Genomic DNA, 264,417 nt, shown 5'->3' with positions numbered 1-264,417 from the left:
GAAGGCCACTGCACCTTCCTACAGTATGGAATGCTTGTATTTCAAACGTGTGCTGGGTTAGTGGGTGACATCCCTAGACAGGACGGCAGCAGCACTTCACCTGCTTGACAGCTCATCCAGGGCACTAAACTGCACAACTTATCCAGTAAAGAACCCAGGGGATACACCTGATGAGTGATCAGGACATAGGAATATTATGCATGCCTTTGGCTGGAGGACTCTCTGAGGCTTTTCCATGCCACGTGCTGTGTGGTGTGTTCAGGACAAGGGAATTGAAAGCTTCATGTCAAAAATAATATAGAAACACAGTTGCCTCATCTGCTTTTTGTCTTCATTTCTGGAGCACAGGACTTATGAGGAGAGGCTGAGGGAACTGGGCTTGTTTAGTCTGCAAAAGAGAAGAGTGAGGGGGGGATTTGATAGCGGCCTTTAACTACCTGAAAGGGGGTTCCCAGGGAGGATGGGGCTAGGCTGTTCTCGGTGGTGGCAGATGACAGAACAAGGAGAAATGGTCTCAAGTTGCAGGGAGGGAGGTCTAGGTTGGACATTAGGAAAAAGTTTTTCCCTAGGAGGGTGGTGAAGCACTGGGATGGGTTACCTAGGGAGGTGGTGGAATCTCCATCCTTAGAGGTTTTTAAGCTGAGGCTTGACAAAACCCTGGTTGGGATGATATAGCTGAGGTTAGTCCTGCTTTGATCAGGGGTTGGACTAGATGACCTCCTGAGGTCCCTTCCAACTCTAATATTCTATGATTCACACACACACACGGACTTTAAGTCATTTGTATGCATGTCATTGCTTTGAGCATTTAAGATCTCTCATCTTGTATCTTTCCTTTTATAATAAACCTTTTCTCTTGGGTGGGTACTAAAGGATTGGCTGCTAACGTCATCTTTTGGGTCGGATGCAAAAGACAGTTACTGACCTCATAACTTTTGTTCTTCTAGACATGTTGCTCACATCCATTCTGAATTAGGTGCGCCACCTGCACTGTGCCGGAAATTTTTCCCTTAGTGGTATCTGTAGGGCTGGCTCTGATGGCCTTTGCAGCGACGCACATATTGCCTGCGTATAGGGTGCTGCCAGCCCCCCTCCCTTCCAGTTCCTTCTTGCTGGAACTCCGACAGAGGGGATGGTGGGTGGGTTGTGGAATGGACAGCAACACCTCATCTAGCATATAAATGGAAAACAGAGAAGTTTCATGTTACTGTTCAAGTCATTGGAGGAAAAAAGATGTTGATAACTCTGTATCAGAACATATGTTTAGACACTTGTTTTCGAAGACATGTTGGAAAATGTTTTGTTCTTGATTATATATCTGGATACAATAATGTTTTTAAAATGAGAAGAAATGCCTCTTTCTTGCTAGAGTAGGCATAACTGAAACTTGGCGGAATGAGGCTAATGAATGGGACAGAGTTATACCAGGGAACAAAATTATTGTAAGGACACAATAGGTCGTCCTGCTGGAGGGATTGGCACTATACGTGAAAGAAAGCACATCGCTCAATGAAGGAAAAATGATAAATGAACCAAAATATAAAATAGAATATCTTTGGATCATAACTGCAAACTACATTAATAGCAATATAGCAGTAGGGATATACTCCTGCCCACCTGACCAGGATGGTGACATGGACAGTGAAATGCAATGGGAGATTACAGAGACTATAAAAATAAAGAACTGAATAAAAATGGTGGATTTCAACTATCCTCATATTGACTGGGTATGTCTTCTCTGGGTGGGATGCAGAGATAAACTTTCTGGACATCTTAAATGGCAGCTTCTTGGGACAGCTAGTCCTGGGGCACACAAGAGGAGAGGAAATCTTTGCTTTATTGGTAAATGGAGCACGGATGTGGTGCAAGAGGTGTATTTAAATGAACTGCTTGGTAATAGTGGCCAGAACATAATACAATTAAACACACATGGGAATTAAAACAGCAAAACTGACCACCATGTCAGCATTTCATTGCAGAAAGGGGAGTACACAAAAACGAGGAAGTTAGTTGACCAAAAAGAAAAGGTAGAGAACTAAAAGTAAAATCTGTGAAACGTGCATGGAAATTTTTTTAAAGACACCATTGTGACCCTTCCGTGCCTAGGGCAGCCACCTGAAAATGCCAAGGTTAGGGCAGGCTGTAAAAGGAGAGCAGATTCTTCCAGCACTGGTGGGTGACACCGAAGTCAGGCTTCCCAACCAGCCACAGACTGTGCTTCTGACTCCCCACACTGGTTATCAAGAAGCCAGTCCACAAATACACACAGCCCCCTTTATTGCATTTCAGTCTCTGGCTCCCAATCAGCCACTAGGTCCAGTAAAGAGACCAGTTATCTGAACTCTGTGCTCTTTACTAAAAAGGTTCCTCCTGACCCCACAGGGCAGCCACAGCACCAGATCAATATACATTTCGATCTTATGCAAAATACCACGCTGCCAGCCAATCCTTTAGTAACTAAAACTAAAGATTTATTATAAAAAGAAACAAACCAACCATAAGAGAATTGTTAAAGGGTTAGAGCAATCAAATACATACGAGTAATTTGAAAGTCCATATCGTAGCCTGATTTTGGGTGTATTAATTATTTAATAGGGTTATAGGCTCGCCAATTGATCTGATCAGAAGATAATGAAGTTCTTGTCCCTGAACCAGGCTCCAGAAGAGTTTTATGGGGACCCCGGGGTGCACAACAGGAAGGTTCTTAGTGATAACCAAATTTGTATAATTTTAAAAGCTTTTGTTAAGATAACATAAAATGATAGACAAATGACTGATACAGAGAAAATGAACAATTAAATGGATAATGGATAAGACAATCTTAATTTTAGAGACTCATATGATATATTTCTACGATATGCTTTGGATTAATATACTCACACCCTTCCCTGATGACCCGGTTGAGAGAGATGTCTGGTTCCTCAACTCTTGAGCCGAGGGGTGGAGTAGGCAATGCTCGAGAGCTAAGAACTATAAGACTAAGACTAACACTATAAACAATACTAAGTATAAAATGAAGAAAGAAAATCTTAACACTAACTAAAACTTCAAGCAGGAGTAGCTGACGATTGCGCCAAATAGTACGATCTTCCCCTTCTTATACCCCAAGGAATATGGGTCCTCCTTCCAAGTTCATCCTTGAATTTTCCCCCCACAATTATTGGGGTACACATTCTATAGGCGGCAGGTTCATGCGTATTAATAACATATCCACACTTTCCAGATGGTTCCAGATTACTTCACCTTTGTTATTTCTGGCCCTTTGTGGGTTTTGTGGTGTACTTGTTTTGATGCCTCCTGACTAATCCAGGACAAAGGCCATGACCGTATGTGTCTTTCCCTTTTAGGCATCAACACTTACCTAGGCCAAAGGTCCTGAATATATGTATGCTAACTGCGTAGCTGTCATACAGGATGTGGCCTGTAAGGTACCTTGCATTACAGCAAAATATATAAATTCATAACTTTATTATAATCACACAATCATACTTAAATCACCATCTATAAGAAAAGATATGTTTATATAATGCAAGCAAGCAGGCTAGTCCTATGGTCTACAATATACCTCAGGTTTCTGGAAGAATTGTGCAGTTTGCAGGCTTGTATAGTCCTCCTGTGTACATCCAGTACGTGGATTGGGCTCAGTCCTTTGTTTCACAGCTTCAGTTCAGTTGCAGATGAATTGATCCAGAGGTAGATTGGTAGCTGAAGCTGAATCCCGACTGAAACACAAAACGGATTCCGAGGCTTTTGCCTTATATATCTTCCGGCCCCTGCCATGCTGCTCGTGAAATTTCACGAGAACCAAAATGGAGTCCAGAGTCACATGGGCAAGTCCTGGTGACTCATCAGGTATATCCCTGGCTTCTCCCCCTGGGCCTCTTGCACCTGTGAGTGTCTCAATGGGACATTAAGCAGGCTATTGTTCTGCAGCTATCCTGTCTGAGATGCCAATCAGACAGCACAATTTGAAATACTGATATACCAAACACACCTATAACTTCCATTACACACAACACATCCACGTAAGTATTATCTTACTTAGCACATTATAGCCGTTCTAACAGTACCTGCCATGGCATATCTCACATGAATTATGATTCTGACACACTGATGTCAAACAATATACTAAATGCCCCCCTCCCCCAATCCAGCCAGCGTGACACCCCCAACGCGAGACTGGTGTAGAAGGGAGTAATCACAGCTCCTGGATACACCTCAAGGGCCCCCCCTCATCCAGCCAGCACAACAACCATAATAAGGGATCAAGTAAATATATATACTACAAATTAAAACATATAGAAATAAAAGGAAAAAGTTACACAGTAGCAAAACAACAAAGTAAAAGAACTTCAATCCTATGGAGGAAAATGGAAAGAAGTTTAAATGGCAGCAAGTGACATGTAAAAATGGAATTAGGAAGGAGAAATAGGAATCTGATGAACAGGCCGCAGAGCTCCAGCGGGGCTAGAGCAGGGGCGTGACTCTCCTGAAGGGCCCTGCGTGCTGACGAGACTTTGGCCAAAGCCAGATGATCAGCATGTTCCAGCTGAGGGCAGGGCTCGTTCAGGTCCACACTGCCCCCCCAGGGGTTGCACAAGGGAAGCAAGAGGACAGGGCCTAGCGGGAGGCAGCCCCCAGGCTCAATGGCTGGAGTTTGGGGATCCAGGCCCCCCACAATGTCGCTTGCCTAAGGTCACACCGACGGGGGGGAGGCACTCCAGCCTGTCTGACCTGCTTCCCCAGCTTCACCCCCCACATACACCTCAACCCCTACCTGTGGGCAGACCCAAGCAGGGCTGTGGGAGTGAGCTGGGAAGGGGAGGACGGAGGGGCTGAGGGGGGATGTGGGGGAGCGCAGGGTGAAGGGGAGGGGTGTGGGGGCTATGGTGAAAGCGGGGAAGGGGGCTGTGGAGAGGGACTAGGGGCAGCAGCTGAGCTGGGGGCACAGGGAAGGTGTGAGGGGGAATGTGGCAGGGAGAAGCCTGCGCCGGGGTGATGGGTCATGTTATGCTGAATTCCTGTTATTTGCGTGTATTCAGAGAGAGGAACCAGCACAGGATCACAGAGCCACGCAACACAGGGAGCATCTTCATTGAACTAACACTGAAATCAGCCAGGACCGGCTGAGCTATCCCCTAATAGTCTGACTCTATTGCTATGGCAACAAGCCACGCTCTGTTGCTATGGAAACCGAGGCAATTAGGCAAGACACGAAATACACAACTGGAAATACACAACAGATCAGCCCTGGATGTGGACCACTGGGCTGCAGGGGAGATTTCGGGGACACCCTCCCCAACCAGCCACGGGCACGTCCAAAGTTGGGGCAGAGCCAGGGGCTTGACTCACCCGTCCCGTCGCTGTCGTCCTGTCTCAGGGCGGCAGGTCCGAGATACCGCATAGGGAAATCCTGTGCCAGGGAGAAGGGGAAAATTGCCGCCTCCTAAGGGTCAGCAATTTTGGCTGGACGTCTTCCTGGAGGGTTCATCACATGACACAATCTTTAATTACAGATTCATCTTTCATTCCTGGAGACTCCAGGACAATCCCAGAGGCTTGGCCCCCCTCCAGAGCGAGTGCCTGGGGCTGAACGGCTGCGCTGGCCACTGAGTTGGCCAGTAGCCACACAGCCTGTTGCTGAGCCTTTCTGCAGCTCCTTGCTGCTATGTGGCTCCCACCTCCACCTCCAGGACCCTTCCCCGTGCCTGGCCTGGGGCAGGGGCAGAACCGTGGGGAAGGGGCTGACAGGCCATGTAGTTCCTGCTTTGCTGATCAATCACACTCCCCCCCCAGTCCCTCCCAAACAGCCTTCACCCACCGCTGACCTCACTGTCAGGCAGAGATGCAGCTCCCTGAGCCACAGTGCCCCCAACCTCTCCAGAGACCCCGGGGCCTGGATACGCCATCTGCCAGCAGCTCCCCCCCCGCACTGCTTGGCGGCACTTCATGCACAATCCCTGATCACCCCCACCATGGCGGGCAAAGGAGGCAGAAGGCACGTGCGTGTGTGTATGCGACAGCTGCTCTGCCTTGGCCGCTCGGCAGGGGTGCTCGGCCTGGCACCACGGGCGACCCAGCAGGCGGCGGAGACCCACCGAGGGGAAGCACAAGCCCTGTTTGCCCCTTGGCCGTGACCCACGGCAGCTGAGTTACAGATAATGCATCTTGGATCCAGCCCTTCCTCGCCCCCAACGAGAACGGGCTTGGAGGGGCACATTCACCATGCAATTACTCCAAGGCCTAGCCAGGCCTGGTGGAGCTAGTGGGAAGGATGTGAGGGGTGCACCCGGTCTCATCCTCTGGAAGGGGGCTCAGCTTTCCGAGAGTCCCCAGGCCTGGCAGCCCCTGAGCTGCCTTACCTGATTCCAGCCCTAGATGGCACCTTTGCTCCATGCATTGCTCTGGCACCTGCATGCATGGGGAGATTTAGCAGAGTTTCTGCGCTGGGCAAGTATCACGGTTCATAAGGTGCTCCTGAGATGCAGCACGAACCCGTATCTGGATTCATTTTTTTAACCAATAAGGTCTCTTCCTTGAGTGTGGCTTTGGGGGCATCTAGTAAAATGCACTGGGGCAGGCAGCCGACTTCCCCCAGCAGGTCTCACGCTCTGGTTGCTTGTAGTGGGCCAGGACATCTCTAGTCACCCCGTCTTCCCCGAGGAGGGGGTAGGGACCCGGGCCCACCCACTCCTCCGGGTCCCAGCCCAGGGGCCCTATGAGAAGCAGCTGGCACCATGTTCCCAACTGTACTTCTCTTCCCCTGGGCTAATTTTCCCCCTCCTTCTGGCTTCTTGGGCCTGGTACCTTCCTCCAGCCTATTCCTCCACAGGATCTCTGCACTCTGGTCTGTTCCTCCTCACAGCACAGCACAGCACTTCTACTCCTCCTAGCTCATACCCTGTCTGTGTGTGTGTGTGTGTGTGGGGGGGGGGGGGCTTTTATGGAGCACCTGGCTGGTCCCTAATTGGCTCAGCTGCTCCTAATTGCCCCCTAAGGAGACTCAGCTAATCTGCAGGGAACAGAGCTCTGAGCATTCTGAGGCTTAGGTATCTGCCTTAAATCACTTTCCTACAACTTTCTGCCCTCGCTATATCACAGCACTTAAATGATTCCTAATTAGCATTCACATTTGTCCTATTAAATCCTTCTTCCCAGCTGATTTGGCTGATTTATTCCCATCATCCCCTGCTTAGATGCCCCCCTACCTGCCCCAGGTGCTTATGCAGTGCTCTGGTGCAGGCAGGCCTTCTGCCTAGTGCTGTAGGGGCCAAGTCTTTAGCAGTCAACAATGGCATCCCAGTGGTGGAGCTCAGCTCTGTGCCAGGGGCTCGCTCCCCAAGACCCATGCATCTGTGCGTGCCATCCAGGGCTGCACTAAAAGGGTAGTAGAGTGTGGGCTTCCCTGCCTCTCTATGTAGCTGGGACGACATAAGCACTAAGGTGACTTCTCTGCAGACTACAGAGTCATTCTGGCCTGAGAAAAAGAGCCCTAGGGAGGGGGCTCGAGCAGGTCCCCGTAGAAGCAGCTCCTCACACGGCTCAGCCCCCAGGGGAGGTTTTGGAACGAAGTGATAAATTAAACAGTAATAAGTCCCCAGGCCCAGACGGGATTCACCCAAGTGTTCTGAAGGCATTCAAATAGGAAAGTGCAGAACTACTAACTGTGGCACGTAACCTATCGCTTGTATCAGCCTCTGCACCAAAGGACTGGAGGGTAGCTAGTATGACGGCACTTGTTTTAAAATGCTCCAGAGGGGATCCCAGCAATTACAGGCAGTAAGCCTAACTTCCGTCCCAGGCAAATCCCTTGAAACTATAGTAGGGCACAGAATGGTCAGACACGTAGATGAACGCGATTTTTTGGGGAAAGAATCAACATTGCTTTTGTAAAGGGAATCATGCCTCACCGATCGACTAGAATTCTTTGTGGGGGACAACATGGGGCGGCCATAGGTATGTGGACGAGGATGCTCGAGTGGGTATAGTGTACTCGGACTTTCAGAAAGCCTTTGACAAGGTCCCTCACCAAAGGCTCTTAAACAAAGTAAGTCATGGGATAAGAGGGAAGGTCCTCGCACGGATCAGTAACTGGTTAAAAGACAGGAGACAAAGGGCAGGAATAAATGATCAGTTTTCAGAATGGAGAGAGGTAAATAGCCGGGTCCTCCAAGAATCTGTACTGGGATCTGTGGTGTTCAACATATTCATAAATGATCTGAAAAAGGGGTAAACAGTGAGGTACCAGAATGTGCGGACTATACCAAATTACTGAAGATAGTTAAGTCCGAAGCAGACTGTGAAGAGTCACAAAGGGATCTGACAGAACTGGGTGACTGGGCAACAAAATAGCAGATGAAATTCAGTGTTGTTAAATGCAAAGTAATGCACATCGGAAAACATGATCCCAACGACATACACAAAATGATGAGGCCTAAAAGAGCTTTTACCACTCAGGAAAGAGATCTTGGAATCATAGTGGTTGTTTCTCTGAAAACGTCCACTCAATGTACAGCAGCAGTCAAAAAAAGGTAACAGAATCATAGAAGATGAGGGTTGGAAGGGACCCCAGGAGGTATCTAGTCCCACGACCTGCTCAAAGCAGCACCTACCCCGTCTAAATCATCCCAGCCAGGGCTTTGTTAAGCCGCACCTTAATGTTAAGAAGCATTAGGAAAGCGATTTATAATAAGACAGAAAATATCACATTGCCTCTATATACATTCATAGTACACCCACATCTTGAATATTGAGTTCAGTGCTCGTCACCCCATCTCAGAAAAGAAATATTAGAATTAGTAAAGGTACAAAGAGGGACAACAAAACTGATGATGGGTATAGAACAGCTTCCATATGAAGACAGATTAAAAGGACTGGGACTTTTCATCTTGGAAAAGAGATGCCCAAGGGGTGATATGATAGAGGTCTATAAAAACTTGACTGGTGCGGAGAAAGTGAATAAGGAAGTGTTATTTACTCCTTCACATAACACCAGAACTAGAGGTAACCTAATTAAATTAACAGGCAGCAGGTTTAAAACAAAACACAAGGATGTACTTCACACAACACACAGTCAACCCGCGGAACTTGTTACCAGGGATTGTTGTGAAGGCCAAAACTATAACAGGGTTCAAAAAAGAACGAGATAACTACGGAGGACAGGTCCATCAAGGGCTGTTATCCAGGATGATCAGGGATGCCACCCCATGCGCTGAGTGTCCCTAGCCTCTGTTTGCCAGAAGTCGGGAGTCGACAATGGGATGGATCGCTCTATGGTTGCCTGTTCTGTTCAGTCCCTCAAAGCACCTGGCACTGTCTGAGACCATGGCCATGCCCACACAGTGGGGCTCTCCCGGTAGTGGGGTGACGTAGCAGCAGCTAACCCTGCTTCCCAGCTCGCTAGCAGAGCGGGGCCATAGATCAAGCAGCAGATTATGCTTTAAGACCTAGAGGTCCCAGGATTGATCCTCTTCCACGCACACGGCTGGCCCAGCTGGCAGTGTGGTGTCACACCAGCAGCTCCTTCCGCTGCTGTATGAATCTTGCATAAAGCAGCTCCTGCCACCTCATCATTATTTATGACACGCTCGGGAGGACTATGTAACCTGTCAAGGTAACTGTCTGTTTTGATGGGCATGTGTCAGGTCCGGTTTGCGAGTCATTCGTCTGCTGCTTGGCTGGGACGCTCAGCGGGAGGCAGGCACGCCTTTATCTGAGCAAACGCGTGTCTAGTGCGGGACAGGCTGTGCACGTGTAACCCTCGCCAGCAGACAGCAAAGGGGGGGTCCTGGGGGGACGGATGCCCCCCCCCCAGTAGTTGCACTTAATAGCACAGCCTCTTCTTCCCTGCAGTTTCAGCCCTGGGACTGGAGAAACTGCCACATCAGGGACCAGCCACGCCATGGAAACAGTGGGACAATAAAGCACCTTCTGAGTAGCTGAAGCGTGAGTCCAGACAAGCTGCCCTGGCCGCTCTGTGGGTCGGGGGAGAAGCGCGTGGCGGGAGATGATGGTGAGAGATGGCGGGAGATGAGGTGGCTGCAGGAGCTGGTCCAGTTCACAAGGGGGGCAGGAGCACAGCAGCGGTCTGTCAGGGCCCGGCGTGCCGGCTTCCCTGGGCCGGGGGGACACCTGCTGCAGTGGGGGAACCCCGGAGCCAGGCAGGGACGGGGGGCGCAGGCGAAGAGGAGCGTTCTCAGGAAGCACCGAGGCGTGGCTCACAGCTTCCCCTGGGTGTAGTCGTAATACTCTGCAGAGAGAAAGGGGAGGGGGAAGCAGTGCAGCAAGGGAGCGGCCCGTGGCCTTGCCCTGTCAGCCCGGATGTCAGAGGGATGCAAGGCCAGAGGGACCCCAGCGCCAGGCCCCGAGCCGAACAGCAGGAGCTGAGGGATTCAGCCTGGACGTTTGGGCCGTAGGACTAGGACCCAAGGGAAGCAGGCAGGGAAAGCAGCAGGGAGGCTCCCGCGCTGCAGGGCTGTGCTGCGGTCTGGAGCTAATCTGCATTTACCAGCCCCCTGCATTCACCTTGGGGCTGTTGCTGGCTGGATCCCTGCCCCGGGGCTGGGGAAGGCGAGCACTGGGTACACTTGGGTGGGCCCTAACATCCAGGCAGGTGGCAGCGGATGGTGCCGCTGGGGATCAGCCAGAGAGCAAAGGCTCGAGGAGGAGGAGATGGGCTGGGCCCCTCAAGCCTCCTCTCAGGACGGGGAGAGCCGCGAGGGCCAGCCAGCGCAGGAAGGGGTTTGTCTGTGGCTGGAGGGGAGAGACGGCCACCTCTGCATGGACAAACTGTGCCACGGGCAGGCTTGGACACGTCCATTCTGCTGGCGGAAGGTGCGCTTACCCGCGGCAGGAGGGACGTCGGCTCCCACTGTCCCAGTGGCGCTGGGCGGCGGGGGCGGAGGAACCACTTTGCTGTGAAAACAAAGCGAGGGCAGGGAGTCAGAGGCGATCCAGGGAGAGAAGGGGGCTCCCCGTCCCCTGAAACAAGCCAAACCACGGCAGCCTGCAGGGGCTAGCGGAGGGAACAGATTCGTGAGTCCCAGAGGCAGAGAGTCCAGCCAGCCCAGCCAGGGAAGACCCTCAGGCTCACACAGCAGGAAGACCCTGTCCGGCACTCCCGTCCGCTCCCGAATATCCCCACCCCCCCATAGCCCCATCTCCCAGGGATGCTTCACCTGTCACCCACGTGTGAATTATTGCAGGAGCACACACAGGCCCCAGCTAGGCTAGGAACCCTGTTGCGCCAGGTGCTGCACATGCACATACACTCATGCACACACACACACACACACTGTTGTGACAGGTACTGTGCACATGTGTGCGTACCCACAAACAGAGCAAGAGTCACTCCCTGCCCCAGACAGCTCACCGTGTGCACAGAGAAGGCAAAGGGCAGGAGAGAGGTGAGTTTTCCATCCCTATGTTACAGATGGGGAACCGAGGCACAGAGGTGAAGTGACTTTCCCATCATTACCCAGGGACTCTGTGTCAGGGCCAGGAATTGAACCTGGATCTCCTGAGTCCCAGCCCAGTGCCTAGCCACAAGGACGTAAATGTCGAAGGAGTGAGTCTGCTTAGTTACATCTTATAAAATGAGCGGCCCCCCCGCGGGTCCGGGTTCACCGGCTACTCTCCATCACCCCTGTTGGCGAGGGCTGGGTGCAAACTGTACATGTCAACAGGATGACAGAAAATGGGGTTTCTGACCCAATGATTTTGTTCATGACAAGTGTCGGCGCTCCCTGGAAAACTTCGATTTTTTGTTAAAAACACCAAACGTCCCTGAACCAAATATTTCTTTGACTGTCCTGCCGCGGTGCTTCATGGGAGCTGTAGTTCAGTTTCCACGTGCCCCCGTTCTCTTCTATGGGCCGGGCTACATCTCCCACAATGCACATGGGGCCTTGTGCACCCCTCTCTCCAGACAGACCCCCTGTTAGTGCCCAGACTGAGATTTTAAAATGCACCTTGGAATGGCCCCCCGCCCCAGTGCCAGCAGCCTGTCCCCCTCCCCGCCTCCACTGGCAGTGGCAGCAGCACCCCTCCCTGCCTGCACGGAAGGGCCTGGCCAGGGGATCTGAGCGGGAGCAGGTGACGCGGTGCATGGGATAATTAAATGGGAGAACTTACTGGAATCCCTAGATTCACTGCAGCTGGCTCTGCCCATCTCCCACGCTGATGTGGCTGGGACCAGGGCGTTTCCTCCCTTCCCTGCTCACTTGATAAACTCATCACCCCCCTTCTCCGCTCACGGCACCAACACCTGCTCCCTCTGCTGGCCTGGCCACACCTCCCTAGTGTCTCTGGGGCTGGCTCCCCACTGAAGGTGCATCCTGGTTACTCACCCATCCAGAGTCCTGGCTGCTGGGGCTGGGTGCGGGTCCAGGTCGAGGTGGCGTATGCTAGGGGGCTCCTGTGCCCATGCTGAAGGCTGTAGCAGAGGCTGCCATGGGGGGACAGGAGTGGCGCTGGGGTATGGTTCATAGTGGTGGTGGAATACCAGATCTGCTTCTTCATCTTCAATGTGCAGCGGGACCAGGTTCACCTGCAGGGAAGGGATAAAAAGCCTGTTGGAGAATCTCCTTGCCTTTGACCGTGCCCCCAAAACGCCTCCATGCTCACAGGCTCTGCTGCTCGCACCGGGGCTTGCCCGTCACTCGGGGTCTCTCATGGCGTACGGTCGGTGGCCCTGATCTCGTGCTGTAGCATGAGACTGTGGTGGAGCCAGCAGTACCTTCCATGAGCGCAGGACGGGACTTAGGGACACGCTGTGCGGTGACACCGGGCAGCATGGGAGAGCAGCTGGAGAGCCAGAGGGAACCGCAGGGTCTGTCTGAGTCCAGCAGCGTGGGTAAAAAATCCTCTTTGTGCGTCCGAGATTGCAAAGCTGGCAGGTACTCCCGTGATCACCTAGTCTGCCCTCCTGTACATCACGGGCTCTAGGGCTTCCCTGAATTCATCCCTGCTTGAACCAGAGCAGAGCTTTTAGAAAAAAAAAACATCTTGATTTAAAAATGGGCAGGGATGGAGAATCCATCCCAGTCCTTGCTAAGTTGTTCCAACGGCGGCTGTCACAGCTGAGTTCCTACCGGCTCTGCCATGCAGGTCCTGCCTCAGCAACTTTGGGAGTCCCCTTCTCCCCGGGCGAGGGGCTGAGCTCTGCAGGCCTTCAGCGGATGCTTTCCTGCAGCTTCAGAGATGGAGGGCCTGTGCCGGCCGTGAAGCGGCAGGGGCAGGGAGCCAAGGCTGGCTAGCCGGGGCGGCTACGGCGAGTGAACGTTCGCACTGCAGAGGGAAGGCATTATGTGTCGTGAAAAGCCAGGTTCCCGTCACCCCCCTGGTTCGACGCACGGTCGCGGAGGCTGGGCGTGTTGGGGATGAGGTCGGGCTTTACTCACTGCCTGGCTTGCGTGGCAGAGGACGCAGCAGCCTTGCTGTGGCCGTTTCCTGCCTTTGCAGAGCTTTGCTACGCAGCCAGGACGTTGGCTTAACCTCATGCGGGGTGGGCCAGGCCATCCCCTCGGGAGCAAGTGCCCTGAGCCGGGCAGTGGGCCTGGGGGATAGATCTCGTGGAGAGCAGCTTGCCTGACCGCCCCATGGGCTGGGGCGTGAGGCTGGCGTTTGGCGGGCGGGAGAGGGAGTGGAGAATCTGTTACGCGTTCCCAGCTGGGGTCCCTGTCGCGGGGGAGGGGAGGGCATTGCCATTTGATTGAGTGATTGATTTTCAATCGGGAAATTCAGTGTTTAGAAGCTGGGCGTCCTGCCGGCCGGATCATCGTGAGTGTCACGGGGCAGGCCTGCCTTGCAGCACCCCCTCCTAGCCAAGATTGGCACTGCAGTCACTCCCTGCCTCAGTTCCCCTCACCAGGGCTTTGTCTCTCCTGGGGATTCCCACAGGTCAGCCGGCTGGCTGAGTCACGCCCAGAGTTCAGTCCCCTTCTGGGGTAACAGAAGGCCAAACAAAAGGGCCTCCCTGGCCCTGCCCCACCTGGGCTCCTCTGCAGCCTGCCCTCAGGGCTCCCTTTCCATCTTCAGCCCTCACCTGTGCAGGCTGCTTCCCTCGAGTCCCCCGCAACTCTGCTTCAGGGCCTCCCCATAGGAGCCCAGCTTGCTCCTTGTCAGCCCTCCTCCAAACTGAGTGCTGTCTCGCCGCCCTTTTATGAGGCCCAGATGTTTCCGGCTGTCACCTGACCCCAATTAATCCTGCCCCCTTAGGCTGGGAGACAACTAACGATGGCATAGGTGGGGCACAGGGAGTCCACCCCGGACTAGGGCTAGGCCTGGAGTCACCAGCTCTCCCCAGACTAGGGTTCCCAAGGGTACGGATAGGCCTTGGGCCGATATTGATCCTCAGGCTAGGGTTAGGGTGACCTGGGGTAGGGCTCCCTGGGCTATGGTTAGGCTCCCTAAGTATAGGAGTCCCTGGACTACAGTTAAGGTTACTAAAGGTGGCTTCTCGGGGTTAGGTTTAGCCTCGGACCAGTAGGACTTCCTGGCCTAGAGCTACGGTTACCGCGGGGAGGCCTCTCCGTGCTACGGTTACATCTGTGGTAGGCTGGGTTCCAGGGACAGGCTCAGGGTTACCAAGACCACCCTGTTAAAGTGAGCTGCCCCGTTGTGGCTCTGCCAGTGCTCCAGCCATGCCACGGGGTATTTTAGCCTGTGGTTCCCCTTACCAGGCCCAGGCGGGCCCGTCTCAGAGTTAGCATTTTGCGGGGGAGGCCTGTGGAACTACTTCTCCCCCTCCATCCAGCAGTGTCACTGAGTCTCACCGCAGGCGACCGCCCCACTATGCAAAACGTAAGGCCAGTGAAATCCGCCGATGGCCCCAGCACTGGTGGGGAGGTAAACACCAGTCAGGAGAGGGTGATTCTACGGAGCGGTCTGGATTACTTGGGGAGCTGGGCTCACTGGAGCAACATGTACTTTAAGCAGCCAAATGTCAGGTCACACATCTAGGGACAAGGAATGTAGGTCACAGTTATTGGGTTGGGGTGTCTGTTGGAAAGCAGTGGCTCTAAATGGGAGTTCAGGGCCAGGATTAAACACAGCTGACCCTGAGCTCCCAGAGCTAACGTGAGCCGTGGCTGGGTGAGCGGGAGAATGCAGAGTCGGAGGTAGTATTGCCTCTGTCTACAGCATTAGGGAGACCATCACTAGATCCTGGGCCCTGTTCTGGTGTCCACATTTTAAAAAGGATGTTGACTAATTGGGAAAGGGATACAAGAAGCATTCAGGGTCTGGCAAACCTGCCTCACACAGAGAGATACAGAAGCCTAATCTATTTAGTGTATCCAAGCAAAGATTAAGAGATGACTTGAACGGTCTATAAATACCTTCTTGGAGAGCAGACAGCTATATCATGTTCTTGTGGTTTTAGGTACGTCCTCAGAACATTATTTGTTTTTTCTACCAACACCATTGGATGTACCCAGTCAGGCCCCTGGTTTTCTAATACTGTAACTTCTGAAGTCAGCTGAATCTGGTCTCCCAGGTCAGGTGGAATTTTCCTGGATGGAGCAATTCCTGGGGTTACCTCAAGTTTTAATCAAGAGCAATGTGTGTCTTTAGTGCAGGTGAGCTCACCAGACATCCCGGCATTCTCCTCAAGTACGGGCCCTTTGAACTCAGCTCCTCCTGTAGCTCTGAGTCCGATCTGCCCGCTACAGTGACAAAAAGACACTTCTTTACGGCCATCAGGCCACAGAGCCAGCCCTGCTAAGGGAGAGCGAGCTGGAGTCTGTTCCTTGTTGTGCCTCCCCCACAGAACTGTTAGCTAAGTTCCACCTTGTCCGCCAGGTCAGGATGCACTGACAACAATGGGGCTGCACAGGTGACCTGGAGGGTCTGATTTGGCATTAAAACTGGTGATGGAAAGAAAGGAAAGGCCCTCGATTGACTCTGGGAGCCCAGGGGAGTTTGCAGGTTGGAATCCTGCATCTTGGCAGAGGGTTAGACTACAGGACCTTTGCGATCCCTTCCAACCCTGTGGTTTTATGATTCTATAAGCTAGTGAAACATCTCTTTGCTTGATCACATGTGATCTGGAATCAGCGAAACAACATGCCAGGAGCCATTCAGTCACTTTTCAGAACACAGCAGCACTCGAATGCGTCCCCCCCACCCTCGTGCGTATGCATCCCGAGTCGGCCTTTAACTCGATGATCACATACGCACGCAGGACCGCTGCTTCAGCCAGGGCACAGAGGGATGGGAAGGAAGCGGGGATATGACAGCTAGTTAGCAACAAACCCTGGCCCCAGCAGCGAATGGGGAGGCTGCACACGGCACAGCTGTTGCATCTGCCAAAAGGGAAACAACATTTGTTTTCCCTGTGGAAATGGAATATTTAATCATTGTGTTTTGAATCAACTATTACATTTAATCCTTCGCAGCACTATTATGTTTAATAAATTGCTTCCATCCTCACTGTTCAGGGAGTGCCCAGCCCTGCTGCATTCACTCCGCACAGCTGGCCTGTGCACAGAGGGCCAGGCTTACCCCAGTGTCGCCCGGCATTACGGAGCTGGTTCAGACAAAAGTGGCAGTCTGAGGGGATCCGCCTGCATGTGTTATGGCCACCATCTTGGCTGGCACAGCAGGGCCTGAATCCAAGAGCGTCAGAGCTAAAACATGAGCCTGTCTGGCTGGGGCTAAGGCGCAGGGCTGGGTCAGTGGGGCCGTAGCAGACTCACACACTCTGAGGATCGGGGCAGAGGGGGAGACTCAGCACCCGCTGATCAATGGGGATACAGAGCTCCACTCACGTGACTGCAGCTCTGCGTACAGGAATGGGGAATAGAATGCAGCCCAGACGATACAGGGATGGAAACTCAGGAGCTTTGCCTCATCACCTGCCCACCCAACCAGCCAGGGGCCCCACAGCGGGACGGGGTACGTGCAGTGAGACAGACGCACGGGGAAGAGGTTCAGGTGACCCCACCTACAGCACATGCCCTGGGCCCCTGAGTCTGAGGGCAGACAGCCTGTTTCTAAAAGGCCAAGGGACCCCAATCTAAACATACAGACAGATTCCTTGTGTGGTCCTGCTCCCGGCGCAAAGAAAACGACCCACTAGCCGCGTGGATCCAGCAGAGCTGGGTCTGATGCCGTCCACCCAGCCCTGACAGAGGGGAGCAGGTGGAGCACACGGTGCCCCCAGCAGGCAGGCGTCTGACCCTTAGGGCACCATGCTCACTGGCCAACAGGACTGGAGCAGAGAATCAGGAGCCGTGACTGGTTGTTGCGGCTCAGCTTCATCCCCGTTGCCCTCTCCTAGTCTGCTCCGCAGGGCTGTGTGGGGATGGGAGCCATTCTGTGCTAGGCACCCCCCCTCCCCCAATGAAGATGCTCTTAGCTGATGGGAGGGAGCTGTCCCGTCGGCTTGATAACATTACCTCTGGGAGAGACATAGCTCTGTCTACACGGCGGGGTTTAGGTCAGTATAACTGTATCGCTCCGGGGGGGTGGATTTTTCATAGTGCAGCGTGACATACTTATACCGAAGTAAATGTGTAGCGTAGACCTGCCCTTGGGAGTGGAGAGAACCTGTGACAGACTGAACCCGAAGTTCCATTGGCCTCTCCGGTTTGAGACGGTAAAAGTTTACTGGAAGAGTTGTGACTTATGTCAGAAGCCTAAGGGACAAAAGGGACCCTGCAAGAGTCGTTGCGGCCTTTGCCTGTTAGCAATGAAATGTTTGCCAGGTGCCTGCAGATATCCTGGGAGCTCTCAGTAAACCATCTAGAAACGGAAAGAGACGTACCCTTGCTGTGGTGAATTCTGCCACCAGGGATGCTGAGGCCACAGCCTTGTCTAATATTGAGGCTGAAACGGTGGCTCCAGATTTGTTCACCATTTTCAGCAGAGTAGGTTTTCCCAGAGCAAACTTGACAGACCACAGTGCAAATTTCACATCCGTAGTCTTTAAAAAGTTATGTTAGTGTTAGTGGTGATCCCAGTGAGGAAAAACAAAATGCAGGATTATTGGGAAGGACCTCTTGAGGTGATAGAAAGAGTGAATTAAGTCGTATATGATATAAGGAAGCCCCATGGAGTGGGAGTCAGTGCATGTCACTGGATTAAAAGCTTACCATGCCAGGGAGATGGCAGTCAATGTGATTTGTTGTGCTGATGAGGAAATGTCTACTGCCCCTTTAATTGATTTGGCCAGGGAGAGCAGGGAAGAGACTCCCCTGGAGAGCCCTGAGTTCAGGGAGGGTTTACATTCAACCCCACAGCAGGAAATGCAGGCCCTTTTAAAACAGCACAAACAGGTATTTTCCAACCGGCCAGGTTTAAGGGACAAGACTGTACCCTCCATTGAAACATCAGGGCCCCATCCTGCTCCTAGAAATGCAGATTGGGCCAAAAGGGAAATGCAGAAACAAATCCCGGAGCATGTGGAAAGCATGCTTGAAATGGGAGTAATTATTAAATCAAAAAGCCCTTGGGCGTCCCCTATTCTAATGGTACCTAACAAGGACAAAACCATGACATTTGGTGAGGATCACAGGAAGCTAAACATTGTCAGCCAGCCTGACCCAGACCCCACACCCCGAATAGAGACTTACTGGGTCTACTGGGGATGAAAAATTCATAAGCACCATGGATCTGGCTCATCGGTCCTGGCAATCTGGACTCTCTGAGTTCTGCCTTTCGGGTTAATACATTCGGGGGCTACCTTTCAATGGCGGGTCTGTGAGGTGCTGCAGGGGTTACAGACATTTGCCAGAGCCTATATGATGCCTTGGCTATTTTCAGTAGCTCCTGGCAAGCCCACTCAGACCAGGTGGGAATTGTGCTACAAAGGCTGAGAGAAGCCAGCCTCATTGCTAAAGTCTCCACGTGGAAGAGGGGGGCTGCGGAGGTGTCCTACCTAGGACACAGGGTGGGCAGTGGGTTGGTTCATCCCAAGCCCTTGAAGGTAGACGCCATTTGGAGCTGGCCTGCCCCTGGAACCAAGAAGCAGGCCCAATCCTTTATTGCTCTGGAGGTTTGTAAATGGGGTTAGTGACATTGTGGCACCTGTAACAGACCTTACAAAAAGGGGGAGCCGGAGCGGGTGGCCTGGCCAGAGGTTGATGAGAAAGGCTTCCCGGGCAGAACAGAGGCTTTGTCTAAAGAGCCTGCTTCAGTCTGTCCTGCTTTCAACAAACCATTTGTGCTGTGCACTGACGTGTCTGACGCTGGGTTAGGGGCAGTATTGATGCGGGGGGAAGGGGGGAAGCAGCATCCCATTGCCTACATAAGCAAAAAACTGACCCCCTGAACAGACGTAGGCTGTCATGAGGCAGAACGCGACGCCTTTGTCTGCGCTGCTAAGCAACTTAAACCTTCCTTCTGTAATACAAAATGTGCTGCTTTAAGCTGATCCTGCCCCTTTGACATGGCTGCACCGAGCCAAGGGAACCAGTTCTAGGTTTCTTCAGGGAGTCTGGCCCTACAGGCATGTGACATGGAAATAATTCATATCAAGGGAAAGGAGAACCCAGTGGCTGATGTCTGATGGGAAATGAGGGACCCTGACGTGTATTCAGGAGCATCAGTGACACCCCTTCATACACCAGTTTTGCATTGGGGGCGTGATGCTGGCAGATCAGGCACCAGCTCATGCCAAAGACCTCAGTGCATGCTTACAAATGCATAGCTGGAAGCCAGGCCAATTCACTTGTGTATTGGTATTGATCAAAGTGATTGTTAAATGTATATGGTTTTTAAACTTACTGAAAACGAATGGGATGTTACTTGCATTGTTTTCACTTATCTGTAGCCTGTTATAATGTAGGCGCAAGCATTCACATTGTGTATATCCCTGTAACCAATAACCCACCACAGGGAGAGAAGCCTTGTGGAATGCAAAGGCAGAACTTTAACAGAAAAGTGCTAATTTCAAAGCAAGTGGTCATTGTGTGTGATGGTCCGAGGTCAAAGACTCAAAATGCCTTTCTCCCTCTCCATCATCAAAGGATGAGCCCAAGGCCAAAGTAGTGACCTTGGCAGCTTGTTTTCTGTGAGAAGAAGCTCTGAGTACGGATTCAGGGAAAGTCCTTCATCTGTGGACTGTTTGGATTCTAACAGGGTGGAATAACTGGATGAGAAGATGGATATCGCCAGAGTTATTCTGGGGAGCCCTAAGACACTTTTGGGAATCTGGCAGATTAGCACATCTCTGCTACCATTTGGAATTAGAGACTGTGACTCACCTGTACATATATTTTACTTGCTTTAACCTCTCAGTAACTCTCATTCCTTTTTCTTAGTTAATAAACCGTAAGTTAGTTTACTATAGAATTGGCTATCGGGGTTGTCTTTGGTGTAAGATCTAGGGTACCAACTGATCTGGAGTAAGTGATTGGTCTCTTGGGACTGAAAGCAACCAGAATGTGGTCTGACTTTTGGGGTTAAATGACCTTTAATCCCACAATCCACTTTGTCTGAGTGGCAAGATAGACTGGAGAGCCTAAGGGGACGTCTATGACTCCACAGTAAGATTGGTACAGTGATCCAGGAGTTCACATTTGTTACTGGCTTGATGAAATCTAATGATAGAACACAGCACCAGCGTGGGGCATCTGCCCTGTTTTCTGACAGTCTGCCCTGAGTCTGGCACTCATGGTCGTGAGCCACTCCGGAGAGTGTGACAGTCCAGTCCCAGTCTGACACACATACCTGGGCACTCGGGGGAGCTGGGCTGAATCCAAAGGAGGTCAGTGCAGACATCGTCATGTTGTTCATGATCACCTGATGCATCTGGGCATTTTGGATCATCATCAACTCTATTAAATCTGCCAAAATAAATATAACAACCTCACTATTAGAGATGGATTAGAATGAGCGATCAAAGCCATTTAGTTAGGAGCAACAGAAGGGGTTAGATGGAATAACCCTACGCTATTTGCTGAATGTTGCACACATAGCTTCTAGACGATCGATAAGTGACATGGAGGTTATTAATCATATCTCGGAGCCTGAGGGACATGCCCATTGCTTTCCTGTGCCAGGAATGGCTAGTCTTGGGTTTCAGGAATCGCAGCAATATTAGCTGATCTCAGCTGTGGTCTCATAAGAGCAATAAGCAAGATGTTTGGATACAGCGGCCAGTATAAAAACAGGCTGACAGCAGCTAGACCATTCGGCAGCAGTCGAGTCAGTGACGTTAACTCGAGTGTGTGATACTTCCCCTGGGAGAACCAGGTTTGGGAGGCACCTTGCTACCACCTCCTCTTAGCATGAGGGAGGCTTGTCTGGGCCTGCCCGCAGTCAGCTCCACCAGCCACGGACAACACACGCTCTTATCTCTCAGCCTACACAGGCTCTGCAGGTCAGCACAGGCACACCTGAGTGCTCTGAGGGTCCCTCTGCAGTGTCCAGCCCCTGCTCCAAGGGCCAGTCACAGAATTCACAGCGAACCCCAGATTACCAGTTATGCCTCAGCACCACCGCTCGGCTCTGCTCACAGCACTCAGCTTGGTTCATAGTGAAAACAAGCATAAGTTGATTTAACAAAGAAGCGAGATTCCAGTAATAGCAAGTGGGTAGAAGAATTAGAAACAACTGGTTCCATCTTAAAAAACCTCATAATACACCTTTTAGAGCTTAGACTTAGCTAACAAGACATTGCCCTGTCTCAGACAGGTTAGCTCACCCAAAGTCTTTCTCCCAGGTTCGCAGACAGGCTGACCCTGATCCTCTCTTCTTAAGACAAGCATGCTGGCTGCTTGTCTGCGAGGTGAAGGATGCTGGAGGTCTCTGCATTCTCCTGAGGTATCACACTAAGGGCTTGTCTGCCCTTGAAACGCTACAGTGGCACAGCTCCGCTGCTGTACTGCTTCAGAGTCGACACTACCTACCGTGATGGGAGGGGTTCTCCGGCGGCATAGGTAAGCCACCTCCCCAAGAGATGGTAGTTAGGTTAAGGGAAGAATTTTTCCATCAGTCTATCAGTGTCTACACTGGGGGTTAGGTTGGCTTAACTACACCCTGCAGGGGTGTGGATTTTTCACACCCCCTGAGCGACATAGTTAAGGTGACTTCATTTTTTAGTGTAGACCAGGCCTAATTCTTTGATCTTAGTCATGAGCAGGACAACCCCCTGCTGTGTGTTCCTTCTTGCAGATTTTGTGATCTTTTGTCGACTTCACAATCTTGATTAGCTCGTGGCTCCGTGTGCAGATCGACTTACATTGTAAGACACGCAATGGTCAGCCCGGAAGAGAGAAGCATCTCCTACCCCCTGCCTGAACAGAATCTGTTTATCACCTTCAGGTGACCCTGTCTGAATTTACATTGTTTTCATAGTTTTCAGTAGGGATACATAACTCCTCAAATATCACCCCTCCATACATCTCACAATTACTAGAACAACCAGCACGTTACTGGCTGTTGGTAGAGATTTCACGTGCCATGATTTGCCACACTACTGTGTAGGCATTAGGCCCAGGGGATCCCCATAAATCCCTGTGCACCCTCTCTGCCAGCTAGACATTGTCACCGAGCAGTCTCTGGGACTGGTCACAAGTACCTGCTTTGAAGGGGACGATGTGCCCTCGATGAATAAAGATATTCATTTTAAACATCTGTCTGGTTGTTTTTTTAACATTAGAAATGCAGCCTGAGTATTTGTTAATGTTGCTGAACGTGCAGTTAAGATTTTGTATTCCAAAAATTACAGTCTCTTACCTTCGCGGATGTGTCCTGGCCTTATAGGCTGAGTGAAAGGGGACAGGACCCCAGGGATCTGCTGAAATATTGTCATCGGCTGTTGAGGAATCTAGAAAACAATGCAAAGGGCAACTAATCAGAGAGGGAGAAGCCCAAAAGCACAGAAAGAGAGAAAATCTCACCCCCCGCCAGGATTCTGTAGGGTTTTGTTCCTTTGATTCAGTAAATCTACCATTTCCTCTAATCCAGGGCATGGAGCAGGGCAGGTTTCAGATGCAGAGATTTCCAGCATGAGGGAGCGGGTGGGTTTGGAGATCATTGCCCCATTCCTGGCACCCATTTCACATGTCGCCTCTGCATAGTCTGAGAATTAAGGTGGGAGACTTTCAAGGTCCCCGACCAGCCTGTTGGTGCTGGCTTACGTCTGCAGAGCCTCACTCAGGACAGAGACATGCTGGTGTCGTAGAACAGCAAAATGGCCGGCAACGATGAGTTGTGTGTCTGGGAACCTCACCCATCGCCAGGGGCCCGGCCCTCGCGCCAGCTGATCAGAGGAAGCTCTGGCACCCTGGCTGGGCTGCAGAAGGGTGAACGAGCCAGGGAGAGAAAATGAGCAAGAGCGAGCAAGCCCATGAGAGGGAGGGAGAGAGGGACAGACAGGGAGGGACGGACATTCAGTCTGGGTTTGCTGGGGCAATGGGGCTGCGCAGGTCCTGGCTGTCTGGCTGCTGGTGGGACAGAGGAGCTTCCTGTACCCCACCAGCGCTCACCACTGCGAGCATGGGATCAGGCCGAGGCCACCGGGCCCAGGCTCTGGCAGGGCCAGGCCCCGGTGACTGGAAATGACAAAGAAGGGGAGAGTTGGGGGGAGGGGATGGGATGGGGCAGTTGGGGGGATGAGGGGCTGGAAGTGGGGGGATTTCAGGGGGAGAGACTGGGAGTGGGGGGAGCTGGGCTGAGGCAGGGCTGGGAGTACGACGTAGGAAAGGCTGGGAGTGGGGGGAAGGGAAGAGGGGCTGAGCCATGGCCTGAGCCCGCCCCCGGGGGGCTAGCCCCACTTTGAGCGCCGGGACTGACAGGTGCCTGTTGCTGCACTGGCCGGCCTGCTGCCGCCCACCAGCGCATGCGTGTGTGTGAGGTCTCAGCCCCCGGGGGCCCTCTGCTCTGGCGGGCGCAGGCTCTGGACAGGCCCTCGGACCCTGCAGAGCCAGGAGCAGGCAGAGGGGAATCTCGCGAGGAGGCCAAATCCCAGCCCAGGCCCCCACGCCACCCCCCCTTCGTCCCAATCCCACCCCACTACCAGCCTCACCTCACCGCTAACCCCCCCCCCATCTCTCCAGTGCCCCTCATCCCCGGCCCAGTCAGAGCCCCCAGGACGTTAGGTCTCCTGGGGCCGGGCGCCGTCACACGCTGTCATGGCGCAGGAGGCGAGGAAGAGCTAGAAAGGCAGCGTCCTGACCGCCTCTCGCTAAGGCAGAGGAAGGTCCAGCCTGAGGAATCGGGACCTGGCTGCCCCAGATCTGCCCAGTCCCTGGGGCCGGGCCGGGCCAGCCAAGCACGAGCGACTCAGCAAGACGGTAATCCGTGCCTCGACCTCCAGGATTTACCTACTGGCTGTTGGATGATCTGCACCAGTGGTGGAGGCTCCCCCCCGGCCTCAGCTGCCCCCAAATTCATGGTGAAGGAGGCTCGCCGGCGAGGACCGGATGGGAGAGCAGGAGCAGGGAGCAGCGAAGCAGTCACCGCAGCACAGCTCGTTGCTATAGCTGCCTTGTGTAAACAAACCCGTGCTGGAGGCAGAGAAGGCGTCTCATCCGGGCTCTCCCAGTGCATCCCGTCTCCAGAGAGACAGGCCCTGACTCTGGAGAACCCCTGCACTGCAGGGAAGCGCACGCACACGGGGGGCACAGTTAAGGTTGTGCAGGCAGCCTTCGCTCTGGCATTCCTAGCCTTCGTGGGCACGAGATGCAGCCCCAGCACCCTCCTAGGGCTGTAGGGTGACTCTGAGGCGAGGAAATCCTCACCAGCATGAATCAGCGGTTCACATCTGGCCTCGGGCACACATCCCCGCCTCCGCAGAGTTAGCCACGCACAGCAATGGCGCCATCACTCTGAGCTTTGCGAAGAACAGCTGGAAAGCCATGTAGCAGCAAACTCCAACAGTGACTGAAAAGAAAGATTTCAGAGGCCAAGGTAAGACTAAAGCAAGAGCAATGGCCTGGCTCCCGCTGGGGTCAGACTGCTGTGTTCCGGGGACCAGAACCTCCCAGTAACAAAGGCCAGACTTGTCAAGGTATCTAGGCACTGAAGATGCTGATAGGCACTTGGTGGGATTTTCCAATGCTCCCGGGTGTCTGAGACAGAAGGGCAGCATGGTCTGGTGGTTAGTGCACACGGACTTGCGAGACCTGGGCCCGGTTCCCAGCTGCACTACACAAGTCTCATGTGACCTTGGGCAGGTCAGTTGGCTTCTTTGGGTCTCGGCTCCCACGGGGATCCTAGCTTTACCCTGCCTCACAGGTGGGCTGGGAGGGTAAATACGTTAAAGACTGTGAGGTGCTCAGTTACTGTAGTGAGGGGGGCCAGATAAGGATCTAAGACAGACTCATGGACAAACTGGACATTGGCTTACAAGGGAACAGCAAAGACAGAATCTGCCAAGGCCTAGTTAGTGCTCTAACCATTGGGCCATCCCATCGTTCTGATTCCAGGACAGTTTGGCTTGGGGAGTTCCTACAAGGCACAAAGGAAATGAGAAGCGTCTGAAAACCCCATGGGACTGCCCAGGCGTGGAAAGGGGTCAGCCAGATCAGGTGACACCCTGCTGAGAAAGGGGGCAAGCTGGTGGAGTGGAAGGCGTCGGTAAGTGCAGGCTGGGGATCTAAGACAGCTGGAGTGAGGCGGGCAACCTGTCAAGCCATTTCTCAAGAGGATGATTGTGTCAGGGCCTTTCATGTTCAGATCTGTCTCTCTCCCTTCAGAGTGGGGGCGACCCGGGGTGTCTCTGTTTCTCCCACTTAGCCCCCTTCTTGACTGAGCCTCCCCAAGGATCAAAGGAGCTATTCGTGTCGTTCTCTCCTTACAAAGAGGTGCTTTAATGATAAGGGATAATAGTGGGATAATTGTGAGTTAATGAAAGCCCTTTCATGTGCTGAACTTCCAGCTGCAAAGCACTGGGGGAAGGGAGGAGCGGGCCGCAATCGACCTGGTGGGAGGAGCTGAGCTGAGCGTGTGAAAGCTCCTTGCACACTTGTGCATTCCAACTTCACAGCCCTGGCCTGGGGAGCCTGCCCATAGGGGGTCAATCACGCGCAGGGGCTCTGCACGGGCGTAATTCCATTGGCATCAGTGCAGTTCTTCCCCTAGGCAGCTGCACGTCGTTCTGTCAGGCAGGCTGGCTGGAGCACTCCACAGGCAGGAGAGTCCCAGCGCCTCCCAGCTGCAGAGCAGGGGGCTGGAAAGGAGAGAGGCGGCTGGGCGGGTCTTCCACAGTTGTTTTCTTGACTTCATTCTGACCTGATGCCCAGTACCAAAGAGGTAGCTGCTCTCCAGCCTTGTGGTACGGGGTGCATCAGCTGTCCACTCCCTCTGCAATGGGGATCAGGCCATATACCTTGCATAAGGCAAAGCGGAAGCATGGTCCAGGGATCCCTTCCCTACATGTGCAGCATCAGCTCCTCGCACCCTGCAGTCCGAGTGAATGGCGCACCTATTCTCCGTGCTACTCGGAGATCAGAGCAACACCTGGCCTTTCCCTGCATGATGCTTCCAGCCATGAAGTTGTTCTATTAGCTGCATTTTCCCAAGCTGAATCTCCTTTTGTTAGTGTTTTCATAGCTCCATCGATTTTTAAGGCCAGAAGGGACCACCCAGTCTGGTGTCCTGCATGGCACAGGCCAGAAAACCTCACTCAGGAGATTCCTGAATCAAGCCATAACTTCTGGTTGTGCTATAGAGTATCTATTAGAAAGAGACAATTGATCATGATGGTCCCTTCTGGATTTAAAGTCTATGAGTCTTGACTTAAAGATGGCAAGTGATGGAGAATACACGATGTTCCTGGGTAAATTGTTTCAATGGTTAAATGCTCTCACTGTGAAAAATTTACAATTAATTGCTATTCTCAGATTGTCTAGCTTCAGCTTCCTGTCATTGAATCTCTTCTGCTTTTTTTCCCCCTGCTAGATTAAATTTTCTCTCAATGTTTCTAATTTCTCCAGGCCCTTCTGGATTGTTTCTCTGTCCTCACTGGCTTTTGCTATAACTCCTAATTTAGCATTATTTGCGGAGCCCAGCCTGCTTGCTATAGAAATCTTGGTGATGTTCATACATTTTACTCGTAGTAACAATTTGCCTGGTAATGAAACATTCTGTTAGAAGTGTTGGAGGCAATCAAGAGAGCTAATGAGAGTCAACTAAGATGACACGGTGGCCATGACCTTAAAGTGCTTGTTGGCAGTTTTATTAGATGCCCATCAAAATGCCCTGAAAGCTTTAGTATGGGAAGCATGGTGAGAATTAGTGTGAACCGGTGGGCAGGGAATCAGCAGCTAACCTCAAAGCGGCTGTATATCAGGAGGAAATAAGTTGTAATACTGCGTATTGACTCATGAGCAAAGAAATTACAGTGTTGGAGCAGCTGTTTTGGTCCCAGGATATGAGAGAGACAAGCTGGGCAAAAGAATATCCTTTATTGGACCAACTTCTGTTGGTGACAGGGACAAGTTTCAAGCACCATAGGGCTCTTCCTCAGCTCTTCTCCTTAGCCCCTCATAAACTCCTCAGCTGTCCTCTCATCTGTCTTGCCATGGCTCCTGCCTTCTCCTTGCCCACTGGAGGATGACTCCAGGGGAACAGTGTGCTTTTTGCTCAGCCTGTCGCTTCCCCCCTTGCCGATCGCTCAGGCAGGTGAAAGGGGCAGTGATGGGGAGTCATTATTGTGCACTGTCAGCCACCTCTCAGTCCCGCACTCCCTCCCTGAGATGGAACCCCTTGTCCCTCCGTGGGCAGCGGCTGGGGATTGCAGATCTACAGTGCTTCCCTGTTCTGTCAGAGACTGAAGAACCCGATGCGCAGAGAGTGGGTATTTGCAGAGATGGAACTTGCTGGGCAAAAGGTGGACGGGGGCCAGATTCCGCCACCGTCACACGCAGAGGAAGGTATTACTCAGTGGGAGCAAACATGGCGTCAATCCAGCCTTTGGTGCATTACATTCATATCCCCCATCTAATACTGAATTGCTGATAGCATTATAGATAATTGAACTCTTCCTCCAGGTTAATGAAGCTTTTCAGCAGTGGTATGAATCTCATTTACTGGCTGCTATCATTTTGCTTCTGGACACTGATCGCTCTCTTGGGTTACTCTTTGCTCAGTTCTTGGAGGGTCCTCTCTGTTCCTGGCCCAGAGCCTCCCAGGTGAAGAGTGGCTGCGATGCCTAGGGCTTGTGTGGGCTTCCTTGGGTGGAGAGGGACTGGTCTTCCTGGGACTTGGCCTGCCTTTGCCCTAAGGCCACCCAAACCCTACTCCAGTCTGGGAATGGTGGCTGAGCCAGGGAATGCTGACTCAAACGCTCCTTTCCTTCTGTCCCCTCTCTTGAATTCCTGCATCGAACCCCAGCTGTTCTTCTGCAGCAGGTTCAAGCTGGTTCTCCTCGCTTGCACGGCCCTCCATGACGCTGCCCTATGTCACCTACCCCAACCCCCCTCCCCCCATGGCTCTGTACACCCCAGCTTCAGTTGGTGGCAGTGCGGTCTTGTGAATAGCATGTTTATTTAGGACTCCAGAGATCTGGGTTCTAGTCCTGGTTCTGCCATTGTCCTGCTGGGTGACCCTGGGCAAGTCATCTCCCCTCTTTGTGCCTCAGTTTCCCCCTCTGTAAAACATGGCTAATCATACCAACCTCCTTTCTAAAGCACTTTGAGATCTACTGATATGAGCTAGGTATCATCATCACTTCCCGATCCCTCATCTGCAACCATGTTCTGCAGTACCCCATGCACCTAGAACTAAACTACTCGGGCCTTCATCTGTCCCCACCACGAAGAAACATCTGAACCCTCCTTTCCTGTAGAGATTCCAGATGCCCCATTCAGGGCACGTTCTGCCCTGTGGAACTATTTGTCCCCACAGCAGCCTCTGGCTTGTAATAGAGACCTGCCTCTCTATTCCCCACGGTAGCCTTGTGTCAGTAGGCAGGGGTTCAGGCTGAGTGAGAAGCCAGCATGCTAGGGGCTTCACACAGGGCGAATGCGCTGAGGCAGAGAGCTCACTGTGTCTGTTGGAGACAAGATTGCCGTTTGCTCACGGTCTCCAGCTCTCTCGGGAGCAGATCAATGCAAGTTTCCAAACCCAAGCCAGGTTGGTTGGTTTGGCCAGGACACGTGAGTCACACGGCAGGTGTCTGTGCTGTGACCGGATGAGAATAACTCCCCGCCCCGGGGCAGGGTTCAGAATTCCCATTGGCTGATATCTGTGTAAAATCCGCTCTTCCCACAAACACTCCCGCTGGGCTCTTCGCAGCAAAGGGGCCTAGACGCAGGCTCTGGGAGGGGGTCCCAGACACACACGGGGGAGGGGCAGGCATGCTTCGGTGGGGGGCCTGGGCACGCTCTGGGGGACAGAGCTCACGAGTCATGCAAAGGCTGAGGCGTTTGGGCGCGAAGCCCTCTCTGAAGCGGATCTCGTCCAGCACATCATGGCACGGGTTCTCCCAGACGACCCTAGCGAGGGGTCTGAACGCGGGAGAAGAGTCCCTAGGACAGAAACAGAGCATCCCTCGCAGCACCACCCAGCCCCAGCTTCTCCTTCACACTTTCCCAAGGCCTGTGGTCTCAGCCCTCGCAGGGGAAAGTCACCTTCCAAAAGAGCTGTGAATGGACCATCTCTTCCCGCATTACCCCAGCTCTGGGCTGCACTACCCATATTCCCCCTGCCCCTCCGAGAGACTCTGGTTCGATCTGAGCAGATATCAGCGGCAGATGGCGGGCAGCCCATAAACAATTCCTGTCTGCGGCTGGCGCTAGTTCAGAGGCACAGTCAGACCTGCCCAGGGCAGACTGCAGCCCTCCAAGTTCTCCAGCTTAGGGGGCGGGGGAAGCACAAAGGCCTTCATGTCATCTATCGCCCCCCAGCAGAGCAAAGGAAAAAAAAAAAAAAGGTCCAGCCAAGCAGCAGAGCAAAAACAGCTGGCCAGTCAGAGCAGAGCAAATTAAAAAACCAGCCACGTGGCACAGCGGTATGATGCCCCCTGGAAGTTGGCACCCAGGGTTACCGCCCAGCTTGCCCACCCCTAGAACTGTCCCTATCCCCACTCCCCCAATTATCATCTCCATACAGTTGGCCTCCAGAACCAGGCTGGAACCGGCCCTGTGACCTAGAGAGCTCCCTGACTGCTACGTGACTGACGCCAAGTGCCCCTTTGGGGCGGGGGGGGTGAATCCCCAGCCCTGTCCCACCAGCATCTCCTCACAGGTCACTTCCCAAGGCCTGGAGCATTTTCCCTAGCTCCTTCTGATGGGGAGGCCAGAACGCCACCCACGCTCCCCAAGCAGCGTCATGGCCTCCCCTTGGCGACACAGCCCCAGGCGGGAAGCTTTCTTTAATGATCAAACTCAAGTTACCGGGCTCAACGCAGGGGTAACCCGATGAACCTGAGTGCTATGGCGTGTGCTACGCAGGTCAGACTGGATGGCCTAATGGTCTCTTCTGGCCTTAAATGCCATGAATCTTTCAGGCCCCTCTCTCCACGCCCCAGGCCTGGCTGCCTGACAAAGCTGCAGGGGGAGTTCCTGCGTTGCTTTCTAGTCACTATACACCCGCCTCGCCCCCAGGTCTCTAGCTCATTTTACGGCTGCTGTCACCTGAGCTCCTCATGCCCGTTAATGAATTCGCCCTCCTGAGGACAGAGAGCGTGACTGTCCTTGCTTTACCGATGGGAAAACAAGAGTCGGAGGGCCTGGTTCCCCATCAGCCTGCCCGCGTGTCGTCGTTCCCAAGGCGAGGGGGAAATGGTTGGATGTGATCGTGCCTACCTCCCGCCTTGCGCTGGCGTGGATGGCTCCCCAGGGGCAGGCAAAGTGACTTGCTGATACCATCACTCAGGGAGTCTGGGGCACAGCCAGGAGCTGAAGCCGGGTCTGCTGAGTCCCAGGACAAGGATTTGATGCCACATGACCAGCTCCCCCTTCCTGCCCCTGCCTTACTGCTTTCTACAGCCTGCGGTTCCCTTGCTCATACCAGGCACTACACACAGTGGGCTCTGTGTGGAGGAAGGGCTCACTCAGAGGCAAGGCATCAAAATCTGGCCCTAAACAGTGGTCCCCATTTTATACTCCGGCTGACTGTCCTGTCTGCTCAGCACTGGCATACCTGAGCCCCCCACCCCTTTTATCCACCCAGCTGTCACTAAACTCACCGCACCAATCTGAGCTTCCGATCTCTTCTTGCTACTGCTTGGCAGCTCTGTAAAGTTTGGGTTCTTCTGTGATACTAATCCATGTGCCATTTATGCTGCTTTCCAGGTCATTAACGGAGATTTGTTAAAAGTAATGTTAAGTGATTCACTGACGTGCTGTTTAATCACCAGGAGTTCCTGAAGGAATGACAACATGATTTGCTACTTCATTAAGAAGTGATAATGACTTATAATTAGTAAAATTAACAAATTGGAGACATTATTCATCTTTAGCTAGATCTATATAACCTGCTGCCAAAGACCGCTTACAATAAGTATTGTTAGGGGCACTGAAGTGGTTCTTTCGCTGAATGTGTGCAAAACCCTTTTAGAATCCAATCCCCCGGGATCTAACAATGGTAATAAAATGTTATTGCAATCTAAAGCAAAGGAAATTTCTCTCCCCCCAGCCCCACACCATCAAGATCAAGGGCAGGTCTAGACTTAAAATGCAGCATCGGCGTGGCTGCACCAATGCCGCTGTAGCGCTTTAATGAAGACGCTCTGTGCCAATGGAAGAGAGCTCTTCTGGTTGCATAGTTAATTTACCTGCGTGAGAGATGGTAGCTCTGTCAGTGGGAGAAGGTTTCCTGCCAACATAGCACTGTCTACACTGTCATTTTGGAGCATGGATTACCCTGAGTGATGTAGTCATACTGAAATAATTCTGTAGTGTAGACCAGGGCCAAGTGTTCTCGGCCAACCTCTGAAAAGACACCCATAATCTATCTGATTGGTTTAGCATTGTTATCACTGCTAGATATTTTTTTTTTTGGTTAGTCTCAGTTTTATAGTAAATATAGACTCATAGATTCATAGACTGTCAGGTCAGAAGGGACCATTATGATCATCTAGTCTGACCTCCTGCACAACACAGGCCACAGGACTTCACCCACCCACTCCTGTAATAGACCCTAACCTAAGACTGAGTTACTGAAGTCCCCAAATAACGATTTAACGACTTCAAGGTACAGAGAATCCACCAGCAAGTGACCCATGATCCATGCTACAGAGGAAGGTGAAAAAGCCCCCAGGGCCTCTGCCCATCTGCCCTGGGGGAAAATTCCTTCCCAACCCCAAATATGGCGATCAGTTAAACCCTGAGCATGTGGGCAAGATTCACCAGCCAGACACCGAGAAAGAATTATCTGTAGTAACCCAGAACCCTCCCCATCTAACATCCTTTCACAGGCCATTGGGCATATTTACTGCTATTAATCTAAGATCAGTCAATTGCCAAATTAGGCTGTCCCATCATACCATCCCTCCATAAACTTATCAAGCCCTGTCTTGAAGCCAGCTAGGTGTTTTGCCCCCACTGCTCCCCTTGGAAAGCTGTTCCAGAACTTCACTCCTATGATGCTTAGAAACCTTTGTCTAATTTCAAGTCTAAACTTCCTGATGGCCAGTTTATATCCATTTGTTCGTGTGTCCACATTGGTGCTGAGCTTAAATAACTCCTCTCCCTATCGCTCTGATGTATTTCTACAGAGCAATCATGTGTCCCCTCAGCCTTCTTTTGGTTAGGCCAGTGGTTCTCAAATGGTGTTCCGCGGAACCCTAGGGTTCCGTGGGCTGAGCGGAAGGGTTCCGCGAAGAAACTGTACCACACCGCCGAATGTGAGTAAAATCCGGTGCTGCCGAGCAGCTGTTCGCGCGCCACCAATCAGCTGACGGGGCCGCCGAAAATGGCCCTGAAAGTGCGCCGCCGCCGAAAAGAGGAAGATTTCCTTGACTGTTCGGCAGACGGTACGGCACGGCAGGCAAGGGTACCGAGGGCATGGCATGGGCGCGCAAGGGTTCCGTGGGTGGAAAGAAATTGAGAAACACTGGCTTAGAGCATCTTCATCAAAGCGCTGCAGCGGGGCAGCCGTGCCGATGCAGCGTTTGTCGTGTAGACCAGCCCACTGCCTCAGGCTCATTCAGCCGTGGCCATTTCACAGAGTCGCAGACTTAAAGATCTATTTCTCATCTCTCTTCCATGGGGCCTGGGCAGGACTATCTCTGCAGGACATTTGATAGTGCAGCTCTTGGAGGTTTGGATCATTTCCTCTCAAGTGCATTAGCTCGTCTTTCGCCAGATTTGATATCGCCTCTCCAGAGCCCTGTGTGTTATTTCTCTGGCCTCGGTGCTCTCAACACCTCCCAATTTAGCATCATCTATGCATTTCATTAACAGGCTGTTTACCTTCTTTTCCACATCATTTATGTAGATGTTAAATAAGACTGAACAGAACACCAGTCCCTGCAGAGCCCTCCCCCGAAATCTAGACACTGACATTCATCAGAACCCTTTGTCTGCGCGCCTTCAGATGGTTTTTCAATTCATGTCCTCTTGCCAAGCCAAATTGAATTATTTTTGTCAGTAAAATTTCGTGCGATTCTATTTCCCATGCTTTGCTGTAATCCAAATAGATTACCTCTCCTGCATTCCCTCCATTGATTTTTTTCAGCTCTGTGCAATCAAATTCATTTTGCAGAACGTGTTCTTTATCGTTCCACGTTTGGTTAAGGTTGCCTGACACCTTGCATTATAAGACGGTTTTCCGTTGCTTATAACTTTACCAAATTGTAACCATTTGTGCTGAAATTTTCCACACCAGGTGTCAGCCTTTGGCTGAATGTTTCTGGAAAGCTTCAGCTAAAATGGTTTAGCCATTTCCAAACATGAGATGAGGGAAAGAATAGATTGTTTTGCCAAGGATAAAAACAAAATTCTTACAGCTCTTTTATGGAGACGCTCTAGCGCCTCCATGCTTTGAAGTAAGAACTTGAAATTCATCAGGAGGCATCTGCATGGGCAACCTTAATTCTGGCATTTCCTAACTTCTGAGTGTTTGACTTTGCAGACTTAAGTTCTATTGACACAGGATTTGTGGGTGTAAGAGATCTGCATGCTGCTGGGGACTGTAGACACACAGCTCCGTGCCAAAGAGCTGACAGTCTTATATTCACGATTCCATTGTCTTGGGGAGTTTTCATAATTTTATTTTGTTTTACTGGTTGTCCCAATATTTTACTAGGGATTGAAGCTTGTCTTAAGTGATGGGAACTGCTAGGATCACCCTGTTTTCTGTTCATAGAATCATAGAATCATAGAATATTAGAGTTGGAAGGGACCTCAGGAGGTCATCTAGTCCAACCCCCTGCTCAAAGCAGGACTAACCTCAGCTATATCATCCCAACCAGGGTTTTGTCAAGCCTCAGCTTAAAAACCTGTAAGGATGGAGATTCCACCACCTCCCTAGGTAACCCATTCCAATGCTTCACCACCCTCCTAGTAAAAAACTTTTTCCTAATGTCCAACCTAGACCTCCCCCTGCAACTTGAGACCGTTGCTCCTTGTTCTGTCATCTGCCACCACCGAGAACAGCCTAGCCCCATCCTCCCTAGAACCCCCTTTCAGGTAGTTAAAAGCCGCTATCAAATCCCCCCTCACTCTTCTCTTTTGCAGACTAAACAAGCCCAGTTCCCTCAGCCTCTCCTCATAAGTCCTGTGCTCCAGCCCCCTAATCATTTTGGTTGCCCTCCGCTGCACTCTCTCCAAATTGTCCACATCTTTTTTGTAGTGGGGGGCCCAAAACTGGACACAGTATTCTAAATGCGGCCTCACCAATGCCGAATAGAGGGGAATAATCACTTCCCGTGACCTGCTGGCAATGCCCCTCCTAATGCAGCCCAATATTCCATTAGCCTTCTTGACAACCAGGGCACACTGCTGACTCATATCCAGCTTTTTATCCACCGTTACCCCCAGGTCCTTTTCTGCAGAGCTGCTGCCCAGCTCGTCGGTCCCCAGTCTATAGCTGTGCATGGGATTCTTCCTTCCTAAGTGGAGGACTCTGCACTTATCTTTGTTGAACCTCATTAGATTTCTTTTGGCCCAATCCTCCAGTTTGTTTAGGTCACTCTGTATCCTATCCCTACCTTGCAGGGTATCTACCACTCCCCCCAGCTTAGTGTCGTCCGCAAACTTGCTGAGGGTGCAATCTACCCCATCCTCCAGATCATTAATAAAGATGTTGAACAAAACCGGCCCCAGGACCGACCCCTGGGGAACTCCGCTTGTGACCGGTTGCCAGCTAGACATGGAGCCATTGATCACTACTCGTTGAGCCCTATGCTCTAGCCAGTTCACTATCCATTTTATAGTCCATTCATCCAACCCATACTTCTTTAACTTGCTGATAAGAATACTGTGAGAAACCGTATCAAAAGCTTTGCTAAAGTCAAGGTATATCACATCCACCGCCTTCCCCACATCCACAGAGCCAGTCACCTCATCATAGAAAGCAATCAGGTTGGTCAGGCATGACTTTCCCTTGGTGAATCCGTGTTGACTGTTCCTGATCACCTTCCTCTCTTCCAAGTGCCTTAAAATGGATTCCTTAAGGACCTGCTCCATGATCTTTCCAGGGATTGAGGTGAGGCTGACCGGTCTGTAGTTCCCCGGATCCTCTTTCCTCCCTTTTTTGAAGATGGGCACTATATTTGCTTTTTTCCAGTCCTCAGGGACCTCCCCCTGTTGCCACGAGCTTTCAAAGATAATAGCCAATGGCTCTGAAATCACCTCAGCCAACTCCCTCAGCACCCTCGGGTGCATTGCATCCGGCCCCATGGACTTGTGAATGTCCAATCCTTCTAAATAGTCTTGAACCTGTTCCTTCAGCACTGCGGGATGTTTGCCTCCTTCCCATTCTGTGCCACCCAGTACAGCAGTCTGGGAGCTGATCTTGTCTGTGAAGACAGAGGCAAAAAAGGCATTGAGTACCTCAGCTTTCTCCACATCCTCCGTCACTAGGTCGCCTCCCTCTTTCTTTAAGGGGCCTACACTTTCCCGAATCTTCCTCTTGTTGGCAACATGCCTGTAGAAACCCTTCTTGTTCCCCTTCACGTCCCTTGCTAGCTGCAACTCCAATTGTGCTTTGGCCTTCCTGATTTCATTCCTGCACGTTCGAGCAGTGTTTATATAATCCTCCCTAGTCATCTGACCAAGCTTCCACTTCTTGTAAGCTTCTTTTTTGCGTTTAAGTTCGCCAAAGACTTCTTTATTAAGCCAAGCTGTTCTGGAGGAATAGCTCCATTTCTGCTTCTTTCCATTCTTCCAATGCATTCTCACTTAGAATCATACAAGATGAGGGTTGGAAGGGACATCAGGAGGTATCTAGTCCCACCCCCATGCTCAAAGCAGGACCAACCCCAACTAAACCACCCCAACCAGGGCTTTATCAGGCCAGGCCTTAAAAACCTCCAAGGATGGAACAGTGGCGTACTGAGGGCGGGTGGGAGGGCCAGGCCCCCGGGCTCCAGCCTGCGGCAGGGCACCGGGCCAACCCTTCACGATGTGCAAGAGACCCAGAGCGCACTTACCTGCTGCTCCAGGCTGTTGCCAGCTCAGATGGGGCGGCCTGGGGTGGAGGGGGTGGGGGTCAGGGAGGGCAGGTCCTCAGCCTCCTGCGCCCCCTGCCCATCATGAAGGGCTGACCCAGGGCAAGTGCAGTGCGCCAGACCGGCCCTTCATGATGGGCGGAGGGTGCAGGAGGCTGAGGGGCAGCTACTCATGTGCCTGCTTCCGCTCCTGCACCCCCCACGTGCGTCGTGAGGCCACCCCCCATCCAAGCCGGCACCAGACTGTAGGGCTGGAGCAGTGGGTAAGTGCGTGGGGGGTGGGGGCGCGTCGGGCTGGCCCTTCACCCTGGGTGGGAGGCGGGGGTCACAGGAGGCTCTGAGGGGTGCCCCTCAGTGCCTTCCCCCATGCGTCATGGAGGACTGGTCCAGCCCCCCTCCCTAGGCTGGGGGATGAGGCCGCCCCATCCAAGCCGGTGCCAGGCTGCAACAGGAGAGGTGGGTGCTGCATGTCACGTAAGTGCTGGGGTTGATGGAGCCAAGCCTGCATTTGCATCCCCCGCATGTCACGCCCCCTCTGCAGGTACAGACCCCCCCTCCCCGTGGTAGCTGGGGGGTGGCGCTGGGACCCCTCCTACCCTGCGCGGTGGGGTGTGAGGCCTGTGGGGGGGTGCAAATGTAGGCTTGGCCCCCGGGCACCAGAGACCCTCCATACACCACTGGGATGGAAAACCTCTAAGGATGGAAAACCTCTAAACCACTTCTGCAAGACTTTTCAGAAACCAGCCAGCAAGTCGGTAAATAAATTGTTTAATTCCTTTCATAAGCTCCAAGACACTGACGGGGTCCAGTGGCTAATGACCTGGCCTAGGACTCTGGTGCCTAGATTCTCGTCCTGACTGTGGGCAAGTCACTTTGCTTCTCGCTGTTTGTTTTCCCTCTGGCCTGCGTCCGTCTTGGCTGTAAGCTCTGTGGGGCAGGGACTGTCTCCTCAGCGTTCAGCACAGCGGGACCTTGCTCTGAGTCGGCCCTGTAGGTGCAGCTGATAATAAATGTGTGTCAATTAGCCACTGGCTGAATCACATGTTGACCAACCTTCCCTGCCCTTCATTAACAGCTGTTCTGACCAGGTCACCGCCACTTCTGAATCGTCCAGGCCCCGTTCAGTTGGCTCAGTGCCCTCTGTCCACCTTCCTTGCTTGCCCTTAGGTTGGGGCACTCAAATTGTCAGTGTCCGAAGGCTGCACCCCAGGGCGCAGAAAGCGGCTGGCCCCGTCTTCGACGCTGAGGTGCTGGCTGTGGATGCTGCAGGCCTGAGCATTGCATTGTGGGACACGTGGTCCCGCTAGGCCTTTCTCCCCCGTGGAGGGGGAGCGTGCACAGAGGTGCTGGGTGTGCTGTGATCTGTGGGACATGCCCTCCCTGGGGGGGGACAGACAGGGCTGGTGTGTGTGGCATGACGTGCTTCCCCCTGTGCTGTGGGGAATGCAGGGTCTGCCCCCTCCGTGTGCCCCAGGGACACCCACCGCCCCACAGGGTCTTGCCCCTCACACTTCCCAGAGCCATGGAGCAGGCTAGGGACATGGGGGCATGGTGGCTGGGCTGTGCCATCCTTTACAGCCATTCTGTGCCCCTGGCACCGACAGGCACAGTTTGGGGCCTTCACCTCGCTGACCTCTCTCCCCAGGGGCCGTCCCCAGGTCGCAGCCTGCAGAGAAAGGCCCAACCAGGGGGAAACAGCGCTAAAGAGAACAGGCTCCGACAGCCCATCGGAGCTCAGCAAGCCTGCTCCACCCCCTCTGACTGCCAGCCACCAGCAAAACACACCCGGGCAGCTGGCTTCCCGCTCTGGGTCTGTCTGGTGCTGGCACTCCCAGCCTGGTCCTTTCCTTTCCCTCAGCACCCAGGAGAGAGCCCCTTGGAAAATCTCGGTCCATGGCATTTTGTCCAAAGGGTGCGGCTCAGGAGCACCATCCTGGTGCCCAATCCTGCCCCCGCCCTGTGCCTCAGGATCGGGCCAAGATCCTCAGGCCTGAGAGCACCCCCGTATCCCCCACAGAGCGGTGAAGGACATCACCACAAACTGAGGGCGTAAAGGCAAAACACTCTCCTGTGCCCACTACTCAGGAAGACACCTTAGGCCTGGGGACTCATGGGGACCGTGCACCCGCAGATCCAGCTTTGCCAACCCCACCCATTCCAGAATGGCCAGACTGACCTAAACATCATGAGATTTAAGAAAATAATAAATCGCTCTGAAATCTTTATTTCCTGTCGGGGTTTGAGCCGCTGGGGTCAGCTTTCCCTGCTGTTCTCTGCCACTGGGAACGCGGGGAACTTACTTTTTATTAAATGAAAGCTGAAAGTCTCACATCGTCACAGGACTCTGGGAGCTGGGGCTTTAAGAAAAACACCACGTATCACCAGGCTCACGATCGGACAATGAGAGCTGGTGACCTAGTGACCTCAGCGGGAGCGGCACTGCAGGAAAACAGGCTCACACACAATTCGCAGACACTTCTGCACATTCTGGCTTACGCAGCGAGTCTGTTGCAGAGTGGGGGGATAGAAACCAGATCTCCTGAGTCCGATGCAGAGCAGTAACAGGGTGACTGTCCCTCTATGAGCAGTAGGGACTAGTGGTCAGTCATCGCCTGTTCCATGGCATGTCCCTTTAACTCAACGGTTCCCAACCTGGGGTGCAGGACCCCCTTGGGGTGAGGGAGCACCAAAGATTACAGGGGGTCCAGGAGGCTTCAGTAATATTGAGGTCATTTAGACCCCTGAGCTCTGTGCTGGGAGCAGCAACCTCGAGCTCTGCGCCAGCCGGAGCGGAGGAACAGACCCCCTCCAAGCCCCACGCCGGCCAGGCGCCTGGCCAGAGAGGAGCAACCCCGTGTCAATGGGGGTCTGAAGCAGCCCCGGCCAACCTGCCAGGGCCCACCTCCATTACCCCCATGATACGGTCTTAATCCCACACCCTGAAATCTCATGATGTTTTGTGCCAATCTCCTGATTTTGGGGGGTCTCACTCATGATTTTTGCTCTCCTGAGGTTGGCGATGCCGTACGCTCCTCGGGGCACCGGGCCGTCCCCTCCCCAGGGCTGCACGGCTTCCGGGCTGTACTAGCCGCCTGCCGGGGTCCCTCTTCCTAAGGTTTCTGGCCCATGGGGTGCACCAGAAAGCCCCAGGCCTGGCGAAGCAGAGGGGCTCCCTGTTGCCATGTGGGGCTGGGGTAGCTCAGCTCCGAGGCCCCAGATCACCGGGGAAGCTCAGAGCGCAGTGGAAGGACTCGCCCCTTGGAGGGGGCAGCGGTGGGTTGCACTGGGAACCCCCCATCCCTGCTCTTTCCATTCCAGCCTCCTGCGTGGGGAGGAGGGAGAGGAGGGCGGAGCCTGTCATTTTGCCGAATATAGCCGCTGTCACATGCAGTCTCTGGGAGAGACAGAGAAAGCAGCTGGAGCTGGGCAGGGAAGGGGCACCGGGGCCAGTGCCCAGGGAGGAGCAAGGGGGGCATCGGGGCCAGGGGGGAGCAGCCAGAGGTAGGTGTGCAGGGCGGGCCCGGGGGGCTCAGCTGGAGCAGACTGCCCAGGGGGAAGGGGACGAGAAGGCAGTCAGTGGGAGACGGTTCCGGGGCGCAGCGGGACCCGAGGGACTGAGCTGAGCTGGGCGCACAAGGCAGGCGCAGGGAGCTGGGTGCACAGGGGAACCTGGGTGCCGGGGCCGTTTCTGGGGCCAAGTGCCCTGGTCACACTTGGTGGATCCCATCGGAGAAGGAGCCGGGGACAGCGCTGGCCCGGCAGAGGCAGGGACATGAAAGAGGCGCTGGACTGATCCCTTGCCCTCGGCGCTGACCCCCAGAGGCAGGGGGAGAAGCGGTTCCCTGCACCAGAGATGGGGGGGACGTGGCAGCCCCTGGGGGTCTGGTGGCTGCTGACAGCAATTCCCATCGCACAGGTAAGTGCAGTGCGGAGGCCCCGTGATTCCACCCCACCCATGGCCAACGCCCCAGGGTCCCTCCCGCGGGGGGCAGAGGAGGGGCCGTGGTGTGTGGGAGGGGGGCGCGCCTACACTGGCCGAAGGCATGGGTCAGCGACCCACTCTCATCACTGTGTGGCCCGGTGCCACTGGCCAGCCGAGACACGGTGTCCGCGGGCAGCCAGATGCGGGGGTCGCCGCCTCCAGGCACCACGGTGCTGAGGCCAGGGGCAGCGAGGCGTCTAACCGCACGGCGCTCCACGCCGGGTGACACGGGCTCCCTGTGCCGGGGCAGGCCAAGCCGGGGCTGGGTCGGTTCTCATGTCCTTGCCTACCCGTCCCCAGTGCTTAACTTAAGCACCTCTGGGCTTGGCAGTTCAGAGCCCCTGCATCTCTGGGCTTGCTGTGTTAGTTATGAAAGTAGAAACCAGGTCTGAACCACTGGAGCCATGCACCTCTTTCGTTACCAGCTGAGCACGGGCGTCCCCTGCCCCGAGGTTCCTCAGGCTGGCTCCTCCCCGGGGCAGCACTTAAAAGCGGCTGAGGGAAGGAAGCAGGGCTCGCCCCAGCGGCTCCCCAGCGGGATGAGAGAGGTCTGCCTGCCCTGGAGGTGGCTCCCCGAGACCCCTCTGCCCGCCTGGGCTTGCCCTGCTCTCTGAGCCTGGCCTGGCCCCGTCTGGGGGCTCTGGAGCGGGCTGCGGTGGGCGGCTGGCCGGGAAGGCTCTGAAACGCAGGGTTGAAAAGACACTTTCCGTTTCACCCTGCAGCGTGCAGCGAGTTTTTTCTTTCAAGGAACAAAAAGCCTCTTCCCGCCGCCTCCCCTCATGCCAGAGAGCTGCTGAGCCGGGAGCGGGGTTGCCAGGGCTAGGCGTGCCCCGGGAGCTCGGAGCAGAGCTGCCCCTTTGTGCGCTGGCTAATGTGATGGTGGTGAAGTGAGGCGGAACTCACGGGCTGGAAACAAACCTGCTGCTGAGAGCAGTCAGGGCTGCCGGCCAGGTCCCAGCGAGCGGCGGGGAAGGAGTGGGGCAGGCGGGCAGCAGCAAGCGCTGCTGGGCTCCTACAGAGACCGTGTCCCGGCACAGCTGCCTCTGCCCTCTCTGGAGTCAGTCGGGCTTCGGCATCCTCTGCTCCTCCCTGAATTACCCCGACCTGCCGAGGAACTGGAGAGCTCCTGGCTTGAGCCCCCCTTTGGCCCCTATTTCTCGTACTCATCTGATCTCCATCGCGGCGGTACCTGAGCATCTCGCAGCTTCATACCCCCGGCTGCCAGGCAGGACTGTCTGTGATCCCCACTGCACAGACGGGAGATGAGAGATGCTAAGGCATAGGCGCCCAACTCCCACCAGAATCACTAGAAGTTAGGCACCTAAATCCCTTTGGCTCCAGGCCTGAGTGACTTGGCCACGGGCCCACAGGGAGTCTGTCGCCAAGCAGAGAGCTGAGCGCGGGGCTCCAGAGTCCCGGGCGAGCAGCTAAATCTCGACTTCTTCCATCCTCTGCCCCTGCCTCGCCCCCAGGCAGAGGCACCTGAGTTCACCTGGGCACAGGGTCAGCCTCTCCTGCCCCGACTCTGCCCTCCACAGCCTGGCCTGGATGGGGAGCCAACAGGGACGGAAAAGCCCCGCACAGGCTTCCTCTATGCCTGGGCCCGGGGGTGGGCACACCCGAGGGGCAGCTGGATGAACTGCTCCCTGTCAGCCCAGCTCTGCCTGCCAGCCCGGTCCCCTTTGGGAGGCACCAGCAGTGGCCCAGCACAGCGCAATGGGCCCCCACCCCGCTGGAAGCAGGCCCCGCTCGCCAGGCACTGGGTATCAGTGCTGGGCGCGCCGATTCAGGGCTGGCCAGGGCTGGGGCAGCCTGCAGCTGAGGGCATGACCGGCTCTCCTCCCTCAGCTTGACTTGGGGACCCCTCAAAGCTCCTTGGGCCTTGGGCAGACGCCCCCAGAGAGCCAGGACGTGCTTTTCTCTGCACAGCCACTGGGCGACGTGACCCCCCTGCCCCGGGGCCGAGTCCACCTTGGCCTAGAGCCCTTTCCAGGGCCCTGAGGCAGGCGCCCTGAGAACTGGGGCCCCTGCAGGCCGGCTTTAGGGACAGCCTGACGTTAACCCCGCTGAGTTGGAGCGTGTTGGAGCTCAGCCCAGCTAGTCTAGTGGGCAGGGTTGTTACCTGCAGGACAGGGCCTGGAGACCAGGGGCTGCCCGGGCTCAGCAGTGCGAATCTCGCCTGGAGCTGGAGGGGCCCTTCCCGGCTCCGCCTGGCCATTGCTGCTGTCCCATTCCTCTTGCTGTGCCCCCAGCCCCGAGCCCCCCATAAGGGAGGGCAGGGCCCCAAGCTGGGAGCACAGCCAGGCGGGGCGTAGAACCCAGTGCCCCTGGTAGCCAGGGACTCCCCCGCCCCCAATTCCCTGGTGTCTCACCAGCACGTTCATCCTCCTGGGGGGCAGGTCCACCCATCACGCGGCAGTGCCGCTGTCTGTGAGGTGCAGAGGGACAGCGTTTGAATGTGGGGCCCCGGGTGCCCATCTGGGTGCCTGGTGCAGGATCCAACAGCCTGACAGGGCCGTTCTGTGCGCCGCTGCAGGGGAGCAAGAGGTGGCGAGAACTCCCCTGGCAACCCTGCCGTGCCCCCGTTGGAGTGGACGAGGAAGAGCATGGTGGGGCAGAGTCGTGGGCCCCCCGCAGATATGCCAGTCAGCCCAGCGGTGGTGTTCTGCTTGGCTGCTGCTCTGTGTCACCAGCACGTGACCGGCACCAGGAGCAAGGCGCAGGGCGGGAGCTGTGCCCTGGAGGCCCATCTCTGAGGCGCTGTCGGACCCGTTGCACTTTGCTCAGGGCTGTGACTAGCAACACAATCTGAGTAGCCCAGGCTACGGACCCAAAAGCAGCCCCTGAGCTGAGACACCTCTGTTTTGGGAAGTCTAATGCGGGTGCTCCGAGGCTGACCTGGCTTGAGTTACTTTAAAGTGACCTGAATCCTAATTTTAACAATACCCTTAACTCGGCCGCCCCCCTACTCCAGCCCCAACCCCGGGCTCCAGAACCGGCAGTACCGAAAACCAGAGGTCGCTTTTGACAATGTGCTTGGCTGTGAGGGTCAATACGGGAGGCCAAAGGCACCACTCAGTTCCTGGCGCTGCCCCTTAGATCCCAGCGCGGCAGCTGGGGATGAAAAAGCTGCCTCTCTTCCTTCCTTCCCAGAGCTGCGTGACTGTAGAGGTGACCCGCAGCTAGCATGGCTAACGCCAAGAGCTGGGATCCCCTTTCCCAGGTAGCTGGGAGATTCCCCCAATCTTCTGTGAGAGAGAATTCAGCCCCTGTGCCAGACCTCGCAGCCAGCCCGGAGACACTCGTGTTTGCCTCAGCTGTGGGTCTGGGCTGTGCAGTGGACAGAATGAGTTTCCAAAGCCGGCCGCTGTCTCCGTAGCTTGGATCTGTCCCAGCCGGACGTGGGCACTCAGGGTCTGGTGCTGCAGCCTCAGCTCCCCTTGGTTTAGGTGTGAATTGGGCACGCTTGGCACCACGCAGGATCGGGCCCCCAATAAGGAGGCCCCCACACCTGACTTGCCCACTCACCAGAGTCTCTGCACATCTGGGCTGAGTGATGAGATCAGAAGGACAGCTCAGCCCTAGGCCCGGAGGTCACGTCGGGCCAGCCTGTCGGCTGCCTTCTCCGCATGCTGATGCAGGGTTCTGAGCAGGACACGAAGCTCTGGAGAGAAGCTGGCCCATGAACAGGTGAAGAAACGGATGGAAACTGCTGAACTGGTGAAGGATCCAGACAGGTGTTTTCAACACACCCATCACCATGGCATCTGGGCGCAAACAAATTCACCCATGCACACCTCCCAGAAGTCCTTGGGGCAAGCCCTGGTTACACACATCACTGTGATCGAATCCCTGAGTACGCATTGTAAAGTACTGGCCAGGTGATTGAGCACGAGTCAGAGGGTCCCCTGCCCCTCAAACATTAAAACCTATGGAAACCAGGAACCACTCCAGCCCCCCATTCACACATGCAGGCCACTGAACCGAAGCATCCACCCACTAGCATGCAAACACCTTTTCCCTGCTTCTGCAACCAAACAATAGCGACCCACGGTGACGCCACGGAGCTTTCACCCAGAACCATGCACAGAACATTATACCAGCCTCTTGTTCATGCAGTTGGGGGAATCTGTTTTTTCACACAGCTGTGCACAAAATCACCAGTTCAAGATTATTGGGGTCTAGAGAGAGACTCTGAACCTGCCTTGCCTCGCACACAAAGCATGACCCTGTCCAGTGCGCCACTCGCCCACTGCAGGAAGGAGCGCCGTTGTGCTTCCAACGCTCCAACACAAAGGCAGGTTGACAGCACAATCGCACACAGAATATGCAGCACCTGGCTAGCGGATTTGACCTCCTTGTCCTTGAGTCCTTGTCCGCATGCTCTGGAGGCCACCAAGTGAGTCCGTTAGAGTTCCGGAGAGTGCCCATCTCTGTACCATAGAAACTCGTCCATAGTGCAGTCCTTTCCTACTGGGCAAAACAATCCCTTGTGCCACTAATTAGACAAATAGAATTACCTTTGACTTAATCACCAGATCATAACTCGATGGCTTTTATATAAAAGCAGAAATCATATGTGCCATAATGAACGAGGGAACCGGATGCAGCAGCACAAATAATATTCTTAGGCAGTCAGCTCTCTGCGGAGGGACTGTATCTTTGTTCTGTCGGCTAGCATCTCACACTGAGGGGTCCTGGTCTATGGCACTACAAAATAATAAACGTACAGTCAGCTGTCCGCATTTACTGTGCTCAAAAGACACACCGGAGAAATGCCTGGTCCAACTCCCATTAAAGTCAGCAGGAAGAGGTCTATCATTGATTTAAGTGGATCAGCCCATAAAATAGTAGAGCCGACGCAGGGGCAGAGTTAAGGTTGTTTGGGCACTGTTCAGTGAGAAGGTGTCGCTGTGTGTGAATTGGATGCTAAGGCTGGTGCCAGAAGTGTTTGTGGAATCTTATGATGTCCTGAGTCTTTAATGTTTGAGGGTTTTTTTGGCTGTGCTCAGTGGTCCTGTATGTCTGCTCTTGAACTGCACACACCAACCTAAACTGTAACCAGGGTTTTTGGATGGGAATTTCCCTTGTTGTTAGTAAGGTAGAATGCCGGGCGCCTTTGGATTTGAGTGGGAAGTTTGGTGTGTGTCTGCAGGAAGCTTGAGCCCTGGTTAATACTTTCTTTGTCAGAGGTGCAAAATTTTCCCAGGGCAGATCTGATAGTTTAACCAGCTCCTTAACTCCTCAGACTCCAGCCCTGCTCCTTACTGCTGTCTGGCTCCAGTCCCCAGCTAGCCGCTTCATTCACGGGCACCCGCCCACCGTAGCTCTACATGCCATTCTGCTCCCTGTGAGGAGGTCCATGGGAGGGAGCCCTGCTGAAGTAGGCTTGATAAAGTCCCTGGAGCAGGTTTGCCGTCTGATAGACCTTTGCCAGTCCATGTGGTCAAAAGTGCCTGCATATCAGAGCTTTGAGCCCCCTGCTGTCTCTGACTCTGTCCAGGTCTCGGTTCAGTTGCCCACTTCTCCCAACCATCTCAGCTCCTGGAATGCCGAGATAGTGATTCAGTGTCCTTGGGAAACCCCTGCTGGAAAACGCGTGGAAGGTATGAGAGGCTGTAGGAAAATCCCGCTTTGTAGCTGTGCATTCGATTTTTCCTTCCCAGGTGAAGCACTTTGCCCTTGTCTTTAGTGAATTTCATCTTGTTGAATTCAGACCAATTCTCCAATTTGTCAAGGTCATTTTGAATTTTAAACCTGTCCTCCACAGTGCTAGCGATCCCTCCCAGCTTGGTGTCATCTGCAGGTTTTATAAACATCCTCTCTGCTCCATTATCCAAGTCACCAATTAAAATATTGAATAGTACCGGACCCAGGACTGACCCCTGTGGAACCTCACTGGAAATGCCCTCCCATTTTGACAGCAAACCATTGACAACTACTTTCTCAGTACCGTCTTTCAACCAGTTGTGCACCCACCTCACAGTAATTTTATCTAGACCACATTTCCCTAGTTTACTTATAAGAATGTCATGCGGAACTGTGTCTAAAGCCGTACTAAAATCAAGGTATATCACGTCTACTGCTTCCCCACTATCCAGTAGGTTAGTAATCCTACCAAAGAAGGAAATTCAGTTGGTTTGGCATGATTTTTTCTTGACAAACCCATGCTGATATTCCTTATAACCCTATTATCCTCCAGCTGCTTACAAATTTATCATTGAATAATTTGCTCTAGTATCTTTCCAGGTATTGAAGTTAAGCTGACCGGTCTGTAATTCCCTGGGTCCTGCTTGTTCCCCCTTTTAAAGATAGGTACTATTTTTAGCACTTCTCCAGTCTTCTGGGACCTCACCTGTTCTCCAGGAGTTCTCAAAGATAATTGCTAAAGGCTCTGAGATTGCTTCAGCCAATTCCTTAAGTACCCTAGGACGAATTTCATCAGGCCTTGCTGACTTGAATACATCTAACTTATTTAAATAATCTTTAACCTGTTTTTCCCTATTTTGGCTTGTGTTCCTTCCCCCGGGTTGTCAGTATTAATTGTGCTGAGTATCTGCTCATCATTCACCTTTTTAGTGAAGAATGAAGCAAAATCGACATTAAGCACATCAACTTGCTTGTTGTCATCAGTTATGAGCTTTCCTTCCCCGCTAAGTAGAGGATCTACACTTTCCATCATCTTTCTCTTGCTCCTAATGTATTTAAAGAACCTCTTCTTCTTGTCTTTTGTGTTCCATGCCAGGTGTAACTTAGGGCTTGTCTACACTTACCTCGGCGATTTGCCGGCAGTTGTCCGGAGTTATGCAAAGTACGCAAAGAACTTTCATAACTCCCGTCGACTCCTGTGCATCTCTTCTGCGCGCCGTCTTCACTGCACTGCGCCAACGGGAACCGCGTTCCCGTCAACGCAGCGCTGCGCCACTGGAGGAGGTGGTTTCAGTGCGTCGACTAGGCTATGTCTACACTGTCGCTGCCGTCAGATCGACCTATCTGGATCGACTGAGCGGTCAGTGAAGAGGCAGATTATCCCACACTCGCTACTTAGGGGTTTCCTATGCCCTCCTCTGGAGCACTTGCTGCTGGTGCTGGCAGAGACAGGATACTGGACTGGGTGGACTATGGGTTGGATCCAGTTTGGTAATGCCCAACTTCCTGCCCAAAAGAAATGAATACCACTGAGGGAGGTGAAATAATTGACCTTACTGACTGCCTGTGCCTCCATGTGAGTGGGTAATGGCCAGGCCAACACACTAGCCATGGGAACAGAGCAGGACAGGGTCAAACTGGGACACTGCAGAATCAATTAGTAGATGCCCATATGGCTTTAGACCTGCTTCCTTTCAGTTTCTGCTGAACACAAGGGCTAATTCACTATCTATCTATCTATCTATCTATCTATCTCAGGTACTGCTATTATTACTGTTGCCATAGTATCTGACGAAGTGGGTTGCAGCCCACGAAAGCTTATGCCCACAGAAATGTGTTAGTCTTTCAGGTGCTACAGGACTCTCGTTGTTTTTTCATAGTATCTGAGCGCTTCACGCTCTGTACCGTATTGACCCTCAATTTGAGGCATGGCAGGGCTAGTCTGGGTGCCCAGTTTGAGACACCTAATGACTGATTTCCAAAGCGCTGAACCCTCGCCTCTCCCGCTGACGTCAGTGGGAGCCGTGGGTGCTTTAGCACCTCTGAGAGGCCAGGCCTAAGGTGTCTTGGGTTGAGCGGGCAGAAGTCTTGGGCGTTCTTTAAACGTTGATCTCAATCTCTCTGTGCCTCAGTTCTCCAGATGTAAAAATAGATGGAGAAAAACCAGGGTGATCGTGGTAATAAAGACGGTGCCGTGATGCACACGCCTCGGGGGTCGTATGGCATTTCCTAACTTTTGAGTACCTGACTTTGCACCCTGCCTGATGCTCTCTCCTTTGGTGTGGTGCAGAGTTCATGAATCGCTGTGGGATGCTTATGTAACTGTCCATTTTGATGGCAGGTTTATAACCTTCCTGTCCTTAAAAAAAATGTGCCAGCAATGGACTCTCCTGGGGTGATCCTGAAATCCAAACATGTCTGAGATTTCTCTCCCTAATGTCTCACTATTCTGTACATTCAGCACTTGTCCAGATGACAGAGCCTGAAACTTTAATGACCCCCCTATGCCTGCACTGCAGAGACACTTTCTGCCTGGCTTGTCTTGGAATAAGAGAAAAGTTTCGCTTTCCTACAACCACCCAGATATCTTCTCTTCAAACCTGGTAGAATGGACAGGACGAAGAACTCAGAAACATATTGCAGGCAACAACCCTGTCCTGGCTGAGAGAGGAATTCATTAGACATGCCCTCATAGGTGTTTTCTGTTTCTACTATATTTTGTTCTCTTGCTCTGTTTCAAATCCTCCTGGTCTCCCCCTGGTAATGGGGTCAGACAGCACAGATCTTCTGTAGGGCACCTCAGAAGAGACCCCTTAAACACAATGCGCTCAGAGGGTTATAAATAATGATTGTAATGTTTATTAACACTGTTCACAAGACAAAAATCATAAAGCAAAGGAAATATGATGTAAAGGGGCATAAAGAGTATGCACACCACTATGACTGCTTGGGCGGGGGCTAGCGGAAATATGAAACACAGGAGTATTTTGTCCTTGAGCAAAAGGCTCAAGAATTAAACCCCTTAAACTCCTAAGAGTTAAACCCCTTTAACGGCCTGTGTGCTGGTGTCTGTCCATTTCCTCTCGAAGGTACAGGCATCCCATCCGGAGTGCTCCATCATTCTGCGTTTCCAAGAGCAAGAGGCTGAGTGTCTGGAAATAATCAGGAGCGAAAACCAAAGCAACGAGTCCCCAGAGCCTTCCAGGTGGAAAGGTGAGTGAGTTCCAGCATCACTGGGTATTCTTGGAGCCTCCCTGAGGATTATATAGTGCTGATTATATAGTGCTGATTTTTAATCCCTTAAATGGCTTTTTATGCCTAAAAAAGAAGCAAAATGGGTCACAAACCTCATTTAAAAAAAGAAAGAGCCTTTGCAAGTCACTTTCAAAGACAGAGCTGAGGATGCGAAGGCCCAGAGGTGGGCAGAGAATGCGGCCGGAGATGTGTCTGGGTTAAAGTGGTTGTATTTTTTAAATCAAAACCTTGCAGCAACTTCATACCAGTCGACGCGGCAGTCAGGGATCGGGCCCTCTCTGTCTTGTTGGCCAGCTGTGTTGAAAATCTGTCCCAGGCACCAAGGTGCTAAGATGTTCCTAGTGCCTCCGCTCTGCTGTGCCACGACTCATGAGTTAATTGTGAACTATCAACGTTTGTGCCTGGGGATGCCTGGCCCCGGCCGCCTGGTGGCCACAGCCTCGAAATCCTTTCCAGCAGTTGTGCAGCGCGCACACAGGCAGCGAAACACAGACACCCGCCAATACTTCAAAAGCTAAACAGTTCCTCACTCCGGGGAAGTTTTCATTTAAGTTCAGCAGCGCCACTCAGAAGGAAAATTGTGGGAGGAAAAGCCTCTTGCTGGGATCCACACTCCTTCTTAGGGGAAAGGAAGCAGAGATTTGCTCTTGGCTTTGGGCTCCCGGGCGGATGTTCCTGCTCGTTATATAAACATTGCAGACCAACATTGCGCCCCCAACACAGAGCAGTGCAGCCTCGGGCCTGTGACCCTGATGCCATGGTCTCTGGGCCTTAGCCCCAGTCATGCCTCCTCCTGCCCCTCCCTCCTCTAGCCCATCTGCCCCACGATGTCCCTGTGTGGGAGGGGGCTTCTGTAGGGCCAGCGCGGAGCTGGAGGAGCCAATTCAGCCCCCAGCGAGGGGCATTTGCTGGGGGGCTGTGTGGTTGTTTGTGTCCCCTGGGCCCTAGTGGGGTGTGGGGAGCCGGGGCGCCTTTCTTTGTCTCTGGATCAGTGAAGCCAAGCTAACGCCACTCAGCTGATCCTGCTTGAATCGCTGCTCCAGGGCCTGTGTTAGTCTCCGGGCGGAGGGGGCTCCCGGAGCCGCGCCTGGTATAAATAGTTCATGCTAGGCCGCTCCTGCCCTGCACCGCTGAGCAATAGCCCAGCCGGGCTCGCACTGGGGAAAGGGGAGACCAGCCCAGCTGGGGGCAGCTTCCCCAGGGGCTCTGCTCCCTAAGGAAGCTCCAGGGGGGCAGCGCCCTGGGTTTGCTCCTCCGCAATGGATGCTTGGCACCGCCCGGCCCAGTGCAGGCTCCAATCCCCGATCGCCTCGCCAGGCAGACAGAGGAGGGCGGCGTCTTGGGGGGCAGGGGGCACGCAGGCACCGTCTGTCTGTGCGGTGGGAGCCTGGGGAGCACGTGGGGCCGACGCGGGCATTGAGGCCTTAGTGATAACGGCAGGGAGGGCAGCCTGGAGTGGCGGGCACAGGGCATTCCTGGGGGAAAGGGCCTGCCCGTCCCGCAGTCTGGTGTCACTGAATGACACGCACACACGCATGTGAGCGTTAGTACACACACAGACACACACAGACACACAGACTGCCAGTGTTCGTTTGAGTTCACTGTCTCCTCTCCTTCCGTAACCATCCCCCCCTCGCTCGCAGGGCGAAGAAGAGGCTAATGAAGGCAATAAACCCGTCAGCCTGCGGTGACTCCCCCTGAACTCATTGCTCCCTGCTGCTCTCTCCTCCCTGCAGTGGGAGACGGAAGTGGCCCAGCCGCTCTGTGGGCTGGCTGCCTGGGCGGGTGATGGACACCCCAGTGGCTGGGTTGGGCAGTGATGGGCTCCCAGACAGAGGGAGGGGAATTCCTGGGCTCTGTCATCCTCTCCGGAACCTGCTGAACCCTCCCTGCGCTGATCGTCAGCCTCCGGCTCACGACAGCACTTCTGAGGGGCAATGTGCCTGCCTTTGGCAGGGACCAGGCTGCACCCAGCGGCAGGCGCGCAGGAATTGCCATCCCTGACCAGAGCCGGGACCCAGCGGCTCTTGGCTCCGTGCCCGACAGTGCCCACAGCCAGATACGACAGGGGAGGTGCAGAGACCGAAGGGCCCTGGGTAAGATGACTCCTTCCCCCTCTCCAAATGAGACGGGCTGCCCGTGGTACTCTGCTCTCCACACGCAGCACCCAGCAGAGCTGAGAGGAGCCACTGCCAGCCAGGGGAATCTCTTTGCCAAGCCGTGCTGCTGCCTCCTTCTGGGGTTATGAAGCCCCTGGTTTAAATGGGGAAAGGAACACACAGATTGCCCTGTTCCTCCGCATTTCCTGCTCCTGTACTGCACACCACCTGCCACCCTCCTGCGGCCTGGGGTTTATCACAGGTCCAGGAAGGATTTTGTGGGGGTAACTGTTGCAATAAATTGCTGGTGCAAACCTGCTCTGCCTGACATTAAAGAGCCGCTGATTCATGGTGCCGAGCTCAGCGTACAGCACAGCTAAGGCCCTTCATTTTTGCTCTTTATTTTGTTTAAAATTTCCTGGGAATTTATGAGTGTTTACTTCAAAAATCAAAAAGCTGGTGAAAATCGGTGCAAGCAATTCACTGAGCAGTTTTCTGCGTAAATATCTCTTGCTTCTCCTGGTTTTGTTTTTTTTAAACTTAAAAAAAACCCCAACAAACCTTATGTTCTGAAACATAATCAGAAGCGGGTTTCATTTTTGATCCACGTTAGCGTGAAAAGTGGTTCACTGACTTTTATTTGCTTGAATGCTGATAACCAGCCCTGAATATCAGAATTCCTCCCAGGGCTGAGATTCTGCTTTTCACACAGCTCTGGTATCTATGGTTATGTGGAACCCAGCTGCACATGGTGGTTTTTTCACATTATTTTTGTGGTGTAAAGCGCACAAGACAAAACACATTGTCCGAGTAACAAACAGGTGGGACAGAACTATTTTTAGTGCCAATCAAACTGGACCAAGTCCAACCAACGCCGAGTAGCTATAGGAAAGTGAATATGGTCTTGGGGGATCTTGTAACTATGCTGTTAGGAGGGAATCCTATTTGGCTGCAGGACTTGTCTTCCCTTTGCAAATAGGAAGCTATTTTCCACTCCAGAGCCATGGTCTACAGGGACACACGTGGCAGTAGACCATAGAAACTCCTCAGTTCTAGGCCTGGCTCTGCCACTGAAGTGTGTGGCCTTGGGACAGTCATTTAACTGCTTGTTCTCAGTGCGATAATAATACTTGCCTATTGCACTGGGTGGACTAATTGGTTGATTATTTAATGTTTGTCAAGGGCTGCATGACCCTGACACAGCAAATCTAGCTGTTGTCAGACTTCAAGAAAAGAAATGACTGCTCCTTTGAGCAGGATTTATTCCCATTGGCTCTAGGGTATCTGTATTTTGTCTGGCTTCCTATGGATTTAGGAATCATCACATAAGTGAGAGACCCTCTCCACTGCACACACCCCTTCCCCGATGCTGCGTGCGTCCTAATTCCCACAGGGGGATCACATGGACGAGGAAGGAGTCCAGAGGATCAAATCTTTAAAGAACAGCTTGCTCCAGTGCAGCTGTTGTCCTCTTCCAGAACAACTACACCCCTGGTTGTGGAGGTGGGAAGCCACCAGCCGAATTCGGAGGCTGTGACACTGCCGCAGCCTCCCCTGCCTTTCGCGTTGAACAACAGCATGTGGAAGCATCGCCTCTGGTTTTATTTCTTACACCTCACTGAGGATCTGGTGTGAAATTTCTCCTTTACTGACTGCAGTGAGTCGGCCCAGGACTGGGGAGAAGGGAGCTGCGGTGGGGTAACCTCTCTGCAGATGGGGGCGCTGCATGCTGACGAGGGGAGGCCATGGGGTGGCAGCTGATGACCCCTCTCTCTTTTGGGGGTGACATGCCCGGGTCCCCATCATATTATGGATGCCGCTCTCCGGAGACTTGCTCATTTCCAACACCAACGCTAACATTGTCCTTGGTTCTCCCAGGTTGCCGGACGGATTGGGATGGCTTCAGCTGCTGGTCGGCGGTGTCCATCGGCCAGTCCCGAGCTGTGACCTGTCCAAAGATCTTTCAAGTATTCAAGAAATCACAAGGTGCGGTGCTGGGACCCCACAGTCCTCGAGCAAAGGGGCCGGTCCCCCTCAAAGCCACCATGCCGAGGGCTCTGTGCTCGGGTAGTCGAGTCCCCTCTCCCATCCCTTGCTGGGGGGGGCAGACTAGAGCTGGGTGAATTTCTTTCAGCTAACAGTCAGTTCACACAAAAATGCATTTTTACGGGGCTCTGAGACGGCCCACGAATTCGGGAGAAATTCAGTGAATAGGAAAAAAAAAAGGAAGAATATTTTTGAAAAGCTGAAAAGTTTTGCTTTGGCCATTTCGGTCTCAGATGCAGGGAAACGTTTCATTCGATCCCAAACAAAAGTGTTTTGCTTTGGTCACCGAACCGAAAGATCAGGGGTTTGCTCCATTCTAGCGGAGGCCAATCCTACGGCCCTTGGGGAGGGCAGGGATTCATCCAGGAATCGCCCCACACCTTCATCAGTGGAGACGCAGCCCAAATGCCCTCCAGTATCCATCGCCCAGCCGCCAGCCAGGTGCCTCCTCCCCTTTGGGCTCTGGCTGGTTCTGGCTTCAGGTGCCGTGTGGAACAGGCCCACAGGCTGCTTCCAGCGCCAGCCCCCAGCCGTGTCTCAGCTCCCTGTGTCTCTGCAGCAGCAGCAGCATGTGCCCTGGCTTTCTCCATGGCGCCCTCTCCTCCAGGGCCAGAAGTCGGGTCTCTAATCCTGCCAGTCCCTTAGCTCTACAGGCCTTTCCGACTGCTGATACAGGGAAAGGGGCTGCCCGAAGGAAGGAGAGGGCTTTTCCCATGGGCAGTCCTGTGTCTGCCTGCAGGTGGAGTGACCTCTCTGGACAGCAGGGGCAGACACTAAGAGACACAGCGGAGAGAGAAAGAGGGCACCAGGCTAGCCAGCAGGGTCAGAAGAGGGTGTCGTGGGACCGACTCACCCCTTGGGACCAATTCATGCGCACCCTGGCCCTGAACAGGCGGGGGCGCTCCGCACCGTTAGGAGCGGGACATGTGCAGAGGACGAGGGAGAAGCTGCTGCCGGGCCCTAGCCATGCCATCCCAGTGCCCTGCAGCTTTCTGGGCAGCCTCTCAAATTCCACCCCACCTTGAAGGGGCAGGGGCAGAAGCTGAATTTAATAGGCCACTTCCAACGCCATCGTCACAGAGCGAGCCGGGGGAGGACGGTCTGATGTAAAGGGCACCAGAAAGCAAAGCTCTTCCGCTTCCATTCAGCCTGGTTCGCTGCCCGTGTTTCCTGACCTGTGTAGTGTGGCGTTCTGGCTCCGGGCAGTGGTGCCCTGGACATGCACCTTCACCCGTTACCCCTGGGCAGCAGAAGGGCCCAGTCAAAAGTGCATGGGCCTGGGGCAAGTTTTATTCCTGGCTCTGCTGCTGGGTGACCCTGGTGCATTGCTTTGCTGCTCTGTGCCTCACTTTCCCCGTCTGTAAAATGAGGATAATGATGCTTGGCCAAGCGCTGCGAGATCTCCTGAAGAGAAGCGCTAGATACAAGCTGGGTATTATTATTATTTCAAAGCTGGGCAGAATACAGCTTTAACTTTAACTGCAGCCAAGCAGAGGGTTGGGGGCCAAGCCAGGATCTAGGGGGTCGAGGGAAAGGTCCTTGTAAGACCTTGGCTTTGTCACTGCAGCGTTGATAAGCAGGAACTGCACGGAGTCCGGCTGGAGCGACCAAAGCCCGTCGTACCACAAGGCCTGCGAGCTGAATGGCAGCAGTAAGGACGCAGAAGCCAAGGCAAGTGCAGCCGGGGTCGGTGCTGGGGCGTGGGGCGGGGGCTGCTCCCCCCACTGCAAGGCAGCCGCTTTACGGAAATGTTGTTTAAAAATGAACCAGCCCGGCACTAATTAAACACCGGGGAGGGCCCATGTCTGCAGCCAGCTGTGTCCCACTTAATGGGAAGGCTGGGTCCCCTGGGGCTGGTGGGCTGGGTCCCCTGGGGCTGGTGGGCGGCTTGCCAGGGTCTCTCTGGGGCAGTCCGGGTCCCCCTGGGCCCTCATGGGCGATAGCATGAATGCAGCAGGGCCCGCAGTCTGCCCGCAGCGTGTCACCCCCTCCCCACCACCCACTGCGCGGCAGGGAGCTGCGTCTCCAGGGGGTCAGTGGTGCTCCTGGCTGCACGGCTGTGCCTTAATGTCCACACACCTGCCTGGCTCTGCCGCCGGGACCTGGTAACTCGGCTGTGCCTTTCTCCTCCAGGAGGCCTACTTTGCCACCGTGAAGGTGCTTTATACCTGCGGCTACTCCGCTTCCCTGGCTGCTCTGCTCCTGGCCGTCGGCATCTTCTCCTGCTTCAGGTAGGGCTCCGCACGCCGGGGCAGGGCAGGCAGCAGCTGAGCCCCCCGCCTGCCGCCAGCTCCGCTCCTGGGCCCAGTTGCTCACAGACTTGGGTTCCGGGCGTTCGTGGTGAAGCGTGACACAAGCCAAGCAGAGCAGGGGCTGTAGCAGGCGGCGCTGAGCCAGTGGGGGCATGGGAGAATGTGGGAGACATTTACTGCTGGGAGGAAAGAGGGATGCTTACAGGCAAAGGCAAAGGGGGGGGGCTGTAAGATGGAATCTGCCCCCCACCCACGCACAGATACAGAGCAGGGACACGGAGCCTGTGGGCTGCTGCCAGGTCAGGGTCCATCTACACTGGAGCTGGGGTGCCGGGGGCGGGCAGGTAATCTCCACTGTGGGTAGACATACACATGCTGTCTTTGAATGGGCTAGCGCTGCAAAGAGCAGCATGGGCGCGGCGGCACAAACGACCCCATGGGCTAACTGCTCGAGTCCATGCCCATCCTCGGAGACCCGAGGTATGTGCCAGATCAGCCTGTCCTCTCCATATAACATCTGAGCTGCACTGATTACAAAGGCCCCATTCTCCACCAACCTGCACTTGGAGCCTTCATTCCCCCCCAGGCAAAGTGCGGGGAAAATCCAGCGTTCCGATCTGGCAGCGTTTCACGCTGGTGTCCATGCAGGTGGGAGACTCAGAGACAATTCACTGTCCCGTTATTTGAACAGTAATAAATCACAGCACAAAATACCTGACGCCACCTCTGCAGACCCAGCTGGTCTTACCCTGACACTGCCAAGCGCTGGTCACTCAGATGATGTCAGAGATGAGAGAAATTCATGTTTTGCTTCTCAGTTCTAGCTGAAGAAGCGAAGCCCATCTGAGAAACAGCCTGCAGGGAACAGGCGTGACTTGAACTCTGCAATCTTTGTGGTCAATGTTTGAATGCTTCTGTCCTCGTAATGCGCTGTCTGTTGTATCTGGGGATAACGGATCCACCTTGTCGCGAAGTAGAAACTAGAGCTCTCTGGGCCACTGTTCAGTGTTGGGGCCTTGGGGGTCTCTGGCTATAAAGGCTGAGCGTTCAAGCCCCCTGGGTATAGATCTGAAATTAACGTAGCAATTCCCCCCTCCCCCCGCCCCAGCGTGGCTATCCTGTGGTTTCATTAATTACATCTAACACCTATACCCCAGGTAAAGAAACGAAGGGAAGAGAAGGATGGGTGATAGACGTGTTAGACAAGGGCGAGCCAGGGAAACAGGATACGATTTGATGGACAGGTTAGGAATCCGGCGTTTGGAAGGCTGAATCAGACCAGGTATCCATCTAGGTCCTGTCTTCAAGAGGGCTAGAAGCAGCTGCGTCAGAGGAAGGTGCAAGGTGGGATAACTTGTCCCTAGGGAAAGTCTCCTCCTCCCCCCTTGCGGGGAGCAGCAGGTCAAGAACGTGGGGTTGCAGAGTCCTGGGGCAGCAGCCATCTCTATGTCAGTGCCTCACGGCTCTGGCTGTAGTTGCACTTGGCAGGTGGTCCACACAGCAGAGGACGTGCCAGCCACGCTGGGCTGACTGACGGGGCACCGCCGATTGGCCTGGAAATACTATTGAAGCCTGGGGAGGGGAGAGGAAGTTCGACTTTGGTGCCGCTGACTGCTTCATGGATGCAGAGATGGCTTGGGCGCTGTGAGTTCTCATCCAACAGAAACCCACGCCTGGTCTTGTGGCAACGATAGATGGGACCCTCCTAGCCTCAGGATCAGAGACTCAGGAGACGGTGCCACTAGAGACTGTGGTATAGGGGCACCACGCAGCATTGCAGTTCAGTATCATCCATTTCCCTTTGATCTTTGGCATGACTTGGCTGGCATGTCACCATCTGCACATCCGCTGGTGAGAGCAAAGAGCTGTCTTCTCTTCCATTTACTGCCGGCCGGTCTGCCTGTGCACTGGGGACCACAAATCCCTGGATCCTGGGTCTTCTTTCCAGACAACAGCTACACCAGCATTGTTTGGACCCTGTGCCGCAGCCATTGGCCGGGTTATATGCTCTTCAGAAATGACCCTCTGTGTTCCCGAAAGACAGATCTGCAGCCCAGAGCCAGAGTTCCATAGGGCTGAATCTATGAGATGTCAGAGCTGGAGCCTGCAGTCCTGCTAGTACAGCCAGGAAAACCTAGCTAAGCGATTCATCTGCCACCCAACATCTCCTGCCAGAGCGCCAGTTCTTTTCTAAAGAAAAGAAATGGGTTCCTTTCCCAGGTGTCTGGCTGGTGGGTCTTGCCCACATGCTCAGGGTCTAACTGATCGCCATATTTGGGGTTGGAAAGGAATTTTCCCTCGGGTCAGATTGGCAGAGACCCTGGGGGTTTTTTTGCTTTCCTCTGCGGCAGGGGGCATGGGTCACTTGTAGGTTTAAACTAGTGTAAATGGTGGATTCTCTGTCACTTGAAGTCTTTAAACCGTGATCTGAGGATGTCAGTAACTCAGCCAGAGGTTCGGGGTCTATTACAGGAGTGGGTGGGTGAGGTTCTGTGGCCTGCGATGTGCAGGAGGTCAGACGAGATGAACACGATGGTCCCTTCTGACCTTAAAGGCTATGAGTCACTGTGTAGACTTCCAGGCTATGGTTTGGAACCGATCACCTCTGCCACTGATCCCGGAACTGTTGGAGCACATCTGATCTGCTCAGGTGTTCACCAAACAGAATCTTTGAGGGGCCAGTGCTCTGAGGTGGTTCTGAGAATCCTCTGTCTCAGTGCCTGGCTGGGTCTTGCTCACACGCTCAGGGGCAAACTGAGCTGCCAGATCTGGGACCAGGAGGAATTCCCCCCAGGGCAGAGTGAGGGACTTGGTTGTGGGGCGGAGCAGGCAGCCATTTTCCTCTGCATCCTGGGGCGTGGATTGAATGCAGCGATCACCAGGGCATATCTCACCCAGTCAATTCCCAGGTCTCTGCCAATGCCACACTGCTGCTCCGTGTTGAGACACTGAAATGCTTTAGTGACTAGTCCCGAGGGAAATGCAATGGCCTGTGCTATACAGGGGGTGAGTCTAGATGGTCTAATGGTCGCCTCTCGCTTTAACCTCTATGAAGTAATGGCCATCGGTGCTATATCCATCTCCAGCACAGTCCGTGTCAAATTCATCCCTCATGCAGCCCCACGTCTCCAGCAGGCTGTGCTGAATTTGGCCCTTAGAGTGGAAGGCGCGGGCGAGGCCCGGCTGTGACCGTATGTCTGTGTTTGCCACAAAGAACGCAGAGCCCCTGGGCTTGTCTCCTTTCCACAGGAAGCTTCACTGCACCAGGAATTCCATCCACATCCACTTCTTTGCCTCCTTCATATTACGGGGGGCTGCCGTGTTCATCAAAGATGCCGTGCTCTTCGCAGACCAGGCCATCGATCACTGCACAATGTCAACGGTAAGAGGTGCTCAGCAGATGGGGTTCGCTCCTTCCAGGGCCAGGAAGGATGCATCAACCTGCAGGTGAGCAGGCGCTGGGAAGTGTCCATGTGAACCTTTTCCTCTCTTCCTTACTAGGTGAACTGCAAAGTGGCCATTGCCTTCTTCCAGTACTCAGTGCTGGCCAACTTCTACTGGCTCCTGGTGGAGGGCATGTACCTGCAGACACTGCTGCTGCTCACCTTCACCTCTGACAAGAGATATTTTTGGTGGTACACCCTGATCGGCTGGGGTGAGTACCACGTATGCTGTGAAATGGGCTAAATCTGGGCTGTCCATAACAAAAGCCATTAAGGAAGGGCTGGAGGCTCTAGGCTTTCTCCTAGAACAACCCACCGGCTGGCGATTGTACACCAAACCAGTGCTGGAATCGTTTTGGGGTTTTTTTGCACAAAACTTCTCTTCTGTGGAAACAAATGCGGATTTGGCAATGCCGAAATAGCTTGTGAATTTGGATCCATTTTGTCAACCTGTTTTGGTCAAAACAAAAAAAAATTGCAGAAAAAAACGAGCAGTTGCATTTTTGAGCCAAAACAATTTTTTTTTTAAACTTTTCAATGTGCCAAAAATTTTGGAAAGTTTCATTTTTGGTTCAGCCTGAAATACATTTTTCTCCACTTCTTTTAATTTTAATTTTCCGTGAACCAAAACATCTGTTAATTGCCTGGTTCTATACCACTGACTCTCTGTCACATACCTTCTCAGACTGGCTCCCTTGACAGCAGCAGAGGTAGGCATGGTCCAGTGGCTAGCGTACTACAGTGGTATTCTGGAGATGATTCCTTTCTCTGTTGTGGGACCTTGGCTAAGTTGTGTGGTCTCCCTGGGCTTTAGTGACTACCTATGTAATAAGGATAATAGTCCTGTTCAGAGGGGGCTTGTGAGGCAGGCATTGATTTTGTTAATGGGGGACCACGTAATTATCTAAAACAGAAGAATTGGTGCTTGGTCATTGATTTCAACAGAGCCAGGATTTCACCCTGGATCTTTGGGGCAAAGATGTTTATCTTTTATGTTTATCATCTAGCAACCGTGGCCTCTGAATGCTGCCATAATGTAAGAGTTCTCTTCTGCAGAGTCAGTCCTTCTGTAGAGAGCCCACTTTTAGGTTAACTATGGTTTTTTGGGGCAGGCCGGGCATGGACAGATCCCAAAAATGAAAAAAACCCACCACCTGTTTCACAAAAGTATTTGAAAATTCCAAGTTGGGTTCACTAGGGAGTTTGAAACGGGCCCCCTCTTTGTGTGTCAGAACTATTTTTGTACTGACGTTTTGACAGACATTTGTTGAAATATTTCATTTCTTAAAAAAATTGGTTTTTGATAAATGAAAAATGTCAATGATTTAAAAAAAAAAGGTAGACAAAGGTGTCATTAAAATTGTCATGCAAAACTGACAGCGCTGCTAACGCTGACAGCCTGCCACAAAGGATTCGGTAAAAGGCTGGTTTTTGCATTGAAAAAATCTTCTGTTCCAAATACCTCAAGTTCCACCTGACCCAGCACAACAAAGGATCCAGGTGCTGCTGGAGACGAGGCAGGACATCAAGGGCTTGTGTACAGGGCAGGGTCACAGCATGAGACAGGACAGGTGAAAATACTGCAGACTTCTCAGCCCCCAGCTATCTGAAGATCTCAACAATCAGAGCAAAAAGTCCCAGGTCCCTGCTCTCACCACTGGACCGTGCTGTCATGTGTGATTCCTTTTACGTACCTTTTTTTGATGGGGTGGCGGCGGCCTGGCATCATGAACCTCTTCTGCCAGCTCCCCAGAGGCCGGCACAGCCAGAGATATGCACCTCCCCATCGTCCTGCCCACACCAGGGCAGGGGCCACACGCCCACACCGAGAGGCACAAGCTTTGAGCAGCGTGGGAAGCATCCCTTGAGCATCAGCTGCCCTGACGCCAGTGGTTGGCAGCCATGGGAGGGGCTCCCCAGGTCTGCGCTGGGCAGAGGGGGGCTGGAGAGCCTCTCCCCCCACGGAGATGGAAGTGCTGTGGCTTTGCGACGATCTGTTATCTGTGTGGCGTGGGAGCTCCCTGCACGGTCCCTGGAGGACTCCACTGTCCTGTGGGAGAATAACTGGCCTCTCTCCCTGCAGGTGTTCCTCTGCTCACCGTAAGCCTGTGGATCTTTGCCCGGCTACAATACGACAACCACGGGTAAGAACAGCCTGTTCCCCACCCCCCCACCTCATTTATCTAGGGGGTCCTGTCTTAACCCCGCGTGTCCCGAGTGAGCTCAGGCCTGGGGTGGGAGAGGGGGGTGAATGGCACCAGATGAGCTACACAAGCTCCAGGTCTAGTGAGCAGCCATCACACACACACACACACACCCACACACCTCCACACACCCCCACACACCTCCACACACGCGCGCGCACTCTCAGAATCAGAGACAGTCCCTGGCCCTGTGCAAAGCTTGCAGACACGAAACCCGGCGGTGACTTTGCCACACGATGGATGGAGCTGAGAGTCGCCCGACTCCGACAGGGGCCGACAACCAGCCTTTAGCTGGGAACAGCGGCTAATTGTTGCTGAGACGGGCTGGATCCAGGCAGGGCTCTGTAGCTTGCTAGCAACGCCCCGGACATCCAGACTCAGATGAGAGCCAGTGTCATCTCCCTGCTCCAAACTCACAGGGAGGCCGGAGCTGTTCACAGGCACCCCTGCCGCAGGGACCAACAGCACAAGGAGCTGGTAGCACTTCTGTGCTGAGCCCTGCTGTCTCTCTCCTAGGTGCTGGGATGACTATGCCAGTCTGTACTGGTGGGTGATCAAGGCTCCCATTCTCTTTGCCATCTTTGTGAGTATGCCGCGGGGCCTTTTACTTTGTAAACGTGGGGCTTGGAAGGCAAGTGGAGTGAGACTGGACGGGCAGCCTCCCTGGGTGTGCTGCCGTCCTCGAGGTGTGCTGTGCCTGGCCTGGGAGACTGGGACTCCTGCAGGGAGATGGCAGAAGGTGGCCTGTGGGTCAGGGAAAATCGTCGGGTGGTTGGTTCTGCTCAGAGGCTGCGACAAACCTTCTCTCCCTTTCGCAAGGTGAACTTCCTCATATTCCTGAACGTGATCCGAATGTTAGTGCAGAAGATTCGATCCCCGGATATCGGCAAAAACTACAAGCAGCAGTATATGTAAGCAGAGTGTTAGCCCTTCCTGCCCCAGGAGTCAGGGCCCCTTCCCCAGGCCGGATAAAACCACTTGGCTCCATGACCATATAGATGGCCCGGTCCCAGGAAATGTGATCCCTTCCCCTGCATGGTGCTTAGGCCTGGCTTGGCCAGCCAGGGTGCTTCCCAAGGCTTACCATTTCAGCAGGCCAGTGGCTGTTCCGCTTGGGTGGCACACGGGCATGATGAGGAGGATGGGTGGCATACAGGGCTTTCCAAAGCTCACAGAGAAACTGAGCTTATACATATCGAGCCAGATCCTTCGCTGGCACCGGCACTGGCACTGACTGCAGTGGAGCTACACCAATGTATACATCTGTCCCCAGTCACTTGCTGACACCGATTCAGGACCAGAACAGAAAATACCAAGTGGCCCCAACTCCAGGACGGGGCTATCCTAGGAGGGAGCGCAGTGCTGGGGTCTGTATGTATCAGCTCATAAAATCAGGCGCTGTAACAGCACCCCTCATTGATCCCACGGCCCCCCAGGGCTACATGGATCTCGGCCACAGCAGAATCTTTGGGCCATGAGTAAGGCTAAGATTTAGTCGTGGCTCGTTTAGACGCAACCCATGACCTGTCCATGACTTTTACTATAAATATCCCTGGTTAATCTTAGCTGCTCACAGGGCGCCGCTACTCTGTGGGGCCCCAAGGGAGGGAACTAGTTGCCCCCGGCCACCCGCTGCTCCAAGGCCCCCAGGGATCACTTCCCGATGGCCCCCGGGGCTGCTGCTTTAGCTGGTGCTCAGGCCACCCCGAAGACGGCTGCTGCTCCGGCAGTCCCTGGGGCTGCCCCCGGGACCACTGCTCGGGTGGTCCCCAGAGCCACCCACACCTGACCCAGCTAAAACAACAAATGCAAAACCCGCAGATGTATCTCCATGGCTGTGGTGATCAGCTCCCCGCACAAAGCAGCTTTCAAGATCCATGGGTCCTACACATGCTTATTGCGACACATGGTGTACCTCATCCACTGCATTCAATGCCCCAAGAGCAACTAGGTGGGGGAGACCAGACCATCCCTGCACTCTTGGGTGAACTCACACAGGAAAATGCTAAAAGACAAAAACACCCTGTCACCTGTGGGTGAACACGTCACAAAGCCATTGCTTCATATCTGACCTCTCAGTCCACATTCTCAAAGAGGAACCTGAGATATTAAGTTCATAACTTTGCTAGACACTAAAAACTAAGGACTAACGCCTTGTCTACCTTTCCACTTATGTCGGAAAACTTTTATCACTCAGGGATGTGAAAAAACCACCCCCCTGAGCAACTTAAGTTTTGCTGGCGTAGGCGCTCGGGGGGACTGCGCTGTGTTTGTGGGAGATGGTCTTTTTCACACCCCTGAGCAACAAATGTTTTGCCAATGTAAGTGCTAGTGTAGACAAGACTAAAATAGAGACCCTGGATTTATGGTTTATTTCAACAATTGATAACCCACAAACAACCCCCCTACCCCAGCTTTTTTTCCTCTCTCTCCTTTCCCCCCTATAACTGAAGGGGCGTTAATGGGCCACTTCACCTTGAATGGGCCCTTGAAATATGTGCTAACTACTTATGCGAAACGAGCTGTTCCACCTTGTATGTAGCTGTGATGCTGGGAGCACCTCTCCCACAGCTGAAGAAGAGCTCCGCGGGGCTGGAAAGCTGGTCTCCAATAAAAGATATTCCCTCCCCCACCTTGCCTCTCTAATATCCTGGGACCAACTGACTACAACAACTGGGTCACTTTTCCTGACCACTCCCCCTGCAGCTGCAAGCCACGCTTCTTCTGCAACAAGCCACGTGCTGCGCCTCTTAGACGTGGGGGGAAAGGCCAGCTGCACGATTCTGTTTTCATGCTTTCCCGGTAGCGCTGTTACCTGGGCGGGGAGAGCGTTTTTCCTTCATGAGCAGCACAAACAGGGCGATTCTTGTATCACCGGAACCTGACTGTCACTTTGGTTCTCCCCAGGAGACTGGCAAAATCCACGCTGCTCCTCATCCCCCTCTTTGGGGTTCACTACGTGGTATTCGCCCTCTTCCCCGAACACGTTGGCGTCGAAGCGAGACTCTATTTCGAGCTGGTGCTTGGCTCCTATCAGGTACTGGAGTGAGGCAGCGGCTGGGCCACAGAGGGGCAATAAGAGAAGCCACAGCTGTGAACCTGGGCCCAGTTTCTCTCTCCCTGTGACACCCACCCGCAGTCCCCTGCATCCGGTGCCCCTGCCACACATCAGCGCAGGGCAGGGAGGGGCTGCCGCGGGCGGGCAGAGCCAGGAGATGGGGATTATTTCTTTATTTTTAAAAATAACCAATACAAAATCAGGGAGGGAAATAAAGTCAAAGGAGACACCTGGCTGTCCACGAACGCACACGGGGTGTCACCCATTTGCTGCATGTCAAACTGACAGCCAGGGGGTGGCTGTACCCCGCTCAGTACGACCTCTAGCACAGAACAGGTTCCTCTCCCAGCCACGTGGCAGTGGGTGCCGGCCCTGGGCTCACCACACCTGCTGTGTCCTCCAGCCCTGGGCTTCGGTTGCCCGGCCACAGGGCTCCGGGCTCCAACCCTGGGCTCTGGCCCCAGGCTCAACCTCCCCCACATCACCCCTGGCCCACGCTGCCTTTCCCGGCCCCCCATCCATGCCTCCATCGCCCTGGCCCTCGCTGCCTCCCCTAGCTCCCCATTTATCCTCCCAGGCCCCCATTGCCTCCCTATCCACCTTCCCATCCAGGGCTTACTTTGTCCCCCAGCTTGTTCCAGGCTGAGCAGGTCTGCTGCGAAAAGTGATATTTGTGTGTTTGTGAATATCACTTTCCACTGCCTCCCAGCTAGCTAGCAAGTCTGCTGCTGCGAAACCTGCTATTAACAAACATACAAACATCACTTGTCACAGAAGCAGACTTACTAGCTAGCAAGTCTTTAAACCAAAAAAGCAAAAGAAACAACATCAGAAATTGTCAGAGCAGCCACCAGCGAGAGTTGGTGGACAGAGACAACTCTCCTAGGAGGATTCCAACCCAGGGGCTTTCCATGAGGTGGAGAAATCCAGCAACGTTTTTGTTTTGTGAAACTTCTTCTCCTCCCTTTTATATTTCAGGGGTTCCTGGTGGCTTTTCTGTACTGCTTCCTGAATGGGGAGGTGAGTGACTTTCCTCCAACACACACGTATACACCCATGCACGCACCCACACACGTGTGTGCACACAAATTCACACGTAAACACACACGTGCACACGCAGACAGATACCTGCAATGCACCCACCTGTACACCCACCACGCATGTGCACATGCACTGTTCCGTCTCAGGGATCCTCTCAGCACAGCAACCCTTTCTGATTAAGCTCCCCAGTGCAGTGTCTAGCACAGGGGTTGTGTCCTTATAACTTTGTTCCTCCTAGGCAACAGCTCGAGAGCTGCTGCCGTCTGTGGTGGTTAAAGGGGCTCCCTGGGTGCTGCGGGGGCTCCGACACTGGGATGCTAAATCAGCTGAGCTAACGCGATGTAAAACCACCTTTCATTGGCCTGTAGACACGAGACCCCTGCAGCTCTGTGGCCCTTCCTGCGAGACTCTCAGAACCCTTTGTCAGACCTGAGTGAGTCCTCGAGCCCTGGGCTGGGAGGGTCCGTGTTCTGGCCTCCGTTTCCTATGTGGGGACAGCCCGGCTTTTCCCAGCACTATTCTACTGTGATTGTCTGCTGGGCTGTTCCAGGTGCAGGCCGAGATCCAGAGGAACTGGGGCAAATGGCAGTCATCCATGGAGAGCAACGTCTTCAACCTGATGACCCAAGACTTCACGGCCTGAGAAGGGGAAAGGGTCGGTGATAAATAGCTTCCCAAGGACTGACCACTACTCCATCCCCCGCTGCAGCAGCCCCGGCCGGGAGCAAAGCAGTGCCTTGCATTCCACTTTGCCACTCAGTTTGCTTCTGCTTCCGGGGCCAGACACACAGAGAAGGGGACTCACACACTCGTAGATCCCCCCGCAGCTCATTCCCAGAGGCTGGTGCAGGGTCGTATTCTGCACTGTGTTCTCCAGGGCTGTGCCCAGCTTTGTGCGTAATGTTCCAAGGAACAGAGCTTCCTCCCCTTCCCTCCGGGAAATGACCCCACAGGCAAAGATTTTGCCCTTGGGAAGTTTCCAGGGACTCAGGCTGCATTCTCCTTTCCATCACCTTCCTCCTCGTTATACTCCGTGCTCTGCTCTAACTCCTCTTCCTCCGCGCCGCGGACCCCCAGCCCTTCTCTCAGCTTCGCAGTGGGGTTGCCCTTCCTGTAAATGCTTAGGATTTTTCTCCATCTTTCTGGTCCTGAGCTGCACAGGAAGGAACGCAGCGTCACCCAGTGCGGCCTGCCCAGGGCTAGATGCCAGCGTCGCCCGGCGTGGCCTTTCCGGGCCGTAGAGAGAGAGGCAGTTGTATTCCCGCGCCGTGAGGTGCTGCCTGCCCAGAATGTCCCTCTTCTGCTGCCACAGGGCGTTTCTTCTCTGCACTCACGCCCAGGGCATCTAAGCCTTGTTCCTTGGCAGGTTTTTCTCCTCCCCCTAAGACACTTTTTCTCAGGTGGCTTTGCATGTTTCCATGCTGAATCTTATTTGGTGATTTTCTGGGGTTCCCGTTCCGCTCCCTGGGGCTCACAGCTCGTCCTGCCCTAGCACCATCTGCAGAGTTCATCAGCATGCGACTTTCTGCCTCTACCCAGTCCAGGAAGGAAGATGTTAGATGAGGGCAGCCCTAGCACAAAACACCTCCCCAGCTCCGTGCCTTGCTGTTCACCCCCGGCTCACACTTCGCTTGATACTTCCCCCTTTGGCTTTGGTCCTTTAGCCACGTTCCCGCCCACAGGACAGGCGTCATACACCCAGCAACTGGAATGCAGCATTCCCTCTTGGGCGAGAAGCCATTACTAGCTATAGGCCCTGCTTCACTCCTACTTTTCTAGACTCTTAATGGTACCTTGGCTGCACTCAGGCCCCGTGCACGGGGTGACGCTCACCCTGTAGCGTGCAGGTTTTGTGAGACACTGAGCTGGGTTCTCCCCAGAGCTGAGCACCAGGGGCTGGGTGCACACAGGGTGCTGAGCGCTTCAGAAAATCTGGCCCTGTGTCAAGCCACCAGCAGTCGTCCCGCACTATCAGGCAGAAGTTAAACCATGCCAGTCATTCCTATTCCGGGCTCCTTTCACATTCAGGTGTAATAAAGCTGCTTCAGACATGACTGTGTTATGGCGTGTGCCTCCAGATTCAGCCTCTCCGTCTCCCAGGGTCGCCAGGGAAATGCCTCTTTATGTAACCTGGATTACTGGGCATTCTTAAAAGATGGACCAGGTACAGCCTGTGTCAAGGGCTGGACTGAAATCCAGAGCCCTTCACCCCCCAGTGCTGTGACCATCCCGCCCCTTGTCTCGCTAATATCCTGGGCACCAACATGGCTACACCATTGAAAAGCCCCAGTCCCATTTGTCTGGCAAGACTTGTCCTTGGATTGGCCATTCTGCTGGTGGCTCAGGTCTCCGGGCCTGCTCTGCTGGCTGCCCTAATCCCTGTTTGCTGATTGTTTTTCTCCTCCGTGATGAAATGGTTTAATTTTATGGACCACTCAGAAGAGCTCCCCCGGCAGCCCAGGAGTTGAGAGCCACTGTCCTAAAGGGAGCCGAGAGCAACAATGAAGTCTGGGCTTTGCCGGACACAGTGTCAAAGTGGCCACTGATTTTCAATACCCCCATTTTTTTCTTTCTTTTCCTTTCGGGGCCTGTCTGAGATAAAACCAGTGCTCTCCCATTTACAGCTTCCCACGGGTTCACAGCCTGCTGGAGATTCGCATTCTTCCTCCCTCCCCCCACACTAAACCCCCCCCCCCGAGTTTGTCCACAGTGTAGCTTGGTTTTGCTCCTTTGTGTCATTTTGCTGGCTGCCTGGGAAGCCACAGACCCCCCCAGTTCCAACCTCTGCTGTTTGCTGCTCCACCCACCTCCGGTGAAGGAATCAAGTCTGGATGGACCACCGAGTTCTGCAGATTGGACGGGGCTTTACCGTGGCCAGCGACAAAGGTTGCCTGCCATTGGCTGTGTCTGCGATTCATTTTGTAACACAGTGACTCCTCGGCAGCCTGCAGTGTGTACCCCAGCCCTCCTCGCACATGGGACTGTGTGCCTTGGAGGTTCACTCATCTGCGTGGCCCCTCCTAGGAGCAATGATGTGGGATGCAGCGCTGGGGAAATGTCCAGAGTCACTGGTCATTTGATCATCTGCAGCCAGAGAGAGGCTTTGCCAGTAAAACCTCGTCCTGGAATGGTGTCGCCTGTTGGAGGGGCACTGGCTTGTTTTATCCTGCAAACAAGCGTCTAGTTGCTATCTGCATGAGCTAGGAGAGAAGCTGGTGAGCGTGGTCAGTTTCTGCCACACCAGCCTCTCTGGTGGTCCACGAGGAGGGCCCAGCAATTAGGGTGTTGGACAGAAAGGAAAAGTCTTAGCTTCAGTTCCCAGCTCTGCCACAGACTTCCTGCATCACCCTGATCACATCCCTTAGTGCCTCAGTTCCTAATCTGTACACTGGGGATAACAGCCCTGTTCTACCTCAGTGGGGGGGGGGAGGCAGGGAAGTATCTAACATAGACAGAGCATCATAACCAGCTCTGGGCTCCCCTTGTAATGGTACCTGTCCCTTTAAAGACCTGGGGCTAGCCCAGCCCGCTTCAATTAGCTTTTCAGCAGTAGATGGCACAGTGCTTTACCGAGGAGGTCAGCATCATTATCTCCATTTTATAGATGGGCAGACTGAGGCAGAGAGAGGGGAAAGAACTTGCTGAAGGTCACCAAGCAGGCCCAGGGCAGAGCCAGCATGAGAACCCAGGTCTCCAGACTCCCAGGCCCACTGGTTATCCACTAGGCACACTGCCTCCCTACACAGATTAGCGCCGTCCTGTGCCTGGATCAACAGCTCTAGCTAGTCATCAGCAGACCTGCTTGCTGTGTTGCAGCCTGGGGCTCTCTCCACTAGGCCAGATTGCCAGACAATGACGCCCGAGCCGTAGCACAGGTGAGTAAATGCACTTCCCCGTCTGTAATTATTTTTGCACACAGAAGTGATTCTCCGTGTAGGAAATTCACTGCAGAGACCTAGGTCAGTGCAGCGCCAGGGCGGGGAATTTAGGGACGGTGTGTCGGGAACGTCAGCTTCCCCACAGCAGCGTTACCTTGGCCGCACTGCACAAGGTGTAAATAGATCTGCCTTGGTAATGGGCTTATGGCACAAGCATGCAGAGAGGCGTGGTAGCAACCGGTACCTTGCTTCTCGCTTGACCCAGGTGCTGCAAAGCTGAGAGCGCGACTCTCTTCAGCTTGAGTTAAACCACTGCAGCGCTTCCCCCAGGACGGGGCCGGCTCCCCATCCCTCGCCATCTTTGAGTCAGGACTAGACGTCTTTCTGAAAGAGATTCCGCGGCTCACACGGAAGTTAAGGGCTGGATGGGGAGGCTTGTGCTCTGCAGGAGTTCAGACTCCGTGACCTAACGGTCCCTTCTTGCTGTAACCCCTGTGGGATTTGAAGAGTATGGCCCCTTTAAATCTTTGCCTGTGGGGGAAGTGCTGATTGTTCCAGGAGGAGGAAATGCTGTTTGTGGGGGTGAGAAGAAAGGGAGAGGACAGGGTGTGTCTGGACTTGGGAGCCCCAGCTGCAGGCGAGAACCTGGCCGAAATCTGGGAGGGAAAGAGCGCTTGCCCCATGCCCGCTGCCCCAGGCCAGGAGCCGGGAGGAGCACTGTGCCAGGGAGCAATCGCCGGAGAAGGGCAAACCGGAGCCGGACCCAGTGTCCCTGCTGCCCAGAGCTGTATGGGGCCGTGAGTACTGGGGCCTGTGACTTGGCACTGGGAATAAGCTGGGGGGTTGTAGCTGGCTAAGTGGGGGAGTGGACGCTGTGTGGCTTTCCAGAGAAGGCACCGCAGGGGTTTGCTGCGGAAAGTTTCCTGGTGCCGAAGATGCCCAGGAGCACCCAAGACTCATCCCCGGACTGGAGCTTTGCCCAGGACTCCTGAACTCTGAGTGCAGCCGCATCGCTCGGGGGCTGCCCTTTCCGTCTGTGGTGCCCCTGGGCCTGTGGGGATCAGGTTAAAGGTGCCCTGTTTTACCACTCCCCATCTTGCCTCGTGTTCTTCTCCATTCATCCCTGGGGAAATGAGTAATTCCCCTTCCTATATGCATTGTACTCCTCTGGGGTGTGTGTGTTCGTGTGTGTGTGTATGTGTGTTCAATGCAGGGGGTGTGCAACAAGCAGCCTGGGGTAGAAGGGCCTTTCCCTGCTGCGTTCCTGCGCACGCCTTTCTTGCAGAGCAGGCTCCAGCTTGGCCATGAGGGCGCTAAACTGCATGGCCTTAACACGTCTGGCTCGAACGGACGAAGTGCTGCTCCTGGGAGCTGTGTTGAGTCCCAGTCTCTGCGAACTGGGCGCAGAGGAAGGACACAACAAACCTTGACACGTGGGTGGTGGATCCCCGGTGGGAGCCCCTAATGTGACGTCTACACTGGAGCCAGGGGTGTCATTTCCGGCTTGGGTACGCGGAGGAGCAGTGGGACAGGCCAGGCACCCAGACACAGACCGAGGGATCATCTATGGGGCAGCTACGCTGTTACTTTGAATGCGGAGCTAGCGCAGGTACGTCCAGGCGCTGGAGTCACCTCTCCTGCTCCAGCGTGGACAGACCATGGCGCGGCCCCGTGTGTCTTTCTGTTCCCCGGTCGCCCTGGCTCTTGCAGTGAAAGAGGGCCGGGGCCCTGCAGGTTGCCCTGTCACTGTGCTTGGGGAGAGAGGGTTGCCCGGCCTCTCCTGGATGCACCCTGGACCCAGTCCACAGACTAACAGGAAGGTGCCTGGGCCGTGTTCCCTTCTCCGGGAATCTCCTGCTGAGATCTCTGCCCTGAGCAGGCTGGCGCCAGGATGCTTCGGGGCCGTTCTCCCTGCACTAGGCAGCTCCCTCGGGGGTGGCGCCGTCCGAGGCCTAGCGCAGACCAGGCTCGGGCGCCAGCCTGAGACAATGTGGTGATCCAAACCCCTGAGCCGCCTCAGGCTGCAGCCTCCCGGCCAGACAAGGTGTGGAGGCCCTTCGAGTGCCCGGGGAGCGGCGCGGGGCTTTGCCGGGAGCCTGCGGGTGGCACTGTAAGCCTGTGTCAGTCCGGCCGGCGCTGACACTGGACACCGCGGCTCCGGCAGTGCCGTGAGCGGCAGCCCCTGAGCAGCGGGCACCGGAGACGGGGGCAGCCGACGTGGAGGCTCCGTCCGGCCCGCGGGGAGCGTTGGCTGCTGCCCTCTCCTTGCTGACCCGAGCAGTCCAGGCCTCTTTCTTCTGGGGACGTGAGGGCGGCCGCGGAGTAAGGTAGGGGGGCTGCGCTGCTCTCAGCGGTGCCTGGCACCCGCCCCACACGGCTCTGAGGTGGAGGCTGGGTTTCCCGCTTGTCACCCCCGAGGCCCAGCCAGTCGGGGATTCATGAGCAGACCGGGGGCTTTTCTTTGAGCCAGAAACGTCCAGCGCTTTCCCTGCTGCTGCTTCCCCGCCCGTTTGCTCCCGTCCCGTCACCTGCTGCTGTGACATGAGCCCCTTTCTGTGCTCGGCCGCCCCGCGGGCCTCACAGCAGCTGGGACGCCGGGAGCCGGCAGGTCTGTTCTGCGTGCCCAGATGTCCTGCTGCGAAGGGCCCGGTGCTGTGCGTGCCCAGCCGGCTAAGAGTCTCTGCTGTGTGACGAGCAGCGGCCCGGGCGGCGGGGAGAGTCAGGCCAGCGCCTCGCCCCCAGATCCTGGCCCGGCTTGTGTCTGTGGGGTCCAGCCGGGCAAGCGTGGTTCAGCATAGCCTCCTTTGGCCATGTCCTCGCCCGGCTCACAGCAGTGCGTGCAGGACTAGGACCCCGCGCTGGGAGCACAGAGGAGCGGTGTCTGCCGAATGGCCTTTGCTAGACACACACAGGGGGCACGTGGTGGTAACCAGGGCTGGCGGTGCAGCTGATGATATCGGCAGGACGTGTATGGTCAGGGAGCAGGCTCAGGGCTCCGTTCCTATTTTGAGACAAAGCAGGTCGGGAACGCAGCGTAGGGAATATAGGAGCTGCCCGGCTGAAGGTCCAGACCCGAGGGCCAGCCAGCCCAGTGCCCTGTCTCCGAGATGGCCGGCACCAGATGCTGCAGAGAATGAAGTAGGAAACCTGCAGTAGCAGAAGTGGGATAAGCTGCTCCCCATAATAAGTCTCTTCTTGGTCCCCAATTTAGACACTGAAACACGAGGTTTTATTTCCTTTCCAATGCTCCTCGTTAGCATAACTCGTTATAACTCTGGATAGTCCTGTGAGCCGTATAAATGTCTAGCCCCGCTTTGGCTCTTGCGATGTTTTTGGCCTCTGTCGTCCTGTGGCAGGGAGTTCCACAGTCTAAGTACCCTGGGAACAAGCCTTCCAAGAACATTATCCAAGAATAATTGTTGAAAAACCAGGGAATTCTATGGTTAGGGTGAGGCCAAAGCTGTGGATTTCCTTTGCAGCAAGGAGGCTCCCAGCAGGATGAGGCAGGGTGGAAGAAACACATCCAGACAGGGGCTAATAGGGGCCAGACATCAGTAGCACGGGTGCCTTTGGAAAGGACAAGTAGCGTTCTGTCACCTCCGTAGAGAAGGGCCAGTCTCTTCCATGGATGCTTTGGGAAAGCAGCTTGTGGGAAACCCGTCGTCCTGGAATCTTGTTAATTCAATATCTTGGCCAGTGCTGCTCTTATGTGAGTTTGACTGGCGCTACGGAGAGTGTGCGTGGCACTGAGAGACGAGACAGGGTCTGGCATGGAGAGGTGGGATAGCAAACAGGATTCACGGCCCCCTCCCCGAGGAGGAGCACTGAAGGCCAAGAAAAGGAAGAACCAGTGGGGAGAGAGTCTCAACCCGCTTGTGACGTATGGGGCGCAAGGCGAGAACTCAGACACATGGGGTGGGGGTGACCTCTGGCCATTACTCATCCCATTGTGCTCTGCTGTGTCGTGCTTTATTTCACCCCATGTTTGTTCTAGCCCGTATTTAAAGAGAGTTAAATGAAAAACTCACATTGCAGAGAGTCCTTGGGAACTGCACAAATCGTTTCCCAGCCTTGGCCACTTTCCCAAAAGCAGTCGGAGACCATCAGGGCCGAGGGCCTGCTCGAGGTTTCCAGTTGCACTGTACCGGGGGCGGGGGGTTGTCTCATTTCTGTCTAGTGAGATCTCTCCTCTTCCTGCTTTGGCCTGTGATGAAAAGGTGGGAAGGAGCGAGAGAGACCTTTGCCCTTCTAGAGCAGAAGTGCTGGGCAGCTGAGGATAGAAAAGGCGCGTTAAAGGATGCAAACTTGCCCTATAATGACAGACTCGAGGCACTCGATCTATTTAGTTTAACAAAGGGAAGGTTAAGGGGTAACTTGATCCCGGTCTGTAAGTACCGGCCTGGGGAACGAATGTTTAATACTGGGCTCTTTGGTCTAGCAGAGAACGGCCTAACACGGTCCAGTGGCTGGAAGTTGAAGCTAGACAGATTCAGACTGGAATTAAGACATACAATTTCCGTAGGGAGAGTAATTCACCATCAGGATGATTTACCAAGGGTCATGGTGCATTTTCTCCATCACCGGCAACTTTCAAATCAAGAGTGGATGCTTTACTAAGAGATGGGCTCTGGTTCAAACAGGAATTAATTCAGGGTGCTACTGTGATGTGTTACGCAGGAGGTCAGATCAGATGATCGCCATGGTCCCATCTGGCCTGAGACTCTGTGTTTAACGCACTGGTCGGCATGCCTGTGTACCCCCTCTGTGGCTGAGCTGGTGAGGCCAAGTGCCCGTCGCAGCACCCACTAGGCAGGCCAGCTTTCGAGTGGCTCCTGCGTTCGTCTGGAGGTCCCTAGTTCAGTCCTGTTTGCTCCATCCCGTAGCGCTGACATGAGCTATTGAGACTTCCTGGCGTTGGCCGAGATAGTAAGTGGAAATGATGCTGAACCACGAGAGAGACTTGTTCTTCCTTCATTCCCATCCAGCCAAAACCACCCAACAGCCGAAATCACAAGAGAGCCTGAGCCAGGGAGATTTCCCAGCTGATTTCTCTAGCAATCGGTTTGGGGAAAACGGCCAATAAGCAAATAACCTTTCGGCTGTGTCTCCGAAGTGCCTCCTGTGAGCTCTGCAGTCACTGAGCTTGGCCGTGCTGTGTGTGTGTCCAAGGAACGGGCCCAGTTATAACTCAGGGCTTGGGAGCAGTGAAGTCCTAGTTTGCCTGCTCATTCATGCCTGTGCTGGGGAAGCCAGACTTTCTAAGACCCAACGGATCTGACAGCTCTTCAGCTAAGGAACGGATCTTCCTTAGCACGGTGATCTCTAGAGATGTTGCTGTGTGTGTGAGTGGGCTGAGCAGGACGGGGGGACTGTACAGTGCGCTGTCAGAGAGCTGGGCTCTGGTCTTGCCTCTGCTGCTGGGTGACCTTGGGCAAGTCTCTTCATTGCCCCGGGCCTCAGTTTCCCCGTATGCAAAATGAGGACAATGATCCTGACCTCCTTGGTAAAGTGCTTTGAGTTCTACTGACGGACCGTGCTGTAGTAGAGCTGGGTATTATCGAAAGTGCTCTTCTCCTTCCGGCCGGCCGAGGCTGCGGGGGAAGGCTCTCTCCTTCCGCAGTTCTGCAGCACACCCCGCGAGCAGCCTGTTAGCGCCGAGCCCGGTCCAAAGCCTATGAGGCTCTCCACTGACGTCAGCGACCTTTGGATCAGACCTGATTAGCAAAGGGCTCGGGGCCAGGTTTTCAAGTGCTCGGCACCAGCAACCAGGGATTTGCAAAAGTCTTTGGATTTGCAAATGAGGCCCAGATTTGCTCAGCCCCCAGCAGGTCCTGCTGTGCTGTAATGGGGTAGCTCTGCACATTGTGCCACGCCAGGCCCTGCTGGGCGCCCTATTTATAGAGCCGCGAATGGCCGAGCGAATTGCCAACCGGCCCATTAAAGACGCACGATGGGACCACGTAGCAGGTTTAATAGCTTCCCCCGCTCCAGAGCACTGTGGGAGTCCAGCTGTGTACCAAACCACCTCGTAAATTGCACGGGACACCGGAGAGACTGGACATACTGGGACGTACTGGTGGGAATTGCTGGAGGCATAAACACAGGATGGGAACATGCGGTATATATAGGGTATCCGGCGCAGAATAGCTCTCGGCAGCGTGCCAGGCGTTGTTAGAAAAGAGTAACTCCCACGGCAGGGAGGGACCCAGCGTGAAAATGCAGCTACCTCACCTTCCAAAACTGAAGGGGCTGCAAACACACCGAATGTGCCGCTCGTTATTGGTGGCAAAAGAAACCATTTATAGACACCAGAAAGTGGCCGAGTCCCAGTGGGGAGGAGTGGGTTATTATTATATACGCGATATTAGCCAGCACCTGGTTTCTATTAGGGGTATATACGGCAGCCGTACCCACTCATGTGGAGCTCTGTCCCCCTCTCGTGGTGGCAGGGACACATAACGGTTGACGAATGTGCTATCGGGGAGGCTAAGAGAATTGGGTATTTTGTTTGGGCAACAGAGACTTGTGTGTTACAATCCAGAGCCCCGGGGGTGCGGGGTTACATCTGTGTTATATTTTAGTAGCACCCAAGCAGTGCTAGGGGCTGTACAGATGTGTGGGGGACACGGGCCCTGTCCGGGAGAGTATACAATCTAAAATGGAATAAAGAGCAGACCGTGGGTGTGGGGAGATAACACCGTGCACGTGGGGTGTTGATAGGCACATGGGGCCAGATTTTCCAAAGACACTTGCTCCATTGGGGCCCCTGACTCAGGCGGGAGCTCAGGTGAGCTCAGCTCCCAGCAGCCCCCAGGGACGCCAGTGGCCAGATGGTCAAAGGAGCGCAGTCCCGGACACGCTGAGCTCTCCTGAACACCTGGCCTCCAGCTGGCAAATGCCACTGGTTTGGGGTAAACACTGGCCATGTGTCAAGACACTGGGCTGGGATGCAGGAGATGTTGGCTCAGCTGGGAGGCAGGTGAAAGAGGTGCCTCTGGTGACTCCCCCTTCCACCCCTAGCTGAGCAGCGCTGGAGTGGGTGGCGAGGGCCTGCAGGGACAGGGGAGAAGACCCTCCCATGCAGCAGGGGCTGGGGCTGAGCCATAAGCGATTCCCGGTCATGAAAGAGCAACAACTACGTATAAAAGCAGTGGAAACACACCCAGCGCTCAGGAGAGGGGACCCCAGAACTCGCAGTCTCCTGGCTCCCAACCCAGTGCACCTTCCCCTAGGGTGTGCAGAAACTCTCTTCTCTGCCTGGGTGAGCTGCAGGCGTGCTGACGCGGTGCCCCATAGCACATGCAGGTCTGCTCTTGCCTGTGGAGTGCTCGTGTGCAACCAGAGAGACATCCTGAGGCCAGGCGGCGTTGGGAGCGGCCAGCCCACAGGGAAGACCTGTGGTTACCTAGCCCGAGACAACTTCTGTGCTACTAGTGAGTGAGAGCCCCGCTGTGCCTGTGAGCCCTGCTGTGTGCTCTCCGTCCTGTGTGTGAGTCAGACACCCCAGTGTATTTGGGGAAGAAAGGGGCCGTGGAGCCTGATCCCGGCTCGTCGTACTGAGACGAGAATTTAGCCCTTTATTTTTGCAGGCCTGGATGATGGGAATATTCTCTGCCTGTGCTATGGGCCCCGGGAGCTGTACTGACGAGCTTTGCAGTGGGAAGCTGTGTATTCCTATCCCTGTCTGGGGTGCAGGAGCTGCCGTCAGGCGAGTCCCAGAGCTGCACTTGTTGGGAATACCCTGTTCTCGGCTTTCACAGGCCTGGCTGTAACATCGTGCTCCTGGATGGCCCGGGGCAGCACGGGTGAAACCTGTCCCGAGCTCTGCCCTCGCGCTGAACCAGGGCAGGTGTTGCTTCCTTGGCTCTGGTACAGAATGGCCATTCCAGGCCAAAGCAGCCTTGGTCCACGCTGAGCTATCCAGAGACCCCCCAAAGAGGGCCCTAGAGACACCCCTGCTCCTGGGGAGGCGAGGAAGCAGGCCGGGAGGGCTGGAGGGACCCAGCATTCACCATTCATGCTTCAGCCTGCGTGGTGGTGAGCTTTGGCTTGTTGTGGCGTGGGCCTCTCTCTCTGCAGTCTGGGGTACGCTATGACCAGCATCTCGGGGTGGTGAGCGTAAGTGCCAGGGTGGAGCCGCGCACTGGTGAGCAGAGCTGCCGGGGGCGACAGTTCCATGTCACAGCAACTTCTGAGGGTCTGAAATTCGTTTTCGCTTTGCCATGGAACAAGCCCCAAACCTTCTGTGACGACCAAACCGTGTCAGAACGTTTGTTTTCAGAGCAAACCTTGCGCTTTGAGTTGAGAGGAGGTGTCTGTGCATACACAGCCCGGCCAGAGCTCGCTGCCGGGTTCGGGTCCTGGCCCACCTGGTTCAAAGCACAGGGTTTCATTGCAGATTACTCTGAAGCAGGCAAGGCAGGGACGGCTCCCCAGACCTCTCTTAACAACCCTGACTTAAAATGTGAAACTCCGACAAGCTTCTAGATTCTAGCAAAATGTTCGTTTATTCTGGGAGTAGGTTTTTTATTTGTAACCAGACTAATCACAGCAGCTTCTTTATAAGTCAGTGATCGAGGACAAATATTTTTGCCGATTGGTCTTTGGATGGATGATATAAAATCTAAGCTTTAATTGACCTAAGCAAAAACCAAAAAAAAAAGGTTTCCCCAAGTGGTTGTGAAAAGAACTTTGAGAATGTGAAGCAAGTGTAACCGGTGCAGTGTTTTCTGCCCGAGTCTGCAGACAGCCTGAAACAATAGCTCCGAGAGATGTGAATTTGCCCCATTCGTCTTAATGGGATTGTTAATTCTGAAGTCTAAAGATGGTGATTTAAAGAGCAGTATTATTAACTCCTTCACTGCTGGCTATTCGCGTAGCAATGTGACAAATAGATCTGCTGACAAATGGGTTTGACGGGAAGCTGTGGTGACATGCAGCACAGAGGAACCACAGCAACTGAGATTTGTACACCAGCAGTGCCTCAGACTCTGTGTTCGAATGAATAGCGTAGGTAAGTGCGGCCAACCTCACCTCACGTTCTGTCTTTGAAAAGCTGGAGTACACGGAGGAGGGGCTCAGCTTTGCTTCTTTCTCTTTCTGGTGTGTGGTCAAATCTGTTTTGCCCCCAACAAGGTACACGACTGTCTCTGCAGGGAAAACCAGGCTGGGAAACTGGAGCCACTGCCAGTTTTTAAATCAAGATTGGACGTTTTTCTGCTCCAGTTGAAAGAGGAGTAGTTTGGGGGGAGGTCTGTAGCCTGTGTTACACAGGAGATCAGAGGAGGTGATCGCAGTCCCACTACTGGCTTTAGAATCCATGAGCGGTGACGGCCTAGGTGACACTTCTGCTTGGGAACCTGTAGCCATCGAGGCTGGCATGGTTTGTGACGTGTTCTGCAGGGGACTTTGCCCCGCCGGGTTTGGTGGGGGAGGGGTGGGCTGTTTGCGCCCTTGTTCGGGGGGCTTGTGGGTGGTTGGCTGCTGGGAGGGGAGGAGGTCTGTGCGTTTGGGGCAGAGTGCAGCTCGTGCTGCTCTCGGGCTGCCTGATGCAGGGCGTGAGGCTGCTGGGGGGGGGGAGAAGGCACACAGAGCTGGGGTCCAGGTGTCTCTACTGTGTCGTCAGATGGGTTGGATTTTGCCATCTGAATAGTTTTAGCAGGAGTCTAACTGGGCAAAGCAGGTGTCTGCTGTAGTTTCTCTTAATCAGGGATTCAGGTAATGGCCTAGAGATACCCGCATCAAGTGTGCGGCCGATACCAAGCTGGGCGGGGCTGCAAGTGCTTTGGGGGATAGGATTAAATTCAAAATGATTTGGACAAACTGGAGAGATGGTCTGAAGTGAATAGGCTGAAATTCAGTAGGGACAGATGCAAAGTCCACCTGGGAAGGTAACAATCGGTTGCACATGTACACAATGGGCCATGACTCCCAGGAAAGAGTGCTGCAGAAAGAGATCTGCGGGTCACAGTGGATCACCAGCTAAACAGTGACACATGGCTTCAAAAAAACTAAAGCATACCTCATTCTGGGCTGTATTAGCAGGAGTGTTGTAAGCAAGAGGATGGGGTAGATTGCACCCTCAGCAAGTTTGCAAATGACACTAAGCTGGGGGGAGTGGTAGATACCCTGGAAGGGAGGGATAAGATACAGAGTGACCTAAACAAACTGGAGGATTGGGCCAAAAGAAATCTGATGAGGTTCAACAAGGACAAGTGCAGAGTCCTGCACTTAGGACGGAAGAATCCCATGCACAGCTACAGACTGGGGACCGACGGGCTAGGCAGCAGCTCTGCAGAAAAGGACCTGGGGTAACAGTGGACAAGAAGCTGGATATGAGTCAGCAGTGTGCCCTGGTTGCCAAGAAAGCTAATGGCATATTGGGCTGCATTAATAGGAGCATTGCCAGCAGATCGAGGAAGGTGATCATTCCCCTCTATTCGGCATTGGTGAGGCCGCATTTGGAGTATTGTGTCCAGTTTTGGGCCCCCCACTACAGGAAGGATGTGGACAAGTTGGAGAGAGTCCAGTGGAGGGCAAAAAAAATGGTGAGGGGGCTGGAGCACAAGACTTATGAGGAGAAGCTGAGGGAACTAGGCTTGTTTAGTCTGCAGAAGAGAAGAATAAGGGGGGATTTGATAGCAGCCTTTAACTACCTGAAAGGGGGTTCCAGGGAGGATGGAGCTAGGCTGTTCTCAGTGGTGGCAGATGACAGAACTAGGAGCAATGGTCTCAAGTTGCAGTGGGGAGGTCTAGGTTGGACATTAGGGAAAAGTTTTTCCCTAGGCGGGTGGTGAAGCACTGGAATGGGTTACCTAGAGAGGTGGTGGAATCTCCATCCTTAGAGGTTTTTAAGCTGCGGCTTGACAAAGCCCTGGCTGGGATGATTTAGGTGAGGTTAGTCCTGCTTTGAGCAGGGGTTGGACTAGATACCTCCTGAGGTCCCTTCCAACTCCATGATTCTATGAAGACAGAAGAAGTAATTCTTCTGCTCTGTTCTGCGCTGATCAGGTCTCAGCTGGAGCATTGTGTCCAGTTCTGGGTGCCCCATTTTATGGAAGATGTGGACAAATCGGAGAAAGTCCAGAGAAGAGCACCAAGAATGGTTATAGGACTAGAAAACATGAGCTGTGAGGGAAGATTGAAAAAACTGGGTGTCTTTAGTCTGGAGAAGAGAAGACTGAGGGGGGACACGAGAACAGTTTTCAAGTACATGGAAAGTTGTTACAAGGAGGGAGGGAAATGGTTCTCTTTGGGCTCTGAGGACAGGACAGGAAGCAATGGGCATAAGTTGCAGCAAGGGCGGTTTAGGTTGGACATTATGAAAAACTTGCTAACTGTCAGGGTTGTGAAGCACTGGAATAATTGCCTAGGGAGAATGTGGAATCTCCAGCACTGGAGATTTTTAAGAGCAGGTTGGACAGACACCTGCCAGGGATGGTCTGGATAATGCTTGGTCCTGCCATAAGTGCAGGGGACTGGACTGGGTGACTTCGCAAGGTCCCTTCCAGTCCTACGAATCTATGATTTTATGATTTGGAGCAGTGTGGCTTAGGGGATACAGCCGTGGACTGAGAGTCAGGAGATCTGGATTCTGAGGCCTGAGCCTGTTGGCTGGCTGTCGGGAGGTCACATCACTGTTCTGTGCCTCAGTTTGCCCATCTCTAAAATGGGGATAATGAGAATCTCCTCCTTAGTAAAGTGCTTTGAGGTCAACAAATGACAATTTCTATACGAGAGCCTGGGATTATTAGAGCCTCTTCATGCTGTAGAATTAAGCTCTCAGTGCTTTCCTCTGTAGAGTTTTCATTGCTTCAGGTGCACTTACTGAGACACATGCCATTTATGGTGCTTGCAACATGGGAGCTGAGTTTGTTCTGTGCTGGGATGCTGGTGCTTTCCTGGCTTGCGCAGAGCGCCGCCATTCTGCGACCGAACTATCCTTGAGACCAGGCAGCTTCTTTCAGCATCAATGAGAGGAGCACTGGCACCGTGGAGCCAGTCGGGGCTAGACCTGGATCCAAGCAGAGCGGGGACAGTCTTAACATACAGCCTGACCCTCCGGCCGTTGTGTATTATTTCTATTGAGGTTGCACCCCGGTGTGCCGGGTCCAGCCGCTCGGCGTGCCAGGTGCGGTCCGGACACTGAACAAAAAGACGGTTCCTGCCCCAAAGAGCTGACAATCTGAGTGTCTGACAAGAGATGGCAGGCGGACACAGACAGACAGACAGACGGGGGAGGACAAGAAGGCAACGAGACAGCATGACGGGCAGTGGTCTCAGAGCCCCAGCTACCTAACTGTTGTCTCGTCTCTCTGCCCCGCCTGTTTGCAAGTCATTTCTCTTACCCTGGACTAGATGGAGGGGATTTGATGCCTTGGTTTGCCCCACTCCTGTTTGGTAGCAATTTTGGTATCCTTGAGGTCCCAGACTGAGTCGGGAGGCGAGCTGGGCCACATTTTTTTGGGAAAGCCCCACCCCTTTTTTTTTCTCTCTGAAAAACACATTTAGGTCGACCGTAATGGTCTGCACATTTAAGCTGAATTTGCAGAATTTTTTTGCCCCCCCACTCCATTTTATTTTAAAAAAAGAAGGTACAAAATCCCAAACCAAAGCAAACCTTTCGGGTTGGACTGAAACGAACTTTGTTGTTTTGCGTCACCGAAAAATGAAAAGAAAACTTCCGTTTGGGCTCCGCCAGAAACGGATTTACATCCGGTGGTTCGGTGCAGCTCCTGAACCCAAAAACTTGGCTCGTGCCCAGCTCTCGCCTGAAGCAGCCTCGACAGCCAGCCGATCCAGCTCCTCGTTCTGCCCTGCGCTCAGGGGCTGCCTGCCTGGGTGGGCCTTTCTCCGTGACGCAGTCTGAGCTGTGGCCAGCTGTGCTCTGGAGCGGCTCCCCGCCACTACCATGGGTCCCCCGTGTGTGTACGTTCCGTGGAGCCGCTACCCTCTGCCCAGTGCCGTGCCAGGGGGCGGCCGAGTCGGAGGAACTTCCTCCCACTTGATTGGCTGCCCAGAGGACGAATGTCAAAGCCGCGAGAGGCCGATGTTACCTGAAGGACCCCTCAGGTCCTCCGGTTTCACTCATGACCATCTGACAGCAGCAGCAGCTGTCCTGCCAGCAAACACCAGCTGAGCCAAAGCCTCTCAGGCTCTCTGAGTCGAAGGAGAGTGGCAATCTGACCCTAAAAGCTCTTTCCTTGGGATATTGCTCTTTCCACCTAAAAGTAAGTAACTGATTCAGACCTGGGTTGCTGTCTCGGAGCTTTTTCTCCCTGGAGTGTGCAGATCGGCGCTCGGTACGGACGAAGGAGCCCGACTCCGCCTGTGCTTTGCCTAAATGACAGTGCAGCCGGAGTGCTGTAGCTACCCTGCTCTTGTCGCTGTAAATCTAAGTTACCGTCCCCGGGGTCTCGTTAGGGGCCGGCAGCGTCTGGAGACAGACAGCTCGGTTGTGTTTTTTCTGCAGTCAGGTGACCATCACTCCGGACTTGGGCAATCATGTTAGGAAAAGAGACCCGGCTCTGGGGAGAAAGTTCCCGCAGAGCGGGGCAATAAACAGAAACCAGACCGTACGTCTAGAGTTACCGGGACTAACAAATCCCAGTTCTCCCAGTAGGAAGCAGACAGCAAACTGGCTGTTTGAATGAAAGGGTCTATATTGTTGACGGGGAGATGGGGGCTGGGGGCAGAAATTATACCTCTAGTCCCGCTTCCTGCTGCGGCAGATCCCAGCTCAAAACACATCTTTAAAGTCAGAAACCCCCTTGCTCCTGGCTTCTCCTGTGGTTCTAAATATAAACTTTGGCCCGGCCAAGCCGGAGGTTGTATGAAAGGTTGCTGCCCTGGGCAGGGAGCGTCTGCTGTGTCTCCTTTTGTGGAAGAGATCCCTTGACCCTCTTCTATGTTGAATTCATGCCCCCTGGGGAAGGGAGCGAGGAGATACAATTTCTGCGCGGTTGCGAAATGGCCTGGGTGGCGTGCCAGGAGAAGGCGCCATTTGTGGCCATTGCTCTGTTACGCCCCCTATTTCCCAGCCGAAGATACCCTGAGGCTGCAGTCACAGACCCAGGTGCAGGGATAAAGTGGAGAGGGCAGAGAGGAGGAGTTGGGGAAGAGGGGAATGAAAGGAGGGATGGGGGGAATAGAAGAGGGAGTGTGACTGCGAAAGACTAGATTAGCAGGAAGAAGATGAAAGAGGGAAACCCAGAGGGGAGGGGAATGATCTGGAACAAAACACAGAGCGGGCAGCGCCCGGAGATTCTGCATGGGACTCACTCCCACCTAAAGAGAGCTTTCGTGGGCCCGCTGCATGCCCAAGGGGCACCTTTTGTATGCCCGAGGGGCCAGTGTGCAAGCCGTAATGCACGGACTGTGTACGCAAGGGGCTGGGAACCCGTCTCCAGATGCAAGGGTTGATGGCAGCTGTGGTGTGCGGAAGAGGCCGTGCACCTGCTGTGTACGCTACGGGCTGGCCACCTGCTGTACGCAGAGGGGCCAGGCACCTCTCGGGGGGGCAAGTAATGTGATAAATGGCCAGGCAAGAATTAAGGGTGCAGGTGGAGGAAATAAAAGGAGAGCATTGTGGCTCTGCCACCGACGGAATTAGACAGGTGAGAACGATAGAAATCCTGGCCCCTCCAGCTGTCTGTTAGCCCCGGGCACACCCGTCTCTCTCTCTCTCTCTCTCTTTTCTTCTATAGCCCCCATGACGGTAGTATCTGAGGCCCAGATCCTCACATTATGTAGGTGCCTGACTCCCATTGAAACCAGTGAGATTTAGGCACCGAAATACCTGTGTGGCTCTAGGCCTGATTCTTCTGCATCAACCTAACCGCTACTCCCTCCTGGGGGCGAGCTCCCTTCCAGGACAGCTGTGTGCTACCACGCGTCTCTGTCTCCCGCGGAGGCGGGGTTATGAAGTACGTGTCGTGGGGCAGTTAAGTTGGTGGGAGTGAAATTTAAGTGTAGCCCCTTCCATAGTTAGGGTGACATAAGCTGCCTTGCATCAAGCTAAGCCTGTGGTGTAGACCAGCCCTCCGTGTTTTGAGCCCTTCCCTGACTGCTTCCTGGTAATGGCTCGTTGGCTGCCAGTCCATGCTCCCTTTGCTGCTGTCTCTCACCTGCTTCTCACCCACTTTCCTCTTCCCTTGAGGTCAAAGCCAGCTGGGCCATGCCCACAGTCCCAGCTCCTGACTGCAGTGTAGAGAGACCCTATCAGGCATGTTTTCCGATCTTTGACGGCTTGTCTACATTTAAAAAGCTCCCACAGCACAGGTGCCCCACGGCAGCGCGTCACTGTGTAGACACGACGTACAGCGCCAAGAGGGATTCTCTCCTGGGCGTAGGTAATCTACCTCCCCAAGAGGCAGTAGCGAGGTCAATGGAAGAATTCTTCCATTACCCTAGCACGGTCTGCCCGGGGGGTTAGGTCGGTACCGCTACATCTCTCGGGAGAGACCCTGGAGAGACGTCGCTATACCAGTATAAATTGTGTAAATCGTGAGGACGCGCACCGCCCACGCAAGGAGCAAAGCGTAGATGCGCACAAGCCATGTAGTTACTGCGGCAGCTGTAAGGGCCGTGGATCAAGCTCCAAGTTGGAGCGAAAAGTTCCATTATGGTGCACCGCGGCAGCTGTATGCCAATGGAAGTTAGAGCGACTTACTTCTGTAGTGTAGACATGGCCTCAGTCTGACCCGCTCCAACCCCAGCTGGGATGAAAACCAGCCAGATCGATGAGAGACACGAGCCATTCCGGCTGAAAAACAAAGAACCGTGGACACTATATGGAGAGTTGGGGACAAGAGCTAGTGATGTCAGGGAGGCTGAGATGCTCGCAGGCCTTGGTCCTGAATTACGCTCAGGTCAGAACGGTGGGAAGGGGCCTGAGTGTAACCCAGGCTTCGTGCTACCTGGTTCTGAGGTGGGGAACGTGTGCAGAGATGGCTGTCGGTGCTGTCCTGTGCCTGGGAGTAGGCCCAACTTGCTGAGCTCTGCTCTGAATCTTGAGGTGGACACTTTCTTGTCTGCTTGGAATGTCATCTCTGGAGATTCATGACTTGGGGCAAAATTGTTAGAGGACCTTCAGAAACCTCCCCCAAAGGTGCCAGCTCCTGCAGAGAGCAATAGGGGTGGTTCTCCATCCAACAGCTGAGGGGGAAAGTTGTCCGATGTCCCTTTGTAGCTTTGGGGCCATTTGGGTGGCGAGGAGGGAATATCTTCATTTCTTGGTGGCTAGCGGGTATGAAGCCATCAGACCTGAATAAAGCGGGAGTCGTCATGTCCCTTGGTTTTAGTCAGGTTTTGACACAGTCCCACACGACACTCTCATTCGCAAACCAGGGAGATGGGGTCTAGATTAAATGACTCTCAGGTGGGTGCACAACTGGTTGAAAGACCGTCCTCAGAGAGTAGTTATCAAGGGTTTGCTGTTACACTCGGAGGGTGTGTCTAGTGGGGTCAGTCTTGGGTCCAGTGTTACTCAATATTTTCATTAATGCCTTGGACAAGGGAGAGCAGCGCATGCGTATAACAGGAAGAGGTTGTAAGTACTTTGGAGGACAGGATTAGAATTCAGGATGACCTTGACACAATAGAGAATTGGTCTGAAATCAACAAGATGAAATTCAATAAAGACAAGTGCGAAGTACTTCACTTGGGAAGGACAAATCAAATGTACCACTACACAATGGGGAATAACTGGCTAGGTGGTTGTACTGCGGAAAAGGATCTGGGGGCTATCGTGGATCACAAATTGAATGTGAGTCAACAATGTGATGAAGTTGTGAAAAAGGCGGATAACATTCTCAGGTGTAGTAACAGGAGTGTCGTGTGTAAGACATGGAGGTCATTGTCCCGCTCTACTCGGCACTGGCGAGGCCTCAGATGGAGACCTGTGTCCAGTTCTGGGTGCCGCATGTTAGGAAAGATGTGGCTAAATTGCGGAGAGTCTCGAGAAAAGCAACAAAATGATGAGAAGTTTAGAAAACCTTTCCTCATAGGTCAGGTTAAACCAACTGGGCGTGTTTAGTCTAGAGAAAAGAGGACCTGGTAACCGTCTTCAGTTAAGAGTTGTTACAAAGATGACACTGGTCAATGGACATGGAGAACCACTGAAAGTAGGACAAGAAGCAATGGGCTTAATCTGCAGCAAGGGAGACTTAGGTTAGATGTTAGGAAAACCTTTGTGACTCTAAGCTCTGGACCAGGCTTCCAAGGGCAGTTGGGGGTTCCCGTCACTGGAGTGTTTTAAGAATAAGTTGGACAAACCCTCCCGGGAATGGTCTGGGTTTACTGAGCCTGCCTCAGTGCAGGTGGCTGGACTTGATGAGTTTTCGAGGTCCCTTCCAGCCCCACGTCTCTGTGGTTCTGTAGAAAAAAGCAAGAAAAATGAAAGCTGCCAGAAAGCCCAGCTCAAAGCGTGGGACAGAAATACTCCTGAGCTGGTGTCTAATAGCACTGCTCAGCAATGGGCCTGCCAAACCAAACAAACAAACAGCAACCCGGAGAGCGTAACCCAACCCCAACGAGCAGCAAAATGGCTGCCCGCACCGCCGCCATTGGCCCACCTAGCCCCGAGGCTTCGCTCCCCATCAGCCCTGAGATCTCTCTGCCCCAATCTGCTGGGAAGGCAGGCAGTTTAATAGAGGTCACTCCACACACGCATCCCTCCTGTCATGGTGGGACTGCTGTAGTGTGTGGCCCAAAGGAGATCCTGAGGCGTGGGGGGAGTCATCTGCTGGCTGCCCGGAGAGAAGCTGTCTCTGACAGACGGAGGAGCAGCCCGAGGGGAGCCCTGCGGTTCTGGGGGTGGGAGAGAGTAGTTCACTCTGTCCCTTGCTGCAGGCTGCGGTTGAGTGACCCAGGCTGTCCCAGGTGTGGAAGGCGCTTGAGCTGCAGCAGGGAAACTGAGGTTTTATCTCAGGCAAGTCTTCAGATTCGGAGAGTCGAAGGGAGCCCGTGGAAATGAAAGAAGGAAAAGACGCATTAGGCCTCTAGATCACCGTCCATGGCCTGGCAGGCCGTCCCCCTGCAGCGTGTTTGTTTCCTAGTGCACTGGTCAGATTTCAGCGCCCAAAGTCATGGGAATTGTACGACATATGTCTGTTGTTCTGCAGCCCAGGCTGCTTGCTCCCGGGAAGCCTTTCCGGCTATTCGGGTTAAATCCTCCCTTTCTCGGTCTCATCCCGTTCATCCGAGCTATTTCTCCTGCACCACCCTCTCCCTGCTGGGGGTGAGCTGCCTTCCAGGGCTGGTGTGCGCTAGCACGTCTCTTCCTCCCACCCCCAGTTGTCCCTTCGTCAAGTTAGCCATAGCCACCCCTCCAGATCTCATTTCCTTGGTCCTGGGGAGTCTGGTTGGTGCAGAGCTGGCGTGGGGGTTACCTTGGGGGTGGGGAAAGAGTATGGCCAGAGCGCTACTGTGATGCAGGCAGAGATAGTCCCATAGGGGCTAGAGCCAGCTGCTGTGCTTTTGAGTAGCCCAGGGGGTTGGAAGCAGCTTGTGTCTCGGTTGCACGCCGTGGGCAATGGGCACAGCTGCGAATCAGGCCTGCGGTGCCCCTGTAACAGAGCGGGTCTGACTCGCGCAGAGCAGTGAGTTCTTTTCAAAGCCTGAGCTAATAAACGAGCGGGATGGCTTGCTCCTGGAGGAGCCCCCAGCCGGCCAGAGAGGCCTCCTGTTGATGGTCCGTCAGCAGACGGGTTGCGGATGGTGCACTTCTGGGTCTAAAATACGAGTTGTCTGTTACTGACTCTGTGCTTGGAAGATCAGGGGCAAATGGCGCAGGGTGGCCATGTTGGGGGCGACAGCTGGCCACATCTGGAATCCCCTCTGCATACCCGGTGTCTTGTGCTGCCGGGGGAGGCTCTGGGGACTAAATCGGGTGACAGGGAGCCGCAGACTAAAGGACCTCACGCGAGGCTGCTGCAGTCCTGCTGTTGGACACAGCCGCTGTTTTAGCTACAGGCAAGAAACCTGGGGACCATTTCATACGTGCTCTGGGCCATTTAAAGGAGAGGGGAAATGCCGATGAGAACGTGTGCTAAATTCTATATTTGCAAGGTGCTTGGGGCCGGGACCGTCTTTCTGCTCTGAGTTTATGCGGCACCGTGGGGGCCTGGCAACACACGTAAATAAATAATAATGGTCGCATTTCAGAAGCTCACCCAGGCCTCAGCCCAGACCCTAGCAGACAGGTGAGCCCAAATCCACCAGCACCACTGCCACCTTTTGCTGGGAGCCACTGCAGAGAGACCGAGGCTAGATGGAGCCTACAGCTGAACTCCCCTCTCAGCCCTAGAGAAGGTGCCGTCCGTTTGTGCGTGTGTGTGTGTGTGTGTATGTGTGTGCGCGCACGCACGCGCAGGAATTTGCGTTCCGCTGGCAGAGTGAGCAGCGCCGGCTGAGCGTTAGAAGGCGCTCAGAAGATCAAGGTGGCACTGAGAGCGGGAAAAGCCTTGGAGAAAAAGTGGGGCTGTCTTAACTGGAATGCCGGAACTCAGCTAGTGCAGCCAGGAGCCTGAGATTTCACACGCATCAGTCAGGAAATTCAGCGTTACGCGTCCCCTGGCAACCAGAACCCTGCCCCCTTCTGTGTATGCACCACCGGTGGGGCTTTCTTGAGGTGATGCTACAACCCTGCACAGTGAGATGTACCTCTCGGCAAATAACACAACATGACATAATGCAAAGGAGGGGCGCCCTTTTCTGTAACCTGGGATGCAGAAAAGGACCTGGGGGTAACGGTGGATAAAAAGCTGGATATGAGTCAGCAGTGTGCCCTGGTTGTCAAGAAGGCTAATAGCATATTGGGCTGCATTAGGAGGGGCATTGCTAGCAGGTCACGGGAAGTGATTATTCCCCTCTATTTGGCATTGGTGAGGCCGCATTTAGAATATTGTGTCCAGTTTTGGGCCCCCCACTACAAAAAGGATGTGGGCAAGTTAGAGAGAGTGCAGCGGAGGGCAACCAAAATGATTAGGGGGCTGGAGCACAGGACTTATGAGGAGAGGCTGAGGGAACTGGGCTTGTTTAGTCTGCAAAAGAGAAGAATGAGGGGGGATTTGATAGCGGCCTTTAACTACCTGAAAGGGGGTTCCAGGGAGGATGGAGCTAGGCTGTTCTCGGTGGTGGCAGATGACAGAACAAGGAGCAACGGTCTCAAGTTGCAGGGTGGGAGGTCTAGGTTGGACATTAGGAAAAAGTTTTTTACTAGGAGGGTGGTGAAGCAATGGGATTGGTTACCTAGGGAGGTGGTGGAATCTCCATCCTTAGAGGTTTTTAAGCTGAGGCTTGACAAAGCCCTGGTTGGGATGATATAGCTGAGGTTAGTCCTGCTTTGAGCAGGGGGTTGGACTAGATGACCTCCTGAGGTCCCTTCCAACTCTAATATTCTATGATTCTATGATTCTATGCTCTGATTCAACCAGACTCTTAAACTTAAGTGTAAAGTTAAGCGTGCACTTCAGTGTCTTCCTGCAACAGGACCATAAATCCTGGTGTAATATGTGCAGTGTCACACTCTTGGCCATGATGGCACCTAGTGAGAGTGACCCTGGATAGGCTGGATTTCCCCCCATATCATAATGATAATTGATGAGAGCAAACCCACAGCGGAGTCTGTATGTATCTATTCTGGCCGTGGAAATGTATCTGCTGGCTCAGAAGCACTGGCTCAGTCCAGTACTGCTCTCAAGGGCAGCATTCAACAGACCAGCGCTTTTGCTGGGCCGCAGGGACATGCATGCGACATGGTTTAACTCAGCTGCCCAGCGTGACTGGTGCTGCCTGGAATCATCCTGCATCCCTCACTGCGCGACCCAGCCTTGGCCAGGCTTCCGACAAAGAACCGAAATATTCCGGTGCAAGAGACAAGACCAAAATCGTCCCGGTGGCAGAATTTGAATTCTGAGTTCGGTGTCGTCGCAGGGTTTGACAGGCACTTGGCCTCGGTAGTGGGAGGTTGATGTTTGAATCTCAGACACACCCAGCATGCCAACCGCCAGCTTCCAAAAACCACGAGCTAGGACCCAGAAATAGAGAGATTGGCTTAGAAATCCTGAGATTTAAAATAATAACAAACGTTGAGTTCTTTTCCTTTGACTTCTGATCTCTGAGCTAGGGGTCAGAGTTTCAAGCTTTTTTCCACAACCACCAGAGCTAGAAACTTACTTAAAAAAAAAAAAGAAAGAAAGAAAGCAAGCTGAGATTCACATGCCTCCAGGAGCCACCCCAAATATCACAAGACTAATGATAAAATCATGAGAGTTGGCAGCGCTGCACTGTTACTGTAGTTTCATGGTAATTTTTATCCTGTCCCATGTTCTCCATGGTTAAGCAGCTTTATTTTGTGGCTTTTAAAATGAGAATTATTTTTTACCTGCATGCAACCTAGACACTGAAAGCATTGGGGGCGCTTTTAGCTTGCCTGTGATTTTCAGAATGTATTGGTGATGGATCCAGGGGTTTTGTAGTTACACCAGCTCAGACTGTTTGGGAGGGCATCATGAGACACTGCTTTGAGGGAGGAGGTCTCAGATGTGATGGTAGCAGGCACCAGCTCCCCCTCGCCCCGATCATCCAGGGTTTGCAGGATGCTGATACACCTCGTCAGTAGCAGAACTATTATTGTGATGATCATTTCTGTTGCAATGGCTCCTGGAGTCCTCAGCTGAGATCAGGGCACCTTTGCGCTAGACACAGCAGGAATACGCAGTAAGGGATGCAGGACTTGTCTACACTTGAAGCGCTGCAGCGACCTAGTGCTGTCTACACTGGGGGTTAGGTCATCGAACCATAGAATCCCAGAAGATGAGGTTGGAAGGGACCCCAGGAGGTATCTAGTCCAACCCCCTGCTCAAAGCAGGACCAACCCCAACTCAACCATCCCAGCCAGGGCTTTGTCAAGCCGCACCTTAAAAACCTCTAAGGATGGAGATTCCACCACCTCCCTAGGTAACCCATTCCAGTGCTTCACCGCCCTCCACGTGAAAAACTTTTTCCTAATGTCCAACCTAGACCTTCTGCACTGCAACTTGAGACCATTGCTCCTTGTTCTGTCATCTGCCTCCACTGAGAACAGCCTAGCTCCATCCTTCCTGGAGCCCCCCTTCAGGTAGTTAAAGGCTGCTATCAAATCCCCCCTCATTCCTCTCTTCTGCAGACTAAACAAGCCTAGTTCCCTCAGCCTCTCCTCATAAGTCCTGTGCTCCAGCCCCCTAATCATTTTTGTTGCCCTTTGCTGGACTCTCTCCAACTTGTTCACATCCTTTTTGTAGTGGGGGGCCCAAAACTGGACACAATACTTCAAATGTGGCCTCACCAGTGCCAAATAGAGGGGAATAATCACTTCCTGTGACCTGCTGGCAATGCTCCTACTAATGCAGCCCAATATGCCATTAGCCTTCTTGGCAACCAGGGCACACTGCTGACTCACATCCAGCTTTTTATCCACTGTAACCCCCAGGTCCTTTTCTGCAGAACTGCTGCCTAGCCCGTCAGTCCCCAGTCTGTAGCTGTGCATGGGATTCTTCCTTCCTAAGTGCAGGACTCTGCACTTGTCCTTGTTGAACCTCATCAGATTTCTTTTGGCCCAATCCTCCAATTTGTCTAGGTCACTCTGTATCCTATCCCTACCTTCCAGGATATCTACCACTCCCCCAGCTTAGTGTTATCTGCAAACTTGCTGATGGTGCAATCTACCCCATCCTTCAGATCATTAATGAAGATGTTGAACAAAACCGGCCCCAGGACCGACCCTTGGGGCACTCCGCTTGTGACCGGTTGCCAGCTAGACATGGAGCCATTGATCACTACCTGTTGAGCCCTATGTTCTAGCCAGCTCTCTACCCACCTTACAGTCCATTCATCCAACCCATACTTCTTTAACTTGCTGATAAGAATACTGTGGGAGACGGTATCAAAAGCTTTGCTAAAGTCAAGGTATATCACATCCACCGCCTTCCCTACATCCACAGAGCCAGTCACCTCATCATAGAAAGCAATCAGGTTGGTGAGGCATGACTTTCCCTTGGTGAATCCATGTTGACTGTTCCTGATCACCTTCCTCTCTTCCAAGTGCCTTAAAATGGATTCCTTGAGGACCTGCTCCATGATTTTTCCTGGGATTGAGGTGAGGCTGACTGGTCTGTAGTTCCCTGGATCCTCTTTCTTCCTTTTCTTGAAGATGAGCACTATGTTTGCCTTTTTCCAATCTTCAGGGACCTCCCCAAATCATCTTACCTGCGTTGCTCAGGGATGTGGATTTTCCACACCCCGCAGTGACATGGTTAAGCCGACCTAATTTTCCAGTGCCGACCTGGCCACAGCCCCTGTCTGAATAGACAACACAGGCAAAGGGCAGGAGGGGAAACCGAGGCAAAAACCTTGCCCCAGGTCACACAGCAGGAAAGTGGCAGAGCCAGGATTAGCTCCTGAGTGCCAGCCCGCTGCCTTAGGCCCTGGAGCATCCTGCCACTCGAGCACGTGAGCCTTCCTTGTTTCCTTCCATCTGGGTGAGCAGGATGCCCACGGCGAGCTGAAGTGTGGCAGCGGCTTGCGCCAGCGTTCAGACCAGAAGGGCTCACGTTTATTGATGAGTCTGTAGTGTGGTGGCCACAGCTGGGGCCGGGGCTCCCCAGTGCCGGGTGATGTGCGGTGAGAGACCATCGCTGGCCCAAAGAGCTTCTGGTCTGACCTGAGGTGTAAACCAAAGGCCCCTATCTGAACGCCTGGGTGCTGGCTACGTGGGCACTAGAAGAAGCACGGGAACCTGACGCACCCCTTGGCAGGGCTGTCCTGCCTCTCTTGGCTCTGCTTTCTTTAGTACTTAGTTCTCTCGTGTTTCCTTATCCACCTGGCTGTAGTTGTGCAGCCGCTTTAACCCTCTGTTTATTTTTTAACCCTCTGCTACGGGTCATTTTCCTGTAGAAATGTTCATCCGCAGGGGGGCGCAGAGAAGGAGCGCCCCCCCCCGGACCTCAGAGCAGCAAGTCCAGTTCTCAGCACTAGGGTCTCTTAGAATCACGTGTGCTGAACTGTATCAGAGCAAGCTGAGCTGCCCAGGCCAGCAAATCACTACCAGATAAACACACCTGCCTTCTGACCCCGTTCATCTCGTGATTTCTTTTTGCTAGGGAGGTGGGCAGGCATAGCCTGTGCTAAGGCACCTGTTACGCCACTGCTGGTGCTTCCATCTCCCTTTCTCTCTGGCGCAGTCCAACTCCAGGGGTGCCATCCGTCCTCAGAATCAGGAATGTGCCTGTGGAATAATAGCACAGAGGAAATCTCCTCCTGAGCTGTCCTTATAAACCTCACTGCTCGGTAACTGAGACAGTCCTTCCGGTAGGTGCCCTGAGCGTGCTCAGGTTTCGGTCTGATAATAGCATCCATGTGGTTGTTAGCCTGTTCCTTGTCTCTAGCAGCCGCTGGCTTGCAGGGGTGAGACGCACACCTCACTTGGGGGGCAGGAGGGGAGTAGTTGTGAGTGTGCGATTCTTGGAAATCCTGCTCTCAGGTTGGGTCTTTCCAAATGCTCCTGGCCCGTAAGTGAACTCTGCAGTTCAGGCACATCTCCATGTATCAGGGCCCACAGGACAGGGATATTTTCAACGCATAAAAGATAGTTATGCTCTCAGCATGCCTAACTCTTCATCAGCACTTCATAGTATTTATCCTCACAACTGTCCCGTATGGTGGTTCTACTGTCCCTAGTTTAGCAAGGGGAACTGAGGCACAGAGGCTAAGTGACTTGCCAAAGATCACATAAGACATCTGTGGCAGAGCAGGGAATCAAAGCCAGCTCTCCGGCTAGTGCCCTTGGCATTGAACCAGCTTTCCTCTCAGTCATTTCGATGGCAATTTGGTGCCGAATTGTCCTGTGTGCCTTTGAACAGCCCCTCCTGTGGCCCTTAAGGGTTTGAAGACTAGAACAGCAGACGGTTGCTTTGGTGCTTGTTTCCTTCTGCCAGCGTGCTGCTCCCAGAACTGCATGCTGTTTTTGTCCTACAAGTGTGAGACATGGGTAATGACTGTCTTAGCCCATGTGCTCTTTCAGCCTGTGTTCTGGAGGGCATTAGACATAAGAGCCTTTTTTTATCTCCGAGGATAAAATTCCCAGCACCCAGCGATAAGGTCATCTCCTGCCTCCTCTAGTAATCCTAGAAATCTTGGGTTCCTAGAACAGATTTTAGGACAGGAAGTGAAGAATACTGTACTCAACTGAAACGCCAGGGGGAATTTAGTGCAGTTACCCAGGTGGAATGTCACTAGAATTACGAGGCCAGTTTTATCCCTGGTGCAAGCAACAGCAGCACGTTGATTTTTTAGTTCTGCCCACGGTAAAACCAGACCATAAATCACAGGAAGCCGAGTTACGGGAACCGTTGCCCAAAGCATCATCCAGACACCGGAGAACGAGCTATAAATTGCTCAAGTACTCGTTAAATGGGAAATGCAGGCCCCGCATGGAGCTTCTGGCAGGATGACCAGAGAGCAAGTGTGAAAAATCAGGACCAGGGGTGCGGGGTAATAGGCACCTATAGAAGACAAAGCCCCGAATATCAGGACTGTCCCTATAACAGCAGGATATCTGGTCACCCTAGCTGCTGGGAGCTGTCAGGAGGATCTATAAATAGCGAAGCACGGGGGCAGCAGGAAGAGGAGTTTGACATAACCGTGATTCAAGTACTGACCATTCCTGAAACCCAATCTGACCACGCTCTCCGCCGTGGAACAGTGTTTATACCAGCTTGAGAGGCTTACGCGAGATGAAAGGAAGAGGCAAACACCATGTTGAGCTGAAATTGCTCCATGTGCTGGGTTTGTGTGCAACGGATATTGTATCCCGGCATTGCACGGCATTAGGTGAGAGATGCTATGCCTGATCCGCAGGGCCCCAGCAGGTATGGAGAAGGGTAAGGACAGAACCCGGCTGGCCTGGTCTGGCCAGACAGACAGACACGCTGCCCTCTGTCCATGTGTGAAATCTGCGGGCAGCGCAGGAAACAGAATGCAAACAAAGCACGGAGACCACATGCGGGTCCTGCTCGCCCATGAGCCGCGCTGGCGAGGCGCTATGAGAATTCGACTGAAAGGACTGCCTCTTAGTCCCAGCGGGAGACCTAGTGGGATGTAAGGGCCAGGCTACCACCCAGGAGACCTGGCTTCTAATCCTGCCTGTGACCTTCTATACATTGCTTCTCCTCCTACTCTGTGCCTGTGTTATTATGTAGACTCTGGGGCAGCAAAGGGGCGTTTCTTGCTGTGTGGACCGGGCACTGTGGGGTCCTGATCTCTGTCGGAGCAAGGCTTGCCATAGGGCTGGGTTTTCCCAGACAGTTCCTCTGTTTTGGTCTGCCACTCCAGCTGGGCGAGCTTCTCAAATAATTGGAAATGTCGGGGATTGTTCCTCGCGGAGCAGACGTCGCAGTTCAGAAAGAGCCATCTCCGCGCCCTGGTGGGTCCTTCCCCTTGCATCCACAGTTGACGGATCCCAAGCAGAGCCGCCAAGCGCCTCTCCGTCAGCTTGCCTGTCCTGCCGTGGGGCCTCAGAGCCCGGCCAGGAAGGGTGACAGGGCCAGGCCCTGGCTCCCCGCCCTGGAGAGGGGGAGAGCCCCCTGGGAGGTGCTGACTGGGGGGCTGGTGCAGCATCCCAGGCCTGCGCCAACTGCCCTGCCCACCGTGACAGGAAGCATGACACTGCCCCCCACCTCGTGTGTGAGGCTGCAGGTACTCCCTCTGACACCCTGCAAAAACCCTCTCCAGCACCCCCAAATGCCCCCTCCAGCACACACACTTCTCCCGCCGGCAGCGTCTTTTATTTGGGAACTTGAAATATGGTCACCTTAGTTGGAGCAAGTGTCTCAGTTCTAAATAGTTCCTGGCCCTGCTTAGTTTATTAGCTTCCGGTTTGGTCCCGGGGCCGTTTCCCGCAGTTCGTTACCGTTCCCTTTCCGCTGTTGGCTTGGAGGAGCGCAGGAGAGTAGCTGTGCTTTGCGGGCACCTGATTTATTTCCCATCGGCTGGGCCGCATGAAAGGCCACGATCCCAGCCAGGGAGTGACTGACTGGCTAGGAGCACGGAGCTGGAGCGAGGGGCTCTGCAGCCTGGGAGCCTGCCTCCTGCGCGGCAGCCCCGGGGGGGGGTGTGAGGCGGCCAGGTGTGTGTATGGGAGGGCAGCAAAAAGATGCATGGGGAGACCAGTGCAAATGTGTGTATGGGAGGCATCCAGCCAGGTGAGCGAGCAGGTGCGGTGAGTTTGTGTATCCTAGAGCAGCCTGGTGGGTGTGCAAAGAGGCCAGAGTAAGTGTGTGTATTGTAGGGCAGCCTGGTGGGTGTGCGAGGAGGTGCAGTAAGCGTGTGTATTGTAGGGCAGCCCAGCAGGTGTGTGAGGAGGCCACAGTGAGATTGTATATCGTAAGGCCACCTGGGGGTGTGTAAAGAGGCTGCAGTCTGTGTGTGTGTCTGTGTATCATGGGACGTGTGCAGGGAGGCTGCAGCATGCCTACAAGAGAACAGGGTTTTGTGTTTCACACACCGCTAGCTTTTGTTGACCCTTTCTCCAGGCTCTGCCATGTCTCCATCTCTAGGTTGCCTGGCCTTGCAAATTAGCCCCTGATTATATCCCCGAGAGGCGCTAATTCACCCTGGAGGAGCTGTAAATAACCCAGCAGTGTCTCAGCCATCAACGGGCCAATACAATGTGCAGGGAATGTGGCACAGGCCTGGCCCTGCTGGTTTGTGGGCTGCTGTTTCCTCCATCCACCATGGGGCTCACACCGCAGCCCCGGGCTGTGGCTGACGGGGGAACAAGAAACAGACCAGAACTTGATATGCCGAGGACTATGCCTCCCTGCCTGGTTCTGCTCTTGCACAGATTTGTTTATCCGTCTTTAGGGGAGAAAATAGACAAATGATAGCAAGTTTCAATACTTTGAAATTAGGTTTTTAGTAGAAATAACGTCTTTAACATTGTTAAAACTATTTGATGGTACATTAGTGGACTAGAGAAAAACATAGACGCCTACTGATTTCTGATATGTCTACATTAGCCCAAGGAGCATTAACAAGGTCCCACTGAGAGCTGCATTAGACCCATTGCTCGTGCGGCTCAGTTACCTTAAATTGAATCATGTTGCTGCTCCAGTCAGTACAAAAGTACTTGGGTAAAAAGCAGGATATGGATCAGATTGTGCGCTCCTTTACACTAGAGTCACCCTACTGACTCCAGTAAAATTACTTTCACTTTACATCAGTGTACGTGTGGCGGACCAGAGGCAGCATTCATTCCCATTGAAGGGAGCTCACGGGAAACTCAGATACTTGGCTGTGTTCCCATCCGGTGTAAATTGGCCCAGCTGCCTTGACACCAGACAAGCTCTACTGATTTACACTGGTTCTAGCTCACTGAGTTTGTCATGTCCCCTCGCTCGGTCTTGTCTGTCCCAGCAGGTTCTAGGCCACCAGCAAAGGTTTTTTGTCCTGTACGTAGAACTGGGCAAACAATTGGGGGTTTTTTGTTCGGTGGCCGTTCCGAAAAAATGCAGGGAAAAGATTCATTTTGGGTCGGACTGAAATGAACGTTTTTCAGAGCACCAAGAAGTTGAAAAGACATTCATTTGGAGTTGAACTAAATGTTTGATTTTTGAAGCCGTTTAGCCTTTTTATCGATATATTTTAAATCAGACTGAAAGACCTTTCAAAACAAAAAGGCATTTCGAGCTGAAAAACCAAAACATTTAAAAAATGTCCAAATGACACATTTTGCTTTTTTTCAGATTTTTTTTCAGAGTTTTTCTTTCTACCGAAACAATTTGGGTGAATTCGTCACAAATTCACGAAATGTTCCAGGTGACCCGAATCTGCATTTTTCACCAAAAAAAAGTTTCAGTTGTAAAATTCCACCCAGTTCTATGATTAGTGGCCAGGTTTCTCAGTTGAGTGGGGGAGACTCAGGGATCCCTGGCAAGGGGCAGGTCTGGAGAGTACCAAGGGGCTATTTTTACAATTCGCTTTTCAGGCCACTTTAACTGATCCTTCTGCAACCCTCCAAATTTACCGTGTCTAAATTTTCTCCCTCACTGTCGTCGCATGACTCAAATGACAGCAACACCGGCAAAGCGGTCTCGTGCCCCCCCCCTCCCGTTTCAGTAGCATTCACAGCTAGAGGGGCCTGGGAAATTCCCATTGGAGTGATTTTCTAATGGATGGTGCATTTCTGCTATATCAAATGCTGAAGAATTTTCAATTTTCTGTCAGGAAAAACAAAATATTCATTTGGCATCAGCTCAGCATTAAACTGCATTTCCCTCGTCTGCTGTCTCCTGTGTCGCCTCATGGGTTGAGTTGCTCGTCTGCAGGGCATCGCCCATGAATGAGCAATGCAGTTTTCCCTCTGCCCAAGGGGCATCACGGGGGTGTCACATGGCTACAGATGCATCATGTAGTCTAGCCAGAGAGCCTGACCCATAGGAGAAGATGGGAGTGACGTAGACTGGCTGGCCCTTTTAAGGGAGTCGGGTTCAGCCTCCCTTGTGATGTATCAGCTACTCCCACCCTCCACCCGGCTGATCCTGAGGCACTGGGGATCAGGTGGCGTTGATCAAGTAGTGATCTCCCCTGGGAAGGAGTTGGCTGGTTTCAGCAAAGGGCTGGGAGAGCTCGGCTGGGGAAGAGATGCAGAGAAGGTGTCCCTGTGGAGGTATTCCAGGGAGAGGGTGGTACCATGTTAGGGGAAAGGATGACCAAAGCCGAGGCAAGCTGGGAATAAGAATTCAGCTGGTGGAGAACCAGACTGGGAGTGACTCCAGGCAGGAAGCCCTGAGGGTCAGCACTCAGAGGCTTTGTCTACACTTACGGCGGCATGTGGAGTAAGACACTGCATGCCCCTAGCCCGGGTATAGATAGCAGTGTAGACAGTGAGGCTCTGCTTAAGCGAGTAAAGACATGCCTGAACCGTAGGATACGTACCCTACGTGGTTCTCTACACGCCCAAGCCATGCTTCCCACATCTACACTGCTGTTATTAGTGGTGCAGTGTCCCGCTACCTCCCCATTGCTGGAGCCTTCCCCAACACAGTGAAAAGCTCCAGCACCTCCCCTGCTTTTCACTGTGGTGTGTAGCTACATGTAACCTACACCCCACCATCAGTGTAGACAAGGCCTACGAGTGAGCAGAGTGGAAGGGTTGGCGTGCCATTGAAGACCCTTCTCTTTTACGTTTCCTTTGTTTAAGTTGTTATCAGTATTTGGCTACGTGGCTAAGAGGTGGGGGGCCAAAGGAGATGCTCTGGAGGCTGCCCCTGTGCCCAGGAGCATCGGGCTCCCAAATTCCAGCTGCTGTGGGCAATGCATCCCCTCTGGAATGGCAGTTTGATGCTGAACTGTCTTGAAATGAAGCATTTGGCGTCAGTTGCACAAACTGGGACAAAATATTCCGGAAAATCCAAGTGTTTGGCTGGAAAATGCTAACACAAAATGTTCTTGTCATTTTCAAATGTGATGGGTGTTCAGAACTCTTTGTTCTGTGAATCATGCGACATTTCAGTGTTCTGGCCTGATTTGTCATGAAAACAAATATTGGAATTCTCCATGAGATGGAAATTCCAGTTTCCACTCAGCTCTAGCCATAGACAGGAGACCTGAAAACCCAGCTTCTCGTTGCTCTGCTGGGACATGGCAGCTCTGACAGCACGTTTTTAAGAGCAGGCATCGCCACTGACAGAATTTGCCCTGCCAACCACTAGTGTGCCCTGCACCTAATTAGACGCTGCCTTCCACTGCAGGTCGCTACATGTCAGCTGGGTTGGGTGTGTGCGCGTAAGGGTTAACTCGTATTATATCAGTGTCGCAAGAGACATGCAAAAGTTTTTCCAATCCGAGCTTGGACAAACTAAATTTGGTTTGTAGACAGGACTTGCAAACGTGCTATACTGGGATACCTCGGAGATACTGCCTTGTTCTCCAGAATCTCAGCTTTCATTTTTTTAGAAGGAACTCTCTAAATGTTATGATTCCAAAAAAAAATCTAAAAACGGAGAAGCAGGTGTAACCAATGTGTCCGGTGCTGTTCGATATTTTCATTAATGACTTGGAGGCTGGAGTGGAGAGTGTGCTTCTAAAATCTGCAGATGGCACCACGCTGGCTGCAGGCACTTCGGAGGACAGGATTAGAATGCGTGATGACTGGAGAATTGGTTTGAATTCAACAAGATGAAATTCCACAAAGACAAGTGCAAAGTACTACACTTAGGAAGGAAAAATCAAATGCACAGCTACAAAAAGGGGAATAACTGGCGAGGTGGTTGTACTGCTGAAAAGGATCTGGAGGGTACCGTGGCGCACAAACGGAGTGTGATTTAACGGTGCTGTGCTGTTGCAAAACCGGCCAATGTCATTCTGGGGTGCGTTAACGGGAATGTCGTATGTAAGACATGGGAGGTGACTGTTCCACTCTACGTAGCACTGGGGGGGCCTTGGCTGGGGTCCTGTGTCCAGTTCTGGGCCCCACATTTGAAGAAAGGTGTGAACAAAGTGGAGAGAGTCCAGAGGAGAGGAACAAAAACGATACAAGGTTTAGAAAACTCGACCTCTGAGGAAAGATTGAAAAAGCTGTGTTTCGTCTTGAGAAAAGAAGGCTGAGGGGTGACCTGATAACAGTCTTCAAATGTGTTCAGAGCTGTTACAAAGGGGATGGAGACCAGTTGTTCTCCGTGTCCACTGAAGGTAGAAGCAGCAGTTTAGTTTTCTGCAAGAGAGATTTAGGTGTGATGTGAAGCAAAACTGTGAACGCTGAGGATAGTGCGGTGTAGTTACAGCCATGCCGGTCCCAGGAGATTGGAGAGATAGGATGGGGGAGATAAGATCTTTTATTGGGCCCACTTCTGTTGGTGAGAGAGACAAGCTTTGAGCTACTCATGGCTCACTAACACAACCCGCTGCTAAGCCCCTCTTTTTGGCCTGTGATTGCCGTGGTGTTAATGGGCCATTCTACCTTGAATGGTCCCTTACGTATGTTCTAACTACTTACGCTAAACACTCTGTTCTGCCTTTCGTTGTGCCGTGATGCCGGGAGCACCTTTCCCAGCCCTGAAGAAGAGCACAGGTCTGCAAAGGTCCCATTTGCGAGTGGAACCGCTCTTTAATGATGGCATCGTGGTGGTGGCACCAGGCCATTCCTCCTCACTGTAACATTTGTGAGGGGGAGGGGTTGGCTGCATGGGAAAAAAACCAAAGCAAAGCAAAAAACCCTCGAAAAGGCTTGATCCTTCCGAGGGCGTGGGCCGAACTCCTCTGATGCCTCGGGATCTCTATTATCATATGATAGCAGCTTGACTGTCCTATCTCAGTTCCAGAGGGGTAGCCGGGTTAGTCTGTATACAGCAAAGGCAACTTGAGTTCTGTAGCACTTTAAAGACTAACCATTTTAATTTCAGCAGGCGTGAGCTTTCGTGAGGCGGGTCCTCACTCCAGACAGCCTGTGAACAAAGATGTTCTGGGCCACGTCTTGCAGACCCGGAGGGCAGCATTTCCGTTTAGGCAAGAAAACCAGTTGGCCGGTTTTCCCGCAAGTGCCCCGCTCTGCACACAGGGCGCTTTGGGCTCTGCAGCTCCGCGTGTGGGGGGGAATCTGGCCCCCAGGAACTCTGAATAAAGCCACCCTATTGGGCCGGAGCATGGAGAACATCACAGGACCCGCTAATGAGCCCTTGAGAGCACAGGCAGTCCTTCCTGGGGCCCTGCTCCTGGGCGGACGAGCAGGAGACGGCCGGGTGGCGAGGGAGCTGTGGCACAGCCAGCGGAAGCTGTCCAGCCCATGCTGGAGGAGGGGTAGCCAGCTGGGCAGGGCTGATTTCCCTGGGGCGCCGGGGAGAGCTGGGGAGGGCACATATGTGACTCCAGCTGCACCTGTTGCTGTGGCTGAGCTGCTCTCACCTATCCCAGATCAAACCCTTTGCGCCGGGGTTATTTATAGTGGATGCTTTCACTCTGGGAGCTGCCAAGGGGAGAGATGGAGGGAGGGCCATCTGCTCTGAAATTGTCCTAGGGGCAGCAGGGTGTTTGTGAGTCTCCGCTGGCAGCCCCCCGACGGTTCGTGGCGAGCCGGATTAGTTTCCTGTTTGGTGACGGCCCCGTGCGGGGAGACGGGCCGCAGGCCGGTGACGTCTCGGCTCACCGCAGCAGCCACGCAGTGAGGTGAGGGGGTGGAGGGTGGGGGGGCAGCGATTCCTCCCTTCCACCTGGAGAGCACTTTGCTCAGAGCCGTCAGAGACGCTGGGCTGGCAGTGAGCTGCTCCTGGGGCGGAGTGCGATGCCTGGCCAGGGAAGGAAAGAAGGGATCCAGCCACCAAGCCCCCAGCCTTGCCGGTGCTGGGCACCTGGAGGAAAAGTGGCCACCCGCTCCCGCTCATGCGGCTGTCGGAGCTGGGAATGCGGCTGGCTCTGGGGGCTTGCGGCGCTGGAGGCCGGCAAGCTACTGGGCGGGGGCAGAGAGCAGAGTTATGGGCCTGATTCTGCCCTCCCTCCCAATGGCGTAATTCCATCCACGCCAGCGGAGCTAGGTTGGGGGAGCTGAGATCAGAACCGGGTCCCTGCTGTAGGTGTACTGCTGCCTCGGCCAGTACTACCTTCTTGGGCTGCCGTGCAGGGCAGGCACCCCTGACTTTGGGGGGGACGCAATGCTCCTGGCTTGACTGGCAGCTTCCTCTCTTTCTTTGCCCTATCCCTGGAGCCGTGAGCCCCAGCCCCGCATTGCTGCGGTGCTGGGCGCTGGAGCACGCACAGACCTGAGCGAGCGGCGCCAGGACTCGGGGTGCGAAAAGCGCCGGCAGGTTTCCGATGTCAGTGGGAAGCGATCTGTTGGCAGCTCGTCCGGCCAAGGGGAGAGAGATTAACGGGCCCGATGGATTTAGCCCGGAGAGCGGAAGCAAATGGATTTGTGCCGGCGTGAAGCAGCGGGACAGGGAGGGAGGGAGGCGGTGGTATTAGGGGCAGAGGAGCCCGCTGGCCCGGAGAGGTGCCCTGAGCGCTGTCTCTTCTCCATGCCTCTTGCTCTCACCCCTTCCTCGGAAGGAATGAGCCGAGTCATCACGCTGCCGAAACCCGACCTCTCCTGTGATCCCTGGCGGCAGCTGGAGGAGCAGCCAATCTCCAGCGGGGTGGAAAGCAGCTCCTCCTGGAAGTGGATCAGAGCCTGTCTCTAAAGTTACAGCCCGTCCCATAAGTCACAGCAGGGCTCAGGGGCACAGCCGCGGTGCCCGGGGGGAGGGGGGAGCAAGTTCCCCCCTGCAGGCCGGCGGGGAAGAAAGGGAGCAATCCCGAGCCTGAGGGATGAGGAGGGATGAGGCCGGCCGTGGGGCAGCAGGGAGCTGCTGGCTGTGCAGGTAAATGAGATGGGCGGGTAGCTGGTCTCCAGGAGAGCCCGTCCCGGAGCCGCCAGCCAGCTCTGCGGTGGGAGACCCAGGGCGAGGCAGGGAGCAGCGAGTGACTGCCGTGGCCAGCCATAGTGTCGATTGGTAACCGTGCCAGGGTGTGAGATTCACAAGGAAACCATCGCCCTGCCCTCCCGCTGCAGGAGGCAGGGCCAGGACGCACACTGAGCAGGCTGGCCAGGGAAGGGCCCAGAGAGGTGCCAAGGAAGGAGGAGGAGAAGCAGAGTCTCTCAGGCCTGGAGACGCGGGCGGGAACCTAACCCAGCAGCCACGTGCTTCTACTGACGCACTGACCTGAGCTCAGGCCCCGGCCTGTCCTTGGCACAGGCTGATCGGAGCTGCCTGGAACGGCTGAGAAGTGAGGCCAGAGTTAGAATCGGCTGGTCTAAGCCGCCCCGTCGGGCACGTTCTCGGTGTCTCTCCTCACTGGGCTGCGGTGACTCGGGAAGATGCAGTCAGGGGTGCGGTGTGCAGCTCCGTGCTGCCTCGGCTGCAGACTCGCCCCCGGGCAGCAGACGCAGCGCTGAAATGCCTGGTGCTGCCAGAGGGAGGCGCTCTTGGGTTAGCTTAGTTCATGGAAACGCTGTTCTCTTCACAGTGCCCCGGCTGCACATCTGCCGACTTGGAGGGCCAGGCACAGATACTAGCACCAGCATTAAATGCCTGGCTGTCCGCTCAGCGGGCATGATAGGTAGCTAGGCCTGTCCTCTAACGTCTGCACCCACCCTTCAGTGAAGGGGCGAAAAGGAAGGGGCAACTGCTGTTGCCACTCGAAATGGAGCCCATCTCTGAGCAGCAGGGCAAAACCTGAGTTTCGGCGCCAAAGCCAATAGCTGGTCACTGAGATATCTGTGCAAGGACGGCAGCTTTGTCCTCCACGGCCGAACGCCACAGTTCTGGCAGCAGGCCGCAGCTCGGGGGTTGTGGTGTCAGGATTGCCAGAAAATAATTACGCAAAAGAGGAGTGAAAATTATGCCTCTGATTGTCTGCTGGGAAGGCCATTAAGCCTAGTGGGTTACTGCAACAGGCTGGCAGCTACTGAGATCCCGGGATCTCTTCTGGGTGGAGTCCCTTTGTGGGACGCTGCCCGGGTCCCTTGTGCAGCTCGGTCAGGGATAGGATGCAGGAGCCTGACGGCGGGATGTAAACAGGCCTGAGCCAACCGCAGATTACTGGGTTTAGGACTACACTTGTCCTGGGGGCAGGTTCTCCTACGCATTCCTCGGCAGCATTTGGTGCCGGCCACTGCCTGAGGTGGGACACTGGAGTAGCTCCCCGGGGACATGGGTGGGATGTGAGGCATCGGCCCGAATCCCAGCGCACTGGGCCAGACCCAGACTTCCCCACAAACAGTTTGGGGGGGTCTGTGGCCAGGCCCCACGTCACCGGCACTGTCCGCCTCCTAGTGGGGAATGGTCCTGGCCTGGCCCCTGCGGATGGACTAGGAGAATTACGAGGCTTGTCCCGCTCTCGTTTCAGTGATGCTCCTCCCCAGCTCAGGTCCCCCTGCGTTGCTGGGGCTAGTGGAGAAATGTCCCTCTGCCCCTCATTGCTTGCCCTGGTGCTGCTATTGTGGGTTTCAGGGATGTGCTGGTTTATGGAGGAGCTGCCCAGGGTCACCGAGGAGCGATGCGCACATGCTGCTAGAACAGGGCAATGTCTCCCCGCTGACCGATTACTCCCGGCTTGTTTGGCCTTTGCAAAGTGGCTTCTTCGTAGCCCCCAGGACAAATCCGCAGTGTGGTCACTGGAACGCTGTTCCCAGCCCCTCCGTCGGGGAAGGTAAAAGGCAGGTGGGGCAGTGTCAGAAGCCCAGTCAGGCCCGGGGTGCCTGCCCTTAGCTGTCACGGAGCCATGCCCTGGCTGTTTTCTTCTTTCCCTCCGGGCACCTGGTTAGAGTTCCCAGCCTCTGCCCTGCAACCCTCGCAATCTGTTGGCATCTTTCTTCTAGCACCTGCTCTCCGTGCCCTGGGGACAGGATCGCAGGAATTCAGCCGCACTGAAAACAGTCCGTTACAGAGGGAAACATCCCAGCTTCCCGCAGCCGGCCTGCGCCCTGGGTCAGCTCCAGCGCCAGAACTGGCTGAAATCGCCCTTTTATTGCCCCTCAGGAAGGCTGGCTGAGGCGGGCGCGTGGTGGGGGAGGAGGCTGTGCTGCTCACTGGGGAGATTTGCCGAGCTGGAGCTCTGGGGGAAGGAAGCACCGTTTCCTTCCCAGCAGCCCACGCGCTGTGTTGGCCGCACTCCCGAGCGAGAGCTCCGGCCTCTGTCGCTGTGAATCCTGGGCCGGTTTCACTCCGGTGAGCAGTGCCTGGCTGCTTGAGAGCCAAGTGCTTCTCAGCGTGGGCAACGGAGGCGAAGCTAATCGGGGGCGATTGCTCTCACAGCACCCCCATCCCCAGACCGCGTTGCTCTGCACCGCAGCACTTGTCAGCCAGAGATCTCAAAGCTCCGTGTGCTACTCCCATTCCCCAGGTGGGGAAGCGGGACCTCAGAGGAGAAAAGGGACTTACCCGCGGTGACACAGAAGGGCAGCAGGCCTAGATCCTTGACCTCTTGAACCCCAGCCTGGGTCCCCTCACCAGCCCACCCGGCTGATGGTAAAAGAGCAGCCCGGCTGGCTGGGAAACGTGGAGCCGTGCTAGGACCAGGAAGCGCTAGTCGTGTTCTGGATGCTGTATGGAAATCTTAGTGGCAGAGGACCAGCCTGTGCCGCGCTCAGGCCTGCTGCACACACGGATTTTGTTCTAGCCAGCATCACTCTGTCGGCGAGGGGCGGGATATGTGGCGGACGTAGTTATCCCAGTACAACCCCTAGTGTGGAGGCAGTTCTGTCAGCATAGGTCCCTTAGCTCATTCTCCCTCCCTTACAGGAACAGCTGCACCGGTATAAGGCACCTTTATGCCAGTTTAACTGCGTCCACGCTGGGGGGTTGTGCTGGTGTAGGTAAAGTGGCACCGGTTCTGTGTGTAGACAAGGCCTTAGTCACACGGAGTAGTGCCTTTCTTCACACCCAGCCCTGCTGACTGCAGCGGGCCGGTCTGTGGAGTTTGTTGTTGGAGCTTGTCCAGCCCTGGGGTTATTTCAGTACAGCCACTGCTCTTGCCTTTCACCCCCAACCTTAATCCAGATTAACTTTCAAGTGTAAATGAGCCGCTACCCAGGAAGGCAGCCTGTGGTCCAGAGGGTGTTTCAGGCTGGTTCTGGAGGGGGAGAATGGACTGGCAATGTGGGGGTGGAGAGGCAGAAGGACATGAGTGGGCCCCATGTCCAAAGCCCTCCTAGAGATGGCTTCATGTGCATTCACTTGCATACAGCCTTTAGGCTGGTCTGACAGGGTGAATCTTCTCTCGGGGCCAGCAACCTGCCCTCCCCCATCCACCTTGTGCCTCTGCCTCCCAGCGGCCTGCTGGGAACCGGAAGCCCTCAGCGCTAGAGAATCCTGAGCGCGGAGGGAGATTCCAGTGAGAAGGTTCAAGGGAAATTCCTGCCTCACACGGGCGGCCGAGGCAAACTAGAGTTTGTTGAGCAATGTGGGAAGGAGGCCAGGAGAAACTCTGCAGCCCAGGCACTGTGAATCTTGGTGTTTAACTCTTTCCAGGGCGTCTAATGATGAATTAGCTGCGGTTGGCCGTCAAGGCCGAAGGTGGTCCAGTGGAAGGTGGGGCTCTGGGCCACAGGGGAGCTGGGGTTGGGGGCCGGGGCAGCTCTTGTTGCTGTATATCTGAACACAAACGAGTGGTTGCTAAATGCAAGCGCCACGTGCCTCTGTGAGCAGAACAAGCCACCGCTTGCTCTGCTTGAGGCTGTCTTGCTCCCGTGGCTGTTAAGCTGTGAGGGTAATTAACCATTAGAACAATTTCCCCAGGGTTGTAGTGGATTCTCCATTGCTGGCAATTTTTAAATCAAGACAGGACATTTTTCTGAAAGATCTGCTCTGGGAATTATTTCGAGGCAGTTCTCCGGCCTGGGTTATGCAGGAGGTCAGACTAGATCATCACAGCGGTCCCTTCCGGCCTTGGGATTTTATGAATCTGTGTATCTCCACCCACGTGCCTGTGGGATCTAGCTGGATGTGCAGACTGGAAGTGCTCTGAAAAAAGGACTGTCTTTGTTACGTGTCTGTGCAGTGTCTGGTCTCGTGGGGCGCTGATCCTTGATTGGGGCTCCTAGGCCCCTCTGTAATATAAGCAACAATGCCTTGGATCTGAACACTCCCACAAATCTCAGGAGAGGGGCAGCTGGCAGCGTGCCAAGTGAAGGGAGCGGACAAGGCAGGACAGATGTTGCAAGTGGTTTATTTAACAGGTGGATCTCAGTTTTAAAGATGTGTTTATGCATGTCCCAGCTGATGCCAGAGATCATTAGCAGATCAGCTTTCGCAGATGTACAGCGCTGTAAGGAAATGCACATGTGAGGTTGCCAGCCAGGTCGATAGACAAGGGATTGAATTGGGGATCTCTAGAGCTAAAAGCGTGAGATGCTACTGGTCGAGCTAAAAATCCATGCTCAATAATTGGAGCAGTAACAGACTTGTATTCTCTTGGATCGGGCACAGGGTGGAGCACATAATGTACACCTACCAGTGACACAGAGGTAAGAGTGCACAGTACATCATGTGACTGACCATAGCTGGATTCTGCTGTCAGTTACATCCCCCGGTTGTATTAGAACTCAGCACTCTGCGGCAGTCGCTCGCTTCACGAAAACAAGAATGTCACTTTGTGGATCACATCCCGGGCCAGGTAACTCAGCTGCATGTGAAATCGATGTGGCGTGAAACAGACCTTTTCCTTTCTGTCCTTTCAGGTGTTCCCCTTCCTGAGAGGCAAGGCAGAGGGTTTCTGAGAGCAGAATGAGAAGATGGCAATCCCGCCACATGTACCCGGTCCCGATAATCTCCGCCCGTTCACCCGCGAGTCCCTCGCTGCCATAGAGCAGCGGATCGCTGAGGCAGAAGCTCTCAAGATAAAACGCCAGCATGTGGAAGTGCTTGAGGAAGAAGAACAAAAAGCCAGCAGTAATTTGGAAGCCGGGAAATCCCTCCCACGCATTTATGGGGACCTGCCTCCAGAACTCGTTGGTGTGCCATTGGAAGACCTAGACCCCTTCTACAATGATAAAAAGGTAAGGAAATGGGAAAGCTGTGTGACTGCCAGCCGCATTCTCAGAGAGATGGGCCCTACCCAGATTGCTCAGACATGCAGCTGCCTGCAGCCCAAAGCATGGCCGGGCTGTGACCCTGTCACACTATCCGGACTGGCTCACGACCATGAGTCCCAACCTCAGGGCAGTCTGTCAAGAAGCGGGGCAGAGACCCCAAACTGTGGTATGTTCCATGATTCGTTTTCATCAACCCAGTCACAAGCGTGAATTCCTAAAGCACTACAACAGTCTGACCACGGAGTCCCAGACCGTCCCCTGGGGCACTTCAGTCTCTCTTGGCACCCAGGCAAGCTGGATTTAGTGATCGATGGCTACCATGCACCGGCGAACACAAAAGATTGTTTGCTTCCAGACCCAAGAGACCAGTCACTTACCCCAGGTCAATCTCACACCAGACAACGCTTGTAGCCAATCCTACAATAAACGATCTAAGGATTTATTAATTAAGCAAAGAAATGAGAGTTATTGGAAGGTTGAAGCAGGCAGACACACATACACAGATGAGTTACAGTCTGTGGTTCCAAAGGGGGACCGAGTTGTAGCAATCTGTCAGCTCTGAATGTCTTTTAGGACTAACCCAGATGAACCTGGCGATCTGTACTTCTGGTTTGTAGCTCCAGCCCTGTGAGAGTCCAAACAGCAAAAGAGATGAAACGTTTTTCAGCTATTTTAATTTCCGTCTTCCAGAATTCAAACTGAGAGGAGGAGCTCTTTCGCGAGTAGCCTCTTCATAGGTGTGAGGGGACAGCTCACGAACTCTTTCTGTTGTGATGGCCCCCAATGGCCCATTTCGTTTTGATAGGCCTTCTCGATGGGCAGGAGACGATCCTTCCCGTCTGGGCTCACAGTTTCAGAGCAAACATTTTTTACAGCTGCAAAGCAAAAGCTTACATATAACCGTGTAGCAGGCGAGAAAGAAATTATAAGTGAGATTATTGCAGGCAGCAACTCACAGGCATTTCATGAAGTCTAAACACATGGTTATAAGTCCAGTCCGCATCTTCACTGTACTAATGCACAGGGGAAACAGACGGGTTTCCAGCAATGAATTAGTCAGTGCTTGGCTGGGGCCTAAAGCTGTGACAAGAGCTGACACCTGGTCTGCTCAAGTCAAAGACCCTTCCACCCACCAGGCTCCTGACGGCTCTCCCCGTAGCCAGCTCCTGCCCTCCGCCCCCACACAACACCCTGCTCCACCAAAAATTAACAGTGAAGACCTGAGTCCGGCTCAAGGTTGGAGCAGGCTCCCGAGGCTAAGAATTTACCCTGTCCTGCTGCTGCTGCCCCAGCTCCTACCACTGCTGGTGTCATCTTCCACACTTCCCTGTCTAGGCGCTACAGCTCCATGAAGAGCTCAGACAGGCGTTCTGGGCTTGCTGGAATAATGACTGGGTGGGGTTTCCTGGCCTGCCTCAAGCAGGAGGTCAGACTAGAGGGTCGTAATGGTCCTGTCTGGCCTTAAAATCGATGACTAGTTTTTCCCACTATTTGACCAGCTCTGTGAATGATGGCCATAAGCTGTCATTGCATGGCGCACACCCAGTAGCCTCCAGCACAGTAGGGTGCTACCCCAGGGCCCAAGAATAGTTTTTTCGGGCCCCCTCCCCCACACACAGACCACAATCCCTCATCCCATACATACAATCTCATGAGCCATGAACATTTTTTTCCTCATGGTAATGGGGGTTGCAGCCTGGACTGGGCCCCTCCGGTAAAGTGTACCCTTTCCCCCCCCCATGGGGGGGCCATGTGCTACCCACATGCATCTGAGGTTGTAGGAAACGTGACGTGCTATTATATGGTCCTACGCGAGAACTGGTTGCCCTGGAGGCTAACGTGGTGCACACGTCACTGACGGCGGCATTGGATTGACACATTCTTTATTACTGGGGACGATGTGAAAGAACCCCAGAGAGCATGCCAGACAACCTGCCACCGTAGGCAAAACTGCAGTGTGCTTCCCTCTCCTCATAGACACTGGAGACGGGGGACACCATGGGACACTCTTGAGAACCTGAACAAGGTGAAAAGACAGGTGTTGCCCTTGGCCCCTGACCTTTCTCTGATGCCATGACTTTGTTTTGAACATAAAATCTGTGCTTGGGGTAGCCTTATGTTTTTGTCTGATCAGCTGGACTATGTGTTGTGATAATGACTCTGCCTTCTCTCTCTGTTTTTCAGACATTCATTGTCCTAAACAAAGGAAAAGCGATCTTCCGGTTCAGCACAACCCCTGCCCTCTACATGCTGGGACCCTTCAATCCCCTCAGAAGAGGCGCCATCAAAGTGCTTATACATTCATATCCTTTCATAAATTAAATGGTAGTAAGTCACCAGGACCAGGTGGGATTCACCCAAGAGTTCTGAAGGAACTCAAATCTGAAATTGCAGAATTACTGTGGTACGTGACCTATCACTTAAATCAGCTTCTGGACCAGATGAATGGAGAATAGCTGATGTGACACAAATTTTTTTAAAAGACTCTAGAGGTGATCCTGGCAATTGCAGGCCGGTCAGCCTAATTTCAGTACCAGGCAAATTGGTTGAAACTATAGTAAAGAACAGAATTATCAAACACATAGATGAATACGATTTGCTGGGGAAGAGTCAACATGCCTTTTATAAAAGGAAATCATACCTCACCAATCTATTAGAATTCTTTGAGGGGGGCCAACAAACATGTGGACAAGGGTGATCCAGTGTACTTGGACTGTTGATATAGTTGATATAGTGTACTTGGACTGTCAGAAAGCCTTTGACAAGGTCCCTCACCGAAGGTCCTTAAGCAGACTAAGCAGTCATGGGTTAAGAAAACAGTGAGGTGGCAAAATTTGCAGACAATACACAGTTACTCAAGATAATTAAGTCCAACGCAGACTGCAAAGAGTTACAAAGGGATCTTACAAAGCTGGGTGACTGGTCAACAAAATGGCAGATTAAATTCATTGTTGATAAATGCAAAGTAATGCACATTGGAAAATATAATCCCAGCTATACACACAAAATGATGGGATTACTACTCAAGAACGAGCTCTTGGAATCATTGTAGATAGTTCTCTGAAAACATCTGCTCAATGTGTCAAAAAAAGCTAACAGAGTGTTAGGAACCATTAGGAAAGGAATGGATAATAAGACAGAAAATAGCATAATACCATTATATGAATTCATGGCACACACCCACCTTGAGTATTGTGTGCAGTTCTGGTAGTCCCATCTCAAAAAAGATCTATTAGAACTGGAAAAGGTGCAAAGAAGGGCAACAAAACTGACTAAGGGTATGGAAGAGCTTCCATATGAAAAGAGGTTAAAAGGACTTCGACTTTTGAGCTTGGAAATGAGATGACTAGGGGGATAGAGGTGGCCAGAGGCTGGAGGTGGGCTGTGTTAAGAGTCACCCACGGAGCCCCAGACCCTCGACCTGCCCCGGGTGGGGGCTGGGGGACCCGAGATCAGCCCCCAGCCTGTGTCCCCACCCCCTGAGGGATGCCAGGAAGGGCTGGGGCTCAGGTGCGGGCTGTGGGTGTGGCTGGAGGCAGGGAGTTGACCTCAGTGAAGAGGGACGTTGGTGGAATAGTTTCAGCTTTCCCGATCTCTCCACCATTCTGCGTGGAATAGCAAGTGCCTGGCATCTCTTCTGGGAGCCATGCTCCAGGGCTGGGCTGGAGGGGAACGCTGCCCGTGCTCTTACCGCTGCACCCGGCCTTGGCGAGGACTCAGGGGTCGGGGGGGGGGGATATTTGACATGCCCAGGGAGATTTTCCTTGACCTGGTTGTAAATTATTCAGCATGTTTATCATGATCACCATCTTGGCCAACTGTGTGTTCATGACCATGAGCGACCCCCCGGCGTGGGCCAAGAACGTGGAGTAAGTTCCTTTCCTTCCACTGCTGCTTGTCTTCCCCATGGCTCCCTTCCCTGCGTGGCTGCTCCCTACAGAGAGCTGGCCCGCCCGTCAGACAGGGGCATGAAGGAAAGGTGTGGAGGTGCCGTGGGAAATGGGCACGGTGTAGTTTGGAGACACCCGGGCTGATCTGTCGCCGTGTGTGTGATCTCAGAACGCAAGTTCGGGCCCAGCCCCAGGCCTGGCAACGCTGTGGGGACATTGCTGGCCAGGCCCCACCACTGCTGCCAGCGGCGCGGCTACTGGACACACAGGCCTTCGAGCAGGCAGCAGGTTTTTGAGGGCTGAGCACCCACAATTTGGGGCCGGATTACCAGGGCTCAGCGCCCACGGTCAGCTCAAAGAGCTCCAATTTAGGCACCTAAACAAAGGCCACGGTTTCCAAAATACCCAGCAGCCCCCATGGTGACCCTGCCGGCCTGTGTCCCGTCTGCGCCCCCCGTGCTGGGCTCGTTTGGAAATCTGGCCCCTGGGGCTGAACGCAGCATTGGTATTGGGCAACCCGTCTACACCAAAGCTCCCCATTTTGTTAACGCCAGCAGAGCTCAGCTGCTGTTAGGAGCCAGGAGAAATGACTGACAAGACATTATAGTTTCCCAGCCCTTTTCCAGGAGGGTCCCAGAACCCGTATTGGCGATGCACACACAACATTTTTGCCAGTGTCTTGGATAGTTTCCCCTTTGAGCTGCACTGTTTCTGCTTTCAGGTACACCTTCACCGGGATATACACCTTCGAGTCCATGATAAAGATAGCAGCCAGAGGGTTTTGCATCGACCAATTTACATTCCTACGAGATCCATGGAACTGGCTGGATTTCTGTGTCATCGTCATGGCGTAAGTACTCTCCGTCAGGTCGGGAAGCCCAGCTAAGCAAGCTGTAACGTGTGGTATAGGATGAATTGGAAACAAAGGTCTGGAGCATCGCCAGAGATGTTAGAGCTGGCAAAGTCTATACTGATGGAACACGCCAATTCCTGCGCATGATGGCCAGTCGCTGGTGTGGCTGCCCCCCCATCAGAGACAAGGAGAGCTGTGATTTGTATCCGTGCAGCTAACCTCAGTGCCATGCTGGGTTAAACTTCACTGGGGCATATTGTGGCTTTCCTTGTCTACACGTGGGGTTTTTGAGAGGTCGGTCCCCGTCTGGTCGTGGGACAAAACTGGACATGGTTTTGTCCCCTGTCGGATGGGGGAGGCTGCTCCACCCCATCCGGCTCCTAAAAATAGCACCCCTGCCGTGCAGCATGACCTCGCACGCACCACGTGTGCAAAGTCACGCCGACAGGGGTGGGGTGGCATGACCTCACGCGCACCGTCCTGCCGGCAGGGACGGGGTTAACACCGGCAGGGGCGGGCTCACACCATTCCCAGAAGTACGGGAAGTCCAGTGTTCTGGGAACGTGTGAGCAGGTGTAAAAAGGGATTTGCTCTACCTTGTCTTGAGACCAGAGTAAGCTGCACCAGTGCAGCGTGTGGAAACGAGGGATTTGTCAGCTCACTGGGGCAGGGGACATCTCTGTGTTCTGTGTTTGTACAGTGGGGCCATGGTCCAAGACTGGAGCGCCTATGCATCATCATGAATAAATGGGTGTAACTACGCTGTGTAGACAAGACCTCAGGCACATTGCTCCTGGGAGCTTTCCCCCAGCCTTCTCAAGGCAACACGGCTCCAGACCCTCTCCCCTTAGACTTTGCAAGTAGCTGTGTGTGTCTATTGCATGCCCTTCAGGCACTCACAGCAGCACCCTGTAGGCTCGCTGCAGGTTGGGGGCGCTACCCCTTTTGTCTCTGAACGCGACCGTGACCTAACATGCTGAGAAAACACCCCCTCAGCTCCAACCACCGCGGCGTAGCAGAGGGTGAACTATCCTTCTTCTCCCCTCTCCACAGTTACACCACAGAGTTTGTGGATCTGGGAAATGTCTCGGCTCTACGAACGTTCCGTGTCCTCCGCGCACTGAAAACAATCACCGTGATTCCAGGTAGGCCAAGGACCATTTGCCTTCCAAACCGTCTCCATTCCTTTCTGCAGCGTAAGCTTTAACTTGAAAAACCAGCAGGCCTGCAGATCTTTGCCCTGCGTCTTGGATTATCCCATATACCAGTGCAAAATGAGTGTGAAACACTCCTGCTCTCGTGCAACCATGCTCTCTTTGTACTCACTATCACGGGTGCAACTGACAAGCCAAGTTGGAGGCTGCTGGAAAAAACGGCCCCTTGTCTGTTGAGAAGTGAAGGCATTTTTCTTCGAGCTCAGGACATTGTGGCATTTCTCCTGCTAAATGCCCCAGCAGCATCACCGCCCAATACCATTATAACACCCTGTTTCACTTGTGCATAACTTTGCACGCACAAAAAGATCCTTTGGAGCTGAAATTTCCCATGTTCCAAAGCGATTTTTTTCCCATGGAACATTTTGAGGAAAATGCATTGAATTGTTTCACGTTATTTTCCATCTTAAAAAGAAAAAAGACGACGTTTCAGACTTTGGCTATGTCCACACACGAAGCTAGGAGCGTGTTCCCAGCTCCTGTAGACGTGCTCGCGCTCACTGAGCTACAGATCGGCGAGTAGCTACGGTAGCGCGGACAGCGGCGAGCCGTGGTACAAGTTAGCTGCCCTGAGTCCAAACCTTGTTAGGGTGGCTAAGCTACGGCACCGCTTGCCACTTCCCATGCGATGCCCCTACACGGCTATTTTTAGCGCACTAGCTCAGTGAGAGCTAGCGCAGGTATGTCCATCTGAGCTGGGACTCACTCCTCTCGCTCCAAGTGTAATGGAGCCTTTAGGGTCAAATCCAGCTGGTTTTTACACATTCATTCAGTGGAGCTGTTCATGAGGAGAGATGAAAAACACTGGGTCTGTTCAGCTTGGAAAAGAGACGACTAAGCGGGGATATGATGGAGGTCTATAAAACCATGAGTGGTGTGGAGAAAGTGTATAAGGAAGTGTTCTTTACCCCTTCACGTAACACAAGAAGCAGGGGTCACCCAGTGAAATTAATAGGTGGCAGGTTTAAAACAAACATCAGAAAGTGCTTCTTCATACAACACACTGTCAACCTGTGGAACTCACTGCCAGGGGATGTTGTGAAGGCCAAAAGTATAGCTGAGTTCAGAAAAGAAATGAGATACGTTCCTGGAGAATAGGTCTATCAATGGCTAATAGCTAAGAGGGTCAGGGACACACCCCGGGGTCTGGGTGTCCCTAAACTTCTGATTGCCAGAAGCTGGGACTGGACGACAAGGGATGAATTGCTATAAATTGCTCTGTGACCCTAACTGACCGCAGACTTGTATCTTGGCCTTGATTTTAGCGAGGGCTCCCCGGGGCCACCGGCACTGCGTGCACAGGCGGGAGGCTAGGCAGCTAAAAGCGTGCAGCTGCCAGCACAAAGAGACGAGCACCTCATTCCAGACCCGCCATTCGGCCTGCAGTCGTAGGGCGTATCTACCCTGCAGTTAGATGCCCACGGCTGGCCCAGGTGGGCCAGTTGACTTGGGCCTGCAGGACTCAGGCTCGGGGGGTCTTTCACTGCGGTGTAGACATTTGGTCTCTGGCTGCAGCCTGAGCTCTGGGACCCTCCCACCTCTCAGGGTCTTAGAGCCCAGGCTGAACGTCTACACTGCAATTAAACAGCCCCTTAAGCCTGAGCCCCTTAACCCGAGTCAGCCGCAGATGCCTACCTACAGTGTAATTAGCTTCCCTAGAGGCCAATCCGGGACTCCTGCTAGTCCCCTTAGCCCTGCCTCTAGATGGGGTCGGGTTATAAACTCAAACTCCCTGGCTGTGTGGCCGGATGTCAGCCAGCTGTTGGGCCCTCACCCCTGACCACACACAGGGCTACTTCTGATGAGGTGAAGCACAGCAAGGAGCTCAGGTTCAGTGGGGGAGGTCGCCTTGCTGGGACAGTGCAGAGCCCTTCGGGCAAGCAGCCGCTACCAGGGCATCTGGCCGTAGTGGCTGCCAACTGTGTCCAGTGGATCCTAACGTTCCTCAGGCAGAGACCCAGGCGAGTCTCCTGGCATTGCAGGAGTAGCCAAGCAGAAGACGGTCTGGGGAAATCTTGTCAGGGCAAGAAGTGTTATGCCCTGGCTGCTTTCACTGCCTGCCAAGACAGAGGGAACCTAACAGCAGCTCAATTCTGCTTGTTTTACTGAGTCCAAATGCAACACCAGGGGGGAAAGCCCCACGAACTCCCTAGCAGACAAAGAGTTAAAAGCAAAACAAAACAGCCACTCCCCAGCCCAGCTTCTGGCTTAGGAATAGGGCTGTTGGGTTTTGCATCTTCCCTCAGTTCCACAATGCGGGAGTCAAACGGGCACATAGAATCCTAGAAGATGAGGTCGGAAGGAACCGCGGGAGGTATCTAGTCCCACCCCCTGCTCAAAGCAGGACTAACCCCAGCTAAATCATCCCAGGCAGGGCTTTGTCAAGCTGCAGCTTAAAAACCTCTAAGGATGGAGATTCCACCTCCTCGCTAGGTAACCCATTCCAGTGCTTCACTGCCCTCCTAGGAAAAAAGTTTTTCCTAATGTCCAACCTAGATCTCCCCCACTGCAACTTGAGACCATTGCTCCTTGTTCTGTCATCTGCCACCACTGAGAACAGCCTAGCTCCATCCTCCCTGGAACCCCGCTTCAGGTAGTTAAAGGCTGCTATCAAATCCTCCCCCCCTCCCCATTCTTCTCTCTTGCAAACTAAACAAGCCCAGTTCCCTCAGCCTCTCCTTGTAAGTCGCGTGCTCCAGCCCATGTGCCCACTCCCCCCCAGCTAAGAGCTCTGAATGGATTCCAGGGCTGTAAGGCAGGGCCAACAGAGACCATTAAAGTCACTTTTATTCCAGGATAAACAATGCGCTTCCCAACCAGAGTAATTAATCTGGAACGAAATGGTTTTATCTGGACTGGCGTCTCGACGGCACCAACAGCTATTCTGGAGTGGTTTCTTCTCCTCTAATGGGTCCAGTCAGTCTCCCCATGTAGACAGGTCCGTAGAAGGGTTGCAGTTGGAGTTTTACCTCAGCAGGTGGAAAAACTGGCACGTGACTGGGACAAACTAATCCCCAGTGTGTATTTGGACAAGAAATGGGTCCAACGCAATTGCCAGATCTGAGCCCACCTGTGCTTGGGGACTGCTTTGCACTCTAGAGATGAATTCTGAGGCTGGTCCATCACTAGTTTGGAGATCACGCAAGGGGAATAAATATCTTCTCATCAAAGTGAGTGTCAGGGTGTGTTCAATAACCTGCTCCTGCTCGGTTTGGGACAGGAAGCTATTATGCTTTCGGAGCGAAAGAGGAGGTAACCTTAGCCCCTGATGCGAACTGTCGCTCCATCCCCTTTATCAGAAGCAGAAAGTTTTCCCCATGTCAGAGGGTTAGGATCAGAGCAGAAGGACTTGGCAGAGCTGAAAGTTCTCCCGGTGGTTACAGGCAAATACACTCCTTTAGGTTCTGGGACACCAGAATTTTCTGCCCTGAGATCAGGGTTAGCAAATAATTCATCCCAGGTGCAACAGCACAGAACCTGATCCTGTTTATTTTAACCTCCAGGTGACTTTATTTGACAAATTTCAAATGAGAGGAAAAACACACAATAGAGGGGAATTAGAAACCATCAGGCTAAAATAGGATCTGTTTCTGTAATGGACAGATTAGGGCCAGTCTAGGGATGCTTCCATCATATCCATCTAAGTGTGTTTGTAAAACCTGCTTTTTTGTGTAATCTAACACGTCAAAAGTATTGTTTGTGGGCACAGAGTGATTCAAAACCTCAGGGACAGCAGATATCGTTACACAGGAGTAATTAATGCTTCAGGCTGTGAGCTGGAGTCAGGAAAGAATTTGCAGCTAGAATAAGGGATTTTTCAGTTCACTGGCAATTCCAAACGCCCGGGAAAAAATCGTTTGAGGATTAATCGAAAATGAAAATTTTTGGTGAATTGAATAGTTAAAAAAAATCATTTCTGATTGACCAATGATGTTTTGCTTTAACAAAATCTAAATGTTTGGATTTTGACCATTTAAAACGTTTTAAATTGTTTGTTAAATTAAACCTAAAGGAAATTTGTAAACAGAAAGTTGTTTTGAACTGAAAAATCGAAACATTTCATTTTAAAAATGTTAAAACCAAAAAGGTTTTTTAAAAAATAAAATTTTAATCTTTGTGGAGGTTTTTTTTCCACCTGAAACAATTTACAAAATGCTTTGGTGTCGCCAGATATGCGTTTTGTGCCAAAAGAAACAGTTTTGGTGGAAAAATGTCACCCTGTTTTATTTACAAACTCTCGTATCATAGCATTGCACCACAGGCAGGTGAATTTTTATCAGAAGGGGTCTTGCCTTACCCTGAAATCCAGGTTCTGCTGGAGTTAGGGTGCTGGGCAGCTCTTACGGGACGCATGAGCTCAATAGCAATATTAGAACATTACCGATGATTAACAAATTAATGACTATACTGATAATAACGTCTCCCTCATCAGGGCTGAAGACAATTGTTGGAGCTTTGGTACAGTCCGTGAAGAAGCTCTCTGACGTCATGATTCTCACAGTCTTCTGTCTGAGCGTTTTTGCACTTATTGGCCTTCAATTGTTCATGGGCAACCTTCGGCAAAAATGCGTCAGGTGGCCGCCCCCTATAAATGAAACTTTGCAAGAGGACTTCTTTGGAATGGACAACGACACGCTCGCTAATACAGCTCTCTACGGCAACACAACTGGATTGAGTAACGGCACTTTTGACTGGGATTCTTACGTCAACGACGAAGGTAAATACTCGTGTGCCTTCTCTCTGCTGTTAAAATGTGCCAAAGTCAACAACATTATTGACTTGTCGCCAGCATTTAGAGCCCCTCTCCTCAGCCAATCAGCTGTCCACCATCCTCACTGGAAAATTTCACACCATGTGACAAAGCCAATGGCGAATCCAAACTGGCCACAAAAACAAAAAGCTGGAGTTGTTTTGGAATCCAAAAACACAAATGAATATTTTTGTCCAAAACCAGAAAATCAAAATGTTTTGGCCGAAAAAAAAGGGGGGGTTAAAATAAAAGTGCAGAACCCTCCCCTCCCCCCCCCCTTTTTTTTTTGTTTTGTTTTTTTTTTTTGCAAGGAGCCATGCACCAAGGGTGGAGAGAGAATTCTTGAAACTGCTGCCGTCTCCGGGGTCATTCCACAGTGCAGGCACATTTATACAGGCGGCAGAACCAGCTGCTAGGCAGCCTCGGATCTCCGACTGTCGCTGCCAAGTAACCCTGCAGCGGGCTAGGTATTGGATGGAGCATTTCACATCTTGTTTGGAGCACTCAGCAGAACTCAGCGGAAGGTCACGTTACATGTTGATCGAGGTGCTTTATTCCAACAGCACAAGTGGCTGGGACATTAAACACGGCAGCAAGGCTCCTTAGTGGGGGAGTTAAAGTCAATACCCACGAACTACTGAGATCTATGCAAACAGCCATGGCACATTCTGGCCGTGCATTCATTGCTCACACCAGAGCAACGCATCATGGCCTAAAATTCCACATGTGGGACGGCTTTTCAGCCCTCCACTGGTAGTTAAAGAGAAACGCGGTGGCTGGAAAGGAGTCGCCGATTGGGATGCACAGGACAGGCTCCAGATAGGTCCCTCCAGACATGAGGCTGTTCAGGTAACACCCAAGGTGGGATACTAATTGCAGCTTCATGCTCCCACCACTGCAGCTGGCTCAGGCTGCTGATCCGCTCCCGCCAGAAGGGCCTGAGTCCCCCGGGCAGGTTCCCCATTTCAGTAAATGGAATGAAATTCTCTCTTCGACATGTCTCAGCAGCGGCTTCGGTTCTTGTCTGGGCGGGTCACTGGCAACATCAGAGAGGCGTGAGCTTGATGCATTTCCGGCCTGGGTGCCGTTTGCTGGCTGGTGTTTGAGGAAGGTGTGGGCTGGTAGGGACAGGGACGTCCGGGAAAAGGCGCTTGTAGTGGGCTCAGCTTGGGGCTGGTTCTTTTCCACAGTTTCCCAGTAGAGTACGTGCAAACATTTACTCACCTGAAACCTGCAGAGCTTGTCTCCTGCCTTCTCCTTCCCTTTCTGTGAATGAATGTTCACACCTGTGACCCCTGGCTTGCGAGAACTTTCGTAGAAAGAGAACAGTAACACGCATTCACACTCACCAGCTGGTTTGGGAGTCAGCCAGTCAGGCAAGTGAAACAAAACCCTGTGACTAACGTCACCTGGGCCAATTAGCACATCATGACTAGCAAACACGGGGAGCAATCGCTACAGTGAATGTTTTCTGTGCGATCCAGTGGCCAGGACACAAGCCAATTAGCCATTGGTTGAATAATTGCAAATGGTACCAAACGTGCGACAAGCACTGTCTGCCATTCTCACCTCGTGCTTTTGTTCTGAATCGCACAGGGAATTTCTACTTTTTGGAGGGAGCGCTCGACGCCCTGCTCTGCGGGAACAGCAGCGACGCCGGGTGAGTGGGGTCTGTTCCGACCAGCACGGACAGACCTGTGTGTCCCCTTGGGAGGGAAATAATGAGACCGACCTTGGCTTAGTAAGGGGTTAGACCAGCCAACAAGTGACTGGTGTGACTTGGGAGAAGAGGGTTGTGCGCACGAATGACCCTTGTATGTCTGGGCACAGATCTTTTGGAGATTGTGATGGGGAAACCTCTGATCCCGTCTTCTTCGCTCTCACACAGACCGTTCAGAGCCCTCTCTTTTGTGGACACCACCATGTAGTTTAGTGACAGTGCTTCACCTGGCGAGGCCATACTATTTACAGAGTCATTTGACTTAAGTACCCCTTCACCCGAGGGCTGGGGGTGGGAAAATGTGTCTCCACGCAGAGAGCTCCGTTCATCAGGCCCAGCTACTCTTGTCTCTCTCCCTCTTCTTCTTTCCCAGCCCTTGCGCTTCCTTCCTCTGCTCCTTTACCCACGCCCCTTGTTAGTGGGCTAATTAGCTCATTAGCTCCCCAGCCCTAATCTGATCTGATAATCAGGAGCTCCTCTCCTTAATTAGGCCCTGTCTGGGACCCCAACTGGCTAGACAGGGACCAGGGTGCTGGTTCAGTTGCTGAAAAGTTCCAGAGGGGTAGCCGTGTTAGTCTGTATACAGCAAAAACAACGAGAGTCCTGTAGCACTTTAAAGACTAACAAATTTAATTTCTGCATAAGCTTTCGTGGGCTGTAACCCGCTTTGTCAGATGTAAGGAATAGAAATCACATAGGAGGCATATATATACACGTATCCAAAGGAAGTAACAACAATGGGGAAGGTGGATAAAAACAAAGTCCATTCAGTTAGAGTAGTTGAGGCCTATTCACAGCCATTGAGTAGGAGGTGAGAATGTGTGATCAGTGACAATTACTTCTTATAATGAGAGAACCATTCCAAGTCCCGATTCAGACCCAGTTTGATTGTGTCAAGTTTGCAGATCAGTTCAAGTTCAGCAGTTTCTCTTTGAAGTCTGTTTTGAAGTTTTTTTGTAGAAGTATGGCAACTTTCAAGTCATTGACAGAGTGTCCTGGGAGATTGACGTGCTCTCCGACTGGTTTATGGATGTTGTTAATTTTTATGTCTGATTTGTGTCCATTTATTCTTTTGCGTAGTGACAGTCCAGTTTGGCCAATGTACATGGCAGGGGGCATTGCTGGCACACGATGGCATATATAACATTAGTGGATGTACAGGTGAATGAGCCCCTTATGCTGTGGCTGATGTGGTTAGGACCAGTGATGGTATCACTAGAGTCGATGTGTGGGCAGAGCTGACAGCGGGGTTTGTTGCAGGGATAGGTTCCTGGGTTGGTCTTTTTGTATGGTGTATGGTTGCTGGTGAGTATTTGCTTCAGGTTGGGGGCTGTCTGTAAGCCAGGATGGGTCTGCCGCCCACTGCCTGAGCGAGTGAGGGATCATCTGCTAGGATAGGTTGTAGATCTTTAATGATGTGCTGGAGAGATTTCAGCTGGGGGCTGTAGGTGATGGCCAGTGGTGTTCTGTTGTTTTCTTTGTTGGGTCTGTCCTGTAGTAGGTGACTTCTGGGTACCCGTCTGGCTCTGTCAATTTGTTTCTTCACCTCTCCAGGTGGGTATTGTAGTTTTAAGAATGTTTTATGGAGATCCTGTGGGTGTTTGTCTCTGTCTGAGGGATCGGAGCAAATCCGGTTGTATCTTAAGGCTTGGCTGTAGACAATGGATTGTGTAATGTGTCCAGGGTTGCAGGGTTCCCTGGGTCAGCCACGTCCCCACAGCCAGGGGGCTGCTCTCTTTACTGTGGAGGAAAAGGAGTCTGAGGTATTTGTACCTCCTCCTGGGGAAGGTCCCGCTGGGGGCGCCTGGGGACCAATGCCAGGGGGTTGCTCTGGGCCGACTCCAGCACTGAATGACTCTGAAGAGCCATTGAACAGACTGCAGCGCTCTGCCTGCCCCGTTCCCCCTCCCGGCGGGCACAGCCGGCTGGGGAGTGCAGATCCCCGGGGGCAGCGCTGGAACAGACGGAGAGAGGTGAAACCCAGATACCAGCTGGCAGAGCCGGGGCGAGGCCCGAGCAGGCTAGCCAGTTGCTTAAGGCCCCGAGCAGCTCAAGGGCCCCTATTAATTATTGGTATGTGTTGGGCGTGGGGGGGAATATTCCTGCTCAGGGCCCCAGTGGGCTCGCACTGGCACTGCCAGCCAGCGGGGCAGCTGCAGCTCCCTCCACCTCCTCCCAGCGGCACTGGAGAACACCTCCGCCCGCTCACTCCCGAGCGCTTCTTCTAGGCCAGCTCAGAGCCGGGCCTGCCCCCAGCAGAGGCAGCCCCGTGTGCTGGGTTTTCAGCTCATAACGTGCTGAGACCGACAGACTGCGTGAGGGGGGAGCTCCCATCGGGTGTGAATTCTGCCCTTCGCACGGCTAGCCGCGTGCTCTACCCACTAAGCCCCGCTGCCCCGGCTGCGTCCAGGCTCCCACCTTCCCCCGACTGGCCATTCCGAACCCACTCAAATGGACCAGCGCTGGAGCTGGGGTTTTCAAGCCTGGCTGCCTAAGGGGAGGCTCTGTGCCCAGCCTGAGATGCCCCAAGAGGCTGATTGTCAGGAGGTGTTGAGCACCTGGCCTGTGGCGCTTTAGGGCATCTTAGGCTGAGTGCCCCCCAGCTGGCGCCCCCCGAATCACTGATCACTCGCAAAAATCTTGGCCACGAATCCTGATTAGGTACCCAAGTAAGTGGCATGTTTTCAAAAGTCCTGTCCAAGCAGCAGCTCCCGGGGAAGTCCATGGGAAGGGCTGAGCGCGCAGGACTTGAAAATCAGGCCACTCTGGGTACGTCTGCACTGCAGTAAAACACTCAGAGCTGGCCCGGGCCAGCTGGGTCTGGCTCTGCGGGGCTCAGGCAGTGGGGCTATGAGTTTGCAGTGCAGCTGTTTGGGCACGGGCTGGAGCCCGGGCTCCGGAGGTACTGCACCCAGCACGGAGCCGCTGGCAGGGCATGATGAACTGCTCAGCCAGGATGGCAACATGTGGGTCCCAGAATCCAACATGGTAATGGAGGGGAGCCAGCAGCAGAGGCCAAAGGAAGCAAACAAAGCGACTCTGCTGATGAGATCGGTCCCAGAGGAGGCTCTGCCGCGGAAGCAGCTGCAGCACGTCCTGGGGCTGCACTCGGAGGAGCATTTGGATGCCCTCACCTCCCAGCCTGGCGAAATTCCCACTGAAGAACTGGCAGCAGAAAGTGAAGAGGCAGAAGCCACCCCACAGCCTGGTAAGTTTCTGGCTCCAATTTCGTGTTTATTAAAGTAGGAATTAAGAAAGGGGAGGGATTTCTGGTCCAAGAACCAATGCAAAAGTCATGACAAGCCCTGGGTAGTAGCATGGATCGGCTAACGGCAGATTGCTTGCCAGCACTTTGACATCTCCCCCCCCAACCGCCACCCAGTGCCATTCAAAACGGAGCTTGGGAAACACAAACAGTAAAACAAGGAATAACAGTGAATTTTTACTAGCCCGGTGCACATTTTTGCTAGGGCATTCCGGTTTGTTAAAAATAACAACCTCAGTTGCCTTCCCTGGATGTACACTGCTCCATGCCAACCCATGCCATGGGTGTAACAAGCACCTCAAAACCGTGAACTTGGGCCGGGAGGGAAGTGGAAATGCAATTCCTTTACAAATCTTGCCCATTTCTGTTAAATGTAGTCGATGGCGTCCACGGATTATAAAATCGTTTCTCCCAAATACGACTGGGGGCTTGAATTCAGTCCAGAACTATGTGGGGGCTGGGGGGGCGGATGTAAGGGTGATGGCAGTGCAGTTCTGTGTGTTTGCACGCAGTCACAACAGGCTGTGTTGGAAGCCATGGGGAGGCACTAACCCATGTACATGATAACGCGGCATTCTGTTAATTCCCTCATTAATTTTGACCCAATCCTGGGTGCTGACAGCCGCTAGCTTGTCCATAGCAGGAACTCCAGATAGGCAGTCACATTTCGGGGAAAGGTGTATTTTCCAGGGCTACCTTGCTAGCTGACTAGCCCACTCCACTTGTAGGCTCTCTGTGCAGTCACCATACATTTGAATGCTTTGGTAGCATACACAGCTGGTTTCCCACCAGCAGCTTGGAATAACACCTCTGCCAGCTGGGCACCGCAGGCACTATGACGTTCTCCGAAACGTGGCATGCCTGAAATGATAGAGAAGGCCACTGACCTCCCCCGAAAGCCCAAGTTTTTAGAAAAAAATCCACTTGTGTTTTTAAACTCCCCTTTCTCTGGGCACATCTTTCCCTGCGATTAACCCGGCTGTGTCCAGCAGAGAGCTTCGATGGTCTGAAGCCTCCTTTCCCCAATGAAACTGAAGTTCAGTGACATTTTATGCCTCCGAAATTCCAAAAGGATTTTTTTCGTGCTTCTGCGCTGAGCTGTCTGAGACAATAACCCACTGTGTCTTGTCCTGTTTCAGGCCCCTCAACCTCTACTGCCCGCAGGACCTCCACAGCTTGCTCACACGGCAGCAGAAGCCTGGATCACTGCGTTTTCACAGGCTGTTCCGAGAGGAAGTGTTTCCATGATGAAGTTCTGGACAAGGCCAACGTCCAGAGGCAAAGACAGAGGGACTTGCGGCTGGAGGAAAAGCATGCAGCAAGGCAAGAGGAAAGGTTCAGGCTGGCTGCTTAGTTTGAGGACAGGATTTCAGCATAGAAGCGGCACTTGCTTCACGGTTCCTGGAACAGGCCCGGGGACTAAGTGAAGAAGACAGAGCGCAGCAGAAAGAGCCATCTGAGCAGCTGCTGTCACTACTGGACACAAGAGGACCAGTGCCTGATGCCTCACCCACACCACAGCCTGAGTCCCTGCCACGGGACCCCATGCTGCAGTCCAAAACCATCTTGGACAACTCCAGGGCTGAGTGGACCATGCAGCTGCGCCCTATCAGTGGCTGGACGGGGCAAATTGCCCCATGCAGTCCTCCAGGCTGAACTCCTCCCTGCGGATGCTGCCACCCCCTTGCCCCGGCTCGATGTGTGTAGCAAACATGGAAGGAAGGGAAAGGGGAACGGAGGCCCAGGGGACCTGCAACCGCTGGGGGTTTCTGTCTTGAACACGGTTTCGCTGTTTGCACTTGTTCATGCACTTTGTTTTGGTTTTTTTCCGAGGTTTGGTGTTACTGGTGTTTCGTGTCCTCCTGGCAGCTGGCCTGCTGGCCGTGGGTTCAGACTGCACTTTTCTAATAAATGTTTACAAAGAAAGGGCTTTGTTTTATGAAGAAATGTTATGACCGTCACTGCATTACACCCTATAATGGGTATTTCAATTCACAAAAGTAACCACGTGATCAGGAGGCAACTGGGAAGTTGTGTGCAAACCCTGTTTCTCCAGACAGATCTCCGCATCGGGTCATACATCAATCCAGACTGAGCATCCACCCTCCCTTCCTCTGCCAGAAGCCATCACGTCACTCAGAAGCTCAGTGCATGGGAGAGAGCCCCTCCCCCCAAAACGAAACCTTCCCACAAGCAATCGCCCAAGCAATCCACACCAACCCCACCGCAAGCACATCCACACACGCCCTGTTCTTCCTCCTCTGTTGGGCCCAGCAAATCCAACAAGTGGGAGCACAAAGCATCCCGGGTGTCTGTTGCAGCTGCACTTTCCGGCTGAGTGTCCTGATTCAGCAGCTCCTGGCAATCTTAGGTCCAGTCAGGGGGAAATGGCTCACCTCTGGCTCCACCGAGACGGTGAAGAGCACAGTGGTGCAGACAGCATTAATGGCATTGATACCACCCGCATTGTGAACACCTCGGAGATCAGGGTACGGTTTGATAAGCCAGGGCAAAAGAGGGTCCTGGGGTCCCCCAGAATAACAGGGGAGACCGTTTATGACAATGTCATTTGGTGGGAATAGCGTCCCAGCCTGTGCTTGAACGCAGACCCCCGGTAGGCGGAAATCTCTGGCGTCGTGAACCGTTCCAGCGCAGCCCGCGTTGGCATCCATAAATCGGCTTCTGTGATCCACGAGGGCCTGCGTAACTGTGGAGCAGTGCCCTTCGCGGTTTATATTCACGCGCTTCTTGGGCAGGGCAAACTCGGGGCACGTGAGTTCCATCAAGGGCCCCGGTGCCGTTTGGAAACCCCATTCTCTAAAAGCCAGCAATAACAGGGGTGCCAACTCCATGGACACTCTGGGGCTGGCGCCCCGAAAAAACAGTGGGTGCTCAGCACCCACCGGGACTGGCCTGGCCAGCGATGCAGTGATGCAGATCACTTCACCACCCATGGGTGGCACTGGCCAGATATCAGGGCCAGCCCTGACTGTGGCCCCGCCTCTTCCTGCCTCTGCTCCGCCTCCCCCCCCAGCTCCTCCTCTTCCCCCAAGCACGCCCCGCCCCCCACCAGCACCGACCAGTGAAAGGAGGAGTTGGCGCCTATGAAAACTTCAGGGATATCTTTAATGCCCTCTGCGTGGGGGTAAACCACATGCCTGCGTGCCTCAGAAACCTCTGCCACCATGTTACCCAGTTGACCTTCCAATACCAAGCTGGTTCGTAATGGACCCAGAGCAGACTGGGGCAGCCAGCTTCCAGACGGTTATAGCAACCTGCTTGTGGATGGGCATATCCAACCTCATGTGGGTGTCTTTACGCTGGAGGGTTGGCGCAAGCTGCTCGCAAACTGCATGACGAAGTGATCCCACCAGCCCGTGTGCGTGGTCCTGCTCCAGCAGCTCCGGTCGCCACAGGGGGCACCAGGGGCTCTGCCAGGAGTCGTGAGCAGCGTCAGCCGTGTCTGTGTGTCCTCCTTCTGCTCCTTCATTGGTTCTGTCAGGTGCCTTTGGCGGGCCACGAGCTGCTACCGGTACGTCCGCTGGAGTCTCACGGGAGCTCTGCCCGTTTCCTGAAGCAGGCGTGAAAGTGCAAGCGAGACAAGTTCTGCAAACGGCACCTCCCCCATGGTGCTGGTGCCGGCGCCGGGTGCTGGGAGCGTGCGGATCAAAATGCCGGCTCGGCAGGGGGTGTTGGCCGGCTGTTCAAACGTCCTGTGCCGTCGGCATGGACAGTCAGGTTTTCCCATACGGCGCAAAGAGCAAAGGCCCAGAGGAGTCACTTTTCGGGAGGGCGCTAGAGAGTCTGCGGTGTGGTTGGCGGGACTCAAGCCTGCGTGCTGCGGTGCGGATGCTGGAGCCCCGGGTTAAAAACACATAACCTAGGGTTGGCAATTAGTGTAGACGCGCAGGCCCTGAGTTCTCAACCCAGGGTTGGCAGACGAGTTCCACTAACCCTGGGCTTTCAGTGCAGTGTAGACACACCCTTACGCAGTCATCTTGCAGAACCTAAGCTTAGGGCTCAGTTTTGAACGTTTTAGCTTGATTGTCTGCATATGTGTATGGGTGTTGGTGCATGCTGTGTGTGTGAGCGCGTGTTGGTGCATGCTGTGTGTGTGTGCACGCGTGTTGGTGCATGCTGTGTGTGTGTGCACGCGTGTTGGTGCATGCTGTGTGTGTGTGCCCGTGTGTGTTGGTGCATGCTGTGTGTGTGTGCGCTGATGCATGCGGTGTATGTGTGCATGTGTTGGTGTATGCTGTGTGTGTGTGTTGGTGCATGCTGTGTGCACATGTTGGGGTATGTGTGTGTGTGCGCGTGAGAGACAGCACTGAGTACTTTTACGATACAGAACTCTTGCCTCGTACTTCTAAACTCCAGCAAACCAGCTGTGTCCAGCATCAGGCCCGCACATCCCATGTGTCTGGGGTAAATACTGGGGTCCCCTTGCCATTCTCATGCATTAGCTCCTCTGTACCACATGGCGGTGCAGGGCTGCCTATTAAATGAGGAGCTGATTCTGAATCGAATGATTCTCCATCTGGCCTTGAGTCACCCTGTGACTTGCCAGCGCTTTGCACCTTGCACCCTCCTAGACTTTCTGACCCTAAAACTAGATTTACTTTTGCCCTGGCCTGCCCTGCCTGGGCCGGGCACTAACATCTCCTCTCCTCTCTGCTCCTTCTGGCAGGAGGTGCCCCGAAGGCCACATCTGTCTGAAAACAGGAAGGAATCCAAACTATGGCTACACCAGCTATGACACGTTTAGCTGGGCTTTCCTTTCCCTCTTCCGCCTCATGACTCAGGACTACTGGGAGAATCTCTTCCAGCTGGTGAGCCGCTTCTGTCCCTTTACGTGGGGTCTCCCGCTGGTAGAGGCCATCGCTTGCGTTCCGTTGCACGTCCCTCCACACGTGGCAGGGCCCTTTGAGCGAAAGTTCATCGTGTATTTGGTTTTAATTTCCATGTGGCGAGGGAGGATTCTGGGCTGGGAGATGTAAAAAGTGCCTCTGGCCGCTGGGGTGAAGCATGTCAGAGCTTGTCCTGCAGCTTACAGATAGTCACCCCAACTCGTCTGGGCTGGAAGGGAGCACCTGGCTGAGCTTCCTGCCAGTCCAACGTGGCATATTTTCCATGGAGCAGGGCCTGGTGTAACAAGCGCACACGCTACAGCTGACAACAGACACGATCACAGTCCGCTAAACAAGTCACACACAGACACGGACACACGGGCAGCTGGGACTGCAACCTTTGCCCCTGGGCTGAAGACTCTCAGTGCGGGTGGGAATAGCAGGTCCTCTCTCCTCGCGGTTGAGGGCAGGATCACACAGGCCCTCACATAACACTGAGCCCACCCCCAGTTTGAGGCCTGCCTGGGTGCTTGGACCGGTTGAGCCAGTTGACAGGAGGCCGCTCTCCAGACGTAGGCTCGGCTTCTCCGACCTTCAGGAGAACGAGGGTCTGGTTTTCATCCCGACTGCTCTGCTGCTGTAACGGTGGGGCACGCCATCCCAGGCACGTCCTGGAGGAGAGCCCCGGGTGTGCTGGTGCTTGTGGGGATTGTAGCCTAACTCGCAATCCGCTGACGCTAACCCCAGCGAGAGGGATTGAGGGTCGGTGGCCTGGCTAGCCGGGAGCAAAGCCCTCTCAGTTGCGTGAGGAGAACGCGAATCAAACCCACGCCCTGCCCTGGGAAGAGCCTCTCAAGGTAGCAATTGGAGAGTGAATAGACTAGCGGCCTGACCTGTGATGGGCTGTCTCTCTCCTTTCCACAGACCCTCCGTGCAGCTGGGAAAACTTACATGATCTTCTTCGTCGTGGTTATATTCCTCGGCTCCTTCTACCTCATCAACCTGATCCTGGCGGTGGTAGCCATGGCCTACGCAGAACAGAACGACGCGACCATGCTGGAAGAGCAGCAGAAGGAGGAGGAGTTTCAGCAGCTCCTGGAGCAGCTGAAAAAGCATCAGGAGGAACAAGAGAAACTGGTGAGTCCAGTGGGGGCCTGGCTGCCCTGGGGGTGGGGGCACATAGAACATGAGAACTAGAGCGCTAATAATAGCCGTGTGGACGCTGCGGTTGGGCTGTCACGTGGAGGGGGGTCGGGTGGGACGGATCAAGGGAAGGGGATGCCGAGAGGAAGGGAGGATGAAGAAGAGGGGCGGGAGAGAAGCCCACTGAGCTCAGCCAGTGGCGGTGGTAGGCAGCGGTGGGGTTACAGGGGGCTAGCCACCAACGGCAGCACGGCACATGAGAAGGGAGATCCAGGCTGCGGCTCAGGTGCCCCGGCACGGCAGGAGACGGGATGCAATCGTGGCTTTCAGCCACCACTCAAAGGAAGCCTGGCAATTCTGCGGTTCACACCCATGCCCCGCGGGACCTGGAAGGCGCTTGGGCTGGCAATCCCCATGTCCTCGGGGCTCCTTTCTTAAAGAAGCCAGTGCCAGCTAGACCCGAAGGGGGTAAATTAGGGACTTCCAGTCCCACCTCCCCATTGGACCCACCCTGGGCACCAGGCCCAACAGCCTCGTGGTCCTGCCCCCATGGTGAGCAGCAGCTGGGAAGGGCCGTCCCAGCTTCCCGGCGCCATCATTCGCTCAGTTCTGCAACGCAGCCGCTGGGGCACCGATCCTGGGCTGCGCTGTGGCCGCTCTGCCCCGAGCGGGTCCTCAGCCCCCCTTCTCCCTGCAGCTGGCCTCGGGGGGTGTGGCCAGAGGAAGAGGGGCGTGGCCTAGGCATCCCTGCGTCCTGCAGCTGGTGCAAGTCAGGGTGATGCTCCGGCTACTCTGCCTGACGTTGTGGGACCGGGCCAGGCTCTGGGGGCAGGGAGGTGGCGTAAGGCCACGTGTGCACCCCTGTCCTCTGTCATGCCGAGGGCTCCTTAGCTGCACTCGAGGCCGCCGCAGCCTGGATCTCTCGTCTCGTTTGCTGTGCCGCCGTTGGCTGTTCGCTCCCACCTCGCCCTTCTACTGCCTTGGGCTGCGCTCACTCTTCTGCCCAGCCGGCTTCTCTTCCTCCCCTCTTCCTCCATCCTCCGTTCCCCTCGGCCTCCCCTTCGCTTCAGCCCCTCCCTCGCTCACTCCCCCAGCTATCACCTATTAGCTATGTTACGGTAGCCCCTCGAGGCCTGGACTGAGGAGAGTGCCCCCATGTGCTAGGTGCTGTACGGACACCTAGTGAGAGAGGGTGTCAGACCCAGAGAGATCACCGGTCAAAAGCCCAGACGCAGCAGGTGGGCACAGCCTCCCTCTGGCCCCCTCCAGTCCTGAGCCCCACCCACAAAACAGCCCCAGAAAATCCCTTTTTGCAAACAAAACATGAAACCCAACCAGCCCAAAGCCCAGGCGCCCATCACCTTGCAGGAGCCCAGCCCCAGCCCTGCAGCTGTCGCTGGCTGGTTGGGGTTGAAGGCTCTTCACAGCCAATGCCGGGTCGTCTCATCAGCTACAGTCTTGGTGAGGCAGCCCAACGGAGGAGATGAGCTTCCCCTGCGGAGGGAGCATTTATGGTTCCTTTGGTTACTGTTTCCCCCGGCAGCGGGGCTCAGCCAGTCTGCAGCTCGTGTCCTGGGCACAGGCATGGGCTGTTGGTTCGTGGAGGCTCCATATTTAGAAAACTAACACAATTAAAATAGATGTAAATGGCTCGGTGTCCCGAGAGTGCTAAATTCAACACGCAGCCCAGGCCTCTGGAGGGCTCAGGCCCAGTCCCCTTCTAGACAGCTGCTGTTGTCAGACCCACCCCGAGGTCTCCGAGCTCCATTTCCAAGCAGCTCCCGGGGCAGAAATACCCTCCAGGAATTCCAGCACGTTAGTGAGACGGATCTTTCGTTTCCTGAAGCCACGTGGAGTGGCCTAAATTGAGCTGTGCTTTTTAAAGGGTCCATCTCCCCGGCCTGCCCCAAACACACATGAATGTGTAAGCCGGGCAATGGTCCCGCTATTGGGGGGAACTTCCCTGGCTCGTACACTGCCCTGGTGGAGTTGGCTAGCAAAAGGATCTGAGTCCTTGCCCCCACACCCTTTCCCCAGAGGCCTGCCTGTCCTCGAGGCCTCCCCTCCCACTCTCCTGTGTGGCGGGGTCCCCGTAACCCCGACAAGGCTGGGCCCAGGATTCCTGGGGACTCGACCCCCAACCCTGTTGTGGTCACTAGGACAGGGGCTAGGGTGTCCCCACTCCGGGGGGCTCTCTCCGCACCGGGCGCTTTCCTGACCCACTGATCACTGCATGCTGTTCAAAGCAGATACAATTTAATAAACAACAATCAATTTAAAAAATAAAGAAAAGAGGAGAAATGTGAAAGGAAAACACCCAAGACCGTCCCCTGACCCAGAGGCCCCACATCCAGCGTCTCTGGGGTGAAGGGACATTCACAGTCTGTGTCACCCGTCGCCGGCCCCTGCCTGGCCACGCTGCAGGGATGCAGAGTCAGACACGTGCTCTGGCCATGGCCATGGCCCCCAGCTCTAGGGGACAGGGCCCTTCTCCCCTGTGTCTGGGTCACGATCCCCTCCAAGGCCTGTTGGCTGGTGGCGTCTCCCTGCAGCGAGGGTCCCCCTCGCACTTCCCAGATGCTCACCGCACCCGGCTCCAGACGGCTCCAGCCCCGCTCTGCATCAGTGCGGCTCAGCTCGGCTCTACTCTCTGGGACGCTCCTCGGGCCCCTCTGGCTCTGCTGCTGGGGGTCAGCTCAGCTCGGCTCCCTGAGCTTCTTCTCTGGCCTCCGCACCCAGCCCCAGCCCGGCTTGGCTCGGCTCGGCTCTCTGGCTGCTCCTCTGGTTGTGCTGCTGAGGCCCTGCTCAGCTCAGCTCAGCTCCTGGCCTGGGCTGCTGCGTCCTTAGCTCTGCCCCGCTCTTCCCAGGCCTGGGCAGCTCCAGCTCACACAGATGGGACCCCCCCGCCCTCCTGGCTCCCTCATTGGCCTGCTGCCCTCTCAATCAGGCTAACCTGGGTTAGCCTCTCTCCACTGGCCCTGGGGGCTGTGTCTGCCTCAGGGTCCTGCTTCCTCCAGAGATGCCAGCCAAAAAGACCTGCTCAGTTTCAGTGAGGGGCTAATAGACCCTTACATATGCACACACGCACGTGCACACCCCTTGATACTGTGAATAGTTTACGTTGACATTTGTCACAGCTGGTGTCAAAATGGCTGGTTTCTGGAGCTGCCTGATTTACATCCATTTGCTCCTTTTCAACCCCAGCGAGTTATTTTAGTTCCTTTCCAGGCCTCGCGATTCTCTCCTATCCAAATAAGCCTGTAAAATATGGGCAAAAGCTTCTCCAGCACCTGATTGACCTGCCTCGCCAGTGTCTGCTCCAGGGCCTTGTCATTTTTAATATCCTCTGACCATCATTTTGGCCCTTGCTGGCTTCTTCCCGATTTTTCTCCGTGATCCATCCCTGCAAATCTAATTTCTGATTTGGGCAAACGACCAACTTCCTCACTTATCAAGAAAAATGCAAAATCGTGCTTTGCCATCTCAATCTTTTGCCTCTGTTCTCCCGGCATTTGGAACAGGATATCTATTTCCAGCCCACGCCTAGCTACTGCATCTTACATGGAAATGGTTTACTCTCACTTGAAGCCCTTGGTGTCTCACCCCCATTGTTCTCTGCAGGGATGGCTTGAGCTGTAATTTTCACATCTGAATTTTCCAAGCTTTTGGGGCATTCCAGTCCCGGGTGCGGGGTGTGTTACTAAGCGGCCATGTCTAGTTCATTGCAATAATAATAATAATAATCACATTTAGAGCTTTTCATTTTCAAAGCCCTGCCACAACATTAAGAAATGACTCCTCAAAACACCCCTCTGAGGTTCTATTTATTATTACCACAAGCCTACAGATGGGGGAAAACTGTAAAACTGGGATAATGATGCTCAATACCAGTAGGTGGGAACCAGACTCTGTTCCATGCGACATGCCCTGATTTCTAACATTTGTTCTGTTCTGAAACAGAATGAACACCAAAAAGTTGAAATTTCCTGCAAAATAAATTCAGGAAAAAAGTCATTTGGGGTCGATTGAAATGTTTCATTCTGATAAACTCAAAATGTTTCATTCTGATTTTCAAACTTTTAAAAAAATATTTAAAAAACAATGCGTTTTATTCCAGAAAGGTCTTTTGAAATTAAAAATGGAAACATTGTGCTCCAAAAAATGTCCAAAATGGGCTGTTTCAACATGATCAAAAGACTTTGTTTCGTGGGGCTTTGTAAACAAAATGTCATCGGAATCAGGAAGCATTTCGAAACGTGGCCGTTTTGACAAAAGTGTCATTTTTCATTTAAAAAAACATTTTGATGAAAAAAATGCTGACCAGTTCTAACGCTCGCCCACCTTCGGCAAGAAGAGGACTTCTCTTCCTACCCCATCAGTGTGTGCTGACTCTGATCTGGAGCTCCAGCATTCAGGAAGAGTTTCTTTCCGGTGCCTTTACATTTTTATTTGCCCCAGCTGCAGTCGCAGAGCCTGGGTTTGTCTCCAGAGTTCGATTTTTCCAGATGAGCTGAGAATGTACTGAGACAGGAGAACTATTTCCCCACAGCAGTAGCTCTGTGCCCCTGGGAGAAAAGCCACATCAGCGGTGGGAGAGGCTGTACCATTTCCTTTCCCCAAGCAGATAACTACGGCAGCTGTTATCCGTGTCGCTACCCATGTGAAACTGACAGGGAGGCAGCCTGGACTGTGTCATTTCCAAGGTGTAGCCTGACCGTTTTCACAAGGACAGACCAAGTTTTAAGCAAAGAGCAATGGGTCATCAAGCCATTGCCTCTAAACTGTGTCTCCTATCTTGGCAGAAAGATTCAATCTGTCCGGTTGAGGAAACTCAACACACGTGGCTCTGTTTTCTTTGCAGTTACGAGACCGTAAATTAAGTGGCTGCTCCCAGATCAGCAGCGCCGTGGAGAAAAAGACGAGGGACTCTGCCCAAGCGGCGGCGAACAACCAAGGCAAATTGAAAGACTGCAACGGGCAATTCATCGTCAGGGTCACGCTGGAGCAAGCGGAGGTACATGCTGGTTATGTTTCCTCTCTCTGTTACTGTCAGTGCGTAGTGGGCTGGATTCAGCTCTGCAGAGGGACCAGGTGGGAATAGGTTGGACTCGTCTGTCCCGGGGTTGCTGGGAACCAGCCTGACCCCTGACCTGGCCCGAGGGCTGCTCCAACCTGGTCTGCTTGCTGCAATGGCTGCTCTGGACCATCCCTGTCCAGGCCCCTGTGCCGGAGGAGGGGGCGGGGGGCTCCTGCAATCTGCTAGCTCTGCATCTGCTGGGAAGGTCCCTCACGCCAGAGGGGAATCCCTGAGCAGGGGAGGAGCTGTGGCCTCCCATTGCTTCCCATCCCTTTTGCACCAGGGGAGCGGGAGAGGTTGCCATGCACCTGGGAATTTGCCCCAGTGATTCTCCTGCACCCAAGGGCTGAATTCTGCCCTGGGGCTCTTCGCAAGAGAGCGGGGGCTCCCTTCCACTCACATCGAATCCTGCTCCGACGCGCACAGGAGAGAGGGGCCTGCCGTGGTGTAACTGCCCTCCCAAGCTGCCGGCCGGTCCACGGTGTAATTCACAGTGCGGGGGGAGCTTTCTTACCCTCCCCGTGCCGGTTGCTTTTCCTGCTGCGCCCCGTCTGCCGGCCCCGAAGTGTGTGAGTCACGTCGGCGCTGCGGCTGAAGGTCCAACTCCCAGCTCAGCAGACGAACGCGTGCCAGCTTCCATCAAGCTAGCGAGCTACAAACAGCGGGGTAGCTGCAGTGGCACGGGTGGTGGGGCAGATCCAGCCGCCCAAGTACGGACCGAAGGGCACTGACTGGGTTGCACTCAGGTGCCTAGATAACACCCGTGCCACGGTGTCTACACCGCTATTTTTAGCGCATGTTTGTCTATGCAAGCTGGGAATCACACCTCCCGTTGCAGTGTGGACATACTGTCAACCTGCCTTAGCTTCTCCTAGTCCCCTTTGGCACAAGGAACCTCCTGGAAAGAGCCCTCACTAAATATCCCCGCAGCCTGCTTTGTAGATCTCGCCTCTCAGCGCCGTCACTTCCCTTTTATACCTAGGACATCCCTCTGGGGACTGAAGAGTTATCTTTACTGCAGCCAGAGAGCCGTCTGATGGTTTAAGGAGCTTCCCACGATAGCCCCTGGCCCTTCTGGTTGTTATGTGCCTCGGTCTTCCTTTTAGTACAGACCAGACTGTCCCATGATGAGCCATGCTATGGTTACGCTGCTCTACCTTTAAGTGCATTTAATGGACTGCTGTGAATCAGGTTCCTTTCATACGACCTGCTCTCCTTTTCATAGCCAGGTGCGGTTGATGAGCAAGATAAATCCGATCCTGGTCACCTGCTAGCGGGCAGCCAAGATGGGCCTGGTCTCCAGCAGAGGGCAGAGAGCGCAGTCAGCATCATCTCTAATGTCATGGAAGGTAGATGCCCTTCTCCATACTTCAGGGGCTGTGCTGGGTGTGGTTGAGCCGGAAAATGCCAAGCTGAGGACATGCTCCCATGTGCCACAAAGAGCTCTGTGCTGCTTGGCTGAAACGCTGACAATCAACGTCAGATCCAGAAAGGCTGCGAGAAACAAAATGGATTTTCAGGACAAATGTCACTTAATATAGTAGGCGACTGGGAACATAGGATTGGAAGGGACCCACTGAGTCCAGGTCCCGGTGTGCTATCGCAGGCAACCCGTTCTATCACCCTGGTCCTAAACTTAGCAAGCTCCTCCTTGAAACTAGTGAGATCGGTTCCCCCACTGCACCTCTGGGGAGGCTGTGCCAGAACCTCCCTCCTCTGATGGTTAGAAACTTTCTTCTCATCTCCAGCCTAAATTTATTCCCAGCTGGTTTTATCCTCTTTAGTTCTTGTGCCAACTTTCTCCCTCCCTGGGGTTTACCCCCCGATGTATGTGAAAGGTTCACTATCAATACAGTTCAGTGCTACCCCAGCTCCAGGGCTGTCCCTAGACCAGATGGCTCCCCAGGCATGGAGCGTCTTTATAAAACTTTTGAATACCTTACTTCATCTTGCATTTGTAGCCCATGTCACAACTGCGGTGCATGATTTGCATGCATGATTTATCCCTGGCATATAAGTCGCTAAATTTGCACGCTAGGATCTGTAAATCTGTATTGATTCATACCATATATAAGCAAATAAAAAAAAAATTGCCCCCTTAGCCCGGCAACCTAAGTGGTCGCCTGGGTCGCTTGCCCCTAAATCCAGCTGTGCTGTGTTGTTCCCCTCTCCCCCGTCCTTTGGGTGCTGCTTGTCTTAGATTGTAAGATTGTTTTGGGCAAGTGCCACGGTCCCCTATCGTGACTGATCCCCGGAAGTTCTGGGTCTACTTCAGCTGGCTGCTACTGGAGCTGCCCCTTTAGCTTAGGCGACAGCGCCGCCTGCTCTCAGCATGCAAAGTCTGCTGACCGTCTCTGCTGGGAACTTGTTGCCCAGGTCCTTTGTGGCGGAGGCTGTGTATTTCTCTGGCCGTGCCCGGTGCTCGTCCGGCTGTGGGTGCACTGCAGGGTCCCAAAGAGGATATAACAAGCCGAGCAAGAATGCAAACAGTCGCTCTTACTTCAAACCCCAGCTTCCTCTCTTAGCTCCGGGCCACCCGGCTGCACGGACGGGCCCACACGTGACGGTTTTCTTAACGCTCGAGTAAAATGGCCCATACACTCCTCGGCAATGCTGCTTGTTCCCCAGAGCAAGTGGGGCCAGAGTGTTTTCTGTGACTTCCTAAATAAACGGTGTTCGGTCACGGATTTAAAGCCCATCTCTCCGCTCCAGTCCCATCTTTAAACACTAATACAAAACTGCAGGCAAAGCCAGCGTAGGAGCTGTCAGCTCAGGCATGCCTGCTGAGCTCAGCTCCACAGGGAGACAGGCCACCAGGAAGACAGCTAAGCTCCAAAGAGCAGGAAAGGCCTGATGGACCAGAAATAGTTTATTCCTGACTCCTCACCCTTCATAGTCCCCTTTGATTTAGTGGATCAGCTGCATCTCACCTGGATCTGTTCCATCAAAAACGCAGCTGTTCAAGACTGATTGGGCTGGGCTATTCAAAGAGGCCGAAGGGAGTTGGGCATTCAGTTGTATTAGGTGCCTTAGATGTAAGCCCCTGAGGGCATGGACTGTCTTTTGGTGATGTGTTTGTACAGCACCTTACACAGTAGGGATCTGGGCCAGGAGTGGGGCTCCCAGCTGCTGAGGTAATACAAATAAATAAATAACCGTCTCAGTGGGATTTGGTCATCTAACTCTCGGCTCATTTGAAAACCCCAGCTTCGATCAGCTGCAGTTTTGAATTTCAGCCCAGCCGAGCTGGTTCCCCTGGCTTTTCTCCACCATGTTGATTTGCTGGGCTGTGGCGGGAGATGTCACAGCAGGGACAGGACCAGCCGGGGGTCTGCCAGTGCGTTTGCATAGAGCCTAACGAACACATTCTCAGTGTCCTGGGGAAAGCCTGAGTTCCTGTTACACTTGCATGACGCCTGCCACATCTGCATGCCCCAAACGGCCCTTTGCAGGAATATAACAAATCGTTCGGCACGCACTTGCCTTGTGCACCTGCTACTGCCCGACCTGCACGCCCAGTGGCCAGTGCTAGACCCGCTCTAGGCTAGATGGAGAATCCGCAGCACAGCTGTTCTGTTGACTTAGCATGTGCCTCTTCTCTGGCCGTGCACGGGCAATGACGCAGGCTCTGTGGCTCTTGTTTTCAGAGCTGGAGGAGGCTCACCAGAAGTGTCCGCCCTGGTGGTATAAATTCGCCCGTACCTTCTTGGTCTGGGACTGCTGCCCTCTCTGGCTGAAGCTGAAGGCGTTTGTGAGGCTGATAGTGATGGACCCGTTTGTCGACCTGGGGATCACAATCTGCATCGTGCTCAACACGCTCTTCATGGCAATGGAGCACTACCCGATGACCGAAGAGTTCGAGAACGTGCTGTCTGTGGGGAACCTGGTAGGAGATGGCTTGGCTTTGATTTTTTTCCATTGATCTCCCTTTCCGCCAATAAAAAGCTCTGCACTGGAGACCCGTGGGACCTTCTGTCCTGCAGGGAGGGGGCTGAGCAGGGTTGGATCGCGGCGGGACTGCATCAAGTCAAGGCCAGCTGCCACGAGAGGCGGAAGGGAGCAGGGGCTGCGCCCGTTTCTCCTGCTGGAGCTTTCCTGGAGAAGCTCCTGGGCCTGACCCCTCCTTGTCAGCCCTGACAAGCCACACACCTGTGTGGGTGTGGGGAGAGCTGCGTGGATCACAGCCCCCTGGATGGGTCCCAGCTCGCTATGGGGGGCCTGGTCAGAAGGAGCGCTACAAGCGTGGGCGGTTCCAAGGGAAGACGAGACTCCGGAAAGCCAGGCATGGCCCCGGGTACTGGTCCTGCCAGCCTGTTCTCTGCCCTGGCAATTCCTGGCACGTCAGCCCCCCTGGCCTCACTCATTACCTGGCTGGGCATACGTGTGTCTGTGCAGGTGGGATTTTCCAAGCAGGCGAAAGGAGGAAGGCACCCAAATCCCATTGGAATCTGTGAAGTAAGCACCTAACTCCTGTCGGCTCCCTGGAAAATCCTAGCCTGAGGAAACGAGGTGTCACCATGGCCCAGGGAGGCGAAATGACCATTTCATTCCCTTGTGCCTTCTGAACCTGGTGTTTTCTCCTCTCTGGGCTGCCTGGAGCCATTTCAACTCTTGCACTGGACATGGGGCCCTCCTAGCTGTCAGCAGAAGTGGGAGACTCCACGGGCACTTAGCTGGGTGTGTGGGGGGGGGTCCCTGCTGTGGGGCAAATATCACCATCCCTGTAGCTCTTTGGAGACCAGGGGGACGTGACACACATTTTAACACCCCACCTGGGAATTTCCCTGCGGCACGGCCCCAGCCCCATCAAATCGCTAGCTCCCGTTAGCTCCCCTGGACGCCCCAGATTAAAATGGCTCCGGACAGCGCAGGACGTGTCTGTCACCAGCCCATGTTCTCACCGACTCCCTGAGAGGCTGGCGAAGGCCCGTCGTTTTAAACGGGGGGCTACTGCGACCCGTGGCCGTGTTGTCCACCGGTGAGTGCGTGGTACCACTCTGCAGAGGAGGCCAGCCTGTTACAGCCCTTCGCTTGTCTTGGCCATCCCAGACCAACTGGGGACCTCCCCAGCCGACAGCGTGAGCCAGGGCGTCCCTGGTGGGTCGGGCACGGAGGGGGAGCTGTCCCGCACGCTCACCAGGGCGTTTCACCACCATTTCCGGAGCCCGACTGGGTGTGATGCGCAGAGGTACTTGGGTGCTCACGGCCCCACGGACGCCCTGGGGGGCCGCATGTGCTCCGCTCTTTGGAGAATCCGGCGCTAGGCAGCTTGGAGACATTGCCTCGGTGAACAGCCTGGAAGCCGCACCCCTGACTCTCTGGGGCCATGCGGCGCGCAGGGGAGCAGCCCCGGAAATGGATTCAGCGCTGGACAGGGCAGAGGGCGGCGAGAACAGCGTCCACGTGTGACTTGACGGGCAGGCCCCTCGTGCGCTGCCGGCTCGTGGCATGGCAGGGGAGGGAGCGCCCGGCCGGAGGAGGAAGAGGAGGAAGGAGTGAGCCAGGAGGCCAGTGTGGAGGGAGGGGAGCAGAGATGGAAGCAAGGCCGAGCTGGTGGTGAGCTTGGTGCCGAAGGCGAGAGGGAGCCAGGTGCCTGGGAGAACAGGGCACAGCCGGGGGGCGCGCAGCCCGGGCCGAAGGAAACATCATCTGGGCATCGACAATGAGGAGGAGACCCTCCCGCGACGGCAGAGAGGTGAGAACCTAGCGCGGCCTGACTGTGTCGACGACGCTGCATTCGGGCTGGGAGGGTGGGGCGGGGAGCCAGGCCTCAGCTAGATCAAGGGAAGCTGCCCCAGCCCGCCCCGGACCCCTCGCCCGCACTGAGGCCTGAGCTGCCACGGCTACACGTGCTGCAGTTACCCCACACGCACACCTCCATTGCAAGGCAGCCTGGGCCTGTGGCGCTGCAACCCTGCGTTCGCTCCCCCTCCCTGCTCGTGGGAGGCTCCTGTGGCTTTCGGCATGAGCAGAGCCACCCTGAGCTAGGCGCTCCCTGGCCAAGAGGCAAGCACCCGGTGAGCCTTGTTAGCGCCTCGAGGAGCTGGGGGGAAGCCAAAGGGGAACATCTGCCTATCTCCCTTTGCGCGCACTGCCCCGGCCATCTCTCCCCAGAGCAAACTGTGCGTGTCCAGGCCCTCGCTGCCCCTGGCTCTCCCCCTGTATTTCATCACTTCACTCAAATTCCCTTTGCATTTGAACAAAAAGCAGGACCCACCCTTCCCCGCCTTCCCGCCGATGGCCAGTCCCGAGCTCTGTGCATAGCACTGAACTGGCATAGAGCGGGGCCAGCGGCCCTTGGCGGAGGGGGATGACGCTAGTCACATACCGGCTTTGTATCTGATTTCATTCAGGAAATACAAGGGGATTAATAGGCTATTGGGTTTAGCACAGTCTATCCACAAAACCAGCTCCGGCTTTTCCTTTAGTCTATTTACAATCCTCCAGCAGAGTTCGCAGAGTTTAAATGCAGGAGAACAGCGTGCGGGGGGGGCAGCGAGCCGGGCCGGTGCCTTCCCCAGGAAGGGCTGTGCGTGCGGAGAGAGCGGGCATGATCCCCAGTAGCATGAGCATCAATATTGCTGCTGCCAGACGTCCTCCCCCACCCCTCACCTGCTGCCTCATGTGTGTCGGCGCTGGGGGAGCCCAGCGATTCAACCCGTGCTCCAAGGACGCTTGCAAACCGCTTCCCCGCCCCAGAGCAGGAGACGACTCTGGGGCAGGCCCACGCCGGGAGACGAACAGAAGCGAACGGGCAAGACAAGGACGTCAATGCGTCGAGCCGCCCGGGAGGCTCGCTGCTGAACTGAAACGCCGAGCGGCATAAACCGCGAAGGGGCAGACCGGCCTGGGGGCGATGGGCGGAGACGCCAGCCAACCCACGAGCCCTTCGCAGACGGATTCGCCATCTTAAACGTCTCTGAGAGACAGCTTCTCCCTCAGGCCAGCCCTACGCAGCCGGATTCTCAGAGCTCAGCTACAGTCCAGGCACCAGAATGCGTAGCGAGATTTGCCAGGGCTCAGCGCACTGGAACATGGGACTCTCTGGAAAACCTGGCCACGGTGACTCTCGGCCCCAAGCTCAGTCAGAACTGTACGGGGAAGTGTCCGTCTCCTGCTTCGAAAGAGGTCGGTCGCATGGCTTCCCAAGACCCTCTCTCCCTCCCTCCCCTTCCCAGCAAATTCCTTTTTTGGACTGAATCTCCGAAGAAAGCCTTGTGAGGGAGAGAGGGAAGGGGGCTGAATGGAGAGACCTTCTTCTCATTGGGCTCAGACGATCATCTCATCTCACGTCCTGCCTCGCACAGGCCAGAGCATTTCACCCGGGGACTCCTGCCTCCAGCCCAAAAGCCTGAGGCTGGACGAGACGACGTGATTATAACCAGTCTGGCCAGTGAGAAGGTGACGTCCAGCCGGAGGGGGACGGAAACGAAAGTCAGCAAAATGAGAGGTGCTGAGCTGCTGCGTGCAACACATGGGGCGTGCACAGCCCGCCAGCAGCGCAGCTCTGCACACCCAGGACTTCGTGCCGTGCGCTGGAAACGCTCTCCGGCTGCTGATTGTCACCTCGCTGCTACTGCCCTGAGGTAACGCGATAATGCAGAGCATCGTTCTCCTCCCAGTACAAGAGTAATGTGTAAACACCAGATCGGCTTACCCAGCAGCTGACCTCAGGGGGAGTGACAGAGGCAGGGCGCTGGACCGGACACCTGGCTGTCCTCTGAGTTGAAAGAAATTTGAGGGGGCGGCTTGGTCAACTGGATGTGGTTTTCTTGTGACAACGCCCTCCCCTGCCCCGGGTTTCTGAAGGAGGCTGGTGGCGAAAGAGGTCACGCAGGGCTCGCACACGATAATGCTCTTTCTCCCGTTCCCAGTCAGCCCAGAGCGGCCGCAGAGCAGTGACGCAACCTTCCTCTTGGAGCAGGAAGGGCTCCTGGAGACAGTCGCACACACGCGCGGCCTCCGGCGAGAGAACTGCCCTGCCCTGCCCTGGGGCTCTCTGGGCTTCCGGGAAGAGAATTCCAGGCCGTAGCCGCTCGAGGCACTTGGAATCTCTGTTTGCGTTTCACTTTTCCTGTCCCCTTTTGCTGTCTGGTGCTCGTGGGTGACGTTTGATGCGATGCCTTTTAGGGCACATCTGCACTGCCCTCAGGAGCGTAATGCACAATGCATAGACATGTCTGAACAGCAATGGCTGCTCCACCATGTCCCACGCGCTGCCACAGCTTCCCCGCTGCTATTACTCGAGGTAGCTGGAGAACTTAAGATGGGCCACGCTGGGTCAGACCAATGGTCCAGCTAGCCCAGTGTCCTGTCTGCCGACGGGGTGAAGGCAGGTGCTTCAGAGGGAATGAACAGAACAGGGCAATTATCGAGTGATCCATCCCCTGTCGTCCAGTCTCTGCTTCTGGTAGCCAGAGGCTTAGGGACACCCAGAGCCTGGGGTTGCGTCCCTGCCCATCTTGGCTAGTAGGCACGGATGGACCTGTCCTGCAGGAACTCATCTCGTTCTTTTCTGAGCCCAGGTACACTCTTGGCCTTCGCAGCACCCCCGGCAAAGCTAAATCGAAGTTGGCCCGGGTGTGTCTGTGCACGCTGCATTCACACCTCCAGGCAGTGGTGTAGACAGACGCTCAGAGGCACAGCGTGAGCCCTGCAGCTCTTTAAGCCCCCTTTTCACCCTGCCAGCTCTGGGCTGCTCTGGGAGTGACTACTGGCCCCCAGTGTCACATAGCCAACCGGGGGCCTGCTTCGAGTCACCCCCGCCCTGCTGGGCTGGCTCAGAGGGGCTCCCAATCCCCACAGTGCTGCGTGCGCTGGCCCTGTCCTCGGCCTGCCCCCCTGCCAGGGACCTGTGGCAGTCTTACCCCGTGTCCGCACAGGGGGTGGGATTGTTCCCAGGCTGGCTAAGGGCCGAGGGGCGGTCGCAAGACGGAGCCTCCCTCCTGCTGCGTCTGTGCTGCCTCCGTGCCCTGATTGTTAAAACAAACGTGCTTTCCCTCCCGTGTGCGAGGCTGAGCCCTATAACGACCTCCGTGGTCCCTATGGTAACTGAGGACGAGGACCTGCCTTCTCCAACACACCCCGGAACCAGCCTGGAGCTGGGAGCTGGCCCGGAGCCCGCAGCCTTCCCCACAAACAAAGTCAGGGGTGAGCTGCGGCGGCACCATATGCCCTGAAAGGAAAGCCACTGGATTTCCATGTCATGGGCAGTCAGCCCCGGGGGCCAGGGCGCGCTGTGTAATGGATCTGAGCCAGTGTCTGGCTCTGGTGCTGGATCCCCCTTGGACCCCTTCGCTCCCTCGAGGGACTGTGATGTGCTAATTTCTGTGTCTTGGGGTCATGAGCACGGACGGTGTCTGTTTTCACAGGTCTTCACCGGGATCTTCACCGCCGAGATGGTCCTGAAGCTCATCGCCCTGGATCCCTACGAATACTTCCAGCAGGGATGGAACATATTCGACAGCATCATTGTCACCCTCAGCCTGGTGGAGCTGGGCCTGGCCAACGTGCAGGGGCTCTCCGTGCTCCGCTCCTTCCGCCTGGTAGGTGGCCCTGCGGCTCTGCCGTGCTGACGGGCTTCGTGGCAGGTGCCCTGCCCAGAGAAGGGTCATTCCCAGCTCCCGTGCAGCGACAGTCACTGAATTGCCTTGGGTTCGAGGATCAGACTCCTGCCCCCCAGGTTGAACGTTCCCTCTGAGCTAATACAAGACCAGCCAGGCTGGATCAGAGCCGAGGTCCGTCCAGCCCAGTATCCTGTCCCTGTCAGAGGCCAGCACCAGACACTAGGGAGGAAGGTGCAGGAAGCCCTGCAGAAGGTAGTTAGCTATCTGCCCCAGGACAGTTTCCTCCTCACTCCGTGATTAGAGGTTAGAATCACAGAAGATGGGGGTTGGAAGGGACCTCAGGAGGTATCTAGTCCCACCTCCTGCTCAAAGCAGGACTAACCTCAGCTAAATCAGCCCAGCCAGGGCTTTGTCAAGCCGCAGCTTAAAAACCTCTAAAGATGGAGATTCCACCTCCTCCCTAGGTAACCCATTCCAGTGCTTCACCACCCTCCTAGGGAAAAAACTTTCCCTAATATCCAACCTAGACCTCCCCCATAGGTTAGGCGTGGAAGCTGGAGGCTTCGTATCCCTTGGCTCTTGGCTCTTTAGTATTTACTGCTACCACTCCGGATGCTGTCACTCCGAATCCTGCACCCTCTTGATGTCCGAGATATCTTGTGGCACTGAGCAGGACCCTGACACGGGGGGGAAAGGTACACTTTACTGGGGCCCAGAGGCTCTGCGGGGTCCAGCCCAGGCTGCAGTCCCCATTACCCCGAGGAACAAAATTTTTCCTGGCTTATGAGGTCGTATGTATGGGATGAGGGATTGTGCTGTGTGTGGGAGGGGGCCCGTGTTACAAGTTTGTCCTGGGCCCGAAAAAATTCTGCTTGGGCCCCGGCACTGAGTTCCACTGGCCAATCGAGTTTCTGTTTCCACCTCCTTGCAGCTGAGAGTTTTCAAACTCGCCAAGTCCTGGCCGACCCTCAACATGCTCATAAAGATCATTGGCAACTCCGTGGGTGCGCTGGGAAACCTCACCCTGGTGCTGGCCATCATCGTCTTCATCTTCGCCGTGGTGGGCATGCAGCTGTTCGGGAAGAGCTACAAGGAGTGCGTGTGCAAGATCTCGCAGGACTGCTCACTGCCGCGCTGGCACATGCACGACTTCTTCCACGCCTTCCTCATCATCTTCCGCATCCTGTGCGGGGAGTGGATCGAGACCATGTGGGACTGCATGGAGGTGGCCGGCCAGGCCATGTGCCTCATCGTCTTCTTGATGGTCATGGTCATCGGGAACCTTGTGGTGAGTTGCTGGCTCGTGGTAACGTCCATTGATCAAATGGGCCCAAGGGGAAGGAAGACACCTGGGCCATCCCATGCTTGTTCTCAGCTCCTCGCCCTCTATGCCCCGCCAGCAATTGGTATGAAGGTGCCATCCCCACAGGATCTGTGCCCCACTACACGCAGAACCACCTCAGTCCTCTCAGTACGTCCTGCATTACTTATCCTACAGTAGCCCATAGAGGTGCCAGCTGAGATCTAGGCCCTGCTGTGCTAGGTGCTGCACAAACACAGAGCAAGAGACGGTCCCTGCCTCAAAGAGCTTATAGTCAGAACAAAGGAAGGGTGGGAGGGAAAAGCAAAGCACAGGAAGACAAGACTTGCCACAGAAAAGGGGTGGTAGAAGCAGGTCTAGAACTCAAGCCTCTTACGTGCTCGCCTCACTGGACCACACCGCCCTCCTCCAGCCGTGCTCCAACCGCAGAGCAGAGCAGCTTGGCGAAGCAGAATAAAGTCGGGCTGTTTATTCCTAGGCGCACTTGACTATTTAGCAGTGTTGGCTTGTGGGCGAAGGGGGCATGGAAAACTCAAGCCCGGAGGCGTTTCTAAAAGCGCTGCCCTGGGAATGTGTCCTGGGCAGTTCTCTAGCCTGAGCTTTACAAGGCGACCACGCACTAGGTGAGCACAGTGATCCCTTCTGACCTGGGAATGTAATGACATGAGTCTGGGGCAGCCCCCTTGGGGGCAGGACGCCAGCTCAGCGGCTCACGGCCAGCCCAGGGGGTGCCATGCCTCCAGCCTCCTCAGGTTTGCGGCTGGGCTCCGTCGTCCCTATTGAACAGAGCTGCCGTGGGGCAGCACGAAGGGAGAGGCTGTGTCTGAGAGTGCCCGGCTTTGTGCCACTTCCAGCAAGACCCGAGTGCTGGGATGGGCCTGGCAGCTTGCCAGCACCCCTCGCCCGAAAGCTGTGTGTGTACAGAAAGGCTGGGGGCGGGGAGGGGTCTGGTCTGGTTTGGTGGGCGAGGTGAATGGTGGACTTCGGGACAAGGGGGGGCTGGAAGTGGGGCAGAGGAGAGCAGCTGTAAGTGGCTGTTCCCTCCTCTCCCTTCCCGGGTGCATCTTCAGGCTTCCTGCCCTTTTTCCTGCCCTCGTGCGGTGAGGCAGAGGAGTGAGCATCTCTTGTCTAGTCTCATGAGCCCCTTTGCCCTGGGTGGGCGCTTTGTGCCCATGTTCTCCGAACCGGTCCGTCCCAGCCCATCCCCTCGCCCGGCAGGACACTGCGTTCCTTGCCCACTCCAGCTTTGGTGTTTCCTTTGTACCATTTCCCAGCCGCTCCTCAAGCTGCTTGGTGCGGCATGTGCCAGGCAGGTGCTGCGGCATTAAAACTAGGCTTGGGTTGTATCATCTGCGTGCATCTCACTTAACCAATTCCCTGCCATTGCAGCCGCCTTCAGCTCTGGTGCATCGCGGTCTCTTCTGTTCTCTGCCCGGGGCACACAGCAGCTTAGTCTCTTGCGGGCTGTGATACGTTGGTATAATTCGGTCGCTGTATTCAGTGTGCGGGTGCTGGCCAGTGTCGGCGGCCTGCGATGTACAGGAAATCAGACTGGATAATTCAGTGTGCCCTTCTGGCCTTAAACTCTGTGATAGCCCCATTAGAATCATAGAATCATAGAATCATAGAATATTAGAGTTGGAAGGGACCTCAGGAGGTCATCTAGTCCAACCCCCTGCTCAAAGCAGGACTAACCTCAGCTATATCATCCCAACCAGGGCTTTGTCAAGCCTCACCTTAAAAACCTCTAAGGATGGAGATTCCACCACCTCCCTAGGTAACCCATTCCAATGCTTCACCACCCTCCTAGTAAAAAACTTTTTCCTAATGTCCAACTTAGACCTCCCGCCCTGCAACTTGAGACCGTTGCTCCTTGTTCGGTCATCTGCCACCACCGAGAACAGCCTAGCCCCATCCTCCCTGGAACCCCCTTTCAGGTAGTTAAAAGCCGCTATCAAATCCCCCCTCACTCTTCTCTTTTGCAGACTAAACAAGCCCAGTTCCCTCAGCCTCTCCTCATAAGTCCTGTGCTCCAGCCCCCTAATCATTTTGGTTGCCCTCCGCTGCACTCTCTCCAACTTGTCCACATCCTTTTTGTAGTGGGGGGCCCAAAACTGGACACAATATTCTAAATGCGGCCTCACCAATGCCGAATAGAGGGGAATAATCACTTCCCGTGACCTGCTGGCAATGCCCCTCCTAATGCAGCCCAATATGCCATTAGCCTTCTTGACAACCAGGGCACACTGCTGACTCATATCCAGCTTTTTATCCACCGTTACCCCCAGGTCCTTTTCTGCAGAGCTGCTGCCCAGCTCGTCGGTCCCCAGTCTATAGCTGTGCATGGGATTCTTCCTTCCTAAGTGGAGGACTCTGCACTTGTCCTTGTTGAACCTCATTAGATTTCTTTTGGCCCAATCCTCCAGTTTGTTTAGGTCACTCTGTATCCTATCCCTACCTTCCAGGGTATCTACCACTCCCCCCAGCTTAGTGTCGTCCGCAAACTTGCTGAGGGTGCAATCTACCCCATCCTCCAGATCATTAATAAAGATGTTGAACAAAACCGGCCCCAGGACCGACCCCTGGGGCACTCCGCTTGTGACCGGTTGCCAGCTAGACATGGAGCCATTGATCACTACTCGTTGAGCCCTATGCTCTAGCCAGTTCTCTATCCATTTTATAGTCCATTCATCCAACCCATACTTCTTTAACTTGCTGATAAGAATACTGTGTGAGACAGTATCAAAAGCTTTGCTAAAGTCAAGGTATATCACATCCACCGCCTTCCCTACATCCACAGAGCCAGTCACCTCATCATAGAAAGCAATCAGGTTGGTCAGGCATGACTTTCCCTTAGTGAATCCATGTTGACTGTTCCTGATCACCTTCCTCTCCTCCAAGTGCCTTAAAATGGATTCCTTAAGGACCTGCTCCATGATTTTTCCAGGGATTGAGGTGAGGCTGACCGGTCTGTAGTTCCCTGGATCCTCTTTCCTCCCTTTTTTGAAGATGGGCACTATATTTGCTTTTTTCCAGTCGTCAGGGACCTCCCCCTGTTCCCACGAGCTTTCAAAGATAATAGCCAACGGCTCTGAAATCACCTCAGCCAACTCCCTCAGCACCCTCGGGTGCATTGCATCCGGCCCCATGGACTTGTGAATGTCCAATCCTTCTAAATAGTCTTGGACCCGTTCCTTCAGCACTGTGGGATGTTCCCATTGACGCACAAGATCCCTTTTCAGCAAACAGGTCCTTCCCTGCCAGTTCTGCAATGAAACCTCCACCCTAGAGCAGGGCGTGTGCTTCCTTTTCTCACTCGCGGATTGGACTGAAACGTTTGGGGTGGTTTTTTAATCGTTCTGGATCGAACCAAAACAACACCTTGTTGGTTTTTCATGCCGCAACAAAAAACCCAACGTGTTTTAAATTTGGAGTCGAATGAGACATTCCAGTTCATTTTTAAAGGGTTTGCAATGTTTTAGACGGTTTTTAAATGAAATGTCGGCAAACACTGAAACGAAAGGGCTTTCCGAAACGACAAGTGGAAATGATTCGTTTGGACATTTACAGGGTTGTTCTTTTTCCTTTTTCTTTTGGCTGAAACTGTGTGCTGAATTCAACCTGACGCTGCATTTTTTGGTAAAAAACAATTAGCACAAAAATGTCGCCTGCTCTCCTCCCCATGACAAATCTCAACCACTCCCCAGTACACCCTATATTTGCCCTCATTCTCCTCCTCTTCACAGCACCCCCTTCTGTTGGATTTCCACATGGAAGCTGTGCAGCGTGAAGCTGTATCTGGCTCCCCGTTTACCTCCCTTGATGATCCGAGCTGCTCACTGGCTTAATACTGCTGCCCGAATTGCAGACGTAACCCTCAGTCCCAGGGAAGTGTGAAATCCTTTCTAAACTTGGTCACCTTCTACCCGCCGGCTTTGAAGGTTGTTTTCCTGGCTGCGTGGGCTCCCTTCTCTCCACTGGAGGAGCAAGGCAGCAGCAGGAATCCCGGGTGGCTTGTCTAATTGCTTCTATTACTTGGCAGAGTTGTGTAAGCCTGTTGGAATTCACTTCGGAGACTATCTAGGGGAGAGCTGACTGCCTTCCTTCTGCGTCACGGCGCCCTGTGGGCGCTGCTACAGCTGCTCCTGCCATCCTGGGGCCTCTGCAGCTCCCCAAGGGACATAAGGGGCAGAAGGCCATGGACTGGAAGCCAGTGGTGTTGGGCAGCTCCGGATAACTCGTTCACCTCCAGGCTAGAAAGTCCTGGCTCAGGTTCCATGCCAGGCACAGACTCAGATCTGGCCTGGCTGACCAGTACGAGACAGGCTGTCACCCTTGAGATGTGTAATGAGCGCTGTCAGGCCTGGGCTGTCCATCCCCAGGGGCTGACGCTGTAGGGCAGGGCTGGGGACAGGGGAGGCGGCAGCGTCATGGCTTTAGGAGGACATATCTGCCCCAAACCTAGCGTTTTCCAGTCCTGCAGCCCCGCCCCTCCTCCCGGCCAGAGGACTAATGCATTCGCACTCCTACGTCGCCCGCTGGTCGAGATTTCGTCTCCAGCTGCGTTTACTGACCACGACGTTCTGGTGGATCCATTCATCTGAATGCAGCACAGACGGAGAATCATTCCAAATGGGGCAGATCCTTCTCAAAGCATTTCCAGGTACATCTGCTGTAGGGATGGGCGTTACAACACTGGAAACCACCCCAGAATGCAGTGCGGGTGCTCTGGCCGGCCCGAGGAACCCCGCCAGTTTCAGAGCCACATGTTCACTGTACTTCCTGCGGGGACATGTCCCTGTTGACGGGGTGAGATGGGTATGTCTCGTTCTCTGGTGTGGGGGTGTGAACGCTGCTGGCCCAGCGACTCTGCGGTTTTTGGGCATCACAGAATTGGACCCGCCAAAACTGGAGTTGCAAATTTAGGGGCTGCCTTTGAAAATGTGGCCCTGTAAATGCGTGCTGGCGGTTGTCCCCGTGTCCTGATTTCTGCTCTTCTTGTGTGCTCAGTTTCCGGTCACTGACCCGCACCTGAACTCACTCCTTAGGCCCCCCCAGATCTCCCATACACCGGGCATGGGACAATTGAAGTCCACGCGCAATAATTCCCCCTGCCTCTAGGGAGCAGGAAACATCCTAAATTTCAATTCACTTGAGTTTGTGACTTACCCCTCCATGGGGAGGGGGCTGGGGGCCCCTCCCCCAGGGCTGCAGCGTGCTCACAGCTGGGAAGCACCGATTTCCCAGGGGTGACGAAGCCTCAGAGACAGAAGCTGCTGTGCCCTTAAGAACCACAACAGCTCAACCCCGGCAGTGTCCCAGGGAAAGGGGACCACGCTGTGCTCACTTCCATGTCCCCTGCTGGGGCCCAGCTGCTTTGCCTCCTCTCTGCTTAGGGAACGGGAGAGCAGTCCAGCGTTTCGGTTTGCAGCAGAGAGAGGTGCATGTATGGAGCTCTCTCCCCAGATAACGCCACGGCCGGTCACCCTTGGCTAGCAATGACACTTCGGGCATTTCCTCTGGCCTTAGGAAGGGGGAAAGAGAGGAAGTCACTCGGCTGACAAAGTAATCAACGCCTGCCGAAACAATCCGCAGACAACAGCAGCAGGCCTGAGTGGCTGTAATTGGTACTTAAGGTAAGTATTAAACTGCTGTGGTCCCAGGGATTTATTTAAAGACGCTGTTTAAGTTGCATGGCATGAACCATGTGAAAACAGCAGTGACCTTGAATAGCAGCTAATTCCCTTCTCAAATGTGCTCCTGGCACAGGGAGGCACAAACACCAACAGCTGTAGCGGGTTCGGTTTTTCACCGCAGTGCATTGCACGGTGCTGGGGGGGGAAGCACCAGTGGCTCCCGCTGGGCGGCCAGGCTGGCGTCTGCTCGGCGGAGGGTCGGGGGCGCTGGATTCGGCCCCATGCATGATACCGGTGCAGAAGTTGTGACTGGACCGATTAGTTCTCTGGGCAATGAGAGCAGGGCGTCCCCCAGGGGAGAGTCCGTGCACGGGGCCACGTGCTCCTTGCAGCTGCACCGTGCGGAGGGGAGCAGTCGCTGATAGATTAGGGCCTGGGGCACATTTCCACTGCCCACTCCCTCCGCCCCCCCCAAAGTCCTGCCCCAGGGGGCAGAGCCAAGACAAGAATGGTGGAAAGTCAGGGAGTGTGAGCCCATTAGGTTCTCTCGGGATTTTTGAATGCTCAGGGCTGGCAACAGTGCAGATCCATAAAGAAACAGCGGGATACATGAAATGGGCAGTTCCGTCCCCAGTGCCAGGAAAAGCGTCTTTGCCACAAAAGGTTTCCTCAACACTCGCCCGTTTCGGAAACTCTGACCCTCTCAGTCTGCCATGGATGAGCAGGGATGGTTCTTGAGTACTGCAGCATCACCAGCTCTCACAGTTTTATCGAAGTCTCATGCCGTTGGTGGGGCTTTTAAAGCTCCAGCTTCTGGAGTCAGGTGATTCCACAAGAATCCCAGCTTTTATTACAAAAAATTAAAAGAGACACAAGGCGGGTGTGGTAATATTGTGTATTGGACCAAGTTCTGGTGGTGAAAGAGAGAGACCTGAAGAAGAGGTCTGTGCAGCTGGAACGCTTGTCTTTCACCAACAGAAGCTAGTCCAATAAAAGATATTCCCTCGCCTACCTTGTCTTCCTCATATTCTAGGACCAACACAACTGCAACAACTTTGCAAACAAAAAATTAAAAGTAAGTCATTAGGCCTTGTTGATGGGGGGAAATCACTCAGTGGAGGCACTCAGGTCACGTTTTCAAGCTGTTCTATGCAACCATGCAGGCTAGGAGCGCACTGTCATTTAAATAAAAGCCGAGATTCTCATGTAATCATATGACTCCTGGAGCTCAGGATTTAAGAAGAAAACCACCAAATATCATGAGAATCGGGATACAATCATGAGAGTTGGTGACCCAGCTAAAACTCTGTGAATAGTCAGGCACATGCTTAGGTACCTGGTTGACTCAGGGCCTGTGTTACTTCTGCCGGTGAAGGAGGTGTGATGCCAGTGGTCTGTGGCGAGCTGGCTGGGCACATGGTGCTGGTTCTTCCCCCTTCATCTCCAGCTGCTTCTGTAAGTCTCCAGGCGCTTCACTGCAAAGAGGCGCCTGTGGGGCCTTAAAGGCAGATGGAACCGAGAAATGGGGCCACTGCTACGTAAGAAGAGGAGGAGAGATAGGTACCACCACAGGAGAGGAGCGCAGTGGGGAGAAGGGAATGATGTGCTTTGTCCAGGGGAACATGGGGAGAAGGGCTCCAGCTCTGGGAACTGACCGGGGGGGGGGAATTGAGGGGGGCAGAAGAGATGGGGGTGAAGACAAAATAGTAGTGAAGATCCCCAGGGGGCGACAGTGCGACGAACCATTTTTTTAGAAGGGACACACCGTGTTGTGTTGCATTAAACACACTGAAGCTAGATCTTCACTGCACAATTAACCTGGGCTCTGTCCTGGGTTTCAAGCCAGCCCCCACTACCATCCACACAGGAAAACCTCTGAGCCAGGCGTGGAGGTGCTTTAAGCCCAGGCTAGCTGACCCGGCTGGGGGTGTGGGCTACAGTCTAGGCTCTGATTTAATTCAAGCTGGAACCCACCCACTTTGCGGTGAGGACACAGGGGAAATAGTGCGCTACCTTCCCACAATTCCCCCCGGAGGACAGACGGGTTCTCCTGCAATGGACACAACTGAGCGGGAAGGACTCCAAGGGCGTCTCGGCCCAAAGAACCCTGGGCTCTGTGCCCAAGGAGCTCACCTCCCTTTACAGCAGGGATACCCACTCCCGGGCGAGGCTCCTGGTGCTCAGACCTGGGTGCTGACCGCCTGGGTCAACCAAGCAGCGAAGCCCGACCCTTGCAAACAGATCAGCCCTCTTCTACTGCGACTCCTCCAGAGGGGGCAACTGCTGTCATGGCCATGGGGATGTCATGGGATTGTGGATGGGAGGGGAGGATGCACACAGTCGCGAATGGGAGGCAAGGTGTCCATGCCAGACATTCTCTTACCAAGGTGTGGTCCAGGCCATGGAAAATATTGAGATCCCTGCCGTGCCCCGCCCTGATCCAGGCCCTAGGACTGTGCTCGTGTCTGACATCTGACATCTGTCTCTGCCCTTTGCTTTTGTCCCCACCAGGTCCTGAACCTTTTCTTAGCTTTGCTGCTGAGCTCCTTCAGTGCTGACAGCCTCTCCGCTTCCGATGACGACGGGGAGATGAACAATTTGCAGATTGCGATTGGCAGGATCACCAGGGCGATCGACTTCGTCAAAAGAACTGTCCTCATGCTGCTTCACCTGCCCTGGAAGGAGAAGAGCGAGCCGGCCGAGGAACAAGAGGAGAATAAGAAAGACAACTACGTCCTAAACCACATGGATCCAGGCCAGGATTCCAAGTCGGAATATATGGATGGAGTGGCTAGGAAAGAGCAGTTGTTCATGGATGAGCTGGACCACATGAATTTCATCAACAACCCCAACCTGACAGTCCACGTGCCAATTGCCTCGGAGGAGTCCGACCTCTACGATGAAGAAACGAGCACTCAGTCAGACACAGAGGACACCAAGGTGAGTTTTAGCCAGCCAGCCTCGTGGGTGGGAATGGGCCGGGTCCCACATTCCAGCCCCCCTCATTCAATGCAGAGAGGGGTGTGGAGTGGGATTTGCCCTGCATGCCGTGGGATTGTTTTCCGGGGCTGCAGTGATAGACCCGATGGGACTCGCATGCATGTTTCGTTGCCCAAGCCCAGATATCAGTGGAATTGATTCACCTGTGCTGCAGACACTCTGCGGAGCAGAGGCACTGGCTTGGTGAAATCATTGCAATTGCCCCAGTAACTCTTTACTCTTCCTGCATTTGAGCATTCGTGAGCAAACGGCACCATGGGTAGGTATGGGAGGGAGGAATCACTCTGCAAACTACAAACCAATCCCTTCCCCCCAGCTTCCCCGCCTGCCTCCAACCTGGGCCCCTTCCTCCGCTCAGATAAGCAGCAGGAAGAGCAGCTTTTGGCCAGGACATTTTCCCCATTTTCCTCAGCACCTGCTGGTCACCGTTTGGCTGAAACGTCCCATGAACGTCACCCAGGATGTGAGACTGACGTCTCGTCTACACTTACACATTTGGCTGCTTAAACTATCCCAGCCTAGAGAAAGCGGCAAACCCCCACCTCTAGGTAGACGCAGATACCCTGCTATAGAAATGCTCAGACCGCTGTAGCTTATGGAAGCCGAGGAACTAGAGTAGGGACTAGTCTACGTGACACAGGCTTTGCCAGCAGGGCTCTTTTGCTGATATAGTTAAACCACTTCTCTGAACGCCATACGCTGTATTGGCAAAAAGGCTCCTTTGTAGGTGTGAGTTGCATCTAAAGGGGAGGTTTTGCCCTGTCTGTTGGGGGTGATTTTTTCACACACCTAACCGTGTTTCACAACATAACCATGCCAGCTAAACAATGTCTGAACATCTGGGCTAAGCAATCCACTATAAGCACCATTATCCCGCTATAAGCACCATTATCCCGGTATAGCTGCAGGCTTTACCAGTATAACAATAGCAGTAAAAAATCTCACCCCGCCCCCCCTGCCAGAACCACGCCAGTGAAACTTTCAAAGTGTAGAGCAGCCCTGAGCCGTTTCCAGCCAAAGGAACACGCTGTGTGATGGCAACACCTGGCTGGCTGGGGTGGGGAGGGGTGCAAGGAGTTCACGTCTCTGCAGTGGTTAAAATCGTAGACTAACAACACTCAGAAACATCAGCCCTTTGCCTTGTTGACTCATTCTTCTTTCAGGACAAATAATTCCTTCCTCTTTCCTTCGTTTCATCTCCCTGTGGGGAAACGAACGGTGCTTTATGCTGGGAGAGCTACGGCTCTAGTGCGGCTTTGTCCCAGATCCCGCAGAGATAAGTGCCGCATAGGAACTTAGCAATACTACCGACCAGCATTCTGCATGTCGGATTAGATGGTCTGTTTATGCCAGGGCATCTGCAGCTGGGACTCCACTGGCACTTGTGTCAAACCCATGGGAGTAGAAGTCAGAATGATGAGAGACCGTGTTGAGTGGAAGGAAGATTTATCCCGACGTCCTGTTCTGGGACCGGGGCAGTTTGACGGGTCATTCCCCTCCATACGCACAATGGGGTGGGAAAAAATTGTCCTGTAGAGGCTGTCCACTCCACAGCCACGGAAGAAACCGCTGGGACATGAAGCTCTCCTAGATATTGTCCTCTTTAGGGGCACACTTCACCATTGAGCCCCCTCCCTCTCTACCTGCAACCTCTTAACTCCGTGCACTACAAAGGCAAAGCTGCCTCCGATGGCTCCGTGGGATGTGACAACCTGTCACAAGGCAAGGAAAAGTGCTCACTGTTGCTTTTACCCACCACCTTCAAGTAAAGTGCTGTCTCCAGCTGGTCAGCACCATTCGACCCTACTTCCTCGCCACCCGACAGGGTCCGGATCACCCAGCAGAGCACATTTCAGCGCACCTTGGCCTGCTTTTCAGAGCTGCAGAGCACACACAGGCCTGTTGGAGCCGACGGCCACTGTTGGGACTCCTCCTCTGAGAATCGGGCCACTTCTTTAGGTGCTTAAGTTTAAGCAATAGACTCAAAACTTCTGGCCTTATTGTTTGGCCCTGATTGTTGTTCATGGGGATGAATTTCTCTTTTCTCGGCCCTAGAACACCAAGGGAGAAGTTCTCCATGTGAAAGGCAATGAACCGGGATTTGGCCACATGGTTCTCATTACAGGAGAAACTGATAGTGCCACCACTTGCCGGATGGTTCCCATAAGAAGATCCAGTTTTCAGTTGGTTCTAACTTTTCCCAAAATGTGACCCATTCTGGCTGAAGTTTTCCACGCTGGGCGTGCACCTCAGGAGGAGATATTTCGCGAAGCTTGAGCAAAAAAAACACGTTCAGCCGTTTCCAAGAATGAGATTAGGGATTAACACATTGCTTTGTCCATGGTAAAAAATCCTCACAGCTCTTTCACTGCGGAGGTGCAGAGCCTCCGTGCTTTGGAGGAAGGACTTGAAATCTGGCAAGGAGGGGTGATTGCCCTAGGACGAGGGAGGTGCCTTTTGCCAGCCTGATGGAAAACATCCTACGTTTGGCCGGGTTATAAACCCCGGAAAAATACAGCAAAGCGGATGCTGACTAGTGGCTTGTTAGAGTTTGGCAGCTAAATTTTCCAAAGATTCCCGTCCACACTGAGCATGCTCCAGTCCCTCGCGCCGCCTTGATGTGAATGGACAGCATGTGTGCCAACCCCAAAGAGCAACTGAGCATGCTCCATTCCAGGGCTGCAGTGACTTAGCAGGACTTCACCTGCATTTGGTCCGTCAGGCTGCTGGGAGCCACTGAAACTGAGAGAAAGAAGGTAGACCAGCTCTCAGCGCCCACCGGGTTGCTGCGCCAGCGGGCGCCCAGGCTGCATGTAGAAGGAAGAAGCAGCTTCTCTTTAATGCAGCAGGATGAAGAACGGGATGGGGGGGGGGGGGGGCCAGGATCAGGAATAGGAGCAGAGGAGGAGACGGGGTAGAAAGATCTAGATCATACTTCTCTCCAGAACCTGGACTCAAACCCACGGTTCCTGAATCACAAGAATCCACTGGGGTCGGCAGCAGTTGTGAAACCCACTGACAAAGCGTGTATCTGCAGTGGCTGGTCCACCGAGGATAACAGCCTTCTACTGCTACCAGCTATTTCATTAGCTTGAGTGCTGGCGGTCTCCACTGGGGAGTCTAAAAGTTCTCGCCCTGCCGATCACTCGTGTGGGTGCCAGCGTGGTTCTGCAGGATGGAGTTTCTATTTATTCCAGTTACTTTTTTTAAAACTCGCCCGCCCCAGCCCTACAGGGCAGCAGAGTCTGCAGCCATTTGTGCTGCTTACTCCCCTGTGATGCGGGGCTGTGTCTTGGCAGAATGGCTCCTATGGGAGCTGTGCGGACCAAGGACGCAGTCCGTTCCCCCTGGCTTGGTGCCAGCTTCTGTTTAATGGGGCAGCCCATGGAGCTTCCACCCCCGGGCGGCGGGTATAAGAGCCTGGGGGAGACAAAGCTCCCATTCCTCCTCTCCATTCCACCCACGTTCCACCCCTGCTCTGCCCCACGCCCTGCTCCTGCTTGGCCCCCTCCCCCCGAGAGGTGTGAGCAGTGGGTGGAGGGGAGGGACTCGGGGGAGGGGGCAGAGAAGGGGGCGGGGCCATGGTCCAAGTGCCGGTGTTGCCACACCCACCCTCCCCAAGGGCAGGAGTCACGTGTCACCCACGCTTCCACCCCTTGGGAGCCAATTCAAATGTTCTCCCCCTTCCTTTCCCCACACCCTTCATCCCAGCCCCTCCCACATGCTGGGCGCTTCCTCCGGGACCCCTTGATGTTTACACCCTTGTAGGCCGTTACGTCACCGCCTTCAACCTTTTACCATGTGAACTCCTGGCTCATACGAACCCAGCAGCCCCCCTCCCCCAAGTCAGACTCTGGCATCGCTTATAAAGGGGGGCGCCCCTTGGGACTTGATCAAGAGCTGGCTTACAAATGCCAATTCAGAGACGAGACCAGGGTGATCCCACGGCCTGCGCTCCTGTGTGACCCAGCCAGGGAACTGTCCTGAAATGACGGCTGAGCCGATCTGGGAAAAACATCGCCTCCTGATTCGAAAATCGCCAGTGACGGAGAATCCACCATGACCCTTGGTAAATTGCTCCAGTGATTAACTACCCTCCCTGTTTAAAACATATGCCTTGCCTCCAGTCTGAATCCGTCTAACTTCACCTTCCAGCCAATGGATCACGTTAGACCGTTCTCTGCTAGACTGAAGAGCCTGTTATTAAATATTTGTTCCCCGTGTAGGTACTTATATAGACGGTGATCAAGGCACCCTTTAAACAACACGGCTTAACTAATACACAAAGAGATCCTGCTGCTGCGGAGAACAGGGTATAAACCCGAGAGCTACCTGGTTGAAAGAACATCAGGTCGTTATTGATATCAGCAAATGCCAGTGGGCGGCCACAGAGTCAGTGCCAGGTTTGCAGCTTTCCAATTTGATTATAAATGACTTGGGGGAAGGTGATGAAATTTGCTGAGGACGCTAAAATTGGATCCCACGTTAATACCTTAGAAAGGCTTAGCTACAGCAAGGCTCCCGTGGCAGGGGGGTGGGGGACAGAGATGAAGTGGAGGGAATTTAACATGGGTAAATATAAAGTGATGCATCTTGGATGCAAAACTCACAAGGTTTCTGATGTCTGTGTTGCTGGCTAACGCCCTAGAAGGTCCTGACAGCAAGTGAGACACAGGGAATCGTGTTGACTGCAGTAACATTGCGATGGAGAGACGCAAGGAAAAAAAAACCCTGTAAGATTTGAGCCTGCATGAAAATGAGTCTAATAAACAAGCCCAGGGGAAATTATACCATTGACAAGGTCATAATGAGGACCGCTGTCCTGGAAAGCTGCACTGAATTTGAGCCATCATATCTGTGTAGGGAGAAGAGCTGCTAGACTGATCAGGAGGGGTTTGCCTGTGTCAAGAGAGCAAACAGCTAAAATGTAGGCAGTGTGGAGAGTCAGGGTGTGTCTACGCTACAGAGGCACTGATTCCTATGTTGATAGACGGGGTTGTTAATCCACCCTCCGAGAGGCGGTAACTAGATTGACAGAAGGATTCTTCTGCCCACCAAGCTGTATCTACTGTGGGGGTTAGGTCAACCAAACTACATTGTTCATAGCCCTGAGCGATGTAGCTAGGTCAATCTGATTTTTAGGTGTAGACCAGGCCTCAGTGGGGATTCCGGGGGGCTGTATCTGGGCTGTGAGAAGCACAGGTGGGTGAACAATGGATTTTCCAGTTCACTGACGATTCTGAAAAGTCTGAAAAAACAATTGCTTCCGGTCAAACAAAATATTTTCAATAAAATAGAAACGTTTTCTTTTGATTTTGAGCATTTTTAAACATGTTGTATTAAGTAAGATTAATGGAAAATTTAAAACAAAAAGTCAAAAAATCGAAACATTTCAAGTGTTGAGACCAAACATTTTGGTTTTTTCAGATTTTTTGTTTTAAGGTTTTTTTCAACCAAAACAACTTGGCGAAACCGACATGAAGTCATGAAACTTTTTGGTGTTGCCACGTCTGCATTTTTCACCGACAAACGTTTTAGCAGAAAAATTTTGCACAGCCATAGTTATACGTAGCAGAGGAGCAATCTGAAGGGCTCTCAAGCTAGTTCCAGCAACAAATGGGAAACCCATGGACGATTCCTAGGCATGTTTTCTAAATCTGTGTTAAATACAACCCAGTGTCCTTCCCCCTGGGGTGAGGAGGCTTTGGGATTCTGTATCTTAGCCACACACTAGGGGTCTGTAAATGAGTTCACTCACGGCTAGGTACCTCTTCATGGTGGTTGCTCCAGCGGTTCCTCTTCCCTGACTCAGCCCGCCAGCTTGGTTATCACCTGAAGTCCACCTCTTCTGGGGTGACAGTTGTCCAAACTAAAAGTCCCAAAAATGTCTTTAACACAAACAAAAATCCTTCTCCTTCTCTGGGGCTCTTTCTCAGCCTCTCTTTGTCTCAGCCTTCTTGCTTGACTCAATAACCCCTTCCATGGGACTGGTAGAGGAAATCAGCCCACCCTCTACTCTGGATTCCAGCCCAGAGCTCTGCACTGAACAGCCAGGTCCACTCCCCTGCCTATGCTGCAGTTTTCTCTGGGCCGCTTCTTACCCAGCCTCTTAAATTCTTCTCTGAGTCCCTCTGTCTCTTCCTTGCTTAATCCGGGTCTCCCAGGCCTCCCTGCCTGCAGAGCTTTCTGCCTGACATTCGCTCTCCTACCACCCCAGGCCCAGGGAAGCTCCTCCCTGGGGGAAGGAAGGGGAGACGGGTGAGGAGGGGGTGCTGGGAGGATGGGCACAGAGCTGGCTTAGGTGTTTCCACACCCTCTGCTGTGCAACAGCCCCTGCCTGCAGCACTAGCTGGCAGGAGCTACCAGGATCCACCCTGTGCACGGATCAACCCAGATCTCAGGGGAAAACCCTGCCCCAGCGGAAGCTAAAGAGCCTCCAGGCCCCCTTGCAGGTAATCCTGGAGCTGACGTTTACAATTCCCTTTATACTTCACCCATTAACCGGCCTAGGCCAGGAGGGCAAGTGCCTCCTTATGGCAGGTGCGTGTTGTGAACTCAGTAGCAGCTCCTCGTACCGCTTGTCCGATGACGGCTGCAGAATGATACCCTAGTGGGGAAGATTTATTCCTGGTTCTGAAGACAGCATCGCCCCCGTCTGGCTCACATCCCGAATCACTGTCCAGTTTCTTCTCTGGGCACGTTTTCCTTTGTTGCTTCTTTAGCCACGTCCCACTTGGGGCTTGGCTCGTCGGGAAGGTACAGTGCAGCAAGCCAAAGTGCGAATCTAAAGCGCGCCAGCGTGGTATTCGGCAACCTCCCACATGGACACTGCAGAGCCGCTCTGGCTCCTGGGACTTTCACTGCTGTGTAGCATTGTTCACCTGGGACGTTGCTGCACGGCAAGTGGTGTGTGGGAGATTCACACCCTGCGCTGTAACGTGTTGGGTGGACAAGCCCTCGGAGCAGCCTCGGCACGTGCTGGTCTGTTACCCAATTTACAGGTGGGTGTAACCCAGGGGATAGGAGCCAACGTCATAGATTCCAAGGCCAGAAGGCCCGCTTGTGAAAACATAGTGACCTCCTGCGCTAGGACTTCCCCAATATAATTCCCAGAGCCAATCTTTTAGAAAAACATCCGATCTTGATTTCAAACGGTCAGTGATGGAGAATCCATCACAACCTCTGGTAAATTGTTCCGCTGGTTAATTACTCTCAGTGCTAAATATTTGTGCCAAATTTCCAGTCTGAATTTGTCCAGATTCAACGTCCAGCCACTGGATTGTGTCGCGCCTTTCTCAGATTGTGTCGTACCTTTCTCGGATATGCTGAAGTGCCCATTATTAAGCCTTGTCTACACTGGCACTTATGCTGGCAAAGCGTTTGTCTCTCTGAGATGTGAAAAAAAACACCCCGCTGAATGACATAAATTTTGCCGGCATAAGAGTTTATGTGGATGGGAGATGGTCTCCCCTGACATAGCTACTGCTGCTCGTTTAGGTGGTTTGATTATGTCGGCGGGAGAGTTCTCTCCTGTCACCATAATGCGGCCACACAAGTGCTTATGCCAGCAAAAACTTATGTCACTCGGGGGTGTTTTTTTCACACTCCTGAGCAACAAAATTTTGCCGGCATAAATGCCAGTGTAGGCAAGACCTTAGAGACTGTCAGCAAGTCACCCTTAACCTTCTCTTTGTTAAGCGAAATAGACTGAGCTCTTTGCGTCTATCACGGAAGGATGTTTTCTAATCCTTTAATCATCCTCGTGGCGTCAGACAGAGAAGTCGGATGGAACGGAAGTTCCATTTCACAGAGGATTTCGAAATTTGGCTTCGTTCCGGAGGGTAACGAAACCCTGACATTGGAAAATCCTCCACAAAGGAAAATTCTGGGGGAGAAAATTGTTCGAGTCAATTGAAATGTTTCCTTCTGATTTTAACTTTTTAAAAATTTTGTCTTCTGTGAAAACATGTAATATAATACAAAATAAGAAAGTGGACATGCAAATCTGTTTCAAAACGAAAAATCAAAACGTTTTGTTCCAAAACATGACAAAATGGGACATTGTTAGAACTCCCCCTCCCCCCCCCCCCCGTTTTTTCCCAAAATGAGATTCCCATGGATGCGACCCCATTTGGTGAAGTTTCTCCAACCAGCTCTACACACAGTGCGGATCCTGCAGGCTCAGTTGCTGGGTGCAAAGAGCTCCCAACGCCCAGCCATCAGATATGCTTCCTATGGGTCTCTCACTTGCAGCCTGCTCCTTGACTGCTCGCTGCTGCAGAGCATGGAGCCTGATCTCTGAGAAGTGAATTGCTCCAGATGAGCAACTGCTGCTGAGTGTCCCTAGCACTTGTGAGACCCGTGAAAGAGGGGTGCTCGAGCAGGTAATCCTGTCATTGGCAGATACTGCGCCCAAAAGGTGGGCTGGGCAGCGGAGCTGAGCAGCCAAGCGGGAGCGAGATCTATTGCACGTCTCCAAGGGACGTAGCCGTGTGCACGTGGGAACTCTGAGAGGCATTCTGCCGCCAGCACTCAGTGTTGCCTGTGGTCACGGTTTTGATCAAGAGTCTCGTAATATTTTATTTCTTGAAGCCCCAGCTCCCGGAGTCAGGTGATTTGGTAAGAATCTCTGCCGTCACTATTTTCAAGAAGTAAGTTTCTAGCCCTTCGAGCTGCAAAGAAAAGCTGGACTTCACATGACCCATGTGCAACCTAAAGGCTCAGTAGCATAGATGCTTCCGACATCAATGGAAGGGAATTTTCCATTGCTATGGGAACTCCACCTCCCCGAGTGACGGTAGCCAGGTCAACAGAAGCATCCTTCCATACACTGTCTACACCGGTTGTTTGGTCGGCATAGCTACTGCGTTCAGGGGTATGAGGGTTTTTCATAGCTCTGAGCTCTGCCGATCTAACTTCCAAGTGTACACCAGGCCTGATTGCTCTCTGGGCTGGGACAACTCAACGCTGCCCCCAACCACGAGTAGATGCACTTCCCTGTGTGTGAATTACTAGTAATGGGTGTGATCAGCTACTAAGCTTTACTCCCTGTTACTCCACACAACAGACAGAGTCTTCTACTGCTTCTAAGATACTCAGTCGCTCCGTTTGAGTCATTATTTCTTTGGCTGTGCCTGGGAAGGCTACTTGGTATTGGTAGGGCCCGTGAAATCATTGCTGTTTTTATTGTTCCTATTGTAGGCTGTCTGTAGGATTGATGGAGGCGGCCCCGGGACATGGTCAATGCCCACATTTCTCTCCCTCTGTGCTACTGGTTGCATCTCCAGTTCTCTGGATCAGTTCCGGGGAGGCACAACCAATAAATTAAAGAGCCCTCAAACTTCAGGGTTTCAACCGGCTACCTCATAGACTCATAGACTTTAAGGTCCGAAGGGACCATTATGATCATCTCGTCCGACCTCCTGCACAACGCAGGCCACAGACCCTCACCCACCCACTCCTGTAATAGACCCTAACCTATGATGGAGTTATTGAACTCCTCAAATCATGGTTTAAAGATTTCAAGATACAGAGAATCTACCAGCAAGTGACCCAGGCCCCACGCTACAGAGGAAGGTGAAAAACCCCCGGGCCTCTGCCAATCTGCCTTGGGGGGAAATTCCTTCCCAACCAGAAACATGGCAATCAGCTAAACCCTGAGCCATGTAGGCAAGACTCACCAGCCAGATACCCAGAAAGAACTATCTGTAGTAACTCAGAACCCGCCCCATGTAACATCCCATCACAGGCCATTGGCATATTTACTGCAGGGTCATGATGTGATTTCCCTCCCCCCCCCCCACTCCCCAGCGTATTCTGAGTGGGGGGTGACCTCCTTAACCTAAAGCATCAGAGAGGAGCACGGCTGGAGATAGGACATTGGACAGGAAGGGCCAGGGATCTGAGGTGGCACCGAGCATCTCTCTCTCGGGTGCTTGGCTGGCTGGTTCTGGCTGAGAGGCTTAGGGTCTAACTGATCACCATGGGTGGGGTGGGGTGGGGAATGAATTCCCCCAGGTCAAATTGGCAGTGACCTTGGGGAGTTTCGCTTTCCTCTGGAGTGTGGGGTGTGGGTCACTGGGTGTGTCTCATTTAATCATTTCCCTGCCACTGCCCAGGCCTCGGGCACTGGTGCAGCTTGGTCCCTCCTGGTCTCTGCCTGTGGCACATAATACCCCCGTCTCCTGATGGCTGTGATGCTTTGGTTTCAGGTGTTGGACTCCGTGTGCAGATGCTGCGTGGGGTTGGTGGCCTGTGCTGCACACAGCTGTGCTGTACAGGGGTCAGATTAGGTGATCTGGTCAACCCTGCTGGCCCTTGTAAACCCTGCCCCACTCCAGCAACAGGCGGGGTTCTCCCATCACCTCCCGAGAGGCGGTCGCGAGGTCGACAGAAGAACCGGGGGTTCGATCAGTGTAGCTGCATCCCTCAGCGGTGCAGATTTCACCCCCCAAAGGCCGTAGCTATGCCCGTGTAAGTTTCCGGAGTAGACGAGCCCTAACTCAGAGTCCGGCGTTCTCCAACTGTGTTGGAGTGGCACCTAGTGGCAGACATCTAAGCACCGCATTTTTGCATTGTTTTGATATCACGCCAGAGGCCTCATTTTCAAAGTAAGCCGTGCAGCCAGGGAACAGAAACAAGAAATGAATCAAGAAATGCCTGACTCTGCTGTTTGTGCGTCCAACCAAAAGAGCTTGACGTTTGGGGGTTGGATTGTGCTGTCGTTTCTCACGCTGAATAGCAGCTGTGACCACTTGTGCCCCAGGGGTTTCAATTGCTGCCTCAAGGCGGAAGGGCGGAGCTACTGGAGATACCACACTCTGGCCCTTGAATTGTGAATATCAAGCACTCAAAACAAAGCCATCAGGACAGTTTGTGAGCAGCCAACAGGCTGGTATAGACCATAGTTTCTCAACCTGTGGTACACGTACCCCTGGGGGTACGCGAGACACAGGCAGGGGGTACCCGGGGAGAAACAGAGTGAAGGGGAGGCAAGCGGCAGCAGCCCCTTCCCGCCCGGTCACAGCTCCCAGCTAGGAGCCCAGTGGCAGCCTCCTGTGTCTTGTGAGCTGGGCTCGCAGCTGGGTGGCAGCCCCCGCACCCCGGCTCTGAGCGGAGGGACAGCCGCCTGCCCACATCCCTGGGTCCCAGCCGGCGCGGAAGCCTCCTCTGCCCCAGCTCGGATTGGGTGGCAGTCGCCCACCTCCCGGGCTGGCAGCCAGGCAGCAGCCGCCTGCAACTTACCCAGGTGGCAGCCCCCCTCCCTGGCTCAAAGCCCAGTGCCCAAAAAACGTGTCAATTTCACTACTCTCCCTGATCAGTGACATTGACAACTATGACAGCCCCAGATTTCACCACTTACCCTCCTTCCCTGTCTCTCTCTCACCCCTTCCTCCTCTCAAATCTATGGCAAAAAATTTGGCGCAGTGCTTTATATTCCCCAGCATTGGCATGCCACTCAAAGCCTCCTAGCTTTGGCCAACGTCACCTCTAGCCCCCGTACATACTTGAGTTGCGCACCCAGGTGTAACGGTGGTAACCTTACCCACACTAGATCTGACATCTGTCATATCACAGCCTTGTGTGTGCAGCCCTTCTTCCAACCTATGGCTCACATTAGTCTGTAAATATAAAATCCCATGGAAAATTGAGTGTTGGGTACTTATTAAAATGTTCAGAAGTTAAGGGGTACTTGCTACTGAAAGGGTTGAGAAACACTGGTATAGATCACCGAAAATACTTGGCAAACAATTTCAAACCATGGACAAATTTGTAGAATCCCAATGAATCACAGGCAATTCGTGAAGAGTTAAAGGGGCTATAAAGACAAAGACTTTGGATCCAATTTTCAAAAGTGTCTACATGATTAGGAGAGGGACCCATTTTCAAAAATGATTTAGGCACTTAACCACTTCAGTCCCATTGATTTTTAATGGCGCCTAATTCCCACTGATTTGAAAATAGCGTTTAGGTTCTTAAGTCACTGAGACACATTTGAAAATTGTGTCTTCACCTCATACCCTGCTCCTCAACTTTACATTTTATTATAATTATTTTATGATTAAGCTGTTTTCAGAATAACAGTGATTGATTCCACTATAAAAACTATAGGCAGCAGCAGACGAATAAGAGAAAATAATAGTGGAAAAGTTAAAAACATTTAAAGGAACCTGAAATGGGGGCCAGGTTTACAAAAATCCTCAGCACCCACTTTTGAAAATTCTGCTCTCACAGCCTGCTCTTGCTCCCAGAGGTACAAAAACATCCAGTTGATGTGAATGAGAGCAGAATCAGACCCGTAAGTCCCACTGAAATCATTTGGAACCGGATTGAACCTCAAAGAAAATCATTTTTCTCGTTTACAATCTATTAGTGCAAGAGTCAGTCAAGCAGGATAAACCGCTTTTGAGCCAGAGGGAACATTAGACTAGCATGACTATTACAAATGAGAAGGAATTTGTTCATGCACTGTTACTCAAAAAATGCTTGACAGATTCTTCTCAAACTTTGCAGAAACATTTTTCCTTGACTTCACCGTAAAAATAATTCTTTCCAAGGCAAAGACCTGTTCCAAGGCAGTTATTGTAGGGACTAAATGGGGGAATCTGGCAGGAGCCTTAATTGTGGAGTGGCTGTTGCCTCTCTCATAATACTTTGCATTATAAATGGATTATACTTTTGATAGTGTTGCACAATGAGTAGGTGAGAGGAATAGTAACTGTGATGTAAGTATGCCTTACTGAAGCACTGGATACTGCTTTCATGGGATCTACCTTGAAAAATCCATTCAGATCGAGACAGTGTCTCATGGTCTGAAAGCTGGCCAGAAAGTCGTAAAGAAAGAGTCATCCTAAACTGCAGTGGTGCTGGGGCAGCTCCCCTGGGGGGTCTTTGTAGCTTCTTTATTAGCCGTCTGGAAGAGGGAATAGACAGCAAGGTAACAAAGTATGCAGGTGGCTCATGGGAGCTGTAGTTCAGATGCCTCATGCTCCCATTCTCCTCTATGGGCTTGGCTTCCTGACTGACTACATCACCCATGAGCCTTTCAGGTGGTTGAAGGGTTGCAGTGCCTCTTGGCAGTCACATGACTGCAGTGCATCCTGGGAAATAAAGGGGTCCTGGCTCATAAGTGAAATGGGGGCAAGAAGCATTCTGTTCTACATAGGCACTACAACTCCCAGGAGGCACCAGGGTGGTTCAGGGGACATTGATTAATGTTAATCATGGCCAAAATGAAATGTTTTGACATTTCGGAATCGTCTGAGAACTTTCCATTCTGCGGAAAGTATTTTGATTTTTTGTCCCGATTTGAGATGAAAACTAATGTCAACGTATCGCAGTTCCCCACGGGGCAGCATTTCTGGGGTCTGACCCACTCCAGGGAGACTGGAGAAGTAGCAGCCAGAGGGGGTAGGGCAGGGAACAGCAGAACAAGCGTGAGCCTTCTCTGGAGTTGTGTGTGATTTGCAGGGTCCGGCTGCTGGCGGCGAAGTGCGGAGAGTGGCCTGCGGAGCGCAGGAAGCTCTCGGCGCTGCTGGAAGGGAATTTTTTCTACGGGTGGTTGCGTTTGCTAGTTACTCACATTCAGAAGCTGCTCCAAGAATTGGCTGGGGCTATGGCTGTGAGGTCTGTGGAGGCGTCTGTTGCCAGTCCCACCAGCCTGGCTCATGCAGCTGCGCCTTTCCAGATCCCTTCCCAGACGTTCAGGATAGTTTTTGTATGTCTCACCTTACACCTTGGCCGCACTAGCTCCTATGGCAAATGGCTCGTGTGTGCCCTCATGTGGGAACGTGGGTGAGTTTAGCTCTGTCCCCAGCAATTCTGATTGCCCTCTGCTTCCATCCTACTCCCCTCCCCCCCATCTGAACTCCAGTTTAGCCCTAGTGGGAGACTGGGGCATGTTAATTCCACAGTGCTACATGGCCAAATCTGCTGGCTAGGGGCTGCAGTGGCCAATGAATCAATGCAGAGCAGCTGGTGTTTCTCACCCCCTGGTGGGTACGATACCCAGTGTGAGCGACGGCTCCAACTTCTGGGGCCACAAATTGCCACCTGCGCCCTCAGCAGTGACGTCCCAGTGACACACACCCCCCCCCCCGGTACACGGCAGTGACATTGCATGGAAACATCATCCAGATATACCCAGACATCAGCATCATTTGGGGGCCTGTCGGTATGTCATAAGCCAGGCTCCCAGGGAAGACACCAGGATCTCTGTCTCATCTGCAACTGATTGAATGCATTGACATTCGCTAGTGACCTTGGGGGAGATTATCCCCACAATGCACGGACCAACTGCACACAAGATACCCCTTCGTATAAGGTCCTTGCCCTGGGTTCTCTTGTTTCTGTGTAGAACGTACGGTCTGTATACGTGTCCCTACCTCCCACATGGCGGCTCAGCACATTGGATAGAGTTGGCTATTAAAGCTGGAAACACAGATAAAAATAGAGAGGATCCCTGGAGATTTGCTCAGATTTTCTCTTCTTACCAAACCCGCTGGGGTTTGCAGAGTGTTTTCTGGGAGCTCAGCCAAGGCAAGATTCAGAGTCAGTTCTGCTGGGTGAAAACTATTTGGAATCCAGGTTTTGCACTGGAGTGAACTTTGTCCTAAAAGCTCTTCAGAGTAAGTGGAGCCAGAAATATTTGAGATAAGCAGAATTCTGGGAACCCTGGTTTCTGCTGGTCTAATTATAACGAAGGGCATTTGTCAGAAATTTCAGTGGGGTTGGTAGCCCAGGGACAGGAAACGGGCAGTGAAAACCATTCTGAGGCGTTGGGCAGAGCTGAGTGGGAAATGGTTTTTCCATCCTGCAAGAGTTTTTGAGATTTTGAAAGGTTTTTTTCTGTTCTGAACTGGGACCAAAAGTCAGAATCTTGAAAATGTTTGCACTCTGACCATCCAGAAAAGAATTCGGACGAGGTCAAACGGAATGATCATTTCTAACGTTTCAATTTTTAAAACTTTTTTCACCTTTTTTATCAAACAACTGAAATTGCAAACAGAAAACTCATTTGGAACTCGAAAACCAAGCTTTGCCTCTCAGAAGTGTCGCAACGTGACCTTTCAAACTTTCGTTCGTTTTTTCAAAAAAATTTCAAATTGGGAGACTCATCAAAACCGAACCTTTCTCTCCAACCGTTTCGCTTTTGTCAAATCAGCATTTTCCAGTGGAAAAACGTTTCACTGGAAAATGCCCAACCCGCTTGAGTTTGGGGATTTGAGGAATGCTCGTGAAACACGGCGCATCAAAACTTGCATCTTCTTTGCAAGGGTGAGCTCCCTTCCTGACCAACTCACCATGGGATGTGGCACGGCTCTCCCCACAGTTGCTGGGGGGACGCTCTCTGAAGCAAGCCATACCAGAAATTGTGCGACGTCTGGCCTTTCTGATTCTTACTTGTAAAACATCACCTGCAACAGATGTGGCCACTTCGTTTTAAACGGAAAAAGTCTGATCCTGTGGCTGTCTGGGAGCAGCAGGGGTCTTTGACTGAGCTGGTCAATTCACAGAAAAATAACATGGCAAACAGCATGGCCATTTCGTGGTGGTTTCTGATTTGCAGGGTTCCCAGCACTTTTGCAGGTTTCCACATTTTTGGCCAAAAATGTGTATTGCCATTCTTTTAAAAAAACAACAGCAGCAACAAAGATTCCAGGTGCAAATGGCTATATCCATTTCCATCCCGTTTTCAATTAAAACCAAAAGTGAATAAAAACATCCTGAAAAAATTCACAAATTATTTTTTTTAAGATGACAATTTTTGGCGAAAATATTCATTTTTTTAAAAAAAATTGTCATTTTTTTTGGCTAACAAATTCCTTGTTTCCAAACGTTTCCACCAGCCCATGCCTTGATCCCCCTGGGAACAGTGCAGACCACTTACCTGGAACAAGCCTGTCTCCGGGAGACAAGACCCCAGCCTGCCCATGTCACCACACCCCCACCACGGCTCCTTGTCGCACATCTGCCACTCACAGGCATAGAACTGGGGGATATCTGGACTGCAAGCGCTCCAGCAGCAGGAATGGAAGGGGGGTTTCCGTCGCTGTAATTAACCCACCCCTCAAGCGGCAGTAGCTGGGTCGATGGAAGAATTCTTCCGTTGACCTTCCAACGTCTACCCCAGGGCTCGAGTCGGCTTAACTACGTCTCTCAGGGGTGAAATTTCCACACCCATAAGGGACGTAGCTAGATCACCCTCATTTTCAGGTAGTGACCAGGCCTAGTGATTGCCCTTTGCCCATCTCTGGGCCCTTCTGCCCGCAGATGCCACAGCATTTCGAAACAACCATGGACTGCCATGCCATGGCCTGTCTATTTTCCCCGGAGGCAGAAAGACCCTGGGGATTGCCAGGCCTCTGTTGATCTCTGAAAGCATTTGTCCTCCAGCTGGTGAAGCCATTTGTCGCTGGTGCATTAGCTCCCGGCATCTCCTGTTTGTGTCTCTGCCCTGGTGCCTCCCGGCGGCCTGGTCTGAGTCTGTCTCGTTTCCTGCTCCCCACAGAAGCCGCTGTCCGGCGGCAGCACGTCGTCCATGTGCAGCACCGTGGATTACAAGGCGCCAGAGGTGGAGGCGGAGGTGGTGGCCGAGGAGGCTGCGGAGGGCCAGGGTCCCGAAGAGTGCTTCACCGAGGGTAAGGGAGCCGCGCGGTGACTCTGCGGAGAGAGGCGCTGGGGGAGCAGGAGGGTGGAGGATTACCCTGTCCGGGTACAGTCCCAGAGCACCCGCTGTCCCTGCAAAACACAGCGTAACTGCCCCCGAACCAACAGAGAACAGGCCAAGAATCAGAACCCGTGATAGACTCCAGGAGCGCCGTCTAGTTAGCTTAGCAAAGGGATGGTGAAGAGGTGATTTGATCACCGCCTAGAAGTACCTACCGGGGAAGGTCTGGCGGCTCTTCAGTCTAGCAGAGAAACGTCTAATATAGTCAGAAACCAAACCTCCAAGAGATCCCACCCCAAACTCACACAGCCCCAAGGGATCCCAACCCCCCATGCATCCCGCCCCAGACTCAGGCAGTGCCGCACCAGATCCCGCCCCAAACTCACATGGCAACACAGAAGCACAGCGCTTCCCAGGCTGAGCCAGGTCACCAGCCCCCGGGTCCATTTCGAGTGTTCGCTGGGGTGAACGACAGGGCTGGTGGTGGGAAGGGACTGAGTGTACATGGACAAGGTCAAGGGAAGCCAGGGTGGAAGGCAAGGCCTGGAGTGGGGATGGCAAAGGAGAAGCGGGCCAGTAGAGGGGGGCTGTTGTGAGGGTGGGGAGCTGGTGCAGGGAGGGAGTGGGCTGGTTTTGGGGTGCGGCAGAGGGATGACGGGGTGTATGGTTCGGAGCCGTGTGTCCCAAGGGAGGCCCTCTCCCAGGAGAAGGCAGGTGGGGATGCCACAGCCCCGGTCCCCCAGCTGTCCTGAGACAGGAGACCAGCTTTAGGCCCTGGCCTGGTCCGTGCAGCTGGACAGGCTCCTGGCAGATGAGTTGAATGCGCCCATCTTCAGGCTGGGCTGCTGACCCAGGCTGGGGGGGGGGGGGGGGGGGTGCTGGCGCTGGCCCTGGCCCTGGCCCTGCGCATGCTGTGCCACGACCCGGGTGCTAACGGGTGCCTCTCCGCACCCCTCCGCCCAGCCTGCGTGCGGCGCTTTCCTTTCCTCCACGTCGACATCACAACCGACAAGGGGAAGGTCTGGTGGAACCTTCGGAAAACCTGTTTCAAGATCGTCGAGCACAACTGGTTTGAGAGCTTCATCATCTTCATGATCCTCCTCAGCAGCGGAGCCCTGGTGAGTTGCAGGTTCCGGTCCCGCGCCCAAGTCCCATATGCCCTGCACCGAGCGCCCTGGATTGGCTGAGGCCCTGGCTTTGTGGCAGTGCCAGATACTCCGTCAAGTCCAGAGACAAAAGGCGTAGCAATCAGTGCTCTGGGCACCTGGCCAGGCAGGTGAGGCAGTTTGGGGTTGTAGGATAAGCACCACAACTGGGGATGTTTTGGTTTGATCAGTGGCAAAATAGTTAACCCCCTTGACCGGTAAAATGCCATCAGTAGGTTTCAGCATTAACAATCCATTTCGATGAATACATGAGCTAGTTCGCAACACCCGCGAACTCGGGCAAACTTCACTTCATTTGTGCACATTGGGAAGGGTTTTCTGTAACCCCAAAGGCTGGAAGGTTTCTGCTTAAGTGAAAGCTGAGAGTCTGGAGCCTGATTCTGCTACAAGGGGTCGATTCTGTAGCGAAATCTCTGCCCATGTCATTTTGAGAAGCAGACGGGGTGCGGGGCTCAGTGATGTCTCTTGCCTCAAGGGACTCTTCTCTGTGGAACCAGGCACGGCAGGGCTGTATGTGAAGAGGATACAACACTTCCAAAACTCATCACAGCACATCCTCACCGTCGCTTGGAGAGATTGGCAACCCAGATTATAAAAGCCTCGAATGGCCCCAAAATTGGCTCTTCTTATGGACTCCCAAAGCTCCTGGGGACACCCTCCCACTCCACTGCCCCACCTCTTTGAAGGAAGGTGTCCGAGCCAAATCACAACTTTTGCAGGGAGTCAGAATTTCAGAGGCATTTAGATACCTAAAGATGCAAATAGGCATTTAGTGAGATTTTCCAATGCGCCTCAGCGCCTGTCTCCCATTGATTTCATTGGCACCTTTGGTTGCCTAAATACCTGTGAAGGTCTAGCCCTAAGACACAGATTTTTAAAGGTATCTGGACGTTGCTTTGCTCAGCACTGCAACGCCTAACTGATTTAGACACTTGGGAGCCAAAATCCCATTGACGGCGCTTACATCCTTTTTGAAAATGAGACTTGGACTCTCTCCAGCAGATGAGCTCACAGATACAATGGGACAGGAGAGCAGCCACCGGACTCAGGCCTTCTCCTTTTCGCTACATTTAAAGGGCTCTGCTGGTTTTAAAGGGCAAAAAGTCGGCCAAGGGTAAAATTCTCCAAAGCACTTCAGTGACTTAGGAGCCAAAATCCCATTTTCAAAAGTGACAGGGCCAGATTTTTAAAGGTACTGCCATGTTGCCGTGCTCAGCGCTGATCTAGGAGTCTATCTCACCTGGCCCTGTGTCTCTTCCAGGCTTTTGAAGACATCTACATTGAGCAGCGGAAGGTGATACGCATCATCCTGGAGTACGCTGACAAGATCTTCTCCTACGTGTTTGTCCTCGAGATGCTGCTCAAGTGGGTGGCCTACGGCTTCAAGGTGTATTTCACCAATGCCTGGTGCTGGCTTGATTTTCTCATCGTAGATGTAAGTTGCTGCTCGATGGATAAAGGAGGAGGGGGCATCTCAGTGCTTTGTAGCTTTCTATTAACAACCGACAGATATTTTTGCAGTAAAGGGTGAAGGGGACAGTTTTGGAGCATGGGAGATCTAGAAATCTCACTGGGGATCAAGACGCCCTTTGCGTCAAAGGCCACGTGTGTCTGAATGCAGAATCTCTGCTCTGTGCAGGCTCTAAGGGAGACTGCAGCTGAGGACGCTCTCGCACTGGGTGGGAGCGGGGCCTGGGCTTGACACGGCGCCTCCCGCAGTGTTCCACCGGGCAGTTTTCCAATGTGCTTCCAGCACATGTCGCTCTGCTATGGGCCGGGTCAGCATCTGGGGACAGACTTCCAGAGAGCAGGCAAATGCAGAGTGAGGGTCCTTAGGGAATGCTGCAAAAGCTTCCTCTTCGAAAAGGCCTTTCCACCATAAGAATGACATGCACCACACTGACCCCTTCTCCCCAGTAAACCCCATTTGAGAAACACTGCTCTAGCCAAAAAAAGAGGAAATTAATAAAATCTAACAATTCCCCACAAACCCTCCCCCAAGTTTTTACTCCGAAAAGAGACGTGCCAGAGACTCCATGAAATCCACTGGGGCTTCGCAATTGCTACTCATTTGTCTTGGAAGACACCTTGGTATTGCGGTGAGCGGCAGCAGTGTGAAACCTACCATAGACAGAGAAGAGAGGTGGGGGAATCTCCATCCTTGGAGGTTTTTAAGGCCCGGCTTGACAAAGCCCTGGCTGGGGTGGTTTAGTTGGGGTTGGCCCTGCTTTGAGCAGAGGGTGGGACTAGATACCTCCTGAGGTCCCTTCCAACCCCCATCTTCTAGGATTCTAAGATAACATTTCAGGAGTCAGCACCCTGCTTGTGTCTGGCCAAATCTGGAGTTAGGTCAGCCCAGTCACTGCCAACCCGAGGGATTAAAAAGCCCGTGAGAAAACCCAGGCACGTGTACAAACACAGGAGCACCAGCGCTTCCAGCACGGCTGCTGCGGGCAGGGAGCTGAGCCATTGCACTGCCCGCCGTTTGGGCTTTGCATTTGCGACTCTCCTGTTGCTTCAGCAGCTGTCACCGTTCGATTTGTATCGGATCAATTCTCCTTTGTTCCCGCTGCTTTTCTTACACCTGCTGCTGGCTTCTCACCTGGGCCTTGTCCGCCCTAGCAAACCGGGTAACTCAGCCCCAGCGTTAGAGGGCTCAGTGGGAAAGATCGACTCTAAGGGACTGGCCCATGGCCTGTCTGTGCTCTGCTTGAGAGACAGCACGGGCTGGTGGCTGGGGCACTCACCTAGGACTCAGGTGAGCGGGGCAAGTCATTCTGTGCCTCAGTTTCCCCTCCCACGGTTTGTTTATCCTGTCTGTTTAGACAAGCTCTATGGCACAAGGCCTGTCTCGTGGGTCCTCCAGGAGCCACTAAAATAACTGTGGCCAATACAAGGTGATGGTGACAATAGGTTCCTCCGTGGCTACTGCGGGAGGAGTCAGGCGTTTGCTAGCGGGCCGAGAGAGGAATGTGCTCTGCGGGGGTCTGGATGAGTCAGTGTGTGAGAGGCACGAAGCCGTCCGCCCGCTGCGCAGAGAGGGGCACTAGCCGGGGCCCCCAGCTCCACAGTGACCCCAGCACCTCTCAGTCTTTAATGGGTGTATCCTCCCCCCCGCCCCGCCCCAGGAGGCAGGGCAGAGCTCCAGCCAGCAGCAGCGAGCCTGGCTCTCCAGCTCGAGGAACTCGCGCTTATGCACCCCGTAAGCAGCGGGCTGAGCCGCTGAGCCCAGTCCCCCCAGGGGAAGGCGCCCAGGTGAGGAGGGAGAAATGTCAGTCGGGCGATGGGGAAGGGGGCGCAGGCCCTGCGGGGGAAGAGGGCACCTTGCCATCTGCTCGTGAGCTGCCTTGCTTCCCTCGGCGCCACCGCTAACTGCTTTGGGCTTCTCCCTAGGTTTCCATCATCAGCTTGACGGCAAACTGGCTGGGCTACTCCGAACTGGGAGCCATCAAATCGCTGAGGACGTTGAGGGCTTTGCGACCCCTGCGGGCTCTGTCCAGATTTGAAGGCATGAGGGTAGGTCCGTCGCCAGGCCTCCTGGCTGTGCTGATCACACTGTGTGTGATCCTGGGTCCTTGTCCCCTGGCAGCCCCAGAGCCGCGAGCTATTTAACGGTGTCAGGGCCAGGGCAGCCAATGCACTGGCCACAGCGCCAGCTCGGCCCCGGCACTCCTAGGAAGGGCTTTTCCGAGGAAACTGATGCCCAGCATTGCCGAAGCCCGGCCTTCAGAAACCGGAGATCGGCTTCCAATCGTGACACTTCGGTGAGCTCTTTTGCGGGCCTTTCAGAGTCCCGTGTTCAAGCTTTTCTCTGCGATCGCCGGGGCTTGAAACGTTGCTTTTTTAATGAAAGGCAAGAAAGCTCATGAAATCCCCTGATTCCGGGAGCTGGGGCTCTACCAACCACGCGCGATGAAGTCACGGGAGTGAGCAACGCTGGACTGATCCCCGACAGACCCGGGGATGGGGAGTGCGGATCCCGAGTGTCACGCTCGCAGAGGGCGAGGGACAAGATTCCTGCCTGGCTCCTGGCAGCCCGTGCAGAGCCAGAGGAAAGAGAAGGGGGCACAGGGATTGTGTTCAGTAGGCTCTGACTCTCTCTCCAGCTGGCGTTTGTGGGGCATGGAGATATGGGGCCCGCCCCGGGGAGATGTTCCCCTCTGGGCCGCGCTCTTTGAAGCCCAGCTGCTCCAACAAGGGACTGTAACACCCTCAAAGCGCAGCCCTGGATTGCACCACACCTGACGTGCCCGGCTCCTGTCTGCCTCTCTCTGCTCCGCGGCGCCTGCCTAGAGCTGCAAAATGGCAGAGGAGGGGCTGGCCCAGGAGCCAGCAGGCGGATGTCCCCGAGCAGCGAGCCCTCATCCTCTCGGGGTGGTTCCCAACCCAGCGCAGTTAGCTCGGCTGGCGCTGCACGGCTCACTCCTCGATCATGGGCCGGTCTCAAGGGCTTGCACTGCGGCCAGTTCCCAGGGTTTCCAGAGGCCTTGGGGCACCACAGTGTGGGGAGTGAGTCTCTGGCTAGCCTGGCGCTCTGCCTGCCCAGGCCAGGAATCCACATCCCCCCGGCTGCCCCTCAGACCCGCCGGCCTCCCGACCCCCCCACTTCACTGAGAATTGCCACCGAGGGGGGTGACCCAGAGGAGTGGCAGGGCAGAGAGGAGCAGCCTGGACCCCAGAAACACCTCTGTGGTCACAGACCAACCAACGCCAAGACCAGGAGCCCTCTTGACCCGGTTCTGGGGGTCCAGGGAGGGTGCACAGGGAGCTGGGGGGCGGCCGGCCAGTGCAGGAGCTGAGCTGTAGGCTGAGGACACAGAACTCAGCCTGTGCCGCTGCCTGATGACCTAACGGAGGCGCTAACGCACCAGGGAAAGCCCTGCCTGAGCCCCAGTTCTGGTTCCGCAGCTCCTCCTGTTATTTCCCAACTCTTCCAGGCCAACACGGGCAGCCCCTGTGCCCGGGACCCTGGGCAGGGGCGTGACCCTGTGCCACCGCCCATGCTGCCGGGGCTTGCCTCTTGTGGTCACTCAAGCTAGCTGTGAGCAGAGCTGGCGCGGGGGCATCTACACGTGCTGCAATCGCGCCGCTGACTGCTGTGTAGACAGAGCCCGACAGTCCCACGCCTGCTGGACGATGCCCCGTCACTCCCAGGCGGCGCGTCCCTTGGGCTAACACGCCCCCTTCGGCCCTGGGGAGTGACTCGGCTCGGGACCTGTTCGGGGCGGGGCGGGGCGGGGCTCACCCAGAAACTCCAGGTAATCCCACCTGCGGGACAGTCACCTCTTCAGGCGACCTTGAGGAGATGCGGCCGCCCCTGGGCGAGGGGCACCGTTCCTTCCATCCCGCTGCGATCCCAACGGCATTACGAGCCCCCCACCACGGGGCTGGCGCTCGGCCGAGTCTTGAGCCGCCTCCTCCAGCCCAGCCCCTTTCCCCCCTTCCGTTGCAGGTGGTGGTGAACGCCCTGCTGGGTGCCATCCCCTCCATCATGAACGTCCTGCTGGTCTGCCTGATCTTCTGGCTGATCTTCAGCATCATGGGGGTGAACCTGTTTGCGGGGAAGTATTACCGGTGCATCAACACCACCACGGACGAGCTCTTCCCCATCAGCGTGGTGAACAACAAGAGCGACTGCCTGGCTCTGCTCTACACCAACGAGGTGCGCTGGGTCAACGTCAAGGTCAACTTCGACAACGTGGGCCTGGGCTACCTGTCCCTGCTGCAGGTGGTAAGTGCACAGCAACGCAGCAGCTCTCGGCCCTGCCTTATCCCCGGCTGGCACAGCTCACCCTGCCGGAGCTGCCGTCAGATGCAGGGCAAGCAGCGCCCCTACGCGCCCTAGGCACGAGAGCGCTGGGCTCTGTGGTAGCGTTATGGGCGTGACAGCAGCACCTAGACCGAGATCAGGGCACTGTGCTGATGCCAGGAGAGACAGGCCCTGCCCCAAAGAGCTTACAGGAAAAATAGATGGGACCAAATAATTATCCCCATTTTACAGAAGGGGGTGGGGGAAACCGAGGCACAGAGCGGGGACGGGACGTGACCAAGGGCACCCCCCAGGTCAGTGGCAGAGCTAAGATTAGCACCTAAAGCGCAGATCATCAAAGGTATTGAGGTGCCTAATTCCCTTTGAAGATCTCTAGGCCTAGCTGCCAGGCCGCTGGCTCGTGCTGCCTCTGCGTTTCAAGGTCTATATTTACTGTCCGCACAGAGCTGCTCTGAACAGGTGAGACGTCATGGGGCAGTGAGCAAAAACGAGCTCTCGGTAAAGGAATCCGTGGAAAACACCAGCCTGTTCCTGTGCAGATGCTAATGCGCCCGAAGGGGTTTCGCTCACCCAGGAGCTATGCACTGACAACCCTCTCTGAGACGTCCCGGAGAACTGGGGGAGCCACCGGAGAATGGGGCCGTGGGGGGAGGGAAGGGAATTTAACACACCGGAGCGTGGGATGATTGTGGCAGCTGCTATTCAGTGAGCAAAAGGTCAACACTTTTCTAATGCTGTGTCCAGCCTAGGTCCTCATGGTCCTTAGGGAGCTCAGATCTCGCTGCCGGGGAGATTTCTGCCTGCTCTCCCTCCCCTCTGCGGTTTCCTCTGCCTTGTTCTTAAATAATCTCTGATTGATTGTTGACTGGGCCGAGGAGGGAGGGGGCCTACTGCAGGGATAGGCTGTGTACGCTCCCATAGCCTGGGGTTGGAGCACGTCCGAAGGATGCAGGAGACAAAACCAAATGCCGCAGCCTCAACGTTTTGCTTGAGACAGAATTTGTCTTCTCCAGCCAGCCCGAGGCAGGGACCGCTCTGGTGGGTTCTGCCCAGGATCTCTCCCATGCCTTCATGGCAGAGCCCAGCCCGTGGGACAGGCCACCCCGGGGCTTGCACAAGCAGGCCAGATTTTCCTGCAGCACTTTGGGGGCCAGGTGTTCAGCAGCCAGCGTTCAGCTGCCGTGCTGAGCTCCTCTGGGGACCTCGAACTGACTCCATCGTTCTGTGCTGTTCCGGCAGGCCACCTTCAAAGGCTGGATGGACATCATGTATGCGGCCGTGGACTCCCGCGAGGTGAGGCGACGCGGAGCGAGGGCGTGTCCTGCCAGCGGGCCCCAGCCTGCCTGCGGCTCTCTCCTCGACACACCTGGCTCTGCAGGGGACGCGGAGCCCTGCCCTGCCCAGTTCAGCATGGCTGAGCTCTCTCTGTGCACTGCCCCCTGGCACCGGCAGGCCCCACCCACACCCAGCTCAGGGGTTCGGGCAGGTTGGGGCCAGAGGAGCCAGGCAGGGAGGAGTAGAGCTCCCACCCTGCCCTGCTGTGGGAAGGGGGCAGAGCCTGACATTTCATTGATCATCCGCTCTGCAGGCACCAACCTGCCCCTTTGCCTTGCCACCGCCCCAAACGCCTGGTCCCCAGAAACCGGCCTCCCAAAAAGGCTCCCTCCTGACCCCAGACTAGCAGATGTCCCCCTCTTTTCTGGGACCCAACCTTTGTCCCCCCACCTTGTGCCCCCGCTCCTTTCCAGTGGCCGAGCCCTCCAGTTCCCCACTCCCAAGAGCTGCTCTTCACCTTCCCACCCTTCTGGGGCGTTGAGTTTCCATGGTCCTTCCTCGCTGCCCAGGCCTTGGCAAGCATCTCCTGCAGCCGGGGGCAGCCGGACGTTTTGTCGCACTGTGTCTGCTGTCCTGGAGACGGAGCACAGGTTTCTCAAGCAGGAAACCAGTGTCAGATCTGAGCCACTCTGCAATCAATCCCAGGGTTTAATTGGCAGGGAGGGGGCTCCTGTGCTGGCTGGTGGGAGGAGGCTGGCTTCACAAACCTGGCATGCCCAAGGAGCTGTTCACAAAACCAACCTCTCCGAGCCCCGTCCCAGCAGCAGGCATTTCGCACAGCTGAACTACAAAGCAGAACAAACCCCTTTAGTGCAGCTGCACGATGCATTGCAAAGGTCCCAACGCTGCCTTTTTCACCTTGGAAATATCCTGCATTGTCTCCGCTGCTTTCTGATGGAGGCCTGGAGACTAGGACCTCCCAAGAGACAGTGTCTGCCTCCCCGTGTGGGAGGAGATGGTAGTCGCCGTATTTAAAATGTTTTGCTAAAACTTGTTCAACTCAAACACGGACAAACACTCAGGAGGAAAATTCTCCCTATGGAAGAATCAGGCCTGTGGGTGAGAGAGTAGCGTGCGTAACGCCCATCAACTCCGTGACCTCCCTTTAGCGTGCTGCCTGCGCTGCGCTGCACCAACAGGAAATGCGTCCCAGGCGACGCAGCGCTGCGGTTGTTTGGAGGTGGTTTTAACAGATCGACTTCCGGATCCATCGTGCAGCTCGTCATTTCCGCTCAGTCCATCTGAGCAGATCGATCGGACGGTGGCGAATTTGCCGCCGTCAGCGTAGACATAACATACCTTCAGGCTCTGTCCTGCTTCGGCTGACGGCTGAGGCAGGTGCGGCCAGCGTGCTGCCACCTGCCTCTTAGTTCTCTAGGCAGTCGGTCAGCAAAAGCAGGGAAGACAAAACTCATCCTTTCTAGGGGTAGCAGGAAAAAGCTGAATTAAAGCCCCCAGCCCCTTTACTGCAGGAAACGCCAGCCTGAGGCTATCGGGACAGGTCAGAAAATAATGGTAAAAATCCTCGTCCTGCTTCCCCTGATGACCCGCAATGCAGCACACCCCCTCCGGGACCAAAGCCTGCCAGCCAGGGCAGCTCAGCTCCGTAAGAGCGAGGCCAGCAATTCCCAGCACCTGCCTGTCAGCCGGTCCCTTAGCGGCCTCTGCTGGCGCACGGCCTCCTGCTGTCCCAGAGGACGCAGCGCGTGGCCATAGAAGCAGAGGCCCAGGGTATTTCCCTGCCTAATGTGAGTCTGTCACTGCCCAGCCCGCATCACAGGGGCTCCGTCACAAACCCCTCTCCTGTGATGGCTCCTGTCCCCCACGGGACCACCAGGACGCTCGCCCTGCTCACGTCCTTCCGCTGCCCATCTGGGAGCACCTCGGGGCTCCGACTCCCCAGGTCCGTGCAGGGCACAGGCCTGATCTGCCGAGACGCGCGGAGTCCTCCCCTACGGGCATGCTCCTGGCGTTGAGCACGGCCCCTGCTCTGGACACCCCCTGGCCCTTGGCCCTCACCGCCTTGGTTCATGGCACAGCCTGAGTAGCACCTCCGGGAGGGAGGGGAGATTTAAATACTTCCCTGTCGGATCTAAGTGGTGCAACTAACGCGCCGGCTCTGTCTGCACTGCAGGCAGGGTGTGAGTGCAGGACGTGTAGACACACAAACAAGCGCTGCTCTAGCTAGCTGGGGGTCTGACTGCAGTGAGGCCGCGGCCGCATGGCCAGCAGTGTGGGCTAGCTGCCGGAGAGATTCCCAGCCCATGCCGCTGCCTCTGCTGTGGCGGTTTCACTGCTATCGTTGTTCAAGCCGGCTGGCTCTCGGCTGGCCCGGGGCTGCCTGTCACATCTCAGGCTGCAGTGTAGACAGACTCTCCGAGTTAAGAGGGGCAGCATTGGGGACCTGCGCTCAGGGGCGTTGCATATGCCAGTCGGAATGCGCTAGAGCCCCTGCAGCACGGCGGCCCGAGGGAAACCACAGCCAAAGCAGCTTCTTCGGGCCTCTTTGGCTCCTGCCCACTAGCTGGTCCCTGCCGTGGTGGTGGAGCTCACCAGGGCGTCCCGATAGCCAGTAGCCCTCCAGGGATGGAGCGGCAAAGGCCTCTCCCAGCCTGCCTGCTGTGTGGAGCTCTCCAGGGAGTGTGGGTCCGCAGGAGCTGGGCAGTGAGGCACCTCGGCTGCCCCCCTGGGGATTGGGGGGGTTGGGTTGTCAGCATTCCCAGCCCCTGCAGTGCAGCAGTGACCCCATGCCGGCGGGCGGGGGGGGGGATGTGTCCTGCCACTCACGCTTCCTGTGCTCCCCACTCAGATCGAAGAGCAGCCGTTGTACGAGACCAACCTCTACATGTACATCTACTTCGTCATCTTCATCATCTTCGGCGCCTTCTTCACCCTCAACCTCTTCATCGGCGTCATCATCGACAACTTCAATCAGCAGAAGAAGAAGATAAGTATCTCCCGGCCAGCCCGCGTGCCCTGCCTTCCCACGGCCCCAGAGATTCGTAGATCCCCAGGCCGGCCGGGATCTTCTAGTCTGGCCGCCCACAGAGCACGGCCAGAGACCTGCCCCGCAATACACCCGAGAGCAGGGCTGGGAGAGGCAGGCCAGAAAGGAGCGCTCTGCTGTGGGCCGTGTATTGCGGCTCCTGGGCCAGGGCACAGATCGAAGGGCCGTGGGGTCCCCGAGAGAGGTCAGACACAGGAGCAGACAGGGTCTAGGGGCAGAGACACTGCTGTGCACGAGCTGAAAGTCCCCGGGGCAGCTCCCTGGCGGGCCGGTGTCCACTCTTCCACATCACTGATGGTGCTAAATGAGCTCCCTGCAGGAACCTGCTGAAGGCGACCTGACAGATCACATCCCGGGCGCTGCTCTTGGGGTTTTCTCGTTTAGGATGTGTAAAGGGGGCCTGGAAAGTACTCAAGAAATGGTGGTGGGGAGGAAGGAGTCTCTTTTCTGTTCATTTTGGACCCCAGAAGTGTCAGCACTACCAGGCCTGGGCCAGGGGCTGGGCATACTAAGGTGTTGTGGGGCACAGACCCTCCTGGGATGGGCCACAGCACCCCTGCTCCACTCTGCAGCCCTCCAGCTGCTCTCCAAGTGAAACGCAGAGTCCAGGGCCCTGCCCCCCCTTGGGGACACTGGGAGCGGGGAGAACTCATTTTCCTCCCCTCAGCCCAGCTACTGCTGGTTTTCCACAGACTGGGGCAGGGCAGGGGATCCCCTTCGTAGCAGGGCATCCCCAAGATCAGCATGGAAGCAGTGCATTGTGAGTGAGGAGGAGGGAGGAGGAAGGGGCCGGGGGCGGGGGATGACACTGAGCTGCGGCCATTAGGAAAAGACATGGAGGATTCAGGGAAACGCCAAACGGGCTGGGACGCAGCAGGGCAGCTGGGGCTCAGGCGGTGTGTTGGAGTCCAGCAGGCTTTGCCGAGCTGGTGGGACGGGGAGTCTGAACTCGAGGAGAAGCTGACCCCAGCAGAGCGAGGCCTGGTCTACACCACAGGGCTAGGTCGACATAAGGAGGGCTGACGCTGCCCTGGTGCATCCGCCGACTTAAGTCACCCTCAGCACCGAGCTAATGACGCCACTTCCGCGAGAGGCATAGCGCGTAGGTCCATGTACTTCGGGTGACGCAGCGTCTGTGTGGGCACTGCACTACTGACATGGGGCTGGCAGCCAGGGCGCATACACCCCCCTGCTCTGACGCTGCCAGCCCAAGCAGCCAGCCGGGCACGGGGCTCACAGTGGGGGCTGTCAGTCGCCCACAACACCCCACGTTAGTCGGTGGAAGTGGCGCTTGCCCCACTGACAGAAGGAGCCTGGGGTGGACGTGAACCCTGCTTCACAGGACTTAATTTCGTAGCGTCCTGTAGACAAGCCCCCAGACTTGCCGGGAACATCAAATTTCTCCCAGCGTTACTGGCATCTGGTACAGATGCTTGTTAAATGTGTCCAAGTCTAATGACGGCGATTCCTTTTATACTTCGGAGGGAAAGACATCTTCATGACGGAGGAGCAGAAGAAATACTACAACGCCATGAAAAAGCTTGGATCAAAGAAGCCCCAGAAGCCGATCCCCAGGCCCAACGTATGTCACATTAAGTGTTGGAGGGCGAGTGTGTGTGGGGGGGGTGTTTGGACACAGGAAATTGTCTCGACAAGCACAAGCCGGGGCCGGGTGTCCAGCCGGGGGACCACGTTTCGTGATGCGCTTCGGTGCCCTGTTACTGAGTGCCTGGGTTTTTACATCTGGTAATGGGCAGCCAGGGCCAGCCTTTCAGAGACGCCGGCATGGTGGGTGAGCTCCCTGGGAAACCAAGTCCTTCAGCCGCACAGTGGTGGTGGTTGAATGCGCTACAGACGGTTTATCTGTGTGATGGTCTCCTGCGCTGACTGCAGGAGAACGGCCCCTAACTCAGGTCTTACTAGCCCCGGCCCTGTGTACTTTCCCAGGGTACCTGGAGTAATTACCTAAGTACCGGGAATACTTGCTTGAGGACTTGCCCCAGACCTGACCCCAAGAAGCGCTGAGGACTGACTGCCTCGTCGGGGCACTTTGTGGGGGGCACTCAGCACCCCACAGAACCAGCCCCATGGAGAGGAAACCTCCCAGGAAATGCTGAGTCCATTAGGTGGGGGGTTCCCCCGGGAGTCATTTCCGAGCATGTGCCCCCCCCAGGGGGCTAGCGCCCTGCTGCTATTGGAGGTGCCGTCTCTCAGCTGAGATGTGACCTAACATCCTGCCCACCCACCGTCCCATAGCCCTTTTCACAAGCCCTGTGCCCTGATTACCAACCATCCCGCTGCCCACAGTTCCCAGCGAGAGGGAGGGAGAATGTGAGGGGCTGGGTGTGCAGGGCAGGCAGGGCAGTGATAATGGAGGGCAATGGCTAGCGATGGATTGGCAGCTTCCCCAGCCCAGGAGACAAGGGGAGGTACGTGGTGACCCCCCCGAGCTGACAAGGAGATAGGGGAGCACTTGTGGGGGAGCAGGCAGCTTCGCCCAGAAAGGCTCAAAGCCCGCAAAGCAGATAAAACCAACGTAGCCTGTGCTGTTCTGGAATCTGAGCCAGGCCGTGTGGACCCTGGGCAGGATGTGCTGGAGAGCACGTCGGAAGTCCCCAGCCGTTTCAGATGCTGCTAGGACAAAGGTCTGGAAGGGCCCTGATGGCACCTTGAGCAGAGCCGCCGGGTTTGCCGGAATGGCGAGAACGGCATCAGTTTTAAAAACGCCACTTTCTTTTCCTTTTGAATCTGGCTGATGCCCATCAGCTCTGTGAGGGGAAGAGGCAGCGTTGCCTAGTGGCTAGAGCAGTCACTGGGGCTCAGGAGACCCAGTTCTCTTCCCAGCTCTGCCACTGGCCTGCTGGGCAATTTTGGGCAAGTCACGTCACCTGCTTATGCCTCAGTTTCCCCATTTGTAAAATCGGGATAATGATACTGATGTGGTTTGTAAAGCGCTCTGAGATCTCTTGATGAAAAGAGCTAGATGAGAGATGGTTATTCCTGGGACACCACCCCCGAAATCCCCTCTTTTCCTGTTACCAGTTTCTAGGTCAGCTTTATAAATCGGTTGCTTGCTTGGGTATCTTTAAGTGTTCCTTTCTAAGGATGCTCACAGTTCAGCATTAAAAACTTCCAAACTGCTTGTGTCTTGTTCCCCTTCTGGCAAACACGAGTCTGTCATTGCTCCATCTTAGAACCGTCGTTTCTTGTAGTGCATGTACTTCCCTTTAGACGTGACTGTGTGATCCTCATGCAACACTCCCAGGTGTGTGTCAGATGTTCATCATAGCCGGTGAGCTCTGTAGCATTATCCATGATGCTCAGGGTTTTTTCAGGAATGGGTGAAATCCTGGCCCTATTGAAACCAAAGGCTAAACTCCCATTGATTTCCTGGCGAGCAGAATTTCACCTCTGGTCTTTTACCTCGCCAAGAATAGTTGCACATTTGGCTCTGCCAGGCATTTAGCTTGAGATTTTTCACAGGTGCCAAGGATAGTTGGGTTCGTCTCGTGATAGGGTCTAAATTAGCTTTTGCCACTGAAAAAAGAAAATCTTGGAGTCACTGTGCATAGTTCTCTGAAAACATCCATTCAATATGCAGCAGTGGTCAAAAAAGCGAACCGAATGTTGGGAACCATTAGGAAAGGGTTAGAAAACAAGACAAAAATATCACAATGCCTCTATATAAATCCATGGAACGTCCGCATCTTAAATACTGCGTGCAGTTCTGGTCGCCCCATTTCAAAACCGTTATACTAGAACTGGAAAAGGTTCAGAGAAGGGCAATCTAAAGAGAATCAAGGGTATGGAATGGCCTCCATACGAAGAGAGACTAAAAAGATTTGGACTGGTCAGCTTGTAAAAGAGATAGTGAAGAGGGGATATGAGAGAGGTGTGTACAATCATGACTGGTATAGAAAAAATGACTAGAGAAATGTTAATTACCTTTTCCCACAACACAAAAACCAGGGGCCACCTGATGAAATTAATAAGCAGCAGGCTTAATACAAACGAGAGGAAGTACTTTTTCACCACAATCTACAACTAACCTGTGGAACTCCTTGCCAGGGGATGTTGTGAAGGCCAAAAGAATAACTAAGATCAAACAAGAATGAGATGAGTTCATGGAGGACAGGTCCATCAATGGCTATTAGCCAAGATGGTCAGAGACGCAACCCCAGACTCTGGGTGTCCCTAAACCTCCAACTGCCAGAAGCTGGGAGGAGGAGATGGGGTGGATCACGCTGGAATTGCCATTCTGTACACTCCCACTGGAGCTCTGCTACTGGCCACCGTCAGAGAGAGGAGACTGGGCTGGGTGGACCATCGGCCTGACCCAGTGTGACAGCTGCTCTTATGAAAACGCCCAGTTTTGTACTACTCCGGACAGCTGTTAACATGCCTCGAATGGAAAATAATTAGACAATTGTGACTTTGGCTTTTTTGAAAAGGGGCAACTCAAATGCTGCTTGCCGTGGTGTTGTAGCCGTGTCGGTCCCAGGATATTTGAGAAACATGGCGGAGGAGTGGATCTCTTGTATTGGACCGGCTTGTATTGGTGAGTGAGAGGTCCGAAAGCTCGTCTCTGAGTTCTTCTTCAGGGCTGGGAAAGGTATTCCCAGGGCCTCGGCTTTGCGTGGCTCGGAAGCCCGTCTCTCTCACCAACACAAGCTGGTCCAATAAAAGACATCCCCTCCCCCGCCTTGTAACTCAGCTGATGTTCGGCACTGGTGAGGCCGCATTTGGAGTATTGTGTCCAGTTTTGGGCCCCCCTCCACAAAAAGAATGTGGACAAGTTGGAGAGAGTCCAGTGGAGGGCAACAAAAATGATTAGGGGGCTGGAGCACAAGACTTATGAGGAGAGGCTGAGGGAACTAGGCTTGTTTAGTCTGCAGAAGAGAAGAATGAGGGGGATTTGATAGCAGCCTTCAACTACCTGAAAGGGGGTTCCAGGGAGGATGGAGCTAGGCTGTTCTCAGTGGTGGCAGATGATAGAACAAGGAGCAACGGTCTCAAGTTGCAGTGGGGGAGGTCTAGGTTGGACATTAGGAAAAACTTTTTCACTCGGAGGGTAGTGAAGCACTGGAATGGGTTACCTAGGGAGGTGGTGGAATCTCCATCCTTAGAGGTTTTTAAGCTGCAGCTTGACAAAGCCCTGGCTGGGATGATTTAGCTGAGGTTAGTCCTGCTTTGAGCAGGGGGTTGGACTAGATACCTCCTGAGGTCCCTTCCAACTCTATGATTCTATGATGACCTTTCCCATTTGTGCCATGACGAGCAACTGGCGTTAATTAGGGTTTGATAATGACCCATCTCAGTAAGGCCCAGCCATCGAGCCTGGCATTGGGAGACACGTCATTATTACATCGTAACATATGTGACACCGGCGTGTGACAGCCAGGCTCCATCTTGCAAGCAGTTGGCCACCCTCAACCCCACTGACTTAATCAGGCGGGGTAGGGAGCCCACAGCGTCTCCAGACAGCCTGGCCCAGATCCTCAAAGATATTTAGGTGCCTAACTCCCATGGAAGACTCTGGGCCCACATGCTTGTTGCATGCTCTCACTGCATGACGGATAAAGCAGACAGCTCTCCGCTCTTTTAAACACTGTTTCTTTCTCTCTTTCCGTGTTTGTCGTCATTCTCCACTGTGCCATGTGTCTCCGTCCCGCCCTCTGACTTGCCCTTCTGTCTCCATCTCCACCCACCTTCCACTTACCAAAGAACAAAGTTCAAGGGCTGGTGTTTGACTTTGTGACAAAGCAAGTGTTTGACATCATTATCATGGTCCTGATTTGTCTTAACATGGTGACCATGATGATTGAAACAGACGACCAAAGCCAAACCAAGATCAACATTCTCTACAACGTCAACATGATTTTCATCGTCGTCTTCACGGGCGAGTGTGTGCTCAAGATGTTTGCCTTGCGCTATTACTACTTCACCATTGGCTGGAACATCTTTGACTTTGTGGTGGTCATCCTCTCCATCGGAGGTAAGTGCCTGCCTCCAGCTGCATCTCCGTCGACTTGGGAAAGCCGCCAGGTGGGTTTGGTATCAACCAAGATAGAGAAGAAACGGCTAGATGGGAAATGTGAGTTCGGTGGCACATCTCCTACAGGGGAGACCCGTCATGGCCCTGCCTCTGAATCCCAGCTCGGCAACTGCCCCTGAGTCTGCTGGGATGGTGGTAGCAGGGGACACCCATCTGTGGGGCTGCTGGGAGACCCATCACCATTCCTCTTTGGACAGACTGGGCCTCCCCTTAACACTGCTCGGTTGGAGGACCCTACCAACATCAGTCACCCCAGGAGAGCTGGGATGGTGGCAAGGCCCCCAAAGCAGTAGGTTTCAGAATAAACACCCCCATAGGTATGCCTGGGACATTTGACCCCTTTTCGAGCAACTGTCTCAGGCTGCTGCAGACTCAGGCAAATGCTGCTGCATTGTTTACGCTGAGCGCATCTTTCCTGGACTTTCTTCACAACCATGAGCGCTAGAAACAGGATTATTTATACAGATTAAAGCTGAGATTCACATGACTCCAGGTTCCGGGGCCCATTGTGCTTATGCCTTAACCTGGTCCTGCCCTCCAGGTGCTCACCCTAAAAAGGTCCTTCCTATGTGCTCACTCAAATCTTCCCTGCTCCCCCAAATCCTGCCCCACGGGCCTGCCCAGCAACTCCTCAGGTTCCCCACATAAAGGGATCCTACGTGTGTAGCCCTCCCCTTCTTCAGGGTGCTTGGGGGGGGCGGGGGTGACGTACTCAGGTCTGTCTGTGATCCTAAGCGCCTTGCAGACGGCTCTCGCTTCCCTTCTGGAGCCTGCATCTTTCAGTCTCCAGGAAGCACTGTACGGCACACACCTCAAGCACGGGCAGGGGCGTAGCGAGGGCTAGGGAGGGTCCAGTGTTCCCGGGAGGGCGTCTGTGTCATTAGCGAAGAGGTGTCTGCAGTTTAATCTTTGCACAGGCGCTGCACGGTGATTTGAGATCAACTCGTCAATTGAAAATAACAGTCAGGGCCACCGGTCGCCACGGTATCCTCCTCACACCCCTGTGGGACAGGGCAGGGCAGTTACCCTGGTTACAGGCAGGCAGCTGAGGCCCCCGGCTAGTGCCCTAAGAACTGCATCACCTTTGCTCGCCAGCCTCTCCCTGTTCTCTGTGCATGGAGGAATCTGGTCTAAAGCATGATTATTGCCCTTAGCCAGAGAGCCCAGGGGCCAGCTGCAATGAGGCAGGACTGAGCAGAAAGAAAAACCTTTTCCCCAAGAAACACATCAGGCCGTGGGGCAAGCGGCAATGGGAAAGGGTGGAATCTTAGCTGGTGGCTGGTTGGCAAACCGCAGGGAGCTTAGGATTGTGCAATTCCACTGGCTAGATAACGTTCCCGAGGCCTCTTCCAGCCCAGGTGAGTTGCTAGTCCGCTGCTTCATACCCTCTCCTTCCCATGGACTCACTTCTTGGCTCTCCAGCACAGATGGTGCATATAGACCCGGTGCGGCTCACACTGCGTCGCTCCTTCAGCTCGCCACGCTCACCTTCTTTTCATCCTTTTCCAGGTATCGTCCTTTCCGACATCATAGAGAAATATTTTGTCTCCCCGACCCTCTTCAGGGTGATCAGGTTGGCAAGAATTGGGCGTGTTCTGCGGCTGATCAGGGGAGCAAAAGGCATCCGGACGCTCTTGTTTGCTTTAATGATGTCTCTCCCGGCTTTGTTCAACATCGGCCTCCTGCTGTTCTTGGTGATGTTCATCTACTCCATCTTCGGGATGTCCAACTTTGCCTACGTCAAGAAGGAGTCCGGGATCGACGACATCTTCAATTTCGAGACGTTCGGGAACAGCATGATCTGTTTGTTTCAGATCACAACATCAGCCGGGTGGGACGGTCTCCTCAACCCTATCCTGAACAGTGGCCCCCCGGACTGCGACCCCACCCTGGAGAATCCTGGCAGCTCAGTAAGAGGAGACTGCGGTAGCCCACCGATTGGCATCTGCTTTTTCTGCACCTACATCATCATCTCCTTTCTGATCGTTGTGAACATGTACATCGCCATCATCCTGGAGAACTTCAATGTGGCCACAGAGGAGAGCAGCGAGCCGCTCTGCGAAGATGACTTTGAAATGTTCTACGAAACGTGGGAGAAGTTTGATCCGGATGCCACCCAGTTTATTGCATACAGCGTGCTGTCGGATTTTGCAAACACCCTGCAGGAACCACTCAAGATTGCCAAGCCAAACAAGATTAAATTAATCACCATGGATTTACCGATGGTCGTCGGAGATAAAATCCACTGTCTGGATATTCTCTTTGCGCTGACTAAAGAAGTGTTGGGTGACTCAGGGGAAATGGACGGCTTGAAAGCCACAATGGAGGAGAAATTCATGGCTGCCAATCCATCCAAGGTTTCCTATGAACCCATCACTACGACTCTGAAGAGGAAGCACGAGGAAGTGTGTGCCATAAAAATCCAAAGAGCTTTCCGCAGGCATTTGCTAAAGCGCTCGATGAAACAGGCCTCCTATTTGTACCGGCATAGTCAAGAGGAGAGCACCTTTACCGAGGGAGCGCCGGAAAAAGAAGGACTGATTGCAGACAAAATTAATGAGATTTATGGGACCAGTGACACACACACGGAAACAGCTCCAGCCTTCGCTCTTGCACCAGTTGTAAGCCCAGAAACTCAAGTCGCTCCTAGTAAGGCGCGAGATGGGAAGCGTGCGGTGAAAGAGTCACTTGTATAACGGAAAGCGCTTTTCATCTCACTGCCTTGGAAAAACTCCATGTGTATCTCTTCTGCAAGAACACGTCCATATCCCTCTCTGTAGACATCCGAGCTAACGACCTGTTGCCATATTTCAGAGCCATCTGCACTTTTCAAACAGAACCTCTTATTCGTTATAGTTTTTATAATTCACCACGACTTGCAGAGTTTAGTATTTTTCTTCGGAGGTAAATGTGAAATCTCTCTCTTGCTGGTGACAGAGAAACATTGTACGTTGTACAAGGATGTAACGATGGTAGCGAAGCGTTTCAGACATTAACGACTGGGTATGACTCTCCTTTTATTTTAAAACTTATTTCTTAATATTATTTCACACCCGAGGTGTTTGCCTGTGATTGGTTCAGAAGTGCAATGAATTAGAGGAGAGAGAGACGAGCCAAGTGAAATAACATTTCAAATAATTGCAGAAATGACAAGGTTTTGTGAACAAAAATCTCCAATGTCTTAAAGGTAGCACCTTTCTTTTGAATATTTGAATAGGCGTTATGGATTTTTGTTATATACAGAAAAAGTGCAATTATGTCTTAAAGATTGGTTTGCATAGTAAAAAAAAAAAAAAATATCTGCAGCTATAATCTCAGGGTTAAAAACCAGCTTTTAAAGTTTTTCAGAACACTTGTCTAGACCAGACACCACTCAGCTCTCCCCAGTAGGAATGTAAACTGTATTTATTTTCATGCTGCTTTTTTGGGTTCCCATTTAGTCTAGGACCTAGATTACATGGAAGGAAAATAACTGCCAAAATATGGTGTAAGGGGAATAGTTCCCAAATATTCCCACCTCTCTCTCTAGCAATACCTCACAGCTTCACCAAATCTTAACTAATGCACATCTCCTGGAGCAGGAAATCTTCACTCCCATCAGGTAACGGGATGCCATGTGGAGCCAGATCAGGTGATAACACAGTTTGGTTGCCCTGGAATATTTATAATGATTGCTTGAACAGGTAAGATACCTTTACAGATTAATATCGCCTCCCGGAAAGACCCTGTGCTTTCTTGGTGATTACTACGTTCCTCCCACTTTCTGAATTAACACAATCCTCCAGGAGGACAGTACGTATCAGCCCAAAATAACAAAGCAAAAAGTCACTTTAGAAATACCATTTCCCTTTTCTAAAGCTGACTGCCAACTCCCCCTCCTTTGGCTGGGGCTGTGAGATTTTTCTATCGCTTCCCCTTAGCGTGGGCTTTCTGTGTGGAGCCAGATGGGCTAGAGTTTAAAAACAGGCCTTCCTCACTGATTGGGTTTGACTCCAAATCCTCTGTCGTGTCCCGTGTGTCGATTTGCTCAGCGTAGCACGGTCCAGGGTCGAGCTGTGTCCCAGAGTCAGAGCTGCGCTGTGTAACGTAAGCCGTCGCCTGCTCTCCTGTGGCGAATGGAATCGCCCCTTCCGCTGGCTCCGTTCAGTGTATTTTTAAGATGACGTGTCAGACGTGCCAAAGGGATGCTTTGAGCAGCGTCAGTTGCCATCACGTAGGGCCCCGGGCCTGGCCTGCCCTGGGGAATCTGGGGCCCGTTGTAGAATCATGGTGCACGTTTCTTTTGGAACAGGCGGCCATCCTGCAGCCCCAGCTCCTATGGACACCCAGTGAGCGTGGGGGGCAGCCTGGCAGCTGGTTCTGCGCATGCAGGTTCCCCTGCTCCCACCCAACACGCCTCCGCCCTGCTTAACGGTGAGCCACAGGGGCTCACGCACGCGCTGAAGTTGGCTGGGCTGGAGCCATATGGCTTGAACTTGCCCTTACTGAAGGCCATGGCAGAAGCTTCCACGGGTGCCGGCTCACGCCCTTAATGGCCAAAGCCGTGACGCCCGCCCTCCCCGCCGACGAGACAGCCTGAGACAGAGGGAACAGTGCAGCTGCAGAGGCAGCAGGCTGTGGGCCAGAGCACCAGGGGCCGTGCTCCACGGAGGGTGGGTGGGTTGGGGCTGGCTAGGTCAGGGGGAAGCCGGGACATGGCCGGCGGATTCACTGCGTGTGAGGGCCCCGCCCGGGGCTGCCTGGCTGCTGCCGCATCTATTCCAATGCCTGTAGCAGCCGCAGAGTGACTCTGCTGGAACGGGGCAGGACTGTGTCCCCTGGCACCCCAGGCAGCAGCTGGGAGTCCCGCTGGAGGCAGGCAGGGAGGGGTTTGGCCCCGAATGGTTTCTGTGCAGGTTAGAACTGGTCCCCGTAGAAAACGGGCGATTTCTCAGGACCTCGGGTCATGTGGGCTCTTCCGCTGAGAATACCTGCCTCAAAGCAGTGCAGAGGGTTAATGTTCAAACCCTCTTGGGTCTGGGGTAGTCGGGGGAGCATCTTTGCTGCCAGCGATGGACAGAGGTCTCCGCTCGCCGCGTAACTCAGCAGCACGCTTGGATTTCCGCGTGCCCAGGGCGATGGGACAGGAGCCTGGGCTAATCACTGCTTGAGACCATGGCTTAAACTGTGTTCACCTGGGAACATCCATGGAGAAAGGGGGGGGCCGGTCCCGGCAGCCAAGCATGTTGGACAACCGCGGTCGCGTGTACATACTTGTGGCTCAGTGAGGGAAGGCGCCTCGATCAGCGAGCCGGCGCCATTCTTCTTTGTACATTTCTTAAAATAAAAACCTGTCAATGATCAAACCCGTCTAGCAACGTGGCCGATTTGTGTTACAGCCGCCAGTGTCCCCACTAACCCCGGGGGGGCCAATCCACAAACAGGCCTGCTAGCCCTACTTAGCTGAGGTGTCTGGATGCCCCCCCATTACCAGAGTGTTTTAATTTTCCAGGTTCGTTTAACAGAGAAAGGATTTTGGGGGGGACACCCTGCAGAGTCCCTGCAGCAGGCCAGAGCCCAGGGCTCGGCTCCAGGAGCCTGTGTGGGGGTGTCTACACTACACACGAAGCCCAGACTGTGACGCAGGTTTGAGCCCTTCTGTCCACACACAAATCAGTGTGACTCCGGTCAGCAAGCTGCTGGGACCCAGGTCCTAGGACCCTGCTGGGGTGGAGGGGGGTCAGAGCCTGACTCCTGCAGTGACTCAGGTCAAAGCCCTGCCATCGTGGGGTGTGGACGCAGCTCACGCCGCAGCCCCGAGTCAGCAGAGCTGCGCGTTGCGGCGTAGATGCACTCGCATGGGTGTGAGCCTGCAGCCAGCGACTGCGATCCCCGGTTTCCAATGCAGAGTGGGGTCCCACCGCCCTGGCTTTCCCACGCAGTGGGGTCAGACCCCGTGAGTCCAGGGTGAAGTGGCACCAAAGCTGCGTAGCTGCCTGACCCGTCCCTGACCGTCCCTGTGACCGAGGAGTTCTCAACTCGGGGCAGATTTTGGGCTCTCCACACTCAGGTCTCCCATGGTCCGTCCCTCCCACTTCGCGCGGTCCTCTGCACCGTGGTGAAACAGCCCCGCCAGCCCGAGTCAGCCGGCACGGGCCAGCCGCGGGGTCTGACTGCAATGGAGACGCACCCTGCAAGGCGGCGTCAGGTGTGTTAAGGGTCTGCCCGACACCCAGTGATTGCAGCTCAGAGGTTGCCGTGGGGGTGCTGAACGCGCCGGAGCCTGGCCCCATTCGTGGGTACTGAGCTTGGCCCGTGAGTGTCTGAAAATCTGACACCGCCTCCCCCCCCCCACACACGCACGCACTCACTCGCTCCCAACTCCCTTGTCTGTCCCTTCAAGTAACTAAAGGGATGTTTAAGCCTCTAGCAGAGGATGCTGGACCCTGGGGTTTAATCCTTGGCTTCCCCGGCACCGCCTTGTGTGTCCTGGGGCGAAAGGAACCAGCTTCAGGCCGCTAATTCCTAGCACGGCATCGCCACCGAGACGAGGGAAACCGAACAGCAGCGCTGCAGGGGCACAGACTGCAGGGTGTATGTCTAGCAGGGCACACAGACCCCCGGTAGTGTGTACACACACGCACGCACACACACACACACACACACACACACACAGCATGGGTTGATCTGAGTTCAGTTCTCATTCCTGGGTTAATCTCTGCCCTGCTAAGGGAAGGACGTGCTGGTTTAAGACCCGTGGGTCGCGCCCGTGGCCGGGACGAAGCACAGAGGGGCTGCGGGAAGTGCACGCAGTCGTAGGCAGATCAGCGAGGGCAAAGATGGTGCAGGCCAGGCCGGCGCCGGTGCCGCCCAGAGCGGTACTTTTGTGCTCGCAGCACCAGTAATGGCCTGTGCTGTGCAGGCGGCGACTCAATGATCTCATGGGCCCCTCTGGCCTTAGCCTATCACTGTCCGGATCCCCTGGTAACAACCCTCCTAGGTCTCCCACACAAACAGGGTAATGAAAACCCTGCCCCTACACCCCCCGGCTCCCCCTGGTGTTCACGCCTGACTCAGCCTCCATCCCCCATGGCCCCTCTCGGCCCCGCCCCGCTCCTTGCAGCCCAGACGTCTCCCCACCCCTGGCATCCTCAGCAGCCGGGGTGCCCGGGTGCTGGGTCCGGGCAGAGCAAGCGTCTCTGCCGGTCCCGTTCCGCTGTGTCCAGCCGGGAAGGGGTCAGTGTGATGGACACCGGACACCGAGGCCATTTCTGGCTGAAATGGGGTGGGACGAGCGAGCCTGAACCGACCCCCGGGGGGGCAGGCCTCTCTTCCCATAATGCCACTGGCGGGGCTGACCAGAGAGCCTCCTGATAACTAGATCCTGGCAAATTGTTTTCTTCCTTCAGGGGAACAGCACGTCCCCTGGGGACCATGTCATCCAGGTTCAGAACACGAGGAGCTGGAGCAAAGGGGAGGGGAGCGGGGAGGGAGGAATGGCCTTTTCTCCGTGTCGGACTGGAGCTGTCGAAAGGCTACAAGTGAAACCCAACTCCGCGATGAATAGGAATGGCCCAGCAAAGGACACATCTGCATACGCTGCGTGGCGCCCAGGGCCCCAGAGGGCAGGTAACACCGTGTATCTTTCCATTGAAGGCACAAACACGCTCTGGGCTCTCGTAAACAGCCGGCCTGAGCACCAGCAAAACGGGCTCGGATGACCCAGACAACAAGGCAAAGTCCTAGAGACCTGCCCCAGGGCCAAGCGCTTTCCTACGGACCCCGCGATCTCCCCAGGCGATATTCCAGTGGGGGCCGGGAGGGTGGTTCTGTGTGGGGCCGTAGGCTGGTCACAACAGCCCATGGACAGCTGGGACCCCTGCCCCACCTGGCTAAGAAATGTGCACAAGCTATTCTTTTGTTCACAGTGTCCCCGCTACCCGGGCCCATCTCCTGCACTCGGCTGAGCACGGCTCTTGGACTGGGTGCTCGTCGGAGCAGGGGCTGTCACTGAGTCTGGTCGCACAGGGCCCAGCAATGGGGGCTCGGACCGGTGGCTCGCTGGGCACTAGCCCAGCACGCATGGTAAATAAAGGAGCCCAGAGGCCGGGAACGCCATCTAGGAAAGCGCTCGTTGCTCCCTCTGTGCGTGAAGAAGGAAAAAGAAAAGCGTTTTTATCTTGTAACAAGAAGCTTCTGCCGAAGCACCCAGGATTCTGCTCCGGAATAATTGACAGGTGCTTTTGGCTGCTTTTCTGTGGGGCTGGCACCGTGAGAAAAGGCAGACGAAGAGCCTGGCTGTCCGAGATGCTGAACTGAACATTTGTAGAGCTGCACGTACCTGCCCCCACCTAGCATCTGAATGGCTGTGTGTCACTGCAATGCGGGGGGGGGGCTGGTATCTCCAGACAAGCAGCTGCCCAGGGTGTTGGCACCACTGCACAGAGACATTGGGCTGCTGCTCTTTGCGGCGCCCAGCCTTGGGTGGGTGGGCGGGTGGTGCCGCTACAGGCCAATCTCCCTGGCGGGGGGAAGGAAGTTAGACAGACTGCTGCCCAAGTTACTGGCAAGGGGGAGGGGCTTTTGGTCTTGTTTTGCAGGTGTGGGCTCTTGCTGTGTTTTCCCAAGTTCGTGGCTGTTCCCTTTCCCCGCGGCCAGATTTCCCCGTCTGCACAGAGATCCTGCAGGTGGGGAAGTCCGTCTGCCGAGGGACCCGAGGAGGGTCTGTTTCATTTTCCCAGGTTTCTGGCTGGTTTAGTTATTTGCCCAGCGAGCTCAGTGGAGCCCAGCTGGTATCTCGGCCATTCAGCCCCGGGCAGGAGTGTTCAGTGAGCAGAAGACTTGGTCAGCGTTAGTTCCATAGACCCCCCCCCCTTGCATTTCTCCCCGGCCACATTAGGCTCACCGCGGAAGCTCTGCAGGACTTTCCCAGAAGGTAGGTCTGGATCAGGCCAGGGGGGCTCTGTGCAGGATAGCCGAGATTCCAGCCACATGCAGCGGCGCCCGCGTGGCTGCAGCTGGTCGGACGTTTCCCACGGGACCGTTCTGCCAATGGAAAATGTCAATTCACCCGCATTCGAACGGCCGTGGAACGTGGTGGTGCCGATGAAATTTCAGGGGCAAGCAGGCAATCCATCCACGATCCCGACTCCTTGGCAGCCTTTTCCTGGCGGCCTTCCAGGCTCCCAGCAACGTGGTAGCCCACCCCAGCTAGGGCTTCTAGCCCCCGCAGTGCCTGGGGCAGCTGGCTCCCCGTGCAGCCCCAGCTCCTGGCTCCTCCGTGGCTTGCCAGGTGGGACTGGCAATTTTTGAACTCTAGCATCTTCCCTGCCTTGGCCATTGGGACATCACATTTTTAGATGAGCCCTTATTTAAATATTGCCCCTGCACTGCAGCTGAATTCTGGTGCCTGCTGTAACCCACGCCCGCTGGGACGCGCTGCCAGGGGGCTGTGTAGAGAGGCTGTGGGGTTTCGAGCTGTCAGCCACCACTGGTAACACCACAGCCTGGGGGGCTGTCGGCAGCCGGCAGAGCACGTGGCCCCCCCCCCCCCCCCCCGGATCCACTGCCTGAGAAAAAAAGACCCCACGCTGTTAGCAGCAGGTTCCTCCACACAGGTGCCCCCAGTCACCACGAGCGGGGACACGGCCCCACCTGGCGTGGGCACGGGTTATACGCTGCGTTGGCCCAATCAGACGACACCCGAAATCCCCCTGCCAGCTGCCAGCACGGCTCCAGCTGCTGCAGAAAATGAAGCAGGAAAGTGCACCCCGGCCGTGAGCGAACCTCCAGCACCTTCTCTGCCGTCAGCGGGAAGAGAACCGTAAGTGCTGGGCTCGCCCTGCCCCCCGTGTTCCAGCAGCGGCACAGCAAAGTGGCAAGGCCTATGGCATTTGGGGGGGGAGGGGGTGAAGGGCCGTGCCTTTAAGGGCTGAGCTTCCCAGACAGAGAGTCTGGCCTGGGCGCTGGGAAGCTCTTATGGTTCTGCACAATCAGCTGGAGCCGGACTCAGAACAAAGCAGCTCACAGGCAAGCCCTGAGCAATCACTGCACACCACAGGGCAAAGGCCGGGGGCACCGGAACTGGGCGTGCTGGGCTGTGGCTGCTCTCCCTGGTTTGAATTAATAACAGCAACCAAATGCAGGGCTTCCATCACCACAGCGTGCCTGGGTTTGCTCGGGGCTTTCAGCACACCCCGGCAAGGGCCAGGCCGAAGACGCTGAGGGAAAGGCCTGCCCGCTGCCGCGGGAGGCGGCACGACGCAGCCCAGCTAGTGCTGTGAACTGCCGGGGTGTCCCTTACACCTGTGTCAGTGCGTAAGGGGACGTCTGCCCTGGCAGGGGACGGCGTCGTTCCCGCTGGCGGCGACGTGACCGCGCTGGCTCTGATCACGCTGGCGTGCTAAACACAGACATGGAGCGGAGCGGCAGGAGGGCCCGGCCACCCCGAATACACACATCCCGTCCCAGATGGGACCTCCCGCTGCTCACACCCACCCCCAAGGATACACGTCCACTGCAAGTGCATTCGCGCAATCAAAGCTACCACGGGGCCAGCTCCTCGAGTGGGAAATTACACCGCCCGCGCTGGCGTAGAGAGACCCGCGGGGAGACCAAGTCAGCCTCCCCGGCTCCTGCTGACACATCTCATCTGCCGCTAGCCAAGGGGTGGGGAAGATGCACTCAAGTGCATAGCCGCTGCCCACACGTGTCTGTGCCGTGTTCTAAACTGGCCCCCGGGGCTGTCCCGCTGCAGCCTGATTTACATCGACAGGAAAGGCCTGTCTTGCTTCACCAAAGCGTTGCCATTTTTAGTGCAAATGAAGAAGCAGTTGGGGAGGTAGCAGCGTTTCTGCAGCCGCAGCGTGAGGCTGGAGAGTTCATGTTTTCCTGCCGGCTTAGCTCCGAGATGGCTACCCTCTGCAAGACGCCGGCAGCTCTCTGCACGCGACTCTGCCTGTTAGCCCTGATCACAGGTAGGGTTTTCCTATGTTCTCTAATCATTCCAGGGCTGTTGCAGTCAGCATTGATGCTTTGTGGGCATTACTCCTAAAGGCAGCATCTACCCAGGGAGTATTGAAATCTCGCCAGTTGCACCCGGTCCTGGGTTGGAGTTTTGAAGAACTTCACCCAGACACAGGAGCTCCGTTGTACTTCGGTTGTTCCTAAGTTTTTCAACCCAAACGCTCTCCAGCTTTCAAATCATGTCCATGTCCGTTTGCACAAAGCAAACTTTTCTTGGGCAGGCAGGACCCAGAAGTCACAGCATACACAGGAAGGCAGGATCTCTGGCCTCAGGGAAAGCGATCCATGCACAGCATTGTGGGACCTCGGGGAAAGCGATCAATAGCCTAGGTGATGCCCTCGGCAGGTCCAGGCTCCACATGGTTTCTGCTCTTGGCTCACTAAGGAGATGGAGGCGTTTTCACGGTGGAGCTCCTGCTGTTCTAACCCACAGAACAACCCCCCCAAAGAGAGGACGGCTGGTGCAATGGTTTAGGGCTCTGGTTTAGGATGTGTGAGAGCCAGCTTCCATTCCCAGCTGTGTTATCGACTTCCGCGGTGACCTTGGCCAAGTTATTTCATGTCTCTGTGCAATGGGGACTCCAGCCCTGTCCTGATTCACGGGGTGCAGGTGAAATTTGCTGCAGTTTGGGTGGTGCCTGGATACGAGAAATGTGCGCGTTCAGAGCGTGTCTCGGGAACCCAGCAGTTTAATGTCTAACGTGTTCGTACAGCTGGAAACTTTCGAGGGCTGGGCTGGTTTAAAGGGAACTGTTGGCACTGCACCTTGCTGCTGCTTGCTGCTTGCTGGCAGCTTTGACTGGTGTAGCGAGCTCTTGCTGGGAGCAAACGGGAGTGGAAATGCACAGGCATTGGGTAGCTATTGCTTCAAGTTCCCTGGAAGCCCCTCTCGTCCTACGGCAGTGGGAAGTGACAGACTCACACTCTGCGGCAGCTGCCAGAAACCAGGACCAGACAGTGAGACAGCTCAGAAAGTCTGTACATGTCCGGTGCTGATTTGACTGGTTTTATTTAGCAGCGAGGGGCTCACTAGATTCTTTACGTTCTCATGGTTTGCAGGCACGCTGAGAAACCCATCCTAGGCACGGGGCAGAAGCAGACACTGTCCTTTGGTTCCAGGGACACAAGACGTAGGAGTGGACTGGACCTCCTGAGTCACTGAGTCCAAGCCCCGTCAGATCAGCCCATTTTAAAGCTAGCACCGACCAAGCGCCATTTTAAAGCTAGTTAGGTTGTTTGTCCGCGCTGCGAGGCTGTTTCACAACCCCCCCTCCTCTGATGGTTAGAAACCTCATTCCAGCTGACACATCATTCGCTCGGCAAATGCAGGGTAACCAGGAGACACACGCTGGCCTGTGCGACACAGGGGGTCAGCCTAGACCATCTAATGGTCCCTCCTGGCCATAGAGTCTGTGAATGTGAGTCCCCACGTGAACAATGGGCCGAATTAAATGTTCCAGCGCTGAAAATGGTTTACGTCAGGAAGGCAGATGCTGGAAAGAGAGGTCCTGGCAGGAGCTGGGCACCCTGCAGGGACAGACCCCGTAATAATGTCAGTTCCCTGCATTATTAGTTTTTGCGCCTCCTTTTAGAACTTCGTGGTGTGCTGTGTCCCAGATTTGGGTCTTGGCAGGCGGAGGAGGAGGGCAGCGTGCCCCAGTGGAGGAGAACTGTCTGGCACAAGCAGCTGATGACTGGATGAATTGTGCCCATTTTTCTCTTTGACAAACAAACGCCTCCAGCGCTCCATAATTCACTGCCATTGGCACCCGTTCGCTGAGCTGAGCGCCACAAACTGTGCTCCCGTAGACAGGTGCTAGTCATTAACACAAGGCGTGACTGCGTCGCCTTAGTCACATGGGTTTGGTGCTGCTCCTGGAATGGACGAGTGCAATTGTAAAACACGGGAGAGTGCAATCACAGCCCTAACCTTCGATTCTTGCAGGGAGAAGAAAGAGGGGGAGTTTGGTGCAGTTATGAGCCAGGCCAGTGGAAGCAGAGAAATGTTATGTGATGTTAAACCTGTGCCTTTATGGATCACTTGAGCCTTGCCTGAGATATTACTGCTAGAAAAAGGAGCTCTGCAGGGTGGCCAACTCTCACGATTTCACCACGCATCTCACAATAGCTGGTGTTTGTCTTAAGGCCTCAGCTCCTGGAGTCCTGTGATTACACGAGAATCTCAGCTTGCATTAAAAGGGTCTCTAGACTTATGGTTGTAGATAAAAGTGTGAAAACATGACCGGGCATGCCTCAATGGCTCCGAGGCCAGAAGGCAGTGTGTTCATTTAAACATCTAAACACTGCAAACTGCACCAAAGCAGGACACTGCGCGGGGAAGGGGAGCAGAGAACAGCCCACAGGTGTGAGTTGTGTCCCTTGGTTCCCCGTATGGTCGTGCATTGAGACCGCTGTGGTAAGCGTGGGCTAAGAACCGCTATGGCCTAGAACGGAGCTCTCACCCCAATTCAGCCTACCAAGCATCTTTCTGGTGGTTCAAAGGCTCGTGACCATTAATACCCAGAGTCACCTGCTCATACAAACTGTCACAAACAAGCTGAACAGCAGGCGTGCGGTACGGAGTGTCAACATTCACTTTCTATGAGTAAAGCATCACTATTTATTATGATTACCACAGCCCGAATGTGCCAGGAGCTGGCAGACAAACACAGAGTCGAGCTACGTGTCCGATGTCCCCTGACCACCCAGCTCAATTTTCATAGAAATGGCAAAGGAGCGCGCTGTGCACTGGAGCGATTTGGTAAACAGAACAGCGCTTCCTGCCCATCTGCGCGGCTGGGGAAGCGGGTGCAGCTGCTGCAGAATGTCAGAGGCGATGGTGGGCTTGGCTGGCTGGCTCAGGCTGCAGGGCGAAGACGCCCGGCGAGGGAGGAGAGTTGCAGGCAGTGCTGCCCACGGCTTAGCTACTTCGGGAGTTGCTGGAACCTAAAGTTGCGTCTACACAGTGACTAAAAAGCCTGCGGCTCTGAGTCTCAGAGCCCAGGTCAGTTGACTCTGGCTTTGGGGCTAACAATAGCAATGTGGATGTCCCAACGTTGGTTGGAGCCCAAACATTTAGGCTGCAATTTTCTAGCCCCCACAGCCGGAGCCCCATGAACCCGAGCCAGCTGACCGGGGCCAGCCGCAGCCATGCTGCAGGTCTTTTATTGCAGTGTAGACGTCCCCTAAGTGGGCCTGTGTTCCAGGCCCATGTCAGCCTCTCAGGGGGCCCGCGTCCAAATTTACACAACGCCCACAAGTGTGTGAGGCACTTTGCACAACAGAGCGACTTGGCCTGGTCCCCAACGAGCTGGGCCTGTGCTTCCAAGTGAATTAAGCTAAACTCAATTCAGGCCGCTTTAATCCTGACTAAGAGTGTCCACACAGGGATTAAATATGGTAATACCACACAGGGATTAAATCCACCCAGGGATTAATTCACCATACAAGTTAATTCGGATTAACTTTCCTGAGTGGCCCCATGTAGACAGAAATACGAGGGAGGTGAGGTGTGGCTCAGAGCAATGAGACCAGGCCATTCCTGCTCTACGGGCCCCACTGACCTGGGTGGCTCTGGTAAAGTGCCTTTTTGGAAGCTTTGTTACGTTGGTGGGGATGTCGAAATAAAGCCGGCGCAGGACTCGATAGCACCTAGCGATGTGGGGTTCCTATCTGGGCCCCACCCCACAGCGTCGGAGCACCGTTAACGGCTGTATCCACACACCCCTCTGGGCGGGGGGGACAAGGCTCTCGGCCTTGTTTTACACGTGGGGGAACTGAGGCCCGGACAGACTCGGTCACACAGCCGGTGGCAGAGCAGGAGCTGTCCCCCCGTCTCCACAGTCCCAGACTAGCTCCTGAACTGCCGCTCTAGCTGTCCTGCATCATCCCCAGCACGGCAGCAGCCCTGAGCCCCGGCCTGGCCGGCACCCTCAGCCCTGGACCAGCCTCCCTCGCCCCCGGGCTCAGCCCTGGGACCGCGGGCGGGAGCAGCCCAGCCCCGCAGTCGTGGTTGCTCGGTGCAGGGTGTGCTCGCGGACACTAGCTCCACAGTGCTCAGGACGCCTGCTGAAGGGAGGGGAACAGAGGCCGGCCCCATCCCCAACGCCGGCCAGTGAGTCACTTGGGGCACGCTCAGCCCCATGCTCGCTCCCCCAGCCCTTGTTGCCTGCTGCCGTGGAGGAAGCTCAGAGCCAGGCTGTCTGAGCGAGTCGGCCCCTGGCTCCCCTGGCACCACAGCGAGCCTCGACACGCCAGGGACGTAAGCCTGGGTTTAGTCTGGCGGGGGGGGGTGGCTTGCTAAGCGCCCCCAGTGAGGCCTCTCTGGAATACCCCGACTTTGAGCTGCTTTTTGTTCTTCTCCTGTCTTTCAGGTGCGATCTCAGCCTCAGGAAACACCACGCCGCAGAGCTCAGGTCAGTTCAGTTGCCGTAATTCATCCCAATCTTGCTCTAGTGAGTCTCCCCTCCATGATTTCTGGGTTTTGCCTAGTGCACGGCTCAGGTGCCTCCTCCCCCACTGAAAATACGGCGCGGCTAAGAGAAAATATCCTTTAAAGCTGAAACGCAGCTGGTGGCTCCAACCACTAGTCCCCAGGTGCAGCCGCTTGTGGGACTCTGACGGCCAAATCTTCCATTGGAGCCAATGGAGCTATGCTGCTTTATGCAAGCTGAGTGTCTGGCCCCCAGAGTTTAGGGGCTGGAGAGATTCGTCACTGCCTGAATCGCTTTTACTCTGCTCTGAAACAGTGATTAAACTAATGCAAAGACGAAACATGAGTGAAAAGACGCAACACTCCTCTGCAAACTACACGAGAGAGAAGTAGCCAGTCAAATGAATTAGTAAGGCTAGAAAGTGATTTTAAAATACCCAGCATGACTGCTACAGCCCTACAAGGAAACCACTCCCTGGAGATATTCTAAGAGGCTGAGTTCACTTAGGTTCCTAGCTTCTGCCTATCTCATTCCCATTTTGGTAAATTACCTACTTCATAAGAACGTAAGAACAGCCACACTCGGCCAGACCAATGGTCCATCTAGCCCAGCATCCTGTCTTCTGAAAGTGGCCAGTGCCAGGTGCTTCAGAGGGAATGAACAGAACAGGTAATCAGCAAGTGATCCACCCCGTCACCCATTCCCAGCTTCTGGCAAACAGCAATCCCTGCCCATCTGGCTAATAGCCATTGATGGACCTGTCCTCCATGAACTTATCTAGTTCTTTTTTGAACCCCGTTATAGTCTTGGCTTTCACAACATCTTCTGGCAAGGAGTTCCACAGGTTAACTATGCATTGTATAAGAAATACTTCCTTCTGTTCATCTTAAACCTGCTGCCTATTGTAATTTGTTGGCCCTAGTTCTTGTGCCATGAGGAGTAAATAGCATGTCCTTATTTACTTTCTCTACACCAGTCATGATTTTATAGACCTCTATCATAGACCCCCTTAGACATCTCTTTTCCAAGCTGAAAAGTCCCAGTGTTGTTAATCTTTTCTCATATGGAAGCTTTTCCATACCCCTCATCATTCATTCTTAAATATACTTACTGAGTAAGATGTTGCAAAAACTTATAACCCAAACCACTACCCGTTTCTCTATTAACAATTCACAATCAGTATGTTCCTTTTAGAATAGTCTATAATAATGCGAAAGCAATTCCCAGCCTCCATAAAATTTGCATATTAACCCTTACATTTCAATCCCTTCCGCTTCCCCTGTTGGTGAGTTCACATGTGGACTCGGGCTAAAAAAACTGCCATTTCCTTAGAGGAGGGGAACAACAGAAGACATTTGGAGCTGAACCGGTTTTTGCTCTAAGACCTTGTTTCCATGGGAAAGTTGCACAAATTCAACTTAAATCTGTTTTAAAGCCAATTTAATTAAATCAAAGCGAACCCGTGTGGATGCTGTTATTTCAATTTAAGGGAATAGTTTATTTTGGTTTAGCTTAAACCTCTTCCCCATGACTTAAGCTGAACTGAAAAAAGCCACTCTACTGCAATAAGGATGTCTACACAGGGGTTTGCTTTGGTTTAACTTGATCAATTTAAATTCACGCCTTAGGTTAAATCAATGGAACCTTCTCATACTGGCAAGCCATAATACAGCCACCTTCGTGAGTCTACACTTGCCATGCTGTTGAACAATGTTTGTACCAGTGCATGCTGGGGAAATCACAGCAGCTCTCCCATAGTGCCTCAGCAGGGGATAGAGTACCCGGAGGAGATGCACACGGAGCAGCATGGCTATCTGGCTCATTGCATGCAGAGTAGAGAGGGGGAAATGGTCTAGCAGCTGGGCCAATGGACTGGGATACTGAAAATCTCCCATCAGTTCCCAGCTCAGCCAATGGGCTCCTGCATGACCTCGGGCAAGTCACTTAACTTGCCCTGTGAGCTCACCCTCTGTAAAATGGGGGAGACTTTCCAGTCACAGGGGTGCTGGGAGGCTAAGATCCATTTGTGATTTGTTCTGGGTTTGTGCAGTGTCCAGCGGGGCTAGGACTAGGATTTCTAGGTGCTACAATAAAACACCGTGAGTGGAGCTGTGTAACTCCTGGCCACGGGCAGAACTAGCGTCTCAGTTGCACAATACCATTACAGGCTGGTTAAAGGAGGTCTGTTATGTGACTGGCCAGGGAGACATGGCTGGACTTTTCCCAGCATGTTGATCCCAGAGTGAGCCTGGCTGGCGAGGGGCAGATCCCTCCTTTATTTGTACCTATTGTAAGAAGAACCATCTCTTTGTTCTGTGTTTGTACAGCACCTAGCGCCACGGAGCCCTATGGCTGGGCATTGCCACAATGCAAATAATGAATAGCGATTCTAATAATAGCCCTAAGGCCAATTCATATACCAATATTTCTTATGGTCCCTGTCCTCGGACCAAATAACCGGTGCTGCAGCCCCAGTCAGCCTGGGAACTCGCCTGGGGACCGAAACGTCTTCAAAGGATGCAGAGCTGATTGTGAGAGAGGAAAGCTGGGAGTGAGATCGGACAGATTGTCTAGCACCATTTATGGGTCATCAAAGGGAATAATGGGACAGATTTGAGTGGCTTGGGTTCTAGACCGTGGTAATTTGCACCAAAGGTCAGTGCTCCTAATTCTAATGGCAGGCTGCATCTTGGGGAACAGAGCGAAGATGAATGAAGATCAATTTAACTCTATGGCGCTGTTTGTTTAATAGTGTTCACGGCTGAAGCTTTGTTCTGTTGCTAGTGCACTGTGAGAGATCCCAGGTGCAAGGAATAGAGGTTTTTGCTATTTGATTTGCTGTCTTTTCCAAATTAGTTGTTTTATAATTACGAAAGGCAGGAACAACTTGGGAAGAGAAAAAAATCAAATAGCTAAATTAGCAACTGCAGGCAGCTTGCATGAGAGGGGGAAAGCCCCAGTGAGTGTTATGAATGTGTAGTGGTTACTCACGAGTTTCTGAAGCAGCTGAGTTAAATGCTACCTATAAGGAATGACTCAATACAAATACAATACTGTGTGTATGTAACTCCGCAAGTTGGTATTTAAGTGCTACAAATTCTTACGAATTATTTCAAAATAAGCACAGAATGGCCACACTTCTTTACCACTTCAAAGAATTGCAATTGCTGTGCAAACTTTGAATAATAACCGGGGCTGGTCAAAATTTCCCCACTGAACCTTTGTAATGGTGCTGGGCAACGTGACGTGCAGTGGGTGTGCAGTGGGCAGGAGTGAATGGTGCTGTGCAGCATGGCATGCAATGACGTGTGCGGTGAAAGGGAACTGATGGTGTTCTGCAGTGTAACAGACAGTGGGAGGGAGCTGATGGTGCTGTGCAGTGGAACAGCAGCAGTACATGTGGTCTGCGGGAGTCACATCAGTGGTCCTGTGAGAACCTTTTGCATGTCTTGACTTTCTTTGTGTTTAAGGCCCTAACTTTGCAGAGTGCTGAGGAACTTTGGCACATGCCCTGTGCCCAATGCATGCCCAGAAGATGGGGCTGGGCTCCATGCACACAGAAGCAAAGCCACAGTTTTCACGTGAACAGCATTGTAGTCCTTCTTATTGCATTTTATGTTGACTTACATTGCTGCGTTTGGTGAGTCTGCCAGGAAACGTACGGCGCCCTGTGATGATCTCCATTAGCACACAGCCATCAGGGCAGCACTGGAGGAGCTAATAAGATGCAACGTTATCAATTTACCCTCTGGCCTGGTTTTGTCTCCTCCTCAGATATGTTCTGTTCCCACTTCCGGCAGCAGCCTCGTTACGTAGCCGCCAAGAAGAATACACAAGTTCACTTCATCTGCCATTCCCGCAACTCAGCCAGTGTGCAGTGGTACAAAATGACTGAACGGGACAAAACCCCCCAGGTGATAGATGTGACTGGCCCGAGAGTGTCCGAGGAAAGGAGCACGACGTACGTAACCATCATCCTAAGTAAAATCCAGGCTGAAGACAATGGCATTTACTTGTGTGAAAACAAGAGCCTGGCTCGTGATCTGGGACGGATACGCACGTGTGGGAGTGAACTGAGAGTAATAGGTGAGATGTACTATCTCTGCCTCTGTCTAGCCCCAGACACACTCAGATATCTATCTATCTATCGATCTATCCGTCCCCATACACACCCATCTATCCCATACAGACCCATCTAGCTATCTAATCTAATCTAATCATCCCTGGACACACCATCTATCTCATATGGATTTTTTCAGGTTTTCTACTTAAAACCTTTGGGATGGGATTCTCAAAGGCGCCAAAGGGATGTTGGCATCTAGCTCCCACTCCAATGGGATCCCTTATGATCCTTTGAAAACCCCAGTCTGACCCATTTGCACAGAACCCCCTGGACACATGAGTGGCCACGCTGCAAGAAGGGCCAGATCCCAACAGCGAATGAGCCGTCAGCTGACGCGGGTTGAGAATCTGGCTCTGGATCTCAGGCTGGGTTTGACTTTCCGTAATATATTAGGCTCTTCCCAGTCATGATTAATGAAGCGGGACCATTTGGGCCTTGAGTCATTCACATTGTGGCCGTTGAGCCCCCAAGGACACTTTCTTCGCATGGTTTCTGACTTGCTTCAACGCTCATTTCTCTCTATGAATCCCCATTGGGAATACGCTCCAGGTCAACCATAAGCTGTTGAGCTGGAGGCAGGTATCCATGGGTGAGATTCCCTGGCTTGTGTGATGCAGGAAGCCAGGCTAGAGGATCCAATGGTCTTTCCTGGCCTTAAAATCCATGGATGTAAATGAATCTATGAATCTAGGTGCTGGGCACTATTAAACACAGGAACAAATGATCAAACCATTTCTGAGAGTTTAACGAAGGGACTGTATCTGCCTCTATTTCTGTACAGCACCTTGCACACTGGGGCCAATGATAAATGAGGCCCGTGAGCGCAATCCTAGGATAAACAGGAAAGGATAAGAATAGTATCTTTCAAGAAAGGATGTGTAAAAATGCCCCTTTGCACACTGTAAAATACAAGCTCAGAGCGCTCACACTACATGTGTGACTTACGCTACAGGTGTGAATACTCACACTAGAGTCCGACTGACACCTACCAATCTGAGGACATTCAGTCTGTAGCCCCAGGTGTCTAACTGGGACCAGGCTGCTAACCCTAGAGAATGAAGGTGCCTGTCACCCCAGCCGTTCAGCGGGGCAAGTATCATTGCTGGTATCTGCCCCATACTGCCAGCTCTTTGGCGGCAGGGACCATCCCTCTGTTCCACCAGCTACAATCGGGTCCTGGGCCATGACGGGGGCTCCCAGGTGCTACCGCAATCTTCTTCCTCTTTCTCGCCACTTCCCTGTTTGGGGTTGGTGACTTTTATAGCCTTCTTCCAAAACTCGTGATTGTACAGCTGCCTGTTGTGCAAATTGGTCTCTGTATCTATTGGTCCGCTGCTGTCTGGTCCACGTACGGAGTCTTTGGCCTCCCCCTTGGTTGTCCTTCATCCACGGTCATTGCAAAGGCCAGCCTACCAACAGAACTCCCATGTCTCCACTGGACATGCCCACATCAGCCTACCCCAGCCTCCAGCAACTTGTCTTCAATGGGGGCAATCCGCATTAGGCCCCTCACAACCTCATTTCTTTCCCTATCACCGCGTGTCCATCCATTTGATAGGGTGACCAGATGTCCCGATTTTACAGGGACAGTCCCAATATTCAGGGCTTATATAGGCACCTATTGCTCCCCACCCCCGAGCTGATTTTTCACACTTGCTCTCTGGTCACCCTGCCATTTGACCACCTCAAAATCTTTACTTCCATGGTGGAGAACATACTGATTTCCTTCCCTGTGGCTGGCCAAGTCTGTGTGCAGATCAAATTCCAATTGTATACACTCTACCTTTGAACTTTATTGGCATCTTTTTCTCACAGAGAACTGAGCTCAGCGCCCGCCATTCACCCCATGCAGCTAGGCACTCCCGCAATACAGATAATGAATGAACAGATTCCCAGGCCAAAGGGGACCACTATGATCATCTAGTCTGACCTCCTGCAGAACACGGGCCAGAAACCTGCCCCAAAATAAACCCTAGAGCAGATCTGTTAGAAAAACATCCAAACTTGGTTTAAAAGCTGCCAGTGACAGAGAATCTGCCATGAGCCTTGATGAGTTGTTCCAATGGTTAATTTCCTTCCCTCTTAGAAACCTGTGCCTTATTTCCAGACTGAATTTGTGTAGCTTCAATGTCAATATTTGTTCCCTATGTAGATACTTCCAGACTGTGATCAGGTCACCCCTTAACCTGCTCTTTGTTAAGCTAAACAGATTGAGCGCCTCGAGTCTGTCGCAATAAGGCAGGTTTTCTAATCCTTCGGTCATTCTCATGGCTCTGCTCTGAATCCTCTGCAATTTATCAACATGCTTCTCGAATTGCGAGCACCAGAACCGGACACGGGATCCCAGCAGAGGTTGCGACATCCCAAACACAGCGATAAAATAGCCTCTCTGCTCCGACGCACCATTCCTGAGTTTATGCATCCCAGGATCACATTGTGTCCTCTCAAACTTTATCCGTGATGATTTTCTGTTTTCTTCCAGGTCATTGATAACAATGGTAATTTATCCGTGATGATTTTCTGTTTTCTTCCAGGTCATTGATAACAATGGTAATTAGGGCAGGGCCAAGAACCAATTCCTGCGGGACCCCACTGGAAATGCACCCACTCGCTGATGATTCCCTGTTTAGTTACATTTGGAGACCTTTCAATTAACCAGGCATTAGGGAACCCTGGCTCCCCTGGCCAATGGCTCTGACTGCCTCCCGTCACTTACACTGGGCTGTATCTTGTCCCCGTGCTGCTCCAGGCTCCATCACACACCCAGGGGAATAGCATGCCCAAGACACTGTGCCTAGGGACAGCGCTTGCTGTGTGTGGGGTGCCAGGTTTCTGGCGCAGATACCTCTGAGCCCACCTGGAAGGCCAGGAAAAGAGTTATTTGGACACCTTGTCACCTTGCACTTGTCACCTTCCGAGCAGTTGGTGTTCAGAGAGGGCTGTTTGCTGCCAGGCCCCTTCCACCTGCCAGCCCAGCGCTATGCAGTACGTGGCGGCTGCTCACTTTCTTGCCCAGGCACCATTCCAGGGAGAAGTTCCCCATTCCCCAGGGCACAGCGGCCCATGGTGCTGGAATGATGCCTGCCCCTCAGGACGGCCATCCCTCAGCAATCCCAGATTATCTGACAGGCTCCCACATCATGGGCGGGGCTTCAAATCGTAAGATTTTTAAAAATAATACATCTGGGGTTCTCATTATTTCCCTTCTGAGCCTGGCTCCTTTAGGGTTCATGTCTTCAAGCTTTCGTCCATGACCGGCAAGGTGAACATTTACTTTTAAAAGCAAACCAAGCAAACATAAAAAGCCCCCAAAGCCGCGACTCCCATGTATTCACCTGACTCCCAGAGCTGGGGATTTAGCACCAACTATCATGAGATTCGTGATAAAATCACAATGGTATGGGACACTGCAGGCTAGCGGATCCTTCCTACACTTCAGCTCTTCACTTATTTAAACACAGAAGTGTGTCTGTGGTTCTCTATCCCTATGTCAGATTGTGAACAGTTCCCACCCACCCCCCCTGTCCTATCAGGCTCCAGACAAACTGAGCTGGCTTCCTGCACACATTTAGAGGCAGACAGCACATTCTGGAGAGAGCTCAGGATTTTAGGGCAGCAAGTGGCAGCATTTTCACAGAGACCCCTGCCTCCTGCGGCACCTGAATCAACATATAGCTCCCCCTTCTCTGTAACTGGGACGCTCAGCCCAGGCTGCGGCACAAACTGGTGTTGGCAAGTCGTGACCACCAGGCCCCTCTGTAGTACTAATTGGTGGGTGTCCCAGCTGGATCTGAGATAGCTGAACAAGGGCAGGGGTCGCGGTATGGAAAAGGGCGTGCATCACTACTGCTAAGGTAGGAGACGGGATCAGCAACACAGAGAGGTGGGGAGAAGAAGAGCAGATGGGAGGGTCAGAGGAGACAGCAGGTCAGGGAAGCTCTGGAATCAGCTGGGAGGATTGTCTCCGTCAGAAAAGCAAGTCTGCGATGCTCATGGGGTGCAAACGGTGCTGTCGTGATAGCAGCGCAGGCTGTTTTAAAAGAATTCCCTCTATCCATTTTCCTTTTCACCCGTACCACTCACGTCTCCACAAGGAACCCTAGGGGCACGCTGGAGCTGGAGTCAGGCACAAGGCAGCCCTTTCATGAGAAGCTCGTCCTTCTAGGCCCTTACGGCTGTCCCGTACCAAAACGCCGGCCAGTGCACGCTCCTCCCGCCCGGGAGGGGTGCATTGCAAAGGGTTCAGCGTGCCCCCTTCTTGTCGTTGCTGTCTGCAGGTTTCAGCACCCTTGAGCAGGCCCGGAGCCGGAACACGGTGAAAGACGTCATCATCATGGTCCAGTCCGTTCTCCTGGTCGTGTTTGTGAGCATCCCCATGCTCCTGCTGCTGGAGAAAGTGAGTACGGGGCGCCTCCTGCTGCACAAACTGGAGATGTCCAAGGAGCGCCCTGAGGCATCTGGGAACAGTCTCGGCACGGCGTGTTGGGGGACACGTTCCTAGGCCTGTCTGGGCACCAGCCGTTGCTCCGAGCCGTGCTGAGGATGGGGAGACGTCTCCTGTATTTTCTAAGTGGCAGGGGGCTAATGGCCCCAGGGAGTCAAATCTCCTTTGCTGGGTCACAAAACACTCCATTTCCACTGTGTCCATTCAACCGATGCGCTCTTCCTGACAGCTCCCTGGGGTCCCTGGGCTGGGTCTGGTCCTCAGAGGCAACGCACAAGATGGAGGAGGGGAGCTGGTCCTTCCACCCGCTACTTCTTGGGTGGGGGGAGTTTTCGCGGATATTGCCATCTGGGCCCCACCAGCAGCTGGCAGAGACCAGGAGGAACAGCAAGGGTTGCCCTGCCGCAGCCTGGGGGCCCCTGGTGGCCGTCGAACGGTGTAGGCCAAGGGGCGTGACCTGCCCTGGGGTTAGTCAGAAGTAGTCTTGGCTCAGGGCTTTTTACGCTCCCGGTGCTACAGGGGCACAGCTCCAGCAGCAGAGCGCTGCCACGGTCACCCTGTAGTCTAGACGCACACCACAGCGACAGAGGCCGTTCCCCCATCGCCGTAGGAACGCCACCTCCCCGAGGCGATGGTAGCTAGCGAGACAGAAGCGTTCCTCCATCGCCCTAGCTGTGTCTACACTGGGGGTGAGGCTGGCACCGCTGCGGCGCTCAGAGTTGGGGGGTGGATTTTGCACACCCCTGTGCACTGTAGTTCTGTTGACCTAAGTTTTCAGTGTAGCCCTGGGCCTCAGGGAGGAATGTCTGTCTTCCTTCCTTTTGAGGAATAAAGCGTTTAGCCCCAGGGAGCCCTGAAAGCATCTGGAATTCCCCTGGGAAGCTCTGGGTTAGTGGGGATAGATGTTCAGTGATGTCTCCTGGCTCCTCCTCCAAGGGAAACTGCCAACAGGTGGGAAGTGCAGGACTCTGGGTAATGATGGTTCACACCTTGGGCTTAGATCCGCTCTCGCTCCTGCTCGGTCAGGCTGGCGCGGCCCCTGGTACTCGGAGAAGTCACCGCTGTCCCTGGTGACTGGTTTGTGCCTTGTGTTGTTTGCCCTGGGGTGTTTCACGCCCACGAGTCAGCATAAATCCAGGCCATCTCAGCATGAGACACGCCCAGGCCATTAACGTAGTGCCATGCTGTTCTCGGACAGTCCCCTGCCTCATCACACACAGCTTGGTAATGCCCTGGTTTTAGATCCACCTGGGGGACCTTGGGAGAAAACATTTAATGAGACAGAAATTCTGGTAGCAGCACACAGAAGAGCCCAGACATTCAGGACACCGTGGTAAGGAATATTATTGCACTAACCCTGCGCTTCTCCCTTCCCTTTAGGGTGACAGCAAGGACAGCTCTGAGGAGGACCATACCTACGAGGTAAGTTAATAATAGGATAATAACAGCTAATATAATAGGAATCGTTTTGAAGCCGTGAGCTGGGCAGAGGGGGCATTTGGTGGGGGTTTCAGAGGTACAGTGCAAGCTGAAGGGCAGGAATAATGGGTCTTTAATACTGATTTCCTTTCTCTCAAGCGTTTGCTGTGTATTGGAGTTAAATAAATGCTACCAAAACCACGCAGAACGAAGCATTTCAAATAGTCTGACGCAAAACCTTTTCCCCTCCCACATGCAGCTGCCAGACTTTTGGGCTGTCATAGGGCTCCTAGTTCTCCAGTCACCCGCAGAGTCTGCCAGGGCAGACGAGACTTGGAGTTCTGTCGAAAATAAGCAGAGGGAAACGAATAAACCTTTTGTTCTCTGCAAATCATGAAGGAGCAAAAAAGGCACCAATCCCTTATGTGCCCAGGAACGAGCCTGAAGACGGCACTGCCATGCCAGCCTTGGAGGCGGGAGGGGGGGCTGGGGCTTGGGACGAGGAATCAGCTTTTGGTGAAGGCTCTTCTGCCGGGTAGCATCACACTGAATTCCCAGTTCCTCCCTGAGCTCAGCTGGTGCAGCTACGGGTGAGCCAAGGGAGATGCCCAGGCATATCTGAGGGCAGAACCGGGTCCCCATGAACGTGCCCTTCTCAGTCTCCCTCTTCTTTGCACAGGGTTTAGAGATCGAACAGACGGCCACCTACGAAGACATTGCGCCTCTGCGGGATGTAAAAGCCAAGTGGACGGTTGGGGAGCACCCGGGCCAGGAGTGAGGGGCTCTGCACCCACCGTGCCTGCAAGCTATGGCTACCCACTGACACCGGAGGGGAGAGGATTCCTGACTTCCTGCCACAGGCTGTGGCTGTCACAGACTCATATGTCACAGGGCGAGATCATGAACTGCAATGAGCTGATGCCACGCTGCCAGTCGCCCCCCCCTCTGCCTGCCGCACACAGCTGCCTCCCGTAACCCTTCGCAGAGCTTGCTTGAGTTTTTGGTGTTGTATATTTGGTGCTTGTTTTTCTGAGTCTGTAGCCAGTTCTGGATGGGAGCTGGCCAAGATTATTTCAGCCTGGAAGTTGCTGTTGTTCTCTCAACACATAAGCCCCTGGGTGCATTTACAGAAATAAGTAGCAAACTGCCACCGACTGGCAGCAAACCACGAGTTAACCTCAGCCTGAGTTAGGCAGCTAAAAGAACCTTGTATGTTTAAAGCAGGAAATAGCTTTCACCCCTGATGCTCTGTGCCTGGGAAGGAGAGTCCGGTTTGTAGAGCCGACACATTCACAGAGCGCCAGATTGTGATCACTTTACTCATGTTGAACAGAACCTTGCGCCATGTGTGAAGCTATTAGGACTCCTTGTAGTAAGATGCTACGCAGCAGGAATGAAGTTCTACCAAGCGTGAGTTCGGGTGTCCCAGTCTGGGCCGGAGACAGCCCAGGATGGAAATTGTGGGATCAAATGTCCTACGGCTTTTTAAAGTTTTAATAAACACAATAAAAGAGTGTCCTTCTCTTCCTGTCAAAATCCCCAGGCGTCAGGCTGGCTCCGTGCTGCACAAAGCGTGGCTGAGATGCGCACTCCAGGTGCCAAGGCCACGATCACGATGCTGGAATCTCAGGTAGGTTCGGCTTTAAGGAGCACCAAGTTCATTTCATAGCCACTCACTCACCAGAAGAGGTTTTCCGTGGACCAAAGCATGGAATTTCGTTCAGTGCTAATAATGAACCTGCTTAATGTCAGTTAAAAAGCCCTGATTTCAGGCTGCTCGGAGCAGCGCTTTAGGCCCAGCCACAGTTTCTGCTGCGCAAGAGGAGGCAAGAGGAGAAAATGTACCGGGTGGAATGACACCAACAAAACTCTGCATCTCATTCACCTCCCCCAGCCCCTTGGTTTGCCTGCTTAGCATATCTGCGCTTCGCGACAGGGGCATGTCTGATGCAGGCTGGTGGGGCCATACAGCAGGGACCTAGGTACAGCCATGGGCACCGAGCTTTGGAGACACATTAGAGCAGCGGTTCCCAGCCTGTGGCCCGGGGGCCAAAAGTGGCCTGCAGGGGCTTTCAAAGTGGCCCACGGCTCCCCTCCCGCTGGCTGCAGAAGAGAGCCGCTGCCTAAGGACCCAGGCAGAGTGTGTTGCCGCGGAGTTACATGACCAGTGCAGGCTCCTTGCTAAAGCCAAGGAGACGGGAGATCAGCGCTGCCTCCCCCTGGATGTTGCAGGGAGCACGGCAAAGCGCTTCGCCTAGGTCCCAAGGCGCTGGGGTCCCCGCTGGAACCAGAGGGAGCGGAGCACTGATCTCCTGTCCCCCAGGCTGCAGAAGGGAGCCACTGCCTAGGGACCCAGGTGGAGCGCACGGGGCGACAGGATGCGTGCGGTTTCCCTGCAGCAGCCAGGGGGACGGGAGAGCCTCCTCGCTGAACTTCTTCCGTCTAGCTGCTGGGGGAGGGAACTGCTGGGGGAGCCTGGTGGCCCCTCAGCGTAGTAAAAGTGAGATCTGTGGCCCTCGAGCCGAAAAGGTGGGGAACCCTGCCTCAGCGCAACTGTCCCCAAACTCCACCGATCAGGGGGCCCAAGCACACGCCAGGGATGTCTGAGGGGCTGGCTGGGAAAGGGGAGTTGGCCCCTGACCCCTGTTTGCAGCTGCTTCTACCAGGCTTTTGCTGCCAGGGCGCGTCGGGAGGTCTCGAGAAGTGATCACTGCCTGTGTTAGGGCCCAGCCCAGCAGCCCTGGCCAGATCAGGGCCTCGTTGACCGTCCCAACACCTGGAAAGGCGGGTGCCTGCCCCAAAGGACGTGTAGGCTAGATTAAGACAAGGCCCAAGGAAATGGAACAAACCACTGCCCTGGGACAGGGCAGGCGTCAGTTGTCAGAACATAGGATCCTTCGCTGGCCACCTGCCTAGCCACTGGCTGCCAATTTACCATCGGCCTCCCAGCAGACGTGAGGAGGGATGTGAAGGGAGACAGGGCAAGGGATTCTGGGATTGGTTCAGGGAAGTTGTCTCCTGCACAAGGGGCAGCGCAGCAGAGCCTGCGAAGGTGCCGATGGGGGATCAGAGAAGTGGCTGGCGCTGGTGGAGGAGCAGAGGAAGCAGGTGGCAGCGAGAGCTGACATTTTACAGAAGCAGAGGGAGGGCAGAGCTGTGCAGGACCCACGGACAATACGTCACCGTGGCTCTACCGAATCCAAAGAGCTGCACATTCAGAAGCCTGTGCCTGGCTGCACTGAAGGGAGCTGAGCACCCGGTCGTGCTCTCCTAGCAGCCTTTTCCCCCAGGTGAGCAATGGCTACTGGGTTGTCATGAAGCCAATATATGATCAGCACCATGTGCGGGAAGGGGGAGGGTGTCCAGGAGATGCAGCCCACCCTCTGGCAATTTCCACAACCTTGGCTGGCAGAACTGATCAAAAAACTGGCCTCCACTTTGGTGAGTTTGTTTTCAGCTTAAGGCAGGTCGCGTGGTGGAAAGTCCCACTCAATGGAACAAAAGGCACGAGAGAGCAAGTGTGAAAATAAGTGCTAAGGCACCAGGACCTTCACACAGCCACAGCAGGTCGGTATCACTCGCCGCTGAAAGGATCCTGGCCACGTGGTCCCATGTACATGTTCCTCTCTTGGATTTACCCAACACTTCCTAAATCCAGCTCAGGCCAGGCTGCTGACACAGTATGCAGTTTCCACTGAACTGGGCTTCTGGCAGATGGGTGGATGATGTCTTATTTCAGGAGCAGCGATTTTAAATCAACTGAACAATAACATGCAAACAACCTGTAATTGCTCTTATACCCGTACAGCAGCAGATGCACATAACAGCATGTAACCCTCCTCCTCAGACCCATGGGACACAGTCTGCCTTTGCTTCTACCTGCATGGCCCTAAGAACTGCTGGACCGGGTTGTTTGTCTTCAGGAAACAGCCAGAGAAGAAAGAATAAAACCACTGGCAAACAGAGTTGGCCAGCAAGGGTCTGCTTTCCCGAGCACTGAGCTACCTCCCAGCTCGGACAGACAGATGCGTGCCAGCGCTGCTGGAGTTAGCGCATTCAATAGCGCAGTGTGGCCGTTGTACCCGAGTACAAGCCCATCTGATCCCTCGGTCTGAGCTTGGGTGGCTAGCCCGTGCTGTGACGTCTCTCAGGCCAAGGCAACCGACATGTGCTAGCTGCTATTTTTAGCATGCTCACTCAAGTGGAGTGAGCACGTCAGTCTACCCAGTCTGAGGGGCGCACACCCAGCTGCAGTGTAGACATACCTGCTGAGGCCAGCTTGCGCCCTCAGCGCCAGCACCGCTGAGAGTCAGGCCCCGGCTGTGCCCACTGTCCAGTGCACAGAGCATTCGCCCCGGCCTTTCCCAGCACCGTGTCTGCTTGGAGAGCAGGGGGTGGAGATTTTGTCATTCACGGCCTAGCCCAGACCCACTGCCCAGCTGGGATCTTAGAGAAAGGTGCTGGAGGTGGCGGGACCAGCCTGAGAAAGGGGCATGCTCTCCAGGCAAGGCAGCAGCTGCAGAGTGCAATGGCCCCAGGCTCATCCATGCCGTGCTAAGATCATTAATGATCTGCAGGATGGGGTAGATTGCACCCTCAGCAAGTTTGCAGATGACACTAAGCTGGGGGGAGTGGTAGATACCTTGGAAGGCAGGGATAGGATACAGAGTGACCTAGACAAATTGGAGGATTGGGCCAAAAGAAATCTGATGAGGTTCAACAAGGGCAAGTGCAGAGTCCTGCACTTAGGACAGAAGAATCCCATGCACAGCTACAGACTAGGGACTGACGGGCTAGGCAGCAGTTCAGCAGAAAAGGACCTTGGGGTTACAGTGCATAAAAGCTGGATATGAGTCAGCAGTGTGCCCTGGGTGCCAAAAAGGCTAATAGCATATTGGGCTGCATTAGTAGGAGCATTGCCAGCAGATGGAGGGAAGTGATTATTCCCCTCTATTCAGCACTGGTGAGGCCGCATTTGGAGTATTGTGTCCAGTTTTGGGCCCCCCACTACAAAAAGGATGTGGACGAGTTGGAGAGAGTCCAGCGGAGGGCAACAAAAATGATTAGGGGCTGAAGCACAAGACTTATGAGGAGAGGCTGAGGGAACTAGGCTTGTTTAGTCTGCAGAAGAGAAGAGTGAGGGGGATTTGATAGCAGCCTTTAACTACCTGAAAGGGGTTCCAGGGAGGATGGAGCTAGGCTGTTCTCAGTGGTGGTAGATGACAGAACAAGGAGCAATGGTCTCAAGTTGCAGTGGGGGAGGTCTAGGTTGGATATTAGGAAAAACTTTTTCACTAGGAGGTTGGTGAAGCACTGGAATGGGTTACCTAGGGAGGTGGTGGAATCTCCATCTTTAGAGGTTTTTAAGCTGCGGCTTGACAAAGGCCTGGCTGGGATGATTTAGTTGGGGTTGATCCTGCTTTGAGCAGGGGTTGGACTAGATACCTCCTGAGGTCCCTTCCAACTCTAATCTTCTGTGATTCTATGATACCCACAGGTCTGGGATACTGAGGCGTGACAGTAACAGGCCTGACCCCGGCCCCGGTGTGAGCAGCTAACCAGGTGCGAAGCGACACCTGCTCACACCATAGCTACACTGGGCCAAAAGGAGCAAATTCAAAATGGATCGAAACAGCACTAGCATGTGTGATGCCCAGGAGTGGGGAGAGGCAATAACAGAATTTCTCAGCATTGTTTTAACTCTGTAGCTGAATTGCTCAGTAATTCATTGTAATTAAATGGTCACAGATTCGCACAACCCATTAATGAGCACTAATTGACTCTGCAATTTAGTGTGTGAATATGACATGTCACTTACAGATGGGCAAATTCTTTTCACCCAGAGTCCAGCTGAGATTTTCCAGGGCTCTCAGGGAGTTAGGCACACAGCTGTCTGAGCAGGGCAATGGCGTTGGGTACCTGACTCCCTTAGGCCTTAGCTCTGCACCAACGTGGCAGCAGGTTAACTCACTGTTTAGAGCCGGACTCAGCGAGGATGGTGCAAGCCCTTTGCATGGCCACATTCACTGCGACTTGAGGGCATCCTGGAAATAAGCGGAGAAGCTAAGCTGAAAGGAGCATCTCAGAGGCCGGCCCGGATCTAAGAGTGTTCACCAGCGCACCCTTGGATCCCCTGCCCAAGCCATCTCTCATATCCCAGGGCTTCCTTCAGTCACCGGGGATGGCTAGTGGGGCCGGATGTTCACTGACGTGGAGGCCCCTCCACACCTCATGAGGATCCACCTACACCCTAAAACCCAACGCGTGTTACCTGGGATTCACTGACTCAGGGCACGCCAGTGGAGAAGCCACGGCAACTCACTTCTGGCTCAAGTAAAGCCCCTGTGTTAAAGCCGAGTTCCCAGGTGTTCACGTCTACGGTGAGCTACATCATCTACCCCGGGCTAACTAAGTGGCTCTCTTTGCAGCGTAGAACCAGCGTGGCCTTCACCATTCACCCTCGCTGCAAAGACCTCGCCTCCCGGTCCCCACCTGCTGACAGTGAGCAACCTGGGACAGGGGCTGACCTGTGCGCACAACGGCCAGCCCAACAGGCCCGGAGTCTCTAGTCGTTGCTGTCATACAAATATAATAATAAAAAGCTTGTGGCCCCTATCTGGAGCCCAAAGACCCCCCCTCCCTCCTGCCACACACACACACCAGCATGCCATAGCAGTGGTGGCAGGTTGGCGAGAGGCATTTTGCACTGACAGATGCTTCCCGGGCTGGGCTCGTTTTCTGCGACTCACTGAGCCGAAGCCATTTCTTTCCTGTTGCTGCACAGAGCAGAGCGAACGCCGTCCCCTCCGCGGGCAGGAAACGGAGAGAGACCACAGCACCGGCTGTTTGTGCAGCGCGGCACAGCTGGAGGGAAAGACAAGGCGCAGCCAGCCGCCTGCTTCCCGTCAACCTGGGCCACAGGGGGCCAAGGCAGCCCCAGAATTATTTAGAGCATCTCTCCCATCCCCAGCCCAGCCACACCCTACCCAGAGTGGAGGCGCAGGTGGCACAGGACCTGCCCCAGGGTCACTAACTCCACGGACTCAAAAACCCTGGGCATGGCTTCAAACTCATGAGATTTTTACAAGCAAGGAACGTGGGGTTCCCCGTCTTTGCCTTCTGATTGTGGAGCCCTTCGGGCCCCCGTGTTCAATCTTTTCTCAGGATCTGGGCGGGGGCTTTCAATGAAAGCTGACATCCTCACATGGTCCCACCGTTCCTGGGCCTGAGGCTTTAAGAAAACCACCAAACAGCATGAGCCTCATGCAAATTACAAGAGCTGGCAACACGGCCGAGTGTCAGCTTTTGTTAGCAGGATGCGGGGCAGCAAGCCCCTCTCTTTGGGTTGCCTATTACTTTCTAGTAGAAAGGATTCCTGTCGCCTTTTCTTTGAGAAGCTCGTCTGCCTTCATTGTTTGCAGCAGGTCCTTGCGATTCAGCCAGGGAAGCAGCCGTCAGCTAGTCAAGTGCCTCTGCTTTGTTTCCTAAAATTCTGTTCAGCTGTTGCTGGGATAGAAACTGGAAAACGTCGCCATTCCTTGGGAAACGTTCGGCCAAAATAAGAACTAACTCCACCAACATTCTGGAGGGCTGGGTTGATGCCTCAAGCAGGCGCTGTGCTGGGCAGGCCTGGGATCTGCCAGACCAACTGTAGTGCTAAGGATGGAGCGAGAGAGGGGCTGGAATCCTCCCTCAACCCTGAGCTCCTGGTCCCAGTGGCCCATTGGGGTAACCCCATCTTGGGGTAACACTAGGGTCTGGAGTTCCCCCAATTCTGGAAGTCAGGGGGAGAGAGAGAGCACAGTGAGTGAGCCCCTACCAACCAACCAACCAACCAGCCACCTTTAGATCCAGCACCTGGACCCAGCAGTCCATTCCCCCCAAATTAACCCCTCACTCGGTGCCAGTTAATGAAGTGAATCACGTCACTCCAGTGTGAGCCGTCTGTGCTGAAATGCTGATGGTTCAGGGTTCAAACTCTGCTGCTGATGCGCAATGAGGGGCTTGTCACAAGGGTGCATAATAAAATCTGGTATTTCTTTTCTTTAAAAAACCCTAGGAAATTACACACAGTACATCTACGTTAAAAGACATTTAGATTGCAGAGGCAAGTGCTCAAAAGTTAGGAAATGCCGGATGTACACAGGATGGTTGCTTGTGCATCCTTTGTTCTGCCCTTTGTGCATACACAGTGTGGTGCAGTCTATGATTACGGGGTCACACACTGGATCCCCCGCAGCAACTTTGCCTCATTCAACCAGGACGCATGCACCCGGGGAAAGAATGAAGGGTGCCTGGACAGCCGTCAATCTGGCACTTTCAAGTGCTTGACTTGGCAACCTACAAACTGCTCTTGGGACACAGGCGGCTGTTCTGGTGAGTTTTTAGTCCAATATTGCTTAGGGGCCCCACTGCGCTAAGTGGTACATGAACACAGCTACGCCGGCTGTACTTCCCAGAGGATTCCAGCTACCCAAGAGCAGAATCTCACCCAGTCCCTGACTGCTGGACCAGGCACCTCCTGTCCCGCCTGCATCTGACACATATTGACATCTTCAAAAACAATCTGGAGTGGAAGAAGAAAAACACACCCAGATGTTACTGGCTCCTCAGTTACCAGATACGCAGCAGGAGCGGGATCCACTGCTCTCCCTGCCCAGCGGCCTGACATTTACTCACTGACGTTGTCGCGCCTACAGGACACAAACACCGAGTGGCTTCCAGGAACACACCACACTCGCCCTCTCCCCGGCATGTTTATTAATCAGCCTGCATCCAACCCTTCATCCCTGGAGCTGCAGCTCTGCGGGGAGGGGGGCCTGCCTGCCCTGGACGATGAGCCCAAAGGAGAGTTGGATCACATGGGGGGGAGCAGACCAAACCGGATGGCCCCAGTGCACTGCATGGGATGGGAGTCCCTCGAAAAGGGTCCCAGTCAAAGGCCAGAAGCAGGGGAAACAGGGGTAGCTGAGGGCCTGCAGAAGAGACCAAGAGGCGGTTCCTGTCATGCAGACCTTCTAACAACCCCAGCCTCTCCGCCGGTCCCCCAGCATTGCCTGAATAGCAGCAGCACATGTGGATTCCCCTCCCCACGCTCTCTGAAGTTAGGCCCGGCAGCTGCTTTGATCAGCCACCCCCCACCCTCCAGAGCCCTCCGCTTCAACTCAGTGACTTTTCACTCTCCTGGATGGATGACCGGAAATTGGTTCTTTTTTCCCATTGAGGAAATACCAGAAAAGCTGGGCAGACTCCTCTGCTGTGTGGCCCAAATGCTCTGTAATTGTGAGAACATGTCTGGTGCTGGGCTCTGGGAATTGCTCCGGTAGAAAGGAAGCTCATTGGATGGTTTTGCCTGCATTTAACATAGCCTCCTGAATCACAATGCGAGTAACGCTTTCCACCGTCTCCAGCTGGCTGGGACACTCCATCCCACCCTGGCAGACGAAGACCTGCCCTCAGTTACTCATGCCTTCGTCACCTCTCAGCTGGACGACGACAATGTCATGTACCTGGGCACGGAGCCTTCAGCATGTAGAGAACCCAGTGCAGCACCTCCCCTCAGTCACACGGGCTAGGCGAGCACATCAGACCTGCCCTCCGCTCTTGACGCTGGCTTCCCTCGGAGAGCAAATCTTGTTCAAATACTCAAGGCACCCCACAGCCTGGGCCCAGGATATCTAAAAGGCCACCTAAAGCTCCCGGGTGCAGACCATATCTGATATCTTCACTCCTGCACTTAGGACGGAAGAATCCCATGCACAGCTACAGACTGGGGACCGACAGGGTAGGCAGCAGTTCTGCAGAAAGGACCTGCGGGTTACAGTGGACAAGAAGCTGGATATGAGTCAGCAGTGTGCCCTGGTTGCCAAGAAGGCTAACAGCATATTGGGCTGCATTAGTAAAAGCATTGCCAGCAGATTGAGGGAAGTGGTTATTCCCCTCTATTCAGCACTGGTGAGGCCACATTTGGAGTATTGTGTCCAGTTTTGGGCTCCCCACTACAGGAAGGATGTGGACAAGTTGGAGAGAGTCCAGCGGAGGGCAACGAAAATGATTAGGGGGCTGGAGCACAAGACTTATGAGGAGAAGCTGAGGGAACTAGGCTTGTTTAGTCCGCAGAAGAGAAGAGTGAGGGGGCATTTGATAGCAGTCTTTAACTACCTGAAGGGGGGTTCCAGGGAGGATGGAGCTAGGCTGTTCTTAGTGGTGGCAGATGACAGAACAAGGAGCAATGGTCTCAAGTTGCAGTGGGGGAGGTCTAGGTTGGATATTAGGAAAAACTTTTTCCCTAGCAGGGTGGTAAAGCACTGGAATGGGTTACCTAGGGAGGTGGTGGAATCTCCATCTTTAGAGGTTTTTAAGGCCCAGCTTGACAAAGCCCTGGCTGGGATGATTTAGTCGGGGTTGGTCCTGCTTTAAGCAGGGGGTTGGATTAGATGAACTCCTGAGGTCCCGTCCAACCCTGATCTTCTAGAATTCTCTGGTTCCTCTGGCCCAGTGGAACTCTCTATAACAAGAATAAAACTTATCTGAGCAGGAGACAGACTGTTTAGACAACTCCCCAAGAAGTAAGACCCATCCCAAACCTCCCCACTTTCTGTTCTTCTTGGAGATGTGTTGCTCATGTCCATTCCACTATAGGTGAGTGCACGCCTCCCTGCACAGTTACCTGGAACTTTTTTATCTTAGCAAATCCCGTAGGGCTGGTTCTGGTGCCCCCTGAAGCCCCGCGCACGCCACGGTATATAAGGCGCTGCCGGCCCTACGCCCCCTCAGTCCCTTCTTTTCGCCCGTGACGATTGCTGGAACTAGCCTTGCTCTCTGCAAGTTCTATTCCCCTTGTCTGGACTTGTTTTGTATTCTGAGTTAGTTTTAGTTAGTTAAGTAGTTCTTAAGTGTTGTTAAGAGTAGTTAGAGATAAGACAAGTCCCTGCAGGGACTTAGAGCGGCCGGGCTATGCCCTGGTCACTGGGATTCAAGCCGTGTGCCTTCTGCGGGAAGGCTTTCCCGCTCAGTGACTCCCATGATTGCTGCCTTAAGTGCCTGAGGGAAGCCCACAGAAAAGAGAAGTGTAAGATCTGCAGGGCTTTTAAACCGAGGACTCAGAAGGACCGAGAGATCCGGTTAAAAGCTCTGCTCATGGAGGCAGCGTGGCCTCGGTACAGAGCGCACCGCCGGCACCGGCCTCGACTCGGCACCGAACAACATCACCGGGAACCATCACAGTTCACTCAACCAGAGCTCAAGCCTCGTCTACAGCCTTCCTGGAGAGGGTGCCCCTGCAGGACATCTGCAAAGCTGCCACCTGGTCATCGGTGCACACCTTCATGTCCCACTACGCCACCATCCAGCAGGCGAGAGAGGACATGAGATTCAGCAGAGACGTGCTGAGGGCAGCTCACCGGTAACTCCTACACACCTCCAAGGTATTGCTTGTTAGTCACCTATAGTGGAATGGACATGAGCAAACACTCGAAGAAGAAAACAAGGTTACTTAAAGGGTTACTTACTGATGTTCTTCGAGATGTGTTGCTCATCTCCATTCCACAACCCACCCCCGTCCTCACCACCAGAGTTGGCAGAAAGAAGGGACTGAGGCAGAAAGAAGGGACTGAGGGGCGTAGGGCCGGCAGCGCCTCATATACTGCGGCATGTGTGCGGGGCTCCCAGTGGCTCCAGAGCCGGCCCTACGGGATCTGCTAAGGGGAAAAAAGTTCTGGGTAACTGTGCAGGAAGGCGTGCACACACCTGTGGTGGAATGGACATGAACAACACATCTCGAAGAACAGCAGTTACTGGTCAGTAACCTTGTTTTCCAAACACAAGGTGCCTTTCTTTGACCTGCCTTCTCTAACATAAACACGCAGCAACAGATGCTGCTAGTCCATCACTGATGATGACAATGTTTTCGCAATTCTCCTCTATGGTACACATATGACTCTGAAGTCTGAACCCTGATGAACATAAACATAAACACATGGCAACAGATACATTTCAGAAAAAAAAACCCACACAAACAAGGAAACAAAACAAAACCCTTCCCAAGAAATTCAAAACACCCTACCAAAAAAAAAAGACACTCATCTGCCACGCCTCTCTCCAGGGGAGAGGATGAGAGAACAAACAGCACATGGCAGATGTTAATCATGTCAATTCATGCACTGCTGGAAGATGCTCAGTTACAGTGGTGATGAGCACAGAGTAAGAACTAATACAGATCACAATAGAATAGAATTCCCCATTTGCTGTGAAACTCAGTGCAGCTTTGCCACATAAATCGAGGGCTTTGTAACCAAATTTAGGTGTAAAGTGCTTTAGAATATAACTAACTAATACGTTCTAGATCTGGTTTTGCAGTGTGCAGGGCGTACAATAGACAAGCACCCAAGAGGAGTATGTGTGTGTGGGGAGACCCTTTTGCTGGATCTGTCCCTCTGTTCCCATTCGAAAGAGACCGCTGCCCCTGTTTTAATTCACAGTCATTCTGCTCTGGACAGTAGTTGACACTTGTTGTCCCAAGCAACAAATACTGCAAATATCCCATTTGCCTCTTCTCAAGGCCTTGCCGACTGATAAGCTTTGCCTGTCAGGGTTTGTCCAACTCAGCGAGGAGGAGGGATGCATTTTCTACACGGCATAGTAAACAATTTAGAGGAAGTGTTACTCAATGGTTGCTGAAACTGGGAATGAACCTCCCTGCCATATGACCCCTATTGACAACAGAACACGGGGAAATCAATCAGTGTTAAATTTAGCATTAGGCATACATCCTTGATACACTTTACATTTATGTATAATGCAATTCGGAGTAGGTAACACCATTGTGAACACATGTGCATTTATGCATAGACCAAATACCGCAAGGGGTGAGGGTGTTTCACGTTCATGGAAACATGCATAAATATTACATGGACCCCTGGTATATAAGAATGGCTCAAAGGTTCCTACTATCAGCCTGGAAACACCCAGCTCCAAACAGCACCTGAGCAACTACAACTTACCAAAGAGAAATGGCTTCAGGTACTTTTTTTTTTTATCTGAATTTTAAAGTATTGTGAACATCAGTGTAGGCTCGGGATGATGGGACACAGTGCAGAGAGAGGATAGTATTGGTGTGTGCAGCTTAAAATCAATGTCAAAGTCTATGTTAAAGGATGGCACATTGAAAACCGATAAAAGGAAATATGTTTTCACACAATGTGTAATTAGCCTGTGGAACTCCCTGCCACAAGAAGGTGTCGACTGGTTTTATTTCTGCACTTGGAGGGGGGGAAGAGGAGGTGGGTGTTTTTCTGGCTGCAGTGGTGGGGAGCATGTGCCCACCGAAGCCTGTGATTGTCGTGTGCAATCCAATCCATCCCTCTAACCACTGTCTGCTCTGATAATAACTACAGTATTTTACCTTTTCAAAGCATTGCCCCAATATTGACCAAATCTCTTCTGTCCCCCTGGCTGGTGGGTGGGTATCATTACTCTAGCTCAGTGTTTCTCAATGCCCAGGCCGTGGACCGGCGCCGGTCCCTGAGACCCTCCCTGACACAATATAGGCAGTAAGCCAGTCCCTGGTGTCATAAAGGTTGAGAAACACTGCCCTAGCTGGCAGAGGGAGAAACTGGGACACAGAGAGATCAGGACCAACACGTTTAAATCTGGCTGTCTAAAGCCAGGCAACACAAAGCCATATTTAGGCTCCTAAAGAAGTGCTCTGAATTTCTGCTGCTGCCATTGACTGCAATGGGAGACGTGGGTGCTCCGCACTTCAGAGGCAGCCTACTCGTATTTAGGTGCCCACATTTGAAAGTTTTGGCTTTAATCTCTCACAGGTTCAGTTTCCCTGTCTGTAAAATGGAGGCAATGATTCTCTGCCCCCTTTGCGAAGCACTAGGCGATCCAGGGAAAAGGAGGAGGGCACGTTGGGTCAGCAACCGAGGTACAGAATTTCCATGGCAATCGCAGAACAGGCCAGAGAGAGAGAGAGGGTGGGGGGGATTACCATGGGACTCTTAAAAATACAAGAAAAGGTTGGTCTCTTTGATGTTGTACTTGCAAATTGCTTGCCTAATCCTATTTATTTTATACATAAATAACTTCGCAGTGATAATAATGGGTAATTCCAATGAGTGCAAAGGCCAGGGCTCAGAAAAGAGCCACAAGAATGGAAAACCAGCCTCTCAGTGAAAGACTAAAGAAGCTCAGTCTGTTTAGTTTGTCCAAGAGAAGGTTGGTCACGGTCCATAAGTATCTACAGGAGGTGAAAATTTCTGATCATAGAGGGTTCTTTAATCTAGCAGACAAAGGAGAACAAGATGTAACGGATGGAAGCTGCAGCTCGATAAATTCAGACTAGAAAGAAGGGGCATGTTTTTAATGGAGAGGATCAGGAATCATTGGAACAACTTATCCAGGGACGTGGTGGATTCTCCGTCACTTGCTGTCAGTCAGGCAGGCCTGGGTGTCGTTCTGTAGCTCAGCGGAAAGTTCTGAGCGTGACGCACATGATGGGTGAAGTGGTCTGGCCTATGCTATGCAGGAGGTGAAACAAGATTATCGGCATGATTCATCCATTTAAGGCCGGGAGGGACCACTCACTAGCTGCCCCTTTGCTTTTTTTCAAGCAAAAAACATGGATCTCCCTCCTCCCCTATGTGCCAGCCCTGGAAAGACCAAAGAGAAGGGAGGGGGCTTCACTGTAGCCTACTGACCTCCCCCCCTCCCCCACAAGCAGTAATTCGGCCACTGCCTCGGGATTATTGACATCTCCCCTTTCTTTTGCAGGGTCATGGTTTTCTCCCCTCTTCTTTGTGGCAATCATCCTGGGCCTGCAGTGGCCCAGGGGGTCAGCAGCCTTCCCTGCCATGCCCCTCTCCAGTCTGTTTGCCAATGCCGTGCTGAGGGCCCAGCACCTCCACCTGCTGGCCGCCGACACCTACAAAGAGTTCGTGAGTATCACGGGGTCTTGCCACCGGACTCCCACCTTAGTTTGAAAATGGGAGACTCTTTCCCCACAAACCTCTGACAGGCCTAGAAACGCAGACACGCTCAGCGTGTGGAGCGCTGCACAATCCTCTTGTGGTCGCGGGGGAGGGATTCCTAACTCATTTATGTCCCAATCTCCATATTCCCATGCACGCCTCATGTCCCCCACATTTCCCAGCAACCGCCTTTAGTCTCCTTTCTGCACCCCAGTCTTCCCCCTCTTCCTCACATTCCCCTGCCCTTCCCCCCTCGTTCTCCGTCTTGCCCTCCACATTCCCTTGTCCCCTCATGGTGACTGGCATTACAGTTCAGTTTCCAAAGCCTACAGAGGCTCAACCACCTTTACAGAGGGAAACCTGGCTTCAATGCCCCTGGAAGCAATGGGAGATGACAGACATCTTTACGAGACTTGACTGCATCCAAGGAGTGGATAATTTACACATGGAGCTGGCAGATCTTGGGCTTTCCAAAATCGCCTGGTTTTCTGCTACCTTCATTTGCAGGGACTGTAAATACAAACAGGCAAAGTCTCCTGTTGGCGTGTCCTTCCGAGAAGCTAAACTGAATATTCCATGTGTTATTTCGTAGCACAGACCAAGTCAGAGGATGATCTTTAGCCTCAGTAATTAGTTGGCCAACATGCTGGCTCACCAATGAAATCGCATGCCATTTCCCACCGGCCAGCCCTTCCGTGTCTGCCACCTTTTGTTTCATCTTCCTACCTCATTAACAGCAACTCTTCAGTTCAGCTTGGGGACAAGGCACCCAGGCACTAAAAGCAGCAGTTCTCAGTGTGCTTGGGATGTTTTCGCAGGAACGGACCTATATTCCAGAGGAGCAGAGGCATTCCAACAAAATTTCCCAATCAGCATTCTGTTATTCGGAAACCATTCCTGCTCCCACGGGAAAAGATGATGCCCAGCAGAAATCAGTAAGTTCTCTCCACCTGGCAAATACATTCTGACAGCAGAGCAGCTTCGGAGCTGTATGAAAGGAGGGTTTCCATCAGGACAATTGAAGGTACTTTACATTGTCTGAGCTAGCTCCTTAGCGCCTGCACAGTAAAACTGCGGCTAAGCAGGGTTTGCTAAGCTACACAGGGCTGGGCCTGCACAGTACCTGAAGAGGAGACCTCTGAGGACCAAGTCCAGGCTACTACAGGAAGCAGTCAACGGTGCCTTCCATTGAAGGCAATACTAGATGAAGTGCCCAAGCATGGCGCTCGAGGGGGGTTGCTAACTTCCCAGTGGGAGATAAAAGCAAGAGGCACTTAAGCCACTTGTGCTCACTGAACATCCTGGGGCATTTTGCTGAGCAGTTGTTCCAGGTGTCCTGGCCAAAGTCTAGTTTGGGGAATTCCAACTGGCCTCCTTAAACTCCCTTTGTCGAAGCATCAGGATTCTTCACTTCCTGTCATGCACTGTAGCTCTTAGACAGATGCCACATTCCACCTCAGTTGGAGGGGAAGCAGTTCAGGCATGTGTAAGGTGTGTAAAATGCTCTCTGGGCCGAAAGGAGCTTTATAAATGTCCGATATTGCTCTCTGCATCACCCTTCTCGCCATGCGTGACCCTGAAGGGTACTGCACAGTGAGAGGAAAGGCTACATGTTCAGCTAGGGTAGAAACTAACAAATGACACCGCAGGAAGGCTGGGACGGTATATTGTCCACACAGCAGAGAATTTCTGGGGGACGTTCCCCAGACCACACCCTGGTCTCCTCTCAGTTTAAGCAAGTCAGTGCTCCAGAGTTCCTTTCCGCCACGTTGTTTCAGAGTGGAAAGTGCAGCCTGTTGCTTTTGAAGACACCTTTCCTGCAGAGCTGTGATCCCAATTCGTTTTCATTTCAGGACATGGAGCTGCTGCGGTTTTCACTGATTCTCATCCAGTCCTGGTTAAACCCGGTGCAGTTCCTAAGCAGGGTGTTTACCAACAGCCTTGTGTTTGGTACCTCGGACAGAGTCTACGAAAAACTGAGGGACTTAGAAGAAGGCATCCAGGCTCTGATGAGGGTAAGCGGCAGCATGAGACATGGCTACAGAATCATGTTGCTCTCACTCCTGCAGACAGACAGACAGAGCTTTCTTGGGAGCTGGCTCAAAACTGTGGGATGACTCCTCCGGGGACTAGGGGCCACCCCAAACCTCCCATCTCCCGCTCCAAATGCAAAGAGCATTTCTTTGACCTGCCTTCCCTAACATAAACACAGGGAAACAGCTGTGTGTGTATAGACTATACCGGGGGTGGCCAAACTTACTGACTTCTGACCCGCAAGACCCCCTTCCCTGCTGGGCAGAATTCTCTAGCTCCACCATCTTGCTGTAGGGCAGAAGCTCCGAGCTCCCCACCGTAGTCTGGTAGGCGGAGAATGGGAGGGGTCATGGAGGGCTCCACGAGCCGCACTTGAACTGTAAAAGAGCAGCTCATAAGCCACGGTTTGGCCACCCCGGGTCTATACAAATAAAAATAATCAAAACAAAATACTCCCCTGCACACACTTCTTCCCCTGGGGAGAGGATGAGAGAACAAACACATGACAGATGCTAGTCACATTGCTTACTGAAGCACTGGAAGGTGCTCAGATACGATGAGCACGGTACAGAATAGAATAGAATAAAATAGACTAGAATTCTTTCCAAGCCTATCATCAAAAAATGTCTGAACAGGATAGATCTGTCTTGTAACTGGCACTAGAAGAAAGCTTGCTAGATCCCCAGACAAAATACTTTGTCAGAGTTGATGTAAATACGCCCTATAACATTTCACAAAACCAAACAGAAGTCCAGAAAATTGTAAGCTGCAGTAAAACAAAAAAAGAAAAAGGCAGCAGAGTTACGTGTCCCCAGACAATCTAAACTCCACCCCACCCGTGGTAGGCACATAGTTTTTTCAGTGTTATGCTGACATTCCTACCTATGTATACCCGAAATTATCATTAGCAGGAACTTGCAGGAGGTGTAGATCTGCCCCTGCCTGTTTCTAACTTAATGACTTAACTCCATGATGGTTGCCATTTCCATGCTCAGCTGGCTGTGAGACGCACTGTTACAAGAAGAAAGCCTTTCTATACTACAATCAGCGGAGAACGCAGATTTCATACAATGGATTCAAATGTACAGTGGGGGGCCCGATTCTCCATGTCCTTACAACTGTGTTACACTCAGTAAACAAATGCTGTAAGGAAAGCAGGCTCCTGCCCTGAAATATTTTTAGTTACATCGCTGGGGGCTTGGGGTTTTACCGGGAGATGGATAATCTGTCCCACCCCTTCCCCGGAGAATCAATGTTTCTCAGCCCACCTGGTTCATAGCACTTCTACTCTGAAAACTGGATTTTTAAAAAGTGAAAGTGTTTATGGTCTCTCAGGGGTTCTGCGTTGAGGGTGCTCAGTTTATAAGTAAAACGTAGGGGGGTTTTCCTCACTGCCAGTACCACAAACTCAGCTGAGCTCTGAGGACCAGATCTGTAAAAATACTTAGGTGCCTAAAGATGCAGATAGCCACTGAGCAGCATTTTCAGAAGTGTCTTGGGAGTCCTATGGGAGTTAGGCACCTATGGGCCCATCTGCATCTTTAGGCAACTAAATATCTTGGAAGCCTGGCCCTGAGAGTCAAGCTGGGTTCTTTCCTTTTCACACATCAGCACAGAAATTAGGCACTCCAGGTAAACCCGTGCAACTCCACTGTTTTCAGACTCTGCTCTCAGTTACACCTGTGCTCAATTCCTGGGCAGGGTCAGGCTGAGAAGCCAGTCAAATAATCAGGTTTCCTCCATTTCAACTGGTGTTTACCTGGCCAAAAAAAGCTAAAAAGCTCCAGCTGGTGCACAAAGCTTTTCAGTCAGAAGCGGCTGGAGCCTGGTAACCTGATGAGCTTTGAGCTCCAGGTGCAGAACTCCTGAGCATCAGCTAAAGCTTTCTCTGCTGCGAGTGCAATGTGTTAAAGAGCAACGAGGATCATTTCACCAGCTTGCCAGCTCTGTCAGCAAGACCCATTGCCAGTCTCCATCCTGTTTCACGCATCCATCCCTTCACCACTGTCTCTTGTCTGGAGCCCTGTCCAGCTTTCTTCTTGCAGACTAATTGCTCTCCACTTTTGAAAATGTTTATGAAAAAATGTGCACATCTGGAACGTGAGCTCCGAACAGCAATGTGGTACCCACCTCCTTTCTGGCTGGATGGGAAGCCGTCTTCTGTTGGATCATGGGGGCACAGGCCAGAAAGGGGTGAGAGAACCACTGATTTTAAACATACGTGATTGTTGTTTACAAGAAGAAAACTGGAGGGGGATCTGGGGGAAGCAGCAGGTAAGGGCTCATCCCAAGGTCTACGGGAGTCCAGAAAAGGATCCTGTGCTCCTTTTGGTAAAATTCACATAGGCCTGCCCCCTACATCACCTGCTCCCCTCTGCCAGTCCGTTCCGCCCCACCTCGCCCCAGAGCCACCTGCTCCCTCTGCCCCTCCCAGCTGCCCGCCCTGCCTTTTTTCTGGGTAGCTGCTGAGTTCACCTATGAAAGGGGCTGTGCTGGGTTTGATAGGCCAGTGCTAACTCGCACAAGCACCCATGCAAGTGTGCTAAACCAGCTCCCCACCATCTGCCCGAATGCTGTCCTTTGGCTTTCCGTGTCTGTGAAAGCCCCTTCTTCGGGACTGCTCAGACTGGGAGGCCCTCAGCTATGCTGGCACCTTGGCATTTGTTTCCATGGTCCCAGGCCTTTGGGCTCTGCTGTGCCTGCCCCAGAGCTGCTCCCTCCTGTTTAAGATGCCATGTTCCCGCAGGAGCTGGAAGACGGCAGCCTCCGGGGCTTTCAAGTCCTCAGACCCACCTACGACAAATTTGACATCAACCTCCGGAACGAAGACGCCTTGTTAAAAAACTACGGCCTGCTGTCCTGCTTCAAGAAAGACCTGCACAAGGTGGAGACCTACCTGAAACTGATGAAATGCCGGCGCTTCGGGGAGAGCAACTGCACCATCTGACGGTGGCACCAGCCCTTCTGACGCCGTGCACAAACCCGTGGCGAGGTCAGCGTGCTCCTGCCTGTGTGACCCCCCCTTTGCTAAGAGCACCGCGGAGGCCGAGGAGCCCGTGCGTGAAGATACACACCCCTTTGTAACTGTGGGGTCTTTGAGGGGCTCCTTCCTCTTTGTAAAGAAAACCCTCTTTGCCTCCCGAGAATAAACGAGCTACGCGCCCCGCCTTTTGTGCCGCAGCGTCTCATTTCCCGGGTGCCCCTTGCTTCCGACGGCGTCAGGCCGGGAAGTCGGTGGAGGAAACGCAGCCGAGAGGAGGGCCGCGAGGAGCCCACTCCACCAGGCTGGTCCTCCCATCGCCAGCTGGCTCACGTTTCCCTCGGCTGGAGGGGCCTGGCGGCTCGGCCGTGCCGCAGCCATGGCCTGCGCGTGAGCAGGGCAGCCGGGCAGGGCAGAGGCCAGGGCAGGCAGGCGCTGCCCTCGGCTAGCCCAGGGCGCTGACGGAGGCGGCTCAGTGCCTGGCCTCGCACGGCGTTTGCCCCTAGGGCCCTGGTCACCCAGCCCCTGCCTCTTCGTGCCCCCAGCTCTGGCACGCGCCCGGCCTGCCAGGGGGCAAGGAGTGGGGACAGCGCCGGGGGTGGGGAGGCCAGGCCTGGGGGGCAGAGGGCAGGCAGGGCCTGGGGTCCAGGGGAGCAGCAGCCACCCACCCTGTGGGAAGGGGCTGACTGAATGGGGCGGGGCCAGGGGGAGGGGCGGGGCGGGGGGCAGAGGGAGCAGAAGCCGGGCTGGGGGCGGGGCCAGGCGGATCGGGGCGTGGCCAGGCAGAGCGGGAGCAGGGGCGGGGCTGGGGGCGGGGCCAGGCAGAGGGAGCAGAAGCCGGGCTGGGGGCGGGGCCAGGCGGATCGGGGGCGGGGCCTGGGTCTGGTGGCGGGCTGGGCTGGGCTGGGCTGCGCCCTCCCTCCCTGCCCGGCATGGCGCTGGCGGGCGGCCCCGAGGTGCTGGGCTTCCAGGTCCCCACGGAGCGCGGCACGGCCCTGCTGGTTTGGGGGCTGGAGGAGGAGGAGGAGGCGGAGGTGAGACCCGGCCCGGCCCGACCCCGCCCGTGGCGGGGGCTCGCTGTGCCCGGGGGACTCCGCTCACAGCCCCCCCACCCCGCCCTTCGGCAGCTGCAGAGCCGGGGGGGCTGCCCCTCCCCCTCCCCCTCTGGGGTCAGCCCCTGGCCCCCCACTTCCCAGCAGCTGTAGCGGGGGGGCCCTGCCGTCCCACTGGGGTCAGCCCGGCCAGGCGCTGCGGGTGGGCACTGCTCAGAGTTGCTGGTGCTAAGGGGGGGCTGGGGGTGAAATCTGCTGTTGAAGGGTTTGGGCCAGTCTCAGCGTGTCACCGCTGCCGGGTCCGCAGTGAAGACGCGGTGTCTGACCCGGGAACACGACGCGTCTGGCCAGGGAAATGGGCCTGGTCACAGACCGACACATGTTGCTACAGTCATCCTGGCTTGCTCCCAGCTGCAATGTGCAGAATCGAACCGAACCGAGTCCAGCGGTGGTGTTTTATATGGGCCGGGGTCACAAAGCTGAGAACAGCACCCAGCCGGCTCAGCTGGGAGGAAGAGGTTCAGCAGAAACATGTGCATGACAATTGGTCATTGAATGGTTTGAGAACGCTTTCCTAGATGCCCAAAAACTCATAATCTAGGACGTGACTGATTTACAAAATTACAACCTGCTTTGGAGAGGAAATATAGGCCGCTATAAAACATATATAACAAGTGGAAGCAAGGGGACCTTTTTCGTAATGAAAATGAATCGGAAGGTAGGAGTTGTAAAAATTGGTAGGGCAGGAAAATGGACATAAAGAGAAAGCTACAGCCAGCAGAGTTCAGGACTATAAGGAGGAGTTCTTTAAGAATATTAGCAACAAAAAGAATCTTAACAACAGTGTTGGGCCATCTCTAGATGGCTGTGGTAGAATTGTCAATAATAATGCAGAAAAGGCAGAAGTATTAGATAAATGTTTCTGTTCTGTGTTTAGAGGAAAAACAGATGATGGAGAAGATAACTCTTTCTATTCTATTGGTATCTCAGGAGGATGTTAAATAGCAGCTACTCAATGTAGACATTTTTAAATAAGTATGTCCAGATAACTTATATCCAAGAGTTTTTTGTTTCGGTTTAAAACTGGCTGAGAATTTGATGGATGATTAATGTTGATTTTTCAGTAGTCTTGGGACCCTGGGAAAGTTCCAGAAGAAAGGTAATGTTGTCCCAAGATTTGTAAAGGTTAACTGGGATGACCTGAATAATTATAGGCTTGTCAGTCTGAAACTGATCCTGAGCAAAATAATGGAGAGGCTGACATGGGACTTGATTAATGAAGAATTAAAGGAGGGTGATAGCATTAATGCCAATCAATTTGGGTTTATGGATAATTGATACTGTCAAACTAACTTGATATCTCTCTTTTTTAAAATGAGATTACAAGTTTGTTTGAAGGTGTTTAACTTGGAGGTGTAGTGCATTTTGATTAAAAAAAAACAACAACCTAAAATGATATCAAATTAACATAGCACACTTTAAATGGATTAAAAACTGACTAACTGATAAGTCTCAATGTAATTATAAATAGGGAATCCTCACTGATCAGGTATGTTTCTAATGGGACCCCGCAGGGAATGGTTCTTGGCCCTTAGCTATTTAACATTATCATCAATCACCTGGAAGAAACAACATCAATCACTGATAAAAGGTTGCAGAGGACACACAAATTGGGGGAGAGGTAAGTAATGACAAGAACAGGTTACTGATCAGGTTAATCTAGGCACAAGCTGGCAATATGTATTTTAATATGGCTAAATGTAAACGTATATCTCTAGGAACAAAGAATGTAGACCATACTTACAGGATGGGGGACTCTGTCCTGGGAAACCGTGATACAGATTTGGTGGATAATCAACTGATCATAACCTTCCAGTGTGATGCTGTGGCTAAAAAAGCTACCATGATCCTGGGATGCATAAATAGGGGAATGGCAAGTCGAAGTAGAGAGGTTATTTCACCTCTGTGTTGGGCACTGGTGTGACCACTGTGGGAATACTGTGTCCAGGTCCATCACTGGAGGAATACTGCGCCCACAATTCAAGAAGGATGTTGATAAATTGCAGACGTTTCAGAGAAGAACCACAAGAGTGGCTAAAGGATTAGAAAACCTGCCTTACAGTGGTAGACTCAGAGTTCAATCTATTTAGCTTGACAAAAAGAAAACCAAGGGGTGACCTAATCACAATCTATAAGTACCTCTATGGGGAACAAATATTTGATAATGGACTCTTCAATCTAGCAGAGAAAAGTATAACACAATCCAACGGCGGGAACTAGACACATTCACACTGGAAATAAGATGCAAATTTTTAACCATGTGGGTAATTAACCATTTAACCATGAGAGTAATTAAGCATTAGAACAATTTACTGAGAGTCGTGGTGGATTCTTTATCATCGGCAATTTTAAAATCAAGACTGGCTGTTTTTTTAAAAGATCTGCTCTAGGAATTATTTTTGGGGTAGTTCAGGGCCTATGCTATGCAGCAGGGCAGACTAGATGATCACAGTGCTCCCTTCTGGCCTTGGAATCTGTCTCTCTGAATCTAAATATTAAGGACTAGTGTGAGGTCTCCTTGGGGGGCAGATTATCCCACATCTGCCCACTGTGAAGTTTCTTGCATCTTCCTCTGAAGCACCTGGTGCTGGCCACTGTTGGAGACAGGACACTGCATTAGATGGATGTCAAGTCTGATCCAGCCTGGCCACTCCTATAATGCTGTGTAAAGATTCGGAGACAGAATCTGCCCAAAGCGAACACTCCAGTTATCTTTCACTCATGTTAATAGGGAGAAACTGATAGTAGGAAAAATACTCCCTATTTATCTAGATCAGTGATACGCAGACTGAGTCGCACGTGGTTCTTTGTTGTGTCTTTGCAGCACATGATATTAAAACATTGTGTGATTTAATTATTAACCAATCAGCATGCTTTTACTATGTTGTTAACCAATTGATAAAATAATAATACTTGGTCAGTCATTTTGCTGTGAGAATAATATATTTATATAATATATAAACTAAATATTCCCTGTGTCACACGGTTTAAATATGACCGTATAGTACTACAGTAAATGAAAGCATGAATTCACACGAACTTGGCTCTTTTGGGTAATGTTGATCACTAATTTGGCTCCTGAAGCACCGAGGTCTGAGTGTCCGTGATCTAGGTAATCACCGCTTGTGTGGAGTCCCTGTTCACAGAACCTCATGGCTGCTATCTCGTTAGCACTGATTGTCTTTATTTTTCTCTCCTTTCTTCAGCATTCTGTGTTTTCAGCATTTTCTGAATTTGGGCTGCTGTATTCAGTCCGAGTTCACAGAAATGCTGCCGTCGCAGGACCTGGGTATTATGCGCTGGTCAAGTTCTATTCAGCTAGAGACGCCGGCAGAGCCCAACGCGCGTGCGACAGGCAAAGATTATTTCAGAAATCTCCCTTAAAGGTAAGTGAATTAGAACAAAGTGTAACTTCCAGTTATTGGCTGAGAGGTGTATAGGAACACGATGGTATCCACAGGGTTGCCAACCCTCCAGGAATGAAAGATTAATTAAAGATTGTCATGTGATGAAACCTCCAGGAAGACGTCCCTAGGTATCCCTGGAAATAGTTCTGAGCCCTCTAGGGGTGCTCCTGGTGTTCAGTGGTTTAGAAACCCCGCCGAGCTGTAGTGTGTATGTGTAACTAGGCGTCGCATGTTGTGCATAGTTAGTAGACATGGTTATTTGGCCCCCTGGTCTGGCCGTGAGGTTCCTTCATATTACGTTTGCTGTTTAAACAGCAAACCACCCAACAGCCACTTACTCCAATTCCAAATGAAGACCACTTCACGTGGTTGGTACAGTCTGTGTCTGGAAGAACGGGAAAGGGGACAAAGGCTAGGCCCTGAGATGTCTGCCTCAGGGCCCAGGCTGGGGCTGGCATAGGGATACAGAAGTGGCTGTGGTATCTTGTCCATTTGAGGGTGGGGCTCACAGTCCTTGATGGCATATTGCAGTTCTTGCTGGGCCACACACAGGTACATCCGTAAAGCACTCCCTTTATTTCTGTCGGGGCGTCTGTTACAATACCGTCGTTACCTCTCTCCCCTGCCCCCGCTGCTTCCTTGGGGTGGGGCACCATGTCTCGTAGCCCTGGATAGCCAGGCAGCATTTGCCAGTGCTCAGACGTGCTATGGCCTGTGATGAGGACAGGCAGTGGGGTACCAACACCCTGCTGCTCCCAGAGCTACCCACATTGTTTCTTCAGTGGGACCCTGGAGCACTAGGCACCTGGTCGTATGGAACAGGACGAGCAGTTCGACTGCATGCTTACAGCTCCCTGCCTGCGGAGTCAGACTCACCTCATCAATTTAGGGCTTTTCTCCTCCGGGCAGGTTTGCGTTTGCACCAGACGGAAGGTCCTTCAGCAGCAAGTCCTTGCTCTGAGGAGTTACAAGTGCAAGGAATTAGCCAATTACTACCTTGGCTTTAATGGCTGGTCGAACCGGATCATTACGGTAAGAAGCCCCTCTTGTATTCTTTTCTTTTCCTTCCATCACTCTCTTCCCGGCCCTTATTCTTGATCTGGGGAGCCACTGGAGAGATTCGAAATGGGGCAGTGACTTGGTCTGATTGGCAGGCAGTGATGATAGCCAAAGCGGCTGCATTTTGGACAAAAGGTCAGACAATTGCCTGGGTATTGGGAAAACCAGCAGGAGGGAGGTTGCTGTAGTGAAGGCAGGAAGTAATGAGCATAGGCTGAGCTTCTAGCTCCAGGGACAGAAATGGAGGCATCAGACTGCAGACTGTGGTGAAGAGAGACGAGCCAAGATTTGGCGACTGCCTGCGTGTGACACGAGTGGTCAAAGACAACTCGGAGATTGCAAGCCTGAGTGGCAGAGAGGGCGCTGGCTTCTGGAGCTTCTTGAAATAATATGCTTGGCCCACAGGGCAGAAAATTTGGACACCGCTGCTCTGACTTCCCTACAAGTTATTGGGCTCAGTGTTAACATCACAGCAGTCCCTTCTGGCCATCAAAATCTGTGAATCTATTTTTCCTGCCATCCCTGCCCTCATCAGGTCTCACCTAACAGATATCATCTCTTATGCAGATAAAACTAGCTCCCTGGACAGACCCATGGCATGTCTCTGGCTCCCCTCTCTGACTGCTCTCACCAGCTCTTCACTGAGCCGTACTGTCCCTTGGGCAATAAAACATGGGTTTTAGCCCCACTTCCCCTGGAAACCACTCTTGAGCCCCACGACAGCTCCTTTCCACATACCTGATGTATCTTTTCTCAGCCACAAAGGTTGCTGTTGCTGATCTCCTAGGCAGAGCTGACGCTGAGGCGTTTCTAAGTAGTGATAAAGGCACAGCAAAAGTTGCATCAAAATCCTTCTGTGATGGTTTGAAAATCCAAATCCCAACAGCTGCAGAACATTTCCGGGTTCGACATGGAGAATGGGGAGCAGGGAGAGCTGCCACAGAGGCAGTGCCTGAAATACCTGTGCGTTGTAGAAGTAACGCTGCCCAATCCTGGGATCTGCACCAGAGGACTTGGTGTTGCTGAGGCACATGTAGAAAATGGCCGAGGTAGGTGTCCAATGCAATTGAATCATTCCGTGTGCGGTCGTTAGTGCTGATTGCTCCCACCGGGCTAGGCTTTCAAAGGCAGTAGAATATTGCACTGCTATTGGACTTCTTGATTAAATCAAGAACCTGCTGGGCCTGTGTGCTACCACCTTGTTCAGCTAGGTATTCATAACAAAGTTACAGGACCACCATTATTCTCTCCCTTCCTCTCTGTTTTGTATCCCTATCTCTCTCACCTCCATTCTCATCTTTCTTTAGTGTTAATTCACGCTCCATCACAGTCACTTTTCTCAGATGCTTCAGGTGAAATGGGTTTGTGATACTAATCCATGTACTTCGTGGACAGGATGGCTGCAACACACACACTAACTGGCAGTGGGGCTCTGCGTTGTCAGGTTGACTGGTCTGGGCATTCAATGTAAACACTTTGGGAAAGAATCATTTCTCGCTATATGTTTGTACAGCACCTAGCACCATGGGGCCCTGGTCAGGATTGAGGTCTCATGTTACTACCATGTTATAAATGATTTTAAAAGTGCTACAGTAAACAATCTTTGTACCAGAGTGATGAGAGTTACTGGGTAAGTGTTTGCTTATCAGAAGGGAGTTAACTGTGCAATGTACTGTATGACCATCATGTTTTCATCTTGCTGTTGAGTTTAGATCCTCTTGAGCTTGTCACAAAAACAAGAAATGTTCAGAAACTTGCAGTTGAGAAAGCTCTGTCAGGTGCATTTCAGAAGATACTTCTCATCGTTTTAGGTAAGGCACGTTTATACATTGATTATAAATATCTGGGGGGTTTGTCTGAGAGCAGTTGTGTTGTAGCTTTCACGACAGTGGATGTGAACTGTTATAGATATATTTTCTCAAAAACGTTGCTCAAGGTTGAAAGCTTCCTTGTTTGGTCTCAGCTCAAAGTTAAATTTGTGTGTGTGCTGAGTTTGCATCAAATAATTCAGCCCTTTGAGTCAGCTGAGTGGAAGGAAAATATTCTTGGCCTATTGTAAAGGAAAACTTTGATATTTTTGGTATGTAAATAACTGAAACAACCAAATGTCTAAAAACATAGAAACTTTCAAATGCAAACCTTGCATTAATACAATGTTACGGTTGTAAATTTGAAAACACATCCAAGATTTGAAGACGTTAAGGCTCCAATAGCAACATTAACTCAGCCACATTGATACACATTTTTTGATCACTGACTCACCTGTGGCTGTCTCTGCTCTGTAGTGTGGTGCATTGCACATTTTGTAACTGTTTTGTCCAGTGTTGTGCCTGTTACCTGAGGCTCTCTGCTCCTCAGCTTTAGAGTTGTACTTACAGAACCTGGCTCCTCCCCTGCGTAGGAATTGCTGACACATTCCCTCCATGTATTTTATCTTCTCTAGCTATTGTACTTATGTGGCCACCATCATCATAGTATCTGAGTCTACACTTGGAGCTAGGGCTGTGATTCCCAGCTCCAGTAAACCTGTGCTAGCTCTCAAGAAGTATAAACAGCAATGTAGCCATGGCAGCGCAGCCTGGGTTAGCCGTGTTAATACAGAACCCATCCGTTGCAGGTGGATTTGTGCTGCTGCTGCATCACCATGGCTCCGCGAGCCAGGAATCACACCCCTCGCTCACAGTGTGGGTGTAAAATTTTCAGACTGGCTTGGGCTGCTAAGTCGTGTGGACACTCTTTTAAAATTTTCCTCTAAGCGCCTTGCCCAAGGTTGCAGGAACTTTGTGGCAGAGCAGGGAATCCAACCCAGGTCTCCTGAGTCCCAGGCTCCCTTGCCCTGGGCCATTCTTAAAATAACAACCACAAATAACTGCACTGGCTACAGGGAACCCACTCCTATGCAGAAAGCCTTTCATGATCTGGTACCCAACGATTCTCCTGCCAAGGCAGCTGACAGCACAGAGGTTGCCTGTGCTCTTCTCCTTCCCCAGGTTTGTAAATAGGGCCAGGGCAGGGCCCTCTCTGCGTTGGGTTCTCCTCTGCAGACATTCCTGAGGAGATCAGTCCTTTTGTCCATGAGCGTTTAACTTATTCCCCATTACTATCCTCTGCACAAGTTGCATGGAGAGGAAGAGGGTTTGTGGAAAGGCATTTGGACCTGACTTTTGATTAACTCTTGAATTGTACGCACTCCCACAATCTGAATGTGAGTGTCTCCTCGGTGGTGGTGATCAGTCAATACTTTGTTTAAATGAACAACTCTGAAACTTGCATCAAACTTCGATTTTTTTGCATTTAAGAAACACGGCTGGTTTTCAGTCTGAATGATTTTAATGGAGCAGATTTGATGTTTAATGTTTTTCAGGAGTTTGAGGAATATGCAGCAATCTTTCCAACAAACACCGATTCCCACTTTCAGGCCCTGATGAAGCAAAGCACTCAAATACGGGCTTAAGTTCCATTAAATCAATGGGATTTAAATATGTGCCTAAGTGCTGTGCTGAATCAGGGCCTAAATTCCCACCACTGACTTGGACTTAAATGTCCCTTAGGCTACATCTACACTATGGAATCTGTGCTGGCATAGCCCCTAGTGTAGATGCAGTGTATGCCAACAGATGGAGTTCTGCTGCCACGGTGACACCACTTCCCCGCACAATGTTAGCTAAGCTGACAGCAGCACTCTTCTGTTGGCAGAACTGCATCCACACTGAGGGTTTTGTTATGGTTGCCTTTGCTCTCCACAGATTCTGGTTCCTCTGCTTTTCCAGTCTCCCTTCTACCTAGCAAGTGCCTTTTTGTTTTTCTGCCTTATCTGGAAAGCGGATGCTCTATGCCAGAGGAAGGCATTAGAGGCACAGAGTGTACAAAGTAATTTCACAGCCTGCTATTGTCAGACTAGGTTGTGCACAGTGTTAAATGCCGCCCTTCTCCTCACTCCCACCCCCTTGAGTAGCTTCATAAATCACTAGTTTCTCGTCTTAGCGGGTGCTCTCGGATTTCCCATATCTTCAGGAAGTCTAATCCCTTAAAACCTAATCCTGCTCCCATTGAAGTCCGTTTCCATTGACATTAATGGAAGCAAGATTGGGTCCTTAATCCTCATCCCCTGTGTGAACGCACAGACTCCTCTTAAGCTGCATGTGACGTGGCAGCTACTACCTGTTACTGACCTCATGGTGGTCAGTTTTATCTTACACAGAAAAGGCATTTGCATGCCTTAAAAGAACAAACAAGCTATAACCCCCACACCTGCCCGCTGCCAACGATGGGGAGATCAAATTAGTACCTACTCCATCTCTGAACTTTCTAAATGGCCTGTCCCCGTGGGATTGATGCTCCTTGCTCTCCTGGCAGTTATAAAGCAGAATAACAAAGCTCAGTCCAATCTGGAGAGAAAATAGAATTATTCTGTGGTCATTAAATAGTGTGTTCAGAAAACACCTCCCTAGTTCTTATGTTGCATGCTTGTTTCAGAGAATGGTAAGGTGGCAGTGGAGTACAACTCTGCCCAAGAAGAACCCATTGACTCCTTAACAGACGAGGAACTGAGGGGACTCCTACAGGTAAGGAGAGACTGTTTTGTCATACGTTATAAAAGGACAGTGCATCTAGTAGATCCTATAGATGCATTTCTTCTTACCACATCCTACAGTGTGGTTGCAGTCATAAAATCCTGGAATTAGTCAGTGAACTGAGATTTTAAAACTTCCTTATTTTCGTGATATCTTTATGCAAAATGATGTATTTTTAAATAGCATAGGAACGACTAGGGAGGTAGAGTGGAAACCATATTCTCAGTCACATTGCAACGGCCCCCAGGAGGAGAACTCATGACAAAACCCAGGCCCACGCTTTCTGTAGCATTGTGTGGGAGCGACAGTCTAGTTAAGGTCAAAAAGGCACTTTACTTCCAAATGAATCTTTAGAGTGGTTTTAAAATAAAGAACTTGCCTTTGGGTTTATTTTATCTACATGCTCCAAAGCTGCCAGTGAAGAATTACAAAGGGATCTCAGTAAACTGGGTGAATGGGTGACAACATGGCAGATGAAAATGATTGTTAAGTGTAAACTAATGCACACTGGAAAAAATAATCCGAGCTATGCATACAAAATGATGGGGTCTAAATTAGCTCAAGAAAGATCTTGGAATCACCGTGGATAGTTCTCTGAAATATCCACTCACTGTGCAGCAGCAGTCAAATAGCTAACAATTTTCAGAACAATTAAGAAAGGGATAGATATTTTCTATTATCATCATGCCACTATATAAATCCATGGTATGCCCTCACCTTGACTATTGTATGCAGTTCTGGTCACCACATCTCAAAAAAGATATACTAGAATTGGGAAAAGGGCTACAAAAATGATATGGAGTATGGAACAGCTTCCATACTGGGAGAGATTCATTGTGAGTTATATTAGCATAAAAAGGAGTTTTTTTCCATGTAAAAAAAAATCATAATTCTTATGTTTCTAGACTTAAAAACAGCTGAACTTTTAAATTCAGCCCTGTGCACCCTTGTAGGCTTGAACAAGGGATAGTCACGTTGCTTAGTCTGAAAGCAGTGTGACTTACCGGGGATGTTCAGTACAAAATGTTTCTCCTCTATAGGCATGCATCAGTGAGACCTGTTGAAACACATTCATCCCGCAGACACCCAGCAGTTCATGTGGAGGAAGTGTCTCAATGAACCTCCTGATGCATTAGTCTTCTTAAGGTGCACGTAGGCAGAGCAGTGTTTTCATAATGACAACATTTAAATAGGGTTTGTTTTAGTTCTGTATCAAATATATTTACAATGCAAAGTGCTGTGGAATTGTCTTAGGGTTTTTTTTTTCTTTTTATTAAAGAAGGATATGGATCTCCTGCTGTTTTATTCTCCATCTAAATTTTCCTTTCCATTGCACCTTCCAGAGGAGAAATTGATTTACTCACAATCAATGGGGAAGTCTGTGGTAAAGCTAAGAACAAAACCGCAGTCTGACTCTGGCCTGTGCTTTAAACAAAAAATTGTCTTCCCCCTCTAAAAATCTTCCTCTCTTAGTGGTGTGTGGGATTTGAGCTAATTGCTCTCACTCTCAACACATAAACCATTAAGACCAGTGTGCTAGCTAATAATGATCAATTTGAAAGGGGCAACTTGTTGTTTTTGTTTCATTGGCTTGTGCTGGTCAGTCACAGAAATGAGCAGAGATGCTGGCAACCCAGAGTGGGAGAGTTGTTAACAGGTTCCCCACCCAATGTTCTTGCACTGACACGATTCCAGGCAGGGCAGTTTTTTCCTGAAACGTGATTAAAATATACTGCTTCGTTCTGCATTTCCAGGAGATGGCAAAGAAGGTTAAAATACGGTGCTGGGTAGCAAATATACTTCTAATTTCTCTTTCCAGGTCAATGACTTGTCCTTGGAGCAGCTGAACCGTGATGGGGAAGAGGAATTCCTGTCTGATATCAGTTTTGATGAAGAGCACCTGCTGGAGGGGTGTGCCTAATTAGTGTGCTTCTCTTTAGGAGTGTTCTTGGAGTTCTACAGTATTTCAAATGGTTGCTCAGGAGTGAAAGCATAAGGCTGTGAAATTGCACGTGCTAAATGTTTCCAATGCTTTATTTTTTTCTGACTACATAGTGATGGAAATAAATGGTTAATAAATCTGTTACTAAAATAAAGACAGACAAACGTATCTAGGGATCCCCTGTTCATCTCTTCCTTCATGGGCCATGAGAACAACAGGATGGCCTGCGTTGTACCCATCGTGGTCATAACACTTGCAGCTCTGCATTAAAATAGATTATAATCAATTATCATGCTGCAAGGTTTCAGCAGGTAACCTGCAGGTGTCAGGAAGGAATTTTTTCCTCCAGTGCACAACTGGCCAGGTGTAATCTCTGAGAGAGCAGCAAAGGGTGGATGCTCTGCCACAGGAAACCTTAAGTAGCTACAGAATTTACACACACACACACCTATGTGCACACCTGAGATTTAGAGATATTTTTCATATGTAATCTACCAAACTAGGCACTTGCGAGATAAAAGCTATTTCCCTGTGGTCCCTTTCCTTCTTCCAATTAACTTGCCATACAGTCAAACAAAGGCCGTTTTTCATTTAGAAAGTGCAAGTTTTGCACGTAAGTGATATTAAACTGCAGCATGAGGCTTCCTGTATTAAACAAATGAGCCTCAGATGTGCAGGTTATTCAGTGTTGTGACAGATTCCCCAAATCATAGAAGTGTAGGACTGGAAGGAACCTCAATAGGTCATCTAGTCTAGTCCCCTGTCCTCCAGGCAGGACTAAGTAATAATGAGACCATTGCTGACAAGTGTTTGTTTAATCTCTTCTGAAAAACCTCTAATGATGGAAGTTCCACAACCTCCCTAGGCAATTTGGTCCAGTGCTTAACTACCCTGACAGGAAGTTTTTCCTAATGTCCCATCTAAACCACCCTTGCTGCAATTTAAGCCCATTGCTTCTTGCCCTGTCCTCAGAAGTTGGGGACGATTTTTCACACTCCTCCTTGTAACAACTTTTCATGTACTTGCAAACTGTTCTCACGTCCTCCCTCAGTCGTTCTCTTCTCCAGACTAAAGACACCCAGTGTTTTCAATCTTTCCTCTTAGGTCATGTTTTCTAGACCTTTCATCCTTGTTGCTCTCCACCGGGCTTTCTCCAATTTGTCCACATCTGTCCTGAAATGTGGCACCCAGAACTGGACACAATGCTCTAGTTGAGGGTTATCCACGCAGAGTAGAGTGGAAGAATTACAGCATGTGTTTTGCTTACAACATTCCTGCGGATACATCCCAGAATGATGTATGCTTTATTTGCAACAGTGGTGCATTATTGACTCTCATTTAGCTCCTGATCCATTATAACCCCAGATGTCTTTCTGCAGTACTCCTTCCTAGGCAGGCATTTCTCATTTTGTATGTGTGCAATTGATTGCACCTTCCTAAGTGAAGTACTTTCCATTTTCTTTATTGAATTTCATCCTATTTACTTCAGCCCATTTCTCCTGATCATTTTTAATTTTAATCCTAGCCTCCAAAGCACTTGCAACCCCTCCCAGCTTGATATCATCTGCAAACTTTATAAGTGTACTCTCTATGCCATTGTCTAAATCATTGATGAAGATACTGACTAGAACCAGACTCAGGACCAATCCCTGTGGGAATCTACTCAATATGCCCTTCCAGCTTGACTGTGACACACTGATAACTACACTCTGGAAATGGTTTTCCAACCATTTATGCACCCACCTTATAGTAGGTCCATCTAGGTTGTATTTCCCTAGTTTGTTTATGAGAATGTCCTGCGAGACAGTATCAGAAGCCTTACTAAAGTCAAAATTTACCACATCTATCACTTCCCCCCCTATCCATAAGACTTGTTACCCTGTCAAAGAAAGCTATTAGGTTGGTTTGCCATGATTTGTTCTTGACAAATCCATGCTGACTTACTTATCGCCTTCTTATCTTCTAGATGTTTGTGAATGCATTGCTTGATTATTACCTCCATTATCTTTCCAGATATTGAAGTTAAGCTGACTGATCTGTAATTCCTGGGGTTGTCCTTATTCCACTTTTTATAGATTGGCACTATATTTGCCTTCTTCCAGTCCTGGATCTCTCAACATCTTCCATGAGTTTTCGAAGATAATGGCTAATGGCTCAGATATCTCCTCGGTCAACTCCTTGAGTGTTCTAGGATGTATTTAATCAGGCCTTGCTGGCTTGAAGACATCTAACTTGTCTAAGGTCTGGTCTACACGACAGACCTATATCAGTATAACTACGTCACTCAGAGGTGTGAAAAATCCACTCCCCTGAGTGACATAATTACACCAACCTAACCCCCCATGGAGACAATGCTATTTCAACAGAAGAGCTTCTCCCACTGACAGAGCTACCACCTCTTGGGGAGGTGGATTAACAACATCGATGGGAGAGCTCTCTCCTGTTAGTTTAGAGCATCTTCATCAAAGCACTACAGGTGCACAGCTGCATTGGTGCAGCTGTGCCGATGCAGCATTTTAAGTGTAGACCTGCCCTAAGTAATTTTTAACTTGTTCTTTCCTTACCTCACGTCCTACCTCATTTTCACTGGCGTTTACTATGTTAGACTCCCAATTGTTAATAAACTTTTAGGTGAATACTGAAACAAAAAAGTCATTTAGCACTTTTGCCATTTCCACATTTTCTATTATTGTCTCCCTTGTCCCCCTCATTGAGCAATGGGCCTACCCCATCCTTGGTCTTCCTTTTGCTTCTAACATATTTGTAGAATGTTTTCTTGTTACCCTTTGTGTCTCCAGCTAATTTAATCTCATTTTGTGTGTTGGCCATTCTAATTTTGTGCCTACATGCTTGTGGTGTTTTTTTAATATTCATCCTTTGTAATTTGACCTAGTTTCCACATTTTTGGGGACTTTCTTTCTGAGTTTCAGAGCACTGAACATCTCCTGGTGAAGCCAGGGTGGTCTCTTGTTACATTTTCTATCTTTCCTGTGCAATGGGATAGTTAGCTCTTATGCCCTTAATAATGTCTCTTTAAAAAAACAGCCAACTCTTTCCAGCTGTTTTTCCCCTTATACTTGCTTCCCATGGGATCTTACCTACCAACTCCCCAAGTTGCTAAAGCTGCCTACTTGAAAATCGTTATCTTCATTGGCTGTTTTCCCTCCAACCATTCTTTCGAATCATGAACTCTATCATTTCATGATCACTTTTACCCAAGCTCCCTTCCACTTTCAAATTCTCAACCACTTCCTCCCTATTTGTCAAAATCAAATCTAGAACAGCTGCTAGTTACTTTCTCCACCTTCTGAAATAAAAAATTGTCTCCAATACATTCCAAGAACTTGCTGCATAATCTGTGCCCTGCTGTGTTGTTTTTCCCGACAAATGTCTGCGTAGCTGAAGTCCCCCATCACCACCAAGTCCTGTGCTTTGAATTATTTTGTTAGTTGTTTAAAAATGTCTCCTCCACCTCTTCTTCCTGGTCAGATCATCTATAATGGACCCCTTCCCCTGACATCACCCTTGTTTTTTACTCTTTTTATCCCTAGGTAGAGACTTGCAACAAGTCGGTCTCCTGTTTCCATCTCAACCTCAGTCCAAGTGTATAATCTTTGATAGACAAGGCAACACCTCCGCCCTTTCTTCCCTGCCTGTCCTTCCTGAGCAAGCTGTGCCCTTCTATGCCAGTAGTCCAGTTTTGTGTATTATCCCACCATGACTCTTTGATGCCAACTGGCAGTTGGATTCCACGGGGCTGCCCAGCCCCGCCCCGCCATGGCCCAGCAGGCGGCTAGGAGGGAGGATCTGTCTCCTTGGTGCCCGTGGGGCAGGGGTCTCGGGCTAGGTCCTCTCCCCCGCTGGCGAGGCTTGCGTAGGTCTCCGGGTCCCAGGGGCCGGGTGACCCCAGGGGGTTCTGCTGAGGTCACATGGTGACCTGGCGGCTGTGGAGGGGTCGCAGGTCGGGGGTCACCAGCAGGCCATGGCGGTTGATGGGGTCAGAGGCTAGTGGGTCCAGAGGTCATGGCAGGGGCGGCCTGCGGGGGCCATGCGGTGCCTCCCGCGGGTATGGTTGCTTGGTAACCACGGCGAGCGGCCGCCACCGTTCTCCCAACGCCCGCTGGGCCCCGATGAGTGAGGCAGGCCGGGGCTCTGCCGTCGGCTCCACCGCCCGGGCCCGGCCCCGGCCCCCTCTGCTCCTCCTCCTGCCGCTGGTGGCTGCCGCCGCCTCCCTCGCCGGGCAGCACGGCAACACCTGCCCGGCCCTGTGCCGGTGCCACCGGGGGCTGCTCAACTGCAGCAGGGCCGCCCTCCCCACCGGGCGCCTCCCTGCTGGGCTCCACCGGCTGCCACCGCCCGGGCCTGCCGCCCGCAACCAGACCTTCTTCTTCCTGTGAGTACCGGGACAGTGCGCCAGGACAGAGACCCACCACCGGGGCGGCCCCGGAGGGGAGACCTACCTGGACACAGACGCCTCCCCTCCCTGACCTGTCAACGGGGATAGAAACTCCTTGGCACCCAGATCTCTCCAGTCCAGGGTGGACCAAGCCTCCATGGATTCCCCATGACAGCATCGCCCTGCGTCCTAGACAGAGACACCTCGAGAGAGACTCCTCCACCCCACTCCTGGGGCCAGAGAGAACCTGGGCTAAAGACCCCTGTGGAGAGACACGTGTCTCCCCAAGCAGAGGCATCGCCCAGGGACCTTGGGCCATAGCCTTCCTCCAGGGGTACCCCTGCTACCCGGGGGCTTTGCTTACTTTCTGCACAGGCTCATTGCAGTATCTGAACATCTCATACTAATGGGGTGCTCCTCCCAAGCCCTGTGGGAGGTAGAGGAATATTGCTAATACTCGCATTTACAGATGAGGCCCAGAGAGCGTCAGACCAAAATTGCCAAATTTGGGACTCTAAAGTTAGGCAGCTGAGGGAACTAGGAACAAAAATCTCATTGGGGTGTGTTCCTAAATCCCTTAGGTCACTAACTCTACATTTGGAGCTGATTGTCACAGCTTTTGTTGAGCACACGTGCAACCCCAGCAACAGACAACTGGAAGCTGAAGCTAGACAAATTTGGGCTAGAAATAAGATGCCAGTTGTTAACAAGGAGCATAATTAACGGCCAGAAAAAATTATCTAGGGATGTGGTATATTCTCGCTCATTTGAAGTCATTAAATCAGGATTGGGTGGATTTTTAAAAGTGCAGCCAGAAGTTGTGGGCTTGATGCAGGAATCACTAGCTGAAATTCCATGGTCTGTGTTAGGTGGAAGATCTGACTAGACAATCAAAATGGTCTATTCTGGCCTTAAAATCTCTGAATCTATGGAAACCAGAGGAGAAAGCAGAATGCGGCAATGAGATGATTCTGATCAGTGTGATAAACAGTGAGCAGAGCACACCAGCTATCTGACCACAGTCAAGTGTTCTGTAGACATCATGGCAGAGGGGGATCTGAAGGAGCTTTTGGATTTGTACAGGGAGCTTCCCCCAAGTATGGGGGGATCATATAGAGGAGAGAATGTGGTGGTGCTTGTTGGAAAATTTGAGAAATGGTCGATCAAAATGGGCATCATTTGCAGAACAGAAATGGGGGGTAATATCTTGATGCCATATAAGAGATGGTAGGTAGGGCAGGGACAGGCTGTGAAGAGCCTTAACTCTGAAGACAAGTAGTTTATGTTTTCTTTTGATGCCATGGAGAAGGGGGAGCCAGCAGAGGCATGCAAAGAGGGGGATGATCTCTGCAGCAGCATTTTGAGTGCATCTAAATGGAGAAGATGGGATTTGCCAAAGATGGAGGTCAGGAGGTTGCAATAGTTGGGATGTGAAATGATGAAGGCCAGGGTGACAGGTCTAGATGGAGAGGAAAAGCCGGGTCTCAGAGATGTTGTGCAGGAAGAAGCAGCAGTGGAGGTTTTCAAAAGGAGGCTGGATAGCTGGATAGCCACCTGTCTTGGATGGTTTAGACACAACAAATCCTGCATCTTGGCAGGGAGTTAAACTAGAAGACCCTTCTGAGCCTATGATTCTATGATTCTAAGATTGAAACATGGCCGGGATGTGAAGATCTAGAGAGAGGGCCCAGTTGAAGCCAGCCCCTAGGTCATGGGCCTGAGCGATAGAGAGGATGGGGATAGAGCATTACTGCTGCAACAGGAAAACCAGAAATTAAATCTTCTCTATCCCTTAGAAAGCAGGATTTGCAGGACAACAGGTTCCTTTGTTCCTTACAAGTTGTTTTGCCCCTGCTGCTCATTCCAGCCATAGCACTCTGTGACACCCACTTCTCCACATAAATCAGTGGGGTCACCCCGATGGAGGATTGTGACTTTCAGGAGGAGGCTGAGGATTCAGTCTACATGCAGAGTTTCAGGGCATGAATGTGCTCCATCAAAGTCAGTAGACATTTTGTCTTTGGGAGCATAATCATGCCCTTTTGGGACTAAATACTGGCAATGAAAAATACAGGACAGAGGGGAACTGTTTGCAAAGTATTCTGTTCAGAAACATTTCTCTGCGGAATTATCAGCTTTTTAATTCATTCCCTGGAGATAATAATGAAATGGCATTGATTTCTTCACAGAGACTTCAGTGGAAACTCTATTTCTTCCATTGAACAAAGGGTATGGAAGGGATACCCTTGGGCTGAGTATTTGTGAGTATTTGCTAGCATTTTATCTATTGAGGGCTAAAGGTATTTTCCATGTATGTAGTTCAGTCTTTGAGTCATAAACCTTAAGGAAATAAAGAACACGCACACACTTCCATTCAAATTCAGGGTGAGGGGTGGAAAAGAAGTGGGTGAGGATGTCAGAATGGGTGCTAATCAGTTCTCTGATCTAACATTAATCTTTACACACTAGTGAAATCTGACAGTCCTGCTACCTTTTTTGGGCCCACTCTGATGCCATTGTTAAAGAAGACAGAGGCATCTGGGGGGTTAGATAGTTGGTATCAAAAGCTGAAATTGGTTCAGTTGTGCCCTTAACTAGGTGTTCAGCTTAATGGTGAAGAAAGTCTAGTATAAACCAGGGAAGTACATGGGCTTTTTTGGCTTAAATTTTATTTCTTAATAGTGGATTGTTTTTAAAAAAAAAAAAAAAACTTACCCAAGTGATTGCCCATTGTAAATAATTCATGTGCTTGTTATATCTATTTGTGTGTGTAGTTTAATAGGGATAAGTTCATGAAAAGAAAAGCACTTCCATATACGTTATTGTAGCATAGTTAGATTTGCTCTCTTACTAACTAAAAGAGCAGCTCTTCAAATTTAGCATGTAATTAACTTTCCATGAGCACAGACATATCTGTACAGACATGATCAAGAAATACAGAAATTCATCCTGGATGGTCTTGGCAGATTTCCATTCTTTGGAACATGCTATGAATCTTGGAAGCATTTACAGGCATCAGTCATTGTGGCCCTGCACATATTCCATTCATGGAACTAAATGTTAGAGTAGAGGTTACAGATGGTCTTGGGGTTTTTCCTTCTCTCCCAATAGGCAAGAAGCCTCAAAACCACCATACTTTGTCTTTTCATATATTTTCTCATTTTGTTTTTGCTCCTGAGCTTAGTTTACTATTTTATAGAATTTCTTAATTGTTATCATTCTTTTCTAAAGAGATTGAAAATGATTTTGCAGTTGTGTTCTGACCGTTATGCAGTTAAATTGGACAGGAATGACTGGCCCAGTTAGAGAGAGCAAGCTGCAAACAGAGTGCTTCTTTCCAGGATAGGATGTCTATCTGGGGTTAGTATACTTGATGTACCAGATCTGGAGTTCTCAGCGTACATTCTCCCCACAGCCATCCTTGTAACTTCTTGGGAGGCTTTCACTGAGCTGCAAGCTCCGGTAAGGAAGGGGGAAGGTTTAGAACAGTAAATTCACCTTGCACATTCAGTTCCATGCACACAGCCCCAACAGTTAATGCTTGTGAATAGCTCAAGGAATCACTGCTCCCAGAGAACTCCAGTTACAGGTAAGTAATTTTCCTCTATTAATTTCTGAATTCCTTCAGGTTCGGCTACTCTTCGATTAGGGCTGAAGCACATTGGTCTCCGTGGTGGATGCTAATGTCCATTCTCACAGGGGACAGGAGAAGTTTGAAACTGTAAAAGCAAATCCTATTTGGAATATGAGTCTCCCCCCAAATATGAGACACACTTTTAAAATGTCTAATGCATCTGCATTTCTTCCACTGTGCCTTCTGTGCCTGATTTCCTTCAAACTTAAAAAAACAACTTCTGCCTGGAAATTACAAGCTGAAAGAAATAGGGGAAGGAATTTAGCACCAGGTCAACAGTAGAGTTTAGAACGGGTCTTACCATCTTAACCATGGACTCACAACCATGCTAGAAACTTTCTCCCCCTAACTCTGCTCTCTATTGCTTCAGTGTGAGAAGCAGAAGATAGAAGGCAATCATGTCTGTTGTGAACTAATACTAGTAATTATGGAGCTGATCTCTTTCTCTTTTATGGACTAACTAAGAGAGAAAATATAAAATCATGCCTGAGCTTTTGAGAAATGCAGTCCTGAAAAGGAGTGCCTTACTCAGAGTATCAAGGTATTAATTCAGAACTCATTAAATGTAGAGATGTGGTAGATCAAAAGATGAAAGGGAAAAAAAATACAAGTAGAGAGTCAGATTCTGCCAGTTCCCGATGTTGATAAATTGGAGAGGGTTCAGAAAAGAGCCATGAGAATGATTAAAGGGTAGGAAAACATGCCTTATCAGGTATGCACACACTGCAGTTAAAAACCTGCTGTTTCATTGCTGTGCATCTGGGACCCTCCCGCCTCACTGGGTCTTAGCGCCTACAGTCCCGCAGCCCAAACCCCATGAGACTGTGTCATCTGGCACGGGCCAGCCGTGGGTGTCTAATAGTGATAGACTCAAAGAGCTCAATCTATTTAGTTTAACAGAGAGATGGTCAAGGGGTGATTTGATCACAGTCTATAAGTACTTAACGTGGAGAACAAATATTTGATACTGGGCTATTGAGTCTGTCTGACAAAGGTATAACATGATCCAATGGCTGTAAGTTGAAGGTAGACAAATTCGAACTGGAAATAAGGCTTAAATATTTAACACTGAGTAATTAACCTTTGAAACAAGCTGGCTTGTGCACCAACTCAGGTGCAACCACCAGGCAAACAAAAAGAGTCTTTCAGAGATGCTATTGTAACATAGTTTTCTGCTGAAGAGATTTGTTTCTCTTTTGATTATGTTGGTACACCAAGTAAAATACCATTTTGTCTGTGTTTCCAGAGTTCTTAAGGACAATGACTTGAGCGAACTACAGAAAGATTCACTCGAGGGCTTGCTATCGCTAAAGCATCTGTACGTGTTTATTTCTACTAGTACTTCATTTGCAGAGTTGATCATTCAAGCAGTGTAAATGACAAATCCCGATTTGTTCTTGAATCCCTTGCTGCTGTTGGCAGTGGTGGGCTGTTTTAAAGCAAATAATGGTTTTAAAGCTGGGGCCTGGGGGACAATTCAGAAGAGAGACCATGCTGGGTTTTGACAACATTTGCCTTGTTTTAAAGTGTTTGATTTCTCTTCTCTATTTTGGTCCATTTGCCGGAGGTTATATCTTCATTGCAATAACAGGTGTGTTTTTATGTCAAGATACCTACATTGCAATAGCTATCCTGATGTAAATTCTTAGTGGAGACTAGATACGGTAGCTTTGAACTCACTGTGGTTGAGGACAAGCCCAAGTGAGGAGTATAGGATTGACATCAACTAGCTACAGGTAAGGTAAAAACAGCCACATCAAGGTAAAAATTGCCTGTGCTTTGTCTTCACTAGGGTTTTACATTGAGAGAGCTATTTTGCAGTGAAGACAAAGCCTGAACTTAGGATCTTGTCTGCTTTCCAGCTCATCTGCTCCAGCTGTTTATTCTCTTCTTGGAATCCTGAATGGTTTCCATAGCAAGCAGATGCAAAATCACAGCCAGAGACCCACAATGTCCCTTCCCATGTGAAAAGCTGCAGGAGAGATGTTTCTGTGAGGAAATCTCCAGGAGGATTTCTTCATGAAGACTTGACCACATTGTCCTCTTGGAGGGAGTAGGTTTGCTTCTCCCAAGCTTGGCATTCCCAAGCAAAATGGGGGAGATCAGGGCTCTGCAGGAAGCCTGGCTTATGTGATGGAGTATTTCAAGGTGTGCATGATCCTTGATTCATTTGGGGGATTCTTGTGCTGGCACACAAATAATGACGATATTATATTATTTCCCCCCATTTTTCTTTAAAATAAAATTTTAAAAATCACCTAGGAAATTTCACACAAAAATCCTTGTTAAAAACACATGAGGGTTGGTGACCGAGTGCTCTGTCTTGTTAAGACTTTCCTAGAATACCAGGAAAAGGAAAAATAGGCAAATACATATTCCTCTATAAAAGCTACTGTTGGAGGTTGCCAGGCTGCTAATGACCAGAAGAGCTAGATTAGCCAAGGCCAGCCGAATTAACCGGTGCACCAGTTTAGCAAATAGGAACCTGAAGCATTAGGGGAGAGAAAGCAGAAACCTCCAGAGAAGGGGGAGGCTTACCAGGCAAGCTCTGGTTTGGAGTTGGTTCAGGAATCTAATACTTTGTGTTCAGATTCTTATGTTATTATGTATAGTAATCGTTACTGAGTGTGGACTTGGTATTTATGTTTCTTTTTCCATTGAGGGGAGTCTATTTTCTTGTACCTTGATTGGTCTGGAGCTCTCTTTTTTTTATAGATGACCCAGGTGCTTGGTCTCTAGGATATATGGCTCAGCTGTGGGATGTGGTTTAGGTGCCAAATTTGGGCATGGGTGGGAAAGAAACAGTCTCTTAAAGAGACAGACCATCCTGTCACAAGCTTGAAAACTGAAGCTCTCCAAAGTCAGCAGATGCCACGTTTAAGATTGCACAAGAGTGCAAAAGACATGCATGTAAATGGGCTTGCTCTGAATTTGACATCCAGTTACATTAACCACAAGATCACCCTTTCTCTTACTGCAGTTGCCTGCTCATTCACTACACAGCTTCCAACATCTGCAGCGAATGAGGTCTGGGTCCTACAGGCAACAGCCTCCTTCGCTACAGACCCTGGTTCGTTCACTGAGCACTATCCGTCCTGTGCACTGAATGACATGATCCTAGAGAAAAAAATAGATCATGGAATTAAAGACAAACATAATGCATATGCACCAGGAGGCTGAATTAAGGCTCACTGGCAACCTTAATTCTGGCATTTTCAAACTTTCAAGCACTTAACTTTGCAACCTCAATGGCGTACTTTTAACAGAATTTCTTGTACATAACATCCTATTTTTTTAAAAGACAAAATATAATCTTTACCACTTGCAACAATAACAACTCCCAAGATGAGTCCACTAAGCCGAAGAGAGGAGGCGCTGTTCATGATATTATGGCCGGCTTCAACAAGCAGGCAAAGAAGGAGGAGGAGAGGTTGTGTGACTGGAGTCCCTTGATGTAACTCCTGTCCTCAGAACTGCCATGAGTCACTTGCTGCTCACTGGGGGCTGATTGAGAAGGCTTAGTGCCCATCACAACCGCCAAGCTTCACCCCTCGAAAGACACCAGCCTCTTCCCATGGAAGAAGGTCCGGCCCTAAATCATTTGTGTATAAGAAGCCAATGAGGTCACTGGAATAGAAATAATCGAACTGAAACGGTGATGATTAGCAAATACCTGATTTTTCTATTTGCTAGCTAAACCAAAAAATTGGAGAAAAAATCACTTCAGATTGACCTGAAAATAAATGTTTTCAAATTTTTCAGCAAACTGAACACATTTTGTTCAAACTAAAACAAACCATTTTGTTTTGCTTTTGGGATTAACCCTTTATAAAATAAAATGGAGGTGCAATAAAAAACAAACAGGCATTTTGAACCAGAAAAAATGTTTCAGTCAACCCAAATCTGCATTTTTCAGCTGAAAAAAGTTTCAGACAAAAAATTTCACTCACGTCTACTCCTTAAAGACCTGGTTAAGGTTGCTTTAAGTCAGATGGGTAATCAGCAGTTATGCATTCATGCAAGCTGGTATTCAATAGAAAACCCAATGAAATCATAACTATATGTAATCTTTGCCATTTGTGTCAAGGTGAATGAAAGTAAATGTTGCAATTAAGTGCAATTAATATTTCATAATCTCAATTTGTTAATTTTAACAGGGATTTATCCTGCAACAAAATCCTGTTTATTGAGAAACATGCATTTGAGCCGCTACCTTTTTTGCAGTTTATGTAAGTTATAAAAATGACTTTATAGTGTACTGTGTAGTAAGCAATGTCTGACTGCATCTCTGTAACTTGTCTAGTGGAAGAATCAATGCTATCAATCAATCAATACTATCAAATCAATACTAATGGTAGTACTTTGTCCCCATTAGCTTTAGAAGTGTGACTGAAGTTAGACAACTGGAAGACTGACTAATATACAGATAGAGATCAGTGTAGATCTCTGGATTACCCTGCACAGGATGCTAACTGCACTGATAGGTCATAGAGTGGTTTTCCATATACAGATTTAGCAGAAGCTGTTTCTAAAAAATTTACTATATTCTGGAATAGAAATAGATTAACCACATATGCATTTCACTTCCTTTATTTGACAGGTTAAACAAAGGTAGAAAGTAACAGAATTTCCTCACTAATCCACATGGGATTTGCATATTCAAAAGTCTATCCCAATCAAAATCGCTCATTACTAAATTCCTATCAACACGGCTCGATTTATTTCTACAATTGTTTTTTTCCCCAGAAACCTTGGTGGTAATCTCATTACAGAGCTTCGTGACGGGACATTTCAAGCCTGGCATGGAATGCAATTTCTGCAGAAGTTGTAAGTGTAATAAAGTCTACAAATATATCAGGGCATAAAATCAAGATTATTTGAGGGCGAATTCTTTTTACAGGATCTGGTTTTCTTTGGTTCTCCAATGGCGTTCATCACAACATGGCTCTCCACTCTGCCAGAGGCATGTGAGACAGCTCAGGGAGCTCCTAGCAAATCTGCTCGTGGGATGCGCATTGCCTAGAGTTATGCCAGTGCCAGGTGGGAGAGCGGAAGAAGGAAAAGGGCCCTCACAAGGAGAGAGGGAGATTGGAGAGATACAGGAAACTAGGAGAAAGCAACAGCCCCTCCCTCATGATGGCCCCGGTCTAGGACCCTGGACAGGAGATGCGGAAGGACCTCCAGTCTCAGAGTCTACAGCCACTGCCTACAGGAGGAGTATTTATTTCATAGCCCTCAGCACCTGGGGGCAGGCCAGTGTTTAAGGCCTCAGTCTGGACGGCTGAAGCCCAGGAATGTGTTGAGCTCAGCTCGTTCTCAGAAAGACTCATTAAGCAGTGCAGAGTGACTTTATCCTCGCTAGCGGTTTCCACGGGCTGTGCAGCTCTCCTGTAACCAGGGCGAAGGGTTGACCATAGCCCCCATTTCCAAACAAGAGCAGAGGGAGGGAGACGCGCAGCGGGATGGCCAAGGAAGAAAAGCTGATTGGGAGTGAGGAGACTCAGTGAGGAGAGATGGAGGATGTGACTCAGATATCAGAAGCTGCAGGGCAGCCAGTACCTCACCAGCCCTGAGAAAGTGATCAAGTGGCTGAGTGGAGGGAGCAGGGTGGGAGTGGAGACAGGCCAGAGGCTGAGGTAAGCTGAAGGAGTAGGGGCGGTTGGAAATGTTCCATCAGAATGGTTTTCCAATGGGAAACTGGGTTTTTGACTAGAAGAAATATTCAAGGACGGTGTCTGCTTTCTCCAAAAATCCCAATATTTCATCAGAAAACCAAAAATGTTGGGCCAAAAACAACCAAAAATCTATTTTCAGCAGCTTTTGGGCCAAAACTTTTCATTTTTATGATCTTTAGATTTTCAACAAAAAGTTAATTTTTTCCACAAAAACCGTCAATGGAAACAAACATTTATGCTTTCACTGAAATTTTTTGAGGAAAACCCGTCCCCCTCGCCCCTATTTTCCTACCAGCTCTACAGACCAGCATTTTTAAAAGCAAAGAGGGAAGTTTTGCACTGGATCCTGAAATGAGCAGGGAGCCAGTGGACTTTGAAGATTGAGTGTGATGTGGCCAAGGTTCATACGTACAAGGAGGTAGGAGACCAGCTTTCTGCTTTCACTGGCGTCTGCACAGCTGGAATGTGAAGTGTTGCAATAAATAAGGAAGAAGATGGATGTGTGGATGGCAATTCCAGCGGAAGTCTGGCATACAGGGGGCATAGGCAGGCTTATAAACTGGGGAAATATGGGAGACAGAAAGTTCAGAGTCAAAGATGATATCAAAGTCATGGACAATGGAAGCAAATGAGCTGAGGAGGAAAAGAGAAGAATATGTATTTTCCAAGAGAAGCATTCTGGTTTTTCGCTCTTTAGATGAATATACCCAGGGTCCTGTGTCTTTCCCGATTCTGCAGCTGTGAATTTCCTTCAGAATCCATGCCTTGCTGCAGAATTGTGGTCCAGCTTCTCAACTTTTATCCAAAAGCCTTCCTCAGCTGTTTAGAACTTTGCCAAATTATCTTTTAGGCTTTTGTTCTCAGCTTCTGAGTGAATTCTTTTGGGAAGTCTGAGCAAAAGCCATGCAGCCATTTTTTAATATAAAAATCATGAAAAAAATGCACAGCTGCCATTCATACAAATGGGCCTTGTTCTCACTGACTCCTTTACATTGCTCTGACAGCACAAAGGAGGGTTTAAATAGATCCTTGATCTAAATCAGAATCAGGGCCAATGTGTGCAACTATTTTGGACAGTTCTAATGTTCACCAGTTAGAAACTTGGACTCTGGCAGGGAGGAAGTCCCCGGGTCACAGCTGTGCCTTTCAGTGGTCCAGTGGAAATTCATTTTGCTTTGGGTGAGTTATAGGGTTTGAAAACTACCATTGTTTTTGTCCTACACTGAGCCTTTAATATCTCTCACTTCTACAGTGGTCACTGCACATGCTTATGGGAGCTGAGTGGATTTGTGTTTTCCAGGAACATGGATTTGTGTATCTGGGGGGGGTGAGGGGGGAGGAATAACCCCGCCTTGGACACACATATATGCAGTCTTTACCACAAACCACACCATACACACACACACACACAACATACAGGCTCTTCCCTATGACACAAACACATGCTATTTGTAGGCTCCCATGCATAAGCTAGACAAGCAGACATACACATGCTACACACACACACACACACACACACTATGCCTGCCACCCCTTGTGCACCATGCTCCCTCCAAGCTCTCAGCGTCAGCCCTGCAGTGTATCTGTGCAAAGTGAACGTGCTGAGAGCTATGCGCTATCAGGCCATCCTGGCCAATGGAAGAAGGCTCAGACTCTGGCAGAATGGTTTCCCCGAGAGCTAGCAGGTGACACAGAACATCACACTGGACAGAGGGCAGTCACCTGACCTGGCATCAGACCCACCTGGCCTTGGATGTAGGGGATTTGGTGCCGAGAACTGCTGCCTCTGAGTAGAATCCTGCAGGTGCACATGGGAGCAGGCTGCTGACCTTCCTACTAAGGTTTGGAAGAAGCTCTAAGCCCGGCCTTCTTCTGGACAGAACTTGTTTAGGGAGAGCTACACCGAACAAAGGAGACCAAGTCTATCTTGCCTTCTCCTGGGTCAGGGGTTTGCCCCTCCACCTCTTAGCACAGAAGAAGTCCTGCAAGGACACCAGTCTTCACTCTGGCTGGCTTCAAGGTTGTGTCTTATTATCCCTCAAGGAACTCAGCCATAAAAGCGCAGGGATTCGCACCACCACTCACAGGCAGCAAAAAAAGCCACGATTTTTAGAAGCAGGTGGCTAACATTAGATTCCAGAGTCCAGATTTAGGCACCAAAACAAGAGGACTGGTTTCCACAAGTGCTGAGTGCCCCCAGCTCCCACGCACCTCAGTGATACTTTCATTTTCAGGGAAATGTACCGAAGAAACAAACGAGTAACAGAGGAAAAGGCATGAGTGATGTGTATGAATATTGTTAGCCAACACGCTTGCTGTCCTAGCTCACTCGCTTCTGGTGCTGTTTTGTTGATTTTTCAGGGTCCTGAGCCATAATCCACTGTCAGTCATTGCTGACACATCGCTTTTCGCATTGCCCTCCCTGAAGTATCTGTAAGTATTGACTTGACTGAACTTTATCCTCGTTTCTAAGGTAGATCTTTGGATCTGTCTGTCCACTCCCATGCATGGGACAGGCCCCATAGCAGACTCTACAGTCCTCAGAGCACAGGGATGGGCACAAAGAATGCTGACAGGAGGAGAGAAAGGCAGGGACAGAGCCATTCCACTCCATCCCCCATACAGGCCAGATTGTAAATGAAACAGGCTGGCCCCGAGAGATCAGATGGGGTGCAACTGAAGATGGTCCTTCAAAGACGGTTTGGGAGACTAGGAGGTCAGGTCCACACTGGACAGGAGGCCTCTGCAGATGGGGATGCCGGTTTTTCTATTTGGACTGATTGAAAGATGGGAATCTGGGTGCTATTGATGGTTCCAGATTGCTAATACAAGGGGGAGTACCTGCTGGTCTTTATGGTTTGTGGCTGATTAGTTTTGCCTTTAGCTTTGTTTTCATACCAGAGTTCTGGGTTGGCTGTATCAATAACCCAGGACAGTTTTTGTATGGGTTAGTAATGCCCCCTTGTGTCAGTGCATTTATGCCAGGAGCTTTGATGATCATGCCCTCCCCACATCACAGCCCCAACGCAGTCAGGGGGTACAGTGCCACAACTGCCTTTCTGTTGTCCTTGGGTGAGGATCACACTGTGCATTTTCAGCTCCCACAATCCCTCAGGACAGGGCTTCAGGCATGCTATTTGCAGAAGTTCTTTTACCTCTGGGGTATCCACTCTCAGGCCACCTCCACTGCACAAATAGATCACGGGTTTGCACTCAGAGCATTTCTCCAGTTAACTGATATCATTGAGCTGTGGCTGTTGAATGGTGGCATTATACCAGGCTCTCACTGCCTGGAACTTGATTCAGACAGTGCACGGGGTGATTGGGTAAAGAAGGTTCTTTTTTATCATTTATATGTAGGGGTTAGTAAAAATCAGAATCTCACGTGTACAGCTCTGAATTTCTTGGCAGCCTCCATCTATCCAAGAAACTTAAATGGCTCCCACCACCATAACATCTGAGCCCCTCACAATCTGACGGATTTATCTGCACTACCCCATGAGGTCGGACTGCCCTGTTTTCCGCATTGTACCGGTGAGGCATAGAGAGAATAAATGACACCCAAGATCATGTATGGAGTCAGTGGCAAAGCAAGGAATTGAGCCTAGGTCTCCGGGGCTATCATCCTAACCACGGACCCATCCTTCTTCCCATAGGCAAGGCTCTGTCCCAATGGCATTCATTTCTCTGTCAGCAGCATGCAATATCCTGGAATAGAAACAGATTCATCATCTTCCTTTACTGTTTTCAGAACTTGTTCATTCATCTAACGTTATGTAGGAAACTTGAAGCAATGGGTTTTCCTCCACTTTGGCCGTATATTTTTTGTTTTATACATGTGAATCAGTGTCATTTTACTGTGCCTCTCTTAATTTCATTCCGTCTATAATGCTTCCAGCCCCTTCTAATGGT

The 264,417-nt window shown here is 52.8% G+C and overlaps 6 protein-coding genes across 7 annotated transcripts; 5 read left to right on the top strand and 1 right to left on the bottom strand.

The window, feature by feature from the left end:
• Positions 1–9,845: 9,845 nt before the first annotated feature.
• PRR29 (proline rich 29) lies at positions 9,846–24,406 on the bottom strand. Of its 2 annotated transcripts, none has more exons than XM_067556292.1 (6): positions 24,273–24,406; positions 22,684–22,774; positions 20,674–20,789; positions 12,348–12,547; positions 10,844–10,914; positions 9,846–10,249 (listed from the first exon to the last, which is right to left on the bottom strand). In XM_067556292.1, exons 2-6 carry the CDS (start codon positions 22,757–22,759, stop codon positions 10,218–10,220), a joined length of 495 nt encoding a protein of 164 aa, XP_067412393.1. In that variant the 5' UTR covers positions 22,760–22,774; positions 24,273–24,406; the 3' UTR covers positions 9,846–10,217. The 2 variants fall into 2 exon arrangements, with proteins under 2 accessions (XP_067412393.1, XP_067412394.1); XM_067556293.1 differs by having other exon boundaries at positions 24,277–24,342.
• A 15,955-nt stretch (positions 24,407–40,361) lies between these two features.
• On the top strand, positions 40,362–67,591 carry LOC137158511 (vasoactive intestinal polypeptide receptor 1-like). Its single transcript, XM_067556298.1, has 13 exons — positions 40,362–40,424; positions 49,229–49,352; positions 53,372–53,479; positions 55,107–55,210; positions 55,673–55,770; positions 59,041–59,173; positions 59,293–59,446; positions 61,318–61,378; positions 61,955–62,021; positions 62,258–62,349; positions 64,346–64,475; positions 65,475–65,516; positions 66,088–67,591. Exons 1-13 carry the CDS (start codon positions 40,362–40,364, stop codon positions 66,178–66,180), a joined length of 1,269 nt encoding a protein of 422 aa, XP_067412399.1. The 3' UTR covers positions 66,181–67,591.
• A 14,948-nt stretch (positions 67,592–82,539) lies between these two features.
• SCN4A (sodium voltage-gated channel alpha subunit 4) lies at positions 82,540–193,879 on the top strand. The gene is made up of 26 exons (XM_067556282.1): positions 82,540–82,644; positions 108,660–108,977; positions 111,198–111,316; positions 112,793–112,882; positions 113,625–113,753; positions 114,810–114,901; positions 119,403–119,687; positions 121,317–121,380; positions 129,393–129,534; positions 130,477–130,689; positions 135,557–135,709; positions 136,998–137,121; positions 139,420–139,658; positions 145,144–145,317; positions 146,270–146,626; positions 154,807–155,235; positions 171,806–171,935; positions 172,928–173,082; positions 174,392–174,565; positions 176,524–176,646; positions 178,583–178,861; positions 180,140–180,193; positions 183,045–183,182; positions 184,720–184,824; positions 188,967–189,237; positions 190,807–193,879. Exons 2-26 carry the CDS (start codon positions 108,714–108,716, stop codon positions 191,991–191,993), a joined length of 5,490 nt encoding a protein of 1,829 aa, XP_067412383.1. The 5' UTR covers positions 82,540–82,644; positions 108,660–108,713; the 3' UTR covers positions 191,994–193,879.
• A 6,233-nt stretch (positions 193,880–200,112) lies between these two features.
• On the top strand, positions 200,113–215,711 carry CD79B (CD79b molecule). Its single transcript, XM_067556291.1, has 6 exons — positions 200,113–200,252; positions 204,675–204,716; positions 208,509–208,820; positions 213,135–213,253; positions 214,682–214,723; positions 215,400–215,711. The coding sequence occupies exons 1-6, from the start codon at positions 200,159–200,161 to the stop codon at positions 215,496–215,498; spliced, it is 708 nt and encodes a 235-aa protein (XP_067412392.1). The 5' UTR covers positions 200,113–200,158; the 3' UTR covers positions 215,499–215,711.
• Positions 215,712–229,575: 13,864 nt separating this feature from the next.
• Positions 229,576–235,382, top strand: GH1 (growth hormone 1). Its single transcript, XM_067556290.1, has 4 exons — positions 229,576–229,659; positions 230,511–230,627; positions 231,546–231,707; positions 234,473–235,382. The coding sequence occupies exons 1-4, from the start codon at positions 229,576–229,578 to the stop codon at positions 234,671–234,673; spliced, it is 564 nt and encodes a 187-aa protein (XP_067412391.1). The 3' UTR covers positions 234,674–235,382.
• A 235-nt stretch (positions 235,383–235,617) lies between these two features.
• RDM1 (RAD52 motif containing 1) lies at positions 235,618–246,968 on the top strand. The gene is made up of 7 exons (XM_067556289.1): positions 235,618–235,740; positions 239,025–239,204; positions 240,135–240,257; positions 241,171–241,333; positions 241,997–242,095; positions 244,761–244,849; positions 246,678–246,968. The coding sequence occupies exons 1-7, from the start codon at positions 235,639–235,641 to the stop codon at positions 246,777–246,779; spliced, it is 858 nt and encodes a 285-aa protein (XP_067412390.1). The 5' UTR covers positions 235,618–235,638; the 3' UTR covers positions 246,780–246,968.
• The last annotated feature ends 17,449 nt before the right edge of the window (positions 246,969–264,417 follow it).

This window comes from Emydura macquarii, unplaced genomic scaffold, assembly GCF_026122565.2.
Source record: "Emydura macquarii macquarii isolate MOO-44397 ecotype Brisbane River unplaced genomic scaffold, CSIRO-AGI_Emac_v2 contig_1692, whole genome shotgun sequence".
NCBI lineage: Eukaryota > Metazoa > Chordata > Testudines > Chelidae > Emydura > Emydura macquarii.
The sequence above is the reverse complement of the archived record's forward strand: the minus strand, read 5'-3'. Positions and strand labels throughout refer to the sequence as shown.

Coding starts and splice junctions, on each gene's coding strand:
- PRR29 (XM_067556293.1), bottom strand. CDS start 24,342: ATGAATTTGGGGGCAGCTGAGGCCGGGGGGGAGCCTCCACCACTGGTG. Junction 12,548..20,673: donor CAGCTCCCCCGAGTGCCCAG/GTATGTGTGTCA, acceptor CCTTCCCTGCAG/GTGAACCTGGTCCCGCTGCA. Junction 10,250..10,843: donor CGACGTCCCTCCTGCCGCGG/GTAAGCGCACCT, acceptor TTCTCTCTGCAG/AGTATTACGACTACACCCAG.
- CD79B (XM_067556291.1), top strand. CDS start 200,159: ATGTTTTCCTGCCGGCTTAGCTCCGAGATGGCTACCCTCTGCAAGACG. Junction 204,717..208,508: donor CACCACGCCGCAGAGCTCAG/GTCAGTTCAGTT, acceptor TCTCCTCCTCAG/ATATGTTCTGTTCCCACTTC. Junction 208,821..213,134: donor GAGTGAACTGAGAGTAATAG/GTGAGATGTACT, acceptor TGCTGTCTGCAG/GTTTCAGCACCCTTGAGCAG.
- SCN4A (XM_067556282.1), top strand. CDS start 108,714: ATGGCAATCCCGCCACATGTACCCGGTCCCGATAATCTCCGCCCGTTC. Junction 155,236..171,805: donor CAGACACAGAGGACACCAAG/GTGAGTTTTAGC, acceptor TGCTCCCCACAG/AAGCCGCTGTCCGGCGGCAG. Junction 173,083..174,391: donor TCCTCAGCAGCGGAGCCCTG/GTGAGTTGCAGG, acceptor TGTCTCTTCCAG/GCTTTTGAAGACATCTACAT.
- LOC137158511 (XM_067556298.1), top strand. CDS start 40,362: ATGGGGGGGACGTGGCAGCCCCTGGGGGTCTGGTGGCTGCTGACAGCA. Junction 59,447..61,317: donor GTACACCCTGATCGGCTGGG/GTGAGTACCACG, acceptor CTCTCCCTGCAG/GTGTTCCTCTGCTCACCGTA. Junction 61,379..61,954: donor CTACAATACGACAACCACGG/GTAAGAACAGCC, acceptor TCTCTCTCCTAG/GTGCTGGGATGACTATGCCA.
- GH1 (XM_067556290.1), top strand. CDS start 229,576: ATGCCCCTCTCCAGTCTGTTTGCCAATGCCGTGCTGAGGGCCCAGCAC. Junction 230,628..231,545: donor ATGATGCCCAGCAGAAATCA/GTAAGTTCTCTC, acceptor TTTTCATTTCAG/GACATGGAGCTGCTGCGGTT. Junction 231,708..234,472: donor GCATCCAGGCTCTGATGAGG/GTAAGCGGCAGC, acceptor ATGTTCCCGCAG/GAGCTGGAAGACGGCAGCCT.
- RDM1 (XM_067556289.1), top strand. CDS start 235,639: ATGGCGCTGGCGGGCGGCCCCGAGGTGCTGGGCTTCCAGGTCCCCACG. Junction 235,741..239,024: donor AGGAGGAGGAGGAGGCGGAG/GTGAGACCCGGC, acceptor TCCTTTCTTCAG/CATTCTGTGTTTTCAGCATT. Junction 239,205..240,134: donor TTCAGAAATCTCCCTTAAAG/GTAAGTGAATTA, acceptor TCCTCCGGGCAG/GTTTGCGTTTGCACCAGACG.